This window comes from Salmo salar, chromosome 10 (genome assembly GCF_965601325.2).
Source record: "Salmo salar chromosome 10, fSalSal1, whole genome shotgun sequence".
Classification (NCBI taxonomy): domain Eukaryota; kingdom Metazoa; phylum Chordata; class Actinopteri; order Salmoniformes; family Salmonidae; genus Salmo; species Salmo salar.
Window position 1 is genome coordinate 48,185,001 of NC_138300.1, and position 212,500 is coordinate 48,397,500.

The window sequence follows — 212,500 nt, forward strand, 5'->3', positions numbered from 1 at the left end:
CTTACATATTCCCAGTCCTGGTAAGGCAACCCACCACAATGTTATTTGGATGTCCGTCTGTAAAGCCCCTATCCTAACTTATTGGCACCCTCTTAAAAATGATTGATTTCCACAGGGACAAGCTCGTAAAAGGGGAAAAGTGGGGGTGTTATAAAAATGTTTTGATGTTGGGTTACGAGACCTCTGGGGAATAACAGCTGGCAGAGGCAGAGAGCTGGAGGGTGGGGTGCTTGGGAAGGACTGGCAGGGTGAAGCAAGATGTAGTATTGTATGAGAAAATGTGCTGTATGAGACTGATTGGAGTTTGAATCCAGGTCTCTTTCACGCCACAAAGCTGTGTTAGCCCGCAGAGCTAAACACTAGGCTTTACTGTGGTCAATGCAGCTGCCCCTCACCTGCCAATAACAGCAGGCTATTTAAAAGCTATTTACCACATGGGATTAGCTTTACAGACATAGCTAGCCTAACCATAGCTAACATAACTAACCTCCACTCACAGAGAACACCAGCAGAGAGAGAGAGAGGAAAACTAACATCCACTCACAGAGAACACCAGCAGAGAGAGAGAGAGGAAAACTAACCTCCACTCACAGAGAACACCAGCAGAGAGAGAGAGAGGAAAACGAACCTCCACTCACAGAGAACACCAGCAGAGAGAGAGAGAGGAAAACTAACCTCCACTCACAGAGAACACCAGCAGAGAGAGAAAGGAAAACTAACCTCCACTCACAGAGAACACCAGCAGAGAGAGAGAGAGGAGAACTAACCTCCACTCACAGAGAACACCAGCAGAGAGAGAGGGGAAAACTAACCTCCACTCACAGAGAACACCAGCAGAGAGAGAGAGGAAAACTAACCTCCACTCACAGAGAACACCAGCAGAGAGAGAGAGGAAAACTAACCTCCACTCACAGAGAACATCAGCAGAGAGAGAGAGGAAACCTAACCTCCACTCACAGAGAACACCAGCAGAGAGAGAGAGGAGAACTAACCTCCACTCACAGAGAACAGCAGCAGAGAGAGAGAGGAAAACTAACCTCCACTCACAGAGAACACCAGCAGAGAGAGAGAGAGGAGAACTAACCTCCACTCACAGAGAACACCAGCAGAGAGAGAGAGGAAAACTAACCTCCACTCACAGAGAACACCAGCAGAGAGAGAGAGAGGAAAACTAACCTCCACTCACAGAGAACACCAGCAGAGAGAGAAAGGAAAACTAACCTCCACTCACAGAGAACACCAGCAGAGAGAGAGAGAGGAGAACTAACCTCCACTCACAGAGAACACCAGCAGAGAGAGAGGGGAAAACTAACCTCCACTCACAGAGAACACCAGCAGAGAGAGAGAGGAAAACTAACCTCCACTCACAGAGAACACCAGCAGAGAGAGAGAGGAAAACTAACCTCCACTCACAGAGAACATCAGCAGAGAGAGAGAGGAAACCTAACCTCCACTCACAGAGAACACCAGCAGAGAGAGAAAGGAGAACTAACCTCCACTCACAGAGAACAGCAGCAGAGAGAGAGAGGAAAACTAACCTCCACTCACAGAGAACACCAGCAGAGAGAGAGAGAGGAGAACTAACCTCCACTCACAGAGAACACCAGCAGAGAGAGAGAGGAAAACTAACCTCCACTCACAGAGAACACCAGCAGAGAGAGAGAGGAAAACTAACCTCCACTCACAGAGAACACCAGCAGAGAGAGAGAGAGGAAAACTAACCTCCACTCACAGAGAACACCAGCAGAGAGAGAGAGGAAAACTAACCTCCACTCACAGAGAACATCAGCAGAGAGAGAGAGGAAACCTAACCTCCACTCACAGAGAACACCAGCAGAGAGAGAGAGGAGAACTAACCTCCACTCACAGAGAACAGCAGCAGAGAGAGAGAGGAAAACTAACCTCCACTCACAGAGAACACCAGCAGAGAGAGAGAGAGGAGAACTAACCTCCACTCACAGAGAACACCAGCAGAGAGAGAGAGAGGAGAACTAACCTCCACTCACAGAGAACACCAGCAGAGAGAGAGAGAGGAAAACTAACCTCCACTCACAGAGAACACCAGCAGAGAGAGAGAGAGGAAAACTAACCTCCACTCACAGAGAACACCAGCAGAGAGAGAGAGAGGAGAACTAACCTCCACTCACAGAGAACACCAGCAGAGAGAGAGAGAGGAAAACTAACCTCCACTCACAGAGAACACCAGCAGAGAGAGAGAGAGGAAAACTAACCTCCACTCACAGAGAACACCAGCAGAGAGAGAGAGGAAAACTAACCTCCACTCACAGAGAACACCAGCAGAGAGAGAGAGAGGAAAACTAAGCTCCACTCACAGAGAACACCAGCAGAGAGAGAGAGAGGAGAACTAACCTCCACTCACAGAGAACACCAGCAGAGAGAGAGAGAGGAAAACTAACCTCCACTCACAGAGAACACCAGCAGAGAGAGAGAGAGGAAAACTAACCTCCACTCACAGAGAACACCAGCAGAGAGAGAGAGGAAAACTAACCTCCACTCACAGAGAACACCAGCAGAGAGAGAGAGAGGAAAACTAAGCTCCACTCACAGAGAACACCAGCAGAGAGAGAGAGAGGAGAACTAACCTCCACTCACAGAGAACACCAGCAGAGAGAGAGAGAGGAAAACTAACCTCCACTCACAGAGAACACCAGCAGAGAGAGAGAGAGGAAAACTAACCTCCACTCACAGAGAACACCAGCAGAGAGAGAGAGAGGAAAACTAACCTCCACTCACAGAGAACACCAGCAGAGAGAAAGAGAGGAAAACTAACCTCCACTCACTGAGAACACCAGCAGAGAGAGAGAGAGGAAAACTAACCTCCACTCACAGAGAACACCAGCAGAGAGAGAGAGGAAAACTAACCTCCACTCACAGAGAACACCAGCAGAGAGAGAGAGAGGAAAACTAACCTCCACTCACAGAGAACACCAGCAGAGAGAGAGAGAGGAAAACTAACCTCCACTCACAGAGAACACCAGCAGAGAGAGAGAGAGGAAAACTAACCTCCTCTCACAGAGAACACCAGCAGAGAGAGAGAGGAAAACTAACCTCCACTCACAGAGAACACCAGCAGAGAGAGAGAGAGGAAAACTAACCTCCACTCACAGAGAACACCAGCAGAGAGAGAGAGGAAAACTAACCTCCACTCACAGAGAACACCAGCAGAGAGAGAGAGAGGAAAACTAACCTCCACTCACAGAGAACACCAGCAGAGAGAGAGAGGAGAACTAACCTCCGCTCACAGAGAACACCAGCAGAGAGAGAGAGGAGAACTAACCTCCGCTCACAGAGAACACCAGCAGAGAGAGAGAGGAAAACTAACCTCCACTCACAGAGAACACCAGCAGAGAGAGAGAGAGGAAAACTAACCTCCACTCACAGAGAACACCAGCAGAGAGAGAGAGGAAAACTAGGCAGGGGTTACAGTCTGAAATATAAGTTACTCTAATAGCTGTGACAATATAGTGCCAATAAATGGCTGTTATTATGCGTCTCGGGTTTCTGTGCAGCATGTGTTAGAATCATTCACAGAGATCAAACAGGCCTCCCTTTTCCAGTCGTCTATTCTGACTGCTGTTAGATACACCGGATGATAAGGTGAATGAAGCTTTAACTGATGCTCATAGTGTGTCACACAGAGCTAGGCTGATTTCTCTTTGAAATGAAATTGTTCTAATTTGATGGTAAGTCTATGTTTTGACAGATAACCTTCATGGCCCTATGAGTAGCTAGATCCATATTGATTCAAGCCTATAGATCTAGAGAAACACACTCATTCTCTATGCTCCAACTGACTGACCACATTCAACATCAATTATTCAATATATTTTTAAGTTCCACGTTTTATTTGTCACATGCACACGAACAGTGAAACGCTTAGCTTGCAAGCCCTACCTAACAGTGCAGTATTCAATATCAAAATAGTATAACTAATAAAATAAAATGTATAAAACAAGAAATAAGAAATAAGAGAGGATGCTATATACAGGTCAGTGCCAGTACCACATTTACATTGTGCAGGGATACTGGAGTACTAGAGGTAGACATGTACATGTAGACAGGGATTAATATATCACTCAATACCACAGGAGGTTGGTGGCATCTTAATTGGGGAGAACGGGCTGGTGGTAATGACTGGAGCGGAATCAGTGGGATGGTATCAAATACATCAAACACATGGTTTCCATGGTTTCCAGGTGTTTGCTTCCATTCCATTCGCTATGTTCCGGCACTTATTATGAGCCGTTGTCCCCTCAGCAGCCTCCACCGCTCTACACCTAGTATATGGTTACTTGTAATGATATTGCATGAACAGATTTCTAACAGGGTTCACTGCAGGCCTGAGCAAAGCAGCGTAATACAACATTTAATAAACACGGATACATTCACGATGGGTAAATATAGCCATGAATCTGAAAGTCTTCCACTGACACTTCATTTACTTAAATGGAAAAAATAATGGATTTAACGCTCTGAAGGTAAATGTAATATTATCTGTTAGTATGCAACCGTATTGACTGCCTCCCGTCCATGTGACGGTGACTGTGGAATAAGGCAGTAGCCTATTTGATTCAGATGAGCAGTATTAGACATGACTTCAGGGTTTCCACTGGTACTTTCACACTGCACTGGCTGTGTGGACAAGCGTGAACGCCCACACAAACACGCGCACGCACGTGCGCACACATGCGCACAAGCAATCTCAAACACACACTCTCAAGTAAGACAAAAAGACAACACACACTCTCGTAGATTCACACAGATACACACACTACAGATAAAAGCACACAGCTACACACACTTCTTAAGACATACTTACTCCATAAAACACACCCTCTGATCAGACACACACAGATACAAAACAACACCCACAGATACACACAGACACACACAGAAACACACAGACACACGCAGATACACAGACACACACAGATACACACAGACACACACAGATACACAGACACACACAGACACACACAGATACACAGACACACACAGATACACAGACACACAGAGATTCTTTAAAATATTTTTTTATTTAATCTTTATTTAACCCGGTAAGCCAGTTGAGAACAAGTTCTCATTTACAACTGCGACCTGGCCAAGATAAAGCAAAGCAGTGCGACACAAACAACACAGAGTTACACATAGGATGAACAAAAGTACAGTGAATAACAATATAAAAATCTATGTACAGTGTGTGCAAATGGAGTAAGGATGTAAGGCAATAAATAGGCAATAGAAGCGAAGTAATTACAATTTAGCAAATTAACACTGTAGTGATAGATGTGCAGGTGATGATGGGCAAGTAGAAATACTGATGTGCAAAAGAGCAAAAAAAGCAAATAAAAACAATATGGGGGATGAGGTAGGTAGTAGATTGGTGGGCTATTTACAGATCGGTGAGCTGCTCAGATAGCTGATACTTAAAGTTAGTGAAGGAGATATAAGTCTCCAACTTCAGCAATTTTTGCAATTCGTTCAAGTCATTGGCAGCAGACAACTGGAAGGAAAGGAGGCCAAAGCAGGTGTTGGTTTTGGGGATGACCAGTGAGATGTACAGTTGAAGTCGGAAGTTCACATACACCTTAGCCAAATACATTTAAACTCAGTTTTTCACAATTCCTGACATTTAATCCTAGTAAAAATTCTTAGGTCAGTTAGGATCACCACTTTATTTTAAGATTGTGAAATGTCAGAATAATAGTACAGAGAATGATTGATTTCAGCTTTTATTTCCTTCATCACATTCCCAGTGGATCAGAAGTTTACATACACTCAATTAGTATTTGGTAGCATTGCCTTTAAATTGTTTAACTTGGGTCAAACATTTCAGGTAGCCTTCCACAAGCTTCCCACAATAAGTTGGGTGAATTTTGGCCCATTCCTCCTGACAGAGCTGGTGTAACTGAGTCAGCTTTGTAGGCCTCCTTGCTCGCACATGTTTTTTCAGTTCTGCCCACAAATTTTCTATGGGATTGAGGTTAGGGCTTTGTGATGGACACTCCAATACCTTGACTTTGTTGTCCTTAAGCCATTTTGCCACAACTTTGAAAGTATGCTTGGGGTCATTGTCCATTTGGAAGACCCATTTGCGACCAAGCTTTAACTTCTTGACTGATGTCTTGAGATGTTGCTGCAATATATCCACATAATTCTCCTTCCTCATGAAGCCATCTATTTTGTGAAGTGCACCAGTCCCTCCTGCAGCAAAGCACCCCCACAACATGATATTGCCACCCCCGTGCTTCACGGTTGGGATGGTGTTCTTCGGCTTGCAATCCTCCCCCATTTTCCTCCAAACATAATGATGGTCATTATGGCCAAACAGTTCTATTTTTGTTTAATCAGAGAAGAGGACATTTTTCCTAAAAGTACGATCTTTGTCCCCATGTGCAGTTGCAAACCGTAGTCTGGCTTTTTTATGGTGGTTCTGGAGCAGTGGCTTCTTCCTTGCCTTTCAGGTTATGTCAACATAGGACTCGTTTTACTGTGGATATAGATACTTTTGTACCTGTTTCCTCCAGCATCTTCACAAGGTCCTTTGCTGTTGTTCTGGGATTGATTTGCACTTTTCGCACCAAAGTACGTTCATCTCCAAGAGACAGAATGCGTCTCCTTCCTGAGCGGTATGACGGCTGCATGGTCCCATGGTGTTTATACTTGCGTACTATTGTTTGTTCAGATGAACGTGGTACCTTCAGGCCTTTGGAAATTGCTCCCAAGGATGAACCAGACTTGTGGAGGTCTACAATTTATTTTCTGAGGTCTTGGCTGATTTCTTTTGAATTTCCCATGATGTCAAGCAAAGAGGCACTGAGTTTGAAGGTAGGCCTTGAAATGCATCCACAGGTACACCTCCAATTGACTCAAATGATGTCAATTAGCCTATCAGAAGCTTCTAAAGCCATGACATCATTTTCTGAAATTTTCCAAGCTGTTTAAAGGCACAATCAACTTAGTGTATGTAAACTTCTGACTGACTGGAATTGTGATACAGTGAATTATAAGTGAAATCATCTGTCTGTAAACAATTGTTGGAAAAATGACTTGTCATGCATAAAGTAGATGTCCTAACTGACTTGCCAAAACTATAGTTTGTTAACAAGATATTTGTGGAGTGGTTGAAAAATGAGTTTTAATGACTCCAACCTAAGTGTATGTAAACTTCCAACTTCAACTGTTTATTTAGCCAATCTGCACTCGGGTAAATGTAACATAGTATGATATGTTACGTTTTGTATGGTATGTATTAATTTGTGTATGTAAACTTCCGACTTCAACTGTACCTGCTGGAGCGAGTGCTACGGGTGGGTGTTGTTATGGTGACCAGTGAGCTGAGACAAGGCGGAGCTTTACCTAGCAAGACTTATAGATGACCTGGAGCCAGTGGGTCTGGCGACGAATATGTAGCGAGGGCCAGCCGACGAGAGCATACAGGTCGTAGTTGTGGGTGGTATATGGGGCTTTGGTGCCAAAACGGATGGCACTGTGATAGACTGCATCCAGTTTGTTGAGTAGAGTGTTGGAGGCTATTTTGTAAATTACATCGCCGAAGTCGAGGATCGGTAGGATAGTCAGTTTTACAAGAGAATGTTTGGCAGTGTCAGTGAAGGAGGCTTTGCTGCGAAATAGGTTTCATTTGGGATTGGAGATGCTTAATATGAGTATGGAAGGAGAGTTTACAGTCTAGCCAGACACGTAGGTATTTGTAGTTGTCCACATATTCTAAGTCAGAACCGTCCAGAGTAGTGATGCTAGTCGGGCGGGCGGGTGCGGGCAGCGAACGGTTGAAGAGCATGCATTTAGTTTTACTAGTGTTTAAGAGCAGTTGGAGGCCACAGAAGGAGTGTTGTATGGTATTGAAGCTCGTTTGGAGGTTTGTTAACACAGTGTCCAAAGAAGGGCCAGATGTATACAGAATGGTGCGGTCTGCATAGAGGTGGATCAAGGAATCACCCGCAGCAAGAGCGACATCGTTAATGTATACAGAGAAAAGCATCGGCCCGAGGATTGAACCCTGTGGTACCCCCATAGAGACTGCCAGAGGTCCGGACAACATGCCCTCCGATTTGACACACTGAACTCTATCTGAGAAGTAGTTGGTGAACCAGGCGAGGCAGTCATTTGAGAAACCAAGACTGTTGAGTCTGCCGATAAGAATACGGTGATTGACAGAGTCGAAAGCTTTGGCCAGGTCAATGAAGACGGCTGCACAGTACTGTCTTTTATCAATGGCGGTTATGATATTGTTTAGTACCTTGAGCGTGGCTGAGGTGCACCCATGACCAGCTCGGAAAACCGGATTGCACAGTGGAGAAGGTACGGTGGGATTCAAAATGGTCAGTGATCTGTTTGTTAACTTGGCTTTCGAAGACTTTGGAAAGGCAGGGCAGGATGGATATAGGTCTGTAACAGTTTGGGTCTAGAGTGTCACCCCCTTTGAAGAGGGGGATGACCGTGGCAGCTTTCCAATCTTTAGGAATCTTGGACGATATTGTGTGTATTGGTTCCTAACTTCCCTGAAAAGTTGCATATCGCAGGGACTATCCGATGCTAGTGCAGTACGCCACAGGATGTTTTTTTGCTGGTCGAGGGCAGTCAGGTCTGGAGTGAACCAAGGGCTATATCTGTTCTTAGTTCTACATTTTTTGAAAGGGGCATGCTTATTTAAGATGGTGAGGAAATTATTTTTAAAGAACAACCAGGCATCCTCTACTGACGGGATGAGGTCAATATCCTTCTAGGATACCCGGGCCAGGTCGATTAGAAAGGCCTGTTCACTGAAGTGGTTTAGGGTGCGTTTGATCGTGATGAGGGGTGGTCGTTTGACCGCGGACCAATAACGAATGCAAACAGTGAGGCAGTGATCGCTGACATCCTGATTGAAAACAGCAGAGGTGTATTTGGAGGGCAAGTTGGTCAGGATAATATCTATGAGGGTGCCACTGTTTACGGATTCAGGGTTGTGGGAATCTATCTTAAATTGTAGGACGGCCAGGGTGTTAAGCATGTCCCAGTTTAGGTCACCTAGCAGAACAAACTCTTAAGATAGATGGGGGCAATCAATACACATATGGTGTCCAGGGCACAGCTGGGAGCTGAGGGGGGTCTATAACAGGCAGCAACAGTGAGAGACTTATTTCTGGAGAGATTCATTTTTAATAATAGAAGCTCGAAACTGTTTGGGCATAGACCTGGAAAGTATGACAGAACTTTGCAGGCTATCTCTGCAGTAGATTGCAACTCCTCCCCCTTTGGCAGTTCTATCATGACGGAAAATGTTGTTGTTGGGGATGGAAATATCCAAATTTTTGGTGGCCTTCCTAAGCCAGGATTCAGACACAGCAAGGACATCAGGGTTGGCGGAGTGTACTAAAGCAGTGAGTAAAACAAACTTAGGGAGGAGGCTTCTGATGTTAACATGCATTAAACCAAGGCTTTTACGGTTACAAAAGTCAACATTTACATTTACATTTACGTCATTTAGCAGACGCTCTTATCCAGAGCGACTTACAAATTGGTGCATTCACCTTATAATATCCAGTGGAACAACCACTTTACAATAGTGCATCTAAATCTTTTAAGGGGGGGGGGGTTAGAAGGATTACTTTATCCTATCCCAGGTATTCCTTAAAGAGTTGGGGTTTCAGATGTCTCCGGAAGGTGGTGATTGACTCCGCTGTCCTGGCGTCGTGAGGGAGCTTGTTCCACCATTGGGGTGCCGGAGCAGCGAACAGTTTTGACTGGGCTGAGCGGGAACTGTGCTTCCGCAGAGGTAGGGAGGCGAGCAGGCCAGAGGTGGATGAACGCAGTGCCCTTCTTTGGGTGTAGGGACTGATCAGAGCCTGAAGGTACGGAGGTGCCGTTCCCCTCACAGCTCCATAGGCAAGCACCATGGTCTTGTAGCAGATGCGAGCTTCAACTGGAAGCCAGTGGAGTGTGCGGAGGAGCGGGGTGACGTGAGAGAACTTGGGAAGGTTGAACACCAGACGGGCTGCGGCATTCTGGATGAGTTGTAGGGGTTTAATGGCACAGGCAGGGAGCCCCGCCAACAGCGAGTTGCAGTAATCCAGACGGGAGATGACAAGTGCCTGGATTAGGACCTGCGCCGCTTCCTGTGTGAGGCAGGGTCGTACTCTGCGAATGTTGTAGAGCATGAACCTACAGGATTGGGTCACCGCCTTGATGTTAGCAGAGAACGACAGGGTGTTGTCCACGGTCACGCCAAGGCTCTTAGCACTCTGGGAGGAGGACACAATGGAGTTGTCAACCGTGATGGCGAGATCATGGAACGGACAGTATGGTAGGGTTCGTGTACAGTGGAGGTAAACCTAGGCATTGAGGGATGATGAGAGAGGTTGCATCTCTGGAGGCACTAGTTATGCTAGGTGAGGTCACCGCATGTGTGGGAGGTGGGGCAAAAGAGGTATCTGAGGCATGTTGAGTGGGGCTAGGGGCTCTGCAGTCAAATAAAACAATGATAACTAGCCTAAACAGTACACAAGGCATATTGACATTAGAGAGAGACATAAAGCGAGGCGTAAAGCAATCTCAGGTGTTGATTGGGAGAGCTAGCTAAGACAACAACAGGTAAGATAGCATCAGCTAATCAGCTAAGATAACAACAACAGGTAAAATGGCAATGAATGGGCAGAGAGGGTCAGTTAACTACACACAGGGCCTGAGTTCGAGGCTGAGGCCAACAGATAAACAAAATAAACAAAATGGAGTATCGTGATTAATGAGCAGTCCAGCAGGCATCAGCTACGTAGCCAGGTGATCATAGGGTCCAGCGAACAGCAATAGATGAAACAGGGAAGCCATTAGGTAGTCGTTTCTACGCTAGCAAGCGGGAGACATGGCGTTCATAAAGATAGCAGGCCGGGGCTAGCAGAAGCGTCTTCACCGATGTCCGGCAAGGGCCGGTTGAGGGCACAACGGACGGAATTACATCGGCAGACCAGTCGTGATGGATCGGCGGTTACCCTGTCGACAAAGGGTCCATGCCAATTGGCAAAAAAGGTATTGTAGCTGGAGTAATTTTGTTTGCTACCCGGGAGATGCGCCTGGCTCGAAGCTAGCTGGTGCTATCTTCGGGATAAGGGCGTTAGCCACTATAGCCACTCTGTAGCAGCTAGCTAGCTGCGATGATCCGTTGCAAAGGTCCAGAGCTTACGGCAGGGATCCGGTGATGTAGTGGCTTCTAGTCGTGTTAGTGAAGAGTCCGGGAGGCATCAGATGTGTAGCCGAATGATCATAAGGTCCACTGAGCAGGCCGGGAGCTTACGGCAGGAATATTGTGATGTAGTGGAGAAAAGCAGTCTGGTATGCTCAGGTTTGATATCGCGCTGTGCAGACTGGCGGGTATTATCCAGGCTAAAAGCGGATGGTATCTGAGCAAAAGGTAAAAGCCGCTAGCAGTGGCTAACAATGACTAAATAGCTAGTAGCTAATTAGCATCTTATGGCTAGCTGCTGATGGAGGTTCTAGCTATAAGGTCTAAAAATAGCAGATCCGCATCACATTGGGTGAGGCGGGTTGCCGGAAGGTATATTTAATTTAAAAATGGAAAAAAATATATTGAAATATATACAAAAAAAGACAACAAAAAAACAAATTTACACAATGACAAACACGTCTGCACTGCTACGCCATCTTGGAATAATTGTTACACACAGACACACACAGATACACACAGACACACACAGACACACACAGACACACACAGATACACACAGACACTATTGTCGAACAGTCACAGAAGTCACGGCAAGGCTAAACTGAGCCGTTGGTCTCCCAGAGACAATCAGGAGATTGGATAGTGGAATAGAAACAGAAGCTCTTTATAACCAGCTAGCTTCGTGTCAATATTACTCTTTCCCCCTCAGTGCACACAGCACAGGGCTCCGTTTCCACACACCATCCCCATCAGGCCTACCTGCCTGCCACACTTACTCACACACAACCTGATCACATTTGTCACTACCCCCTCAGCCCCCTCCCTTTACTCCGCTACACCCACGCTGATGTTTTTTTCCCAAAAATATTTGGGCTGTAACACAAGCCGTTCTGTCTTGTGTTTTCATTTCAAACAAACGTATGAATCACCTTAATCGCCCTCAATTAACCCCCCTGCAGCAGACTCTCTCTCTGCATGTCAGACCGAGAGGAACCAACCGCTCGACCAAGCAGGTGATGAATCACCCACAAGGCACCTCTCCAGCATCAGCGTAGGCAGGGTAATTCACATAATATCACTGTACCGGATGACAAAACATTAGACACAGGGAAAAGGCTATTTGAAACCCGGAGAGGAGAGCTAGAGGATCCGTTCGTGTCACTGGCTTTGGGAACGGAGATCCCTGGTGTGGAGAAATGTGAAGTAGAGAGAAAGAGAGAGAGAGAGAGAGAGAGAGAGAGAGAGAGAGAGAGTGAGAGAGATGCCCCTTAGACACAACTACGACAATATAACCAACAAAAACGGGTCACAACTCCTGCAGCTCTGTCGCACGCTGGGTATGTACAGAGTCAACGGTAGGCTTCGAAGGGACTCCTATGGTAGGTTCACCTATAGCTCATCTCTTGGCAGTAGTACTGTAGACTACTTTATCACTGACCTCAAACCAGACTCTCTCAGAGCGTTCACAGTCAGCCCACAGCAAATCAGCAAATCAGATCACAGCAAAATCACAGTCTACTTGAACAGAGCAATACTCAAAATTGAGGCATCAAAGCCAAAGGAACTGAATAATATTAACAAATGCTATAGATGGAAGGAAAGTAGTGTGGAAACCTACCAAAAAACTATTAGGAAACAAATTCAATACCTTTTAGAAAACTTCATAGACAAAACGTTTCACTGTAATAGTAAACTTGGCAGCAGAAAACCTAAAACGTATATTTGACCTCTCAGCTTCTCTTTCAAATCTAAAAAAAAATGTCAAACAGAAAACCTAAGAAAATTAACAACAATGACAAATGGTATAATGAAGAATACAAAAACCTAAGAAAGAAATTGAGAAACCTGTCCAACCAAAAACATAGAGACCCAGCAAACCTGAGCCTACGCCTTCACTATGGAAATACAGAAATACACTACGGAAAAAGAAGGAACAGCACGTCAGAAATCAGCTCAATGTAATTGAAGAATCCATAGACTCTAACCACTTCTGTGAAAATTGGAAAACACTAAACAAACAACAACATGAAGAGTTATCTATCCAAAACAGAGATGAATGGATAAACCACTTCTCCAATATTTTTGACCCTATAACAAAGAACAAACAGCAAAAACGTATACATGATCAAATACTAATCTTAGAATCAACTATTAAAGACTATCAGAACACACTGGATTCTCCAATTACATTGAATGAACTACATGTCACGACTTCTGCCGAAGTCGATGCCCCTCCTTGTTCGGGTGGTGCTCGGTGGTCGACGTCACCAGTCTTCTAGCCATCATTGATCCATTTTTCATTTTCCATTGGTTTTGTCTTGTCTTCCTACACACCTGGTTCCAATCCCATTAATTACATGCTGTGTATTTAACCCTCTGTTTCCCCTCATGTCCTTGTCGGAGATTGTTTGTGGTTATGTGTTCGTGTATTTAGTATAGGTGTGCGACGGGTATGTTTACCCATGTTTATTTTTATGTACGTTGGTTTCTTGGAGTTTGTTTTATAATAATTAAACTACTCCAGTTACACTAAGTTGGTTTCTCCTGCGCCTGACTTCCCTGCCACCTACACATACGACAATGACACTACAGGACAAAATACAAACCTTCCAACCCAAAAAGGCCTGTGGTGTTGATGGTATCCTAAATGAAATGATAAAATATACAGACCACAAATTCCAATTGGCTATACTTAAACTCTTTAACATCATCCTTAGCTCTGGCATCTAAGCTAATATTTGGAACCAAGGACTGATCACCCAATTGACAAAAGTGGAGACAAATTTGACCCCAATAACTACTGTGAGATATGCATCAACAGCAACCTTGGGAAAATCCTCTGCAATATCATTAACAGCAGACTCGTACATTTCCTCAGTGAAAGCAATGTACTGAGCAAATGTCAAATTGGCTTTTAACAAATTACTGTATGACAAACCCTAATTGACAAAGAAACAAATTGAAATAAAGGCAAAGTCTTCTCAGGCTTTGTTGATTTCAAAAAGCTTTTGACTCAATTTGGCATGAGGGCCTGCTATACAAATGTATGGAAAGTGGTGTTGGGGGAAAAACATACGACATTATAAAATCCATATACACAAACAAGTGTGCAGTTAAAATTGTCAATAAACACACACATTTCGTTCCACAGGGCCCTGGGGTCAGACAGGGATGCAGCTTAAGCCCCACCCTCTTCAACATATATATCAACGAATTGGCGAGGGCACTAGAACAGTCTGCAGCACCGGGCCTCACCCTACTAGAATCTGAAGTTAAATGTCTACTGTTTGCTGATGATCTGGTGCTTCTGTCCCCAACCAAGGGCATACAGCAGCACCTAGATCTTCTGCACAGATTCTGTCAGTCCTGGGCCCTGACAATAAATCTCAGTAAGACAAAAATAATTCTGTTCCAAAAAAGGTCCAGTTGCCAGGACCACAAATACAAATTCCATTGAGACACCGTTGCCCTAGAGCACACAAAAAACTATACATACCTCGGTCTAAACATCAGCGCCACAGGTAACTTCCACAAGGCTGTGAACGATCTGAGAGACAAGGCAAGAAGGGCCTTTTATGCCATCAAAAGGAACATAGAATTTGACATATCAATTAGGATCTGGCTAAAAATACTTGAAAGTGAAAGGAAAGGGGGATACCTAATCAGTTGTACAACAATGCATTCAACTGAAATGTGTTTTCCGCATTTAACACAATCAGTTATAGAAAGCATTGCCCTTCATGGTTGTGAGGTCTGGGTCCACTCACCAACCAAGAATTCACAAAATTAGACAAACACCAAATTGAGACTCTGCATGCAGAATTATGCAAAAATGTCCTCTGTGTACTATGTATAGCACCAAATAATGCATGCAGAGCAGAATTAGGCCGATACCCACTAATGATCAAAATCCAGAAAAGAGCTGTTAAATTCTAAACTCAGCAAAAAAAGAAACATCCTCTCACTGTCAACTGCTTTTGTCAGCAAACTTAACATGTGTAAATATTTGTATGAACATAACAAGATTCAACAACTGAGACATAAACTGAACAAGGTCCACAGACATGTGACTAACAGAAATGGAATAATGTGTTCCTGAACAAACAGGGGGTCAAAATCAAAAGTAACAGCCAGTATCTGGTGTGGCCACCAGCTGCATTAAGTACTGCAGTGCATCTCCTCCTCATGGACTGCACCAGATTTGCCAGTTCTTGCTGTGAGATGTTACCCCACTCTTTCACCAAGGCACCTGCAAATTCCCGGACATTTCTGGGGGGAATGTCCCTAGCCCTCACCCTCCGATCCAACAGGTCCCAGATGTGTTCATTGGGATTGAGATCTGGGCTCTTCGCTGGCCATGGCAGAACACTAACATTCCTGTCTTGCAGGAAATCACGCACAGAACGAGCAGTATAGCTGGTGGCATTGTCATGCTGGAGGGTCATGTCAGGATGAGCCTGCAGGAAGGGTACCACGTGAGGGAGGAGGATGTCTTCCCTCTAACACACAGCGTTGAGATTGCCTGCAATGACAACAAGCTCAGTTCGATGATGCCGTGACACACCGCCCCAGACCATGACGGACCCTCCACCTCCAAATCGATCCCGCTCTAGAGTACAGGCCTCGGTGTAACGCTCAATCCTTTGACGATAAACATGAATACGACCATCACCCCCGATTCGTCAGTGAAGAGCACTTTTTGCCAGTCCTGTCTGGTCTAGCGACGGTGGGTTTGTGCTCATAGGCGACGTTGTTGCCAGTGATGTCTGGTGAGGACCTGCCTTACAACAGGCCTACAAGCCCTCAGTCCAGCCTCTCTCAGCCTATTGCGGACAATCTGAGCACTGATGGAGGGATTGTGCGTTCCTGGTGTAACTCAGGCAGTTGTTACCATCCTGTACCTGTCCCGCAGGTGTGATGTTCGGATGTCCCTGTAGCACTGTCTTAGGCGTCTCACAGCACGGACATTGCAATTTATTGCCCTGGCCACATCTGTTGTCCTCATGCCTCCTTGCAGCATGCCAAAGGCACGTTCACGCAGATGAGCAGGGACCCTGTGCATCTTTCTATTGGTGTTTTTTAGAGTCAGTAGAAAGGCCTCTTTAGTGTCCTAAGTTTTCATAACTGTGACCTTAATTGTCTACCGTCTGTAGGCTGTTAGTGTCTTAACGGTCGTTCCACAGGTGCATGTTCATGAATTGTTTATGGCTCATTGAACAAGCATGGGAAACAGTGTTTAAACCCTTTACAATGAAGATCTGTGAAGTTATTTGGATTTTTACAAATGATCTTTGACAGACAGGGTCCTGAAAAAGGGACATTTCTTTTTTTGCTGAGTTTATAACCACCTAAAAGGAGGCAAGTCCCAAACCTTCCATAACAAAGCCCTCGCCTACAGAGAGATTAACCTGGAGAAGTGTCCCCTAAGCAAGCTTGTCCTGGGGCTCTGTTCACAAACAGACCCCAAAGAGCCCCAGGACAGCAACACAATTAGACTCAACCAAATCATGAGAAAACCAAAAAGATAATTCTTTCCAATTTGTCAAGTAATTAACAAAAAAAACAGAGCAAACTAGAATGCAATTTGGCCCTAAATAGAGTACACTGTGGCAGAATACCTGACCACTGTGACTGACCCAAACTTAAGGAATGCTTAGACTATGTACAGACTCAGTGAGCATAGCCTTGCTATTGAGAAAGGCCGCCGTAGGCAGACCTGCCCTCAAGTGTAACGGTCATCGTACGTAATGGACAAAGGCGCAGCGGGTTGAGTGCTCATCTTAACTTTATTTGAACACATACGAAACAAAACAAGAAAACGATCACACGAACAGTATTGCAGGCTACACACACAGCTATGCAACAATAACTTCCCACAAAGGGACAGCTGAAAACAGGCTACCTAAGTATGACTCTCAATCAGCAACAACGATGTACAGCTGTTCCTGATTGAGAGCCATACCAGGCCAACAAAGAAATACACAACATAGACAGAGCATAGAAATAAGAAATAAGAAATAAGAAATATAGAACATAACCCAAAAACCCCGGAATACTCTAACCAAACACCCCTCTACATAAACACTAACAAACCCCGAACCACATAAAACAAATACCCCCCTGCCACGTCCTGACCAAACTACAATAACAAATAACCCCTTTACTGGTCAGAACGTGACATCAAGAGAAGACAGGCTATGTGCACGTAGCCCACAAAATGAGGTGGAAACTGAGCTGCACTTCCTCACCTCCTGCCAAATGTATTTCCATATTAGAGACACATATTTCCCCCAGATTTCACAATTAATTCGAAAACAAACCCAATTTTGATAAACTCCCATGTCTATTGGGTGAAATATCACAGTGTGCCATCACAGCAGCAAGATTTGTGACCTGTTGCCACAAGAAAATGGCAACCAGTGAAGAACAAACACCATTTTTATGTTTATTTCTTTTCCCTTTTGTACTTTAACTATTTCCACATAATATGGCATTTGTAATGTCTTTATTCTTTTGGAACTTTTGTGAGTGTAATGTTTACTGTAAATGTTTTTATTGTTTATTTCACTTTTGTTTATTATCTATTCCACTTGCCAATAAAGCCCTTAAATTGAAATGAAATTGAATTGAGAGAGAGAGCGAGAGAGAGAAAGAGAGAGAGAAAGAGAGGGGGGTAGAGAGAAAGACTGAGAGAGAGGGGTAGAAAGAAAGAGAGAAGTGCAATGCTAAGGAAAATAATTCAGGATAGAAAAGATTTTACCTTTTCAATCCTGACAGGCACTGAGTGATTTTATGCTTGAGTGCCTTGTATCCCCTTTATTGCTGATAGCTCATTGGGTTACTCACACTGGTGCTCTGCCAAATGTTTGACATCTAAGATGAAAGGATGTTGCTTTGAACACGTATTTACAGATGGCTTTCTCCTGTTACAACACTGAGAGACTTGGATCATCACCGACGTGATGATCCAAGAGAGTCAGCATGTTGATGGGTGGGTCAAGATTTAATCAGAGACATTGGTAGTGATTGAGACGTGACATTTACATTTACATTTACACCCAACACCTGTGTGTGGGTCATATTTAAAGAAAAAAAAAAAAAAAACTTAAACAACTGGATGGGTGTGAAGCACAATATGTAATTCCTTATCACACAGATACAGACACAGCATTTAGATCACTATTATAATAATGGATAAGGGGCCGAAAATCAAAGTGGTGGACAGGAAGTAGAGGGCATGATGGAGTCATACTAATGTTTTCAACTAGATCATAAGCTAGTTTCTATTTGAGAACATCTCATAGATTTGATTGTGGTATCATTACACATAGACTGTACACAGTTATGAATAAACCTTGAGGCCTCTTTAAACCATCCACCCACTCATTGATCGGTCACGACCTGTCCTGTTTAAAAGCCATTGGCTGACTGAGAAAAGCTCCTGACACTTCACCTGGCCCACAGCTCTGTCATGGCAACAACTCTTCTAGAAGGCTGTGTTGACAGATAGATGGCTCTGGAACAGCACAGTGAAGGAGGTGATTGTCAGGTTTTCTTAGTCACTGAGTGTTTTTCAACACAGTGGGCAAGGACAGGTAGGTGTGTTTATTCAGCAGAGATGGAGGAGTGGGAAGGTTGGGTTTGTTCATTTTGGCTGAGAACCAAGGGGACTTTAAAAAGACACTGGTTCAGTGAATCACTAGGCCTTAGTTGTGAACACAAAGCATGGCTAGAGGGTTGATCTGATAACTAGTTATGCCTCTGAGTATATGCAGGGTTAATCAGCTGGTGCTTGATAACATGGTTCTGGTTAAACGTGTGTTGATTTGATTAGACTGAAGCACAGTAGACCATCTCTAGCCCTTTGAACCAGGGCAGGGGTGAGACAGACCTCAAGAGACAGGCACACACACACACACACACACACACACACACACACACACACACACACACACACACACACACACACACACACACACACACACACACACACACATACACCTCTCTCCACACACAGAGGGCCCTATGGGAGTTCTTACAGACCAGGGGTCAATCAGGCAACACACTCTTTCTCCTTTACATTACACTCATGTTTCATCCCATCACATGTTATACTGTACATTTCCATACTGCATGTACTCACAAATTAGCCCATAGTCAACCATTCCACCACGTGTCTTTAAAGCTACTGTGTGGAGACCAGAGATTAAGTTGGGACCTTGGAATATACAATAAATTAGATTGCGTAACATCCCAAGAGTGTGTGTGATTCCATGTTTCTTTCAGCAAATGTGACTATTTATTAATCAAATAAATACCATATGAAGGTAACAAAAGCTCCCTTTTAACTGAAAACCCTCAGTGGATTGGGCTTTCAATCTTAAGTGACTAACACTGAATAGTGATAGAATACTGACTGAATAGCAGCAGCAGCCAGGCAGTCAGGCAAGCACATAGAGGCAGTGGAAGGTTTTGCTCACTGAAGTCTCCAACTCTCCTCTCTCCTCAACATGTCCCCATCATTAACACACTGAGTGAAGACTCCCGCCCCGAGAAAAATATGTATCAATCATCATTGCGTGTGGAGGGAGGAAAGCCCTTCCATTCCCTGCTAGTTTCCACAGAGTACAGTTCTCATAGTACTCAATCACTGCCTTCTATGACATGGACAACAGAGAAATAACAGGATGTCTGTGTAGTGCACTACTTTTGACCATGCCCAATAGGGCTCTTGTCAAAAGTAGTGCACTATGTAGGGAATAGGGTGCCATATGGAACTCAAACCTGAATAAGCAGCAGGAATGAATCGGCTACTGAACCACCACCAGTCTGAATCAACAACGACATACAGACGAATGACAAATACAGCCCCAGAGGCTAACAAATGGGATAGTTTTCTCCCCAAAACGACAGAGCATTATGGCTTGTGGATGGATGGCTGCTAAAAATAGGTCTGACATGAACAAGTTCTGTTAAACTTAAGGGGTTTACGCACTGATGAGCAGAGCTGCTCCTTCGATTTGGGAGATTGTGTTCCACTTAAGCAGCCGGGGCTTTTCCCAAGCAGAACAGGACATGCAGAGCAATGACTATAACGTCCTCGTTCACATGATCAAATCAAATCAAATCGCATTTTATTCCTCACATGCTTTGTAAACAACAGGTGTAGACTAACAGTGAAAGGCTTACTTATGGGAATAAATACAGTGAATAACGAAAAACAATAACAATGTAGAAAATAACATGACTATATACAGGGAGTAGTAATAACATGGCTATATACAGGGACTAGTAATAACATGGCTATATACAGGGACTAGTAATAACATGGCTATATACAGGGACTAGTAATAACATGGCTATATACAGGGAGTAGAAAATAACATGGCTATATACAGGGAGTAGTAATAACATGGCTATATACAGGGAGTAGTAATAACATGGCTATATACAGGGAGTAGTAATAACATGGCTATATACAGGGACTAGTAATAACATGGCTATATACAGGGAGTAGTAATAACATGGCTATATACAGGGAGTAGTAATAACATGGCTATATACAGGGAGTAGTAATAACATGGCTATATACAGGGACTAGTAATAACATGGCTATATACAGGGAGTAGTAATAACATGGCTATATACAGGGAGTAGTAATAACATGGCTGTATACAGGGAGTAGTAATAACATGGCTGTATACAGGGAGTAGTAATAACATGGCTGTATACAGAGAGTACCAGTACTGAGTCAATGTGAAGGGGTGCGAGGTAATAACATGGCTATATACAGTAAGGGAAGACCCCCATGAAATTGACAAAAATGAATGGGAACATATTGGCACCGTACGAAACATATACATGATGTACAATACCACTCATTTGGACGCAGTTTCATTCAAAACATATTGCAAATGTCATATGGCAAATGCCAAGTGTCACACAGCAAAAATCCAATAGATGGCGAGCGCGCTCCACCGTAACTTTTACTTATTGCAAATGTAACACAAGTCAAGACCCAAGAGTAAAATTTAGAAAATATGTTTTTTTTCCCGAAAACGTATCACCCCCTTAACCTGTTATGGCTAGGGGGCAGTATTTTCACGGCTGGATAAAAAACTTACCCGATTTAATCTGGTTACTACTCCTGCCCAGTAACTAGAATATGCATATAATTATTGGCTTTGGATAGAAAACACTCCAAAGTTTCTAAAACTGTTTGAATGGTGTCTGTGAGTATAACAGAACTCAAATGGCAGGTAAAAACCTGAGAGATTCCTTTACAGGAAGTGGCCTGTCTGACCATTTCTTGAACTTCTTTGCCATCTCTATCTTTTACAAAGGATCTCTGCTCTAACGTGACACTTCCTACGTCTTCCATAGGCTCTCAGAGCCCGGGAAAAAACAGAATGTTGTCATCCCAGCCCCAGGCTGAAACACATTATCGCCTTTCTCAAGTGGCCGATCAAGGGACTGTGGGCTTAGGCGCGTGCCCTGGCCGCCCCCGTCTTTGTGATTTTTCCTCTGTTTGCCGAAAAGGAGATTCCCGGTCGGAATATTATCGCTTTTTTACGAGATAAATTGCATAAAAATAGATTTTAAACAGCGGTTGACATGCTTCGAAGTACGGTAATGGAATATTTAGAATTTTTTTGTCACGAATTGCGCCATGCGCGCGACCCTGATTTACCATTTCGGATAGTTTCTGGAACGCACGAACAAAACGCCGCTATTCGGATATAACGATGGATTATTTGGGACCAAACCAACATTTGTTATTGAAGTAGCAGTCCTGGGAGTGCATTCTGACGAAGACAACAAAAGGTAATCAAACTTTTATAATAGTAAATCTGATTTTGGTGAAGGCTAAACTTGCTGGGTGTCTAAATAGCTAGCCCGTGATGGCTGGGCTATGTACTTAGAATATTGCAAAATGTGCTTTCACCAAAAAGCTATTTTAAAATCAGACATATCGAGTGCATAGAGGAGTTCTGTATCTATAATTCTTAAAATAATTGTTATGCTTTTTGTGAACGTTTATCGTGAGTAATTTAGTAAATTGTTAGTAAATTCCCCGGAAGTTTGCGGGGGGTATGCTAGTTCTGAACGTCACATGCTAATGTAAAAAGCTGTTTTTTTGATATAAATATGAACTTGATTGAACAAAACATGCATGTATTGTGTAACATAATGTCCTAGGTGTGTCATCTGATGAAGATCATCAAAGGTTTGTGCTGCATTTAGCTGTCTTCTGGGTTTTTGTGACATTATATGCTAGCTTGAAAAATGGGTGTCTGATTATTTCTGGCTGGGTAGTCTGCTGACATAATCTAATGTTTTGCTTTCGCTGTAAAGCCTTTTTGAAATCGGACAGTGTGGTTAGATAAAGGAGAGTCTTGTCTTTAAAATGCTGTGAAATAGTCATATGTTTGAAAAATTGAAGTTTTTGTATTTTTGAGGAATTTGTCATTTGCGCCACACCTATCATTGGATATTGGAGCAGGTGTTCCGCTAGCGGAACGTCTAGATGTAAGAGGTTAAGAAAGTGCTTTCTGGACCATTTTTCGAAATTCTTTTGATTTCTTTGTCAATTACACATGTATAAGAACTGTATGAACATACTTTTGTCATATTTTATTGACTTTTCTTTTGCTTGTCCATAAGGCATATGTTTTGTCCATTTGCAATATGATTTCATAGGAAGTCAAAAGTCGAAGTCAAAAGTAACTTTTATTTTCTTTCTTTTTTGCCAAATGCCATAAGAAATGTCCAAATTGAATGTCCAATAACTTTTTGGTCAATTATACATGTCAATTATACATGTATTGAATGTGCCAAATCACAGATAAAATCCAATAGATGGCGAGCGCGCTCCACCGTGAATTTTCTTATTGCAAATGTAACACAAGTCAAGACCCAAGAGTAAAATTGTGAAAATATAAACATTTTTGCAAAAACTTATCACCCATTTAAAAGTGCTTTCTGAACTGTTTTTCGAAATTCTTCCAATTTTTTTGTCAATTATACATGTATAAGAACTGTATGAACATACTTTTGTCATATTTTATTGTCATTATTTTTTCATTTTTTTACTTGTCCATAAGGCAGTTTTGTCCATTTGCAATATGATTTCATAGGAAGTCAAAAGTCAATGTCAAAAGTCACTTTTCTTTCTTTTTTTTGCCAAATGCCATAAGAAATGTCCAAATGCAATATGAAAGTATTGAATGTGCCAAATCAGGATGCTTGTCCATTTGCCATGTACGATCATAGGAAGTCGGTTTCCAAACCCAAAAGTCAGTGAACCATGTCCAAATGGCATTTATACTGCCCAAATGATATATAGCCCTACGTTAAGCCATTAATCAACCTAGATGGTCTATTTGTCATGTATAATGAGGGAGAAGTGGGACTCTGTTGTTTTTTAAAGATTTTTTGAAAAACGTCCAAAATGATCAGGGGCGGGCCCTATTGAATGGGCACGGGTGGGGTGTGCTCCCTACCCAACCGTATACCCATTGCTCCCCCCTAAAGGCATTAAAAACCATTTTAAAAATGTGCTTCTGATAACCCATTCCAATCACCAGGTGCACGGCTGTCCAATTGCAATATGTTTCAATGGGCATTTACCATCACGAATTTGACATCCTCAAAAATACTGCAGAAATGCATAATTGACTGGCCCGATGAACTTGAGATGGCCGGGCAGTGCTAGTGGTTCCTCTCCATCACTCGATGGTGACATGAGAGAAGTCGGACTCTGTCGTTTTTTAAAGATTTATTGTAAAACGTCCAAAATGACTAGGGGCGCCCCGTACTGGTGGACCCCTTGCACCCCCCTAAAGGTATTTTAAACCATTATAAAAATGTTATCCTGGTAACCGTTCCAATCACCAGGCGCACGGCTGTCCATTTGCAATATGTTTCAATGGGCAATTTGACATGCTCAAAAAAACTGCAGGAATGTGAAATTGACTGTCCCGATGAACTCGGGATGGCCGGGCAGTGATTCTGGTTCCTCTCCATCGCTCGTTGGTGTTGATTTCAGAATGTCATTTTGGTGATGGTTTATCACTGTTTAAACATATTGCAAATGGACAAAAGTCAGCCAGAAAGTCACCATCCATCAGTCAATTAGATATCATTCTGACACCAAACTGATACAAATTGACACCACACCCACTTTTTCCCACACCATGTCACTCCATCCTAGCTGTGTGTGTGTTTGTGAGTTTTTCTTGGAAATCTGATGGGATAAATGACTGATTTACAGTTCATGAGGGTTGCCTAATCTCACATATTAAGTTTTGAAAAGATCTGACCTTTATAACCCTTCAGAACAGCATCTATGACACCATTTTAAGGCACTTCCGGTTGGCACAAGAAGCTAAAAGTAAACACATATCCTGATTGGGGTATGCTCTTACAGAATCCTGAGTTTAACGTCTTTACTTTAATAATTGACTGATCTACACAGGTTTGAATGCAGTGAGTTTCACAAACTGCAGGTTTGGTACATTAAATTACGATAGATAAATGTCTGGTTCTATTTTTCCTGACACCGTTGGTTCATGTACTTTGACGTGAAGTGGTCAAATTAGCGCTCTATTTTCATTTTTGACCTTTAATCCCAGAAATATTGCCTTAACTCATAAAGTGTTGAGGCCTCGACTCCATCTTGTTCGGGGGCCAACTGCCCATTATGCCAAACCTATGCTCACCAAGTTTTGTCTTTTCCATTTAGGAGAAAAGCCCACGTCGTGATTGGGGATGTTTTGTACATTTGCAATATGATTCCATTCGCCCTCTGGTGCTATTTTCCGGGACAGGTGAAAAATGACCAACATTTGAAAATGTTGTCTTCCCGGAAGATCCGGCCCCGGTGCACGGCCCGGCGCCATCCGCGAATTTTACAAACATTTGCGGACGTCTAGTAAGGGACCGTATATTTGCAATATGGAGTTTCTCATCAATCATACAGCAAATGCCAAAATGTTCCCTTCATGTATGGGAGTACCAGTACTGAGTAAATGTGCAGGGGTACGAGGTAATAACATGGCTATATACAGGGAATAGACAACACTCTGAAGTTTCTAAAACTGTTTGAATGATGTCTGTGAGTATAACAGAACTCATATGGCAGGCAAAAACCTGCGAAAAAATCCAACCAGGAAGTGGAGGATCTGAGGCTGTAGTTTTTTCAAGTGATTGCCTATCCAACACACAGTGACTTAGGGTTCATTTTTACACTTCCTAAGGCTTCCACTAGATGTCAACAGTCTTTAGAAAGTTGTTTGAGGCGTCATTGGTGAACAGAGAGCGAACAAAGGTAGTTGGAAGTTGTTGACTCAGGAAAGCACATGAGTTCATTGGCACACATTCACGTGAGAGGTAGCTGTGTTCCAAAACGTTTTTCAAGACATTGGAATCGTCCGGTTGGAATATTATTGAAGTTCTAATAAAAAGGCCCTAACGATTGACGCTATACAATGTTTGACATGTTTGAACGAACGTAAATATAACTTTTTTTGACTTTTCGTCGTGACATTTTGGCCACGGTTCCTACACTTGGAGTAGCTTAGTGAACGCGCAAACAACAAGGAGCTATTTGGACATAAATTATGGACTTTATCGAACAAAACAACATTTATTGTGGACCTGGGATTCCTGGAAGTGCCTTCTGATGAAGATCATCAAAGGTAAGTGAATATTTCTAATGCTATTTATGATTTTAGATGACTCCAACATGGCGGGTATCTGTATTGCTTGATGTCTTTTTCTGAGCGCAGTACTCAGATTATTGCAGTGTGCTTTCCCGTGAAGCTTTTTTGAAATCTGTCACAGCAGTTGCATGAAGGAGATGTTCACCTATAATTCTTTGAATAACAGTTTAATATTTTATCAACGTTTATGATGAGTATTTTTGTAAATTGTTGTGCTGATTCACCGACAGTATTGGAGGCAAAATATTTTCTGAACATCATGCGCCAATATAAAATGGGTTTTTTGGATATAAATATCAACTTGATCAAACATAAAATGCATGTATTGTGTAACATGATGGCCTAGGAGTGTCATCTGATGAAGATCATCAAAGGTTAGTGCATAATTTTAGCTGGTTTTCTGTTTTTTGTGACGCCTGTCCTTGCTAGGAAAATGGCTGTGTGGTTTTTCTTGTGTTGGAACTGTCCTAACATAATCTAACTTTATGCTTTCACCGTAAAGCCTTTTTGAAATCGGACAATGTGGTTACATTAAGGAGATGTGTATCTTTAAAATGGTGTAAAATAGTCATATGTTTGAGAACTTTGAATTATGAAATTTTGTGGTTTTGAATTTGGCGCTCTGATTTTTCACTGGCTGTTGAATAGTGTGAACCGTGGGTGGGTGGACGACAAATGGAGGGGGGTGGAGACAATCACAAAGACTGGTGAAACAGATCAGGGTGCAACATCACTAGCTTATAATAATAATAATAATAACATTACTTGCTATCACTAATAGCCAGCTACCAATGATGAAATGGCTTTGCTAGTTATCACCATTTTTGCTTAAACACTAGCTAGTTAGCTAGTTAGTAAGTTAGTCTTAAAATTGGAACCACTCATGTTAGTGTGCTGACAAAGTATGCTAGCTAGCCAATTTACCAGCTACCTAGCTAGAGGCTGTACCTGAGTTCAAAGGTTAGATAACTAGTTAGCTAGCATGGTAATCCAAAAAAGCTAGTTAAACAAATTGCATGGAAACTCTGTCATATCAATGTTAGCTAGCTAGCTGGCAGCTAACATTTGCTAGCTAGCGAAGGGAGACACCAAATGTGATCTACTTAGTTAGCTATATCATGCCAATGATTGTCTCATGCTAAATCATCGAGCAGAATGTCTATATTCAAAAATATGTTTTAGGTTTTGCCTAATGCTAGCTAACTGGCTAGCGAATGTTTCCTAGCTAACTATGTAGGACAGAGGTGCTAGCAAACATTAGCTAGCTAGCTAGCCACTTAGCTAGCTGAGCAGCATGCTAAATCATCCAGCAGAACTTCTTTATTCAAAAGTTAAACAAATTGCACAGAGAATTGACCCTTTCTTATCGTCAACATTTTTATCTTGTGAACAATGTTTATTTCGCGCAATCTCTTCTGTGTGGACTTTGCACACTTCTCATATCCACGTCCATCATAATTATTCACGAGACACTGTCACATGATGTCAGTGTCAACCCATTCTGTGTACCTTCCAGGTCGTCTTTATTTCTAGCGCGTTTCACAGATCTCACAAAGTCTGGGAATTTTTCAGAAACCAGCGAACCACACCAATAATATGGCTAGCGATCTTGAAATGAAGCCATTATTTCTGGAATAAATAAGTGTACCAATGCATCATCAGGGTTTCAAATGTGGGGCAAGACAAATCATGGGAGTTGTTCTGAAAACCAACCATTTCTGTTCCTGGGACAGAGCATCACACCCAAAAGTGAGAAAGTAACTATTGTTTAACTGTGCAACCGTTGAACATAAGGTTGCATGATGCTATATAAGGGTTCAATATTATAGAGGTTTTTAAGTGCATTTATTAATGGTTAATAGCTGGAAGTAAATAGTGGCTCACTATTTGGCAAGCACTGACTGGCTATCACACTAATTTGGCCAATTTGTTATAACCCGTTTATTAATGGTTTATAGTGCATTTATAAATTATTAAATAAACGCTAAAAACATAATTACAAACCCTTTATAAGTCCTTTACAAATGGAACCTTATTGTAAAGTGTTACCAAAAATGGTATTGAGACTTCCTTCTCATTAGAGATCTCGCTCCAGCTGCTGTTAACAAAGAGACACACCCCTCCTTCATTGGTCTTACACGAGTCTGCCATCCGTTATTGACGAAGCATAGAAAAACCAGCAAGATGTACAGTACCAGTCTAAGGTTTGGACACACCTACTCATTCAATTGTTTTTCTTTATTTTTGCTATTTTCTACATTGTAGAATATTAGTGAAGACATCACAACTATGAAATTACACTTATGGAATCATGTAGTAACCAAAAAAGTGTTCAACAAATCAAAATATATTTTTGTTTTTAGATTCTTCAAAGTAGCCACCCTTTGCCTTGATGACGGCTTTGCACAGTCTTGACATTCTCTCAACCAGCTTCACCTGAATGCTTTTCCAACAGTCTTGAAGGAGTTCCCACATATGCTGAGCACTTGTTGGCTGCTTTTCCTTCACTCTGCGGTCCAATTCATCCCAAATCTTCTCAATTGGGTTGAGTTCAAGTGATTGTGGAGGCCAGGTCACCTGATGCAGCACTCCATCACTCTCCTTCTTGGTCAAATAGCCCTTACACAGCCTGGAGGTGTGTTGGGTCATTGTCCTGTTGAAAAACAAATGATAGTCCCACTAAGCGCAAACCAGATGGGATGGTGTATCACTGCAGAATGCTGTGGTAGCCATGCTGGTTAAGTGTTCCTTGAATTCTAAATAAATCACCATCAGTGTCACCATGTAACGGCCGTCGTAGGAAGTGGACCAAAATGCAGCAGGTGCTCATATTTAATTTATGATGAACATTACACAAAAACAACAAAATGAAAAAACGAACAACAGCTAGACAGTCTTGCAGGCTAAACATAACAATGCAAAAACAACCTCCCACAATTCCCACAACAAACACACCCCTATACATAGGACCTTCAATCAGAGGCAACGAGGAACAGCTGCCTCCAAATGAAGGCCCAATCCCAATTAACTAAACATAGAACTAAACACCCTAGATCTAACATAGAAATACACAACATAGCACCTAACCAAAAACCCCGGACAAATCTAAACAAACACCCCTCTACAAAACACATATACCAACAAACCCCGAACCACATAAAACAAACACCCCCTGCCACATCAGGATGTGACAGTACCCCCCCCCCCCCCCCCCCCCCCCCCAAAGGTGCAGAACCCAGATGCACCTCACAAAAAAAAATATCTACAAAAATAAACCCCTCAAACTAAAGGGAGGGAAGTGAGGGTGGCTACCGTCACCGACGGTTCCCGTGCTACACCCCCCCAATCCTCCTACTGTGGAGGTGGCTCAGGCTCTGGCCTTAGTCCCCCACCTAACCTGTCCACCCCCGCTGAATGCCTCTGGCTGAAGCGCATCGCTGTAGACCTCGGGCTGAAGCGCTTCGCTGTAGACCTCAGGCAGAAGGGCGACTCTGGGAGCTCCGGACTGTAGGTCGACTCTGGGGGTTCCGGACAGTAGGGCGACTCTGGGAGCTCCGGACTGTAGGGCGACTCTGGCTGTGCCGATTCCGGACTGTAGGCCGTCTCACTCGGTTCCGGACTGTAGGCCGTCTCACTCGGTTCCGGACTGTAGGCCGTCTCACTCGGTTCCGGACTGTGGGCCATCTCTAGATGGGGCACTGTCGCCGGACACTCTGGACGGGGCACTGTTGCCGGAAGCTCTGGACGGGGCACTGTTGCCGGAAGCTCTGGACGGGGCACTGTTGCCGGAAGCTCTGGACGGGGTACTGTCGTCGAAAGCTCTGGACTGGGCTGAAGCACTGGAAGCCTGATGCGTGGGGCTGGTAGTGGAGGTACCAGACTGGAGACACGCACCCCAAGGCTATTGCGAGGAGCAGGAACAGGACGAGTTGGACTGGGCTGACGCACTGGAAGCCTGGTGCGTGGTGCTGGCTTAGGATGTGCCAGACTGGAAACACGCACCTCAGGGCTAGTGCGAGGAGCGGGAACAGGATACACTGGGCCGTGAAGGCGCACTGGCGGTCTCGAGCGCAGTACTGGCACCACCCTTACTGGCTGGATGCCCGCTTCCCCCTGGCAAATGCGGGACGCTGGTACCGTGCACACCGGCCTGTGAATGCTTGGCCTCGACGCCGTGCGTATCAACCCATAGCACGGGACCTGACCAATAACAGGCTGCTTCCGATAAGCACGGGGAGTTGGCTTGGGGCTTAACCCTGGCCCAGCCAAACTACCCGTGTGCCCCCCCAAAAAAATGTATTGGGGCTGCCTCTCAGGCTTAAATGCCAACCGTGTACCCCTGTAACAGTCCCGGTTTTCTCCAGCCTTCCTCCATGGTCCCTTTCCGGCTAATATCTCCTCCCAAGTCCATGACTCAAAATAATTCCTTTCATGCTCCGTACTCCGCAGCTTGGTCCGTTGTAGGTGGGAGGTTCTGTAACGGCCATCGTAGGAAGTGGACCAAAATGCAGCGGGTACGTGAATACTCATATTTAATTTATGACGAACATTACACAAAAACAACAAACCAAAAAAACGAATGACAGCTAAACAGTCTTGCAGGCTAAACATAACAACGCAAAAACAACCTCCCACAATTCCCACAACAAACACACCCCTATACATAGGACCTTCAATCAGAGGCAACGAGGAACAGCTGCCTCCAATTGAAGGCCCAATCCCAATTAACTAAACATAGAACTAAGCACCCTAGATCTAACATAGAAATACACAACATAGAACCTAACCAAAAACCCCAGACAAATCTAAACAAACACCCCTCTACAAAACACATATACCAACAAACCCCGAACCACATAAAACAAACACCCCCTGCCACGTCCTGACCAAACAATAATAACAAATAACCCCTTTACTGGTCAGGACGTGACACACCAGCAAAGCACTCCCACACCATCACACCTCCTCCTCCATGCTTCACAGTGGGAACCACACATGTGGAGATCATCTGTTCACCTACTCTGCGTCTCACAAAGAAACGGCGATTGGAACCAAAAATCTGAAATGTTTGACCAAAGGACAGATTCCCACCGGTATAATGTCCATTTCTCGTGTTTCTTGGCCCAAACAAGTCTCTTCTTATTATTAGTATTGGTTTCTTTGCAGCAATTCGACCATGAGGAACTGATTCACACAGTCTCCTCTGAACAGGGGTTGCAGGTAGCCTAGTGGTTAGAGCATTGTGCCAATAACCGAAAGGTTACTGGATTGAATCCCTGAGTTTACAAGGTAAAAATCTGTCGTTCTGCCCTGAACAAGGTAGTTAACTCACTGTTCCTTCATTGTAAATAAGAATTTGTTCTTAGCAGACTTGCCTAGTTAAATAAAGGTACAATTAAAAACAGTTGATGTTGACATGTGTCTGTTACTTGAACTATGCGAGGAGCAATCTGAGATGCAGTTAATTGCTGATTTCTGAGAATGGTAACTCTAATGATCTTGTCCTCTGCAGCAGAGGTATCTCTGGGTCTTCCTTTCCTGTGGCGGTCCTCATGAGAGCCAGGTTCATCATAGCGCTTGATGGTTTTTGAGACTGCACTTGAAGAAACCTTCAAAGTTCTTGACATTTTCCAGATTGACTGACCTTCATGTCTTAAAGTAATGATGGACTGTCGTTTCTCTTTGCTTATTTGAGATGTTCTTGCCATAATATGGACTTGGTCTTTTACCAACTAGGTCTATCTTCTGTGTACCACCCCTACCTTGTCACAACACAACTGATTGGCTCAAACGCATTAAGAAGGAAAGAAATTCCACAAATTAACTTTTAACAAGGCACACATTGAAATGCATTCCATGAAGCTGGTTGAGAGAATGCCAAGAGTGTGCAAAGCTGTCATTGATGCAAAGGGTGGCTACTTTGAAGAATCTCAAATATAAAATACATTTTGATTTGTTTAGCAATTATTTGGTTACTACATAATTCCATATGTTTTATTTAATAGTTTTGAGGTCTTCACTATTATTCTACAATATAGAATATAGTAAAAATAAAGAAAAACCCTTCAATGAGTATGTGTGTCCAAACTTTTGACTGGTACAGTATATTCATATCTTTGTTCAGCCACGACTCTGAGAAACATAGGATATTACAGTTAGATCCCATTGATAGGATAGTCTCGAGCGGAGCTTATCCAGTTTGTTCTCCATTGACTGCACATTTGCGAACAGAACAGAGGGCAATAGCGTTCTTGTCAGGATGCCACCTCGCCTGCCTCTCTTTCGCCACCGCTTCCTCTTTCAAGTCCCGGGGATTAGGGCCTGGTCTGGAGTAAGCAGAACGTCTACAGCTGCCGACTCGTTGAAGTAGAAAGGTTAGTGATCGCTGTTCTGATGTCCAGAAGCTGTTTTCGGTCATAGGAAATTGTGGCGGAGACATTATGTACAAAAAAAAGTTTGGATCAGCGTAAGAAACACACAAAACAGCAGAATTGGTCAGGAGCCGCTAAGAAAAAAACAAGAGAAAAAAAACTACAACCTTTCATTCGATAGAATGAAGCCATCCTGGATTTCGTTTTCTCATGATTTAGTAAATGAGAATATTGACTTGCATGGCACCGTACTGTATGCGTTGCCATACTTCACATACTACAAGGGTCACACAGGATGTTATTAACATATGCCACAGGCTGACAAGCTTTTTTTCAAGGACAATCAGAGCGTAGATTCTCCCTCTGTTCGTCTGTTATCACTCTCTTCTCTCTGTCTAGTAATATTCCTCAGGGTCACAGTCTGGGAGACGGACGCACACACACACACACACACACACACACACACACACACACACACACACACACACACACACACACACACACACACACACAGACACACACACACACACACACACACGACACAGCACACACACAGACACACACACACACACACACACACACACACACACACACACACACACACACACACACACACACACACACACACACACACACACACACACACACACACACACACACACACACACACTAGTCTTTCTATGGTGGGAGAGAGAGAGTGGAGCCAGTGGGACTGTGATGGGCTCCTGATTGTCAGACTGCGTGCCAGCCCTGATGCATCTGCACCTCCTTCTCCCATCATCCCCTCCTCTCATCATCCCCTCCTCCCATCACTCCATCTCCCTCCATCCTATCTCAGCCCAATCACTGCCATTGCTCTGCACTGCTCCAATCTACCTGTCTTTGTCTTGTTTGGATGATGCTATCCTGTCTCTGGATGTGGTTAAAACTATAGTCCATCTGTCTCCAGACTCAGTATAACACAGTTTAACATGATGGTACAGAGAAAACACTGAGAAAAGTGAGTCACCGTGCATACGGTATGTCTAGGTGCTTTTGGTACAGAAACATACAGGTTGTATACTTACTGTTCCCCTGAACGTGCACGCACATGCGCATGCGTGCACACACACACACACGTGCATGCACACGCACACGCACACACACACACACACACACACACACACACACACACACACACACACACACACACACACACACACACACACACACACACACACACACACACACACACACACACACACACACACACACACACAGTCCTCTGTCAGGGTCCAGCTGTGTAAATAGGTACATACATTTAGAAGTCCCCTGGAATTAGACTGTCAGGCTGGGTAGCTGCTGGTAATAAGTGTAATTAATGAACATTCATTACCAACACGTCATGTTGTTCTGTTACATGGCCACTCACTCCTCAACTCCAAGGTCAACACAGTAACCCAGTTCATAATTACAGTGTCAGAACTCACAAAATGTGTGTGTATGTGTGTGCATACGTGCTCACATGCGTGTTTGTTTGAGCGTAATGCATGTCTGTCTATGTATGTGCCTCCCACATTGCTCCCATATCGACAAATACCAACAGATGCCAATACAGAGTTGATCAGTCCATTCAGAAGGTATACCTAGCAATTCATATAAAACAAATTAGTTCTGGTTCTCCCAAGTGGCGCAGCAGTGAGGTGTCACTACAGACCCGGGTTAGATCCCAGGCTGTGTCACAACTGGCTGTGACCGGGAGTCCCATAGGGCGGCGCACAATTGGCTCAACGTTGTCCGGGTTAGGGGAGGGTTTGGCTGGGGGGGGGGGGGGGGCTTTACTTGGCTCGTTGCACTCTAGTGACTCCTTGTGGTGGGCCAGGTGCCTGCAGGCTGACGTCATCAGTTGAACGGTGTTTCCTCTGACACATTGGTGCAGCTGGCTTCTGGGTTAAGCGGGTGAGTGTTAAGGAGCATAGTTTGGCGGGTCACGTTTCAGAGGACACATGACTCAACATTTGCCTCTCCTGAGCCTGTTGGGGAGTTGCAGTGATGAGACAAGATCGTAATTGAAATTGGTAGATAAAGGGGGTAAAATACACCACACACAAAAAATGTAATTTTATTTGTTCATATTTGCCTTTGTATTGGCCCTGCAGCTGTTCAGAGGAGAACTGGCAATCCCTCCCAATCTGGAAACCTGTTCAAGAGCTGCGCCACAAATGGAGAGAGAGAGAGATGCTTTATTGTAAGTAGGGTTGCAAAGGGAGGGTATATTACTGGAAACTTTTGAAGTTTACCAGTAAACTGCCAGAATTTTGGTAACTTTCAAGGAATATATGGATTTTTTTCAGTTGATATCTAGTGGCCTTTTTGGGTACTTCAGTTTATCACAGGTGGATGCTATTGGTGTTTTTTACAAACTTTTTTATTTTACTATGTCAATATGTTTTTGTTGTAAATGTCTTGGAGCCAAACTGTTGGCAGTTGTGTAAAAAGATAATAGTTGGAAGAGTTGAGAGTTAATAAAAAAAAATGCCATTGTTGATTAGATGCTTTTTTCGTTAATTAGGTTATTTTCTATTGAACCATATGGTCTATCCACTAGAATGGACAATATGAACACATAAATAAAATATGAATACTATATATGATTACATTTTTAAGTTCTTGAAGTATAAATGACCAAAGTTACCATAGATTTCCATAGATGACCTCTTAATTACCAAAATTACCGAAGACTTTCACTTTGGTAAATTACTGGTAAGTAATGGCATACAGCGCCTTGAGAAAGTATTCACACCCCTTTACTTTTTCCACATGTTGTTGTCCTTAACAAATTGCATAATAAGTTGCATGGACTCATTCTGTGTTCAATAATAGTGGTTAACATCTCTGTACCCCACACATACAATTATCTGTAAGGTCCCTCAATCGAGTAGCGAATTTCAAGTACAGATTCAACCACAAATACCAGGGAGATTTTTCAATGCCTGGCAAAACAAGGCACTTGTCATGCCATGATCTGTTTCACCTTGTCACGTCCTGACCATAGTAAGTTGTTATTTTCTATGGTAGAGTAGGTCAGGGCGTGACAGGGGGTGTTTGTCTGTTTTTGTATTTCTATGTTCAGTTTCTAGTTTTGTATTTCTATGTTGGTGTTGTTTGGGTTGATCTCCAATTGGAAGCAGCTGATCCTCGTTACCTCTAATTGGAGGTCATATTTATGTTGACGTTTGTCCCACCTGTGTTTGTGGGTGAATATATTTTGAGTAATGTGTTTTCTCTCTGCGTCACAGTTTGTTGTTTTTGTGTTTCAAGTATTAGTGTATTGCATTTCAGTTTCACGTTAAATATGTAACGGCGTTGGTAGTCGTGTTGTTAGGAATGAGGCGCAGGAAGCAACGAGCACAGGGAGTGTTGTTTTTTAATAACACTTTGAGAGAAGAAAACAAAGTTCCCAAACACAGGGGAATAAATATAAGGTACGACAATGCCAAGCCGACACGAACTAGACAGTCGAATACAACAATTAACCCCGCACGACAAAACTAAATATCCCCTCTAATGGCTAATTGACCACAGGTGTCTAAAATTAAAAAAAGGGAAAAGCAAAAGGGAATCGGTGGCAGCTAATAGGCCGGTGACGACGACCGCCGAGCGCCACCCGAGCAGGAGGGGGCGCCACCGTCGGTGGGAATCGTGACAAAATAAAATATGTGGAACTACGAACACGCTGCATTTTGGTCCGATCCTTTTGACAGCCGTGACACACCTGTCCTTGTGCTTGTCTCCACCCTCCTCCAGGTGTTGCCCATCTTCCCCATTATCCCCTAGATATTTTACCTGTGTTCTCGGTTTGTCTGTTGCCAGTTCGTCTTGTTTGTTCAAGTCAACCAGCGTTTTGTCTCAGCTCCTGCTTGTCTCCAGTCTCTTTTTCTCGTTCTCTTGGTTTTGACCCTTGCCTGTCCTGACTCTGAGCCTGCCTGCTGTCCTGTGCCTTTGTCCCTACTCTGGATTACCAACCTCTGCCTGAACTGACCCTGAGCCTGCCTGTCTTCCTGTACCTTTACCCCACTACTCTGGGTTACCGACCTCTGCCTGACCTGACCCGGGGCCTGCCTGCCATCCTGTACCTTGGCCCCAGTACTCTGGATTATCGACCCCTGCCTGCCTTGACCTGTCTTTTGCCTGCCTCTGTTGCAATAAACATTGTTACTTCAACACTGTCTGCACTTGTGTCTTACCTGAAACCTGATATACTGATTGGTAGATGTGTAAAAAAGCAGACCCTGAATATCCCTTTGAGCATGGTGAAGTTATTAATTAGGCTTTGGATGGTTTATCAATACACCCAGTTACTACAAAGATACAGTTACAGAGTTTAATGGTTGTGATATGAGAACTGTGAATGGATCAACAACATTGTAGTTACTCAACAATACTAGCCTAATTGACAGAGTGAAAAGAAAGAAGCCTGTACAGAACAAAAATATTCCAAAACATGAATCCTGTTTGCAACAAGGCACTTAAGTAATACTGCAAAAAATGTAGCAAATAAATTAACTTTATGTCCTGAATACAAAGTGTTATGTTTGGGGCAAATCCAACAGAATACATCACTGAGTACCACTCTTCATATTTTCAAGTGGTGGCTGCATCATGTTATGGGTATGCTTGTCATTGGCAAGTACTAGGGAGCTTTTTAGGATAAAAATAAATGGAATACAGCTATAAGCACAGGAAAAATCCTAGAGGAAAACCTGGCTCAGTCTGTATTCCAACAGACACTGGGAAACAAATTCACCTTTCAGCAGAATAATAACCTAAAACACAAAGTAAAATATACACTGGAGTTGCTTACCAAGACGAGTGGCCTAGTTACAGTTTTAACTTAAATCGTCTTGAAGATTTATGGCAAGACTTGAACATGGCTGTCTAGCAATGGTCAACAATCAACTTAACAGAGCTTCAAGATTAAAAAAAGAAATAATGCCAAATATTGTCAAATCAAGGTGTGTAAAGCTCTTAGAGACTTACCCAAAAAGACTCACAGCTGTAATCGCCACTAAAGGTGCTTCTACAAAGTATTTACTCAGGGGTGTGAGTACTTCTGTAAATGAGATATTTCTGTATTTAATTTTCAATAAATTTGCAAACATTTCATAAACTTATTTTCATTTTGTCATTATGGGGTATAGTGTGTAGATGAGTGAGAGAAAAAAGTATATTTAATCCATTTCAAATTCAGGCTGTAACACAACAAAATGTGGAATAAGGGGTATGAACACATTCTGAAGTAGAGTACACCCATGTGGAGAGAGTCAAGGCCATACAGTGCTCTGTAAGTCACCCTTTCAACCTTCATTCACCGGGCTGCAACCCCTAAACCTCAGCTCCACTGTACCTTTTCAATAGGGAGAGAGAGAAGGAAAGAGAGATGGTATGGGAAAACAGAGGGGAGAAAGATATATTGAGAAAGAGAGAGCCTGAAGGCCCCTGGTGTAACTCAATATATCCAGTGCAACATTTAAACCAACCTAACCTAAACACACCATCTCTCTCTCTCTCTCTCTCTCTCTCTCTCTCTGGCAGTAGCAGTATTAGCGCTAAGACCCCACAGACAGAAGTAGTGTTAAGAGGCAGAACGTGGCAGAACACATGCCTGAACAAAGCAGGCCACTTGAGCTGAGTGAGTCTCTAAGTGGAAGGGGATATTGCAGTAACGTGATCCTCCAAATGGGGTTATGAGAAGAGACAGGGAGTGAACGGCACCGTCTCCCTCCCTCCCTCGCTCCTTCCCCCTTCACTCACTCTCACTCACTCACTCACTCACTCACTCACTCACTCACTCACTCACTCACTCACTCACTCACTCACTCACTCACTCACTCACTCACTCACTCACTCACTCACTCCCTTCCTCTGTCCCTCTCTCCCTCTGTCCATCACTCCTTCCTCCCTTCCTTCCTCCCTCCCTTTCTCCCTCTCTCCCACCCTCTCTCCCTCTGTCTCAGGTAGAATCCATTTCTTTACCAAAGGAGGGATCTGTTCTTATCTCTCTGTTCCTGCAGTCGCCACCTCGGTTTGGGATCAGCTCAAACTGTCTCTCTTCTCTACACTCTCTATCTGTCTTTCTGTCAGGCTCCAGACATCACTACTCAACTCTGGACAAACACATCTGACTTCTACACACAGTTAACATGTACACACATGCACTCTAGCTGATAACAGGTCAGTGAGGCTCTGACTGGCTGGCTTGTGCTCTGAAATGTTTGCATATTGCTATTCTGTGCCGTGCTGATGATTGAAAATATATTTGAAAAAACATGTAATCATAATGTCCTTTATGAACTTTTTGTTATGTAGTTATGTCTGCAGGTGTAGAACATCAATGATGACATCTGTTATATTGGCCATGCTCTTGGTCCAGTTTATTTTGTGTTATGTGTTATACAGAGCATTCAAACAGCAAAAGACTATTACACTTTACTGGATGCTTTAAAAGAGATACAAGTCTGACATGTGAGACGCCTCTGGTCCCTACATCTAGCCGTCTTTTGGACAGCATGACAGCCACTGCTGCCAATACAGTTGATCCCTGGCCGAAGTGGACTGGTACACAACACATGTACTGATAGAGCACATGGAGGGAGATGCATCTACAGAGCTGTTATGTACTGAGGGGCTCGAGATCACATGAACACTGAGATCTAGATGAAGGCTGCTACTGTACTCTGTGTGCCTCCAATAGTCCTTAGCAGACAACCAGCTGGCGACCGATGGCTCATTGCCACTAAAACAAAAGGGGAAAAAACTAAAAACGAGTCGGGCCATGGCCACCTCTGATGCCTGCATCCAAGCTCACTTTACGGAAGAGTTCATTGCCAGCTAGTCATTTTCTGACACTTTTACAGGAGAGTTGTCAGGGGTCGCTCTGTCAAGTCATGGCCAGGTGAAAAGTGTGATGATTGGTTGTTGGCAGTCACCACAGCATCACAAGAGCTGGCTGCAGACCAGAGCTCCATGTAAAACCTTTCCAATTAGGAGTGTGTGTGTGTGTCCATGCGCGTGTGTGTGTGTGTGTGTGTGTGTGTGTGTGTGTGTGTGTGTGTGTGTGTGTGTGTGTGTGTGTGTGTGTGTGTGTGTGTGTGTGTGTGTGTGTGTGTGTGTGTGTGTGTGTGTGTGTGTGTGTGTGTGTGTGTGTGTTCATGCATGTTTCCCAATATGCTGTTCAGGAAATTGTGCCAGTCAGCACTTCCTTCCCAGTAGGAGTGTGATGGGGAAGCTGACCTAAGAGTATGGCACTCCTCTCGTCTGCTTCCAACCCACACTAACACATCCCCGTGCACACAGAGATGCTAGGAATTATACAACAGTGTTGGACTGAGATCTCTGAGATCTCAACAAGTTTGTACTATATAAAAGATTCAAGTGCAATTAGATTGAAGATGAGCGTGTGTTTGTCTCCACTCCATAGTTCTGACATCTGAAGAGTGATGTTGCCAGAGGCTACAAAGCGAGATGAGCAGAGAGACAGTGCTTGAGACCATGAAGGCCGTGTGAAGATGATAGAGGGAGAGCAACCTACAACTCGTCCTAGATATTCATCTGCTCAGGTTAACAGGGCTTTCCGTCAATCAATGTGATAGATAACTGTATGATGGACAGGCTCCATTTTGATGTTTTGTGCTTGGCTTTTCGAGGCAAACAGAGAGGACTGTATGTAGTTGTAATGAGGAGTCTGGGGGGCCGTTTTCAGTTAATAAGTACATCAATCTCTCTTTAATCTGCTCAGAAAGCAACCGAATCCAACAATAGCGGTGTTCCCATCCCTCACTCTACCCAGACACTTTTATCGATTGGCCCTTTGATTGAAGTCCAAATGGTGTTTGTAGTTGTTATTCTCTCTCTGGCTTTTATTTTCAGTGCAGCCTCTGAAAACCCTCAAGGTTTTTCATCTTTTGTTCCTTTTGTTAGAGGGATGATCCTGGGATCCACCTCTCCACTCTCAGACTTCCCTCACCTCCATTCCCTCCCTTCCACCCTCACCCCCTCACCCCCTTAGAAACCGAGAGAGACCAGGTCAGGTCCCGACTGATTGTCAGCAAACACCACCCTCCCTCTCAGAGGTAACTCTATCCCTCTTTTGTCACCTGCTGTAAGTGGTAGCTGCAGACAGACAGGCGTGACATCTAGTTGGCCTGTCGCTGCGAGTCTCTCTGTGTGTGTGTAATTTTTCAACATCTTACATAAATTCAACTTTATTTAACGTGGTGGCTGCTTTCCAATCTCCTGCGAATGGGGGGCAAGCTTTTAAGAGATTACAAACCTGGTGCTTAAGAGGAGAACAAAACAGAACCAGTTACAGCCAGAACAGGTAACTGCCAATATAAAGGAAACACCAACATAAAGTTCCTTAATAGGGCATTGGGCCACCATGAGCCACCAGAACAGCTTCAATGCGCCTTGGCATAGATTCTACAAGTGTCTGGAACTCTATTGGAGGGATATGACACCATTCTTCCACAATAAATTCTATCATTTGACGTTTTGTTGATGGTGGTGGAAAACACTGTCTCAGGCTCCACTCCAGAATCTCCCATAAGTGTGTAATTGGGTTGAGATCTGGTGACTGAGACAGATATATACACACACACACACACACACACACACACACACACACACACACACACACCACACACACACACACACACACACACACACACACACACACACACACACACACACACACACTTGCTCCTTTGAGATCTCTCTTTCAAAGTCACAGATCCCTACGCATGTGGGCTGTTAATTGTTTAATTATCTTCAGAACCACACCTGTGTTGAAGCACCTGCTTTCAATATACATTGTAACCTGCATTTACTCAAGTGTTTCCTTTATTTTGTCAGTTACCTGTAACTGATAGGTGAGAAGATCACCTCTCATAACTGGGTGAGTCACATTCCATGAGTCCTTTACCGTATAATGTACTGTAGATTTGCCAGCTACTAGTTAGCATCACTAACTAACTGAGCACTATCGCTGGATACATAATAGATATATATTGAATGAATCATATCCATGAATGCAAGACTATATCCTTATTGCTATCATCTCTCTCTCTCTCTCTCTCTCTCTCTCTCGCTCTCTCTGACCTCAGGGTTGTTTTCTGCTGTCATGACTTCCTGTCACCTGTGAGGTATGCCAGGGCATGTGGCCAGGACAGGGCAGGGCCCAGCTGATGTGGATCCCCTACCCAAACAAAGACCACTCTGACTGGTCAGGAATGTGACATGGAGGACGACCCTGTCCGTCTCTCATCAGCAGCACTATTCACGAGAGGAGAGGCATGGTGTCATTAGTCCAGAGTTAAAACACATGGGGAAAAAAACACTGAACAAATTCTCAGGCACTCTTAGAAATTTGGAGCTTCAGTATACATTAAGTCTGAGAAACAATCAGTGTTGATTTAATGGGGGCTTGGGTAGTCATTAATATCATGAGAAGGATCATTCAATTCCCAAATAAACTGGATTCATGGGCCATCTCACTTTGTCAGGCTACATATAGCAATATCCTCAAAACAAACATTTAATAACGGTCTTACTATGACATCTTTTGAAAATGGTAAAAGAAGCAGGCTGCTTTTTGTCTGGAATAATCTGTTATTTTCGCTTCAAAGAATCTGATGAAAATTGGCACATTAAAAGTAATGTGACCTCATAGAGAGGGGATTGCTCTATGTTGTGTCAACATCTCTCCGCAAGCTACTGGTCCGCAGCTGTACTGCTACTGGTCCGCAGCTGTACTGCTACTGGTCCGCAGCTGTACTGCTACTGGTCTGCAGCTGTAGTGCTACTGGTCCCCAGCTGTACTGCTACTGGTCCCCAGCTGTACTGCTACTGGTCCACAGCTGTACTGCTACTGGTCCGCAGCTGTACTGCTACTGGTCCCCAGCTGTACTGCTACTGGTCCCCAGCTGTACTGCTACTGGTCCCCAGCTGTACTGCTACTGGTCCGCAGCTGTAGTGCTACTGGTCCGCAGCTGTACTGCTTGCTACTGGTCCACAGCTGTACTGCTACTGGTCCGCAGCTATACTGCTACTGGTCCCCAGCTCTACTGCTACTGGTCCGCAGCTATAGCGCTACTGGTCCGCAGCAGTACTGCTACTGGTCCGCAGCTGTACTCCTATGAGAACATTCAAAATATACATTGTTTTTGTCTCCCTCAGGCAGGCTTTCTGGAATATGAATTAATTTGGATGATGTGCCGCCAAACAAATGAAAAGGTAGGATATGCCTTCAACCCATTTCCAAAACATTATGATCTGTGACCCACTCTCTCATTCTTCACCTCCATCCCTCCCTCTCTACCTCCCTCCATCCATCCCTTCCTGAATCCTCTCTTTCTGACTTTCTACCTGCTTCCATCTCTCTCTCTCACACTCCCTCCCTTTCTGTCTCTCTCCCTCCCACTTTATCACTCTCTCTCACTCTCTCTCACAAAATGGATCCCTCCTGGACAGTAACCTGGAGTGCAGGCTGTTATGAGGACAATGAAGCCTTATGGAAGGGTGGGTTTAACTCCTGTCATGGGTGGTGTTGTCCTCACCAGTCACTGAGACATTACAGAGGTGTTGTCCTCACCAGTCACTGAGACATTACAGAGGTGTTGTCCTCACCAGTCACTGAGACATTACAGAGGTGTTGTCCTCACCAGTCACTAAGACATTACAGAGGTGTTGTCCTCACCAGTCACTGAGACATTACAGAGGTGTTGTCCTCACCAGTCACTGAGACATTACAGAGGTGTTGTCCTCACCAGTCACTGAGACATTACAGAGGTGTTGTCCTCACCAGTCACTGAGACAATACAGAGGTGTTGTCCTCACCAGTCACTGAGACATTACAGAGGTGTTGTCCTCACCAGTCACTGAGACATTACAGAGGTGTAGTCCTCACCAGTCACTGAGACATTACAGAGGTGTTGTCCTCACCAGTCACTGAGACATTACAGAGGTGTAGTCCTCACCAGTCACTGAGACATTACAGAGGTGTTGTCCTCACCAGTCACTGAGACATTACAGAGGTGTTGTCCTCACCAGTCACTGAGACATTACAGAGGTGTAGTCCTCACCAGTCACTGAGACATTACAGAGGTGTTGTCCTCACCAGTCACTGAGACATTACAGAGGTGTTGTCCTCACCAGTCACTGAGACATTACAGAGATGTAGTCCTCACCAGTCACTGAGACATTACAGAGGTGTTGTCCTCACCAGTCACTGAGACATTACAGAGGTGTTGTCCTCACCAGTCACTGAGACATTACAGAGATGTAGTCCTCACCAGTCACTGAGACATTACAGAGGTGTTGTCCTCACCAGTCACTGAGACATTACAGAGGTGTAGTCCTCACCAGTCACTGAGACATTACAGAGGTGTTGTCCTCACCAGTCACTGAGACATTACAGAGGTGTTGTCCTCACCAGTCACTGAGACATTACAGAGATGTAGTCCTCACCAGTCACTGAGACATTACAGAGGTGTTGTCCTCACCAGTCACTGAGACATTACAGAGGTGTTGTCCTCACCAGTCACTGAGACATTACAGAGATGTAGTCCTCACCAGTCACTGAGACATTACAGAGGTGTTGTCCTCACCAGTCACTGAGACATTACAGAGGTGTAGTCCTCACCAGTCACTGAGACATTACAGAGGTGTTGTCCTCACCAGTCACTGAGACATTACAGAGGTGTAGTCCTCACCAGTCACTGAGACATTACAGAGATGTAGTCCTCACCAGTCACTGAGACATTACAGAGATGTAGTCCTCACCAGTCACTGAGACATTACAGAGGTGTTGTCCTCACCAGTCACTGAGACATTACAGAGGTGTTGTCCTCACCAGTCACTGAGACATTACAGAGGTGTTGTCCTCACCAGTCACTGAGACATTACAGAGGTGTTGTCCTCACCAGTCACTGAGACATTACAGAGGTGTTGTCCTCACCAGTCACTGAGACATTACAGAGGTGTTGTCCTCACCAGTCACTGAGACATTACAGAGGTGTTGTCCTCACCAGTCACTGAGACATTACAGAGGTGTAGTCCTCACCAGTCACTGAGACATTACAGAGGTGTTGTCCTCACCAGTCACTGAGACATTACAGAGGTGTTGTCCTCACCAGTCACTGAGACATTACAGAGGTGTTGTCCTCACCAGTCACTGAGACATTACAGAGGTGTAGTCCTCACCAGTCACTGAGACATTACAGAGGTGTTGTCCTCACCAGTCACTGAGACATTACAGAGGTGTTGTCCTCAAAAACACGCAGACATTCTTCGCCAGTCACTGTCCGGAAATACATTATCGGTGCGGGTGAGAAGTGGGGTGTTAGAGCAGAGAGAGACGTTAACCGAATCGATGAGGTGCTCATGCAGACATACACACACACATCCTTGAGTGCCCTGTGTGTCCGGCTCTCTCCTCTAATGTGTCTAGCTAATCGTCTCTGACTGCAAGCGAGGTACAGAGAATCAGCAGCCTCCACACTCCCTGATTCACTCCAGGCCAGAGATAGTAATGAAGATGACAATGTGTAGTCAGGAGGGCAAATATGATTAAAACATGACTACATAGTGGAGGGCAGAGGACCACCCTGGATGGTACACCTGACTGAGCCAGCTCACATCCCCCACTACTGGCCCCCGGTGGAAGAACCAAGTTACTAACTGTCAGCAAACAGAACAGACAGCCTCCAACACTTATGAAAGCACTTTTGCCTTTGTGACCAAAACATTTACTACAGTCTGCAAGGGAAGACTATAAAGTAACTTTGGTCAGATATCTATTCTACAACAAGGACTGTCCTAATCTGTGCAGCTCTAATCTGCTGCGTTCAAGCAGTGAGAAAGTCTGAGAAAGTCTACTACTACTGAGACACAACAGGGAGATTAGAGAGGGGCAGGGGTGACACAACACTAAGATCTGATCTGTGTAAAGCTTTCCCACGACAAGGGTGTGTCCACTGAACCTTAGGGATCACACAGCACCATCAGCTGTGTGTGTAAAGATAAATGTACTTCTACTATCACCTGTCCTGCTGGCTCCAGTGTGAGGGTTGTATTTAGCTATAGATGGATATACCTGCATGGCACTGGATGTGTGGGTAGAGGTGCCCTGCTCTCCCTAACACAGGTAGAGAAGAGGGACTGGAAAACCACTATCTCACTCAGCACACACACACTCACTGGGGTGGTAACACAGAGTGTATGTGGAGATGTGTGTGAGATAGAGCATTATCTTGGTGTATGTGGAGACAATAGAGCGTGAGAGGCAGGCTGTGCTCATAGTTATGTTCAGATTGGCGTTGTGGTTGACTGGCAGCCACAGACAGGGCTCAGCTCAGGGCTCCAGGTACACACAGAAATAACTTTATCACGGTCTTCACTGGAGACTATCTGTACAACACACTGTCCTGCATGGGCTCTCTTCTCCACTGGCTCATGAGTAGGGCTAGTTAGAATCTGTCAAGAATTTTTTTTATGGTACCTTTACAGTGTCTGCATATTTATACGAGAAAAAAGCTATTTGTGTTTTATGACGGCATTTGGTTGAATACATTTCTAAAGGCATTTTTTAAATGTCAATTCCCTGTAGATGTAGGTTGTAATAGATATAGCGCATAACATACTCCTATAGTGTAATGAGCACGAGGGGAGCTGGTTTCAGCGCAGGGAGCAGCAGGTGTTTATTGTAGAGGACCACAGGAGGAGGCAGCTAGCTGGGTCCAGGGGCAGGCAGGAGGTCATACACAGGGGGTCCAAAAGGGCTAAAGTACAGGCAGCGAATAGGCAAAAGGCGTCGTTAGTTAGGCAGGCAAAAACGATCATACATGGGAGTAGTAAATCACAGGGGAAAAACCTAGAGCTCCGAAAGACGTGTGTCACAAACAAACAATACCTCACAATGATGGGGTGCAAAGAACTGAACTAAATAGTGTGTGATAATGACAAACAGGTATGTGAACAGGTGATTGGAATTCAGGTGATATGGAGAGTGAGCTGCTTTCAGGGGATCTAGGTGTTTGAGAGTGTGAGCTGGAAAGTGAGCTGCATTCAGGGGATCTTCGTGTTTGACGGTGTGAGTTGGAAGCAGACGTTACATATAGAACATAACATACTGCTATATAGCATAGCATACTCCTCTATAGCATAACATACTCCTCTATAGCCTAACATACTCCTATATAGCATAACATACTCATCTATAGCATAACATACAGTACTCCTATATAGCATAACATACTCCTCTATAGCATAACATACTCATCTATAGCATAATATACTCCTCTATAGCATAACATACAGTACTCCTATATAGCATAACATACTCATCTATAGCATAACATACAGTACTCCTATATAGCCTAACATACTCCTCTATAGCATAACATACTCATCTATAGCATAATATACTCCTCTATAGCATAACATACAGTACTCCTATATAGCATAACATACTCATCTATAGCATAACATACAGTACTCCTATATAGCATAACATACTCCTATATAGCATAACATACAGTACTCCTATATAGCATAATATACTCCTGTATAGCATAACATACAGTACTCCTCTATAGCATAACATACAGTACTCCTATATAGCATAATATACTCCTATATAGCATAACATACTCCTCTATAGCATAACATACAGTACTCCTATATAGCATAACATACTCCTCTATAGCATAACAGTAGCCTCTATAGCATAACATACTCCTATATAGCATAACATACAGTACTCCTATATAGCATAACATACTCCTCTATAGCATAACATACTCCTCTATAGCATAACATACAGTGAGGGAAAAAAGTATTTGATCCCCTGCTGATTTTGTACGTTTGCCCACTGACAAAGAAATGATCAGTCTATCATTTTAATGGTAGGTTTATTTGAACTGTGAGAGACAGAATAACAACAAAAAAATCCAGAAAAACACATGTCAAAAATGTTATAATGTCACGATCCTCGTCTTCTGACGATATCGCGAAATCACTGTTGGAGAAAGTGGACCAATACGCAGCGGGTTGCGTGTTCAACATCATATTTATTAAAGACGTTGACCACGGAAAAAAAACAAATGCAGACAACACGACAGGAGACAGTTTCGCAGGCTATACCTAGCAGTGCAAAAAACAACTACCCACGAAACACAAAGACAAACACACCCTACTATATAGGACTCCCAATCAAAGGCAACTCAACACACCTGCCTTCAATTGAGAGTCCAACCCCAATTAACTAGACATAGACCAGTGACAAACCCCATAATCATACATCAACTCCCCTCTGCCACGTCCTGACCAAACTACAATAACCAAATATACTCTATACTGGTCAGGGCGTGACAGTACCCCCCCTCAAAGGTGCAGACCCCGGAATGCACCTACACAAAACACAGAAAGAAAACCCAAAACAACAACAAAAAAATCCCCTAAACAAAAAGGGAGGGAAGGGAGGGTGGCTGCCGTCAACGACGGCACAGTGCTACACCCCCCCTCCCCAACCCACCTATATGGGAGGCGGCTCAGGTGCGGGAGGTGGACGCCGCTCCCTCCCTGACGCAGTCCACTTAAATGGAGCCCCTGACCTCGCCCGACTGGCGGGCGATTCTTGCCGCGACCGGCTGGCGGGTGTCTCTGGCTGCGCCCGGCTGGCGGGCGACCCTTGCTGCGCCCGGCTGGCGGGCGACCCTTGCTGCGCCTTGCTGGCGGGCGGCGATGACTGCGCCCGGCTGGCTGACGACCCTTGCTGCGCCCGGCTGGCGGGCGGCGATGGCTGCGCCCGGCTGGTAGGCGGCGATGGCTGCGCGGCGGGCCACTCTGGCAGATCCGGCGCAGCGGGCCGCTCTGACAGATCCGGCACGGCGGGCCGCTCTGGCAGATCCGGCACGGCGGGCCGCTCTGGCGGCTCCGGGCAGACGGGCCGCTCTGGCGGCTCCGGGCAGACGGGCGGCTCTGGCGGCTCCTGACTGGCGGGCGGCTCTGGCGGCACCAAACTGGCGAGGCTGAGCTGACAGTTTCGCAGGCTATACCTAGCAGTGCAAAAAACAATTACCCACGAAACACAAAGACAAACACACCCTACTATATAGGACTCCCAATCAAAGGCAACTCAACACACCTGCCTTCAATTGAGAGTCCAACCCCAATTAACTAGACATAGACCAGTGACAAACTCCATAAACATACATCAACTCCCCTCTGCCACGTCCTGACCAAACTACAATAACCAAATATACTCTATACTGGTCAGGACGTGACATATAAATTGATTTGCATTTTAATGAGGGAAATAAGTATTTGACCGCCTCTCAATCAGAAAGATTTCTGGCTCCCAGGTGTCTTTTATGCAGGTAACGAGCTGAGATTAGGAGCACACTCTTAAAGGGAGTGCTCCTAATCTCAGCTTGTTACCTGTATAAAAGACACCTGTCCACAGAAGCAATCAATCAGATTCCAAACTCTCCACCATGGCCAAGACCAAAGAGCTCTCCAAAGATGTCAGGGACAAGATTGTAGACCTACACAAGGCTGGAATGGGCTACAAGACCATCGCCAAGCAGCTTGGTGAGAAAGTGACAACAGTTGGTGCAATTATTCACAAATGGAAGAAACACAAAAGAACTGTCAATCTCCCTCGGCCTGGGGCTCCATGCAAGATCTCACCTCATGGAGTTGCAATGGTCATGAGAATGGTGAGGAATCAGCCCAAAACTACACGGGAGGATCTTGTCAATGATCTCAAGGCAGCTGGGACCATAGTCACCAAGAAAACAATTGGTAACACACTACGCCGTGAAGGACTGAAATCCTGCAGCGCCCGCAAGGTCCCCCTTCTCAAGAAAGCACATATACATGCCCGTCTGATGTTTGCCAATGAACATCTGAATGATTCCCCATTCCCACCGTCAAACATGGAGGTGGAAACATTATGCTTTGGGGGTGTTTTTCTGCTAAGGGGACAGGACAACTTCACCGCATCAAAGGGACGATGGACGGGGCCATGTACCGTCAAATCTTGGGTGAGAACCTCCTTCCCTCAGCCACGGCATTGAAAATGGGTCATGGATGGGTATTCCAGCATGACAATGACCCAAAACACACGGCCAAGGCAACAAAGGAGTAGCTCAAGAAGAAGCACATTAAGGTCCTAGTCTCCAGACCTTAAGCCCATAGAAAATCTGTGGAGGGAGCTGAAGGTTCGAGTTGCCAAACGTCAGCCTTGAAACCTTAATGACTTGGAGAAGATCTGCAAAGAGGAGTGGGACAAAATCCCTCCTGAGATGTGTACAAACCTGGTGGCCAACTACAAGAAACGTCTGACCTCTGTGATTGCCAACAAGGGTTTTGCCACCAAGTACTAAGTCATGTTTTGCAGAGGGGTCAAATACTTATTTCCCTCATTAAAATGCAAATCAATTTATAACATTTTTGACATGCGTTTTTCTGGATTTTTTGTTGTTGTTATTCTGTCTCTCACTGTTCAAATAAACCTACCATTAAAATTATAGACTGATCATTTCTTTGTCAGTGGGCAAACTTACAAAATAAGCAGGGGATCAAATACTTTTTTCCCTCACTGTACTCCTATATAGCGTAACATACTCCTATATAGCATAACATACAGTACTCCTATATAGCATAACATACTCCTCTATAGCATAACATACTCCTCTATAGCATAATATACAGTACTCCTATATAGCATAACATACTCCTATATAGCATAACATACTCCTATATAGCATAACATACTCCTATATAGCATAACATACAGTACTCCTATATAGCATAACATACTCCTATATAGCATAACATACTCCTATATAGCATAACATACTCCTATATAGCATAACATACTCCTCTATAGCATAATATACAGTACTCCTCTATAGCATAACATACTCCTCTATATTACAGAAAAACATCAATTTATGAAAAAGAAAATTCATTTACATTTCAAACATGCTATTTGATTAGATATTATTTTTACCGTTGCCTTTGATTCTCATCCACAACCACTCATGTTCCAAAGGTCATGTTAGAGTAATTAAAAGTTACACAGGAAGTTCATTAAATGTCCGTTCTAAATTCCAAATTCCACCTCTAGTGGATTCCTCTTCCCCCTCAGTTAGTAAATATCAGCAGAGTTCATTAGTGGTCATACCTAAGTGGATTAGATAGAGTGTGAAAGAATAAACACTGGTTCTTGTTTGTTCTGTGTTGGATTAATCAGAGAGAAAATGGCTGAATTATACATTGCATGATGTTTAATTAGCAGGCTAGTTGGAGGGAACTTTGTAATTAGAACTCAACCTTGTGAGGAAAGGTCAAAAGTCGTCGGTTGCCATGGCGCAGAGTAGGCCTGTCTACTACGGAAAGGGTGCTGCGCCACGGCATCGGCAAGCTTCCTGAATATGCAGCTGTTATTGGCTTTGATACTGAGCCACGTTCAGGGGGGAAAAACTCTCTCTCTTTATTTTGCTCACACACCAGTTCTAAAGGAATTATATGGTGTGTATAGTTGCCATAAAAATGTGATGTTCTTTTCCATGGCCTTTCTGAATAATAACCATATTCAAATCATTTGAAATGCTTCCATTATGGCCAGAGGATGTTTACTACATCAGAATGCTACCCTGACAACCTAAAAATGCCCTCTCTCTGTTCTCCAACCGAGAATGCAAAGGGGGAAGAAGTGTCTGTCTTGAAGTTAACGTGGTGGGACATTGTGATAGGAGACAGAAGGATGTGATTGACATGATAAGCCCGGGGTTCCTCACACACACAGAGACAGTCGCACACACGAGCTCGCACACACATGCACCAACGCACATACACACACATACAGACACACACACAAAATCACACACTGAAGCCTACTAACCTGCCTGTAGACCTTCCCAATAACAACTCCACACACTAACACTAGCTGATACTCTGCAGGAAGCTATTCCATGTTATTACCTATTTTCTATTATTTTTCCTTAAATCAGGTTCCAACATGGGAAGGCAGAGTAGCAGAAGATCTCCAGCATTATTAACCTGTCTTTTTCCATGAGGGAGGCAGTGACACGGCGCAGACAAGCGCTGAGACACACAATGCTCCGAAGTCGTCAGACGGGGAGAGGGGGAAACAAAATGATTGCCTCAAAGCAGGCCAGATTATTTTTTTTTACCTTTATTTAACTAGGCAAGTCAGTTAAGAACAAATTCTTATTTTCAATGACAGCCTAGGAACAGGGGGTTAACTGCCTTGTTCAGGGGCAGAACGACAGATTTGTACCTTGTCAGCTCGGGGATTTGAACTTGCAACCTTTCGTTACTAGTCCAACACTAACCACTAGGCTACCCTGCCGCCCCAGATGGGAGAGGAACGAACGAAGGAAGACTGGAGGAAGACTGGAGGAAGGGAAAAGAAGTGAAAGGGAAATGAAAGGCCTTATGTGAGGAGACAAGTGCAGGTGCTCCACAGCAGTGAGATTGTCATCACTGCTTTCCCGAGGGAGCCACCCAACGAAATGTGCCATTTACAACGGGAAGCGTTGTAATTGTGTGTGTGTGTGTGTGTGTGTGTGTGTGTGTGTGTGTGTGTGTGTGTGTGTGTGTGTGTGTGTGTCTGTGTGTGTGTTTTTTTAAGTATACTTATTGGGACCTGAAGTCCCCACAAGGTCAAATTATATTTCTAGGGAGTTTAGGGGTTAAGGTTGGAATTAGTTTCAGGGGCTAGGGTTAGTTTTAGGGTTAGGAGCTAGGTTTTGGGGTTAAAGTTAGGGAAAATAGGATTTTGAATGGGACTGAATCGTGTGTCCCCACAAGGTTAGTACAGATGGCAGGCTAACTCAAGCACAGTTCTGCACAATGTGAAAACCTCAATTCAGTTTCTACAGCACTGTGCAGCCAGTTAGCAGTGACTGTACTTTCTCAAAGTTCTCCCATTACTGTTAAATATGCATATCTGTCAACCCAGTAGACTACATCAGCAACACAAAGACGCTCCCTTAAACAGATGGAGGAGTAGCTGAACACTAAAGCACTCCAAGTATCATCTGCCTGTGTCTGCCTGCCTAACAAACGTAAGAACATTCTGAAAAAGAAAGATTGATAACCACCCTCAAAACCTAGTAGGCCTATAACAAAAACCCAAGACAAATTGCTCCCTATGAAAACTCTAAATCAATATATAACACTACAACAGCCTCAGAATTAAATCAACAGCAGTCCCAAAAATAAGAAAAAAAACTCAGACACAAATAATTATTGAACAAGCAATAATTTCAGGCTATTGCAGCCTGGTCTCAGACTAGATGCAACATAGTAAATTCGGGACATTCAAATGAGTACGATATGTTACGTTTGATATGGTTACATAAGACAGAAGGTTACTTAAGGCAAAAACAAAAGTAAGGTGGATGGGTGGGAGTATAAAAGGAACGTCCAGTAATCCAAAGGTTGCGCTTGAATCTTATCACGGACATTTAGCTAATTAGCAACTTCGCAATTGTAATTCGTAACATATCATACGAAATGGATGATGGACATACTGTCAGGTACGTCGTAAAAAGTGGACCAAAGCGCAGCGGGTATCGTGCTCATCTTCCTTTTTATTTGGATAAACGTGAACACTTAACAAAAATAACAAACAACGACGAAAACAGTCCTGTAAGGCTACACAGCTACACACGGAACAACTACCCACAAAAACAGTGACAAAAACCCCCCTACTTAAATATGGCCTCCAATTAGAAGCAATGAAGAACAGCTGCTTCCAATTGAAGTCCAAACCAAAACCTGAACATAGAAATAGACTAAATAGACATTCAAACATAGAAATAGACAACATAGAACATTACCCAAAAACCCAAGACACATAAATCAAACACACCCCTGCCACATCCTGACCATACTATAATAACAAAATGACCCCTTACTGGTCAGGACGTGACACATACACAAATTAATACATACCATACAAAACGTAACATATCACATACTATGTTACATTTACCCGAGTCCAGGTTGGCTAAATATACAGTTAAAGTTGGAAGTTTACATACACTTAGGTTGGAGTCATTAAAACTCGTTTTTCAACTACTCCACAAATTTCTTGTTAACAAACTATAGTTTTGGCAAGTCAGTTAGAACATCTACTTTGTGCATGACAAGTAAGTTTTCCAACAATTGTTTACAGACAGATTATTTCACTTATAATTCACTGTATCACAATTCCAGTGGGTCAGAAGTTTACATACACTAAGTTGACTGTGCCATTAAACAGCTTGGAAAATTCCAGAAAATTATGCCATGGCTTTAGAAGCTTCTGATTTTTTATTTTTATTTTCACCTTTATTTAACCAGGTAGGCCAGTTGAGAACAAGTTCTCATTTACAACTGCGACCTGGCCAAGAAAAAGCAAAACAGTGCGACACAAACAACAACACAGAGTTAAACATGGAATAAACAAACGTACAGTCAATAACACAATAGAAAAAAGTATATGTACAGTGTGTGCAAATGGCGTGAGGAGGTAAGGCAGTAGATAGGCCATAGTAGAGAAGTAATTACAATTTAGCAAATTAACACTGGAGTGATAGATGTGCAGATGATGATGTGCAAGTAGAAATACTGGTGTGCAAAAGATAGGCTAATTGACATCATTTGAGTCAATTGGAGGTGTACCTGTGGATGTATTTCAAGGCCTACCTTCAAATGCAGTGCCTCTTTGCTTGACATCATGGGAAAATCAAAAGAAATCTGCTAAGACCTCAGAAAAAAATTGTAGACCTCCACAAGTCTGGTTCATCCTTGGGAGCAATGTCCAAATGCCTGAAGGTACCATGTTCATCTGTACAAACAATAGTACGCAAGAATAAACACCATGGGACCACGCAGCCGTCATAACGCTCAGGAAGGAGACGCGTTCTGTCTCCTAGAGATGAACGTACTTTGGTGCGAAAAGTGCAAATCAATCCCAGAACAACAGTAAAGGACCTTGTGAAGATGCTGGAGGAAACAGGTACAAAAGTATCTATATCCACAGTAAAGCGAGTCCTATATCGACATAACCTGAAAGGCCGCTCAGCAAGGAAGAAGCCACTGCTCCAAAACCGCCATAAAAAAGCCAGAATACGGTTTGCAACTGCACATGGGGACAATGATTGTACTTTTAGGAGAAATGTCCTCTGGTCTGATAGAAAAATATAACTGTTTGGCCATAATGACCATCGTTATGTTTGGAGGAAAAAGGGGGAGGTTTGCAAGCCGAAGAACACCATCCCAACCGTGAAGCACGGGGGTGGCAGCATCATGTTGTGGGGGTGCTTTGCTGCAGGAGGGACTGGTGCACTTCACAAAATAGATGGCACCATGAGGCAGGAAAATTATGTGGATATATTGAAGCAACATCTCAAGACATCAGTCAAGAAGTTAAAGCTTGATTGCAAATGGGTCTTCCAAATGGACAATGACCCCAAGCATACTTCCAAAGTTTTGGCAAAATGGCTTAAGGACAACAAAGTCAAGGTATTGGAGTGGCCATCACAAAGCCCTGACCTCAATCCCATAGAAAATCTGCAGGCAGAACTGAAAAAGTGTGTGAGAGCAAGGAGGCCTACAAACCTGACTCAGTTACACCAGCTCTGCCAGGAGGAATGGGCCAAAATTCACCCAACTTATTGTGGGAAGCTTGTGGAAGGCTACCCAAAACATTTGTCCCAAATCAAACAATTTAAAGGCAATGTTACCAAATACTAATTGAGTGTATGTAAACTTCTGACCCACTGGGAATGTGATGAAATAAATAAAAGCTGAAATAAATCATTCTCTCTACTATTGTTCTGACATTTCACATTCTTAAAATAAAGTGGTGATCCTAACTGACCTAAAACCTGGAATTTTTACTAGGATTAAAAAGGTCAGGAATTGTGAAAAACTGAGTTTAAATGTAGTTGGCTAAGGTGTATGTAAACTTCCGACTTCAACTGTATATACATATATATTTTTTACTACTGCACTTAAAGACATTTTCAAAGTTCTTGAAATGTTCCATATTGACAGACCTTAATGTCTTACAGTAACGATGGACTGTCGTTTCTCTTTGCTTATTTGAGATGTTCTTGCCATAATATGGACTTGGTATTTTACCAAATAGGGCTATCTTCTGTATACCAACCCTAACTTGTCACAACACAACTGATTGGCTCAAACACATTAAGATGGAAAGAAAATCCACAAATGAACTTTAAAAAAGGCAGACCTGTTAATTGAAACACATTCAAGGTGACTACCTCATGAAGCTGGTTGAGAAAATGCCAAAAGTGTGCAAAGCTGTCATCAGGGCAAATGTTGGCTACTTTGAATGTAAAATCTAAAATATATTTTGATATGTTTAACAGTTTTTTGGTTACTACATGATTCCATATGTGTTATTTCATAGTTTTGATGTTTCACTATTATTCCATTTTTTATTTAACTAGGCAAGTCAGTTAAGAACAAATTCTTATATACAATGACAGCCTACCTACAGGGTCAGCAGCAGGAGGAAATTCATTTTTTAAAATATTTGTTTTACCTTTATTTTAACTAGGCAAGTCAGTTAAGAAAAAATTCTTATTTACAATGACAGCCTAGGAACAGTGGGTTAACTGCCTTGTTCAGGGCAGTATGACAGATTTTTACCTTGTCAGCTCAGGGATTCAATCTAGCAACCTTTACTGGCCCAACGCTCTAACTACTAGGCTACCTGCCGCCCTGGCAAATTAGGGTTAAGTGCCTTGCTCAAGGACACCTGACGGCTCAGGTATTCGAACCAGCAACCTTTTGGTTACTAGCCCAATGCCCTAACCTCTAGGCTACCTGCCGCCCATGACCTTGTCACCACATTCTACTCATTCTCATGCAGCCAGGCTCAACCATTAAACCCCACACAGGCCCACTGAACGGAGCCTTGCTCAACCATTAAACCCCACATAGGCCTACTGAACGGAGCCTTGCTCAACCATTAAACCCCACATAGGCCTACTGAACGGAGCCTTGTTCAACCATTAAACCCCAAATAGGCCTACTGAACGGAGCCTTGTTCAACCATTAAACCCCACATAGGCCCACTGAACGGAGCCTTGCTCAACCATTAAACCCCACATAGGCCCACTGAACGGAGCCTTGTTCAACCATTAAACCCCACATAGGCCTACTGAACGGAGCCTTGCTCAACCATTAAACCCCATATAGGCCCACTGAACGGAGCCTTGCTCAACAATTAAACCCCACCGTCCTACTGAACGGAGCCTTGCTCAACCATTAAACCCCACATAGGCCTACTGAACGGAGCCTTGCTCAACCATTAAACCCCACATAGGCCTACTGAACGGAGCCTTGCTCAACCATTAAACCCCACATAGGTCTACTGAACGGAGCCTTGTTCAACCATTAAACCCCACATAGGCCTACTGAACGGAGCCTTGCTCAACCATTAAACCCCACAGGCCTACTGAACGGAGCCTTGCTCAACCATTAAACCCCACATAGGCCTACTGAACGGAGCCTTGCTCAACCATTAAATCCCACATAGGCCTACTGAACGGAGCCTTGCTCAACCATTAAACCCCACAGTACTACTGAACGGAGCCTTGCTCAACCATTAAACCCCACATAGGTCTACTGAACGGAGCCTTGCTCAACCATTAAACCCCACAGTACTACTGAACGGAGCCTTGCTCAACCATTAAACCCCACATAGGTCTACTGAACGGAGCCTTGCTCAACCATTAAACCCCACATAGGCCTACTGAACGGAGCCTTGCTCAACCATTAAACCCCACAGGCCCACTGAATGGAGCCTTGCTCAACCATTAAACCCCACAGGCCCACTGAATGGAGCGGATCATGTAAAGATGAAAAGCCCAGGCCTACAAACAGTGGTGTTGTGCTGCTGGAGTGCAAGGGAGCGCCTCACTTTTTATACTTTGAGAATAAAAGTAGCTGGTAAAAGTATTTATAAAAAATGATTTCTGAAGCTGAATCAATGTCCCGTAAGATCACATAATGATGAATGTGTATTTTACATAACAGAACCGACTATAATAGCATAGGGTAGTAGGCTTTTACATAACAGAACCGACTATAATAGCATAGCGTAGTAGGCTTTTACATAACAGAACCGACTATAATAGCATAGCGTAGTAGGCTTTTACATAACAGAACCGACTATAATAGCATAGCGTAGTAGGCTTTCACATAACAGAACCGACTATAATAGCATAGCGTAGTAGACTTTTACATAACAGAACCGACTATAATAGCATAGCGTAGTAGGCTTTTACATAACAGAACCGACTATAATAGCATAGCGTAGTAGGCTTTTACATAACAGAACCGACTATAATAGCATAGCGTAGTAGGCTTTTACATAACAGAACCGACTATAATAGCACAGCGTAGTAGGCTTTTACATAACAGAACCGACTATAATAGCACAGCGTAGTAGGCTTTTACATAACAGAACCGACTATAATAGCATAGCGTAGTAGGCTTTTACATAACAGAACCGACTATAATAGCACAGCGTAGTAGGCCTATAACGTTGACGTTACACCAACACATCGTTTCTAGTGAGATTTTAGGATGGTTAGCTGAAGCTGAATAGTCGCATTTCTTTTCTCATGCGGCCACAACTCAACAACAGGTCACGCCTCTAGGCAGCATATACACCGAGTGTACAAAATATTAAGAACACCTTCCTAATATTGAGTTGGGGCATGGACTCTACAAGGTGTCGAAAGCGTTCCACAGGGATGCTGGCCCATGTTGACTCTAATGCTTCCCACAGTTGTGTCAAGTTGGCTGGATGTCCTTTGAGTGGTGGACTATTCTTGATACACACGGGAAACTGTTGAGCGTTAAAAAAAACAGCAGCGTTGCAGTTCTTGACCCAAACTGGTGCGCTGGCACGGACTACCCCCGTTCAAAGGCACATTTCACCGGTAAAACGTGAAGAACTATCATTCACGACTGACAGTGATGATGGCCTATTTTGAAATGAGGTACGCCTAACTTGGTGTTTGAGGGTATTAAAAATATATACTTTTCTTGAAACAATATGTGTGGGCTTAGGCAGACGTTGCAATTGGAGGATGCATTTTATGCATATTCTATAATAATAGTAAATAGGTTACATCTGTTGGTACAACATTTTGAGAAATTACGTAAATTACCATTTTTTTGGCGGTCCTGCACCTAGAAAAAATAGCATTACACCACAAGACAGAAATAATGTACTCTCTCCGCTAACAGGGCAAGAGCACAGTACTACAGCCCCTGAAGCTCTGCACAGATCCAAAGGCAAATGAATTTCATCCATGGCTGTGACTGATAGAAAATGAGTAGTGTGCGCCCTCGTGTGGCCACTAAGGACCTGTACATTCTATCTGGGCTTCTGTTTATGGTTGCTAGGCAACGAGAGAACAAAATCATTTTTGCAAATGATACACTTTGTATGTCGTGTCGTGGGCTGGTTTGCTATAAAGCTGCACACTACGTATCGTCTCTCGTCTTTTTTCTGTATTGTATCCGAATTTATACAAACCAGGATGTCATCGGCTAAGCAGTCAAAAGAAAAGGATCCTGCCGATATTGTTAATCAGAACGCAATTCACATAGAGACCATAAAGAAAGAGAATAGGAGCCAAAAAGTTTACACGCTATTTAGCATCAACCCGTACAAAAGACGTAAGCACATTCCACCTCTGTAGAAAGGTGTGTGGATTAATGTGAACGAGGAATTTCATGATGAACAACCACTTTTTCTCATCTTCTTTCACTTCTCAGTTCACATTTTGACTGACAAACCTATGGCTGGCAACAAGACACACGACAAAGTGCAGGAAGACCGTAAGTATGCCTAATAGCTCTTCTTCAATTTTATGAGATGTTGGCCAATCTCTTACCCAAGGACTATACAGCTGATTAAAATAACCAACTCGATTATTTGAAACAGCTGTGTAGTGCGGGGCAAAAACCAAAACGTGCACCCAGGACAGTTTGGGAAACCCTGTCTATGACTGTTTTATCCCCCAGCTGCTTTCCTAAGGGCCATCCACAGGGCTTGTTTGGAGCCAACCAAGAAATACACTCACCCCCAAACTGAGAGCCAGGAGATAGGCTGGATATCCAGACCTCTGGTAAGAAATCCCTCTTTGTGAGTGATGATCAGGAAAATAGCTACTTTTCAAAATGGTTTGACAAGTTGTGTCCCCTTTACTTCCAGGTATTTGCTGTAACAAGTTGTCATGTCCCCTGTCTGAGTGTCCTAAGCCTGTTGTGGCACTGTCACAGCCCGCTAAAATAGCTTTTCTGCCCTGTGAGATTGTTTCAGATCGCAGCGATAGAAGACTGAACTGGTCACGGCAGAACTCTGAGATCACCAAGTACATGGATGCAGCATGGCGTCTGAAAGAACAGACACAGAACCTGGGTTAGATCTACAGCCTACCAGACTTAATTATCAGAACCTGGTTCATTGGTCTCTTTACTGGATAAAAATTGAGTGGAAACACAGTTATGAAGAATATTACTTTACCGTCCAAAGGAAACACAATGTAACTGGTTGCAGGCTTACAGGTAAACCTACTGTAATTAAGCAATAAGGCCCAAGGGGGTGTGGTATATGGCTAATATACCACAGCTAAGGGCTGTTCTTAGGCACTACGCAGAGTGCCTGGATACAGCCTGGATACAAACCACCAAGGTGCCTTAATGCTATTATAAACTGGTTACCAACATAATTAGAAGAGTGAAAATAAATAGTCACACCTGTGGTATAACAGACTGTATACCACGGCTTTCAGTCAATCAGCATCCAAGGCTCGAAACACCCAGTTTATAACAAACACCACACAAGAGAAACATGAAGCAGCACACTAATCATTTATTCAAGTAAAACATATGCAGCTGTAGCCTGGTCCTAGATCTGTTTGTGCTCTTGCCAGCTCCATCAGTCATTGTCAAGCAAAACACGGCATGAAATGAGTTGGTATAATAGCACAAACAGACTGGCACTCAGGCTAGAGAAGAGGTTATTCTTGCCCAAAATGTGCCAACTATTGCCATACCAGCAACAAATGAGAACCTGTTTGCAGAATAAACATTTACCCAGATCTATAGAAAGTAACACATTGGCCCACTACACATTAATAATATTGATACATGGAAAAGGCCAAACATGACAGCTGTTCAATATTAGAAAATGTCACATCACTAAAGGCAGTTAATCAGAGGGTCAATAAGTAGACTTGCAAAGTGTGCATTTTACAAAAATCTATCAAGTATTTACTCAAACTAGATGACATACATTTGTGGAAGTGGCTTCATCATTGTTTTCACTTTCAGCAAATAGTTTCACAAATGTAGACGCCTTACAACAATGTATAAAGATCTCCTTTAAAAGACACATGGATTTTTTTTTACTGACGATAATAAAATGTCATTGTACGTTGAGGTCCATATTCATGTTAGGGGTTTAAACCATTAAAAAAACATTGAATTTGGCATGTTTGGTACCGCTCTGTCAGGTTTTCATATGGAGAAATTCTAAAACTTGCATGCAGCCATGTCCACATCTTGTGGCCTTGGTGATACTCTAGGAAGGACATCTTGTGGCCTTGGTGATACTCTAGGAAGGACATCTTGTAGCCTTGGTGATACTCTAGGAAGGACATCTTGTAGCCTTGGTGATACTCTAGGAAGGACATCTTGTAGCCTTGGTGATACTCTAGGAAGGACATATTGTAGCCTTGGTGATACTCTAGGAAGGACATCTTGTAGCCTTGGTGATACTCTAGGAAGGACATCTTGTAGCCTTGGTGATACTCTAGGAAGGACATCTTGTAGCCTTGGTGATACTCTAGGAAGGACATCTTGTAGCCTTGGTGATACTCTAGGAAGGACATCTTGTAGCCTTGGTGATACTCTAGGAAGGACATCTTGTAGCCTTGGTGATACTCTAGGAAGGACATCTTGTAGCCTTGGTGATACTCTAGGAAGGACATCTTGTAGCCTTGGTGATACTCTAGGAAGGACATCTTGTAGCCTTGGTGATACTCTAGGAAGGACATCTTGGGAAATCATCACAAAGGGCCTCCACATCAGTCCACTGCCCCAAGGGCTCCATGAAGGGTGATGTGTGTGATCAAGTATAGAAAGAGAGGACTCTAATATCGCTTCCTTCCAGAAGTTGGGATGCAGTGTGGCTAAGACCGAAGACAACACACCCACCTCTTTAGGAGCGACCCTTCATCTTCTTGCGTGCATTCTTGCCCGGTCTTTTCTGAATGCACAAAAAAAAGGATCAAAATTACAAATGAACTAAAAAATTTCAATTAATAACAAACAAAATGTACCAACACTATAAACAATATTTTAATTCAAAATGTGATATTGTATGACACAATCATGGCTGTCTGTCGGTGACTTACAGGCCCTCCTTTGGCGGGGCCTCTTCCACCTGGTCCTGCTTTGCCTCCTTTCCCTCCCTTTCCTCCTTTCCCATGAGCCACCTTGGCTCGGAACCCTGACACATCGTTGTGGCTGTCCTTGGTGTTCCACTTGGATCCACTTTTCTTCCCGCCAAAGCCAAACCTCTGGTCTTTATACTTCCTCTTAGCATTGGGCCTGTCAAGTCAGAGACTTCAGTTTTAGTCCAAATAGATTTGGTATAAAAGCACTGAATACAATGAATATAGCTAGGTAGTTGAAGAAGCATTGTGAACAACATTCCCAACTCTGTGCGGCATCTTACCCTTTCTTGTTCATGACCTTTTTCTCAGGTGTTTTGCCACCGGCCCCTTTCCCTGCACCTCCTTTAGCTGGAGCGCCTCCTTTAGCAGTTTTCTGATCTCCTTCCAGGAAGTCCAGTTTGTCAGTCATACCTACGAGAGAGGAGGGTGTTTAATGTTATGACTCACATTTAGCAGATGTCACCTAAAGCAACTTACCAACCAAAATATTGCAAACAAGATGGGTGACTTGGGTGGTAAACAAAACATGTGGAACAGAGGACCCACCTTTTTGATACCTCTTCACTGCAGACATCATGGCCTTCTTCTCCTTCTGTCTCTTCTGAATAACCTCCACTTGTACCTACAACACCAATTTCATAAGATCACATTCACCAAGAGGACATAATAAAGAGTCAAATTCCTTTGAGACCCCCACTGCTGTCATGTAAGATGAACGGAGACTGACCTTCTTGCCATACTTCCTTTGTTCTCTTAGTTTCTTGGCCTTTTCCGACTTCTCCATCATGATCTGCTTCGTGATGAGTTTCTTCCTGATCTGTAGGAAAAGATAAAGGATCGCATTATTCATGACCACACCAGTGTTTCCGTGACAGTCAACCAGATTTGAAATTGCTGGACAAATGTGCATATCAAATAGAATCTCAGTTGGATGCCAGCCACGTTTAGGGTAAAGCGTAAATCATGGCCCGCCGCCCCACTGTGACGCGATAGCCCGCCGCCCCACTGTGACGCGATAGCCCGCCGCCCCACTGTGACGCGATAGCCCGCCGCCCCACTGTGACGCGATAGCCCGCCGCCCCACTGTGACGCGATAGCCCGCCGTCCCACTGTGACGCGATAGCCCGCCGTCCCACTGTGACGCGATAGCCCGCCGTCCCACTGTGACGCGATAGCCCGCCGTCCCACTGTGACGCGATAGCCCGCCGTCCCACTGTGACGCGATAGCCCGCCGTCCCACTGTGACGCGATAGCCCGCCGTCCCACTGTGACGCGATAGCCCGCCGTCCCACTGTGACGCGATAGCCCGCCGTCCCACTGTGACGCGATAGCCCGCCGTCCCACTGTGACGCGATAGCCCGCCGTCCCACTGTGACATACGTAGCTACATGGCTCTGAGACAAACAGCTGCGAGGGACGAACAGCCCGAATGTGCACCTCCCTACAATTCCCAACAAATGCGTCTCCGGTACGCATCCTTTACTCATTTGAATGCATTGACAGTTGGAAAAATTGCTTGAACTGCTCTGAGAATTAGAAAAGCATGAAAGCCAACAGTCCAATATTCTACAACACTGCTGTGCGTATGAATACACAATTTGGACTATGTTAAATTCTTAATGCTTTGTTAGGAGTGCCCACTGCCAATTCATTGTGACCATCATGGAAATTACTGCAATTATAATGCAAGAAATGATAGCCTACCAAGTGTACGTTGGCTCCTTGCACAAAGCATGTCTCCCTCCATCCATCTAGCTTGCCAATATCCTCTGCTGCTGCGGAGTCAATTTCTTTTTCAACTTGTCTGTGCCTCCATCCTTGGTAAAGTAGCTAGTTAGCCAACTACTCGACCAGGCATTAGATTAGTGGAATACTCCTCCTTGGTGGACTAGGTATGAAAAAGTTCTCTTTTATGAAGAGTAATCTAGCAAAAAGTCATAAAATACCAAAACACTTCTCCGCTGTGTGCATACAGTTGTGTCCGTCAACATTGTGGTGATACTGATGGTTTCCCGGGACTGATTGCTTCTACGGTTGTGGCTACAAAGTACAACTACGGGAATAGTAGTGACTTTACATAGTAGGTTAGGAGAATTAGGTTAAGGTTAGGGTTAGGCTTAGCTAAAATAATGCAGCTGTACTCCATCTAGCCACAACCTTAAAATCCATCTGTTCCGAGAATCCACCAGTTTACGACACCACTACCATGATACAATGTTGCAAGTTCCTTTGAGAGCACAAGTGCAAGACAGGTTGTCTTCTAATTGCATAATCTGTCTGAACCAACCTCCAACACATAGCCAATGTGATTTACAGAGGATATTTATTTTCATCACAATACCTTTTGCAAATCAATATTTATTTGTTTTTCATGCATTTATCTACCAAAAGCCTGCCATAACATTGACCACCCCCTTTGTTTTACATTTACATTTAAGTCATTTAGCAGACGCTCTTATCCAGAGCGACTTACAAATTGGTGCATTCACCTTATGATATCCAGTGGAACAACCACTTTACAATAGTGCATCTAAATCTTTTAATGGGGGGTTTTAACACTCACTGTTTATTATCTATGGTCACTTTACCTACATGTACAAATTACCTCGACTAACCTGTACCCCCTGTATATAGCCTCGTTATTTTATTGTGTTACTTTTAATTTTTTACTTCAGTTTGAGTAAATATTTTCTTAACTCTATTTCTTGAACTGCATTGTAAGTAAGCAGCTGCCTGGGGCGGCAGGTAGCTTAGTGGTTAGAGCGTTGAGCCAGTACCCAGAAAGTTACAAGATCGAATCCCTGAGCTGACAAGGTAAAAATCTGTCGTTCTGCCCCTGAACTAGGCAGTTCCTAGGCCGTCTGACTTGCCTAGTGTGTGTGTGTGTGCACACGTTGTATTCAGCAAATAAACATTAGACAAAATGTGATTTGAATTGCTGGCTAAAGGAATAGCTTGACAACATAACTTTTCAAAAGTTTGGTTGTCAGAGAGATCAAGCCAAACCTGATGCAATTCAGTCACATACATATAAAGACAGATGGCAAGATCTCTCTGGGAGTAAGGCCAGATCAGGACACCCTACCTTCTGCATTTGCTGGTCTGACTTGGCCATCTCTGCAAAGTAGTCCTCAGGTCTCTTGGTGGCTATCTTCAGCTTCAGTAGCCGGGGCATCGCTTCCAGAACAGCTTCTTGGGCCTGGCGGTAACTGGAAGAGACCAATGAAAGAGAGGATATGTTTTACAATTGCTATTACTAGGACAGCATCATGACATTACAACTGATATGAACCTGTATGGCCATTAGACACCCACAAGAACATCTCTCTCTGGAAGTCGTCATCCGGGTTGATGTCTTCGCTAGCCTTGTTGTCGAGTCTGCCCTCGGACTTGGCAACGATGTCATCAGCGGGGAGATTGACCATGTCCAGCCTCTCTACCCAGGGTAGTGTGTTCTTACGAAAGTCAGCGAGGCATTGTTTCAAACCCTCCTGTCCACAACCATGAATCAAATACGGATCATATTAGAACAGCCAATCATTTGTGACTTACGAGTCGAATAAAGCATGAATGAGAGATAGACAATGGTGGTTTTCTGGTCGCAGACACGTGCGCATGTCAACACTCACCACATTGTTGACAATCTTCTTCGGTTCTTGTGTTGTAAAGTTCAACCCAGGCTTTAGCAATCCCTTTGCGAATGCATCTTGAAGCTAATGAAAACGAAAAACACAGCACAGTTACGCCTCGTGGAGCACCTACACAACGTTAACGGAGACAGTTAGTTAACTAGCTAGCTAACCTGGCTAATGTTAGCTAGCACGCTATAACATAACCAGTTACCTCTCCGTCAGATAATTCGCTGTCCTCCTCAGACGTCTCACCTAACTGCTCGCCATCTTCAATAATATCCATGGTATTGTTTACGGGAATGAATGGATACAAACAGTGATTTTGTGGACCAAATACCATAAAATTAGTGCTCACATGGAGCGGTTCACGTGAGAAGGAATTGGCGTCTGTAAATGGTACACCGAAAATGTCTACCGGTGAAACACCCGCCCCGAAGTAATCAGAGGTTCCTATCCGAAGTTTTCTTTTGCGGTTTACAGCTCTCACGTATAACTCGTGAAAAAAAGGACCAGAGGACTATAAACCTTCTTCGTGTGAATTTCCGACATATATTCGATTTATAATGATATAGGTGTATGCTTTAATTAGTTATATTCGTTACTTATTATGTAATTATGCATTGTATGAAGGATTCTCCATAATGATAGAATTTGACGATAACATGATATATATACATATATTCCACGCTTCGGCAAAAATAGCATGTCAATCTCTGGAAGTCTCACTGTATTCAAATTAAGTAATTAATAAGGAGTTTTGCGGAATAAACACAATTATTTATTAATTTGTATTTTCAATACAGGTAAGTAGCTAGCCTAGTAAAATAAGACGATCATTTATTTTCAAAGTTGACCTTTACGGTTCCAGATAACTCTATAAAAAGTATTGAAGATCAGGTGTTGTAGATGTAAACTTCAAGGGACAGGAGGCAATTTCAGATTAAGGTGAAAATGATTAATATGGCCATACAGAATTGAATTAGTATCCTTCCGACTTTTGCCTGCCACATAAAGATAAAAATCCTTCTAAATGTTTTTTATTTTTCTTTCCCTTTTACTGGCAGATTTTAGTCTGCAGTTTTGACGTGACAGGACTGTGTGATGTCTGCAGTGGTGGCCCAGTGTCACTACAGCTTTGGTCTGCGGACCGGCGTGGCAAATAACCGGTGCTACTTTGATGAGCAGACCGTCATCTTCCCATCTGGGAACAACTGTGTTCGGTATTTGCCACGAACACTACTCAGGATTACAACAATATGTCTAAGGTCATGGTGTTTTATAGATGTTTAGTGTTTCTGACACTACAGCACTCTCTCTGAAATATTTTCATCGACAAATATAAACCTGGTATTCAAAACAGAATTAGGTGTTAACAACCTGTTCAATTTATCCAACTTCCAGTTATGTTTTCTTTGATTCATCCTTGATTTTGCTTCTCAGGTTTGGAGAGGAGTCAGGGGATGTATGCCCTGGCCATCAGCTCAAACCGCCGCTACCTGGCGGTGTCGGAGCATGGCAAGAGGGCCACCATCACCGTGTATGACCTGCAGCACGAGCAGAGCCGGAAGAGGAAGGTGCTGAGCGGAGGGGACATCCCTGTCCATGAGTTTGTCTAAATGGCGTTCTCAACTGACTCCAAGTACTTCATCAGCCAGTCAGGGGCGCCAGACTACATGCTCTTCTATTGGATGTGGGAGAAGCAGAAGATCATGGCCACGGTGAAGACCACTGTGGCCGCTAACCCAGTCAACCAGGTGAGGTCGGACTGCTCTCTTGTTAGCAGTGGTGTAAAGTACTTCAGTAAACATACTTTAAAGTACTACTGAAGTCGTTTTTTGGGTTATCTGTACTTACTTTACTATTTATATTTTTGACAATTTTTACTTTTACTTCAGTACATTCCTAAAGAAAATTCCCTGACACCTAAAAGTACTCGTTACATTTTGAATGCTTAGCAGGACAGGAAAAATATAAAATTCACATACTTATCAAGAGAACATCCTTGGTTATCCCTCCCTACTGCTTCTGACCTGGGGACTCACTAAACACACATGCTTCATTTGTAAATGATGTCTGAGTGTTGGAATGTGCCCCTGGTTATCTGTAAATAAAAAAAACACTAAAATGGTGCCGTTTGGTTTGCTTAATATAAGGAATTTGAAATAATTTATACTTTTACTTTTGATACTTAAGTATATTTTAGCAATTACATTTACTTTTGATACTTAATTATATTTAAAACCAAATACTTTTAGACTTTTACTCAAGTAGTATTTTACTAGGTGACTTTCACTTTTTCATTTTCTATTAAGGTATCTTTACTTTTACTCAAGTATGACAATTTGGTACTTTTCCCACCACTGCTTGTTAGTGGGGCCAGGGAAGAGTCCTTGGCAATGAAATGGTGGTGTGGAATGATCAGCATGCTCATTCAAAATAGCAGTGTTATTTTCCCATTTAAAAGGCATTAAATAACCTAACTGGTCCTTGCTCCTTACTCTGTTGTAGTATCAACTCTGTAGCTGATCAGACACATACTAATTTACTTACACAAGCTATATTTCGATGACACTGTATCACACTATATGTTTCCAGGTCAGTTTGAACCCATATGACAACACCCAGATCTGTGTGAGTGGGAATGGGGTCTTCAAGCTGTTCCACTATGCAGAGGGGGCTCTGAAGCAGTCCACCTTCCAGAAGCTGGAGACGCATAACTTGTTGTCCCACGCCTGGGTGTCTGTGGACAGGGTGATAGCCGGGACAGAGGCAGGCAGGCTGATGGTGTTTGAGTCTGGAGACCTGCGATGGGAAATGTGTGTGTCCACCAAGACCACCATGTCACAGGACCCAGAGAGGTGGGCATAGGGAGAAAAAGACAAGCTGGGGCTGAAAGAACTCCAAACAGATGTCACCCATACATTGTAAGAATGACCATGTTGTACAGTTTTCAATTTTTTAAATTACTTTTTACAGTGCAAAGGGAAATGATGAAGAGTCCCTTCCTCAGTTGCCTCGGGTTACAGTCATCACAGCGTACTCCAAAGGCTTTGCCTGTTCGGCCGGTCCTGGGACTGTGTGTCTGTTTGAGAGAACCGACGATAAGGACAACTACAGGAAGACCAGGGAGATAAAGGTAAGAAAGCTTTCACCTTGCTTCATTTCCATCACTCTTTCCAGCAATATGTTGTATAGAACTAAGCTCATTATTTGTGTGTGTGTGTGTGTGTGTGTGTGTGTGTGTGTGTGTGTGTGCGCGTGCGTGCGTGCGTGCGTGCGTGTTTTATTTTAAGAGTTTTATTCCAAAACGCTATATTTCCATTTTCAGAAATGTTGGTAAATTTGCTTTTATTGTTTAAAGAAATTATGAAAGAGATTGGTGTGTTTTCTCACTATCTAATCATGGCATGGGTTTGTTCAATGACAGACATGTATTTGTTTAAATCTATAATGGTGTATGGTTTCACTTCAGAGAGACAAATAATCATGTTTCTTTGCTAAATGCTACATATTCGTCTCACTCAGAGAAATAAGTAGCACTGCTAGGTTTTACACAGTAAAATGTACCAAATAACTAAATTTTTATTAATACATTTATATTATATTTGGCATTTTAGTCATTTAGCAGATGCTCTTATCCAGAGCGACTTACAGTAAGTGCATTCATCATAAGATAGCTAGGTGAGACAACCACATATAACAGTTAAATATACAGGATACGAACATTCCATTCCAGCTAAACAGTGGATACATAGTGTTTTGCAAAAAAGTATAATTTCATACACATCTAAAATCTTGGAATTAGAAATCTGAGAACAGTAATACTTTACACACACATTAAGTTACTCATAAGCAAACATTTCTGATGAAGAAACACAAATGGGAAAAATGTATGGACATAACATTTTGGAAATAAACTGTCCCATCCAGATCCCCCCAGACCAGTGCAGCCACGAGCCCAGCCAGGCAGAGCAGCAGCAAATTGTGTCTCTGGTCATCAGTCCGTCAGAGGAGACTGTAGTGACCAGTACAGACCGGGGTCAGCTCTACATTATCACCCTGTCCTCTGCTGAGATGAGCAAGGGGGAGCAGGCTCAGTTTGAGTTCCTGTCCTATTCCTTCCACTCTGGGTCTATCACTGGTCTGTCCATATGTATCCGTAAGCCCTTCATCGCTACCTGTTCCCTGGACCAGTCCGTACGCATCTGGAACTTCGAGACCAAGTAAGAGTTAGTCTCACTGGCCTCACGATCCCTTTAAGAAAATTTGTGATCGTCTCAGATCTCAGCTTGTTTTCTATTCTCAATGGTAGTTATATCTGAGGACGTTTCTTTCATGGCTGGTTTCTAGTGTTTTTTTTAGACTCAGCCTTTATTCAGATCCGTCTCCCTCTCCCTTCCCCTTTAGCCTTTTATCAGGTCCGTCTCCCTCTCCCTTCCCCTTTAGCCTTTTATCAGGTCCGTCTCCCTCTCCCTCTCCCTTCCCCTTTAGCCCTTTATCAGGTCCGTCTCCCTCTCCCTTCCCCTTTAGCCTTTTATCAGGTCCGTCTCACTCTCCCTTCTCTTTTAGCCTTTTATCAGGTCCGTCTCCCTATCCCTTCTCTTTTAGCCCTTTATCAGATCCGTCTCCCTCTCCCTTCCCCTTTAGCCTTTTATCAGGTCCGTCTCCCTCTCCCTTCCCCTTTAGCCTTTTATCAGGTCCGTCTCCCTCTCCCTTCCCCTTTAGCCTTTTATCAGGTCCGTCTCCCTCTCCCTTCCCCTTTAGCCTTTTATCAGGTCCGTCTCCCTCTCCCTTCCCCTTTAGCCTTTTATCAGGTCCGTCTCCCTCTCCCTTCCCCTTTAGCCCTTTATCAGATCCGTCTCCCTCTCCCTTCCCCTTTAGCCCTTTATCAGGTCCGTCTCCCTCTCCCTTCTCTTTTAGCCCTTTATCAGATCCGTCTCCCTCTCCCTTCCCCTTTAGCCCTTTATCAGGTCCGTCTCCCTCTCCCTTCCCCTTTAGCCTTTTATCAGGTCCGTCTCCCTCTCCCTTCCCCTTTAGCCTTTTATCAGGTCCGTCTCCCTCTCCCTTCCCCTTTAGCCCTTTATCAGGTCCGTCTCCCTCTCCCTTCTCTTTTAGCCCTTTATCAGGTCCGTCTCCCTCTCCCTTCTCTTTTAGCCCTTTATCAGATCCGTCTCCCTCTCCCTTCCCCTTTAGCCCTTTATCAGGTCCGTCTCCCTCTCCCTTCCCCTTTAGCCCTTTATCAGGTCCGTCTCCCTCTCCCTTCCCCTTTAGCCCTTTATCAGGTCCGTCTCCCTCTCCCTTCTCTTTTAGCCTTTTATCAGGTCCGTCTCCCTCTCCCTTCCCCTTTAGCCCTTTATCAGATCCGTCTCCCTCTCCCTTCCCCTTTAGCCCTTTATCAGATCCGTCTCCCTCTCCCTTCTCTTTTAGCCTTTTATCAGGTCCGTCTCCCTCTCCCTTCCCTTTTAGCCCTTTATCAGATCCGTCTCCCTCTCCCTTCCCCTTTAGCCCTTTATCAGATCCGTCTCCCTCTCCCTTCTCTTTTAGCCCTTTATCAGGTCCGTCTCCCTCTCCCTTCTCTTTTAGCCCTTTATCAGGTCCGTCTCCCTCTCCCTTCTCTTTTAGCTCTTTATCAGGTCCGTCTCCCTCTCCCTTCTCTTTTAGCCCTTTATCAGGTCCGTCTCCCTCTCCCTTCCCCTTTAGCCTTTTATCAGATCCGTCTCCCTCTCCCTTCCCCTTTAGCCCTTTATCAGGTCCGTCTCCCTCTCCCTTCCCCTTTAGCCCTTTATCAGATCCGTCTCCCTCTCCCTTCCCTTTTAGCCCTTTATCAGATCCGTCTCCCTCTCCCTTCTCTTTTAGCCCTTTATCAGGTCCGTCTCCCTCTCCCTTCTCTTTTAGCCCTTTATCAGGTCCGTCTCCCTCTCCCTTCCCCTTTAGCCTTTTATCAGGTCCGTCTCCCTCTCCCTTCCCCTTTAGCCTTTTATCAGGTCCGTCTCCCTCTCCCTTCCCCTTTAGCCTTTTATCAGGTCCGTCTCCCTCTCCCTTCCCCTTTAGCCCTTTATCAGGTCCGTCTCCCTCTCCCTTCTCTTTTAGCCCTTTATCAGGTCCGTCTCCCTCTCCCTTCTCTTTTAGCCCTTTATCAGGTCCGTCTCCCTCTCCCTTCTCTTTTAGCCCTTTATCAGGTCCGTCTCCCTCTCCCTTTTCTTTTAGCCCTTTATCAGGTCCGTCTCCCTCTCCCTTCTCTTTTAGCCCTTTATCAGGTCCGTCTCCCTCTCCCTTCTCTTTTAGCCCTTTATCAGGTCCGTCTCCCTCTCCCTTCTCTTTTAGCCCTTTATCAGGTCCGTCTCCCTCTCCCTTCCCCTTTAGCCTTTTATCAGGTCCGTCTCCCTCTCCCTTCCCCTTTAGCCTTTTATCAGGTCCGTCTCCCTCTCCCTTCCCCTTTAGCCCTTTATCAGATCCGTCTCCCTCTCCCTTCCCCTTTAGCCCTTTATCAGATCCGTCTCCCTCTCCCTTCTCTTTTAGCCCTTTATCAGGTCCGTCTCCCTCTCCCTTCTCTTTTAGCCCTTTATCAGGTCCGTCTCCCTCTCCCTTCCCCTTTAGCCCTTTATCAGGTCCGTCTCCCTCTCCCTTCCCCTTTAGCCTTTTATCAGATCCGTCTCCCTCTCCCTTCCCCTTTAGCCCTTTATCAGGTCCGTCTCCCTCTCCCTTCTCTTTTAGCCCTTTATCAGGTCCGTCTCCCTCTCCCTTCTCTTTTAGCCCTTTATCAGATCCGTCTCCCTCTCCCTTCTCTTTTAGCCCTTTATCAGGTCCGTCTCCCTCTCCCTTCCCTTTTAGCCCTTTATCAGGTCCGTCTCCCTCTCCCTTCCCCTTTAGCCTTTTATCAGGTCCGTCTCCCTCTCCCTTCCCCTTTAGCCTTTTATCAGGTCCGTCTCCCTCTCCCTTCCCCTTTAGCCTTTTATCAGGTCCGTCTCCCTCTCCCTTCCCCTTTAGCCCTTTATCAGGTCCGTCTCCCTCTCCCTTCTCTTTTAGCCTTTTATCAGGTCCGTCTCCCTATCCCTTCTCTTTTAGCCCTTTATCAGGTCCGTCTCCCTCTCCCTTCTCTTTTAGCCCTTTATCAGATCCGTCTCCCTATCCCTTCTCTTTTAGCCCTTTATCAGGTCCGTCTCCCTCTCCCTTCTCTTTTAGCCCTTTATCAGGTCCGTCTCCCTCTCCCTTCTCTTTTAGCCCTTTATCAGATCCGTCTCCCTCTCCCTTCTCTTTTAGCCCTTTATCAGGTCCGTCTCCCTCTCCCTTCCCCTTTAGCCTTTTATCAGGTCCGTCTCCCTCTCCCTTCCCCTTTAGCCTTTTATCAGGTCCGTCTCCCTCTCCCTTCCCCTTTAGCCTTTTATCAGGTCCGTCTCCCTCTCCCTTCTCTTTTAGCCCTTTATCAGGTCCGTCTCCCTCTCCCTTCCCCTTTAGCCCTTTATCAGGTCCGTCTCCCTCTCCCTTCCCCTTTAGCCCTTTATCAGGTCCGTCTCCCTCTCCCTTCCCCTTTAGCCTTTTATCAGGTCCGTCTCCCTCTCCCTTCTCTTTTAGCCCTTTATCAGGTCCGTCTCCCTCTCCCTTCCCCTTTAGCCCTTTATCAGGTCCGTCTCCCTCTCCCTTCTCTTTTAGCCCTTTATCAGGTCCGTCTCCCTCTCCCTTCTCTTTTAGCCCTTTATCAGGTCCGTCTCCCTCTCCCTTCTCTTTTAGCCCTTTATCAGGTCCGTCTCCCTCTCCCTTCTCTTTTAGCCCTTTATCAGGTCCGTCTCCCTCTCCCGCTCCCTTTCCCCTTAGCCTTTTATCAGGTCCATCTCTCTCTCCCTTCCCATCAGCACCCTGGAGCTGTATAAGGAGTTCCAGGAGGAGGCGTTCAACATTGCCCTGCACCCCTCTGGCCTGTTTGTCCTGGTGGGATTCTCTGACAAGCTGAGGCTCATGAACCTGCTCATAGACGACATCAGGACCTTCAAGGAGTTCAACGTCCGAGGCTGTAGAGAGGTCAGAATTAAGAGTTCTCCATGCCAACAGTAGCTCATTGTAGATAGCTGAAACATTCAAACATTCATTTCTAGCTATTCCTTCTCTCACAGTGTACTGTATGCTTTGCCTTTCAGTGTGCCTTCAGTCACGGAGGACACCTGTTTGCTTCAGGGAATGGAAACGTCATTCATATCTACTCCAGCACCACCTTCGAGAACGTCCTCAACCTCAAGGGACACAATGGGAAGGTGAGGGGCGCTGATGGTTTACTGCATGATTTATCATCAGAGTCAGGCTATTCATACTGACTGCCAACACTTCCAGTAAGCCTCGCCTCAGGCCAACAGTTCTAGGCCATGTGAGCTGGCCAGGAAAAACTTTGGCCATAGTTATAGCTTTGAGTTTTTCCTTGTTTATTCTGTTGTTAATTTAACTATCTCGAAAAACTCAAGGTGGCAGAGATAACAGAGGTGACTGCGGGGGTGGTATGTTAGAGTCCTACTTTATGTGTCTCCATCTTCAGGTGCACTCTATAGTCTGGAGTGGTGACGACAGCAGGCTGGTGTTGTGCGGGATGGAGGGGGCTGTGTACGAGTGGAACACTCTGACCAGCAAGCGGAAGTCGGAGAGCGTCCTCAAGTCCTGCAGCTACACCGGTGTCACCGTCTCCCCCGACACCAAGACTATCTTCGCCGTGGGGACCGACTGTACCCTGAAAGAGATCCAGGACTGTCAAGTGAGACCTGAAAACAGTAGCGTATGAAATGTTTCTTCCTTTTAGAAAGTTGTTTCTGGCCAATGTGCTTCTGTTTCTGCTTGGTCTTTTTGGTCAATTGCTGATGAAAAAAAAAGAAGAAAAAGATTAACATTTGTTTGAAATGTTACATGCTCTGACAACTGTGCATTAGTTTTGAAATATAGTCAGTTAAATGTTGGTATAAACTTCTATGAGGACTTTCTTCCTGATAGCGATTATATAGTTTTAATAATTGAGGGGAGCAGTTAGATCTTATTAGCCAGTTTTCCTTATTCTCACTAGGCATACGTTTTCCTTATTCTCACTAGGCATACGTTTTCCTTATTCTCACTAGGCATACGTTTTCCTTATTCTCACTAGGCATACGTTTTCCTTGAAAGTGGTGCTGACGGTTTTGAGGGAATATTTTATTTCAAAAATCTTCATTTCATATTTTTTGCTGGTGTCAGTTTCCAGCTGTGTTATATGAAGTTCGGAAAGGGAAAGTACACTGAACAAAAATAAGAATGCAACATGCAACAATTTCAAAGATTTTACTGAGTTGCAGGTCATGTAAGGAAATCAGTCAATTACAATAAATTCATTAGGCCCTAATCTATGGATTTCACATGACTGGGAATACAGATAATGCATCTGTTGGTGATAGATACCTTTAAAAATAAGGTAGGTGCGTGGATCAGAAAACCAGTCAGTATCTGGTGTGACAACCATTTGCCTCATGCAGCGCGACTCATCTCCTTCGCATAGAGTTGATCAGGCTGTTGATACTGATCTGTGGAATGTTGTCCCACTTCTCCTCAATGGCTGTGCGAAGTTGCTGGATATTGGCGGGAACTGGAACACGCTGTTGTACATGTCGATCAAGAGCATCCCAAACATGTTCAATGGGTGACATGTCTGGTGAATACATGCAGGCCATGGAAGAACTGGGATCTTTTCAGCTTCCAGGAATTGTGTGCAGATCCTTGCGACATGGGGCTATGCATTATCATGCTGAAACATGAGGTGATGGCGGCGGATGAATGGCACGACAATGGGCCTCAGGATCTCGTCACGATATCTCTGTGCATTCAAATTGCCATCGATAAAATGCAATTGTGTTAATTGTCTGTAGCTTATGCCTGCCCATACCATAACCATTTCTTGCTTTGAATATTGAGGTTTCAAAGGGTCTTTCTATAACTGTGATTGGCTGTTATAGACCCCCCTCTGCTCTCTGTATCTGTGATTGGCTGTTATAGACCCCCCTCTGCTCTCTGTATCTGTGATTGGCTGTTATAGACACCCCTCTGCTCTCTCTAACTGTGATTGGCTGTTATAGACCCCCCTCTGCTCTCGGTGATGCATTTTCTTCTCTGATGCACCTTATGTCTAAACTTCTTTACAGTGAAATTATCTTGATTGGTGATCTCAACTGGGGTTGGTTAATGCCGGTGTCTGATGATTTAAAAATGTTTTGTAATTCTATGAATCTTACCCAGTTGATTAACTCACCCACTCGCCCAAATCTAAAATGCCCAGATAAATCTACCCTGATTTATTTGATATTGACAAATGTTCCACATAAATATTCTGCGGTTGGTGTTTTTTGTAATGATTTACCGTAATTTCCGGACTATTAAGCGCACCTGAATATAAGCCGCACCCACTGAATCAAATTTTTTATTTATTTTGAACATAAATAAGCCGCACATGTCTATAAGCCGCAGTTGCCTACCGGTACATTGAAACAAATGAACTTAACACAGGCTTTAACGAAACACGGCTTGTAACAAAAATAAATAGGCTTTAACGAAACACGGCTTGTAACAAAAATAAATAGGCTTTAACGAAGCACGGCTTGTAACAAAAATAAATAGGCTTTAACGAAACACAGCTTGTAACAAAAATAAATAGGCTTTAACGAAGCACGGCTTGTAACAAAAATAAATAGGCTTTAACGAAACACGGCTTGTAACAAAAATAAATAGGCTTTAACGAAACACGGCTTGTAACAAAAATAAATAGGCTTTAACGAAACACGGCTTGTAACAAAAATAAATAGGCTTTAACGAAACACGGCTTGTAACAAAAATAAATAGGCTTTAACGAAACACGGCTTGTAACAAAAATAAATAGGCTTTAACGAAACACGGCTTGTAACAAAAATAAATAGGCTTTAACGAAACACGGCTTGTAACAAAAATAAATATGCTTTAACGAAACACGGCTTGTAACAAAAAATAAAAAATTTGCAGTAAACAGTAGCCTACCAAGAAAGTCATTGGTCACCATCTTCCTTCTCCTGTGCACTGAAACCATCTCCTTCGGTGTCGGAGTTGAATAGCCTCAGAATTGCTTCATCCGATATTGGATCGTTTTCATTGTCGCTCTCGTCACTTTCATCCGGAGGCAAATCCCCCGCTGAGCCCTCTTCAACACGCAGCAGTCCAGCCTTTCGAAACCCGTTGATGATAGTGGATTTTTTGACAATGCTCCACGCTGTCAGGACCCACTGGCAGACTTGACCATAAGTTGCTCTTCGCATGCGGGCCGTTTTAGTGAAGGATTTCTCCCCACTTGTCATCCAAGCCACCCACTGAACACGGCGCGCCACCTTAAATGCACGATTTACATTGATGTCGAGTGGCTGCAAATACTTTGTTGTACCCCCAGGAATCAGGGTGACAAAATGACTACCGTAATCAGAATGATGGGAAGTTTGAGAGCGCTTGATTTAATCTAAACAGTAAACAAAAAAGTTGTTAGACCTTAACCCGTTCGGCAATTTCACTGGTCTAATGAAAGCGGGAAAAATCCATATATTAGCCGCGTCATTGTTTAAGCCGCGACGTTCAAAGCCTGGGAAAACAGTCCTGTCAGGTGCAAACACACTAAACAAGAAACAATTACCCACAACCCCAAAGAAAAACACACTACTATATAGGACTCCCAATCAAAGGCAACTCAACACACCTGCCTTCAATTGGGAGTCCAACCCCGGCAGCTCCGGGCAGTCGGGCCACTCCGGCAGCTCCGGGCAGTCGGGCCACTCCGGCAGCTCCGGGCAGTCGGGCCATTCCGGCAGCTCCGGGCAGTCGGGCCACTCCGGCAGCTCCGGGCAGTCGGGCCACTCCGGCAGCTCCGGGCAGTCGGGCCACTCCGGCAGCTCCGGGCAGTCGGGCCACTCCGGCAGCTCCGGGCAGTCGGGCCACTCTGGCAGCTCCGGGCAGTCGGGCCACTCTGGCAGCTCCTGACTGACGAGGCTGGGCTGACGCACTAGACGCCTGATGCGTGGGGCTGGTACTAGACGTGCCAGCCTGGAGACACGCACCTCCATGCTAGTGCGTATAGCGGGAAACACCGGACCGTAGAGGCGCACTGGCAGTCTTGAGTGCAGGGTTGGCATCACCCCTTCAGGCTCGATGCATACTTCGCCCTGGCACATGCGGGGCGCTGGTACTGTGCCTACCGGCCTGAAAATCCCAGGCCTCACCACAGCCCCAACCCCAAAGCACGGGACCTGTCCAGTCTGTTTCAGCCTAAACAGGGTACGGGGAGCTGGCCTGGGGCTCCATCCCCAGCCAGAGTGGCCCCGCCTGTCCTCCGGCCCAGCCAGAGTGGCCCCGCCTGTCCTCCGGCCCAGCCAGAGTGGCCCCGCCTGTCCTCCGGCCCAGCCAGAGTGGCCCCGCCTGTCCTCCGGCCCAGCCCGAGTGGCCCGCCTGTCCTCCGGCCCAGCCCGAGTGGCCCGCCTGTCCTCCGGCCCAGCCCGAGTGGCCCGCCTGTCCTCCGGCCCAGCCAGAGTGGCCCGCCTGTCCTCCGGGTCAGCCCGAGTGGCCCGTCTGCCCGGCGCAGCTATCAGCGCCACCGAAGTGGACGACGCCGAAGGTGGAGCGAGGTTCACGTCCCGCACCTGAGCCACCTCCAGGATAGGTGGGTTGGGGGAGGGAGGGTGTAGCACAGTGCCGTCGTTGACGGCAGCCACCCTCCCTTCCCTCCCTTATTGTTTACGGGGTATTGTTTATTGGTTTTGTTGGGGTATTGGGGGTATTGGTGTTTTCTTTTTTAAGGTGCATTCCGGGGTCTGCACCTTGAGGGGGGGGGTACTGTCACATCCTGACCAGCAGAGGGTGTAATTGTATTAGTTTTGGTCAGGACGTGGCAGAGTTTTTGTGTTATGTGTTAGTTAATTGGGGTTGGACTCCCAATTGAAGGCAGGTGTGTTGAGTTGCCTTTGATTGGGAGTCCTATATAGTAGTGTGTTTTTCTTTGGGGTTGTGGGTAATTGTTTCTTGTTTAGTGTGTTTGCACCTGACAGGACTGTTGGCTGTCGGTTTTCTCAGTTTGTTTTGTATAGTGTTCTCTTTTGCTTTATTAAATATGACGAACACTAACTCCGATGCATTTTGGTCCATTCCTGAAGACAGCCCTTACAATGGGTTTCTCCAAATAGTAAACAGACATGCTCCATTCCGCAGGTTCAGGGTTAAAGGTAGGGATATTCCATGGTTTTCTTCTGAGCTGTCTTGTATTGTTCACGACTGTAATCTAGCCTGGGCTAAAGCAAGGAAATCGTGTTCTGAGGCTGATTGGCTTGTTTTTTAGGCAGTTACGAAACAAGTGTTATTTTCTCCTTAGGAAGGCCAAGTCTGAATATTTTATGTCTGTTACCACTGATAACCTGAATGACCCTAGAAAGTTTTGGAAGGCTATTAAGTCTATGTCTGGTAACAGTAATGTTAATGAATTACCGTCATGTGTTTTGAAGGACTCTGTTGCTGTATATGACAAAACTGAAATGCTGAATTGTTTCAATGAGCACTTTGTATCATCTGGTAGGCTGTTTGATTCAGTGTCCTCTGTCTCTGTACAGCCCTGTGTGAATGAACCAGTGAAAGCTGGTCAAACTTTTAGCTTTTTGCCATTCTCAGTGCAGGAGGTACATAAAGCCCTGAAATCCTTAGATCAGAGAAAGCCTGCAGGTCCTGATCTTTTGGATCCCTGCTTTTTAAATCTGGCAGCGGATTTCATAGCTGAACCACTTACATATCTGTTCAATCTAACCCTGGAATGTAATGAAATTCCAAAGATCTGGAAATCAGCATTTGTCCTGCCACTTTTAAAAGGGGGAGATCCAACTCTTTTAAATAATTATAGGCCAATCTCAAAGCTGTCACCCCTGGTGAAAATACTTGAAACCCTTGTGAGTGAACAGCTAAAAGAGTTTTTATTTACTAACTCTATTTTATCAATGTACCAATTGGGTTTTAGGAAGAAGCATAGCACAATTACAGCAGCCATGAAGGTTTTAAATGATATCACTGAAGCTCTTGACAAAAAACAGCATTGTGTCTCACTTTTTATTGATCTCTCTAAGGCTTTTGATACAGTTGATCATGCTATACTAAGGCAGAGATTGTCGAGTGTAGATCTTTCAGAGCATGCAGTTGCATGGTTTGTTAAGTATCTGTCTGATAGAACTCAGTGCACTCAATTTGATGGGCTTAGGTCTGTTAAATTGTCTGTCTGTAGTGGTGTGCCCCAAGGCTCTGTACTTGGTCCTCTCTTATTCACTATTTATATAAATAATTTAGACAAAAATGTCCAAAATGCGCAACTTCATTTTTATGCTGATGATACTGTTATTTACTGTTGTGCCTCGTCTCTTACAAAAGCTTTCCAGAATTTGCAAACTGCTTTTTATACTGTTCAACATACCTTGTGTCAATTGAAGCTTATCCTCAGTACTGACAAAACTAAACTAATGGTGTTTTCTAAAGCAAGAAATAGACCTCTGAACCTTTCACCTATTACTACCTGTCAGGGCAAGGAGATTGAGGTTGTAACCTCATATAAATATCTTGGAATTTTGATTGATGATGGCCACTCTTTTAAAATGCATATTCAACAACTTACAAACAAATTGAAGCTGAAATTAGGATTTTATTTTAGGAAGAAGGCTTGTTTTTCTTTTGAAGCCAGAAGGAGGCTAGTATCAACTACATGTATGCCTTTACTAGACTATGGGGATATTTTATATATGAACGCTTCCGCTCAGTGTTTGAGATCAATTGACACCCTTTACCATGGCACTTTGAGATTTATTTTAAACTGCAAAACCCTTACGCACCACTGCACTTTGTATACCAGGGTTGGCTGGCCTTCTCTAGTCACTTGTAGGCTCAGTCACTGGTATATTTTTATTTACAAAGCCATTTTGGGTTTACTACCTTTTTATTTGGGCATTTTTATTGTTCAGAAATGTGGCGGGTACTCTCTTCGTTCGCTGGACTTTATCCTGCTAACTGTTCCAAATGTCCGAACTGAATTTGGTAAAAGGGCTTTTATGTACTCTGCGCCATCGTCTTGGAACGCCTTACAAAATACTTTTAAACTGGAAGAACTTGTCCCAATTGGTATTTTTAAATCACTGATGAATGATCTTGAGTCTGATTCCCTGACCTGTCAATGTTTTTAATTTGCTGTTTTTGATTTTGTTATACTCTTGTGAATTCTATGGTTTTTACTAGATTACTTGTAGTTTTTCATGTTGTTTGTCTGTAATTTTTGTAATGACTTGGTGCTGCCTATCTTGGCCAGGACGCTCTTGAAAAAGAGATTTTAAATCTCAATGAGTCCTTCCTGGTTAAATAATGGTTAAATGAATAAATAAAACCCCACCACCACCATGGGGCACTCTGTTCACAACGTTAACATCAGCAAACCTCTCGCCCACACACAACGCCATACACGTTGTTTGCCATCTGCCCGGTATAGTTGAAAACGGGATTCATCCATGAAGAGCACACTTTTCCAGCGTGCCAGTGGCCATAGAAGGTGAGCATTTGCCCACTGAAGTCTGTTACAACATCAAATTGTAGTCAGGTCAAGACCCTGGTGATGAGGACGTCATGACGAGCATGCAGATAAGCTTCCCTGAGAAGGTTTCTAACAGTTTGTGCAGAAATTCTTCGGTTGTGCAAACCCACAGTTTCATCAGCTGTCCGGGTGGTTGGTCTCAGACGATCCCGCAGGTAAAGAAGCCAGATGTGGAGGTTCTGGGCTGGCGTGGTTACACGTGGTCTATGGTTGTGAGGCCAGTTGGACGTACTGCCAAATTCTGTAACACTATGTTGGAGGAGGCTTAGGGTAGATAAATGAACATTCAATTATCTGGCAACAGCTCTGGTGGACATCCCTGCAGTCAACTGAACGCTCCTTCAAGACTTGAGACATCTGTGGCATTGTGTTGTGTGACAAAACTGCACATTTTAGAGTGGCCTTTTATTGTCCCCAGCACAAGGTAATGTGTAATGTGTGTAATGTGTAATGACACTGTGTAATGATCATGCGGTTTAATCAGCTTCTTGATATGCCACACCTGTCAGGTGGATGGATTATCTTGGCAAAGGAGAAATGCTCACTAACAGGGATGTAAACAAATTTGTGCACACAATTTGAGAGAAATAAGCTTTTTGTGCATCTGGAAAATTTCTGGGATGTTTTATTTCAGCTCATGAAACATGGGACCAACACTTTACATGTTGCGTTTCTATTTTTGTTCAGTGTAAATAGAGTTTCCCATCTCCGTCATAATGACCGGAGCAGAGAAGAGAGCCCATTAAATTCACACTCTGCTGTTAGTTCTCCTCATCCTGAGTGACGGTCATCTTTCTGACAGGCTATGAAACCAGTCAGGAGAGACGATAAAGGCCCCTTGAGTTATTGTCAGCTGCTGGAACTTCCAAAGAAACTCTAACAATCATACATTTTAGCCAGTCTTTCTAAATAGATCAGTGGTTTGTTGGATGCCACCCAGCCCTTCCCCAGCAGGCTATTTGCAATCCAAATGGTGGTGAAATAAACAAAACTTTCACTGACACACAGATGTGTGTTATGCATGAATGACAACAACACTTTACCTCTGCTGTAATCGTTTCTTGCCATCCCTTGATAGTAGCCTTTATATTCACATCAATTCCCCCCCCCCCCCCCCCCCCACCCCTCTCTCTTTGTCAGATCCTGCGTGAGGTGCCTGCTGAAGACGTGGCCTACACCACCATCACCATGTCCCGGTCCGGACGCACGCTCTTCACCGGGACCTCTATCGGGACCATCAGGGCCATCAAGTACCCCCTGTTTATCCAGAAGGACTGGATCAAGTATCAGGCCCACTCTTCACCTATCACCAAAGTACGACAATGCAATGCCTCCACAAAACATGTTCAATGGGTGACATGTCTGGTGACGCAATACAACGCAGCGAAGTTTGAGCCATTGCAGTGTAATGGACCATACACAAATCGGTGCAAAGGCCATTGATTTGAGTGGATGTATCCTGAACAGAGGTGCGTAAAGTGTGTGTCCTTTCTGTGTTCAGATGGTGATCACATTTGATGACCAGTACCTGCTGACGGTGTCTGAGGACTGCTGTCTGCTCATCTGGAAGATCATAGACAAGCAGGGCCGCGGCCTGAAGAGAGACAAGGAGATCACCTACGCTGATGAGATCCTCATCACCAAGACAGACCTGGAGGAGAAGGTACAGAGATTTAGGATCTTAATTTGAGCTGGTTTGCTATATCAGGAAAATAATTAACAGGAAATGTGAGTTATTACGTGGATATAATAAATTGACATTTTTGTAGGGGTTGATATATTTTTCAGAGGGAAAATCAAGTCTGAAATTTCTAAGTGGAAATTACTAAATTCAGAAGCCTTTTTAAAACTCAAATAAAAAATGTCCTGCAACCGCAAACCACGTGTAACCATGCCAGCCCAGGACCTCCACATCCGGCTTCTTCACCTGCGGGATCGTCTGAGACGAGCCACCCGGACAGCTGATGAAACTGTGGGTTTGCACAACAGAAGAATTTCTGCACAAACTGTCAGAAACCGTCTCAGGGAAGCTCATCTGCGTGCTCATCGTCCTCACCAAAGTCTTGACCTGACTGCAGTTCCGGCTCGTAACCAACTTCAATGGGCAAATGCTTACCTTCGATGGCCTCTGGAACGCTGGAAATTGTGCTCTTCACAGATGAATCCCGGTTTCAACTGTACCAGGCAGATGGCAGACAGCATGTATGGTGCCATGTGGCCAAGTGGTTTGCTGATATCAACGTTGTGAACAGAGTGCCCCATGGGGCGGTGAGGGTTATGGCATTGGAAGGCATTAACTACGGACAACGAACACAATTGAATTTTATCGATGGCAATTTGAATGCACAGAGATACCTGAGGTCCGTTTACGTGCCATTCATCCGCCGCCATCACCTCATGTTTCAGCATGATAAAGCCCAACCCCATGTTGCAAAGATCTGTACACAATTCCTGGAAGCTGAACATGTCCCAGTTCATCCATGGCCTGCATACTCACCAGACATGTCACCCATTGAACATGTTTGGGATGCTCTGGATCGACGTGTACGACAGCGTGTTCCAGTTCCCGCCAATATCCAGAAACTTCGCACAGCCATTGGAGAGGAGTGGGACAGCATTCAACAGCCTGATCAATCAACAGCCTGATCAACTCTATGCGAAGGAGATGTGTTGCGCTTCATGAGGCAAATGGTGGTCACACCAGATACTGACTGATTTTCTGATCCACACTATCTTTCCTTTACGGTATCTGTGACCAACAGATGGATATCTGTATTCCCAGTCATGTGATTAGGGCCTAATGAATTTATTTCAATTGACTGATTTCCTTATATGAACCGTAACTCAGTAAAATCTTTGAGATTGTTGCATGTTACGTTTTATATGTTTGTTCAGTATGTACGCTGTAATACTTCTAACACGTTTTAACTTTCAAAAGTGTTTAGCTCTCATAATGGTATGCACTGACTTACTTTGCCTTGTAAGAGCCGGCCTTGATAAGAGCCACTGCTAGATCGATACATGGAAATTAAAATTGAAAGTGGCACTGGCTGGGCTGGCTTAAGGTGAACACCTCAGTGAGGTTCATATGTAGATACATCCCTCTCGCTTCACCTCTCTTCATCTCTCCTGTCAGATCCTGAAGAAGGAACGAGGCAAGATGGAAGCCATGTTTGAGGTGACGGAGAAACACTCCAAAGAGCTGCAGGATCTGGGTGAGTTCTGTTTTATTCTGTTCTATTCTATTTTTATCTATTATATTCTGTTCTATTCTATCTATTCCATTCTATTCTGTTTTATTCTATTCTCACTTCTTGTCCATCTATCGTAAAAGTTACCTCTAAGTTTAGAGCTATGAGACTTGAATGACTCCCATTTGAGTGTGCACATTGACAGCAGCACCTGATAGTATTGACTGTGTTGGATCCAGTGTCCACCTCATATCCTCTCTGACTCTTTCTGCCCCATGTGGTCAGGAACAACTCCTGGCCTCCCTCTCTTCACACTCCCCTTCCTCCGTTCTCCCCCCTTCCTTCTCTCTCTCCCTCTCTTCACAGTCCCCTCCCTCCCTTCCTTAATTCCCTCCCCTCTCGCCCTCTCTCCCTTCACACTCACCTCCCTTCCTTAATTCCCTCCCCTCTCGCCCTCTCTCCCTTCACACTCACCTCCCTTCCTTAATTCCCTCCCCTCTCGCCCTCTCTCCCTTCACACTCACCTCCCTTCCTTACCTGCCTCTTTCCTCTCTTTCCCTCCCTCTCCTCAACTCCCGCTCTTCTCTCCTCCCTATCTTCTCTCCTCCCTATCCTCTCGCCTCCCTCTCTCCTCTCGTCTCCTCTCCCTCCCTGCTGTGACACTGATTGGAAGTGAAGGGACAAATGAATCTGGGAGCGGCAGGTTCTCCATGGAGGACATCCGCAGAATCTTTAAGGAAATGTGACGTCAACTCCCATCACTGCTAAAGGAGGTGTGAGACGCGGGGCAACGCAGGGCCTGCTTAATCACTTTATTATTTCACTCTGAATGGAATAGTGAATTCATCTCAGAGAGAGAGACAGAGTATGGGGACAAAATTGATGTGAATATAAAGGCTACTATCAATGGATGGCAAGAAACGATTACAGCAGAGGTAAAGTGTTGTTGTCATTCATGCATAACATTAAAGTTATTGCGCCAGCCTCATCCAGGAGTGTACATGTAATGTTTAAGCATAGCTAAATTACCCCCAGGGGCTCATTTATTGAAGTGGATATTACAGATGCAGTATCTTAATTTGATCACTATTTTGTTGCTGAAAGTTTTTGAAGGATTTCTCAGGAAATGCAGATGAGCTTTGTGATTGACATAAATTCACTGAAAACCTGCACTAACACACAGTTATTCCACTTTCCATGTAGCATAATTTTGACCTGCTAATAGCCTAACCACCGATCAAGCAACATTATGGACTAAACGGTCAAACCCTGTTGCTGCAGGATTATTTTGCTGAGACAATACTGGTCAAATTAACAAAACCGCTGATCTATTCAGGACTGTCAAAAATTCCTCAAAATGTAGACGTTTATGATTGATAGAGTTTCTTTGGAAGTTCCAGCAGCTGACAATAACTCAAGGGGCCTTTATCGTCTCTCCTGACTGGTTTCATAGCCTGTCAGAAAGATGACCGTCACTCAGGATGAGGAGAACTAACAGCAGAGTGTGAATTTAATGGGCTCTCTTCTCTGCTCCGGTCATTATGACGGAGATGGGAAACTCTATTTACACTGAACAAAAATAGAAACGCAACATGTAAAGTGTTGGTCCCATGTTTCATGAGCTGAAATAAAAGATGAGACGGAGAGGCGGCGAATGGCATGGCATGCGGAGTAGCTCTTTAGCTTGGTCCTGACTGGGATAATTGAGGATGTAGGTTACTACAGGTACATAAGCAAACACCCAACAATGGGATTATCCATCTTCTTCACAGATGCCGTGCTAGGTTGACCTCTGTCCTCTGACCTCTGTCTGTGATGAGGTAGAGCTCCCGTTCATGCCCTCTTTATCTCTCTCTATATCTCTCCTTCTGTCTCTTGCCATCTGTCTCTTTTTGTTATCTTTCTTATCCCCACTCTATCCTTTCACCTCTCTTTCTCTCTCTCATTCCCCCTCTTTAACTGAACTCTTCCCACCTTTCTTGCCTTGCTATTTTCCACGTGTTTTTCCCTCCTTCTTTCTGTATCTCTCCCTCCTCCCCCTCTCCCTCCTTCTTTCTGTACCTCTTCTCCTCCCCCTCTCCCTCCTTCTTTCTGTATCTCTTCTCCTCCCCCTCTCTCTCCTTCTTTCTGTATCTCTTCTCCTCTCCCTCTCCCTCCTTTTTTCTGTATCTCTTCTCCTCTCCCTCCTCCCCCTCCTTTTTTCTGTATCTCTCCCTCCTCCCCCTCTCCCTCCTTCTTTCTCTATCTTGTCTCCTCCCCCTCTCCCTCCTTCTTTCTGTATCTCTTCTCCTCCCCCTCTCCCTCCTTCTTTCATTATCTCTCCCTCCTCCCCCTCTCCCTCCTTCTTTCTGTATCTCTCCCTCCTCCCCCTCTCCCTCCTTCTTTCTGTATCTCTCCAACTTTAAACTCTGTCTTGACTTATTTCTCTCCCCTCCCTCTAGTGTCAGGAGGAGTCTCGTATCAAGGGGAGGGAGTTTGAGGAGAGCAGGAAGCAGATGGAGGAGGATGGAGACGGAGATCCAGGACATCAGGATCCGCTATGAGAGGTGGTTGAAGGACGAGAGGGAGACCAACATGCGCATGAAGGGAGACACCGGCATCATGAAGAAGAAGGTAGAGACATCATCTTCTCACCCCCACACCTCCCTCCACCATCACAAGCTCTCAAAAGTTTCCTTGATTCCTTTTGTCCTCTCCCTGCCTTCTTCTCAGAACATAAGAGGGATACGAGGAGAGCATTGGAGGAGAAGATCAGAGGTTCCTCTCCTCAGATCTTCTCCAATGCTCTCCTCATTTTTCTCAGACATTTTGATATGGAAGTGTGAAGAGGATGGAAAGAAGAGGACGGGAGGGAGAGGATGGGGGGAGAGGACGGGGGGAGAGGAGAGGACCGGTAGGAGAGGACAGAGAGGAGAGGACGCAAGATTGCCCGCTAGTCTCCCTCCAACTCCCATCCTTCACACACTCCCTACCCAACCCTCTCCCACCTAGACCCTGCCTGCCTGCCCTCTCATCACAGTGGTACATCATAATTACAGCCAATCAGACGCAGCATACGGCCTGCTGACGGCGAGCAGGGCCTGTCCATGTGTCCATAGTTAGGCTCTAATGTGCTCCCTCCGCTTGCTCACTCAATATCACAGGGAGGATGTTAAGTCAGATCCTGTGTGTAGATTCTGCAGTCCTATGGCCCCATTCTGTCTGTTGGCTGTCTTTTCTTGTCTTCTCAGATTTTTTTGTCTACTTCCCTTTCTCCCTAGATCAGGTTAGGCTGTTTTTACTATCCAATATGGTACTGCATGTGGAGGCTTTATTGTTGGTTATGGGAAGCTATAAAGAATATGACCATTGTGTAAGTCACAATGAGTTATGACTATGGCGACTGGTGACATTTTCCTCCTCTCCTGCTACGTCTACCCCCTGTCCTCCCCTCCCTCCCTCTCTCCCTCCCTCCCTCACACACACACACCCACGCACACACACACTGCAGTTCAGCAGCCTGCAGAAGAATATAGACGACAGGAGCGTGGAGAAAGTGAAGATGAAGTCAGAGCAATAGAAGCTACTGGCACATCAGAAGTGTCTGGAGAAAGACATCCTGGCCCTGAAGAAAGAGATCCAGGAGAGGGATGAAACCATCCAGGATAAGGTGAGAGGGTTGCTGCTGGGCTGAGGGGGTACAGCCAGGTGCCATGGCATGGAGAGGGTTAGGTTTGTTCCAAAAGGAGCCAGGCAGGAATGATAGGTTTGCTTCCGAGGTATGCAGAAACATGGAAGGTTACTTGACTGGATGCCATTGAAACTGTTGAAACATTAAGGAAGGAAAAAAGTCAGTTTTATTGATGGACCTCTACTGTTTATGATTGTAGTTGACTTTGTTCAAATGTTCTTCTCTCATAATCGAACACAATCAACTTATACGCTATTATATATTGTCCATAAAAGTTGTTCTCCCCCATACATCCATTATCCTGAGTCCCAGTCCCATGCATCACACCAGACAAGGTGACTTTGAGACTGTGAGACTCCTCCCCTTCTCACAGCACTGAACCTTGAGTGTGAAGGGCCAATAATGAATAATCCCACTGCATCAGCATGTGGTGGAGCAGGCCACCGTTTCAGGCACTGACTCAGACACTTGCTCTGCGAACACAAATTCACGTACACATACTACTCTGCATCCCTCTGCTGACTTGCCTCTGAAGCTAATCAGGGTTGGTCCTGGATGGGAGACCAGATGCTGCTGGAAGTGGTGTTGGAGGGCCAGTAGGAGGCACTCTTTCCTCTGGTCAAAACATTTTTTTATCCCATTGCCCCAGGGCAGTGATTGGGGACATTGCCCTGTTGCAAGGTGCCGTCTGTTATGGTGTGTACTGGAGGCGAAGTCAGGTGCAGGAGAGCAGAGTATAGTTAACAGGCGCATATTTATTTTCCGTTCCAAAATGAGAGCACTACAATAATCAAATGCGCTCAAAACACGGAAAATAAATAAAAGACAAGCGCATAAATCAAACACCACATAACATGAAACAATTACACACAAAGACATGATGGGAAACAGAGGGTTAAATACATGTAGATTGATTGTGGAAATGAAAACCAGGTGTGTATGGAAGACAAGACAAATGGACATATGAAAAATGGAGCGGCGATGGCTAGAAAGCCGGTGACGTCGATCGCCGAACGCCGCCCGAACAAGGAGAGGAGCCGACTTCGGCGGAAGTCGTGACAGTACCCCCCCCCCCCCGCACGCCGACACCAGCCTCGGGGACGACCCGGGGGACGAGGCGCAGGGCGATCCGGCCGGCGACGGTGAAACTCCCGCAGCAGTTCAGGATCCAGAACATCTGCAACCGGAACCCAGCACATCTCCCCCAGCCCGTACCCCTCCCACTCCACGAGGTACTGAAGGCCCCCCGCCTGACGCCTCGAATCCAGGATGGAACGAACAATGTACGCCGGGGCCCCCTCGATGTCCAAAGGGGGCGAAGGGACCTCCCGCACCTCAGATTCCTGGAGCTGACCAGCCACCACCGGCATGACACATGGAATGAGGGGTTAATACGATAATCAGAGGGAAGCTGTAATCTGTAACATACATCGTTCACCCTCTTCAGGACTTTAAATGGCCCCACAAACTGCGGACCCAGCTTCCGGAAGGGCAGGCGGAGGGGCAGATTACGGATCGAGAGATTGCACCAGGGGACCGGGTCTAACACCGGGGTCTCACTGCGGTGACGGTCCGCGCTGGTTTTCTGGCGACGCGCGACTCGTTGGAGATGTACACGGCGGCCTCCCATGTCTCATCCGCGCGCCTAAACCAGTCGTCCACCGCAGGAGTCTTGGTCTGACCCTGATGCCATGGTGCCAGAACCGGCTGGTACCCCAATACGCACTGAAAGGGGTAGAGGTTAGTGGAGGAGTGGCGAAGCGTGTTCTGCGCCATCTCGGCCCAGGGCACGAACGCCGCCCACTCGCCCGGCCGGTCCTGGCAATAGGACCGCAGAAAACTGCCCACATCCTGGTTGACTACCTGCCCGTTACTCTTGTTCGCATCCAGCTCCCACACGACCGGCACTACCAGGCAGGAGGCCGGGAGTATGGGAGTCTGATCCATGGGCCGCTCCTCTGTGTCATACAGCCGGGACAGTGCGTCTGCCTTCTTATTCTGGGAACCTGGTCTGTAGGATAGGGTAAACACAAAACGGGTAAAGAACATGGCCCACCTTGCCTGACGAGGATTCAGTCTCCTCACTGCCCGGATGTACTCCAGGTTGCGGTGGTCAGTCCAGATGAGGAAACGGTGTTTAGCCCCCTCAAGCCAATGTCTCCACGCCTTCAACGCTTTAACCACAGCCAACAACTCCCGGTCCCCCACATTAGTTATGCTCCGCTGGGCTGAGCTTCTTCGAGAAGAAAGCACAGGGGCGGAGTTTCGGTGGCATACCCAAGCGCTGTGAGAGCACGGCTCCTATCCCAGCCTCGGATGCGTCCACCTCCACTATGAATGCCAAAGAGGGATCCGGATGGGCCAGCACGGGAGCCGAAGTAAACAGAGCTCTTAGCTGCCCAAAAGCCCTGTCCGCCTCAGCCGACCACTGCAACCTTACAGGAGGCAGTGAGGTAATGGGCGCAGCAACCTGGCCAAAACCCGGATACATCTCCGGTAGTAATTGGCAAACCCTAAAAATCGCTGCACCTCCTTAACCGTGGTGGGAGTCGGCCAATTACGCACGGCTGCAATGCGGTCACTCTACATCTCCACCGCTGATGTGGAAATGCGATACCCTAGGAAGGAGACGGCCTGCTGAAAGAACAGGCATTTCTCAGCCTTGACATACAGGTTGTCACGAATCCCACCGAAGGTGGCTCCCCTGCTTGTTCGGGCGGCGCTCGGCGGTCGTCGTCGCCGGTCTACTAGCCACTGCTGATCCCTTTTTCCTTTTCTGTTTGTTCGGTCTTATTGGTTGCACCTGTTCCCTGTTTTGTTTCTTGATTTGTGTTTATTTAAGCCTGTTAGGCCCGCCCAGGTTTGTGCGGGATTATTTCACTGTTTGTTATTTGGATGTGCTGGCTGGCGCCTTATTTTCTCTCCGGACTGTTTTGCCCTGTGTTTTGGGTTGGTCTACCTTATTACGCGCCATCTGTTTTGGCGTGACCGTTTTGTGCCGGAGAAATAAAAGACGTGATACTTACCCTCTGCGCCTGACTCCAACCACCACTCCTAGGAATCCCTGACACAGGTCATGCTCCAACAGTCGTCCAAGTACCTTGCGCACCAAAGACACATGCTCGGCGTGTGTAGCGGAGTATATCAGAATGTCATCGATATACACCACAACACCCTGCCCGTGCAGGTCCCTGAAAATCTCATCTACAAAGGATTGGAAAACTGATGGAGCATTCATCAACCCGTACGGCATGACGAGGTACTCATAATGCCCTGTGGTGGTACTGAACGCTGTCTTCCACTCGTCTCCCTCCCAGATACGCACCAGGTTATACGCACTCCTGAGATCCAGTTTCGTGAAGAAGCGCGCCCCATGGATTGACTCAATCGCCGTGGCGATAAGAGGTAGCCGGTAACTGTACCTCACCGTGATTTGATTGAGATCTCTATAGTCAATGCACGGGCGTAAACCTCCATCCTTCTTCTTCACAAAAAAGAAACTCGAGGAGGCGGGTGAAGTGGAGGACCGAATGTACCCCTGATGCAGGGATTCGGAGACATGTTTCCATAGCCACCGTCTCCGCTTGCGACAGGGGATACACGTGACTCCTGGGAAGTGCAGCGTCTGCGAGGAGATTTATCGCACAATCCCTCCGTCGATGAGGTGGTAATTGAGTCGCCTTCTTTTTACAGAAGGCGAGAGCCAAATCGCCATATTCTGGGGGGATGTGCACGGTGGAGACCTGGTCTGGACTTTCCACCGTGGTAGCACCAACGGCAACCCCTACACACCTCCCGGAGCACTCTCGCGACCACCCCGTGAGAGCCCTCTGTTGCCAGGAAATAGTGGGGTTATGCGGCGATGGCTAGAAAGCCGGTGACGTCGATCGCCGAACGCCGCCCGAACAAGGAGAGGAGCCGACTTCGGCGGAAGTCGTGACACCGTCTTTTGGATGGCACGTTAAACGCATGTCCTGACTCTCTGTGGTCACTAAAGATCCCATGGCAAAAATGTCCACTCTTTAGAGTAACCCCGGTGTCTTGGTAAAAATGTCCACTCTTTAGAGTAACCCCGGTGTCCTGGTAAAAATGTCCAATCTGGCCTCAAACCATCATGGCCACTTAATCATCCACAGCTTCCGATTGGCTCATTCCTCCCCCCTCCTTTTCCCTGTAAATATTCCCCAGGTCGTTGCTGTAAATGAGAATGTGTTCTCAGTCAACTTACCTGGTAAAATAAGGGTTAAATATTTTTTTAAAGAAACTATCCCCCTCTCTTTTTTCTCATAAGGTTACATGTTGACATGTTGTGTCCCTGCATAAACAAAGCATGAACAAAGAATGGGGCTGTTAGCGCAATTGATTTGCGACGTTATATCCCTGCAAAGAGCATGTCCATATTTTAACATCAGTGTTCTGAGGGAGGAGAAAACCATTTTCATCCTCTTCTAACTCTGTCTCTTAGGCTGCGGTCCAAACACTTAAAAGACACACCCTCATCCACTTACCCTCGCCTTATTCCCTTGGGGGAATCCCCGTTGCCATCTTGGAGGGCGGTCCAAATGATTAGCCAAGCAAGGGAAGTTTGCAACGTAAGCCCCTCAGCCCTCGTTTTTAGTCGGCTTTGCGAGTGTACAATTATGTTCACATCCGAGGCCTGAAACTCCCCATAATTCAATTCGCGATGATTGTACATCCGCTAAGAAAAGTCAGAGAAAACTTAAACAACATTAATGGAGAAGTCAACATACAAGTGTAAGTAAAAACAAATGCAAATAAGTTAGACATTGTGCTACTAATGCACATGATGGCACAAACACATCTTATAAAAAGTGAATATGTTTTTGTTTGGTTATCTTTTGTAAATTGTAGAAATAAAACATTTTCCTTCTTCAGAAGTTCCAGCTAGGTAGGCTAATGTTAGTTAGCTAATTTATTTGCTAGCTATCATACAGTAGGCATATATTAATAATTATATATTTAATATAAGTAGACATGCATTCATAATTGTCTAACGCATATAAAGCAACCACAAGCTACCGGTGGCTGAAAACACTATCATCGCAGGATGAACGATTGATGAATTTCCGGGGAAGGGCGGTTCATTTAAAAATCATTCCTTCCTCCCTCGCCCCTTGCCTGCAAGTGTATACTCGTCAGACGTCATGATACGTCATCAGAAGTGTCCACTTCATTTGAGGGCTGAGGGGATAGGGTGTCTTTTAAGTGAAACACTGTGCACACACTGTATATAGACTTTTTCTATTGTGTTATTGACTGTACGTTTGTTTATTCCATGTGTAACTCTGTGTTGTTGTTTGTGTCGCACTGCTTTACTTTATCTTGGCCAGGACGCAGTTGTAAATGAGAACTTGTTCTCAACTGGCCTACCTGGTTAAATAAAGGTGAAATAAATCAAATAAAGTGTTTGGACCACAGCCTTAGTGTGCAGAGGGACACTTAGGGAACTATTCAATCCGGATCGTGGAAATTCAGCGCTACAGCGTTATTGAAATTTAAAGGCAATGTTCCCATTGCCTTTACGCTGCAGATGTCAGCTCAATAGGAAATTACCTTTACATTTCTATTGTGCTATATGTAACGCTTCAGCGATACAGACTGAATAGAGACAATAATTGATAACTGTCTTTAATGTGTAAATGTCACAGATGCTGTCTATGAAAAGATTACACCCCCTTCCCCCCTCCCTTCCTCTACACTCACGCACACATTCACCCGCCCTCAAGATGAAACGCTTTCAAATAGCTAATTGGACAGAGAGTAAATTATAACAAAATGGCCCCGCATCAAAAGAGGAGGCTCCAGTTCAGTTCAAACACAGATCCATCCTCCTATCCTTTCTCTTCATGAATAAAGATTCACACTCAGCAGAGTAGCCGTGGCAACTGTTGTTCTAACACTCGTCGTCACTAACGATGATACATTTGAACATTAAAGATGCCTCCCAGAAGTTAAGCTTGAACATTAGATTTGGTTCACTAACTAGCTTGTATTGTTGAACTATGGAAGTGACATTTTATATTCAATTTCATGGGATATTAATTTTGGAAGAGGATTATGAATGTAATTGAACTGGAAAAATAACTCAAGCCAAAGACTATAAAGAGAATGGGTTGATTTCATGGTTTATTTAAACAACCTAACAAACCTGTTACATGGCAGCATTGCATCATGCCATGTTATATTATATGAGTTATTACATGGCAGTTAAATGATTGTCTACTCAGTCAGTGTGAAGTGGGGCAAAGCTTCCTGCCATCCAGGACCTCTATACCAGGCGGTGTCAGAGGAAGGCCCTAAAAAGTGTCAAAGACTCCAGCCACCCTAGTCATAGACCGTTCTCTCTGCTACCGCACGGCAAGTGGTACCGAAGCGCCAAGTCTAGGACCAAGAGGCTTCTAAACAGTTCCTACCCCCAAGCCATAAGACTCCTGAACACCTAATCAAATGGCTACCCAGACTATTTGCACTGCCCCCCCCCCCCCTTTTTCACACCGCTGCTACTCTCTGTTGTTATCATCTATGCATAGTCACTTTAATAACTCTACCTACATGTACATATTACCTCAACTAATCGGTGCCCCCGCACATTGACTCTGTACCGGTACCCTGTATATAGTCTCGCTATTGTTATTTTACTGCTGCTCTTTAATTACTTGTTACTTTTATTTCTTATCCGTATTTTTTTCATATGCATTGTTGGTTAGGGGCTCTAAGTAAGCATTTTACTGTAAGGTGTTGTATTCGGCGCATGTGACTAATAAAATTTTATTTGATTTTTTGATCTGAGGCCTGTTTGTCTTGTCTTACCAACTCCTATGGTTGTTGCGTGATAAAGGCCACATGAGTTGGCAAGACAGCACAACATATCTGTGATCAGCAGGCTAAGGTCTTGTCCCTGTTCCTGTGTAAGAGAAACACATCCACGATCTGATCTGAGGCCTGTTTGTCTTCTCTTGTCCTTTATCCCTGTGTAGGAGAAATGCGACCTGAAAAAGAAGAACCAGGAGCTGGAGAAATGTACGTTTGTTTTGGACTACAAGATCAAAGAACGGAAGAAACAGATTGAGCCCAGAGAGAACGACATCGAGGAGATGAAAGAGCAGACCCATGAGGTAAAACTCCCTCCTCCTGTATCAGTTCTTTAACCAGTTAATGTTGAATTCGTTAACCATCGCTGAAATGTCTCTTGAGTAGGTACAGTTGAAGTCGGAAGTTTACATACACTTAGGTTGGAGTCATTAAAACTCGTTTTTCAACCACTCCACAAATTTCTTGTTAACAAACTATAGTTTTGGCAAGTCGGTTAACCTGTTATGGCTAGGGGGCAGTATTTTCACGGCTGAATAAAAAACGTACCCGATTTAATCTGATTATTAGTCCTGCCCAGAAACTAGAATATGCATTTAATTATTAGCTTTGGATAGAAAACACTCCAAAGTTTCTAAAACTGTTTGAATGGTGTCTGTGAGTATAACAGAACTCATTTGGCAGGCCAAAACGTGAGAAGATTCTGTACAGGAAGTACCCTGTCTGACCATTTCTTGAACTTCTTTGCCATCTCTATCCATTACAAAGGACCTCTGCTCTAACGTGACACTTCCTACGGCTCACATGGTCTCTCAGAGCCCGGGAAAAAGCTGAATGACGTAATTCAAAGCCCTGGCTGAAACACACGAGCGCTTTTGCTAAGTGGTCTATCAGAGGACAAAGGGCTTAGGCTCGTGCACTGGCCGCCCCCGTCTTTGTGTTTTTCCCTCTATTTGCCGAAACACAGATTCCCGGTCGGAATATTATCGCTTTTTTTCCGAGAAAAATGGCATAAAAATTGATTTTAAACAGCGGTTGACATGCTTCGAAGTACGGTAATGAAATATTTAGAAATCTTTTGTCACGCAATGCGCCATGCGCACGACCCTTATTTACCATTCGGATAGTGTCTGGAACGCACGAACAAAACGCCGCTATTTGGATATAACGATGGATTATTTTGGACCAAACCAACATTTGTTATTGAAGTAGAAGTCCTGGGAGTGCATTCTGACGAAGAACAGGAAAGGTAATCAAACTTTTCTAATAGTAAATCTGATATTGGTGAGTGCTAAACTTGGTGGGTGTCTAAATAGCTAGCCCTGTGATGCCGGGCTATCTACTGAGAATATTGTAAAATGTGCTTTCACCGAAAAGCTATTTTAAAATCGGACATATCGAGTGCATAGAGGAGTTCTGTATCTATAATTCTTAAAATAATTGTTATGTTTTTTGTGAACGTTTATCGTGAGTAATTTAGTAAATTCACCGGAGGTTTGCGGGGGGTATGCAAGTTCTGAACATCACATGCTAATGTAAAAAAACTGTTTTTTGATATAAATATGAACTTGATTGAACAAAACATGCATGCATTGTATAACATAATGTCCTAGGGTTGTCATCTGATGAAGATCATCAAAGGTTAGTGCTGCATTTAGCTGTGGTTTTGTTTTTTGTGACATTATATGCTAGCTTGAAAAATGGGTGTCTGATTATTTCTGGCTTGGTACTCTGCTGACATAATCTAATGTTTTGCTTTCGCTGTAAAGCCTTTTTGAAATCGGACAGTGTGGTTAGATAAAGGAGAGTCTTGTCTTTAAAATGCTGTAAAATAGTCATATGTTTGAAAAATTTTAGTTTTTGTATTTTTGAGGAATTTGTAATTCGCACCACGCCTATCATTGGATATTGGAGCAGGTGTTCCGCTAGCGGAACGTCTAGATGTAAGAGGCTAAGACATCTACTTTGTGCATGACACAAGTAATTTTTCCAACAATTGTTTACAGACAGATTATTTCACTTATAATTCACTGTATCTCAATTCCAGTGGGTCAGAAGTTTACATACACTAAGTTGACTGTGCCTTTAAACAGCTTAGAAATTTCCCGAAAATTATGTCATGGATTTAGAAGCTTCTGATTGGTTAATTGACATCATTAGAGTCAATTGGAGGTGTACCTGTGGATGTATTTCAAGGCCTACCTTCAAACTCAGTGCCTCTTTGCTTGACATCATGGGAAAATCAAAAGAAATTAGCCAAGACCTCAGAAAAACAATTGTAGACCTCCACAAGTCTGGTTCATCCTTGGGAGCAATGTCCAAACGCCTGAAGGTACCACGTTCATCTGTACAAACAATAGTACGCAAGTATAAACACCATGGGACCACGCAGCCGTCATACCGCTCAGGAAGGAGATGCGTTCTGTCTCCTAGAGATGAACATACTTTGGTGTGAAAAGTGCAAATCAATCCCAGAACAACAGAAAAAGACCTTGTCAAGATGCTGGAGGAAACGGGTACAAAAGTATCTATATCCACAGTAAAACTAGTCCTATATTGTCATAACCTGAAAGGCCGCTCAGCAAGGAAGAAGCCACTGCTCCAAAACTACCATTAAAAAAGCCAGACTACGGTTTGCAAATGCACATGGGGACAAAGATTGTACTTTTTGGAGAAATGTCCTCTGGTCTGATGAAGCAGAAATAGAACTGTTTGGCCATAATGACCATTATGTTTGGCGGAAAAAGGGGGAGGCTTTTCCTACTTTAGTTCCTAGTTTTTTCATAATTTACACTTATTTAAACCGCCTGCCAACTTTTAGCCCTCTCTTCATGTAGATGGAAATGATGACTGTGTTCATATAGATAAGAGTGGATCAGGGTTTAGATGAGTGCTATAGATCAGCTGTATGAGGGAGTGTATATCGAGATCAATACTATGGGCTTCCTGTACTCTGTAGATGGAGCTGGATACCTTCCACAAGAACACTCAACAGGAACTGGACATTGCTGAGCTGAAGCTCAAACTCACCACCACCGACAAGGAGATGCACAAGGGACTGCAGAAGGTATGTAGTGTGTGAGAGGGAGAGGGATACCATTTTACTTTGCGTGCATGGCAGGTGTTTATATTTGTGTTTTTATCTTTGTCTGACTTTTATTTGTGTAACTTTGCATGACCAACCCCTCTTCCCCAGGTGAAAGATGTGGAGGCCCTGGTACGTAGGTTCAAGATGGACCTCCATAACTGTGTGGGCTTCATCCAGGAGCCTAAGAGGTTAAAGGACGGCATCAGAGACCTTTACGACCACTATGTACAGAAAAGTGACGTGGTGAGAGAGACAGGATGAAAGAGGATGACAGAGAAAGTTCATTTTTATTTTTTTAACTTTTGTATATGTACTTCACTTGCTTTGGCAATGTAAACATATGTTTCCCATGCCAATAAAGCCCCTTGAATTGAATTGACAGAGAGCAAGAGCAGCATAGATATAGGCTCACTAGAGCTCACGCTGCCTGTTTGTGCTGCTTTTATCCTCTTTCATGCAAGCTGGTAGAGTGAATTGGGTTGTAACCTTGTAACGGCTACAGTGCTGGTCTAAGAAAAGTTCTCCCTGAGCAAATATTTACCCAGAAGTTAAAGAATGCAACTGGTCATGGATAAGTAAGTTGGCTACTGTGTATTCATTGGAATCAAAGATGGCTGCTCTTCATGTCTCTCAGGTGGATATAGTTGGTGTGGACGCAGACGTCCAAAGGGAGTACGCCCGGCACAGAGAGCACCTGGAGAGGAACGTGGCGTCCCTGAAGAGGAAACTGGCCAAAGACGGCGTGGTCCACCATGCAGACAACGTCAATATCATGCAGGTGACACAAGACTTTTCATAAAGGACTGTTGGAGTGCCGCACACAATAGTCATAGAATTAGTGACCTCAACTTTATTATACACCCCAAATCTATAGGCTGTTTGTTCTGTACTATTCTGTGACTAACTGATTGGTTGATTCATTGATTGCTATAGGAGAATGCGACTCTGATCAGAGAGATCAACGACCTGAGACAGGAGTTGCGTCTGGTGCGTTCTCAGGTCCACGTCTACAAGAGTCTGATGAGAAAACAGGGCGAGAAGCAGACCAACACTCTCAAAGGTGATCTGTTTTTCTCTTATCTGGACTGATTTACAGTAAAGACAACTGATTGCAGCTTTCATTGGAAAGAGTCTGTAGGGTAACTTTTACCATGTGTGAAAACCACCTCACTTCATGGAGTTTATACTCATAGAGGTGCTTGAGGTTCTGTGTTTCATCACACTTTTTTTTTTTTCCTAGTTAGGTCACTTGAAAAATGTCTAAGTTATCCGCATCTAAAGTAACTGCTCAGTGAGCTGACTTTTTGTCTCCGCCCCCAGCGCTGCTGTCTCCCAGGGCCAACCCCAGTAACATGGTGGTCCGTCTGAACCAGAGGGGGACTGTATCGTTCAGCTGCAGCGCCTGGAGATTCACAGGCTCAGGGAGGAGATCAAGGTCCTGATGAAGATAGACCCCCCCTCCACCGCCAAGCTACCCTCCCCACCAAATCAACTCGTAACCCCCTTCAGACCCCCCTCCACTGCCAAGCTTCCCTCCCTCCAAATCAACTCGTAACCCCCTTCAGACCCCCCTCCACCGCCAAGCTACCCTCCCTCCAAATCAACTCGTAACCCCCCTCCACCGCCAAGCTACCCTCCCTCCAAATCAACTCGTAACCCCCTTCAGACCCCCCTCCACCGCCAAGCTACCCTCCCTCCAAATCAACTCGTAACCCCCTTCAGACCCCCCTCCACCGCCAAGCTACCCTCCCTCCAAATCAACCCCTAACCCCCCTCCACCGCCAAGCTACCCTCCCTCCAAATCAACTCGTAACCCCCTTCAGACCCCCTCCACCGCCAAGCTACCCTCCCCTCCAAATCAACTCGTAACCCCCTTCAGACCCCCCTCCACCGCCAAGCTACCCTCCCCACCAAATCAACTCGTAACCCCCTTCAGACCCCCCTCCACCGCCAAGCTACCCTCCCCACCAAATCAACTCGTAACCCCCTTCAGACCCCCCTCCACCACCAAGCTACCCTCCCTCCAAATCAACTTATAACCACCCAACCCCTCCATCCAAACCAATTTTAAGGGACTTGTAAATAAAAGGGGAACAATTCATATTTGAGGGTTAATTTAGCATAAATATATATTTTAAATGAGATTGGGATTTCCAAAACTGAATGGAGGGTGTTATTGCCAGGGTCAAATCAAAGCATTGTCAGACTGGAAATTATGGATTTTTTATGACAAACTATTAATTAACAAGAACAATTGACATTGTTGTGTATGCAAAACAGTCTACTCCTATAGGCTTGTCAGTAGGCTAGCATATTTGTTTTTATATTCATGCGTGTGCGTGCGTTTTTACTTACGGGACCTGTTTGTCAACGGGTAGGATATTCCTTATTATCACCATAATGGGAAGTGACAAACGGTAAGCCTATCATTCTCTAGACTTTAAAAAGTACTGGGAAAATCTATTTAGTCTGTTTGCTCGGTGCTATCCCAACGGCGCACACCCCCTTCATGAGAAGTGTTTATAATTTAAGGCTGGCGCGCGGGCTTTCCCCATGGGACGCCAGCGAAAGGTCGCGCGCTGCTCTGTAGCCTACGGATGCGCTTTCCCCTCCCAACCGGCGTCGCCTCTGCGTGCGGTGACCACACCTGCAACCGGGAAAGTCCGATAGACCTGCGCACGGTTCAGTGAGCGAGAGGCACACACAATCACCATCGGAGGCTCCACATCGGAGAAAGGAAGTCAGTCTAGCCAGAATTATGTTGATTATTGAGACTATACTGTTTCAAACCGTCCTTTCACGCACCAAACGCGCGGCATATGGTTTGGATTTGGAAATACCTCCCGGCGCAGGAACGGAGATTTGTGGAGTCGTTCCGTTTCGGGGATGAATAGCGACAGGGAATGTGCCAGCACCACGCACAGGTAAACAGCATATAGACAGAATACAAATGCTAGATAGTGCATGGATCACACGCTTGATTTGATGAAGCCGAGCCACCTGAAGGTGACTAGGCTATATAACTTTCTTGACATTGTTCCACCTTTTATAGGTCTGTTCTAGGCTAGCTACTTATTTGAATTATCAAGCAAGATATTTGAGCTGAATATAAATAGCCTAGTTTACTGTCATAACGTGTCATGATCTGTCCTCATGACAGGTCATCATATGCCAGTATCATATAGCATTATGACAGTGTTACGTATGAAAGCCATAGGTAATGTGTGTTTGTTGTAACCATGTCACCATACTGTTGAGACAATCATCCCATAGAGCCAGGATAGGCTACATAGGAGAGTTTAGCTCACTGCAGTTGCCACATTGAATACAAATAGCCCTTTGTATTTTCTTAAAGACTTGAAGAATTTTTTCTGATAGATATCTCCCATGAAAGGACAGTGAAGCTCATAATTTTAGAATTTGTGAACATTTAGTAGTGGGAAATTGGTCACTTACTTGGTCCACCCCCTCATAAAGGTATTAATTTCCAGAAGTTTAATCATGGTTATTAGCTGTTTGACTGAAGTTTTAATTCATATTTTCGAGCCTGACTTGACCCTTGACCATAAGAGACATTAAACATTGCATAAAAAAACAGTAATGTATTCAAAAACATACTCCTGACTATTCTTACATCCATGATGCAAATAACACAATTATAGTTTCATCCATATTCAGACACATTTTTGTGAAACTGTAAAGACTGAAATAGCTGAATAAATATGAACCTTTTATTGCCAGACAGAATGGGTGTAACAGGTTTTGTGGAGGACTGAACTGTCCAGTTTTATTTATTCAGGCCAACCAGGATTTCCTATACTGTAACTAGTTCCTGCCAACATCACACCTTTACTTTTGGACACAAGTCTTTGTGTTGGCCGCAATCTCTAAACACTGCTGTAGCTATTTACACTTGTATATACCATACAAAACAAAGGTCACTGATGTTGTGAAAAATCCATCTAGCATATTGTTGTGTAACAGTAAATAACTACCTAGGAGTGAGTGACCTGTCCATTGTAGTTCTCTGCTATCTCATGATCAACATGCATAACATAGTCTCACCAAGAAACTAAAAGGCAGGTGAGGGAAGGAGTGAGTGTGTGTGAGTAAGCGCATGCATGTGTGTGTCAGCGGCGGCTGGTGAGGGGAGGATGGCTCATAATAATGCCAGGAAACCATGTATTTGATGTATTTGAGAGAGAGCAAGAGGGAGGGTGAGAGAGAGAGAGAGAGTGTGGAACCCAGCCCTGTGAGGATCAGGTTCTATCTGGAACCCAGCCCTGTGAGGATCAGGTTCTATCTGGAACCCAGCCCTGTGAGGATCAGGTTCTATCTGGAACCCAGCCCTGTGAGGATCAGGTTCTATCTGGAACCCAGCCCTGTGAGGATCAGGTTCTATCTGGAACCCAGCCCTGTGAGGATCAGGTTCTATCTGGAACCCAGCCCTGTGAAGATCAGGTTCTAACTGGAACCCAGCCCTGTGAGGATCAGGTTCTATCTGGAACCCAGGCTCCTGTTTCCCACAGAGCAGGGATGTTTGAATATGTTGAAGGCCGCCTCCGAACCCATACAAAAAAAATTATAATAATAAAAAATGGCGAACAACAAAAAGTAAACATGTTTATTGTCGTCAGCAGAATGGAGCGAGGCAAGGGGGACGCGAGCGCATGTTAATTGGTGATTTGATTAGGGTTTTAATATTGGAGCTGTGCTCGGTGCAGGCAGGCAGGCTCAGGCTGGCCACTACAGAGAGGAGAGTGTATATCCGAGGGGGCAGCTATAGGAGAAACTATCAGCAAAACCACATCAAGGACAGGAAACAGTATGCATTCAAGGGAGGAAAATACTGTATGCAAATGAAAAGTCAAGTGCAAAAAAATGTCAGACTCGGTTTAGATTACGTTGTGTTGGTGTTCTGTTTCTTTTTTCAATTCTGTTCTTATCTATTCTATTCTTCTTTCCATCCAGTTTGACTGATGCAGGCAAGCTACTGTAGAGCCAGGTGTCTGAGGTCTCTGCAGGGAGTCATTGCAAGCTGAGAGGGGTAGTGACATCACCGTCAACATCACTAGGTCCTGCTGAAGAGAGATTGAAAACAACACCAGGACCAGGACCAGGGGGGAGAACAGGGAGAGGTGGGGGGAGACCAGCGGGGGAGGCACAAGTGTTTCCTTGTGCTGTTAGGTGTATTAGTATTTGCTATCAAGCACACAGTCCACAATTAAAATAGCATTAAGCCCAACTGAGTTGGTGAGTCTGCCAATTGTCCCCTCACAGTGCCTGGCCACAGAGAGGGTCCCGAGGCCCCTCACTGGCTGGACTGTGACAGGAACATAGACACTGCCTGAATAATGAACCATTCAGAACCTCTCTCTCTCCACACGCCTCCATCCAGCCCTGCCTAGCCTCATCCCCAGACGCCTGCCTGCCTCCAGCCCCTAGCAGCACCAGCCTCCCGGTCCTCATGGAGCTTGGCACTGATGCCCAGTGCAAAAACAGATGGTGCCAACCCTGACCCCTCTCGTCACCCGTGGAGACCACCCATTGACAGGAACAGGAAGAGGAGGCACTGTTGCCACGGCAACTCCTGGCCACACATCCTCTCCAAGGGCCTCAGGTAAACACATTCACACAACAGGACCTCGGCGAGGACCCCGTTTGTGTCATAGTCAGCTAACTCATTGCCTGTGAGGCTTCAACACAATCAGATTTTTTTCTGTAGGCGTCCCATTCCATGCCTGCTTGGACTGTATGAGAATGTGCTGATGGACCAGGACCAGTGCAGGAACGTGACATCAGTTTACTGAAAGCCAATGAAACTCCATCCTGTCGGGGACTGCTCCTCTTTCCCTGCTGGCTGGCCTGGGCTCTCAGGCCTGGATTAATTATTAATGAATCCCTCAGTACTGCTGGTAGCTCTAAAGGTAGCTCTAAAGGCCTCTTTAAACACCTGCTGATTGGAGGGAGTGGTGTGTCGGTTCAAAACCTGCAGAGAGGAAGTAGGGACAAGCAGTTTCAGCCGTTTGACTGCAGATCAAAGCAAAGCCTCTGCAACTGTCTGGCTCCCTTGGCTCTCATCTCCTGTCAGAAGTAAAACAACTACCATTTTCTTTCTTTTTTTACTGGATATTATGTTCTTATGTGAACCCATTAATACTTGATCTACAGACTGATTATAATGGCACATTCCTATTTTAAAAGAACAGAACTTCAACATAAAATGAGACACAAATGACTTGGTGGGATGAATTCAGCAGGGCCAAATAACATAGGGAATACAGTGTCCATAAAGCATAGCTCCTCTGTCGAGTCGACCAACAGATCGACCTTCAGACTAAAAAACTCTGAACCAAAAAGAGGTCTTACTGATTCTCAAGGTTTACGATTATCTGTGGGATTTCATCATCATTATCACAGAGAAAATTTGCATAACTGAAATATGCTGCTCTGCACATAACCGTCATCAACCTTGCTAGGTGCTGCAGACGTTTGGGGGAAGTCATTGTCTGCCTCTGTGCCTGTCTGCTAAATACAGAAGAGACAGACTAGAGAATAGCTCACACAGAGGAGCAGATGATGAAGGTATTTATGATGAGGCCTCTGTAATCTGTGTGATGTGAAGGAGAGGTCCTATCAGCTCTGATAAGAGAGCAGGCAGAAAGCCTCTAAACTAGACAGGAGAATGAGGAGAGAGAGAGAGGGCGTGTGCGTTAGGGCTGAGCGATTAGTGCTTTTTGAGGTCGGTTCGGTTGTGGTTCGGTTTAAAACAATCACCTTTTTCAATTTTGGTTTCGATAAATACAAAATATTAGTTAAAAAAATATAATAATTATGAAATATGAGCTTGAAATAATTTTAGAGCTTTTGAATTGAAATTCCAAAGCCAAATATTGAGAACATTCAATTGTCTCTAACACAGAATAAAGCAATGAATGAGCCCCATGATGTGACTGCCAATTACTGCTTAGCACTTATTAACAATAATGAATTCACATTAATTTACTATTACTACTTTTTTATTTAATGATTTCATTATTTCATTTCTTAAAGTCGTCATCTCATCTCTGCTCAGGCAGTAGCAGCCAGACAGCCATCTAGCATTATCCCTGTGCTCCCCAACAAGCCAAGCTCCTCGGCCTTAGCTAGCGAAAAGGGCAGCCCCTGATCATTGGGTTGCCACAGCTGCCCATGCTGCAGAGCTGTCTGCTACAACTGTCAATCGGTTAGTAAAGCTATACGTCCCAAACTGTCTATCTCTGTTGTTGCTGTGTTGTACATTCCTCTCTCATACGGTCCGTGTGCAGCTCCAGGAAGAATAGGCTAAATAGATTCTGGTCATTGTAGTTAACAGGGTTGGGGAGTAGTGAACTACATGTAGTTCAATTAGTAATTTTGCAGTAGCTTGGTGGTGGTTGAGCTAAATTCAAAATCTTGGTAGTGTTTTGAGTAGTTAAATGTTTTGCGGTGTAGCTAACTACTGAAACTACACACTACTTTTTTTGCAAAAATAAATATGGGTGAAGTAAGCAAGAATTTCTTTTCATTTTTGGCATCAGACCTGCCTAATTTTAACTTGAAATATAGTTGTTTAATAGCTAAATTGCACATTCCGTTAGTTTTTATTGCATTGGTACTATTTTCACAAGCATGTGGTGAATTTGATACATTTTCTGTACAAAACGCCAAATGAGTCACAGTTGTAACTTTGTGCATTCATTGTGTTTGTAGACATCTTTCACCACACAACCATTGATCCCAAATATAAGGTTACTGTGAAATATAATGAGTATATAACAACAAGGCGAGATTCAGATGCAGACAAAGGAGGCAGATGGTTCGAGTTTCTGATATTTATTTAACAACAAGAGAAAGGCAAGAGGCAGGTCGAGGACAGGCAAGAGTTCATAACCAGGTCCAAACGGTACAGGGCGGCAGGCAGAATGGTCAGGCAGGCAGGCTCGAGGTCAGGGACAGGCAGAATGGTCAGGCAGGCTCAGTGTCAGGGGCAGGCAGAATGGTCAGGCAGGCTCAGTGTCAGGGGCAGGCAGAGTGGTCAGGCAGGCAGGCAGGCTCAGTGTCAGGGGCAGGCAGAATGGTCAGGCAGGCAGGCTCAGTGTCAGGGGCAGGCAGAATGGTCAGGCAGGCAGGCTCAGTGTCAGGGCAGGCAGAATGGTCAGGCAGGCAGGCTCAGTGTCAGGGGCAGGCAGAATCGTCAGGCAGGCAGGCTCAGTGTCAGGGGCAGGCAGAATGGTCAGGCAGGCAGGCTCAGTGTCAGGGGCAGGCAGAATGGTCAGGCAGGCAGGCTCAGTGTCAGGGGCAGGCAGAATGGTCAGGCAGGCAGGCTCAGTGTCAGGGGCAGGCAGAATGGTCAGGCAGTGTCAGGGGCAGGCAGAATGGGAGGGCAGAAGGGTCAGGCAGGCTTAGGGGCAGGTAGAATGGTCAGGCAGGCTCAGGGGCAGGCAGAATGGTCAGACAGGCAGAATGGTCAGACAGGCAGAATGGTCAGGCAGGCTCAGGGGCAGGCAGAATGGTCAGGCAGGCTCAGTGTCGGGCAGGCAGAATGGTCAGGCAGGCTCAGTGTCGGGCAGGCAGAATGGTCAGGCAGGCTCAGTGTCGGGCAGGCAGAATGGTCAGGCAGGCTCAGTGTCAGGGGCAGGCAGAATGGTCAGGCAGGCGGGCTCAGGGGCAGGCAGAGTGGTCAGGCAGGCAGGCTCAGTGTCAGGGCAGGCAAATGGTCAGGTAGGCAGGCTCGAGGTCAGGTAGGCAGGCAGAATGGTCAGGCAGGCTCAGTGTCAGGGGCAGGCAGAATGGTCAGGCAGGCTCAGTGTCAGGGGCAGGCAGAATGGTCAGGCAGGCTCAGTGTCAGGGGTCAGGCATGCTCGAGGTCAGGGGCAGGCAGAGTGGTCAGGCAGGCAGGCTCAGTGTCAGGGGCAGGCAGAATGGTCAGGCAGGTGGGCTCAGTGGAAGGGGCAGGCAGATTGGTCTGGCAGGCAGGGTCAGGGCAGGCAAATGGTCAGGTAGGCAGGCTCGAGGTCAGGGGCAGGCAGAATGGTCAGGCAGGCTCAGTGTCAGGGGCAGGCAGAATGGTCTGGCAGGCTCAGTGTCAGGGGCAGGCAGAATGGTCAGGCAGGCAGGCTCAGTGTCAGGGGCAGGCAGAATGGTCAGGCAGGCAGGCTCAGTGTCAGGGGCAGGCAGAGTGGTCAGGCAGGCTCAGTGTCAGGGGCAGGCAGAGTAGGCAGGCAGGCTCAGTGTCAGGGGCAGGCAGAGTAGGCAGGCAGGCTCCGTGTCAGGGGCAGGCAAATGGTCAGGTAGGCAGGCTCGAGGTCAGGGGCAGGCAGAATGGTCAGGCAGGCAGAGTGGTCAGGCAGGCTCAGGGGCAGGCAGAGAGGTCAGGCAGGCTCAGTGTCAGGGGCAGGCAGAGTGGTCAGGCGGGCAGGCAGAGTGGTCAGGCAGGCTCAGTGTCAGGGGCAGGCAGAGTAGGCAGGCAGGCTCAGTGTCAGGGGCAGGCAGAGTAGGCAGGCAGGCTCCGTGTCAGGGGCAGGCAAATGGTCAGGTAGGCGGGCTCGAGGTCAGGGGCAGGCAGAATGGTCAGGCAGGCAGAGTGGTCAGGCAGGCTCAGGGGCAGGCAGAGAGGTCAGGCATGCTCAGTGTCAGGGGCAGGCAGAGTGGTCAGGCAGGCAGGCTCAGTGTCAGGGGCAGGCAGAGTGGTCAGGCAGGCAGGCAGGCAGAATGGTCAGGCAGGCTCATTGTCAGGGGCAGGCAGAATGGTCAGGCAGGCTCGGTGTCAGGGGCAGGCAGAATGGTCAGGCAGGCTCAGGGGCAGGCAGAGTGGTCAGGCAGGCTCGAGGTCAGGGGCAGGCAGAGTGGTCAGGCAGGCGGGCTCAGTGTCAGGGCAGTCAAAAGGTCAGAACCGGGAGGACTAGAAAAACAGGAGTTTGGAAAAACGCTGGTTGACTTGGAAAGACAAGACAAGACTAACTGGCAACAGACAAACAGAGAATACAGGTATAAATACACTGAGGGTAATGGGGAAGATGGAGGGGGGTGGAGACAATCACAGGACAGGTGAAACAGACCAGGGTGTGACAGTACATTGGTTTTATCACCAAAACATAGGGATAAGGATCTCGTCTCATTTTAGCTGTTTTAACAACCAGTTAATCCAATAGCAAAACATGCTAAAATGCATGTTTCAAAATTGCCCTTTTGAAGTGCTGAAAGTGATATGCTACAGTACTGTAATTTACAGTACATTACACTGTTTTGGGCTATACACTTGCGCTACCCATCAATGTACTGAATCACATTTCCATTATTTTTATCATCGGTGTGATCATTGAATACATCTTTAACAATCATTGATGCAATTTTTTTTTTATTTATATACACAGTGCATTCAGAAAGTATGCAGACCCCTTGACCTTTTCTAATTTTGTTATGTTACAGCCCTATTCTAAAATTGATTAAATAGTTTTTTCCCCTCATCAATCTACACGCAATACCCCATAATGACATTTTTTTTGAAATATCACATTTACATAAGTATTCAGACCCTTTACTCTGTACTTTGTTGAAGCACCTTTGGTATCAAGCCACGTACAAGGTTGTCCTGGAAGAAAACTTGCTTCCTTCTGCTCTGACAATGTTCCCCAACTCTGAGGATTGGTTTTTCCAGCAGGACAATGCTCCATGCCACACAGCCAGGTCAATCAAGGTGTGGATGGAGGACCACCAGATCAAGACCCTGTCATGGCCAGCCCAATCTCCAGACCTGAACCCCATTGAAAACCTCTGGAATGTGATCAAGAGGAAGATGGATGGTCACAAGCCATTTAACAAAGCAGAGCTGCTTGAATTTCTGCGCCAGGAGTGGCATAAAGTCACCCAACATCAATGTGAAAGACTGGTGGAGAGCATGCCAAGACGCATGAAGGCTGTGATTGAAAATCGGGGTTATTCCACCAAATATTGATTTCTGAACTCTTCCTAAGTTAAAACATTAGTATTGTGTTGTTTAAAAAATATAAACTTATTTTCTTTGCATTATTTGAGGTCTGACAACACTGCATATTTTTTGTTATTTTAACCAGTTGTCATTTTCTGCAAATTAATGCTCTAAATGACAACATTTTTATTTGGAATTTGGGCGAAATGTTGTCAGTAGTTTATATAAAACAATTTTCATTTTACCCAAACACATACCTATAAATAGTAAAACCAGAGAAACTGATCATTTTGCAGTGGTCTCTTAATTTTCTCCAGAGCTGTATATACTACATGACCAAAATTATGTGGACACCTACTCGTCGAATGTCTCATTCCAAAATGATGGACATTAATATGGAGTTGGTCCACATTTTGCTGCTATAACAGCCTCCACTCTTCTCTGAAGGCTTTCCACTAGATGTTGGAACATTGCTGCGGGGACTTGCTTCCGTTCAGCCATGATAGCGTTAGTGAGGTTGGGTACTGATGTTGGGCGATTTAGGCCTGGCTCGCAGTCGGAGTTCCAATTCATCCCAAAGGCATTTGATGGGGTTGAGGTCAGAGCTCTGTGCAGGCCAGTCAAGTTATTACACACTGATCTCGACAAACCATTTCTGTATGGACCTCGCTTTGTGCACAGGGTCATTGTCATGCTGAAACAGGAAAGGGCCTTCCCCAAACTGTTGCACAAAGTTGGAAGCACAGAATCATCTAGAATGTCATTGTATGCTGTAGCGTTAAGATTTCCCTTCACTGGAACTAAGGGGCCTAGCCCAAACCATGAAAACCAGCCCCAGACCATTATTCCTCCTCCACCAAACTTTACAGCATTGGGGCAGGTATCGTTCTCCTGGCATCCACCAAACCCAGATTCATCCGTCGGACTGCCAGATGGTGAAGCAGAGTCCAATGGCGGCAAGCTTTACACCACTCCAGCCGATGCTTGGCATTGCACATGGTGATCTTAGGCTTGTGTGCAGCTGCTCAGCCATGGAAATCCATTTCATGAAGCTTCCGACTAAAAGTTATTGTGTTAACGTTGTTTCCAGAGGCAGTTTGGAACTCGGTAGTGAGTGTTGCAACCGAGGACAAATTATTTTTACACGCTGCTCGCTTCAGCACCCGCCGGTCTTGTTCTGTGAGCTTGTGTGGCCTACCACTTCGCTCCTGAGCTGTTGTTGCTCCTAGAAGTTTCCACTTCACTGCCAGTGTTTGTCTATGGAGATAGCATGGCTGTGTGCTCGATTTTTATACACCTGTCAGGAACGGGTGTGGCTGAAATAGCTGAATCCACTAATTTGAAGGGGTGTCCACATACTTTTAGCCATGTAGTGTAGTTTGGATGTAGTGAACTGCTTTTTCAAAGTAACTCTAGTTAAGTGAACTATATTTTTCTTAAGGGTAGCTTAATGTCTTTCAGTGTGAAGTAATTGGTAGCTTGGCAAACTATATTTTCAGAGTAGCTTCCCCAACACCGGTAGGTAATTACCACGTTTTCTGCATTGAACTAGGTTGAATATTTGCCTATTGAAAACTCCCTACAGCATCCCACAGTTCGTTCTTGATTTGATGTCTCTCGTGCTTGACAGGATTTCTCACTAGAGAAATGGCACGTTGAGCTCACAAGAAAACCAAACTAAATGGACTCGGTGTGGATTACGTTGGGGAATTCAAGTAATTGAACCAACGTCAATCAAATAGTTGTTTAATAATCAGAAAATGTTTTTGTTAATGCTCAGCACTAGTGTGTGTGTGTGTGTGTGTGTGTGTGTGTGTGTGTGTGTGTGTGTGTGTGTGTGTGTGTGTGTGTAAGAGAAAAGAATGTGTGTTTTGGTATGAGAGAGAAAAGCCAATTATATATGTGTGTGTGTGTTTGTATTGTTTTCATCCAGCTCATATGTCACCTCAATTACTGCCTTCTATTCCTGTTATACCTGTCAGTGGCATCAGGTCCAAACCTGCTGGGATTTAATTAGTGACTCAACAACACACACACACACTGTACTGCCCCCCCCCACACACACACTGTACACCTCGTATACACATCCACCTCATAATTATGAACTGAAACGGTGTGGAGAAGCGGGAGTCCAATAAACACAATGCACTCTGTTATTTAGTATCCCTTCACTTCACACCTAATGTGAACACCTTCTGACTCAGCTGTACTGTGTGTCATATCTCAGTGTGATGATCCCTGTGTGTTGATGATGAGGACTCAGCTCAACCTGCTGCTTGGAGGCTCAGACAGACTAGTAGTGTTCTGTTTGTGTCAGCAGACTAGACCAGGTCTGTTAGAGGACAGTTGTAATTCCTGTCAGAGAGCTGCTGCTGCTCTGTGCTCACCTCGCTCAGTGCCTCGGCTCGCGCTGTTGACTTTGATAGTAAAGGGGCTGTCAGACTTTTAAAGACAAGCTGTCTGTGCCCTGACCTTGAGAGTCGCTGGGACTACAGGGACAGCCCATTGATAAAAGGAGTTATACTTGAGCCCTGTTGTGAGGGGGGGCTGTAGTCAGCGTTGCGCTGCCATCTTATAAATATCACCTCGCAGGGGAATAAACAGGAGGTGGCACACAACACAGAGGAAGAGAGCTGGGTGGCTAAACTAGCCTACGGGGTGGCTAAACTAGCCTACGGTAGCCTACGGGGTGGCTAAACTAGCTTACGGGGTGGCTAAACTAGCCTACGGTAGCCTACGGGGTGGCTAAACTAGCCTACGGGGTGGCTAAACTAGCCTACGGCCTACGGGGTGGCTAAACTAGCCTACGGGGTGCTGATCTACATACAGGAGTACACCATAAACACAAGAAGACAAACACAGAAACACACTTCTATTTCTCGTTATTTGTCTCTGTCTCACACACACACACACACACACACACACACACACACACATCTAAGAAGGGAGAGGGGTTTTCAGGTTGCATATTCAGCATTATGTTTTCAGTCAGTCCAAACACCTCTCTCTGCAGGATACCTCTGTGATATGGCAGGATCTCTAATGTCTAGAGCCCTACTTTAAAGATGGCATATTCAGCAACGTGTGTGTGTGCGTGTGTCTGTGTGTGTGTGCGTGCGTGTGTCTGTGTGTGTGTCTGCGTGCGTGTGTGCGTGCATGTCAGCAGATGGCTCTAATGTCCCTTGTCTCTCCTCTCCCCAGGTATCCATCAGGCTGCGTTTGGTCCCTGAGCTCTGAGGGTTCAGTGGCAGGGCATCCTCTCAGAGTGCAGTGGACTACCTGAGCGACCCTGTGATCCACCAAGAGGACCAGTGATCCACCAAGAGGACCTGTAATCAAGTGAGAAGGAACTGTGGTCCGGTGAGGTGTCCAGTGATCCATCTGCTGTGATCCACTGAAGACTCTATTGAGATCCACTCAAGATTTCCAGAGAAAAAGAACGGTGTTCTACTGAGAGTTCCAGTGATCCAGCTTGTGTCCTGGTAGAGTTCTCTGGTGAGCGTGTCCGTCAGGCTGGGAGGATCAGGATGCCAGAGCTGGAGGACTTCCCTCAGTCGCGGGGTGGCCAGCCGGCCGGTCCCGACCCTGCTCAGATCCAGCGCAGTGTTCTGGATGAACAGGTGGAGCTGTGGTGGTTCCGGGACCCAGCCAAGTCTCTGCTGTGCTACTGTGTGGCGGTCCTCCTCATCCTGGGCTGCGGCCTGGGTGGCGTGCTCCTCCTCTCCACCACCACCAGTTTCTCCAGTGACTGGCGCATGGGAGCGGGCATGGCCCTGTGTCTCTTAGCCCTGGCCGTCCTCCTCAAACAGCTCCTGAGCTCGGCTGTGCAGGACATGAACTGTGTGCGGAGTCGCAGGCGAATCGATATCCTGAAGAGCGGAGGGCTGTCGGATCTGTTAGTGGTTCTCATCACGGGGCTGTGTCTGGTGGTCTGTGGGGCTGTGCTGCTGAAGCTGGCTTTGGAGCACCACATGCCCCAGCCGGGCGTGGCCCTGAACGATATGTACATCTCTGGGGTGGTGTTGTTAGCTGGAGGGGGGGCAGCGGTAGTGGGGGTAGGGGTGTATACAGGGGTGGTGATGCTGCTGGAGAGGACCAGGCCGGGCCAGAGGTTTAGGGACAGGGCTGTGGGGCTGTTCACTATCTCTGGACGACACATGGACCAGGGTAGGAGGGAGACCACCTCTAGCCTGGCTAACCTCATCTGACCTGACCACCAGAGACATGGGATGGGACAGGTAGCCCAGACAGGAGATGACTGCGACACTCATATGGCCCAGATCTGATCTGTGGGAGGGTTGGCGCTTATTGGCCATTTCTGGTTTGAGGTATGTGGCTTTGTAGTTTCTGGGCCACGTTTGTTCTGAATGTGGGCCACATCCACCTTGCTGTCAGGGAGGGACCAATGGACATCACATTTGAAAATGGCATTTGAGCATAATGGCCATCTTGGAAAGCCACTATATGTTCAATGAGTTGTTGATGACCACAGCACCCCTGTGGTTCTTAAAACAATGGAATTTTGCAGGATCGTGAAATACAGAGCTGTGGAATACAGAGCTGTGTCAATACATTGTATTTTTATGCTTCAAGCATGGGCCATTTTATGAGCCCAGCAGAGCACCATTCTATGACGTGGAATGAAGAGAATACCTGTGACACTGCACAGACACCGGACACTGAACACAGTGCAGAGATAATGATTCATAACGTGTCCAATGTACAAAGCAGCAGGTGAAAAGGCTGCTGTAAGGAAGAATCATATCATAGAATAATGTACCCAGCATCTCCAAACTTAATCAAAGTGATAAAGTGATCAATGACACATTGTCACCTTTTCATGTCACAGGTTTACAGCAGTGTTGGGTGGTCAAAGGCCTCCATAAGCAAGCTGTGTCATCATTCACTTTGCTTTGCAACGCTTACCAGGAATCTGAGGAGAACGTCCTGCGTTGTTGCCATGGTTAAAGGGTACAATGTGGTTTCATTAAACAAAGTGTCTATGTGCTTGGATGCTGTTCTTGGATTTAAGTTGCTGTGTGTTTGTGTGTTTTTTGTGTGTGTGTGTGTGTCTGGCCCTCGCACCTCCTTATCAGGCAGTGCATGTGAGCGGCCTGTTGCTCATAGACAATAGGGGTCACTGAGGCGGCCATTGTTGTTGTACTGATGGTTGGGCACTGGGACAATGGACAGGCTGTGGATCGTAAAAGGGCTGGCATCGCCCAGTACGGCTCACCCTTACCACCCTCTCACACACACACACCATCGGCAGTGACTGTGCAATGAGCCAGTACAGCGTGCAATCCCTAATTGACAAGGGACTGTTCTTGGTCTCTGCTGTGCACTGCTATGCAGGACATGCCTTCTAGGTGGTGCCAGGTATGTTTGTGTACGTATGATAGAGAGACGACAGCCACAAACAGTGATGAGAGAGAAGCCAGACAGTGAGAGAGAAAGAGAGAGAAAGCTACAGACATGTTCAATGTGAGCTCCTGATTTATTTCAGTTTTTTTGTTTTTAGAATGTGATAAACACTCAAATCTAAAAATAATTCAAGACAAGAAGTGATGAACAACAACTCTATTCAATCAGAATAGAAAAAAAGTCACTTTGCGCCTCAAGTTAAGAAGTTTTGACTCTAGCTAGCTAGCTACACCACAAAAACCTAGCCAGAAAGATTTAACTAGAACAAACCTAGCAAGGGGAGTTAATACAACTACAGCAAATGACCAAACTGAGTGAGTAAACCAAAAAGGAGCACAGACTCTAACTTTAAACATATCTTCTGTTTTTTCGGTGTGAAGATTTTTCACTTTGTTTTGCCAGTTTCTGAGCTAAATTAGAGCTAGCTAGCGACAGCAGCAGACAAACAGCAAAACAGAGCAGCAGTAGTAGCAGAGCCCACAGGCACCATGTCCCCACTCCCCCTCAGCGCTGAGTCCATTCTCTACTCTCCAGAGGCCAAAAATGACACAACGAGAAAAGCTTTTAAACAAAAACTACTAAAGGGGAGGCCAGAAACCCTTTTCGCAGACCTCTAAAAAACGGTGATGTGAGTAATCTCATCTTTCTCCCTGACCAACCAAATGCATGGCTGTCAGCAGTCTGCTCTCACTACCCATCCATAAAGAAAGAAGGAATCTGTAATGGGTGGAAGTTGAAAGTCAAATAGACAGACAACCCTGACAGCACCATGATAACAATCAACCTCTACAAGACTGGGACTGTCATGGTGCAAAGTAACATTAGGCTGTTTGAAACAGACTTTCAGACCATTAAGGAGAGCAGATAGAGAAACTCCACCAGCACCACCATCACCCCCACTCTCCCCACCCAAAAAGGCACATCCAGCACCTCTCTTCCCAACATAGTGGAGGACACACCCCAGGAGGAGAGCGACCCCCTCAGTGCATAGCAGGCTCAGGCCCTACTCACCACCATGGCTGCCATGAGGGATGAGTTCACCAAACTGGAGGGGGAGGTTTTCTTGCTCAGGGAGAGCGTGAGCAAACCACCAACCTCAATGCCCACCACAGCCAGCACAGCACAGACCACACCAGCTTCAGACCCACCCAGACGAGGCCTACCACCCCCCACCCACACCTGGAGGAGCCAAAACCCTGCAGGCAGAGCTATGCACAGTCTGAGAGGAGCAACTGGCCCAGCCTCCACCAACCAAATGAGTGACATTAAACAAATGCTGAGTCTACTATGCTCACGTGATAGGCCAAGGGTCATGGTAAGATGAGCACAAGAACTCCACCATCCTCACACTATCCATCCAAGTCGCACGACAAAAATGCTATCTTAAATGATAAACAAATCACATTTGCATAAGAGTTTACGTTAATTGAAAAATCCCATTTTAATAGTTCTTGTTGGATTGTGAGTGTATATCATTTTGAAGGTAAAGAAAACACAGTTATGAAATCTTTTTACGTTGCATGTTGGAATTTACAAGGCTTGAAGTCCTCTGCTTTTGGGCTAAAGAGCAGAAACCCAGACTTCCTGAAAGAAATTGATGATATTGATATTGTAGTACTACAGGAAACATGGTGCAGAGGTGATGTTTCCACTGGCTGTCCACTAGGTTATAGGGAGATAATCCTACCATCCACTAAATTAAAAGGAATCAGACAGGGCAGAGACTCAGGACAGGGCAGAGACTCAGGACAGGGCAGTGACTCAGGACAGGGCAGAGACTCAGGGGGAATGCTAATATGGTATAAATCTGAACTAACTAATTCAATCGAATTGATCAAAACGGGAGAATTCTTTATCTGGTTAAGAATCAACAAAGAGGCTATCTTAACAGATAAAACATCTTCTTCTGTGCCACATACATTCCCCCTTCAGAGTCACCTTACTTCAATGAAGAGAGTTTCTCCATTCTAGAGGGGGAGATTAGTCACTTTCAGGCCCAAGGCAACGTACTGGTCTGTGGAGACCTGAATGCTAGAACAGCAGAAGAACTAGACCCTATTAACAGTCATGGGGACAAACGCCTACCGGGAAGCAACAACCTTTCCCTCCCCACGTACCCCCACAGAAACAACTATGACAAAGTGAAAAACTAAAATGGAGTACAGCTCCTGAAGCTCCGTCGAACACTGTGTCTGTACATAGTCAATGGTAGGCTAAGAGGGGACTCTTTTGATAGGTACACCTACAGCTCAACCCTTGGCAGCAGTACTTTAGACTACTTCCTCACCGACCTAAACTCAGAGCCTTCACAGTCAGCCCACTAACACCTCTCTCAGACCACAGTAAAATCACAGTGTATCTGAGAAGAGCGGAACCCAACCATGAAGCATCAGGGCCCAATAAATGACATGGTACTAAACAGGCCTATAGATGAAGTGCATACAGTACAGAAATCTACCAAAAAGCAATTAGTAGCCAAAAAATACAATCTCTCCTGGACAATCTTTTAGCCTTAACATTCTCCTAAAGCAATGAAAGTGTACATTTGGCCGTTTGGAACATAAACTTTAGATTTGACAAATTAGCCTCCTTGGCTAATCTAAAGAAATATAAGAGCAAACCAAAAAGAATAGATTATGTAAATGGGTTGATAATGATTGGAGAAATCTCAGAAAGTTATAAAAAAAAACACAGAGAACTAGACAACAAAAATATACGCCTTCAATATGGAGAAACACTGAAGCAATACAAACACACCCTAAGAACAAAAAAGGAACAGCACATTAGAAATCAGCTGGATGTAATTGAGGAATCCATAGAATCAAACCACTTCTGAGAGAATTGGAATAAATTAAACAAACCTCATCAAGAGGAGTTGGTGATCCAAAATGGGGATATGTGGAGAAATCACTATGCCCAGAACAAAAATATATACAAGAAAAAATTACAAATCCTTGAATCAGCAGTCAGACTATCAGAATCCTGCAGATACCCCAATTACAGAAGACATCTTTTGGGAAAAACTATGCACTCTTCAACCCAAAAAGGCCTGTGGAGCTGACGGTGTTTTAAATGAAATGATCAAATATACAGACCACAAATTCAAATTGCTATACTCAAACTCTTCAACATTGTCCTCACTACAGGTATTTTCCCCGATATTTAGAACCAAGATCACACCAATCTATAAAAATGGAGACAAATTTGACCCAAATAATTACAAAGAAATTTGCGTTAACAGCAATTTGGGGAAAATTTTCTGCAGTATCATAAATACAATTGTACAACAGACCACATTTACACTATCCACACTAATAGACAAACAAGTAAACCAAAACAAAGGCAACATTTACTCGTGTTTTGTAGACTTCAAGAAAGCATTTGATTCCGTTTGGCAGGAAGGTATTTTTTTATAAACTAATAGAAAGTGGTATTGGAGAGAAAACAACATGATGTTATTAAATCAATGTACACTAAAAACAAATGTTTGGTTAAAATTGGCAACAAGCAAACAGACTTCTTCTCTCAGGGACGTGGAGTGAAACAGGGCTGCCCAATAAGTCCAACACTATTAATGAATTGACAAAAACATTAGAAGAATCGGCAGCACCTGGTCTCACCCTCTACAACACTGAAATCAAGTGTCTACTGTACGCAGATGACCTGGTGCTGCTGTCTCCCACTAAGGAGGGTCTGCTGTACGCAGATGACCTGGTGCTACTCTCTCCCACTAGGGAGGGGTTACAGCAGCATCTAGATCATCTGCACAGGTTCTGTCAGACCTGGGTTCTGACCGTTAATCTAAAAAATAACTAATATGATGATATTCCAAAAAACGTCTGGAAATCAGGATGACAAATATAAATCCTATTTGGACACAGTTCTATTAGAACACACCAAAAACTACACGTATCTAGGACTAAATATCAGCAACACAGGTAGCTTTCACATGGCTGTGAATGAGCTGAGAGACAAAGCAAGAAGAGCATCCTATGCCATTGAAAGGAACATTCAAATCGAAATTCCAATTAGAGTCTGGCTCAAAATGTTCCAATCAGTTATAGAACCAATTGCTCTATATGGCAGTGAAGTATGGGGTCCGCTGTCTAATAATGAATTTACTAAATGGGACAAACATCCAATCAAAATACTGCATGCTGAGTTTTGCAAGAATGTATTGCAAGTGCAAAGAAAACCTCCAAATAACACATGTAGAGCAGAATTGGGCAAAAACCCCTCCTTGCTCGAATAGATAAAGAGCCATCAAATTTTACAACTATTCCATCACACAGCTCTACAATGTCAAGAGATGAAACAAGAGAAGAGTCCACTCAGCCAGCTGGTTCTGAGGCTCAGTTCACTAACCCAAACCAACCCCATAGAGCCTGAAGACATCACTCAGAAAATCTGGCCCAACCAAATCATCACAAAGCAAAAAGAAAAATATACCACCTTTTGGAAAGACACCACAAAGAAATCTAAGTAAACTTCAATGCTATTTGGCTCTAAACAGACAGTACATGGTGGCAGACTTTCTGAACACTGTGACTGATAGAAAACTGAGGAAAACACTCACTAGGTACAGACTCAGTGAGCACAGTCTGGCTATAGAAACCGGTCATCACAGTCAAACCTGGCTGCTCAGAGAGGACAGGCTGTGCTCACTCTGCTCCAGGGGAGAGGTAGAGACAGAGCTGCATTTCCTATTACACTGTGACAAATACTCAGACCTAAGATAATTTTTCTTTCCCAAAATTATCATTCAGTACAAAGAATTTGAAACTGTAAAAGATGAAGAAAAAAATCAAATATTTATTGGGTGAAAAGCCAAAATGTGCAGTTTTGGCAGCCAAATATGTGTCCTCCTGCCACAACCTGAAGGACAGCCAGTGAAAAGTGCAATGTAATGTCAACAATATTTCCCATTTTGTTTTGTCTTTCATACCATGTCATGTGGCTTCTCAGTCATGTTGAGACTGGTCTACTACCATTGCTTTTATGTGTTGTTATTCTCATTAATATTGTTGTTGTAGTTGCTGTTAATGGTAATCCCATTTCTACTACTACTACTACTATTATTATTATTATTGCTGTTGGTCCCACCATTTTTGCTATATGTATACTTTGACAATGTAAGTCATTAATCTTGCCATGTCAATAAAGTCTATTGAATTGAGAGAGCGAGAGAGAGCCCTCAGGTCCAGTTCCCTGGCTTACATTTGATAACATCTCACTGATAGAGATGGAAATAACCAGTGAAGATAGAAATAAATAAACGACTTTGTACCTTACAATCTAGATCCCTTTGTCTCCCATTGACGTACAGAGGTTAATAAATAACATATTAATAGATTGAAAAACACAATCATTAAAAACCCCACTGGAGAGAATATCTGGAAGAGTGTAGTCATATTTGTCCTGTTCCTCATAATCAACTATTTTATATGGCTGGTTTAATATGAGATTTCATCAGACCTGGGTTCACATACTATTTAGGCTATTTCAATTACTTTCAAAGACATTTGGAAGTAAGTATTTAGATATTTTTTATTTGAAAAAACAAGTAGTTGAATATTGGAAATACATTTGGAAAGTATTTTAAAATATTCAATTAGACTGTCTCAAATATACTCCCACGCATCTATCCCAGGTATTTCAAAATAGTATTTTGGAAAAACGTTTTGATTCACCACATTTGAAAATACTCAAATATACAGAAAATTAGTATTTAAATAACAAATACTCAAATAAACATGTATTTGAAACCAGGTCTGGATTTCATACAGTAGGCCTACACACAGCAAACCAGAGCTCTTCCCCTGGCAGAGAGAACCAGAGCTCTTCCCCTGGCAGAGAGAGAACCAGAGCTCTTCCCCTGGCAGAGAGAGAACCAGAGCTCTTCCCCTGGCAGAGAGAGAACCAGAGCTCTTCCCCTGGCAGAGAGAACCAGAGCTCTTCCCCTGGCAGAGAGAGAACCAGAGCTCTTCCCCTGGCAGAGAGAGAACCAGAACTGATATGAGGGGTGGTGCATTGCACGCACAACAGACTACTGTAACCATGCCAACCAATAGCTGCTTTGGAAAAGTTGGGTTTATGTTTGGTGGTGACACATTGACATAGGTTTTCACACATTGACATAGATATGTCCACTTTGTTTCCTATCTAAACAACATTCTGTTCATTTCGGACCACCTGTATTATTGGTTTACTTATTTTGATCATGGCTTTTCCTCGAGGCGTTAAATGTGTCTGTATCACAAGACTGTTAGAAACACTACATAATTGTGATTTGCACACAGAGAATTCCTTCAGTCTTTTCCTTGTAGTTGTCAGCTGAGTACAAGCACATGTCTAGGAACTGTGACGACAATATGGTAATACACAGCTGCTGATATTATGCAGGCCTATTCATTATCTTGGTGTTCATCTCATTGGACACAGTGGGGATTATATGCTTACAGCTGGCCCCAAGATAACATCAACTGCTAGCATCCACACCAACCAGATATCATTTTATATCAGTGCTGTACACAGGTTTCAACGTTCACACTTCAGAGATCATAAATGTCCTGAATTCTTCCAGCTTTAAGAAGAAAATACAACTATACAAATGTTTACAATGTGACCAATAAGAAAACCACTAGGTTCATTATTCGAAAGAAATAAAACATGTTTCTCCAGATGATGTAACACAGCAAAGGTCAAAGGTGACAACAGTCGAGTTCTGAAGGGAAATTGAGTCTTGAAGGTCCTCATGTCTGCAGAGTGTGCAAGATGACTACCTGGTCCTTTGAGAATTGACAGTGGTGAAAGTTGTTCCCCCTTCCTTGTCCTCTGTTGTCTCTCACTCCCAGAGAGAGGGAGAGAGTGACGATCTATTTGTCTAGCAGCAGGCTCGCCCTTAGTTTGTCCGGAGTTGATAATCTGCCAAGAAGTGAAGACGTAACAGCAATACATTAACACTCTTCTAACCATCATCACACTACCCCTGTACTGTGGCGTCACATTAACATTCAAATTAGCATTGGGGCTCTGGGTGACTGAGATACACATTGGGGTCAGTGTAGTAGTTATTATGGCTTTACAATAACTGCTTACAACTCCCTTATCAATAAGTCAAAACTGCTCTCTCTATTTCTCTACCTCTTTCCCTTCCTTTCACTCTCTCGTTCTCTCCCTCCCTCCGTCTGTCCGTCCCTCTCTTTCCCTCTGCTGATCACAATGAAAAGGTGATAGCCACCTTGGCATGCAGAGCAGAGTGTCACAGAGAACCTAATGGCAGTAAGGCATCATTCAAATCCCCCTTGCCCCAGCTTCAGGAGAGAGGTAATAGATATGATGGCTGGGTTCACTGCCGGGCTGAAATGGTGTGTGTGTCTCACCTCCACTCTGTGTTATATAGCGTACCCATGGTAAGGCCTCATAGCCACTTTTCTCAATGATCTTCAGGTAGCGTACCTGAGGAGGAGCAAAGAACAGTTTCAGCACATACACACACACACACCAGGGCCGACGTTATGGGCCGGCCTTAGGGGCCCTGGCCCGCCCTACTGTACCTCCTTGCCCGTCCAGATAAAATATTGATAATTTATTTGAACGAGACCCGCACCGACAGAATGTTCTCTCTCTGAAAAAAAATGTAGTTAATTTAATCTAATTGTCATAAGGTTCCATGACTTTGTCCACACAGAGCATCTGAACACACAAAATACATTTTGATGATTTCCATTCAAATGTGGGTGTTTTATTTAACTTTTGTACACCTGTGGTGTTCCTGGTCAACAATGACCGATCATTAGAAATGAATGGGTGAGACTACAATTACTGTATAAAATTGAGTTCAGGCACATGCCCATTCATCAGGTGGACACACTTCCTCTCCCAGACCCCCACATGCATGTGTGTTTGAGCGCGCGCACACACACACACACACACACCTTCTTGGCTTCCATGGCAACCCCCACGGGAACCTTTCCCCAATAGAATCTTTCGACCACGGGAACCACACCTGTTGGCATTCTCACAAACTATATCGCAACATTGTTTCAATAATATATAGAACTTTTCTCGCAGCTCTGGTATATAAAGCTTTTTTGAGGCCTTGCTCACAATTCATTCTGTGGAAGCAGACTTTTTTACTCAAAAACAAGTTGTATGAGCTCAGGTCAATGAGGCCTACAGGCCATAAATAGCAAATATAAGTTCAAAACTTGTAATGTTCACAAGATCTTAAGTTTATAAACAGATCGAACACAACATTAGTAAAAATATATGTATTTATAATCATCTATAATGGGGCGGTCATTTTGGACCAGGAACACAGAATGAATTAACACGAACACAACAGGAGGGTTAAAGCATCCGAGCGAGCGAAACAGCGCCCCTCTGTCTCAGTATGTGTAGACCATGTATCTGATGCTGTGTGGAACAAAAGAGTAAGGCATGTCATACTATTTCTGTCCAGACAGCATCAGATACATTTATTTTTATTTATTTTATTTTTTATTTCACTATATAACCAGGTAGGGCTAGTTGAGATCAAATTCTCATTTACAACTGCGACCTGGCCAAGATAAAGCAAAGCAGTGCAGCACAAACAACAACACAGAGTTACACATAGAATAAACAAACATACAGTCAATAACACAATAGGAACAAAAAAAACATGGTCTATACATAATGAGAGGGAAACCATGTGCCCGTTCTCCCTAATTAAGGTGCCAACCAACCTCCTGTGATGCAGACCTAAGCTTGGCATCTGCCTTCCCGCCTTTAGGACAAAGACTCCCATTGTTAGGGTGGAGACATCAGCATCTCCTCATTATATACAGATCTCAGGTTTCAGCCTTTTGCAAATTGGAAAGGAAAGTTGGTGGGTGCACAGTGCCCTGTTAGGATGCTGGATTGCCCTAAAGTAAATTGATGTTTTGCCAAAATTAAATGTTTACTGCTGTAAATAAAACCATTCAAAATACTTCACCGGGGAGCATGACTTAACCACAGAGGATCATTAGCTTATTTTAGAAAAATAGCTGTGGATTGTTTTAAAATCACCAGTGTGTTTGGGAAGCCCGTAATATGGGTAGTGAATGTAGCAATAGATCTAGCTGATTGAGTTGCATCTGTCAGTGAAAAGGATCTAAAATATGTGTGAAAATAATGTGTCTTGAGTATAATAAAAAATGTTGCATCAATTGGCGGAGCGGTCAAAGGCACTGCATCTCAGTGCTAGAGGCGTCACTACAGACCCTGGTTCGATTCCAGGCTGTATCACAACCGGCCGTGATTGGGAGTCACATAAGGCGGCGCATAATTTGCCCAGCGTCATCCGGCTTAGGCCTTCATTGTAAATAAGAATATGTTCTTAACTGACTTGCCTAGTTAAATAAAGGTTCAATTAAACAAATGTAAAAGAAGTGGAGGGGTGTGAGGCGAAGATATGGCGCTTCTCGCTCCATAATACATGCATATGTAGGAAAGTACACATTTGGCAATGTTGATTTTCTGATTGTCTTAACTCTCACCACATACACCACTAACAAGCTGAGTTTCGAAGTATTTTTTTCTTTGCCTCACACAAGTCAACAAAGTAATTATTGTATTTTTTTTTTACATCCATTGCAATGATAGTTCCTCAGTATTTGAAAAATATTTCCAACATCTCGATAATTGCCAAGACTCGGTGTGAAAGAACAAAATATCATGATCTGATGATCCCATTTATCCAGTGGAAATGTAATAAAAAATAAAAAACAGCTGTCTGTCCCGAGCTCACTGGGGCAGGAAACACTGAGGGCCCGGAATTGGCTAGTTGATAGAATGTTTCAGTTCACTAGCAATAGCTCAAGTCGAGACAGATAGAAAGGGAGGCAGACATGTGTAGTAGAGAGATGAATGCGATTGAAAATTCAGGTTCTTTCATCAGGATATTTTCGACAGTTTTTATTTATCAGCTTTAGGCCTATGCATTTTACTTAGTTGATGATGGATGTTAAAGGCCTATTGCTGCATTTGCCAATAAACTATCTCTGAGTTCTATGCTCTCATTTCTTTAGCCGCCAATTGTATATTAAATGTGCCCATATGGCAGAGGCTAGTGCTCTCGCCATAGTTGAATTTGAAATTGTACATTTGTATCATTTTACTTCAGATTTTTATGATTAACCACGTGACTATGATATTGAGAATCAAAAACTGTATTATTGAAATGAAACTGTTCCACGAAAATGCGCATATATAAAAATAATCATAACTGGCACCCAGATCGGTAGAAATGGTTGGATAAATTGTAAGCTTCCCCAAACTTTAAACTCACGAGCTGCCTATTACATTTCCTATTACACCCCTTGAAAAAACCTGTGAAATGCAAGCGCGTGCACACAGGGGTTCCCGTGAAAAAACATGCCTGCCTATGGAAATCAAAGGCCCGTCCAACTGATTCGTTCTGGCGCATGCTCTGACACACGCACTCACACACACGCACACGTGAGTCAGAACCTTCCAGCCTGTATGCACTATTCAATGGAACTCATACCTGGCTCTACTAGGGTCCACTTTGATAAACATAGATTTAAGGGATCTGTTAGCTTACCTGGATACCAGATACAGTGAAATAGGGGATCTCAAAGTTGACAGTGATGGGCCTTCTCCCCTCCAACTCAGTACTCTCCACACTAGGCAGACCAAAGTGAGCCCTCATCATGTACTCTTTCCCCCCCTGTTCAAACATAGAAACATACACACGTATGAGGTTTATTGGAAAACTGGAGCATTTCTCTTCATTAAGGTTCTTTGTTATGTTGTGAACTACACTACATGACCAAAAGTATGTGGACACCTGCTCATTTAACACCTCATTCCAAAATCATGGGCATTAATATGGAGTTGGTCCCCCACTTTGCTGATATAACAGCCTCCACTCTTCTGGGAAGGCTTTCCACTAGATGTTAGAACATTGCTGCGGGGACTTGCTTCCATTCAGCCACAAGAGCATTAGTGAGGTTGGGCAATTAGGCCTGGCTCGCAGTCGGCGTTCCAATTCATCCCAAAGGTGTTTGATGGGGTTGAGGTCAGGGCTCTGCGCAGGCCAGTCAAGTTCTTCCACACCGATCTCAACAAAACAATTCTGTATGGACCTCGCTTTGTGCATGGGGGCATTGTCATGCTGAAACAGGAAAGGGCCTTCTTCAAACTGTTGCCACAAAGTTGGATAATAGAGCAGATACATACATTTTATGTATGGGTGGTCCAAGCCGGAATCGAACCCACGCCCCTTGGTATTTCAAGCGCCATGCTCTACCGACTAAGCCACACAGGACATATGCTATGGTAATATTACCATACTGTAGCAGATGACCCACTAACAGGGAGGCATTGACTTAACTGCCATCTACAATAGGTTGTTATTATTATACTGAACAAAAATATAAAACGCAACATGCAGCAATTGATTTTTACTGAGTTACAGTTCATATGAGGAAGTCAGTTAATTGAAATAAATTCCTTAGACCCTAATCTATGGATTTCACATGACTGGGAATGCAGATATGCATCTGTTGGTCACAGATACCATTAAAATAATGGGCCTCACAATGGGCCTCAGGCCTCAGACGTTGGTGGCAGCTTATGGTAGAGAAATTATCATTAAATTCTCTGGCAACAGCTGGTGGACATTCCTGCAGTCCATGCAAATTGCACACTCCCTCAAAACTTGAGACATCTGTGGCATTGTGTTGTGTGACAAAACTGCACATTTTAGAGTGGCCTTTTATTGTCCCCTGCACAAGGTGAAGCTGTGTAATGATCATGCTGTTTAATCAGCTTCTTGATATGCCACACCTGTCAGGTGGATGGATTATCTTGGCAAAGGAGAAATGCTCACTAACAGGGATCCAAACAAATTTGTGCACAAAATATGAGAGAAATAAGCTTTTTGTGGGAATGAAACATTTCTGGTATCTTTTATTTCAGCTCATGAAACATGAGACCAACACTTGACATTTTTGTTCAGGGTAGTAATGTTGAGTTCATCTCAGTGACATTAGCTACTTACAGGGAAGGACTTGATGTTCCACTGCACCATGCTCTTCTCAGGAAGATACTTGCAGCTGCCTGTACTCGTCTTGAATTTGGGCGAGTCGGCATCGCTGGGCACAGGTACCATGATGGCCACATTGTTGGCAGTGGAGCGACTCTTAAACTGACTCCTGGCCTGTAGGGTGGAGGTGAAAGGTCAAACGGTCACAGGGTTACCAGCAGAGACGTGCAATGCTAGTGATGGAAAGAAAGGATACAGTCATCAAGAAGAAACACAGAGGTTATTGTATGAAGACTTCCTTGCTCAATGATTAACTCATAGCATCTAAGTTAAAGGTTGAGGAAACAGTCCCAACCCAAACATTGTTCCACATTGCAGCCAGGGTTCATAGGAAAGCCAATGTTGGAGCCATGCTAAAACACAGTGGATGATGGTGGACATCCTTTACCTTAACCTTGATCTCCACTCGGCTGTGGGAGAACTTCTCAATCACACTCTCAATCCATATCAGAGGCTTCACCTGGCAGATAGAGGAGAGAAGGTTAACATGGAGCAAAGGAGATGTGTGTGTGTGTGTGTGTGTGTGTGTGTGTGTGTGTGTGTGTGTGTGTGTGTGTGTGTGTGTGTGTGTGTGTGTGTGTGTGTGTGTGTGTGTGTGTGTGTGTGTTCCGCTGACCGTGGTGTTGAGGCGGTAGGACATGAGCTCGGACTCTCCGTCGGGGGGGATGAAGGAGATGGTGCGGTCGTTCTCGAAGCGGGACAGACGGACACATTGATGGAACTTGACATCCTCCAGCTCTACCGTCTTACATTTCTCTCCTGACAGGACAGGTAAGGGGGAGGGGTTATTGTAAGGCTATGTCCTAATACACAACGCATGACAGGTCCACATTGGATAAGTGCGAAATATCCATAGCAGTCCATAGAAGTTTTCCAGTCTCAGTTCAAGTACTGTACAGTCTTATTATATGCCTCGGATACTAAATAAAAAGTATCCTGTAGGTTCCATTGTCATCCTTCCTGATCAGAAAACACACAGTGACACTGTAAACACCACTGTTTCTTCTTCGTAGGTACTTTATAAAGACTTCAATCAATCATAGCTATTATAAGAGAAAGTTTTGGAAGAACATCCACGTCAGGAGTGGGTTAGAAAACAATGACCTGGCAATGTGGCTGTGTACTGTGGTGAGCAAGCCTAATGTTCCCGTTGTTTTCCTGAATACATGGAAAAGGCCCAGCAGAGCTGCTGTTTAAAGCTCTTAATGACTCTGGGCCCCACATGAACCCAGGTAGAATGAACCCTGTCCACACCAAGGTGACTGAGTGTGACCGAGTGTGTGTGTGTGACATTTCAATCTAAAGCCCCATCCTCCAGGGAGAGCTAGCATCTAGTCTTTGGAGATCAGAGACCTAGCAGGCCTATCAGATCATCACATCCCAGCAGGTTAGCCCTTTGGAGCGCTACTCTCCCCAATATACTGTAAGTATGGTCCCCCTAGTAGCATCATTACTGAGAGACTGTGGAACGGTCAAAAAGGAGACACAGTCGGTCATGTTCGGGCTCTAAGGGGGTGGAGGGAGAGAGGATGCCAGACGTAGAAGGGTTTAGGTTTCATCACACTTCCCCCTGTGGTTCACCATCTCCCTAACAAGGCAACAGAACAGTCATGTGTCCATATCACAGAAATTAATCCTGTGTTTTATTCGTTTTCACAATTTGATCTGTTTCAGCTCTCATATCTCTCAAAGTCTACTTCAAAACTCTCCCTGTAAGCTGTAAGCTCATGTGATTTTCTTTCCTGTCTGTCTTTCCTGACTGCCCTGACTCCAACAGTATCTTCTTCATGTGCAGTGACGTTAACAGGCTTTGACCAGAAGAGGGTGCTGTTTAACCCACACAAGGCTGTTTACATGTAGCAAGCTGGACAGACACATTAATAAAGATGACTTCGTAATCAAAACACACCTTTATGGTTCAAAATTACTTGTCCCAGGATTTTAGTAGGATCCCTTGAGGGCATACATACATATGCATGTTATGCAAAAACAAAGTGCAATATACATTTTGAGAGAATAGTTAGTCACTTCTTCCTCTGATTATGGGAAAGGGAGACACCTAGTCAGTTGTCCAACTGAATCTATTCAACTGAAATGTGTCTTCCGCATTTAAGCCAACCCCTCTGAATCAGAGAGGTGCAGGGGGGCCGCATCAATCCACATCCACGTCTTCGGAGCCCGGTCGAATAGTGGGTTAACGGCCTTCCTCAGGGGCAGAACGTCAGATTTTTACCTTGTCAGCTCGGGGAATCAATCCAGCAACCTTTCGGATACTGGCCCAACACTCTAACCACTAGGCTACCTGCCGCCCCAATAGGGAGAGTGCAGAAGCCCATTTTGCATTCTCATGTTTATATCTATCCATTATTTGTAGGAGTATTTTTATTTTTATTTTCCAGACATGCCACTTCACTTCCAGGCCATTGGCTGCATGTGAGGAGCCGTCCATCTTTCATCTGCCAACAGCAGCAGTAGCCTGGGGGAGGGATTAGCACCGAGGCTAGACCAGGGAGAGTAATCCACCAGACGCCCCACAACCAGGGCACATAAGGGGGGAGACCAGGGACGGAGAATGGGGGCGGTGGAGGCAGAGGGGTGGAGGTAGGGATGGGAGGCAGGGGGTATGGAGTTAGTCGGGCAGGATTGGGAACAAACTAAGATATTGAAGGGTGAGGATTTGGGCATGGGATTGGAACGTAATTGTCCATATTACCTGTGACCATATCTCTCCAGAGATGAAGAGTCCAATTATTTGGGTTGGGGACCTTGCACTGGCTATGATTGTCCTTACCTTTTGGTGTGTCTGTGTACTTGTGAGTGAGTTTGTGTGTATACTGTGTACAGCATAGCCACTGGAAGATATTGAGTTGGGTGTATAAAAATCCCTTTATAATAACGTTTTCTATTATCTATTACACCTACACCACCCGATGTAGGACACCTACACCACCCGATGTCACAGGAAGGCCAAAAAGATCATCAAGGACAACAACCACCCGAACCACTGCCTGTTCACCCCGCTGTCATCCAGAAGGCGAGGTCAGTACAGGTGCATCAAAGCAGGGACCGAAAACAGCTTCCATCTCAAGGCCATCAGACTGTTAAACAGCCATTACTAACATTGAGTGGCTGCTGCCAACATACTGACTCAACTGGAGCCAATTTAACAATGGAAAAATGTATGTAATAAATGTATCACTAGCCACTTTAAACAATGCCACTTCATATAATGTTTTCATACCCTACATTACTCATCTCATATGTATATACTGTACTCTATATCATCTACTGCATCTTGCCATCTTGATGTAATTAAATGTATCACTAGCCACTTTAAACAATGCCACTTCATATAATGTTTACATACCCTACATTACTCATCTCATATGTATATACTGTACTCTATACCATCTACTGCATCTTGCCATCTTGATGTAATGTATCACTAGCCACTATAAACAATGGCACTTTTATATGTTTACATACCCTACATTACTCATCTCATATGTATATACTGTACTCTATACCATCCACAGCATCTTGCCTATGCCGTTCTATACCATCACTCATTCATATATTTTTCTGTACATATTCTTCATTCCTTTACACTTGTGTGTATAAGGTAATTGTTGTGAAATTGTTAGGTTAGATTACTCGTTGGTTATTACTGCATTGTCAGAACTAGAAGCACAAGCATTTCGCTACACTCGCATTAACATCTGCTAACCATGTGTATGTGACAAATAACATTTTATTTGATTTATCGTATTTGCCTAGTGGCATACAGTACAGAAGAAGCATTTTTAGGATGGGGCAAAACTCTTAGCAGGGTCTGGAAAATATGGCCCTTTATAAATGCATTTCATGTCATTCTGGGATTCTATGGGTCTAAAATGAATTTAGTTTTAAGATGCTTTTGAGAAACCGGGCCTTGGTCTGGACCTGGCTCAGGGCCAATAAAAAGAAGGGAAACAATATATCAATATATAGGCTACAGTAAGCTACTGAATCAACTATCCAGTGGCACTCATTCACCCAATGATGAAGATAGCATGAATATGCGTAACCTAGGCTTCTCACCGTACTGGTGATGGTCTCAAGATAGGCCAGAGCTACTTAGAAAAACAGTGCTGTTCATCTGAGTTGAGAAAAAAAACTGGTAGCTTCTACTGACAACTAATCTTCTCTTTTCAGCAGTAGCCATTCGCTTTCTAAACATAATTCCTGCAATTGTATTTAGACATTTGTGAAAGTCCTTTAACTATTCACTGACGGAGTAAAGAGAAATAGAATGCATAAAGTGCCCATTCAAGTCAGAACTGACAGCCATTTTGAGCATACCCATGAGTTTACCAGTCAAATTACCAGAGTGAGATTCCAAAACCCTTCCCAGCTAGCACATTTGGTTCCTTGGAAGTGGGAATGTACATTTTTGGGTTCCCATTGATTCTGAGAATTAAGCCATCAGTTGTAACTTACAGAAAACTTAAAACTTTTTTTTAAACGTTCTAAGAATAGAAGTGAAAATGTAGCCTGTTTTGAGAATGTACATTTTTAGGTTGCAGGGAGGTTCTGAGAAAACAATTCTATGGTGCCCTGAATGTTTTCCTTGGTGGTTTTATTAACCTCCCGAGAACAAAATGCTAGGTTATTTGAAGGTAATTAAATAACATTCTGAGAATGTTTTAATGAGACTTTAAAAAACACTGATAGCTTAGTTTAACGGTTTTTAACTCCAAGCACAGATAAGACACATTAATTATGCAAACACATCTCTTTTTTATTGTGGCATGGCGTCAGTGAGATTCAAACCTGATCTGCTGCTCTCTATACATGGAATTAGTCCACTGTGCCACTAGCAAGGAGTTAGCCTGCCATGTTTTCTTAACTCATACGTAGCTGTTAATTTTTGTCTATTCAAACAGACCCCATTTCAATGGAAACAAGCACTCATTAAGATCAGGTGTGGCCAACACACCTGAAAACACTTAACAAGATTGAGGATAGAGAGATTTTTGTTGACGCTGAGAACATTCTATGTTTTTAAATAGCATTCTTAGAACGTTCTTTGAATGTTACTATCGTTTTCTTAATGTTCTGAGAACAAGACTTTAAATTGAACCGTGAAGAAACCTGCAGGAAATGTTATGCTGAAATACTGAAATTCCAACAGAAGAACGTTGTTTCTTAACATTCTCTGAACAATTTGAGAACATTACTTTAAAACAAACCATGACGAAACCTGTAGGAAACGTTATGGGAAGGTTGTATGCAAAATAACCATTGGACAATCACGCTCTCACCAAGCTCTAAGAAACATATCGTTTTCAGAACGTTATGTGCTAGCTGGGTTCTATGGATTCTATTTCTATGGCCACAATGCAACAAACTGTTTATTTGGAATCAGACTCAAATCATGGACACTCTTACTGACAGCTGTGGCTGCTTTGTGTGATGTATTGTTGTTTCTACCTTCTTGCTCTTTATGCTGTTGTCTGTGCTGCTAGCATGCTGTGTTGCTACCATGTTGTTGTTATGTTGTGTTGCTACCATGCTGTGTTGTCATGTGTTGCTGCCTTGCTATGTTGTTGTCTTAGGTGTCTCTTTATGTAGGGTTGTGTCTCTCTTGTTGTGATGTGTTTTGTCCTATATTTATATTGTATTTATTTACATTTTTAATCCCAGGCCCCTGTCCCTGCAGGAGGCCTTTTGCCTTTTGGTAGTCCGTTATTGTAAATAAGAATTTGTTCTTAACTGACTTGCCTAGTTAAATAAATGTTAAATAAAATACAAAATAAATAAACATTTGGTGCATGTGCTGCCCAGATTCAGTCAGTGTTCAGACAGGAGTAATTGTTTAATTTTGGAAACATTATTTAAATACATTTTTTGGGGGGGGGATACTGCAGCACCTCAGCACCCCTACTTCCCACGGCTATGGTGTACAGACAGTATACTGTAGGTGTTTATACTCACGTCCTGTGATTTCAAAGAGCACTTTGTCGTTGAGGCCCAGTCTGAGTTCAGGCATCCCAGACAGGACCACCTTGAGCTTGATGCTGCCCACAATCTCACTACGCAGGACACTGCCGGTAGCACTCACCTACAGGGAGGGTTACAGACAGCGAAAAATATGTTTCACAAAAACTCTGATTTTGACAAGGAGGAACCAAGGATGGCAGGTTTATATGAGGTTAAGGAAGATGTTTGAGACTGAAGATGATAAAGTGGCTTGTCACAAAAAGGAGCTCAGAGATCTAGCTATCCAGTTTAATGATAATGTGGCAATAGAGGCCCATTAGACCTGCACTTCCTTACAATCAGTTATCAGGGGTCTGTAACCCCTGGGATACATCAGGGGCTCAGGGGGCTGGTTACGTGCCAAACCAAAAGGTTGTGGCCACATGGGTGTCCCGGTGTAACAACGTCAGCACAGAAACCGGAGGATTGTTGTAAGACAGGAAACCGGAAATCATTTCCTCACATTTTCGATTCAAGGAAGTGGAGAAACAGTGTCTGGAAGAACCTTCTCTGACATACAGCTTACTGTAAACCTGACCTTGTTTCTTGGCCTGTCCATTCTAAATAATGATCACTCTTTAAATATATATCCAACTATTAGAAATTAAATTTGAACAAAATGTATCTATCCTGGGTTTGCAGACCCACTGAGGCCCCTCATGATGAGATATGTTTTTTTGTGGCCCCCACCTCCATCAAAGTTTCCCATCATTGGTATACAGTAAAAGGTATGTACAGTAAAGTGTATGACTATGAACTCTTGACCTGGGAATGTTTAACCTAAACCAGGAAATTGTTTGAGTAAAGGTAAAGGCCCAACGCAGCCATTTTGATCTCAATATCATTTCTGGGTAACAATTAAGTACCTTACTGTGATTGTTTTAATTTAAAATGGTCAAAAGGAAAAAAATTGCTTCTTAGCAAAGAGCAATTTCTCAAGCAACATTTTTTGCTAGTGCTGTCTGGGAGTGGTGTGAGTGGGGAGGGGAAAGCGCAACAGGTAGCCTTGCGTTAGAGCATTGGGGCAGTAACCAAAAGGTCGCTGGTTCAAATACCCAGGCCGACAAGGTGAAAAACCTGTTGATGTGCCCTTAAGCAAGGCACTTAACTCTAATTTGCTCCTGGGGTGCCGTACTATGGCTGACCATCTAAAACAACACATTTCAATTCACCTCAGGTGTACATGACAATAATATATTTTTTAACTCTAAACTAGCTGTTATTGGCAGAGAGTTTTGGAACTCTTTTTAAATAGTCTATTCACATGGAATAGCCTTCATTTCTCAGAACAAGAATAGACTGACGAGTTTCAGAAGAAAGTGCTTTGTTTCCGGCCATTTTGAGCCTGTAATCGAACCCACAAATGCTGATGCTCCAGATACTCAACTAGTCTAAAGAAGGCCAGTTTTATTGCTTCTTTAATCAGGACAACAGTTTTCAACTGTGCTAACATAATTGCAAAAGGGTTTTGTAATGATCAATTAGCCTTTTAAAATGATAAACTTGGATTAGCTAACACAACGTGCCACTGGAACACAGGAATGATGGTTGCTGATAATGGACCTCTTTACGCCTATGTAGATATTCCATTAAAAATCAGCCGTTTACAGCTGCAATAGTGATTTATAACATTAACAATGTCTACACTGTATTTCTGATCAATTAAATGTTATTTTAATGGACCAAAAAATTAGCTTTTCTTTCAAAAACAAGGACATTTCTAAGTGACCCCAAATCTTTGAATGCCAGTGTGTATAAAACACAGGATATTCTAGTTTTTGACTGCACTGGGCCTTTAATCTATTGTATGTTTGAGTGTGGTCTTTATGGGAACCTACATAGGAAATGTTCGTCTTATCCTACACACAAATCAGTTACGCCACACAAAGCCAGACCAGCTGTTTTATAATCATACTACTGTCCCAACTAGTCACTCTCATTTGTTACCTGTCATCAGCAGGTTATTACTAAGTACAAGCCATATACAGTTAGATCACACATTTAAAGGGTTAAAAGATGTGTGGAAACGTATGGCTTGGCTAGTGTTCTTTAATAATTATTGTTTACTAGAGGTGTCCCCTGTTGTTTTTCTATTTAGCAGTTTCTTACTTTGGAGTTGCCATGACTTTATCTTCACAGTGAACAGGTAGAATATTAACAAAACGAGATCCCATTAAAGAGGCTTCTCACCAGTAGGTTGACGGACTCGATGACGTCCATGAACACCTCGTTCTTCCTGTACTTGATGCCCTCCGACCTCCAGGACACAGCGTTGGTGACGGTGGCGGGGGGGCGAGGGGCGCCCACACTCAGTTTGTGACCCTGTTGGGTGATGTACCTGCAGAGAGGGGGACAAGAGAGGGGAGAGGAGATAGGAGAGAGGGACAGAGGGACCGGGGAGATCAGAGAGGGGACAGAGGGGAGAGGAGAGAGGACAGATACCATGTAGGCTTGTTCAGAGGGGGACAAATACAGGCATCGCTACCTCACTTTCCACTTAGGTGCAAGAACAGAGGAGCAAGCAGAAGATGAAAAGGAACTCTAGGAAGGACAGTGGAAGTTATTTTATGAAGATATTTGTTTTCTAGGTGATATCATACCTTGCATTTATTCATTATTGATGAAAGAGCTTAGGATACCCCAGAATAGAAAGTTCATTTTATTAAACCTCTTGACTGGAGTAGATAGATTATTGAAAGGATTTGTCTTGGGTTGTGAGCTTGGGAGCCATGGGTGTAATTGGAACAAGGGGGTTTACATTGTAATTGTAACCAAAAGACTCAGACTGCGCTAAACTAAACTCTGAGCTCAAATCATTATTTTGTACCTGAAGTACATCTTGTGTGCTCATTAAATCGGTACAATCTAAAATTGCTAAAAGCAATCAAGTTGACCTCATAGACTGTCAGGCCTTGCACCCATAGCTCTGCGAGAGTGGTTACATGTCACTAGCCCGATCCCATTGTGCCTTTAAACACAGCAGACCTTGTATGACTATCGTCTACTATTGGATGTACTATCAGCACCGTATGCTGCAGTGCTGAGTTGTACAACAGGCAGAGAGATATGCTGTCCTGAGAGAGGCTTGTTGTCCTCCAGGGAAGACTGGGTGTCTGAAGGGATGATGTGATGAGATGGGGTGTGGGTAGGAGGGAGATGATGTACCTGCAGTATGCTAACGTGACCATCTGTGGGACACCTGCCCTTGCCTCTCTTTATACCTCACTGACAAACAACGAGGTTACAGACAGCAACACCATCTACTTCCTGAAATACACACACACACACACACACACACACACACACACACACACACACACACACACACACACACACACACACACACACACACACACACACACACACACACACACACACACACACACACACACACACACACACACACAATCCCCCTGATAGATCTCTTCTGCCTGCATCTCTCCCAGCTCCCCCTGGGGTAATGAGACAGATTGATCCATTCTCCACCATGGACCCTTCTGATGCTTGCCGACTTTCTCGCCTCCACTAAACCTTCTCTGGGCTCGTTTGAGAAACCCCCTCTCCTCTACTAAACCTTCTCTGGGCTTGTCTGAGAAACCCCCTCTCCTCTACTAAACCTTCTCTGGGCTCGTCTGAGAAACCCCCTCTCCTCTACTAAACCTTCCCTGGGCTTGTCTGAGAAACCCCCTCTCCTCTACTAAACCTTCCCTGGGCTTGTCTGAGAAACCCCCTCTCCTCTACTAAACATTCCCTGGGATTGTCTGAGAAAGCCCCTCTGCTCTACTAAACCTTCTCTGGGCTCGTCTGAGAAACCCCCTCTCCTCTACTAAACCTTCCCTGGGCTTGTCTGAGAAACCCCCTCTCCTCTACTAAACCTTCCCTGGGCTTGTCTGAGAAACCCCCTCTCCTCTACTAAACCTTCCCTGGGCTTGTCTGAGAAACCCCCTCTCCTCTACTAAACCTTCTCTGGGCTTGTCTGAGAAACCCCCTCTCCTCTACTAAACCTTCTCTGGGCTCGTCTGAGAAACCCCCTCTCCTCTACTAAACCTTCCCTGGGCTCGTCTGAGAAACCCCCTCTTCTCTACTAAACCTTCCCTGGGCTCGTCTGAGAAACCCCCTCTCCTCTACTAAACCTTCTCTGGGCTTGTCTGAGAAACCCCCTCTCCTCTACTAAACCTTCTCTGGGCTCGTCTGAGAAACCCCCTCTCCTCTACTAAACCTTCCCTGGGCTTGTCTGAGAAACCCCCTCTCCTCTACTAAACCTTCTCTGGGCTCGTCTGAGAAACCCCCTCTCCTCTACTAAACCTTCCCTGGGCTTGTCTGAGAAACCCCCTCTCCTCTACTAAACCTTCTCTGGGCTCGTCTGAGAAACCCCCTATCACTCAGATTAAAAGACGCTAGCATGGCTCAAAATGTGTCTGCACACTGACCAAGAAATTACAAAACACTGGTTTGATTTCACCAAGGCACTGTGTTTTACGATAACCCCACCTCATGCAGGGAGATCATTTCATCTCAACACCTCATCTCAACATCACGACTCACAGAGAGTGGAAAGAGATGAAAGCGGGCTTGTTTTGTTTGGTCCTGATTCTTCTCAGAAATGCTAATGAGTCTATCCGAGAGCAGAGTTGGTGGTAAATCGACAGATTAGCATAAGAATGTCATGTCAGTCATACTACCAAACAACACACACAAACACACTCATTGTCTCACATACACACACAGGGGAAGACAAGGGAATGGTTGGCAGGCCAGGTGGGTAGTGTTTTAAGGGGGGGGGGGGGGTTGTGGAAGTGCCTGATTGGCGGGAGAAGAGGGCGAGGATGGAAGAACGCTGGGATGAGTTGGGGCGGGGGGGTCTCCTTGGCAAAACGAGGATTGGAACAGAGCTCGTCTGTCTGGAGTGTCGAGTGCAGCCAGCTGACGGTGGTATGTGTGTGTGTGTGTGTGTGTGTGTGTGTGTGTGTGTGTGTGTGTGTGTGTGTGTGTGTGTGTGTGTGTGTGTGTGTGTGTGTGTGTGTGTGTGTGTGTGTGTGTGTGTGTCAATGGAAGACAGTCTAGCAATGATCAGCCCTATTCAGGCCCATGGACACAGACAACACAGACATCACACTGATAAAGGCCTCATCAAATCTCAGGGCAAAATCTTCACGTCTACATCAGACAGTCACCCTATTATCACAGTAAATCGTCTGTTTGAGCAATTATAAAAATACTAAATTATAGTATGATGTTACAAGCAGGCTTTCAATTGTAAGTGAAAGAAGATGTAATTAAGGAGACATATTTAGCCCGTTGCCGTGGTAGCCTGGCCCTAATTAAGTGAATGCTGAACCTTCTGCCAGAACATGGCACCTTTCCCGAGAGCAAAACAGAAAAACAAATTCCTGTTAACGAGCTAAACCCTCTGAACCCTGTAGGCTATTGTATACTGTCACTAGCCTGGATGCAAGTATGCTGGCAAGCCATCTAGTAGAAAGATGTTCAGACAGAGGTGTTGACAACTGACTCCACTCACTCTTTAGCAGAGAAGAAAACACAAAAATAAAGTACTGTTAACAAGCTAAAGCATTTGGAGCCTATATACTGTAGTTTACATAGCACTGTGGTAGTCTGTTGGATATCAGTCTGTTGCATTTCATTCTGTTGGATATCAGTAAGTTTGGTAGTATGTTGGATATCAGTCAGCTGGATATCAGTCTGTTAGGTAGTATGTTGGATATCAGTCAGCTGGATATCAGTCAGTTTGGTAGTATGTTGGATATCAGTCTGTTGAATATCAGTCTGTTAGGTAGTATGTTGGATATCAGTCTGTTTGGTAGTCAGCTGGATATCAGTCACCTGGAAATCAGTCAGCTGGAAATCAATCAGCTTGGTAGTATGTTGAAGAAAACACAAAAATAAAGTATTGTTAACAAGCTAAAGTGTTTGGACCCTATATACTGTAGTTTACATAGCACTGTAGTAGTCTGTTGGATAGTAGTCTGTTGGATATCAGTCTATTTGATATCAGTCTGTTGGATATCAGTCCGTTTGGTAGTCTGTTGGATATTAGTCTGATATCATTCTGTTGAATATCAGTCTGTTGGAAATCAGTCAGCTGGAAATCAGTCAGTTTGGTAGTAAGTTGGATTTCAGTCTGTTGGATATAAGTAAGTATGGTGGTCTGTTGGCTATCAGTCTGTTAGATATTAGTCTGTTGGATATCAGTCTGCAGGATATCAGTCTGTTTGGTAGTCTGTTGGATATCAGTCTGTTGGATATCAGTCTGTTGGATAACAGTCTGTTGGATATCAGTCAGCTGGATATCAGTCAGCTGGAAATCAGTCATCTGAAAATCCGTCAGTTTGGTAGTATGTTGAAGAAAACACAAAAATAAAGTATTGTTAACAAGCTAAAGCGTTTGGACCCTATATACTGTAGTTTACATAGCACTGTAGTAGTCTGTTGGATATTATTCTGTTCGATATCATTCTGTTGGATATCATTCTGTTTAGTAGTCTGCTGGATATCAGTCTGTTGGATATCAGTCTGTTGAATATCAGTCAGTTTGGTAGTCTGTTGGATATCATTCTGTTCAGTACCAGTCTGTTGGATATCAGTCAGTTGGATATCAGTCTGTTGGATATCAGTCAGTTGGATATCAGTCAGTTTGGTAGTAAGTTGGATTTCAGTCTGCAGGATATCAGTCTGCAGGACATCAGTCTGCAGGACATCAGTCTGCAGGACATCAGTCAGTTTGGTAGTATGTTGAAGAAAACACAAAAATAAAGTATTGTTAACAAGCTAAAGCGTTTGGACCCTATATACTGTAGTTTACATAGCACTGTAGTAGTCTGTTGGAAATTATTCTGTTAGATATCATTCTGTTGGATATCATTCTGTTGAATATCAGTCAGTTTGGTAGTATGTTGGATATCAATCTGTTGAATATCAGTCTGTTTGGTAGTCTGTTGGATATCAGTCTGTTGGATATCAGTCTGTTGAATATCAGTCTGTTGAATATCAGTCAGCTGGATATCAGTCAGTTTGGTAGTATGTTGGATATCAGTCTGTTGGATATCAGTCTGTTGATATCAGTCTGTTGGATATCAGTCTGCAGGACATCAGTCAGTTTGGTAGTATGTTGAAGAAAACACAAAAATAAAGTATTGTTAACAAGCTAAAGCATTTGGACCCTATATACTGTAATTTGCATAGCACTGTGGTAGTCTGTTGGATATCATTCTGTTGGATATCAGTCTGTTGGATATCAGTATGCTGGATATCAGTATGCTGGATATCAGTTAGTTTGGTCGTCTGTTGGATATCAGTCTGTTGGGTAGTCTGTTGGATATCAGTCTTATATCATTCTGTTGAATATAAGTCTGATGAATATCAGTCTGATGAATATCAGTCAGTTTGGTAGTAAGTTGGATTTCAGTCAGATGGATATCAGTCTTTTGGATATCAGTCTGTTGGATATCAGTCTTTTGGATATCAGTAAGTTTGGTAGTCTGCTGAATATCAGTCTGTTGGATTTCAGTCTGTTTGGTAGTCTGTTGGATATCAGTATGTTGGATTTCAGTCTGTTTGGTAGTCTGTTGGATATCAGTATGTTGGATATCAGTCTTTTGGATATCAGTAAGTTTGGTAGTCTGCTGAATATCAGTCTGTTGGATTTCAGTCTGTTTGGTAGTCTGTTGGATATCAGTATGTTGGATATCAGTCTGAATATCAGTCAGCTGGATAGTCAGTTTGGTAGTATGTTGGATATCAGTCTGTTGAATATCAGTCAGTTTGGTAGTCTGTTGGATATCAGTCTGTTGGAATTCAGTCTGTTTGGATAGTCTGTTGGATATCAGTCCGTTTATCAGTCTGTTGGATATCAGTCTGTTGGATATCAGTAAGTTTGGTAGTCTGTTGAATATCAGTATGTTTGGTGGTCTGTTGGATATCAGTCTGTTGGACATCAGTCTGAATATCAGTCAGCTGGATAGTCAGTTTGGTAGTATGTTGAATATCAGCCTGTTGGATATCAGCCTGTTGGATATCAGTAAGCTTGGTAGTCTGTTGGATATCAGCCTGTTGGATATCAGCCTGTTGGATATCAGTAAGTTTGGTAGTCTGTTGGATATCAGTAAGTTTGGTAGTCTGTTGGATATCAGTCTGTTGGATATCAGTAAGTTTCGTAATCTGTTGGATATCAGTCTGATATCATTCTGTTGAATATCAGTCTGTTGAATATCAGTCAGTTTGGTAGTCAGTTGGATATCAGTCTGTTGGATATCAGTCAGCTGGATATCAGTCAGCTGGATATCAGTCAGCTGGATATCAGTCTGTTTGGTAATCTGTTGGATATCAGTCTGTTGGATATCAGTCAGCTGGATAGTCAGTTTGGTAGTATGTTGGATATCAGTCTGTTGGATATCAGCCTGTTGGATATCAGTAAGTTTGGTAGTCTGTTGGATATCAGACTGTTGGATATCAGTCTGTTGGATATGAAGCCTGTTGGATATGAAGCCTGTTAAATATCAGCCTGTTAAATATCAGTCAGCTGGATAGTCAGTTTGGTAGTATGTTGGATATCAGTCTGTTGGATATAAGTCTGTTGGATATCAGTACGTTTGGTAGTCTGTTGGATATCAGTATGTTGGATATCAGTATGTTGGATATCAGTCAGCTGAATAATCAGTTTGGTAGTATGTTGGATATCAGTCTGATATCAGTCTGTTCGATATCAGTCTGTTGGAAATCAGTAAGTTTGGTTACCGGATGCTGGAGTGAGTAGCCGTGCTGTACTTCGCTCCGCGGGTAATATTACATTTCATTACATTACATTACATTACAACGGAACGATTTGATTAGTGTAATGTTAGCTAGCTAGCTACATAGTTGTCTTTGCATCAAGGATAAAGGTGTAGCTAAGGTGTAGGTGTAGCTTTGAGAAACTAACTTTGAGAAACTAACAAGGTTAGCTAGCCAGCTGTATTCGTTCGCGCCGTTTTCCAAACGGCGTCAACACCACAACACCACAGCCACTGCTAGCTAGCCAACTTTACGAACTAGCAGTACTGTAGAAACTAAATACATTACAACGGAACGATTTGATTAGTGTAATGTTAGCTAGCTACATAGTTGTCTATATATCAAAGATAAAAGATAAAGGTAAACGCAGCCACTGCTAGCTAGCCAACTCTACCAGCTAGCAGTACTGTATCATTTTTAGTCAATAATATTTTTTCAACGTAAGCTTAACTTTCGAGTTGTGTAGTCCACTTGTGTAGCTAGCAGGACTGACTTTGTGTTAGCTAACCAACGTTTAATTACTTCTGCGTTATGAAAGGAACTAGACACAGACACGAATGATCCATTGGTAGTTTGTCGTAACCAAGTATTGGTGCTAACCGTGTGTTATTGGATGCTAGCATGCTAGTTAGCTATGGCATCATAGGACACGGTGCACTGGGTGGGTTTCACGGAAGAATACTGTACCAAGTTATCTAGCTGAATAAACTAAGTTTGAGCCTATTCCTGGAAAAATTGAACCACTGTAGTTTACATCAATTATAATTTCTAAAGTGGAAGTTGGAAAAGTTATATTTGAGTGTTTCAGTGAATGGTTAGTGAGGGAGGCCCTGCTCTCTCGCTTCCCCAGTTGTTTAGTTAATTTTCATTCCAATCTCCTTTGCATTAGCATAGCCTCTCCTGTAGCCTGTCAACTATGTGTCTGTCTATCCCTGTTCTCTCCTCTCTGCACAGGCCACACAAACGCTTCACACCACATGGCCGCTGCCACTCTAACCTGGTGGTCCCAGCGCGCACGACCCACGTGGAGCTTCAGGTCTCCGGCAGCCTCTGGAACTGCCAGTCTGCGGCCAACAAGGCAGAGTTCATCTCAGCCTATGCTACCCTCCAGACCCCTCGACACTGACGGAAACATGGATTACCACAGAAAACACTGCTACTCCTACTGCTCTCTCCTCGTCTGACCACGTGTTCTCGCATACCCCGAGAGCATCTGGTCAGCGGCACTGGAATCCTCATCTTTCCCAAGTGGACATTCTCTCTTTCTCCCCTGACCCATCTATCTATCTCCTCCTTTGAATTCCATGCTGTCACAGTCACTAGCCCATTCAAGCCTTGGAGAGTTCATCAATGAGCTTGACAAGTTCCTTTCCTGAGGATGGCTCACCCCTCACAATTCTGGGTGACTTTAACCTCCCTACGTCTACCTTTGACTCATTTCTCTCTGCCTCTTTCTTTCCACTCCTCTTTTGACCTCACCCTCTCACCGTCCCCCCTACAAGGCAGGCAATACGCTTGACCTCATCTTTACTAGATGCTGTTCTTCTACTAATCTCACTGCAACTCCCCTCCAAGTCTCCAACCACTACCTTGAATCCTTTTCCCTCTCGCTCTCCTCCAACACTCTGCCCCTACTCAGATGGTATTGCGCCGTCGCAACCTTCTCTCTCTCTCTCCTGCTACTCACTCATTTTACATTTTTTACATTTTAGTCATTTAGCAGACGCTCTTATCCAGAGCAACTTACAGTAGTGAATGCATACATTTAATTTCTTTTTTCTTTTTTTCTGTGCTAGCCCCCGTGGGAATCAAACCCACAACCCTGGCATTGCAAACACCATGCGTTGCAAACACCATGCTCTACCAACTGAGCTACAGGGATGGCCCTCTCCTCTTCCATCCTATCATCTCTTTCCTCTGCTCAATCCTTCTCCAACCAATCTCCTGATTCTGCCTCCTCAACCCTCCTCTCCTCCCTTTCTGCATCCTTTGACTCTCTATGTCCCCTATCCTCCCGGCCGGCTCGGGTCCTCCCCTCATGCTCCGTGGCTTGACGACTCATTGCGAGCTCACAGAACAGGGCTCCGGGCAGCCGAGCGGAAATGGAGGAAAATTAGCCTCCCTGCGGACCTGGCATCTTTTCACTCCCTCCTCTCCACATTTTCTTCCTCCGTTTCTGCTGCTAAAGCCACTTTCTACCACTCTAAATTCCAAGCATCTGCCTCTAACCCTAGGAAGCTCTTTGCCACCTTCTCCTCCCTCCTGAATCCCCCCCCCCTCCTCCCTCTCTGCGGATGACTTTGTCAACCATTTTGAAAAGAAGGTTGACGACATCCGATCCTCGTTTGTTAACCTGTTAGGGCTAGGTGGCAGTATTTACACGGCCGGATAAAAAACGTACCCGATTTAATCTGGTTATTACTACTGCCCAGAAAGTAGAATATGCATATAATTATTGGCTTTGGATAGAAAACACCCTAAAGTTTCTAAAACTGTTTGAATGGTGTCTGTGAGTATAACAGAACTCATATGGCAGGCAAAAACCTGAGAAGATTCCTTACAGGAAGTGGCCTGTCTGACAAGTTCTTGTTCTTCTTGACTCTCTTTATTTAAAACTGAGGATCTTTGCTGTAACGTGACACTTCCTACGGCTCCCATAGGCTCTCAGAACCCGGGAAAAAGCTGAAAGATGCAATTCCAGCCCCTGGCTGAAAAACATTAGCGCCTTTGGTAAGTGGTCTATCAGAGGACAATGAGACTGAGGCGCGTGCACGAGGCGACCAAATGTTTTTATTTTCTCTCTCTTTGTACTAAAACACAGATTCCCGGTCGGAATATTATTGCTTTTTTACGAGAAAAATGGCATAAAAATTTATTTTAAACAGCGGTTGACATGCTTCGAAGTACGGTAATGGAATATTTAGAATTTTTTTGTCACGAAACGCGTCGGGCGCGTCACCCTTCTTTACCCTTTCGGATAGTGTCTTGAACGCACGAACAAAACGCCGCTATTTGGATATAACTATGGATTATTTTGAACCAAACCAACATTTGTTATTGAAGTAGAAGTCCTGGGAGTGCATTCTGACGAAGAACAGCAAAGGTAATAACATTTTTCTTATAGTAAATCTGATTTTGGTGAGTGCTACACTTGGTGGGTGTCTAAATAGCTAGCCCTGTGATGCCGGGCTATCTACTTAGAATATTGCAAAATGTGCTTTCACCGAAAAGCTATTTTAAAATCGGACATAGCGAGTGCATAGAGGAGTTCTGTATCTATAATTCTTAAAATAATTGTTATGTTTTTTGTGAACGTTTATCGTGAGTAATTTAGTAAATTCACCGGAAGTTTGCGGGGGGGTATGCGTCACATGCTAATGTAAAAAGCTGGTTTTTGATATAAATATGAAGTTGATTGAATAAAACATGCATGTATTGTATAACATAATGTCCTAAGATTGTCATCTGATGAAGATCATCAAAGGTTAGTGCTGCATTTAGCTGTGGTTTGGGTTTATGTGACATTATATGCTAGCTTGAAAAATGGGTGTCTGATTATTTCTGGCTGGGTACTCTGCTGACATAATCTAATGTTTTGCTTTCGTTGTAAAGCCTTTTTGAAATCGGACAGTGTGGTTAGATTAACGAGAGTCTTGTCTTTAAAATGGTGTAAAATAGTCATATGTTTGAGAAATTGAAGTAATAGCATTTCTAAGGTATTTGAATAATGCGCCACGGGATTCCACTGGCTGTTACGTAGGTGGGACGAAATCGTCCCACTGGCCCTGGAGAAGTTAAGTCAAACGACACCGCTGTTCCTGCTCACATTGCCCTACCCTATGCTTTGCCCTCTTTCTCCCCTCTCTCTCCAGATGAAATCTTGCTACTTGTGACGGCCGGCCGCCCAACAACCTGCCCGCTTGACCCTATACCGTCCTCTCTTCTCCAGACCATTTCTGGAGACCTTCTCCCTTACCTCACCTCGCTCATCAACTCATCCTTGACCGCTGGCTACGTCTCTTCCGTCTTCAAGAGAGCGAGAGTTGCACCCCTTCTCAAAAAACCTACACTCGATCCCTCCGATGTCAACAACAACAGACCAGTATCCCTTCATTCTTTTCTCTCCAAAACTCTTGAGCGTGCCGTCCTTGGCCAGCTCTCTTGCTATCTCTCTCAGAATGACCTTCTTGATCCAAATCAGTCATGTTTCAAGACTGGTCATTCAACTGAGACTGCTCTTCTCTGTGTCACGGAGGCTCTCCACACTGCTAAAGCTAACTCTCTCTCCTCTGCTCTCATCCTTCTAGACCTATCTGCTGCCTTTGATACTGTGAACCATCAGATCCTCCTCTCCACCCTCTCCGAGTTGGGCATCTCCGGCGCGGCTCCCTCTTGGATTGCGTCCAACCTGACAGGTCGCTCCTACCAGGTGGCGTGGTGAGAATCTGTCCCCGCACCACGTGCTCTCACCACTGGTGTCCCCCAGGGCTCAGTTCTAGGCCCTCTTCTATTCTCGCTATACACCTTGGCACTTGGCTCTGTCATATCCTCACATGGTCTCTCCTATCATTGCTATGCAGACGACACACAATTAATCTTCTCCTTTCCCCCTTCTGATAACCAGGTGGCGAATCGCATCTCTGCATGTCTGGCAGACATATCAGTGTGGATGACGGATCACCACCTCAAGCTGAACCTCGGCAAGACGGAGCTGCTTTTCCTCCCGGGGAAGGACTGCCCGTTCCATGATCTCGCCATCACGGTTGACAACTCCATTGTGTCCTCCTCCCAGAGTGCTAAGAGCCTTGGCGTGACCCTGGACAACACCCTGTCATTCTCCGCTAACATCAAGGTGGTGACCCGGACCTGTAGGTTCATGCTCTACAACATTCGCAGAGTACGACCCTGCCTCACACAGGAAGCGGCGCAGGTCCTAATCCAGGCACTTGTCATCTCCCGTCTGGATTACTGCAACTCGCTGTTGGCGGGGCTCCCTGCCCGTGCCATTAAACCCCTACAACTCATCCAGAACGCCGCAGCCCATCTGGTGTTCAACCTTCCCAAGTTCTCTCACGTCACCCCGCTCCTCCGCACACTCCACTGGCTTCCAGTTGAAGCTCGCATCTGCTACAAGACCATGGTGCTTGCTTACGGAGCTGTGAGGGGAACGGCACCTCCGTACCTTCAGGCTCTGATCAGTCCCTACACCCAAAGAAGGGCACTGCGTTCATCCACCTCTGGCCTGCTCGCCTCCCTACCTCTGCGGAAGCACAGTTCCCGCTCAGCCCAGTCAAAACTGTTCACTGCTCTGGCACCCCAATGGTGGAACAAGCTCCCTCACGACGCCAGGACAGCGGAGTCAATCACCACCTTCCGGAGACACCTGAAACCCCACCTCTTTAAGGAATACCTGGGATAGGATTAAGTAATCCTTCTAACCCTCACCCCCCCCTACCCTCCCCCCTAAAAAGATATAGATGTACTATTGTAAAGTGGTTGTTCCACTGGATATCATAAGGTGAATGCACCAATTTGTAAGTTGCTCTGGATAAGAGCGTCTGCTAAATGACGTAAATGTAAATGTATCAGTCTGTTGGATATCAGTCTGTTGGATATCAGTCAGCTGGATATCAGTCTGTTTGGTAGTCTGTTGAATATCTGTCTGTCGAATATCAGTACGTTTGGTAGTCTGTTGGATATTAGTCTGTTGGATATCAGTCAGCTGGATAGGCAGTTTGGTATTCTGTTGGATATCAGTCTGTTAAATATCAGTCTGTTAAATATCAGTCAGCTGGATAGTCAGTATGGAAGTATGTTGGATATCAGTCTGTTAAATATCAGTCTGTTAAATATCAGTCAGCTGGATTGTCAGTATGGAAGTATGTTGGTTATCAGTCTGTTGGATATAAATCTGTTGGATATCAATACGTTTGGTAGTCTGTTGGATATCAGTATGTTGGATATCAGTCAGCTGGACAGTCAGTTTGGTAGTATGTTGGATATCAGTCTGTTGGTTATCAGTCTGTTGGATATCAGTAAGTTTGGTAGTCTGTTTGATAGTTATCAGTTTGGTAGTCTGTTTTAGTATTGCCACTGTATTACAGTCTGAAATGTCAAGCCAAGCCTTCCAAGACAGATTGCAGTATTGATTAACTGGTACTCAGTCGAATACTCACTCTTGCAGGATCTTGCTGTCTGTGGTCTGAGGGAAGCCAAAGTCCATGATCTCGTCCATCAGCTCATACACAGTCACAAAGTTGTCACGGATACTCTCCTCCTCCAGCTCCTTAAAGTACTCCTTAAACACCTACAGATGGGCACACAGACAGACAACTTAATACAATAGGATTGCATTCAATTGGTTGAATACAAGCAGTGTACTCCAGTTGAATTCGGAAGTTTACATACACCTTAGCCAAATACATTTAAACTCAGTTTAAAGGATCACCACTTTATTTTAAGAATGTGAAATGTCAGAATAATAGTAGAGTGAATTATTTATTTCAGCTTTTATGTCTTTCATCACATTCCCAGTGTGTCAGAAGTTTACATAAACAATTTGAAGGCAATTGAGTGTGACTTGGGTCAAATGTTTCAGGTAGCCTTCCACAAGCTTCCCACTATAAGTTGGGTGAATTTTGGCCCATTCCTCCTGACAGAGCTGGTGTAACTAAGTCAGGTTTGTAGGCCTCCTTGCTTGCACAAGCTTTTTCAGATCTGCCCACAAATGTTCTATAGGATTGAGGTCAGGGCTTTGTGAGGGCCACTCCAATACCTTGACTTTGTTGTCCTTAAGCCATTTTGCCAAAACTTTGGACGTATGCTTGGGGTCATTGTCCATTTGGAAGAGCCATTTGGACCAAGCTTTAACTTCCTGAATGATGTCTTAAGATGTTGCTTCAATATATCCCCATAATTCTCCTCCCTCATGATGCCATCTATATTGTGAAGTGCACCAGTCCCTCCTGCAGCACCCCCACAACATGATGTTGCCACCTCCGTGCTTCACGGTTGGGATGGTGTTCTTCGGCTTGCAAGCCTCCCCTTTTTTTCTCCAAACATAAAGATGGTCATTATGGCCAAACAGTTCAATTTTTGTTTCATCAGACCAGAGGACATTTCTCCAAAAAGTACGATCTTTGTCCCCATGTGCAATTGAAATCCGTAGTCTGGCTTTTTATGGTGGTTTTGGAGCAGTGGCTTCTTCCTTGCTGAGCGGCATTTCGGGTTATGTCGATATAGGACTTGTTTTACTGTGGGTACAGATACTTTTGTACCTGTTTCCTCCAGCATCTTCACAAGGTCCTTTACTCTTGTTCTGGGATTGACTTGCACTTTACACACCAAAGTACGTTCATCTCTAGGAGACAGAACGCATCTCCTTCCTGAGCGGTATGACGGCTGCGTGGTCCCATGGTGTTTATACTTGCGTACTATTGTTTGTACAGATGTACGTGGTACCTTCAGGCGTTTGGACATTGCTCCCAAGGATGAACCAGACTTGTGGAGGTCTACAATTTTTTTTTTGAGGTCTTGGCTGATTTCTTTTGATTTTCCCATGATGTCAAGCAAAGAGGCACTGAGTTTGAAGGTAGGCCTTGAAATACATCCACAGGTACTCAAATGATGTCAATTAGCCAATCAGAAGCTTCTAAAGCCATGACATCATTTTATGGAATTTTCCAATCAACTTAGTGTATGTAAACTTTTGACCCACTGGAATTGTGATACAGTGAATTATAAGTGAAATAATCTGTCTGTAAACAATTGTTGGAAAAATTACTTGTGTCATGCACAAAGTAGATGTCCTAACCGACTTGCCAAAACTATAGTTTGTTAACAAGCAATTTGTGGATTGGTTGAAAAACAAGTTTTAATGCCTCCAACCTAAGTGTATGTAAACTTCCGACTTCAACTGTACTGTACAGTCGTGGCCAAAAGTTTTGAGAATTACACAAATATTAATTTCCACAAAGTTTGCTGCTTCAGTGTCTTTAGACATTTTTGTCAAATGTTACTATGGAATACTAAAGTATAATTACAAGCTTTTCATAAATGTCAAAGGCTTTTATTCACAAGTACCTGAAGTTGATGCAATGAGTCAATATTTGCAGTGTTGACCCTTCTTTTTCAAGACCTCTGCAATCCGCAAAGCATGCTGTCAATTCACTTCTGGGCCACATCCTGAATGATGGCAGCCCATTCTTGCATAATCAATGCTTGGAGTTTGTCAGAATTTGTGGGTTTTTGTTTGTGGATTGACCACAAATTCTCAATGGGATTACGTTCTGGGGAGTTCTGACCGTAGACCCAAAATATCAATGTTTTGTTCCCCGAGCCACTTAGTTATCCCTTTTGCCTTATGGCAAGGTGCTCCATCATGCTGGAAAAGGCATTGTTCATCACCAAACTGTTCCTGGATGGTTGGGAGAAGTTGCTCTCGGAGGATGTGTTGGTACCATTCTTTATTCATGGCTGTGTTCTTAGGCAAAATCGTGAGTGAGCCCACTCCCATGGCTGAGAAGCAACCCCACACATGAATGGTCTCAGGATGCTTTACTGTTTGCATGACACAGGACTGATGGTAGCACTCACCTTGTCTTCTCCGGACAAGCTTTTTTCCAGATTTCCCAAACAATCGGAGAGGGGATTCATCAGAGAAAATGACTTTACCCCACTCCTCAGCAGTCCAATCCCTGTACCTTTTGCAGAATATCAGTCTGTCCCTGATTTTTTTCCTGGAGAGAAGTGGCTTCTTTGCTGCCCTTCTTGACACCAGGTCATCCTTCAAAAGTCTTTGCCTAACTGTGCGTGCAGATGCACTCACACCTGCCAGCTGCCATTCCTGAGCAAGCTCTGTACTAGTGGTGCCCCGATCCCGCAGCTGAATCAACTTTAGGAGAAGGTCCTGGCGCTTGCTGGACTTTCTTGGGCGCCGTGAAGCCTTCTTCACAACAATTGAACCACTCTCCTTGAAGTTCTTAATGATCCGACAAATGGTTGATTTAGGTGCAATCTTACTGGCAGCAATATCCTTGCCTGTGAAGCCCTTTTTGTGCAAAGCAATGATGACGGCACGTATTTCCCTGCAGGTAGCCATGTTTGACAGAGGAAGAACAATGATTCCAAGCACCACCTTCCTTTTGAAGCTTCCAGTCTGTTACTCAAACTCAATCAGCATGACAGCGTGATCTCCAGCCTTGTCCTCGTCAACAGTCACACCTGTGTTAATGAGAGAATCACTGACATGATGTCAGCTGGTCCTTTTGTGGCAGGGCTAAAATGCAGTGGATATGTTTTTTTGGGGTTTCAGTTCATTTGCATGGCAAAGAGGGACTTTGCAATTCATTGCAATTCATCTGATCACTCTTCATAACACCCTGGAGTATATGCAAATTGCCATCATACAAACTGAGGCAGCAGAGTTTGTGAAAATTAATATTTGTGTCATTCTCAAAACTTTTGGCCACGACTGTATATCAGTAAAGCACACACTCACCTCCACCATTTTGTAGAGGAAGGAGTAGACCAGGGCTGCATTGGCATTCTTCTTGGTCATTGCCACCACTGAAGAATAACTTAAGAATGTACTAAAACTGTTGAACAGAAAAGTAACTGGGCCACTGCTGTTTTAAAATATTTTTCACATGGAACTTTTACAAGTGAGATAGTGGACTCATAAGATTAGTTGTTCACAGCATTTCCCTATAGTTCAGAATAACATGAGATGTACAGATAAAGGACATGCAGTGAGGGTGTGAACTGTGAATTGTGTGATGTGTGATGTGTCAGAAGCAGAGACAGTCGTCCTGAGCATGGTACGAGAGACAGAAGCTTGGTAACCAAGACGGCCTGACTGAGCAGTAACAGGAATTCCTGTTTGGACAGGATACGGTAGAGGTTTCTGTGTTTGATCCACAGGAAGTGGGCGGAGCCGTGTGTCACCAGGGGCGATGAGTCTGCATCCTCCTCCATCCTCATCATAATGGGCATGAAGTGGTCGACCTCATTCATGTCCATGTTTCCCATGTAGTTACGACTGATCAACACCTACAGGGAAAACACATACAGTGAGGGAAAAAAGTATTTGAACCCCTGCTGATTTTGTACGTTTGCCCACTGACAAAGAAATGATCAGTCTATAATTTTAATGGTAGGTTTATTTGAACAGTGAGAGACAGAATAACAACAAAAAAATCCAGAAAAACGCATGTCAAAAATTGTATAAATTGATTTGCATTTTAATGAGAGAAATAAGTATTTGACCCCCTCTCAATCAGAAAGATTTCTGGCTCCCAGGTGTCTTTTATACAGGTAACGAGCTGAGATTAGGAGCACACTCTTAAAGGGAGTGCTCCTAATCTCAGTTTGTTACCTGTATAAAAGACACCTGTCCACAGAAGCAATCAATAAATCAGATTCCAAACTCTCCACCATGGCCAATACCAAAGAGCTCTCCAAGGATGTCAGGGACAAGATTGTACACATACATAAGGCTGGAATGGGCTACAAGACCATCGCCAAGCAGCTTGGTGAGAAGGTGACAACAGTTGGTGTGATTATTCACAAATGGAAGAAACACAAAAGAACTGTCAATCTCACCTCGGCCTGGGGTTCCATGCAAGATCTCACCTCGTGGCGTTGCAATGATCATGAGAACGGTGAGGAATCAGCCCAGAACTACACGGGAGGATTTTGTCAATGATCTCAAGGCAGCTGGGACCATAGTCACCAAGAAAACAATTGGTAACACACTACACCGTGAAGGACTGAAATCCTGCAGCGCCCGCAAGGTCCCCCTGCTCAAGAAAGCACATATACATGCCCGTCTGAAGTTTGCCAATGAACATCTGAATGATTCAGAGGACAACTGGGTGAAAGTGTTGTGGTCAGATGAGACCAAAATGGAGCTCTTTGGCATCAACTCAACTCGCCGTGTTTGGAGGATGAGGAATGCTGCCTATGACTCCAAGAACACCATCCCCACCGTCAAACATGGAGGTGGAAACATTATGCTTTGGGGGTGTTTTTCTGCTAAGGGGACAGGACAACTTCACCGCATCAAAGGGACGATGGACAGGGCCATGTACCGTCAAATCTTGGGTGAGAACCTCCTTCCCTCAGCCAGGGCATTGAAAATTGGTCATGGATGGGTATTCCTGAATGACAATGACCCAAAACACACGGCCAAGGCAACAAAGGAGTGGCTCAAGAAGAAGTACATTAAGGTCCTGGAGTGGCCTAGCCAGTCTCCAGACATTAATCCCATAGAAAATCTGTGGAGGGAGCTGAAGGTTCGAGTTGCCAAACGTCAGCCTCGAAACCTTAATGACTTGGAGAAGATCTGCAAAGAGGAGTGGGACAAAATCCCTCCTGAGATGTGTGCAAACCTGGTGGCCAACTACAAGAAACGTCTGACCTCTATGATTGCCAGCAAGGGTGTTGCCACCAAGTACTAAGTCATGTTTTGCAGAGGGGTCAAATTCTTATTTCCCTCATTAAAATGCAAATCATTTTATAACATTTTTGAAATGCGTTTTTCTGGATTTTTTTGTTGTTATTCTGTCTCTCACTGTTCAATAAACCTACCATTAAAATTATAGACTGATCATTTCTTTGTCAGTGGGCAAAGGTACAAAATCAGCAGGGGATCAAATACTTTTTTCCCCCTGTGTAACAGGGTGAAGATTTGTAAATAGGGTAAAGTGTTGCACACCCATATAGTTATGGCATATCAACACCTGAAACCACACGACACAGAGGGCATTGTAACACATTAATGAAATTCATTTTCAATTCAATTCAGTTCATCTTTATTTAGATAGGATAGTTCACTCGGCACTGTCGGCAGCAATTCTCACTGTTATCCAGGGAGTCCATAGAGGCAGTTATGCAACAGAAGAAATTCAAAAAGATCAAACATGGAGCATATGCCCTTCCCCTTGTTGTAAAGGCTCAGCAGTAAGCTGTGGAAGATGTACAGTAAATGAAAGGAGCAACAGCCTCTGCCAGGAGGCCTCTGTTTAGAAACATAAAATAACTGACAACTAATCTGGGATCACAATGCCCAATGACAGCATTGTGCAAAATAAATATCTCTCTCTCACACACCACAAGATACACTGGAGTGGCCTGAGGGAACTCTCACTCACACACTCCCTTTCATTTCAACACTAATAACAAGATGAGCCAGCATTGAGAGTTGCTGGGCTGGAGCCCTCACACTCTGATAGATCAAAGCATATGCTTGAAGGATCTCACACACTGAAGCAGACCTGGGATAACTAGTTTTAGCTATGCTTTTCTGGAGAAACAAAGGATGTGACCAGAACTATTTGAATACAGATCCCAAGAAATTACTTATTTTTAAAACTATTTCAAAACAGACCCGAGAAAGCAACGACATGTTTAAACTTTTTGAATACAGATCTGAGAAATCAACTACATGTTTAAACTATTTGAATACAGACCCGAGAAAGCAACGACATGTTTAAACTTTTTGAATACAGATCTGAGAAAGCAACTACATGTTTAATCTATTTGAATAAAGACCTGAAAAAGTAACTAAACTCAGCAAAAAAAGAAATGTCCCTTTTTCAGGACCCTGTCTTTCAAAGATAATTCGTAAAAAATAGCCTAGTGGTTAGAGCGCTGGAATAGTAACCGCAAGGTACAAATCTGTCGTTCTGCCCCTGAACAAGGCAGTTAACCCACTGTTCCGAGGCCGTCATTGAAAATAAGTATTTGTTCTTAACTGACTTGCCTAGTAAAATAAAGGGTTTAAACACTGCTTGTTCAATGAACCATAAACAATTAATGAACATGCACCTCTGGAACGGTCGTTAAGCTTACAGACAGTAGGCAATTAAGGTCACAGTTATGAAAATGGTCCCTGCCCATCTGTGTGAACGTGCCTTAGGCATGCTGCAAGGAGGCATGAGGACTGCAGTGGCCTGGGCAATAAATTGCAATGTCTGTACTGTGAGACGCCTAAGACAGCGCTACAGGGAGACAGAACGAACAGCTGATTGTCCTTGCAGTGGCAGACCACGTGTAACAACATCTGCACAGGATCGGTACATCCAAACATCACACCTGTGAGACAGGTACAGGATGGTAACAACAATCAACCATCAGATCCTCCTCTCCACCCTCTCCGAGTTGGGCATCTCCGGCGCGGCCCACGCTTGGATTGCGTCCTACCTGACAGGTCGCTCCTACCAGGTGGCGTGGCGAGAATCTGTCTCCGCACCATGCGCTCTCACCACTGGTGTCCCCCAGGGCTCTGTTCTAGGCCCTCTCCTATTCTCGCTATACACCGAGTCACTTGGCTCTGTCATATCCTCACATGGTCTCTCCTATCATTGCTATGCAGACGACACACAATTAATCTTCTCCTTTCCCCCTTCTGATAACCAGGCGGCGAATCGCATCTCTGCATGTCTGTCAGACATATCAGTGTGGATGACGGATCACCACCTCAAGCTGAACCTCGGCAAGACGGAGCTGCTCTTCCTCCCGGGGAAGGACTGCCCGTTCCATGATCTCGCCATCACGGTTGACAACTCCCTTGTGTCCTCCTCCCAGAGTGCTAAGAACCTTGGCGTGATCCTGGACAACACCCTGTCGTTCTCCACTAACATCAAGGCGGTGACCCGATCCTGTAGGTTCATGCTCTACAACATTCGCAGAGTACGACCCTGCCTCACACAGGAAGCGGCGCAGGTCCTAATCCAGGCACTTGTCATCTCCCATCTAGATTACTGCAACTCGCTGTTGGCTGGGCTCCCTGCCTGTGCCATTAAACCCCTACAACTCATCCAGAACGCCGCAGCCCGTCTGGTGTTCAACCTTCCCAAGTTCTCTCACGTCACCCCGCTCCTCCGCTCTCGCCACTGGCTTCCAGTTGAAGCTCGCATCCGCTACAAGACCATGGTGATTGCCTACGGAGCTGTGAAGGGAACGGCACCTCCATACCTTCAGGCTCTGATCAGGCCCTACACCCAAACAAGGGCACTGCGTTCATCCACCTCTGGCCTGCTGGCCCCCCTACCTCTGAGGAAGCACAGTTCCCGCTCAGCCCAGTCAAAACTGTTCGCTGCTCTGGCACCCCAATGGTGGAACAAGCTCCCTCACGACGCCAGGACAGCGGAGTCAATCACCACCTTCCGGAGACACCTGAAACCCCACCTCTTTAAGGAATACCTAGGATAGGATAAAGTAATCCTTCTAACCCCCCCCCCTTAAAAGATTTAGATGCACTATTGTAAAGTGGTTGTTCCACTGGATATCATAAGGTGAATGCACCAAATTGTATGTTGCTCTGGATAAGAGCGTCTGCTAAATGACTTAAATGTAAATGTAAATGTAACAACTGCCTGGGTTACACCAGGAACGCACAATCCCTGCAGCAGTGCTCAGACTGTCTGCAATAGGCTGAGAGAGGCTGGACTGAGGGCTTGTAGGCCTGTAGTAAGGCATCACCGGCAACAACATCCCCTTTGGGCACAAACCCACTGCCGCTGGACCAGACAGGACTGGCAAAAAGTGCTCTTCACTGACGAGTCACGGTTTTGTCTCACCAGGGGTGATGGTTGGATTCGCGTTTATCGTCGAAGGAATGAGCGTTACACCGAGGCCTGTACTCTGGAACAGGATCGATTTGGAGGTGGAGGTTCCGTCATGGTCTGGGGCGGTATGTCACAGCATCATCGGACTGAGCTTGTTGTCATTGCAGGCAATCTCAACGCCGTGCGTTACAGGGAAGACATCATCCTCCCTCATGTGGTACCCTCCCTGCAGGCTCATCCTGACATGACCCTCCAGCATGACAATGCCACCAGCCATACTGCTCGTTCTGTGTGTGATTTCCTGCAAGACAGGAATGTCAGTGTTCTGCCATGGCCAGCGAAGAGTCCGGATCTCAATCCCATTGAGCACGTCTGGGACCTGTTCAATCGGAGGGTGAGGGCTAGGGCCATTCCCCCCAGAAATGCCTGGGAACTTGCAGGTGCCTTGGTGGAAGAGTGGGGTAACATCTCACAGCAAGAACTGGCAAATCTGGTGCAGTCCATAAGGAGGAGATGCACAGCAGTACTTAATGCAGCTGGTGGCCACACCAGATACTGACTGTTACTCTTGATTTTGACCCACCCTTTGTTCAGGGACACATTATTCCATTTATGTTAGTCACATGTCTGTGGAACTTGTTCAGTTTATGTCTCAGTTGTTGAATCTTGTTATGTTCATAGAAATATTTACGCATGTTAAGTTTGCTGAAAATAAACGCAGTTGACAGTGAGAGGATGTTTCTTTTTTTTCTGAGTTTACATGTTTAAACTATTTGAATACAGACCTGAGAAAGCAACTACATGTTTAAACTATTTGAATACAGATCTGAGAACGCAACGACTTGAAACAAATATGTGAATACAGATGTTAGGAAGTGACTACTTTTCTGAAACTATTGGATTGGTTGCCTTCAATTTATGGCAGGGCTGTTTCTGGAACTGCATGTTGAAGATAGAAATAGAATGAATAGAGCACACACAATCTACTATACTATTCCAATCTATCTGACAGTCATATTTGATCTACACAATACATTTCTATCTGAACATTTTGCTCCAGGTGTACATAATCAATTCAAACCAATGATCTTTTGTACAGATAAGTATAAACAAGTTGTGACGCACAACTACTGTATGAATCTTTCAACATGCCACTGGAAAGGTAGAAAAAGCTGCAATTCATTGTATGATACCTGAAAATACTGCAGCGTAATACAAATCCATTTGCAAATAGCAAGTTGGATGCTTATCAAAAACAACTTCAAACCTCTGTCGATCTGAGGGTAAGTGTTCTTGTTTCAAACAAACACTATACCATCTTTAAAGGGATAGTATGTATTCTGAATACACCATTATTTTCCACCTACCTTGGCTGTAGTTGATTTCAAGAAGGCAGTCTTGGGATATTTAGTTTCCTTTTGACACTTTATTCTGCTGTATTCTGTTACTGTTTTGAAGCTGCAAAAGTGATCTACTCTAATGTTGAGGTGATTACATAACCCTCATTAAATTCTGGGCTATATTAAGATTCATATCTAAGAGCCCTCCAAACCATGTGCTTATGATAGTTCAAATATACTAACTCAACAATTGTAGTTTTTGATTCTTCAAATATTTGGCATCCATCAAATACATTCTTTGGGGTTTTCAAATAACTTGCATATATTCAAATACCTTTTCAAATATTATTTTTTTCTGTATTTGAATATCAAAGAAAATAGTTGCCTTTTTAGTTGACTCTGTCATGACGTTGCCCTCTTTGGGTTTTCTATGTACCATCCCCCTACCTCCCCCTACTCAGGCCCTGTGAGAGAGGTCGTAAATTCCTAAGAAAATGTCCTCATGGCCCTCATGGTCCTCATGGCCACAGTATACAGAGAGAGTGGGCTTCATAGAAAGAACCCAGGAATTCTTACACCTCACAGGACTGGAGAACCGAACGACATTTATGTTCTGGAGAAGGTATAAAAGATCGGTGAAAAATCCAGCTACGGACTGGTCCGTTTGGTACAATTTTGTGAAACTCATGAGAGACAATACGGCCACATTACCATGGCTCTGTTTATATCATAGCCTCAGTTGTGAGACTTACATCTAATGGTTGTATAAAATTAATGAATAAGGATAAAGCTATTTGGAATATGTTGGGATGCTTGTAAGATGTTAATGTGAGAGAATTGTATTTTCTGTTTAAAGTTTTACCAAGTCATCGGCACGCCCCCATGAACAGACGAGACCTGACGTCATGAGACAGCCTTTTTCTGTCATTCCGAATAAAACCCCCACCCAGGGTCTCTATCACCAGACCAGCTTACCTCGAGAAGAGAGGGCCAAGGTTTGACCATGCATTCCTCGTTCTGAACTTTAACCATACCACGTGGTTAAACTCTTAGATATTGATACCGACAGAATAATAACAAGTCTTTGATATTAATTACTAGTCTGCAGCTAGGAATTCGGTATCATTGACGAAACAGCCGTCCTATAACGACATTCATGAATGTCACTTTGAAATATCCATTCTAACCGAGAGAGAGAGAGAGAGAGGAGAGAGAGAGAACGCGAGGACAAAACTCTCCAACAGAACAGAACTTTTCAACAAAGATCCCGACAACACACTGAGCGTAAATATATATATTGATTGCAATTGTTCCCGAATGAGTGAGCGTTCATGTGCAAAGGATTAGCATTTCAATTGTTAATATTTATCAACTCTTTAGTGCCTTCTCAGCTGACCCACACTCCCCTTTTGTCTAACAAGCCGCGACGCCGGTTTAGCCCACTAGGGCACATTCTCCTATCATTTCCTTGTAACCATATCTGTTTGATTATGCATTTCTGTGAATTATTTAGTTTAGTAAATAAATGATTTTAAGACAATTGATGTATGGATGACTCATAGTGAAGACTGGGTTCGTGCAGATAACCAACAATGTACGACGTTTGGAATGAGACTGTTGAGGTAAATAACACATCATTAATCAGAAGACTCAGATCAGATAGTATGATATCTGAAAGTTATATTAGGAAAATTATAACTTTGTAATCTGAATATTTTCCTTGGTGCCCCGACCTCCTAGTTAATTACAGTTACACGATTAATCAGTTTAATCGCTTAATAATAATTACAGAGAGTTATTTGATAAACATGTCTTCCGTTTTAATGATGCCAAAGACACGACAACTCCCTTGAGTATTTGAAAAGTTGGCATATTCATATAAAATACAATGTTCTTCCCAGGTCTGCACTGAAGAGGGCCCTCTGTCACACAGGAAACTCCTCACACAGTGAAAGGATATGGACAGGCTCTTCCTCGTTCTTTAGCTATAAAGGGATGGTGGAATCACAGACAGACCGTTCAAAGCTTGTTGCATTTAAAGAGGAGTCTTGACGCACATGCAGGAAACACCAAAGCTACCTGACTGTTAAGAATGTAGAGGTAAATGTCAGTGTTTAACTAATACCATTTTCAGAATTAAAAATAACTTTAGAGAACATGTTCGGCTTCTGATTTAAAATGTACAGTAAACTGCCATGAAGGTTCAAGGAAATGAAAAAGTAAAAATATTGTTCAAACCAATTGTCACTATCCCTTCATCAACACCTCCCCCTCTGTGTTAATCAGACGCATGTATCAGAACATGCCATGGCAAGTTCCTCATTCCATGTTTAAATCCCCAGACACTTTCTGCAGTCATCATGAGCTAGCAAACATCACTCCAGCCACCTTTTCTTTCTTTATTAAACCACTTTAATGGGGAATTGTTTGATCATTTCCTCTCGTATTTGATTTACTGTAACTAACTACTGATGTTCTACCTTTGACCTGTTTAACTGCCAGTATCAAATGTCTGCCAGTGTTGACTTATGTGGTTAAAGTTTGACGCCACACTAATGTAGCTATGATTCTGTAGCCTCTGATGGAGTCTTCCTATCTTCTTGGGCTGGTGTTTACAGATCATTCTCCCTGTTGCAACTTGGAATTAAACCAGATTGACTATATCTGTGACATCTCTTTTATTCCCCTGAAAATCCCCTTTGCACAGTTTCTCTGAAACATGACATTTGTGTTATGCTAGCCTAGACTCCAGCCATTATAGGATGTTGGTCTGGTGGCGTGAGACTATTCTGCTAACTTTAAATGTGAACCTACAGACACACCGCAACTCTAAGAGTTATGCAGTGCCTCCTGCTACAGTGAAACAGATCTGAGAGACTGCTGCAGTGATGCTGTTACCGTTTGAGATTGAACGAGAGACATGTCTGGGAAGCTGAAATCAAGCTTGGTTCACCTTCAGTCCCACTGTTGGCTGACAAACGGTAAAACACACTGACTGGCTGTAATGAGGGCCCTTAGGCCTGCTTCAAACACACATCCCCTTAACTATAGGACAATTCTGCTAGGGGAAGATTGTTTGGTAACAGGATACTGGTCATTGTTAATGAGGCATTGTTTACAATCGATATGAACTACTGTCTGTATGATCTTCAGAGGCCGACGGCACATCTCAATTAAGATAAACAGACTAGCGATCACTTCGGGTCAGTCTCAAAGGGCACTCTTCCTATGTGACTCACTACTTTTGACCAGAGTCTACATAAGGAATAGGGTGCCATTTGGGAAAATCAGCTCAGTCATTTGGAGGTAAACAACCATGGAGTATCTATCAAGCTACCAGAGGGTCTCCAAAAAACTTGCCTTTTACCGCTGAGAAGGACAGGGTTTGACAATCAGGCACACATGGCAACTCAATATTTAATCCTGAAAAATCTACAGTATCTGTACATCGTGTAGTTTCACACATATTGAGACAGAACATGTGCACTTTAAAAGTAGTGTACACTCATCCAGAATTGCAGGTGCAGGGTATACAAAGTAAAGAATAGACACTGCACACTGATGAATGCTCCCGTTGTTTACATTTGCTCAATTAAAGAGCTGGGGAGAATTCATCAGTGTGCTGGTGGCCATTCTTTAACTTTCGAGTGTAGTCAGAGTACAAAACAAAGTAGCCATTTATCAGCATAACAATATATTTCAAAGACAGAGATTGTGAAACATTCACTTGAACAGTACAGCATAAAGCTACATTCATAACATCTCACTACTACAAACAAGTGTGTTGATACACTGCCTGTATACAGCCACTCTCAAAAAGACAGACAACCAGTGTGTTGATACACTGCCTGTATACAGCCACTCTAGTCTCCAAGAGACAGACAACCAGTGAAACAGCTACATTGGAAGCATGTATGCTTGCCCTCCAGCCAGGGAGCAGCTGGGGCTTCCAGTACAGCCCAGCCTGGGTAAGAGGTATTGGATTGCTCCCAGGGCAGAGAGGAGAGAAAGGCTTTAATCAGCACTATCAGGGATGCAGGTAGGGGCCAATGAGATAGTCATCTTTCCCCCTGACACCTTCAGGCACTGGTGGGGCCTTTTGTCCTTTCTCCACAATATTATTAACATGACCATCCAAATAAGGAAAGTCAAGTTTGGCGTGATTAGACTATACTCTGAGGTGCGTTCAGTTCGCCTAAACGTTTGCTACGCTATGGAATGGTTTGTACTGAATGACATGTTTCTCCAAAACATTCTTGTAAGTTTGAACAGACTTTGAGGTATGTTTTCTCCTGTTTGGTGGGTGTGGTGCGGTGTGGCTTGAAGCAATGAGTGAATTATTTAAAGGGCAGTGGCCATGCTGACAGCGTCCAACAACCCAACCGTTTACGTTCAGTTGAACGTTCCAGAACATAAAAACGTACTGAACGCAGCCCTGCTGTCTGAGCTGGCTTGATTTGACCAGGTACTCCAGACTTTATTATGTTTTGTTTGTATGCAAACAACTCCCCATGAATAAGGCTATTATTGCATGTTAATGATATATCTGTTAGTAAATTACACAGTTAGCAACTTTGTAAACATACTGTAAGTCTAATAAGAAATATGAGCATAGAACAAGAGAAAAGGTTGCCTGACCAGTCTGGCAGGTAAAGCCTAATACTGAATAGGCATGGTGCACTTCGGTGTTGCAGAACAAGTTTTACCAGGAATGTTTCTATTCACAACACCAGAGCCATATTCATTAGGTCTTCCAAACGAAACGAGGAGGTTACCTACCGGAATTTGTCCAACTGAAACTGAAACGTTTTGCAACAGATTCGGGGTAATGAATACACCTCAGCGATGTCTTCACTACGAACCAAACAGATCCAAACGGAACGAAACGGGGAGGGACCTACCTACATTTGTCCAATAAAAACTAAAATTTTCGGACTACTGACTCCACTGCTGCTACACTGTAACCTGCCCGACAACAGTCCATCGTCTGCTGTGAATGGTTGTATGTGAACGCGCTATAATTTGACAATAAATGATTTCAAATTTTAGAAGATGTACATATAAACCATCTGGGGTTCAGAGATCGCTGGAGTAGATTTCTATTTCTCTGGCAACAAATGTGAAATATATAATTGATCCGATCACTAAGTGGAATACCTATGTGGTCAATGCCTACTGTGGTATGAGGTCAGGTTTCCCAGGTGTATTCGACAAGCAAGGCCGCGAAAAAATGTTTCTAAAGATCAATAACATTTGTATGGGTTTGAAATGGGGTGGATTTTGGTCACTGAACAAAAATATAAAACGCAACATGTTAAGTGTTGGTTGCATGTTTCATGAGCTGAAATAAAATATCCCAGAAATTGTCCACACACACCTTATTTCTCTGAAAGTTTGTGCACACATTTGTTTACATCCCTGTAAAGTGAGCATTTCTCCTTCTCCATGATAATCCATCCACCTAACAGTTGTGGCATATCAATAGGCTTACTAAGCATGGTCATTACATAAGTACACCTTGTGCTGGGGACAATAAAAGGCAACTCTAAAATGTGTAGTTTTGTCACACAGCACAATTCCACAGATGTCTCAAGTTTTGAGGGTGCGTGCAATTGACATGCTGACTACAGGAATATTCACCAGAGCTGTTGCCAGAGAATTGAATGTTAATTTCTCTTCCATAACGTTGTTTTAGAGAATTTGGCAGTACATCCAACCGGCCTCACAACTGCAGACTATGTGTTTCCACACCAACCCAGGACCTCCACATCTGTCTTCTTCACCTGCGGGATTGTCTGAGACCAGCCACCCAGACAGCTGATGAAACTGGGTTTCCACAACCAAAGAATTTCTGCACAAATTGTCAGAAACCTTCTCTGGGAAGCTCGTCTGCATGCTCATCGTCCTCACCAAGGTCTTGACCTGACTGCATTTCGGCATCGTAACCGACTTCTGTGGGTAAATACTCACCTTCGATGGCCACTGGCACGCTGTAGAAGTGTGCTTTTCACGGATTAATCACAATTTCAACTGTACCAGGCAGACGGCAGCTAGTGTTTATGGCATCGTGTGGGTGAGCGGTTTGCTGATGTCAATGTTGTGAACAGAGAGCCCCATGCTGTCGGTGGGGTTATAGTATGGGCAGGCATAAGCTATGGACAACGGACACAATTGCATTTTATCGATGGCAATTTGAATGCACAGAGAAACCGTGATGAAATCCTGAGGCCCATTGTCGTGCCATTCACGACAATGGGCCTCAGTTCTTCCATACCTACATTCTCACCAGACATGTCACCCATTGAGCATGTTTGGGATGCTCTGGATCGACGTGTACGACGACGTGTACAACAGTGTGTTCCAGTTCCCACCAATATCCAGCAACTTCGCACAGCCATTGAAGAGAAGTGGGACAACATTCCACAGGCCACAATCAACAGCCTGATCAACTCTATGCAAAGGAGATGTGTCACGCTGCATGAGGCAAATGGTGGTCACACAAGATACTGACTGGTTTTCTGATCCACGCCCCAACTTTTTTTTTAAAGGCATCTGTGACCAACAGATGCATATCTGTATTCCCAGTCATGTGAAATACATAGATTAGGGTCTAATGAATTTATTTAAATTGACTGATTTCATTATATGAACTGTAACTCAGTAAAATCTTTGAAATTGTTGCATGTTGTGTTTATATTTTTGTTTAGTAAATAAGCTCCACTCCACATTTAATTCTAAATTTCTACTGCTTGCTAAATATTTTGTTTCAACAAAAAACATGTATTTGCAGAATAAGGATTGGCCTGATTATCAAGAATGCCTGAATTGCTATGCCTCGATTTTCTGGTTGGTTGGCAAGTTTCACCATCCAATTATTTCAGTTCTAAAAGAGTGCAACATTCACCATGGTCAATTATTGTATTCTATCCATTCGGGCTTTCGCGGGATACCTGAGACATTAAACGGATAGGGAGGGCATACAGGCTGTCGCGCATGTATTAATGCGCAATATACCTAAATGGGTAATCGAAACACATCAACCACTTCATTTTTTGTCGATTTCTTTTTTTAGGTGTGACGTCATTACGTCCAGCTGTTTTCATCGACAAGATAGTTCAATGGAAACACCTTAGCAGACAATTGTAGAATCTATTTTCTATGAGAACTTTCTTAAATGTCGACAAAAACAAAAAATCACTGGACAAGCTATTGGAAACATAGCTAGTGACGAATTCTGAGAAACAAATACATTTAGTTGTAAATATTAAAATATAATCAAGTATGTCATTTTACTATAGCCTGCCCTACCGCTCTTTCATTTTCTTATGTGCGCTTTTACGCATGGATTTCTGCGCTACATGGGCAGATGCAGGCGCTGTTGATCGATGCCTAGCCTCGTCGCGAACAAGTCTTCCTTAAAACAGCAACAGCAACGCAAGACTAATCGATGTCAAACTATAAACTTATCCGCCAGTGCCACGTAGACTGTCAAGTCTCAGCTTACCTTTCCTTTAAGGTCCAGGATGAATATAGCAGACGCCGACATCCTGATAAACTAATAGCACAAAAAATATAAATGTTTGACGTTGAATATCCCTTACAGCATTTCATTCAGTGTATCTCCCATCTCGCGCTCTGTTGTCTAATGCACGCCACTGCTCTTTCCGGGTAGTATTTCGTCGTCAGACCTGTCAAGCAGCTTTCAACGCAACAGAGCATGCAAAACCAATCCTACATCAATTATTAGGTCTACATATGGTATCGATTCTCTTCTATTCTGCACAGAATATGCATAGGTTACTATCAGGCGTGTTTGTCTATTGTACTATATAAAGCATTGCTATACATTATCATAGATTGACGCATATGCCTAACTGTTTCAAGATAATTGTATGTATTTTTCTACAGAAAGAAAAACATGTGCGCTATTAAATTTTAAAACGTTTTATTTTATCTACAAATGTAACAAAATGGAGTGCAGGCACACCCAAACAACATCAATTTCATTGGTAAAACTGAGTTGGAACTTAAAAAATCTAACTCAAAAACAAATTGATTGATTATTTGACCCACTTTAAATAATAATGTTCTAACAAATTTCTATCAAAGTCAGTACAAACAGTTAGCCCAATTTTGAAATCCATTGAAAGACACAGGCCAAGGTGCCCTATTGCGGAGCTAAATTGAGTTATTGCTATTGTCAGTTTTGTATTCATCTGTCTCTGTGACTGTTTTTCCCCCTCTAAAGATGATGGAAATAGACATGCTTAAATTTAATATCTGTATTGGTCCCAATCAGTGTCCAAATAGGCTAGTGACCCTCTCTCTCTCATTCTCTCCCCTCTCTTTCCACCTTCTCCCTTTCTTCCTAGCCAATGGTAAAGTCCATCCCATCCTCTTCCTCCTCTTCCTCCACTTCAAGTGCCCTCTTAGCCCTCTCCCTCTCGCTGGCTTGTATGTAGTTATCCTCTATGAAGCCATCATCATCTTCCTCATCCTCTATGTCCATCTCTCCCTGGAGGACAGCAGCAGGGTGGGGGCTCTGTGCCTGTCCCCCATGGTTGTGCATAGAGAAGCCCACCTCCAGACTGTTGGGGTCACACTGGCTGGCTGTGTCCTGCTCGGTCAGACGGGTGTGGCGATAGCTGGCTAGGTAGCGGCGGACCAGCTGGCATTTGGCCAGGCTGGTGATGAGGAGGGAGAGGGAGATGGCCGTCACAAGGACTGCCACCAAATATTGCCAACTGTGGGAGGGGCGGCTCTGACCAGGCGACTCTGTGCCTGTTCGGCGAGAGGGGAATAGGTTTTACTGTTCAAATCATTATTATGAATTACATCACAGCTCTAACAGCCAAGACCGCTTGAGTAAGCTTCAAAGAATTCTATGACAGCTGATAATTATATGATATGACTTAACTACATATAAATTAGATGATATGAGGCAGAAGTAAATTGTTATGAGATCCTTACCATTAGTTGTAGTCATTGTGTTAGTTGGAGTTGTGGTGGGATGTTCATGGTCATTTGTCAACAGTTTTCTATGAGATGGTCTTCTGATTCCTGTCGTCAAATCATCAGAGCCACGCTCAAGCTCTTGGTTCCCATGGAGATCCAGGAAGGATATAGTTACTATATCTCGAGTGGAGACAGACAGGGGGACTTGCAGTCTGTTGTGCCCCAAAAACAGCTTCCCTAACCTGGGTAAACCCTGCAGAGCTCCAGCCTCTATGGAAGTCAATTGGCAGCCACTGAGGTCTAGTGTATGCAGGGAGGGGAGGCTGCAGAGGTTGTCTTTCCCCAGCAGAGGGAGGTAGTTGCCTGAGAGATTGAGGGTAACCAGCTGATCCAACCTCTGTAGTTGTCTGAGGTGTTGAGAGTTAGTTAAGTTGAGGTGGTTCTGGGAGAGGTCCAGTGTGGTTGCATTGTCCCATATCTCTGTTGGAATATGATCCAGTTTCCTCCAACTGCAGTTAAATGATGCCTTGGGGAAGAGATGGACAAGATTGGTCAAACCAACCCTTCCCATATTGTGGTTGCCATTTAGCAAGAATCAAGAAATGTAAAATGAACTTTATGATTTTTGGAAGTTTCTCCCTAAAGCCATTATATGGGTGAATAAAAAAAAAGTGGTGTTAATTAATTAATTAGGAGTCTTTGCAACTGTCTAGTGCTGATAACTAAATATTCCATGTAACTTTAAAACGAAAGATAAAGAAAACCATCTAATATATAACAAATAAAGTTGTGAACAACAAATCAATTCACTTAAAGAGAGTCCCAATCTTGACATAATTCTTATGTTGATATCCTGTAAGGAATCAGACTTCACTCCCAGAGGTAACATTATCTTATGATCAACAACAGGAAAAATGTCTCAAACAGGAAATTCCCCATAGTGTTTTCCTCACGTGACTGCTTGGAACTGAACAACGGCAAGAAAAAGAGGAGAAGAAAATGGGGAGAAGAAGAAAGCTGTGTGTCTTTCTTACCGTGCCAGTATTGACAGTACACGGGCCAACAGTGCGACTCTGAAGCATGCTCCTGCTAACTGTTCCCCAGAAACACAAAACCACACACAGGCCGTGGCCCCATGACCCCATGGTTCCCCGCTTCCTGTAGGAATCACAGATGGACAGACAAAGACTAAGTATTAATCAGACTGACAAATGAGTCACAACTAAGTATTAATCAAACTGACAAATGAGTCACAACTAAGTATTAATCAGACTGACAAATGAGTCACAACTAAGTATTAATCAGACTGACAAATGAGTCACAACTAAGTATTAATCAGACTGACAAATGAGTCACAACTAAGTATTAATCAGACTGACAAATGAGTCACAACTAAGTATTAATCAGACTGACAAATGAGTCACAACTAAGTATTAATCAAACTGACAAATGAGTCACAACTAGAACTGCATTGAAAAATAATAACCAGAACTGAATAGAGAAATAATAACCAGATAACCAGAACTGAATAGAGAAATAATAACCAGATAACCAGAACTGCATTGAGAAATAATCATCAGAAATTAATTGATCAATAATAACCAGATAACCAGAACAGAATAGAGAAATAATAACCAGATAACCAGAACTGCATTGAGAAATAATAACTAGATAACCAGAACTGAATTGAGAAATAATAACCAGATAACCAGAACTGCATTGAGAAATAATAACTAAATAACCAGAACTGAATTGAGAAATAATAACCAGATAACCAGAACTGCATTGAGAAATAATAACCAGATAACCAGAACTGCATTGAGAAATAATAACCAGATAACCAGAACTGAATAGAGAAATAATAACCAGATAACCAGAACTGAATTGAGAAATAATAACCAGATAACCAGAACTGCATTGAGAAATAATAACAAGATAACCAGAACTGCATTGAGAAATAATAACCAGATAACCAGAACTGAATTGATCAATAATAACCAGATAACCAGAACTGCATCGAGAAATCATAACCAGATAACCAGAACTGAATTGAGAAATAATAACTAGATAACCAGAACTGCATTGAGAAATAATAACCAGATAACCAGAACTGAATTGAGAAATCATAACCAGATAACCAGAACTGCATTGAGACTAGTGTTTTAATTCATACTTTATCCTCTGGGAATTCATTCTACATCTTGTTTTATATGTTTATAACCCCAAATAAATGTAACCTTACTGACATAGGCCTCCAACAAGGTATAGTTACGTGACCTGCCCAGGAAAAATGACTGGCCCTAAAACACACCAGAATCGTGTTGGAAACATAAACAGTTTTTTGACATAACTAAAACCAGTGACCTCTTATGCTCTTCTGTAAGCAAATTTGTTTAATTTACATTTGTTTGCATGCAGTGTTGACTCATTATGTTAGATACAGATCCTCTGACTCATTGCACATTCTGAAGATGTCTATTGGCATCTTCTCACAAAGACAAGAGTACCAGTTTAGTGTTCCCACATGTATTGTACATTTTCTATGCAGGTGTGTGTACACACTTTCTATACAATAAAAAGTAGATTTAAAGCATTTAGTTAAAGACTTAAGAGCTCTTTCACACACTTTAACAATAGCTTTTGTTCTGAATATTGCTCTTATGTTGTTCTTCTCACATCTGTGACTGTGTATCTTTCTTATCTCTTTGTTTTTTAATCTGATCCCGGCCTGTTTGTAGAGTCCTCTTGGCACCAAAGAGATTTTTCACAGAGGGGGCCTACTGGCTGGTCGCTCTGCCATTAGGCTTCTTCTCCTCCCTTCCTTCTGCTATTAAGCTCAGCATGGTTGGCTGTAAAGACCTGAGTGGGAATCTCTTAATCTCTTCCTGTCCTCGCACAGTAAAGGCACAACAACACAACGCCTGGAAGCTATGGGAAGCCCAGGAGCCCACAAGAGGCAATGTGTGTAGTAGCCCACTGGACACAGATGTCAGTTCAAAGTCTTGTTTTAATTTACATTTGGTTGAGTTGTCAACAAACGTGAATTCAACATAAAATCAACAAAACATTTCACAATGTCATTGGATTTAGGTTAAAAATACGAAATTCTCTTATGTTGATGACTTTTTCAAATCCAATCAGTTTTCCATGTTGATTAAACGTCATCACATTGAATGTTTTGGTTGGTTGAAATTATGTGGAAACAATGTTGATTCAACCAGTTTTTGCCCTGTGTGTGTGTGTGTGTGTGTGTGTGTGTGTGTGTGTGTGTGTGTGTGTGTGTGTGTGTGTGTGTGTGTGTGTGTGTGTGTGTGTGTGTGTGTGTGTGTGCGTGCATGCATCTGCATGAGTGTGTGTACTTTATGTTTAAGGGTACGTAGTAGATTTGTGCCACAGACGGCTAGGGCAAGGAGTGAGTTATGCTTTAGTAAGGTTAGCTTCTTAGCGTTCATAGCGCGTGCTTCCGGGTTTGGAGCGAGTAGTCGTGCTGCACTCCGCTCCGCAGGTAATATTACATCTCATTACATTACAACGGTTTGATTTGTTTGATCTGAGCAATTTTTAGCTAGCTACTTAGCTGTCTTTGTATCAAAGATAATTGTGTAGTTTAGAGTAATTATCGAGGTTAGCTAGCCAGCTATTTTCGTCCGCCGCGCTGCGCCACCGTTCTCCTACTTAGTCAACAACTGCTAGCTAGCTAGCCAACTTCTACCGACTAGCAGCACTGTAGAAACTAATACATTACAACGGAACGATTTGATTAGTGTACATTTACATTTTACATTTAAGTCATTTAGCAGACGCTCTTATCCAGAGCGACTTACAAATTGGTGCATTCACCTTATGATATCCAGTGGAACAACCACTTTTCAATAGTGCATCTAAATCTTTTAGGGGGGGGGGGGGGGGGGGGGGGGGTTAGAAGGATTACTTTATCCTATCCTAGGTATTCCTTAAAGAGGTGGGGTTTCAGGTGTCTCCGGAAGGTGGTGATTGACTCCGCTGTCCTGGCGTCGTGAGGGAGCTTGTTCCACCATTGGGGTGCCAGAGCAGCGAACAGTTTTGACTGGGCTGAGCGGGAACTGTGCTTCCTCAGAGGTAGGGGGGCCAGCAGGCCAGAGGTGGATGAACGCAGTGCCCTTGTTTGGGTGTAGGGCCTGATCAGAGCCTAAAGGTATGGAGGTGCCGTTCCCTTCACAGCTCTGTAGGCAATCACCATGGTCTTGTAGCGGATGCGAGCTTCAACTGGAAGCCAGTGGAGAGAGCGGAGGAGCGGGGTGACGTGAGAGAACTTGGGAAGGTTGAACACCAGACGGGCTGCGGCGTTCTGGATGAGTTGTAGGGGTTTAATGGCACAGGCAGGGAGCCCAGCCAACAGCGAGTTGCAGTAATCCAGACGGGAGATGACAAGTGCCTGGATTAGGACCTGCGCCGCTTCCTGTGTGAGGCAGGGTCGTACTCTGCGAATGTTGTAGAGCATGAACCTACAGGATCGGGTCACCGCCTTGATGTTAGTGGAGAACGACAGGGTGTTGTCCAGGATCACGCCAAGGTTCTTAGCACTCTGGGAGGAGGACACAAGGGAGTTGTCAACCGTGATGGCGAGATCATGGAACGGGCAGTCCTTCCCCGGGAGGAAGAGCAGCTCCGTCTTGCCGAGGTTCAGCTTGAGCTGGTGATCCGTCATTCACACTGATATGTCTGACAGACATGCAGAGATGCGATTCGCCGCCTGGTTATCAGAAGGGGGAAAGGAGAAGATTAATTGTGTGTCGTCTGCATAGCAATGATAGGAGAGACCATGTGAGGATATGACAGAGCCAAGTGACTTGGTGTATAGCGAGAATAGGAGAGGGCCCACAACAGAGCCCTGGGGGACACCAGTGGTGAGAGCGCATGGTGCGGAGACAGATTCTCGCCACGCCACCTGGTAGGAGCGACCTGTCAGGTAGGACGCAATCCAAGCGTGGGCCGCGCCGGAGATGCCCAACTCGGAGATGGTGGAGAGGAGGATCTGATGGTTCACAGTATCAAAGGCAGCAGATAGGTCTAGAAGGATGAGAGCAGAGGAGAATGAGTTAGCTTTAGCAGTGCGGAGAGCCTCCGTGACACAGAGAAGAGCAGTCTCAGTTGAATGCCCAGTCTTGAAAATTAATTTAAGTGTAGTGTTAGCTAGCTACATAGTTGTCTTTGCTGTCTTTGTATCTAAGATAATTGTGTAGTTTAGAGTAATTATCGAGGTTAGCCAGCCAGGTTAGCTAGTGTTAGCTAGCTACATAGTTGCCTTTGTATCATGATAAGGTGTAGCACGGAAACTATCGAGGTTACCTAGCCAGCTACACTTTCAAACAAAGTCAACAACGCAGCCACTGCTAGCTAGCCTATTTACCAGCCAGCAGTACTGTATCATTTTAGTCATTTTAGTCAATAAGTTGTATTTGTCATAGTTTGTCATAGTTTGATAATTGTGTAGTTTAGAGTAATCATCGAGGTTAGCTGGCCAGCTATTTTCGTCCCCCGCGATGCCATTTCCAAACCTAGCCAACTATTACCGACGAGCAGCATTGTAGAAACTAAATACATTACAAAGGAACGTCTTGATTAGTGTTATGTTAGCTAGCTACATAGTTGCCTTTGTATCATGATAAGGTGTCGTACTGAAACTATCGAGGTTACCTAGCCAGCTACACTTTCAAACAAAGTCAACAACGCAGCCACTGCTAGCTAGCCTACTTCACCAGCCAGCAGTACTGTATCATTTTAATCATTTTAGTCAATAAGATTTTTGCAACGTAAGCTTAACTTTCTGAACATTCGAGACGTGTAGTCCACTTGTCATTCCAATCTCCTTTGCATTAGCGTAGCCTCTTCTGTAGCCTGTCAACTATGTGTCTGTCTATCCCTGTTCTCTCCCCTCTGCACAGGCCATACAAACGCTTCACAGCGCGTGGCCGCTGCCACTCTAACCTGGTGGTCCCAGCGCGCACGACCCACGTGGAGTTCCAGGTCTCCGGCAGCCTCTTGAAGTGCCGGTCTGTGGCCAACAAGGCAGAGTTCATCTCAGCCTATGCTAACCTCCAGTCCCTCGACTTCTTGGCGCTGACGGAAACATGGATTACCACAGATAACACTGCTACTCCTACTGCTCTCTCCTCGTCTGCCCACGTGTTCTCGTACACAGAGCTTCTGGTCAGCGGGGAGGTGGCACTGGGATCCTCATCTCTCCCAAGTGGACATTCTCTCTTTCTCCCCTGACCCATCTGTCTATCGCCTCCTTTGAATTCCATGCTGTCACAGTTACCAGCCCTTTCAAGCTTAACATCCTTATCATTTATCGCCCTCCAGGTTCCCTCGGAGAGTTCATCAATGAGCTTGACGCCTTGATAAGTTCCTTTCCTGAGGATGGCTCACCTCTCACAGTTCTGGGTGACTTTAACCTCCCCACGTCTACCTTTGACTCATTCCTCTCTGCCTCCTTCTTTCCTACTCACAAGGCAGGCAATACGCTTGACCTCATCTTTACTAGATGCTGTTCTTCCACTAATCACATTGCAACTCCCCTCCAAGTCTCCGACCACTACCTTGTATCCTTTTCCCTCTCGCTCTCATCCAACACTTCTCACTCTGCCCCTACTCGGATGGTATTGCGCCGTCCCAACCTTCGCTCTCTCTCCCCCGCTACTCTCTCCTCTTCCATCCTATCATCTCTTCCCTCTGCTCAAACCTTCTCCAACCTATCTCCTGATTCTGCCTCCTCAACCCTCCTCTCCTCCCTTTCTGCATCCTTTGACTCTCTATGTCCCCTATCCTCCAGGCCGGCTCGGTCCTCCCCTCCTGCTCCGTGGCTCGACGACTCATTGCGAGCTCATAGAACAGGGCTCCGGGCAGCCGAGCGGAAATGGAGGAAAACTCACCTCCCTGCGGACCCGGCATCCTTTCACTCCCTCCTCTCTACATTTTCCTCTTCTGTCTCTGCTGCTAAAGCCACTTTCTACCACTCTAAATTCCAAGCATCTGCCTCTAACCCTAGGAAGCTCTTTGCCACCTTCTCCTCCCTCCTGAATCCTCCTCCCCCTCCCCCCCCTCCTCCCTCTCTGCGGATGACTTCGTCAACCATTGTGAAAAGAAGGTCGACGACATCCAATCCTCGTTTGCTAAGTCAAACGACACCGCTGGTCCTGCTTACACTGCCCTACCCTGTGCTTTGACCTCTTTCTCCCCTCTCTCTCCAGATGAAATCTCGCGTCTTGTGACGGCCGGCCGCCCAACAACCTGCCCGCTTGACCCTTTCCCCTCCTCTCTTCTCCAGACCATTTCCGGAGACTTTCTCCCTTACCTCACGTCGCTCATCAACTCATCCTTGACCGCTGGCTACGTCCCTTCCGTCTTCAAGAGAGCGAGAGTTGCACCCCTTCTGAAAAAACCTACACTCGATCCCTCCGATGTCAACAACTACAGACCAGTATCCCTTCTTTCTTTTCTCTCCAAAACTCTTGAACGTGCTGTCCTTGGCCAGCTCTCCTGCTATCTCTCTCAGAATGACCTTCTTGACCCAAATCAGTCAGGTTTCAAGACTGGTCATTCAACTGAGACTGCTCTTCTCTGTGTCACGGAGGCGCTCCGCACTGCTAAAGCTAACTCTCTCTCCTCTGCTCTCATCCTTCTAGACCTATCGGCTGCCTTTGATACTGTGAACCATCAGATCCTCCTCTCCACCCTCTCCGAGTTGGGCATCTCCGGCGCGGCCCACGCTTGGATTGCGTCCTACCTGACAGGTCGCTCCTACCAGGTGGCATGGCGAGAATCTGTCTCCGCATCACGTGCTCTCACCACTGGTGTCCCCCAGGGCTCTGATCTAGGCCCTCTGCTATTCTCGCTATAGCAAGTCAATTGGCTCTGCCATATCCTCACATGGTCTCTCCTATCATTGCTATGCAGACGACACACAATTAATCTTCTCCTTTCCCCCTTCTGATAACCAGGTGGCGAATCGCATCTCTGCATGTCTGGCAGACATATCAGTGTGGATGACTGATCACCACCTCAAGCTGAACCTCGGCAAGACAGAGCTGCTCTTCCTCCCGGGGAAGGACTGCCCGTTCCATGATCTCGCCATCACGGTTGACAACTCCATTGTGTCCTCCTCCCAGAGTGCTAAGAACCTTGGCGTGACCCTGGACAACACCCTGTCGTTCTCCACTAACATCAAGGCGGTGACCCGATCCTGTAGGTTCATGCTCTACAACATTCGCAGAGTACGACCCTGCCTCACACAGGAAGCGGCGCAGGTCCTAATCCAGGCACTTGTCATCTCCCGTCTGGATTACTGCAACTCGCTGTTGGCTGGGCCTGTGCCATTAAACCCCTACAACTCATCCAGAACGCCGCAGCCCGTCTGGTGTTCAACCTTCCCAAGTTCTCTCACGTCACCCCGCTCCTCCGCTCTCTCCACTGGCTTCCAGTTGAAGCTCGCATCCGCTACAAGACCATGGTGCTTGCCTACGGAGCTGTGAGGGGAACGGCACCTCCTTACCTTCAGGCTCTGATCAGGCCCTACACCCAAACAAGGGCACTGCATTCATCCACCTCTGGCCTGCTCACCTCCCTACCTCTGAGGAAGCACAGTTCCCGCTCAGCCCAGTCAAAACTGTTCGCTGCTCTGGCACCCCAATGGTGGAACAAGCTCCCTCATGACGCCAGGACAGCGGAGTCAATCACCACCTTCCGGAGACACCTGAAACCCCACCTCTTTAAGGAATACCTAGGATAGGATAAAGTAATCCTTCTAACCCCCACCCTTAAAAGATATAGATGCACTATTGTAAAGTGGTTGTTCCACTGGATATCATAAGGTGAATGCACCAATTTGTAAGTCGCTCTGGATAAGAGCGTCTGCTAAATGACTTAAATGTAAATGTAAATGTACGCTTTGAAAGGGGCTCCTTGACCAGCCCGCCACACACTCCCATCCTTGCAGCCCAATGCCACATCTTTCTGTTCTGTAATGGGTTGCCCGGGTCCTGTCCCTCTCTTCCCTCTCCTTCCCCACTCCTCGTTCTCCTCTCTGGATACGGAAGTGACACACAAAGCCATCCTTCGTCTGACCTACTGGTAACACTCTGTGGTGCCGGTGAGGTGAGCAAGCCTTCTTCCCCCTCCTCAGTCCTCATCCATGGTTCCAGATAAATATCTTTGTCATTGGTTTCAGCGAATATTTTGCGCGGGAGCTAAGTGATGCCATTGTTTGTCAAGAATAAAGGATATGGTTTGATCATACAGGGATTTGAAAAACAACAGGCAGAGAGATGGAGGTTGTTTGAGGGTGTCACGGTCATCGTCGGTTATGAAGGACCAAAACGCAGCAGGTATGTGTATGCTCATCTTGCTCTTTTAATAAATACAAAATTAACACCAAAATAACAAAGAACGAACGATCAACAAAAACAGTCTGGTAAGGCACAAGGCTAAACACAGAATAATCACCCACAAATAACAAACACAAACACACCCTAATATATGGGACTCTCAATCAAAGGCAGATAGACAACACCTGCCTTCAACTGAGAGTCCCAACCCTAATTAACCAAACATAGAACCAGACATACTAGACTAAACATAGAATACCAGAAAACCAAACAGTGCCCAAAAACCCCGGAATACTTAAACCAAATGCCCCTTCAACAAAACACACCACCCCGAACCACATAAAACGAATACCCTCTGCCACGTCCTGACCAAACTACAATACCAATTAACCTTATACTGGCCAGGACGTGACAGAGGGAGATGTTTTATACACATGCAATGGGTACCTGCTACTCGGGATAGGGTGGTATACACACAAAATCTAAGTTGTTCTTTACCTTTAAACCCTCTAGAGTCGATGTCCGTGCCCCCGTGGAAATCTAATTATCATAATAAAAAAAACATAAATATGTCTCAGTTTAAGCTAGAGATATCTGTTAGGTTGCATTTGATGCGTCTCAATCCAGCACATCTGTTGATGTGACAGAGTTAGAGAGGTGTTTGTCAGGCCTTCAGACATCCCGAAAATGGGTCTTCTCATAAAATCGTCTGTAGCGTCCGAACAGTGTGGCTTACAAACTAGTATGACCCCTCTATGGAAAGATGAGAGGCTCACCAACGTGATGGTGAAGTCTGTACTGAAGTCGGTACAGCTGATCTGCCAACTTCTGTCTGTAGCGTCTGAACAATTTGGGCTACACACCATCTGTGGAAAGGCGAGACTCTCGCGAACATTTACAGTTGAAGGCGGAAGCTTACAGACACCTTAGCCAAATACATTTAAACTCAGTTTTTCACAATTCCTGACATTTAATCCTCATAAAAATTCCAGGTCTTAGGTCAGTTAGGATCACCACTTTATTTTAAGAATGTGAAATGTCAGAATAATAGTAGAGAGAATGATTTATTTCAGCTTTTATTTCTTTCATCACATTTCCAGTGGGTCAGAAGTTTACATACACTCAATTAGTATTTGGTAGCATTGCTTTTAAATTGTTTGATTGGGTCAAACGTTTTGGGTAGCCTTCCACAAGCTTCTCACAATAAGTTGGGTGAATTTTGGCCCATTCCTGGCAGAGCTGGTGTAACTGAGTCAGGTTTGTAGGCCTCCTTGCTCTCACACACTTTTTCAGTTCTGCACACACATTTTCTATAGGATTGAGGTCAGGGCTTTGTGATGGCCACTCCAATACCTTGACTTTGTTGTCCTTAAGCCATTTTGCCAAAACTTTGGAAGTATGCTTGAGGTCATTGTCCATTTGGAAAACCCATTTGCAACCAAGCTTAAACTTCTTGACTGATGTCTTGAGATGTTGCTTCAATATATCCACATAATTTTCCTGCCTCATGATGCCATCTATTTTGTGAAGTGCACCAGTGCCTCCTGCAGCAAAGCACCCCCACAACATGATGCTGCTTCACGGTTGGGATGGTGTTCTTCGGCTTGCAAGCCTCCCCATTTTTCCTCCAAACATAACGATGGTCATTATGGCCAAACAGTTCTATTTTTGTTTCATCAGACCAGAGGACATTTCTCCAAAAAGTACGATCTTTGTCCCATGTGCAGTTGCAAACTGTAGTATGACTTTTTTATGGAGGTTTTAGAGCAGTGGCTTCTTCCTTGCTGAGCGGCCTTTCAGGTTATGTCAATATAGAACTCGTTTTACTGTGGATATAGATACTTTTGTACCTGTTTTCTCCAGCATCTTCACAAGGTCCTTTACTGTTGTTCTGGGATTGATTTGCACTTTTAGCACCAAAGTATGTTAATCTCTAGGAAACGGAACCCGTCTCCTTCCTGAGCGGTATGATGGCTGTGTGGTCCCATGGTGTTTATACTTGCGTACTATTGTTTGTACAGATGAACGTGGTACCTTCAGGCGTTTGGACATTGCTCCCAAGGATCCCACTTTTTTTTCTGAGGTCTTGGCTGATTTCTTTTGATTTTCCCATGATGTCAAGCTAAGAGGAACTGAGTTTGAAGGTAGGCCTTGAAATACATCCACAGGTACACCTCCAATTGACTCAAATTATGTCAATTAGCCTATCAGAAGCTTCTAAAGGCTTAACATCATTTTCTGGAATTTTCCAAGCTGTTTAAAGGCACAGTCAACTTAGTGTATGTAGACTTCTGACCCACTGGAATTGTGATACAGTGAATTATAAGTGAAATAATCTGTCTGTAAACAATTGTTGGAAAAATTACTTGTGTCATGCACAAAGTAGATGTCCTAACCGACTTGCCATTAACTATAGTTTGTTTACAAGAAATTTGAAGGAGTGGTTGAAAAACGAGTTTTAATGACCCCAACCTAAGTATATGTAAACTTCCCACTTCAGCTGTAGATGTTAGTTGTTTTGCTCTAAGACCTCCACAGGCCTCACAAGACTCCTCTGAAGGTACCCCAGTACCAGTTAAAAAACGAATGGAAGTACACTTATGTACACAAAGTCTGTGGACACACCTTCAAATTAGTGGATTCTGCCATTTCAGCCCCAGCCGTTGCTGACAGGTGTATAAAATTGAGCACACGGCCATGCAATTTCCATAGACAAACATTGGCAGTAGATTGGCCCGTACTAAAGAGCTCAGTGACTTTCAACGTGGCACTGTCATAGGATACCACCTTACCAATAAGTCAGTTCGTCAAATTTCTGCCCTGCTAATCTTTCCATGTCAACTGTAAGTGCTGTTACTGTGGAGTGGAAACATCTAGGAGCAACAATGGCTCAGCCGCGAAGTGGTAGTCCACACAAGCTCACAGAACGAGACCGCTGACTGCTGAAGCGCGTAGCACATAAAAACCATCTGTCCTCGGTTGCAACACTCACTACTGAGTTCCAAACTGTCTCTGAAAGCAATGTCAGCACAAGAGCTGTTCTTTGGGAGCTTCATGAAATGGGTTAATCATGGCCGAGTAGCCGGACACATGCCTAAGATCACCATGCGCAATGCCAAGGGTTGGCTGGAGTGGTGTAAATCTTGCCGCCATTGGACACTGGAGCAGTGGAAATGCGTTCTCTGGAGTGATGAATCACGCTTCACCATGCCCCAATGCGTAGTGCCTACTGTAAAGTTTGGTGGAGGAAGAATAATGGTCTGGGGCTGTTTTTCATGGTTGCGGCTAGGCCCCTTAGTTCAAGTGAAGGGAAATAAAGCATATAATGACATTCTATATGATTCTGTACTTCCAACTTTGTGGCAACAGTTTGGGAAAGGTCCTTTCCTGTTTCAGCATGACAATGCCCCCGTGCACAAAGCGAGGTCCATACAGAAATGGTTTGTCGAGATCGGTGTGGAAGAACTTGACTGGCCAGCACAGAGCCCTGACCTCAACCCCATCAAACACCTTTGGGATGAATTGGAACGCCGACTGCGAGCCAGGCCTAATTTCCCAACCTCAGTGCACAACCTCACTGATGCTCTTGTGGCTGAATGGAAGCAAGTCCCCGCAGCAATGTCCCAACATCTAGTGAAAAGCTGTTTTTGCAGCAACAGGGGGACCAACTTCATATTAATACCCATGATTTTGGAATGAAATGTTCGACGAGCAGATGTCCACATACTTTTGGCCATGTAGTGTATATATGGAGACTGTTTCATGACAAAAATAAGGGGTTAAAATGCATGTACAAATTTAATGTAGGACAGATACTTCAGAACAAACTTCCTTTAGATTCTTTGGGGGACTATCTGTTTTTCCATGTAGTGAATGTGTTATTCAATTTGTTTGTATGGGCTAATACCAGTAAGGCCAAATTAACATTTTCATCACATAATGTTTTAATATTATTTTTTATACTTCAAGGGGTCTTAAAATTCTAAATCAAATAGCTAATGATCCTTGGTATGACTTTCTTAAAACAATTCCATATAGCTAAGTAGAACCCTTCCCCGGCTTAGACAGGGCTTAGACTGTTGTGGGTTAATGAGTTTCACATCTGCAACTCTGTTAATCCCACTTCAAGTCATAAACAAAGCAACTGGCAATAGGCACAATCCTTTCTAACATTTGTTTAAAGGCCTACACAGTGTCAGCAATAGAGCCAAGCAACTTCTAGAAACAAATACACCAGAAACTAATATCTTTAGCTTTAGTGGTTAGTGGGATCAAAGAGTAATGCATTTGACAGACCTTTAGCTTCCTGCGTCTCCTTGTTAATGAAACTAGACCTCACCACATCATCCTCCCCGAATGAACAATGTTTTACATTATTATCAAGACGTTGGCTGTCAAAGGTTTAGCCTTATTTGATCAAAACAGCGAACGGCGGGTATCAACATGTGGGCACGACTGCCTGGCTGAGCAACATGCATCTATATATCCGTTTCTCTCTCATTCATCCACTTTCATGGTATTATATCTCGTAATAGCCGTCAAAACATAATTACTGATATACTGTAGTTGAGATTGATCAAAAGGTTGTTTGCATTTGGTTATTATACTAGTATGTCATAGAAATATACCAACATACTGTATTACCGTAACCACAGTACTTAATGGTCAATAAGAGAATCAGGGAGGTCATATGATCTCAATGTTGACAAATGAAAACAGCCCAAAAGGTTAACATTTTGAGAAAGTCCGCTCATTAGAAGTGTCCTACCTGGTCAGCCTGGTCTGTATGTACCTGAAACCCAGGTAACAATATGTCCTCTTCCTAATAGCTCACATTAATGCAGCATTGTCACTGTAAGTTTGTATTTCGCCTTTGCTATAAAATGGAGGCATGTTGTGCAAAGGTTGAAAGGGGTGCGTTCACCTCAATCGTGTTCTGAAGGACTTAAGTTAATGAGTAACTTTGTAACTACATAGGTGTGCTCGCTTCTCCCTCCTACTTTCCCTTGCCTTTATCCAATGGTAAAAGACTAGACCTGATCAGTCGATAGTCAATTCAATAACAACCTGGTTGCTATAAAATGACATGCTTTGTCCTCCCTTATGTCAGAATGTTTATACACAATAGTAGTCAGTATCACACAGAACACTGTTCCTGTTATCTGAACCCATGTTATTTACACGTCAATACACATTCACATTTACACATTACATGAGCTTACTTTTACACGAACATAGTCTATCCACAGTCAGGATATGATATAGCACAGACGCTACTGCACATTTAATAAAGCGCACCCCACAGACACATCTTGCTTTGTTCTTATAAAACCACCCTATCTCTCAAAACATCTGGATCTGAGAGAGGGAAACAGACAAGATACATGTGAAGTGTTTTTTGTTTACTTAAGATGTTCGGGCCTTGAGGGAGAGAGAGCGGCCTTCTGCAACCCTGGAAGGAAAAGAGGGGGATCCAGAAAACAATAGGGCCACATCCTGTCCTGCTCCCTGCGCCGAACCTGCAGTATGCACTCCAGGCCTCCAATCCTCTTGTGCTTCTAGCACGTTCCTAAGAGGCCTTGGCTCATTAGGGGAGGTAGACGGCAGGACAGCAGGGTCATATTCATTAGGCGCCAAACGGAGGGACTACCTGAACTGGTCTAATAAGAAATGCTTGCTTTTGTCTTCTATTGCAAAACAATTTGCTACTGTGTGCCCTAATGAACATGACCCTGCAAACTGGCCACTCAGCAGTGAAGTCGTGGGGTTTCCCACCCGTACTTCCAGGGACTCCTGCTGTTTGTCCCAGTGGTATGGTAGTTGAGGTCAGTGGTCAAGCTCCCTCTGTAAGACAGCTGTGATGGACTCACTGCCTCTGTAAAGCAGGGGAAATAATAACACGTGTGTACAGTACAGTACATTACAATGGAGAGGGGGACAGGGAGAGGCTAGGACACAAACAATCCAGCAGACAGTCTGGGCTGTTTTTTTTGGTACTTAGAATGTCATTAAGAGACTTCTATTTTTCACTGTTCAGCCTGGTCTCATAGACTAGATGTAACATAGTAAAAGTAAATCCGGGACACTGAAATTAGTTTGATATGTTACTGTTGGTATGGTTACAAGCCAAAAACAAGGAGGATGGTATGCCACGGTGGATTGGTGGATGTGTAACACAAACGTCCAGCAACCCAAAGGTTGAGTGTTTGAATCTCATCACAGAGAACTTCAGCATTTTAACTAATTAGCAACTTTGCTAATACTTTTTAGCTACTCAGCACCAACTAGCATGTTAGCGAACCCTTCCTCTAACCTTAACCCCTAGCCTAGCTAACGTTAGCCGCCTCGCTTAGCTAAAGTTAGCGTTAGCTGCCTAGCTAACGTTAGCATTAGCCAAAGCAAATTGTAATTTGTAACATATTGTCACGTCCTGACCAGTATAAGGGGTTATTGGTTATTGTAGTTTGGTCAGGACGTGGCAGGGGGTATTTGTTTTATGTGGTTTGGGGTTTAATGGTATATGTATTTATGTAAGAGGGGTGTTTGATTTATGTGTTCTGGGGTTTTTGGGTAATGTTCTTGTTTTTTATTTCTATGGTTTTCTATGTTGTGTATTTCTTTGTGTTGGCCTGGTATGGCTCTCAATCAGGAACAGCTGTACATCGTTGTTGCTGATTGAGAGTCATACTTAGGTAGCCCTGTTTCACCTGTCCCTTTGTGGGAAGTGGTTTGTGCATTGCTGTGCGTAGCCTGCATTACTGTGCGTTTTGTGTTTTCAGTGTTCTAAATTAAAAGTTAAAATGAGCACTCAACCCGCTGCGCCTTGGTCCCTTTCATACGACGACCGTTACACATATTATGTGAAATGGACGTAGACAGATTTAAATTTACCATGCTACGTCCAAGTTGCGCTGTCTGGATATTACATTGGCTCCCACATATTACACAATAGGTGAAGACACAATGTTCTATATTTTCTTTATTTTAGGTGCCTAAGGTCATAACTGCTAGTTTTGTTACATTTCAATTGCTTGAATTCATTATCCAAAAGCTAGTCTGGAGTTTGGAAAGACGAATTTAGAACTTTGACCTTTGTATTCAATTGCAAGAACAATCCCTTTCTTTTTGAGGTGGAAACCGCCAGAAACTGTGGGCTCTGTGAGGAAAGTGATTTGTCCAAGTGATGTGTTAATAAATTATTTCTATCACTTCAGTGTTTGGCTTGGGTTCTTCATCCAGTATGTGAACTAGCAGGCTATAACAATAGTCTGATGCAGAATAAACCCACTGGGAAGCATTGGGGGACACAACAGTACCCAAACATAGGATTGAGTGGACTCACGCTTCAAAGGACTGGGTGGCCCTCAGATATAAAAGAGCTTTAATCACCCTTCTGCATAGTTACACAATAGGATAAGAGATCTGCATCCCTGTAGTAAACCCCACAGCAGGTGTTCATATACTGTAAATATACAAGGTGAAGGGTATACTTTAGGGGTGTGCCCTTGAACCGGTGGGAATCGAACCTGGGCTACCTCATACATCCTGATGATACACATCTAAGTAGCTTGTCAAACAGTGAAACACAAGGCACATCAGGACATCAAACAGGCTTCTGCAGAAAACTGCACATTAGATTAGATACGAGAGCAAGGACTGTCTGTGCATCAGCATGCATCACTATTAATACAACACACTCTCCTGTTTTCCCCCACTGGCTGATGGGAACTATAGTCCCTGCTCCAGCTGTTTTCCCCCACTGGCTGATGAGAACTATAGTCCCTGCTCCAGCTGTTTTCCCCCACTGGCTGATGAGAACTATAGTCCCTGCTCCAGCTGTTTTCCCCCACTGGCTGATGGGAACTATAGTCCCTGCTCCAGCTGTTTTCCCCCACTGGCTGATGGGAACTACATAGTCCCTGCTCCAGCTGTTTTCCCCCACTGGCTGATGGGAACTATAGTCCCTGCTCCAGCTGTTTTCCCCCACTGGCTGATGGGAACTATAGTCCCTGCTCCAGCTGTTTTCCCCCACTGGCTGATGGGAACTATAGTCCCTGCTCCAGCTGTTTTCCCCCACTGGCTGATGGGAACTATAGTCCCTGCTCCAGCTGTTTTCCCCCACTGGCTGATGGGAACTATAGTCCCTGCTCCAGCTGTTTTCCCCCACTGGCTGATGAGAACTATAGTCCCTGCTCCAGCTGTTTTCCCCCACTGGCTGATGGGAACTATAGTCCCTGCTCCAGCTGTTTTCCCCCACTGGCTGATGGGAATTACATAGTCCCTGCTCCAGCTGTTTTCCCCCACTGGCTGATGGGAACAATAGTCCCTGCTCCAGCTGTTTTCCCCCACTGGCTGATGGGAACTATAGTCCCTGCTCCCCGGGCCGTGGGCAGAGGGCTGAGCAAACACCCCGAAGGCAGACAGGAGACACATATGCTTTCCTGTCTATGCCTTTGCTCCAGGCTGCCTCTGCCTGACTGGGCTGCACACTGGGTGATTCCTGCCCCACGCTCCAGCCACTTCCTGAACATATATCAGCACCAGCAGCACTACTTCCTGTGCTCAAGCTGAAAACAGAGCTCATGGTTTTGTCTCTCTCACTCTCATTCTACAGCTCTTTGTCACTCTCACTTGCTTGCTGCTCATTTCATCTCCCTCGAGGGAACATCAGACATGCTTTTCTCTCCCGTTTTAATCTTCCCAGTCTTTGTTTTGTGTCCTTGGAATACATCTGTGTTTTCTTCCAAAGAATCATGCTCTGTCTTTGTCTTATTCTCTGGTTTGTTTTATATACTGTATCTCCTCCTATATTGTATATAGTGTACCTCCTCCTAAATGTATATACCATACCTTCTCCTATATTTATATACAGTACCTCCTATATTTACATACAGTAGCGCCTCCTATATTTTATGTACAGTACCTTCTCCTATATTTATATATTGTACCTCGTCCTATATTTGATGTACAGTACCTCCTCCTATATTTATATACTGTACCTTCTCCTATATTTACATACTGTACCTCCTATATTTATATACTGTACCTCCTCCTATATTTATGTACTGTACCTCCTATATTTATATACAGTACCGCCTATATTTATATACTGTACCTCCTCCTATATTTTATATACTGTACCTCCTATATTTATATACTGTACCTCCTATATTTATATACTGTACCTCCTCCTATATTTATGTACTGTACCTCCTATATTTATATGCAGTACCTCCTATATTTATATACTGCACATCCTCCTATATTTTATATACTGTACCTCCTCCTACATTTATATACAGTACCTCCTATATTTATATACTGTACCTTCTCCTATATTGATATACTGTACCTCCTATATTTATATGCAGTACCCCCGATCCGCCCTCCCGCCCCCCATATTTAGTACCCCCCTACAGTACGTCCTCCTATATTTTATATAATGTATCTCCTCCTATATTTATATACAGCACCTCCTATATTTATATACTGTAACTCCTATATTTATATACAGTACCTCCTCCTGTATTTATATACTGTACCTCCTATATTTATGTACAGTACCTCCTATATTTATATACAGTACCTCCTATATTTATATACTGTACCTCCTCCTATATTTTATATACTGTACCTCCTCCTATATTTTATATACTGTACCTCCTCCTATATTTATATACAGTACCTCCTATATTTATATCTGTACCTCCTCCTATATTTATATACTGTACCTCCTATATTTATATGCAGTACCTCCTCCGATATTTATATACTGTACCTCCTCCTATATTTATATACTGTACCTCCTCCTATATTTTATATAATGTACCTCCTCCTATATTTATATACTGTATGTCATCCTATATTTATATACTGTACATCCTCCTATATTTATATACAGCATCTCCTATATTTATATACTCTAACTCCTATATTTATATACAGTACCTCCTCCTGTATTTATATACTGTACCTCCTATATTTTTATACTGTACCTCATCCTATACTTATATAGAGTACCTCCTATATTTTATATACTGTACCTCCTTCTATATTTTAGATACTGTACCTCCTTCTATATTTTATATACTGTACCTCCTCCTATACTTTATATACCGTACCTCCTCCTATATTTATATACAGTACCTCCTCCTATATTTGATATACTGTACCTCCTCCTATATTTTTATACTGTACCTCCTATATTTATATACTGTACCTCCTATATTTATATACTGTTCCTCCTATATGTATATACTGTACATCCTATATTTTATATACTGTACCTCCTCCTATATTTATATACTGTACCTCCTTCTATATTTATATACTGTACATCCTTCTATATTTTATATACTGTACCTCCTCCTATATTTATATAATGTACCTCCTCCTATATTTATATACTGTACCTCCTCCTGTATTTTATACACACTGCCCTATGTATTTAGCTTTTTCCACCTCTCTCTAACTCTCTCTCTCTCACGCGCTCTCACTGTTGGTCTCTCTTTCTCCATTATCTCTCTCTCTCCTCCCTTTCTCTCTCTCTCCCTTGCTTTTCTATCCCACAGCAAACAACTCTCCAACGTGTTATTTTACTTCCTAATCAACTGTAATATTCCAGAGACATTTTGGCAGGATAAAGTTTCACACCGCTCCCTTCCCTTGTTAATAATAATATTCAGATGGGAAAGCTGGTCGATTTTTGTCATTATAATTTCAATGTACCAGGCCTATTTTCAAAGGCAAAGGCACCTGATCTTACTTTGGCTGCTAACCATGACTGACAGAACATGATCATAGAGATGGATGCAAAAGACGAAAAAATTGAGGAAGCTAGATTTTTGGTAGAACAAAAAAGGTCTGCCTTGTTCTTCATGAACTTCATTCTCTTATGCTCCAACTGAAACCATGCAGCTTACTGTAGTCTCTTAAATTGGCAAATCTTACAATTCACATACACAGAACAAAAATATACAGTTGAAGTCGGAAGTTTACAAACACTTAGGTTAGAGTCATTAAAACTCGTTTTCAACCACTCCACAAATGTCTTGTTAACAAACTATAGTTTTGGCAAGTTGGTTAGGACATCTACTTTGTGCATGACACAAGTAATTTTTCCAACAATTGTTTACAGACAGATTATTTCAATTATAATTCACTGTATCACAATTCCAGTGGGTCAGAAGTTTACATACACTAAGTTGGAAAATTCCAGAAAATGATGTCATGGCTTTAGAAGCTTCTGATAGGCTAATTGACATAATTTGAGTCAATTTCAGGTGTATCTGTGGATGTATTTCAAGGCATAGCTTCAAACTCAGTGCCTCTTAGCTTGACATCATGGGAAAATCAAAAGAAATCAGCCAAGACCTCAGAATTATTTTTGTAGATCTCCACAAGTCTGGTTCATCCTTGGGAGCAATTTCCAAATGCCTGAAGGTACCACGTTCATCTATGCAAACAATAGTACGCAAGTATAAACACCATGGGACCACGCAGCCGTCATACCGCTCAGGAAGGAGACCCGTTCTGTCTCCTAGAGATAAACATACTTTGGTGCGAAAAGTGCAAATCAATCCCAGAACAACAGCAAAGGACCTTGTGAAGACGCTGGACGAAACAGGTACAAAAGTATCTATAGCCACAGTAAAACGAGTCCTATATCGACATAACCTGAAAGGCCGCTCAGCAAGGAAGAAGCCACTGCTCCAAAACCGCCATAAAAAAGCCAGACTATGGTTTGCAACTGCACATGGGGACAAAGATCGTACTTTTTGGAGAAATGTCCTCTGGTCTGATGAAACAAAAATAGAACTGTTTGACCATAATGACCATCATTATGTTTGGAGGAAAAAGGGGCACGCTTGCAAGCCGAAGAACACCATCCCAACCGTGAAGCATGGAGGTGGCAGCATCATGTTGTGGGGGTGCTTTGCTGCAGGAGGCACTGGTGCACTTCACAAAATAGATGGCACCATGAGGAAGGAAAATGATGTGGATATATTGAAGAAACATCTGAAGACATCAGTCAGGAAGTTAAAATTTGGTCGAAAATGGGTCTTCCAAATGGACAATGACCCCAAGCATACTTCCAAAGTTGTGTCAAAATGGCTTAAGGACAACAAAGTCAAGGTATTGGAGTAGCCCTCACAAAGCCCTGACCTCAATCATATAGAACATTTGTTGGCAGAACGGAAAAGGCGTGTGCGAGCAAGGAGGCCTACAAACCTGACTCAGTTACACCAGCTTTGTCAGGAGGAATGGGCCAAAATTCACCCAACTTATTGTGGGAAGCTTGTGGAAGGCTACCTGAAATGTTTGACCCAAGTTAAACAATTTAAAAGCAATGCTACCAAATACTAATTGAGTGTATGTAAACTTCTGACCCACTGGGAATGTGATGAAAGAAATAAAAGCTGAAATATATGATTCTCTCAACTATTATTCTGACATTTCACATTCTTAAAATAAAGTGGTGATCCTAACTGACCTAAGACCTGGAATTTTTACGAGGATTAAATGTCAGGAATGGTGAAAAACTGAGTTTAAATGTATTTGGCTAACTTCTATGGGCTAGGTGGGACGCTAGCGTCCCACCTGCGGGACACAGCCAGTGAAATATCAGGGCGGCAAATTCAAAAACAACAAAATGTCATAATTCAACTTTCTCAAACATACAACTATTTTACACCATTTTAAAGATACACTTAGTAACCACATTGTACAATTTCAAAAAGGCTTTACAGCGAAAGCAAAACATTAGATTATGTTAGGAGAGTACATTGACAAAAATAATCACACAGCCATTTTCCAAGCAAGGACATGTGTCAATAAAACCCAAAACACAGCTAAATGAAGCACTAACCTTTGACTATCTTCATCAGATGACACTCCTAGGACATTATGTTACACAATACATGTATGTTTTGTTCGATGAAGTTCATATTTATATCCATAAACAGCAGTTTACATTGGCGTGTGATGTTCAGAAAATGTATTCCCACCAAAACGTCCGGTGAATGCGCACATCAATTTACAAAAATACTCATCATAAACGTTGACAAAATATATAACAATTATTTAAAGAATTATAGATAGACTACTCCTGGATGCAACCGCTGTGTCAGATTTTAAAATAGCTTTACGGAGAAAGCACATTTTTCAATATTCTGAGTACATAGCTCAGCCATCACAGCAAGCTATACAGACACCTGCCAAGTTCGGGGCCACCTAAACTCAGATTTAGTATTAGAAATATTCTCTTACCTTTGCTGATCTTCATCAGAATGCACTCCCAGGACTGCTACTTCCACAAGAAATGCTGTTTTTGTTCGAAATAATCCATATTTATGTCCAAATACTTCCGTTTTGTTCGTGCGTTCAGTGCACTATCCAAAGGCATAACGCACGAGCTCGGTACCAGAGAGGAAAAGTCAAAATGTTCCATTACCGTACATAGAAGCATGTCAAACGCTGTTTAAAATCATTTTGTATGGTATTTTTAACGTAAAATTGCGATAATATTCCAACCGGACAATAGCGTATTCATTCAAGGAGAAAAAGAAGGAACGGCGCGCTTGCGGGATCGAGCATATCCAATCCCTTTGTTGCCAGGCAGTCCACTCAGTAACTGAGCTCCTATTATCTGCCCAGTGACAGGAGAATGCTGAAACAACTTTCTGAAGGCTTTTGACAGCCAATGGAAGCCGTAGGAAATGCAACGTAACCCCACAGATACTGTAGTTTCGAAAGGGACTAGAAAGAAGAACTACAATTCTCAGATCCTCCACTTCCTGGTTGACTTTTTCTCAGGTTTTTGCCTGCCATTTGAGTTCTGTTATACTCACAGACACCATTCAAACAGTTTTAGAAACTTCAGAGTGTTTTCTATCCAAATGCCCACCCATGGCTGCACCCCTGCCCAGTCATGTGAAATCCATAGATTAAGGCCTAAGTTATTTATTTAAATTTACTGATTTCCTTATATGAACTGTAACTCAGTAAAATATTTGAAATTGTTGAATGTTGTGTTTCTATTTGCACCTCCACTTTCATAGTTTGATCTGTTGATTTTCCATACTGTCAACAGGGGAGTTTTGGGTGGTGTGTGTGTGTGTGTGTGTGTGCCTGCATGTTTTTGCAAGTTTGTGCGTGTTCCTGAATGTACTTGCTTTTGAGCATGTATCAGCCTCCTGAGGTTGAAGAGGCGCTGTTGTGCCTTCTTCACCACACTGTCTGTGTGGGTGGACCATTTCAGTTCGTCATTTCAGTTCGTCAGTTCGTCAGTGATGTGTACACCGAGGAACTTGAAGCTTTCCACCTTCTCCACTGCTGTCCCGTCGATGTGGATAGGGGAGTGCTCCCTCTGCTCTTTCCTGAAGTCCACAATCATCTCCTTTGTTTTGTTGACGTTTGAGTGAGAGGTTATTTTCCTGGTATTTTCCTGACATTTTTTTGTATATGCAGACATGAGTGTATGGTCTGTGTAGATTCAGGTATGTACAGCAGGAACGACCGACCTCTGTGCCTTGCTCCCTGTTTGGTGCTCTTTTGCCCTGGAACTATGGGTCAACCCTGTTCGATAGCTGATGGAGAACCAATGGCTACCCATCTTCCCCTGCGCCATCCTCCCCCCTTCCTGATCCTCACTCTCACCCAATCATCTCCCCTGCCCTACCCTCAAACCATTCTCCACCTCTGCCTCACCTTTAGCCGGGGCAGCAGCTGGGGGCTGCCACAGGCTTTATGAGGACCATGTTGTCTTTCCAGATCAGGACAGACAAAGGGAATGAGGGTACGGCTGGAAACATGGCATTCAGTTCCAAGCACATAGACCAATAATGTCGGGCCAATTTCCACTCAACTGACACACATGGAGAGGGTGTAGAATGGTTTGTTATGGAGAGAAGCCAGTATGAAACCACTGTACTGTGTCAGTCCTTTTAGAGATCACTGAACTGAATTTATACACTTTCACATTGATTGATTGTATCAATTATTACTAATGCGTGGGTGGCAATGGGTTATGGAGTAAATGTACTGCCAATGACTTAATTGGAAACATTTGAAACAAGTTAAAGAAGCTGTCTAGTAAATCAAGTGGAAAAAAAACACAAATACATCTTGTGTTTCTACAGCAGGGAAAGACTGAGTTTGGGTATCAGATGGCCATAGAAGGGATACAGCTTTTGTCAAATTAATGTCAATTGTTTTTTGCATTTTAGCTAACCTTAACCCCTTTCCTAACCTAATTCTCTTAATCTGCTATGTTAATTCTCCTAACCTGCTACGTTAATTCTCCTAGCCTGCTCCGAAAAGTAAAATCTGAGGTTTTGACCGAAAGCTGGAGGAGCCCTTCTAGCCATGACCGTACCAGATAGGATAGCATGCCAAGCTGTATCTGCAGGACTCAATACATTTGTGTGGCGAGAAGAAGACTGCTGGGGCACAGAGGAAATGGGAAGGATGGAACATAGCAGAGCATTCTTTCCATGGGGACTTCACTTGATTCTGGTATTTATTTGTATTTATTAGCATCTCCAACAGCTATTGTAAAAGCATCAGCTACTCTGATGACATAATATAGTACAGAGCATTACTAGTCAAGGACTGAAATACATCAATTTAAAACATCACACATAGCTTACATATCAGTACATACACACAATTTCTAGGTCTTATACATAGTACAGTGGAAATTACAATACAAGATATATAAAATGGCTGTGTGATTCATGAGGAGTGTGGAGTGTTTCAATTGAATGTTAACTATTTTATCACTGCACTTTGTTTTAAGGTATTAGAGTCACACTGACAGGATCATGGTGTGTGTGTGTGTGCGTGTGTACGTGTGTTTACATCCATGCAAACACAGCAAACACAGTGGGGTTTTCTGGGCTCATAGTAGCCAACATAAATTGATTCATATGATTTTAGGCCTTGAGGCTGACATGTGCTACAAACTAGCAAGCTACTATGCACTTCCTCTTATTATAACCCTGTATCCTCCTCCCAGAATCCCAGCGGCACTTGCTGACCTGACCTCATATCCCTCTGCTGACTGTCACACATCACTTCACTCATTGTCGCCCCATCTGACTAACTCTAAACACAGCACCATTTTCATCTCTGATGATGGCGACGGCCGGGTGAATGCTGTTTGTTTATTATTACACAGAGCTGTGGCAGGCGTGGGATTTGCTGGGCGGTTTATTCCACTGACCGCCCGGAGGAGGGAATGGTGACAAGGAGGGCGAGATGACAAGTGTCTGGACCTGGCTGTCACCAAGCACCAGGACACACACAGATACGCACGTATGTATGCACACACGCACGCACACACACATACACACACACACCCCACTAGAAGTCTTCTTGGCTTGTTGTGCAGCCATACAGATGACAGACAGCGTTCTGACTCTGAGAGCAGACACATGTTTCCGTAGTTTTCACCTCGTTATCTCTGGGGAAGTTAACACATTATATTACACATCGAAGGGGGTTTACATTTTACATTTCATTTTAGTCATTTAGCAGACACTCTTATCCAGAGCGACTTACAGTAGTGAATGCATACATTTTTTTCTTCTTTTCGTACGGTTACCATAAGGTAATCACACTGATTGTCCTCTGACCCACTCCACTCACCTCTCAAGAGTCTGGACCCTGTAATCTAATCACTGGCTGCCCTGGAGCCCCCAGGGGTCTGGATTGGGGTCCCATGGGTGGGTTTCCTCCACAGACAGAGATGGAGGGAAAGGGTTGTAGGGGGGTTCTCAAGGGGCGAGAGAGGTGTACACTGCATCCCTAACCCGGCTCACATGGGCTTGCAGGAGTGGGTCAGTGTTTATGGAATTCTGCCAGCTCCTCACACAATGGGTGGAAATGGGAATTTAATACAAACTTTCTCACAAAGTTTCACTTCCAGGCCCACTCCCAACACCCACCACTGCCACCCCACTCCACACCAGGCACGGACTGGGACCAGAAATCGGTCCTGGCATTTCTAACACACCAGCAATTTTTTTTTCCTTTTTCCAACCGTACCGGCCCATGTTTTTCCTTGAGGCAACCATACCGGCCCATGTTTTTCCTTGAGGCAACCAAGTATTAGCCAGATAACAATCGTTTTGCAAAAATTATATATTTAATAATAATTAGGTGCCCACTAGGGTAAAAATGGACCAGACCATCTGCCAGATGACCAGTCCGCCCATACCTGACATCCAACATCTCCACCTCTAAAACCACAACAAAATGTCCAAAAAGTACTAAAACACGGAGGGGAGTGCGCAGCTGTAAATTCACCTCTACTGTCTGACATTTTCCCACAGACCAGATTTGTCTGCTTGATTTTGAGGTTTAGTGTTTCAATTCAGATTATCTTCAAGCAATAACACTGTAATACAGTTACAGTGCAACATGCAACACAATGAAAGCTGGTGGTCAGCGTATCCTACTGCTCTTTACATTAACAATAACAGAAAACAATCATCATGTGATGTGATCCAATGTAAACACCATAAATGCATAAACCTCTTCTGATTGTTTGCTCTCCCACTGATGACCTTGTGTGAGGAACACATATTGTGTTTTGACCCTAGCGAGGGGAGATGGGGTGGTTTGTCTGGCGGTGTCCTCTAAAGCAAGTCAACAAACACCGCTCATAATTACCTCAGGACAACAAATAGCTCTCTGGACAATGAGCCATGTCTGAGGAGTATCGAGCCATTGCCTGAGCTCCACCCTGCAATATCCACCTCCCCCCCACCCACACACACACACCACACACACACACACACACACACACACACACACACACACACACACACACACACACACACACACACACACACACACACAAGCACACACAAGCACGCACAAACAAATGCATCGGCGGGCAGGCAGTCAGGCACTCATGCGCTCAAATACATGCACACACACACCCTGTCTCAGGCTTCTTGAAGCCTCGCGGCACCCAGCAGCCACAGTGTCGACACAGTATCCAGTCTTTTCCCCTGTGGGCTTCCTCTCTCAGAGTCCACTCACTCTGCAACCACCAAGATGTCTGTTTGTTTCTGCATCTATCTGTCCATGTGCTCTACCTTCCATCCATTTTTGAGAACAGCGAGAGTATTTGAGCACAATAAAACGTTTTGCACCACGGCCAAGTTGGATATCCTCCAAAAAACTGGTATGAAACTGATTTGATTTATTTCCTTCTGAGAAAAAGTTGTGCAATTATTTGTAATTCATTCTGGGAAGAAATTGTATAAACTCAGCACTGATGCAAACAAAAAAAGTGTGGAATTATTGTGTCCCTGACAGAAAGTGTAGTCAGTGTGCCTGATAAGATGAGTCTCTGTCCTCATTGTCATGTGTGATGAATCAGTCCTGTGATGGGAGTGTTTGTGACCCTGTGTAGAGGAAATAGGAAGGCCCTCTCAAGGTGATGGTCTATTTACAGTATCAGGAACAGGGAGGTCACCGTCATAGAACCACAGACTAAAACAAACCTGAGCCAACACTGGGAAGTGCCCTCCGTTTGGCCTGTATCAAAATGGAAACATTCTGACCTGGAGACATAACAATAGTCTCCTGCTCTGGACACCTCATCAAAGTATTTTTGTCATTTTTGTATTATGATTATGCTATTCAAAGGTACGGTGAAATGTTGTGTCCTCACCTATTTTGAGCAGTTTCATGCAATCACATAAGACAAACGTAACAAGTGAGATGTAGATTATATCAGAATTGTATTTATCTGAACCAAGCCCTCAAATCCCTCAGAAATACACTCCATTTTAAGCAAATCATGAACTCTCATTGAAAACAGGAAGTTTCGAACAATAAGACGTTGAGTCAACTTCAGTTGTCTGAGGGCATCAGGAAACGTAAAGAAAACATTAAAACAACCATTTCAAAGCCCGCCCATCCAGAAATAAGAGAAGTGAGTGGTACTTAAACTTCTCTAAATGAGTATTATAAAGTGAGACACGGGACCTGATCCATCTGATTGCAGCTGTAATGGTAGAATAGCAGAGACTCAACAAGCAGACTGTTCATAATCATTTCCTCAGGCTGGTTGGAACAGTGAAGGAGACGCCAAATGACCACCAGCTGCAGGGATCACAACTAACTTACTGGGAGGAAAGAACACAGCTATTACATTACCCATCTACTATTATTACATAGATCTGACTGTGGCCTTGCAGCTAGAGAAAACTCAGTGTGCATAGGCCTACTATTACTACCATGCAAAAGGCAGTGTCAGCATTTAGGGAAAGTTAAAATGCTGAAGTTGTCTGTGATGCGATTCGAACACGCATCCTTTGAGTCGCTAGAGGTTTGCGTTACACATCCACCCTGACCAACCACCTTACTTTTGTTTTTTGCGTTAAGTAACCTTTTGTCTTATGTAACCATACCAAATGTATACATATACTAATTTCACTGTCCCAGACTTACATTTACTATGTTACATCTAGTCTATGAGATTCTGGATTCAAACAGGCAACCTTTTAGTTATATGCCCACCCATCCACCCCAACCAACAAGTCTACTATTGTTTTTCCCATAAGTAACCGTATGTCTTATGTAACCATACCAAACCTAACAACCTAACACACCTAACAACCTACCAAACCAAACATATACTAATTTGAGTGTCCCGGATTTTCGTTTACTGTGTTATGTCTAGTCTATGAGACCAGCCTGGGGCAGAGAGATGTAGAATATGTCTCAGGGAAATAAAAAACACATGCACATCTAAATGCATTAAAACCAACCATTCTTGGGCATCGTCAAAAGTGTGCAAATACATAAAACAATGATGACATTTGTTGCAGGATAATTTTTCAAAATGCTATTTTTTAGGCCTACGTGAATTATTGACTTGGCTAACAACGCATTTGGTGGAAATATAGAAATTGATTGGAAAACGAATTTACATTCTATGACAAGTAGAAAGTAGGCTAATCCACAAACTAATGCAAAACTCTGCAACTGAAATCAGAACCAAGGCTTTTGGAGAGTAACGACCTCTTTCCCCTCGTGACGCTCTTCCTTCCTCTCCTCTCCCACCCAGAGTCAGAACGCTCAGATTGGATCTTGGAGAATGTGACATGATCTGGAACATCATAGGGAAAGAGATATCACTGCGAGGATTACTTTACTGTTAAAAACAGTTACTGGAATTGATGGAAATGCGCAAAGACACGCGCGGTTCTTTGGCATGCTGGGGACCGTCACTCGGAATGTAGAAGTGTCGCTTTTAACCGAAGAATTGGATTGGAGAAACCACTGCTCATTTGCGCTTTGCTGTTTTGAGGATTACAATTATGATTGATATCTTGTACTTGTTGTGCCTCATACCTGTGTCAGGTAAGTGGGGGGGATGGGGGGGGGGACAAGCTTATTCTGATCCATTCAATTTTAAACCCTAAATAAATTGTATCCTAAAACACAGTAATACCCCTTTCACACACAGTCAAAGATCACACAAATGTACAATGCCTGCTTGTTTTTGGCCAAGGTAAAATTCGTTTTATACTGGATATTCAGAGGATATTCGGTTTTCTCTCATCAATAGCTATTGAACCAAGCATGCCATGACCATGAAGATGGTATATTCTGAAACAGGGGTGGATGGAGAATAATCCACACCATAAAAAATATATATACAGTTGTCGGAAGTTTACATACACCTTAGCCAAATACATTTAAACTCAGTTTTTCACAATTCCTGACATTTAATCCTAGTAAAAATTCCCTGTCTTAGGTCAGTTAGGATCACCACTTTATTTTAAGAATGTGAAATGTCAGAATAATAGTAGAGAGAATGATTTATTTCAGCTTTTATTTCTTTCATCACATTCCCAGTGGGTCAGAAGTTTACATACACTCAATTAGTATTTGGTAGCATTGCTTTTAAATTGTTTAACTTGGGTCAAATGTTTCAGGTAGCCTTCCACAAGCTTCCCACAATAAGTTGGGTGAATTTTGGCCCATTCCTCGTGACAGAGCTGGTGTAACTGAGTCAGGTTTGTAGGCCTCCTTGTTCGCACACGCTTTTTCCGTTCTGCCCACAAATGTTCTATATGATTGAGGTCAGGGCTTTGTGAGGGCTACTCCAATACCTTGACTTTGTTGTCCTTAAGCCATTTTGACACAACTTTGGAAGTATGCTTGGGGTCATTGTCCATTTGGAAGACCCATTTGCGACCAAATTTTAACTTCCTGACTGATGTCTTCTGATGGCCTTGAAATACATCCACAGGTACACCTCCAATTGACTCAAATGATGTCAATTAGTCTATCAGAAGCTTTTAAAGCCATGACATTACATTTTCCAAGCTGTTTAAAGGCACAGTCAACTTAGTGTATGTAAACATCTGACCCACTGGAATTGTGATACAGTGAATTATAAGTGAAATAATCTATCTGTAAACAGTTGTTGGAAAAATTACTTGTGTCATGTACAAAGTAGATGTCCTAAATGACTTGCCAAAACGATAGTTTGTTAACAAGAAATTTGTGGAGTGGTTGAAAAACGAGTTTTAATGACCCCAACCTAAGTGTATGTAAACTTCCGACTTCAACTGTATACTGTATATATTATGATTTCGATTTCAGTCTTCAATAGCTCGTACACAAAGCGTGGCATGACCTTCACACAGGTGGAGGATGGAAAAAATCCACAGCTTAGGGATATTTTATTTTATTAATTTAGCCAACGCTCTTATCCAGAGTGACTTACAGGCGCACTTACGGTTAAGTGCCCTGATCAAGGGCACAGCGTCAGTTTTTTCACGTAGTCAGCTCAGGGATTTGAACCAGCGACCTTCCGGTTACTGACACAACACTCTTAACCACTAGGCTAAGACCTCCCTGTTTGAAATACAAACAGCCCCCAAGGTTTAACAACATCCCCCCATTCCCCTTCGCTTCCTAATTTACCAGTTACCCACTGATATGTATAAAAGGGGTATGTATACATGCAAGAAAGTGGTAAATAAGGGGCTGTTTGAAAGGGGCCCTTATAAACATTGCCTGGTATTTTTTACAGGTAATATACTACACCTTCTGTCTGAAATAGGTATAAGCTACATTACTCAAGGTGCTTATTAGATGTTGTAATCATTTCCACTGAATGTTTAAGCCCCAGAAAGAAGGATATAACGTAGGCTATGCAAGGCAACTGTAATTTAGATTTCTGAACATCAGAATTGATTTGACACAACAAGTTATGGGCTACTATAAAAGTTCAAGGGGAGTGCAGAATGCATCCTCCTGAGAGAGCAGGAGCTCATCCCTGTTTCCTTCTATTGTTCCGTGGATCAGGGCTCAAATGCCACAGAACAGGAATGATGTCGGATTTATGTTGCACCATTTCTGTGCCACCATATATGATGTGTTTTCTTATTTGGCTCCTAATGATTTATGTTGGGGGCACTGATTCTAGGTCAGTTTGTAACTGAAATATGTCCCCAGGTTGTAGCGTTATGCCCTCAGGCCCTCAAATTCTAATCTGGACCTCGAAGCCAGTTCCATTGCTTTTTTCCCCCATTCTTAATAATCTGGTAGAACAGAACACCAGCAATAGCCTGGACCTCGTAGGGTAAGATTTAAATACCCCTGCCCTAAGGTCTAGTACTGTTTGTTTGGGTTAGAATGAATGAACTGATTTTTATAACATCAGTAGATTACTACTGTAGCTTCCCTTTGTTGTTTTATCTCATAATAGTGTAGGTTACTGTATCATGTGAGCGATGCCATCTCGTCCATACAGGTGCGGTTACAGACCTGACGATGATCTCCAACGCCGAGGCCTCCACCCCTCAGCGCTTCTCCATATCTTGCCTCATAGGGGAGCGGGACGCAGCAGAGTTAGACCTGGACATCAAGAAGGACAACAGCATTCTCATCCTCCCCTCACCGTCCCGATACAGCGTCAAGAGGCCCAAGACCAAGGAGGTGGTGGCCAATGAGTTTGTTGGTATAGTGGACCAGACGGGCATCTTCTATTGTCATGCATCAAAGGGAACTAGTCCTACTAGAAACCAGGTCACAGTCACTCTCATCAACAACTACAGCAAAGGTAAGGAAGAGGCTCTCAGAGAGAGAGAGAGAGAGAGAGAGAGAGAGAGAGAGAGAGAGAGAGAGAGAACACATCTTCTTCTGTATTGCTCCTTCCAGGTCTTTTTGTCCCGGTCCACCTCACAGTGACGACTAACAGAGGGGACACAGTCCACCTGGCCATGCAAGTCCTCAGCTCCCAGAGGAGAGATGTCACCTGGAAGTACAATGGTGAGTTACGGAGGGAGGGAGGGATGGCATGGAGGAATGGATGGATGGAGAGAATAGATTAATCTAAATGAGAAAATGACATGGCAATATAGCCAATTGCTTGATTCATTGATTAATGATGTGCTGACTCATACTGTGTTCTATCACCAGGAAACTATTTCTACATGACCCACTGGGGTGATGTGTCCAACAGTACGACTGTACTAACCCTTGAGGACGTGGCTCATGCCAACGAGGGCATCTACAGTGCAGGCTTCGTGGGAGACAGTCCCATCAATGGAGCCTGGATGAGGCTGATTGTCAGAGGTACAGAAGGGGTGTTCATATTAAACACACACACAGACAAAGACACACACACACACACATACACAAATTGACTCGTTCATTTTAGTAGTTCGTTTGACCTGCTAGTGCTGGCCGCAATGAGTCCTACAGCAGTATTAATACACTCTCTTCCGGCTCAGTGTAAGATGGTGTAAGAATGACGGCAGTTCATTGATTATTGAACGTTATGATGGACACAGCTTTGTAGAACCAAACATACACAGCCTCTACTCAACAAACTCCAACTCGAGAGCAAATCGTTTGGGGGCTGCAGTTTACGAACGACATTGGGCTTATCACCCTCACAGCAGTCAAGCAATGCACTCCGCCATGAGTCGTTCACAATCTAGTCCGGTTGCGTCCACAACTTCGCTTCGAATGTATCAAAAAAGTATCTTATTCGTATGCCTAGCAATCAACAAATTTTACACGTTTCAGTCACAAATGACAGCTCCAATAAGCCCCCTATGGTGAACGACATATGAGAGGCTTGTAGAATCATGACTCTTGAGTTTTCAGTTCATCATTCACCAGTAGGGGGTCCTGGTGCTCTGGGCATTACTGACTCAAATAAAATGAGTTGAAAGATTCGTTATTTTGACTGAACGAGTCGAAAAGATCAGAGTCAGTAAAATAAACTGAACTTCCCATCGCTATTGTATACTGTATGAACTGGGATTGATCTATTGTATACTGTATGAACTGGGATTGATCTATTGTATACTGTATGAACTGGGATTGATCTATTGTATACTGTATGAACTGGGATTGATCTATTGTATACTGTATGAACTGGGATTGATCTATTGTGTACTGTATGAACTGGGATTGATCTATTGTATACTGTATGAACTGGGATGTATCTATTGTATACTGTATGAACTGGGATGTATCTATTGTATACTGTATGAACTGGGATTGATCTATTGTATACTGTATGAACTGGGATTGATCTATTGTATACTGTATGAACTGGGATTGATCTATTGTATACTCTCTGAACTGGGATTGATCTATTGTATACTGTATGAACTGGGATTGATCTATTGTATACTGTATGAACTGGGATTGATCTATTGTATACTGTCTGTACTGGGATTGATCTATTGTATACTGTATGAACTGGGATTGATCTATTGTATACTGTCTGTACTGGGATTGATCTATTGTATACTGTCTGTACTGGGATTGATCTATTGTATACTGTCTGTACTGGGATGTATCTATTGTATACTGAAAGAACTGGGATGTATCTATTGTATACTGTGTGAACTGGGATTGATCTATTGTATACTGTCTGTACTGGGATTTATCTGTTGTATACTGTCTGTACTGGGATTTATCTATTGTATACTGTCTGTACTGGGATTGATCTATTGTATATGACTATACTGGGATTGATCTATTGTATACTGTCTGTACTGGGATTGATCTATTGTATACTGTCTGTACTGGGATTGATCTATTGTATACTGTCTGTACTGGGATTGATCTATTGTATACTGTCTGTACTGGGATTGATCTATTGTATACTGTCTGTACTGGGATTGATCTATTGTATACTGTCTGTACTGGGATTGATCTATTGTATACTGTCTGTACTGGGATTGATCTATTGTATACGACTATACTGGGATTGATCTATTGTATACTGTCTGTACTGGGATTGATCTATTGTATACTGTCTGTACTGGGATTTATCTATTGTATACGACTATACTAGGATTGATCTATTGTATACTGTCTGTACTGGGATTGATCTATTGTATACGACTATACTGGGATTGATCTATTGTATACTGTCTGTACTGGGATTGATCTATTGTATACTGTCTGTACTGGGATTTATCTATTGTATACGACTATACTGGGATTGATCTATTGTATACTGTCTGTACTGGGATTGATCTATTGTATACGACTATACTGGGATTGATCTATTGTATACTGTCTGTACTGGGATTGATCTATTGTATACTGTCTGTACTGGGATTTATCTATTGTATACGACTATACTGGGATTGATCTATTGTATACTGTATGAACTGGGATTGATCTATTGTATACTGTATGAACTGGGATTGATCTATTGTATACTGTCTGTACTGGGATTGATCTATTGTATACTGTATGAACTGGGATTGATCTATTGTATACTGTCTGTACTGGGATTGATCTATTGTATACTGTCTGTACTGGGATTGATCTATTGTATACTGTCTGTACTGGGATTTATCTATTGTATACTGAAAGAACTGGGATGTATCTATTGTATACTGTCTGTACTGGGATTGATCTATTGTATACGACTATACTGGGATTGATCTATTGTATACTGTCTGTACTGGGATTGATCTATTGTATACTGTCTGTACTGGGATTTATCTATTGTATACGACTATACTGGGATTGATATATTGTATACTGTCTGTACTGGGATTGATCTATTGTATACTGTCTGTACTGGGATTGATCTATTTTCATCTGGATGCAAGCCTGACAATACATTTAGTTATTTATTCTCTGAAACATTTTTGGTTGGACATTGTTAGTACTAAGTTAATAGTCTTATTAACACCTGTATTACCTTTATTTATATTTAACCCTTACTTTACCAGGTAAGTTGACTGAGAACACAGGATCATTTACAGCAACGACCTGAGGAATAGTTAGTAGGGGAGAGGAGGGGGATGAATGAGCCAATTGGAAGCTGGGGATGATTAGGTGACCATGATGGTATGAAAGCCAGATTGGGAATTTAGCCAGAACACCGGGGTTAACACCCCTACTCTTACAATAAGTGCCATGGGATCTTTAGTGACCACAGAGAGTCTGGACACCCGTTTAACGTCCCATCCGAAAGACGACATCCTACACAGGGCAATGTCACCAATCACTGCCCTGGGGAAAGAGTGCCTCCTACTGGCCCTCCAACACCTCTCCCAGCAGCATCTCTCTTACTGCTAACCATTATAAGGATCTGTATGATGATTCACATATGGATGAGGTGTTTGTATTTGGGTGGGTTGGCCACTGATGCTTCTCTGCTGTCGCTCCCAGACTGTGCCAGTAAGAAGTGGGGTGCCGACTGTGACAAGGACTGTCCAGAGTGTCTCAATGGAGGGGTGTGTCACGACAGTGACGGGGACTGTATCTGTCCACCAGGGTTCATGGGGATGCGCTGCGAGACAGGTGAGTGTGGGTGTGTCTGGGTGTGAGTGTGGTTGTGTGTGTGGGGGAGGGGTGGGGGGTTTACAGGCAATATGTTAAAGAATAAAATTGTGGCCTTGAAGCTGACACATACACACAATTGCTAATTTGTAGTGTGTGTGTGTGTGTGTGTGTGTGTGTGTGTGTGTGTGTGTGTGTGTGTGTGTGTGTGTGTGTGTGTGTGTGTGTGTGTGTGTCCATAAGTGTGTATAAGTGTGTGCGTGGCGTGTGTAAAATACAAGTATATTCTATTGACAAACTGTTTGAAGTAACTGTACCTGTCCTGTACTAAATCTAGAACTTGTAATGTATTCCCTTCCAGCCTGCAGAGAGGGGATGTTTGGCCGTAACTGCCAGGAGTGGTGCAGGTCTGAGCTGGACTGTGTAGGGCTGAGGTTCTGCCTGGCTGACCCTTACGGATGCTCCTGTGCCAGCGGATGGTTTGGGAACCACTGCAACAGATGTGAGTTAATTTGTTATAAATAGGGTTATGGCGTATTTTCAGCCTTGGATTGACCAATAAATATTGATTGTACTGTACAACCAACCTATCAACATTACTGTCACTAGCGTCATAAGGATTGGACCAAGGCGCAGCGGGTAAAGTGCTTATCTTCTTAATTTATTTAGAGAAAACACTTAAACAAAATAAACAAACAACGAAAAACAGTTCCATAAGGCTCCCAGACTATACAGAAAATAACCACCCACAAAACACAAGTGAAACAAACTCAACTAAATATGGCCTCCAATTAGAGACAACCAGCTGCCTCTAATTGGAGGTCCTACCAAAAACCCAACATAGAAATAGAAAACTAGATTTAAACATAGAAATAGAAAACAGAACCTAAACCAAAAACACCGAAACACACAAAACAAACACCCCCTGCCACGCCCTGACCAAACTACAATGACAAATAACCCTTTTTTCTGGTCAGGACGTGACAGTACCCCCCCCCCCAAAGTTGTAGACCACGAATGCACCTCAAAAACAAAAACCCCACAAAAACAACCCCAAACTTAAAGGGAGGGAAGGGAGGGTGGCCACCGTCAACGACGGTCCCTGTGCTACACCCCCCCTTCCCAATCCTCCCACTACGGAGGTGGCTCTGGCTCTGGGCGTAGCTCCCGTTCAGAAGACTCTGGGCTGCGCATTGCCTCCAGGGAGAAGTGAGAGGCGTCGCTGGAGGCCCCTGGCTGACAGGCGTCGCTGGAGACCCCGGGCTGAGAGGCATCGCTGGAGACCCCGGGCTGAGAGGCGTCGCTGAAGACCCCGGGCTGAGAGGTGTCACTGGAGACCCCAAGCTGAGGAGCGTCGATGGAAGCCCCGGGCTGGGGAGCGTCGCTGGAGGCTCCTGGCTGAGGGGCGTCGCTGGAGGCCCCGGGCTGGGGAGTGTCGCTGGAGGCTCAGGGCTGAGGAGCGTCGCTGGAGGCTCAGGGCTGAGGAGCGTCGCTGGAGCGTCGCTGGAGGCTCAGGGCTGAGGAGCGTCGCTGGAGGCTCATGGCTGAGGAGCGTCGCTGGAAGCTCCGGGCTGAGGAGCGTCGCTGGAAGCTCCGGGCTGAGGAGTGTCGCTGGAGGCCTCCTGCGTGGAGCTGGGACCGGTCTCCCCGGACTGGGAAGACTTACAGGAGATTGGGTGCGCAGAGCGGGCACGGGGCACACTGGGCCGTGGAGGCGCACCGGCGGTCTGGAACTCAGGGCTGGCACACCCCGTCCTGGCTGAGTGGTCACTGTAGCCCTGCACGGGCGGAACGCTGGCACATGGTGAACTGGGCTGTGCTGGAGAGTGAGGGCTGCCGTGCGTAGAGCAGGCGCAGGGTAAGCTGGACCGAGAAGACGCACTGGTGGCCAGATGCACTGCGCCGGCGCACTTCTCCCTGGCTGCCGGCCAACTCTCGCCCGGCAACGCTGCGGAGCCCTTACTGGCCACCCACAAAACACAAGTGAAACAAACCTCAACTAAATATGGCCTCCAATTAGAGGCAACGACAACCAGCTGCCTCTAATTGGAGGTCCTACCAAAAACCCAACAAAGAAATAGAAAACTAGATTTAAACATAGAAATAGAAAACATAGAACCTAAACCAAAAACACCGAAACACACAAAACAAATACCCCCTGCCACGCCCTGACCAAACTACAATGACAAATAACCCCTTTTTTCTGGTCAGGACGTGACAATTACTGCATGTGTTAAAATAGATACGTACATAACATGCATAGCCAGATCAGGAAGCAATTCATGACACACTTATTAGAACCCCAACACCTTGGCATTCCCATCCTAATGTCTTCCCTCCCCCTCTCCCCCAGCCTGCCACAGGGACATGTACGGGGCAGACTGCAGCCTGAGCTGTAGGTGTAAGAACGGGGGTGTGTGTAACCGTTTCAGTGGATGTCAGTGTCCCACTGGCTGGAGAGGACAGCACTGTGAGAAATCAGGTAGGTAAACATTACTTCGTCTTCCTCATCTTCCTCCTCCTCATCATCAACACCACTGGTGCCTCTACCAAGCATCTTCTTCCTCATCTTCATCTGTTTCTCCCCGATCAGACCGTGCCCCTCAGATCTTGGACATGGCCAGTAGTCTAGAGTGGAACCTTGACTCCAGCCCTGAGATCCTGTGTTCTGCCACAGGCAACCCCCTGCCTAGCCACACCAGCATCGAGCTGCGCAAACTGGACAGTTCTGTGCTCAAGGTAGAGGCAATGGAGGGATGACCAGGGTATTTATTTTATATTGGATTATTCCATTACTGGGAATCAAACTGTGATGGTGTAGTCAGTGAGATTTGGGAAATTCTGTGTTTTTGTAACAATGAAAATAGGTCAGTATTTTTTATAATAATGTCAGTTGGCTCAACATACAGACTTACCAATATCTATTTGGACCTCTCTCAGGCGTCTCGCACCACCATGGACTCCAATAAGAGCACAGCCCAGTTTGAGATCCCCCGTCTGTCTTTCGAGCATGCTGGGTTATGGGAGTGCAGGGTCTCCACCAATGGGGGACAAGACTCCCGCAAGTTCAACCTCACTGTCAAAGGTCAGAAGAGAAAAGTATTTTACTGGTCCAGATCAGTCAGTGTGAGGTGCTTAACATCGAGGGCAGCTTTCCTAGATACAGAGGAACCCTAGTCCTGGACTTGAACATACTTTTTAGTGCAGGACTTAATTTGAGTGGGAAACCTGTCCTAAATACACACTGAGAAAAATGGTAGATAAAAAGGTTTTAATGTTCTGGTTGAAACTTGTCATATCACCCGTCTCACCCACATCCTCACCCCCACCTGCTCTCTCCCCAGAGCCGCCGTGCCCCAGCACCCCTCCCAAGCTGCTGGAGAAGAGGAGTAAGCAACTGGTGGTGATGCCTGTGGACTCCTACAGAGGAGACGGACCCATAGACTCCACCAAGCTCCTCTACAAGCCCATGGAGACCGGAGACTCCTGGTCCTCCATCATAGGTATGTCAGGTGGAGTTTGATCTCATGTAAAGTCATGGGAGTTACAACTACATATCTTGGCAAGTGGCAACATGCGTTATTATCCATTTCACAGGAAAAATCGCCTTTCCTGAAAACATTTTGACAATTTGTCATTATCAACATACTAATGTATTATAAACTGGGTAGTTTGAGCCCTGAATGCTGATTGGATGACAGCTGTGGTATATCAGAACGTATACCACGGGTATGACAAAACATGTATTTTTACTGCTCTAATTACATTGGTAACCAGTTTCTAATAAGGCACCTTGGGGTTTGTGGTATATGGCCAATATACCACGGCTAAGGGCTGTGTCCAGGCACTCCGTGTTGCCCCGCTCGGGCCTTGTTGCTTAATTATACAGTATACACTTTAGATCCCTACGCTACATTGATAATGGTCTCTGATGCTCTCTCTCTCTGTGTTCATGTTCTTCAGTGTACAGTAGAGAGCCTATAACTCTGATGAATCTGAAGCCGTCTACACGCTACCACGTCCGTGTCCAGCTGACTCGTCCTGGGGAGGGAGGGGAGGGAACTCTGGGGCCTGAGGCCATCATGGAGACTGACTGTCCAGGTGAGAAACAACATAGCGGCTATTTTAGTTTTTGTAGTATCGTAATGGAAGAAAGTCAGAGCAGAGGTTTGGTGAAGCTGCAGAGGGGGAGGGTGGTGTGTGTGTGTGTGTGTGTGTGTGTGTGTGTGTGTGTGTGTGTGTGTGTGTGTGTGTGTGTGTGTGTGTGTGTGTGTGTGTGTGTGTGTGTGTGTGTGTGTGTGAGTTGAAGTTAGTAGAAGTTTGTCCTAGTGGACAGCTAAGAGCTGGTTCTGAATCTGAGAATGGTTCTTTAATTCTGAGGTCTATAAGAATGTTCTTTGCCAGTCTGTAAACCAGAGGCTAAGTAAACAGTAGAATGAGTAAGTACCCCAGGCTGGTGGACCTCTCCCTGACTGCGTGTTCTGTGTCGCTGCTCTAGAGCCAACGGTTCGACCAGAGATTGACTTCAGTTCGCTGGAGGGCCGCAACGCCACCGTACGCTGGCTGTTGCCTGGCAACGCGGGCGGGGCCGTGGGTGCGGCCAGCGGGTTCTTAGTGCAGCTCTTTGGGCCCTCCCCCTCAGGAGAGAAGCTGAGAGAGGAGACCACCCTGCTCAATGTGCTCTCCACCAAGTTCTACAACCTGCAGTACCACCAAGACTACACAGTGGTCGTCAGGCTACTCAACTGTGGCAGTCTGGGGCCTACCTCTAAGCCTTACCACTTCCGCATCAACAGCCAGGGTAACTAACAAAAGCTCTTTCTATTGGCTTAGCGGGGAGTATTGACGAGTGTGATTGGTGGATGTATGGTGTATGGTGCCTGGCTTCCCCCTGCCCTCGTAGTGTGTCATGATTAAAGAAAGGAAATCAGGATGAAAGCATTGTGCAGCATTGAGCAATAGCCATGTAGCCATGTAGCCATGTAGCCATGTAGCCATGTAGCATAAGATAACACCTTCTGACTAATACTAAGCCTGATGTATCCTCTCTTTTCCCCTCTCTTTTCCCCTCTCTCCCTCTCCTCCCCTCTCCCTCAGGTCCCTCCTCCCCTCGTAAAGTCCAGGCCCTGCCCCTGTCTGTGTCTGCGGTGCAGGTGAAGTGGCAGCCCCCTGAGGACCCTAACGGGGGCATAGTGAAGTACATCATAGAGTACCAGCCAGTGGGTCAGGGCAGCCTGCACCCCTGGGTAGATACTGACGATGGCAACAAGACGGCTAAAGACGTGACAGCGCTTAACGGGAGTACTCTCTACCAGTTCAGAGTGAGAGCCTTCTCTAAAGTACCGGGGGAGTGGAGCAAATTGGTCCATGCCAGGACCCAGGGAGATGGTGAGAGTTAGATTACGCCGCTCTGTAATCCCAAATGAATAACAGTGTGTGAGAGAGAGAGAGAGAGAGAGAGAGAGAGAGAGAGAGAGAGATACTTAGCCTAATACTAAGGAAACTTAGCCTATTGTACATAAGAAATAGGAGATGCCCAGGCGATTCTCACTGCACACCTCCTCACCTCCTCCTCTCCTCCTCACCTCCTCATCTCCTCCTCACCTCCTCATCTCTCCTCCTCTCCTTCTCATCTCCTCCTCCTCTCCTTCTCATCTCCTCCTCACCTCCTCTCCTCATCTCCTCCTCACCTCCTCTCCTCCTCATCTCCTCCTCTCCTCCTCCTCTCCTCCTCACCTCCTCACCTCCTCATCTCCTCATCTCTCCTCCTCACCTCCTCCTCTCTCCTCCTCTCCTCCTCACCTTCTCATCTCCTCCTCCCCTCATCTCCTCATCTCCTCCTCTCCTCCTCATCTCCTCCTCACCTCCTCCTCTCCTTCTCATCTCCTCCTCTCCTCCTCATCTCTCCTCCTCTCCTCCTCCTCACCTCCTAATCTCCTCCTCACCTCCCCTTTCAGGCTTCCAGGACTTCACTCCAACCACCCAGGGTGTGGGGGGGCGTCCAGGCAGCGAGGGCTACCAGCTGGTGGTGGCAGTAGTGGGGTCTGTGATGGTCACCTGTGTCACCATCCTGCTGGCCCTGCTGGCCCTCTTCTGCATCCGCAAGACCCTGCTCAACCGCAGACGCAGCTTCACCTACCAGTCTGGATCGGTGAGAGACAGAGTGAGAGAGAGACACAGCATATACCACAGTCATTAACTAGTTCACTAAATATACACTGAGTGTACAAAACATTAAGAACACCTTCCTAATATTGAGTTGCCCCCCCTCTTGCCCTCATAACAGACTCAATTCATCGGGGTATGGATTCTTCAAAGTGTCAAAAGCGTTCCACAGGGATGCTGGACAATGTTGACTCCAATGCTTCCCACAGTTGTGTCAAGTTGGCTGGAAGTCCTTTGGGTGGTGGACCATTCACGGGAAACTGTTGAGCATGAAAACCCAGCAATGTTGCGGTTCTTGACACAAACCAGTGTGCCTGGCACCTACTACCACACCCCGTTCAAAAGCACTTCAATCTTTTGTCTTGCCCATTCACCCTCTGTATGGCACACATACACAATCCATGTCTCAATTGTTTCAAGGCTTGAAAATCCTTCTTTAACCTGCCTCCTCCCCTTCATATACAATGATTGAAGTGGATTTAACAAGTGACATCAATAAGGGATCATATAGTTCACCTGGACTCATGCGGCCATTATACTGTGGAAAGCAGGTGTTCTTAATGTTTTGTACAGTGTATATATCCCCTTTTTACGCTATATTATACATAGCGACATATTATTAGAAACCTCTCTATATATAAAATGTTTATACTTTGACTGATTAAAAACGAAATAAATGAATCATTGCAACCCGTAGGGAGAGGAGACCATCCTGCAGTTTAACTCTGGGACCCTGACCCTGACGAGGAGACCCAAGCCTGCGGCCGAGTCCCTCACCTACCCCATCCTGGAGTGGGATGACATCAAGTTCGAGGACGTCATCGGAGAGGGCAACTTCGGCCAGGTCATCAAGGCCATGATCAAGAAGGATGGGGCCAAGATGAGCGCTGCTATCAAGATGCTGAAAGGTAGTATGTACCACACAAACACACGCAGGCACACACACCAAAACAGACACACACAGACACACAAAGACACACACACTAAAAACTCTGACAACAAGCCAGGGGTCAAATTGAACAAGCTTCTTTCTCTGTACCTGTTTGTAACTTGCTATGTTTGCTGTGTTTCGTTTTGAGCAGAGTTTGCCTCTGAGAATGACCACCGGGACTTTGCAGGAGAGCTGGAGGTATTGTGTAAACTGGGCCAGCATCCCAACGTCATCAACCTCATAGGAGCCTGTGAAAACAGGGGTGAGTCTCCCACGTACTGGTCAGGGTGGGGAATTACATGCTTTTAATTGATGCTATAATAATACTACTGGACGTAATATAATAATACTTCCCTCTTCAAGGGAATACTTTTAAATATGAGTTTTGATAGAAATAAGCCTGTATTATTTGATGTTTTGCTATAGCATGTTAATAGTGATTTTAAGATGTCAAGCTGAACGTTTGTTACACTTCATTATGTAAACCTACAGGTCAACTTTGTATTTGTTCAGTACTGATTCCATACTGCTTAGTTGCCTGAGCCCAAAATGCAGGGCATGAAGTGGTTAATATCCTGAGTTATCCGGATGCATACAGATCCTCTGCTGTGCACCTGGACACGACTGTGTGTCGTCCAACCCAAACAAACCCTGTCTATCTGCAACAAGCATTTCCACTATCACATTTGTTTTGCTTGTCCATACGCCACATCAGCAAACGGTTCCGCTGCTGCATATCTATCTGTGTGATACAGAGCCTTGGGACCAAGCTCTGAGCATGACATTTCAATTTCCATACCACATCTGATGGTTTCAGGACATAATTGAATTGCCTGTTTCTCTTTGTACTTTAGAGGGAGATTACAAAAACAACTCAACCATGAGAAAAAATACATCCTACCAAAGCACTGTGTTTCACAATCCCAATGGTTCTCAAGTAGCCCTGAGAGAGAAACCAGAATGGCTGGTTAATGCTGTCTCTCTCTCTCTCTCTCTCTCTCTCTCTCTCTCTCTCTCTCTCTCTCCTCTCTCTCTCTCTCTCTCTCTCTCTCTCTCTCTCTCTCTCTCTCTCTCTCTCTCTCTCCCCCCCTCTCGACAGAATAATGATGATTACAACACAGATCTAGAATTATATTTCTATGGCTACATTATGATACTCAGTTCCTGCCTTCCTACCTTTCCATGGCTAACTTTTATGCATACGGTATCTCCCTTAGCAACCTTCTCCATAAAGTGTACAAGTAAATCATAAACTTCCTTCACTTTTCCCTAACTGCCTCTCTCTACCTGTGTAGGGTACCTGTACATTGCCATTGAGTACGCCCCCTATGGTAACCTGCTTGACTTTCTGCGTAAGAGCCGAGTCCTGGAGACAGACCCCGCCTTTGCCAAGGAGCATGGCACCGCATCCACCCTCACCTCACAACAACTGCTGCAGTTCGCCGTCGACGTGGCAACTGGCATGCACTACCTTAGTGACAAACAGGTATGGTATACACACAGATGTCTCTGTGAACTCTAAAGATGTGTCCCTGTGTTGGGAGGGGAGTTGCCAATTCTATATGGTTTATATCCAAGTTTGGCAGCATACTTTTATTTAATTGTTTTACAGCTGTGCAAGCTTCAATACACAAATGATGATTCATAAATGTGACAGAGAATCTTCGTTTATGTAGTTTTCCTCTCAACATACATTTTCAATTATATAATTCCCAGATGTTATCTTCATCCTCCCTCTTCTCCCTCTCCTCCCTCTCCTCTCTCTCCTCCCTCTCCTCTCTCTCCTCCCTCTCCTCTCTCTCTCTCTCCTCTCCTCTTCTCCTCCCTTCTCCTCTCCTCTACTCTGTTCTCTTCTCTCTCCTCTTCTCCTCTCTTCTCCTCTCCTCTACTCTGTTCTCTTCTCTCTCCTCTCTCTCCTCTTCTCCTCTCTCTCCTCTTCTCCTCTCTCTCCTCTCTCTCCTCCTCTCCTCCCTTCTCCTCTCCTCTACTCTGTTCTCTTCTCTCTCCTCTCCTCCCTCTCCTCTCCTCTCTCCTCCCTCTCCTCCCTATCATCTCTCCCCTCTCGCATCCCTTTCCTCTCTCTCTCCTCCCTCCCTCTCTCTCTCTCTCTCTCTCTCTCACTCTCTCTCTCTCTAGTTCATCCACAGAGATCTGGCAGCGAGGAACGTTCTAGTGGGAGACAACCTGGTCGCTAAGATAGCAGACTTCGGTCTGTCTAGAGGAGAGGAAGTCTACGTCAAGAAGACCATGGTGGGTGCTCAGTCACAAACAGCACTGTGCATTATCAAACAATAACCAGTGTACTAGTCTGTAATGATTTCCCAAAATGAGTACAGATGATAAATAAGACTGTGAAATGAGTGGAAGGAACTGAAGAGGGCAGTATTGTTGATGTAAGAGGGCAAGCAAGTAACCCTGCAAGTTATGAGAAGAGAGAATCACACACCTTTACCTTTATTAGACAGACTGAAAACTGCATAGGAGGACTGAACTGTATGATGTCTTGACCTGTTCTTTTTGCATTACAGGGGAGGTTGCCTGTGCGTTGGATGGCGATAGAGTCCCTAAACTACAGTGTGTACACCACCAAGAGTGACGTGTGAGTATCTGTCTGGGAAACTCATAGTTCAACTAGAACAAATCGTGGCTTTATTTAGACAATTATACCATGTCTTCCAGTAACGGTTGGAAGATAATACGATGCCAGCAGTCACATGATCCCGGTCTCTCTCTCTACCCTGTTGTCCAAAACAACAAATCATGTTCACCCCCCACCCCCCAGTCAATGGTGAACTGATAACTTAGGGCAAAGGAACTGATAACAGAACCCAGGAAGCCCTAAGGAACATAGAGCCAGTGGATGGTTTCACTACCACACAGAGCCTGTCAAACACACACTATTTATACCGACCTCAGAACTAACTGGAAGGCCCTAGGACGGCTACAGGAAGTGAAACGAAAAAGAGTTGGTTAGGTTAGCAGAGAAGAGAGACGTTTCTGTAGTAAACAAGTTGTAGATGAGCTGTGTGTGTGTGTGTGTGTGTGTGTGTGTGTGTGTGTGTGTGTGTGTGTGTGTGTGTGTGTGTGTGTGTGTGTGTGTGTGTGTGTGTGTGTGTGTGTGTGTGTGTGTGTGTGTGTGTGTGTGTGTGTGTGTGTGTGAGCTAAGGCACACAGAACATAAGAAAAGATAACCA

The 212,500-nt window shown here is 44.2% G+C and overlaps 6 protein-coding genes and 1 pseudogene across 13 annotated transcripts in view; 4 read left to right on the forward strand and 3 right to left on the reverse strand.

Annotated features, from left to right (window-relative positions):
• The first annotated feature begins 58,932 nt into the window (after nt 1-58,932).
• Nucleotides 58,933-60,022, forward strand: cfap144 (cilia and flagella associated protein 144). Its single transcript, XM_014123495.3, has 4 exons — nt 58,933-59,084; nt 59,184-59,246; nt 59,433-59,536; nt 59,721-60,022. The coding sequence occupies exons 1-4, from the start codon at nt 58,946-58,948 to the stop codon at nt 59,832-59,834; spliced, it is 420 nt and encodes a 139-aa protein (XP_013978970.2). The 5' UTR covers nt 58,933-58,945; the 3' UTR covers nt 59,835-60,022.
• Nucleotides 60,023-60,262: 240 nt separating this feature from the next.
• LOC106560521 (putative rRNA-processing protein EBP2) lies at nt 60,263-65,937 on the reverse strand. Its single transcript, XM_014123494.3, has 9 exons — nt 65,714-65,937; nt 65,500-65,583; nt 65,186-65,361; nt 64,956-65,079; nt 62,598-62,687; nt 62,417-62,492; nt 62,152-62,281; nt 61,829-62,024; nt 60,263-61,680 (listed from the first exon to the last, which is right to left on the reverse strand). Exons 1-9 carry the CDS (start codon nt 65,840-65,842, stop codon nt 61,633-61,635), a joined length of 1,053 nt encoding a protein of 350 aa, XP_013978969.1. The 5' UTR covers nt 65,843-65,937; the 3' UTR covers nt 60,263-61,632.
• A 97-nt stretch (nt 65,938-66,034) lies between these two features.
• On the forward strand, nt 66,035-110,996 carry LOC106560511 (cilia- and flagella-associated protein 57-like; annotated as a pseudogene). Its single transcript, XR_014378954.1, has 22 exons — nt 66,035-66,722; nt 66,943-67,256; nt 68,098-68,360; nt 68,479-68,638; nt 69,433-69,725; nt 73,353-73,518; nt 73,635-73,748; nt 74,024-74,236; nt 82,256-82,429; nt 82,617-82,778; nt 84,252-84,330; nt 84,512-84,534; nt 86,748-86,919; nt 87,797-87,955; nt 94,975-95,112; nt 97,767-97,874; nt 98,004-98,138; nt 98,530-98,673; nt 98,829-98,955; nt 99,216-100,819; nt 102,867-103,515; nt 103,621-110,996. The product of XR_014378954.1 is annotated as a cilia- and flagella-associated protein 57-like (transcript).
• On the forward strand, nt 103,389-113,874 carry LOC106560520 (transmembrane protein 125). The gene is made up of 2 exons (XM_082957038.1): nt 103,389-103,515; nt 112,045-113,874. The coding sequence occupies exon 2, from the start codon at nt 112,371-112,373 to the stop codon at nt 113,049-113,051; it is 681 nt and encodes a 226-aa protein (XP_082813164.1). The 5' UTR covers nt 103,389-103,515; nt 112,045-112,370; the 3' UTR covers nt 113,052-113,874.
• A 5,185-nt stretch (nt 113,875-119,059) lies between these two features.
• On the reverse strand, nt 119,060-164,765 carry LOC106560519 (AP-1 complex subunit mu-2). The gene is made up of 12 exons (XM_014123491.3): nt 164,590-164,765; nt 151,069-151,225; nt 150,675-150,742; nt 147,352-147,482; nt 134,576-134,723; nt 132,341-132,467; nt 126,981-127,123; nt 126,753-126,824; nt 126,320-126,478; nt 124,859-124,984; nt 121,650-121,725; nt 119,060-121,191 (listed from the first exon to the last, which is right to left on the reverse strand). Exons 1-12 carry the CDS (start codon nt 164,629-164,631, stop codon nt 121,169-121,171), a joined length of 1,272 nt encoding a protein of 423 aa, XP_013978966.1. The 5' UTR covers nt 164,632-164,765; the 3' UTR covers nt 119,060-121,168.
• A 248-nt stretch (nt 164,766-165,013) lies between these two features.
• c10h1orf210 (chromosome 10 C1orf210 homolog) lies at nt 165,014-180,349 on the reverse strand. 5 transcript variants are annotated; one of them, XM_082957041.1, is made up of 5 exons: nt 180,174-180,337; nt 170,982-171,089; nt 167,075-167,198; nt 166,056-166,566; nt 165,014-165,866 (listed from the first exon to the last, which is right to left on the reverse strand). In XM_082957041.1, the coding sequence occupies exons 3-5, from the start codon at nt 167,183-167,185 to the stop codon at nt 165,454-165,456; spliced, it is 1,035 nt and encodes a 344-aa protein (XP_082813167.1). In that variant the 5' UTR covers nt 167,186-167,198; nt 170,982-171,089; nt 180,174-180,337; the 3' UTR covers nt 165,014-165,453. The 5 variants fall into 5 exon arrangements, with proteins under 5 accessions (XP_082813167.1, XP_045543797.1, XP_013978965.1 ...); XM_045687841.2 differs by having other exon boundaries at nt 170,968-171,089; XM_014123490.3 differs by lacking the exon at nt 170,982-171,089 and adding an exon at nt 175,904-175,945 and having other exon boundaries at nt 180,174-180,315.
• Nucleotides 180,350-193,410: 13,061 nt separating this feature from the next.
• The window catches only part of LOC106560517 (tyrosine-protein kinase receptor Tie-1-like), a 25,245-nt gene continuing 6,155 nt past the window's right edge, over nt 193,411-212,500 (forward strand). The window contains exons 1-19 of one of the 3 annotated variants that reach the window (XM_082957042.1): nt 193,411-193,601; nt 198,198-198,506; nt 198,605-198,715; nt 198,866-199,021; nt 202,100-202,231; nt 202,572-202,712; nt 204,564-204,692; nt 204,804-204,949; nt 205,151-205,295; nt 205,555-205,713; nt 206,174-206,311; nt 206,709-207,011; nt 207,308-207,598; nt 208,168-208,373; nt 209,073-209,283; nt 209,458-209,568; nt 210,602-210,792; nt 211,443-211,556; nt 211,835-211,905. In XM_082957042.1, the coding sequence (XP_082813168.1) occupies nt 193,472-193,601; nt 198,198-198,506; nt 198,605-198,715; nt 198,866-199,021; nt 202,100-202,231; nt 202,572-202,712; nt 204,564-204,692; nt 204,804-204,949; nt 205,151-205,295; nt 205,555-205,713; nt 206,174-206,311; nt 206,709-207,011; nt 207,308-207,598; nt 208,168-208,373; nt 209,073-209,283; nt 209,458-209,568; nt 210,602-210,792; nt 211,443-211,556; nt 211,835-211,905 (3,194 nt within the window). In that variant the 5' untranslated portion in view covers nt 193,411-193,471. Of the gene's footprint in view, nt 193,602-195,485; nt 195,791-198,197; nt 198,507-198,604; nt 198,716-198,865; nt 199,022-202,099; nt 202,232-202,571; nt 202,713-204,563; nt 204,693-204,803; nt 204,950-205,150; nt 205,296-205,554; nt 205,714-206,173; nt 206,312-206,708; nt 207,012-207,307; nt 207,599-208,167; nt 208,374-209,072; nt 209,284-209,457; nt 209,569-210,601; nt 210,793-211,442; nt 211,557-211,834; nt 211,906-212,500 lie in introns of those variants that run through there. The other 2 variants (XM_045687842.2, XM_082957043.1) reach the window with 2 other exon arrangements.

Excerpts from the sequence above, each read along its gene's own strand:
- cfap144 (XM_014123495.3), top strand. The coding sequence starts at position 58,946 with ATGTCATCGGCTAAGCAGTCAAAAGAAAAGGATCCTGCCGATATTGTT. Across the intron at positions 59,085-59,183 it reads CATCAACCCGTACAAAAGAC|TTCACATTTTGACTGACAAA; the intron begins GTAAGCACATTC and ends TTCACTTCTCAG. Across the intron at positions 59,537-59,720 it reads GCTGGATATCCAGACCTCTG|ATTGTTTCAGATCGCAGCGA; the intron begins GTAAGAAATCCC and ends CTGCCCTGTGAG.
- LOC106560521 (XM_014123494.3), bottom strand. The coding sequence starts at position 65,842 with ATGGTATTTGGTCCACAAAATCACTGTTTGTATCCATTCATTCCCGTA. Across the intron at positions 65,362-65,499 it reads AGAAGATTGTCAACAATGTG|GAGGGTTTGAAACAATGCCT; the intron begins GTGAGTGTTGAC and ends GGTTGTGGACAG. Across the intron at positions 62,688-64,955 it reads CAGACCAGCAAATGCAGAAG|ATCAGGAAGAAACTCATCAC; the intron begins GTAGGGTGTCCT and ends CTTTTCCTACAG.
- LOC106560520 (XM_082957038.1), top strand. The coding sequence starts at position 112,371 with ATGCCAGAGCTGGAGGACTTCCCTCAGTCGCGGGGTGGCCAGCCGGCC.
- LOC106560519 (XM_014123491.3), bottom strand. The coding sequence starts at position 164,631 with ATGTCGGCGTCTGCTATATTCATCCTGGACCTTAAAGGAAAG. Across the intron at positions 132,468-134,575 it reads TCGAGTCCGTCAACCTACTG|GTGAGTGCTACCGGCAGTGT; the intron begins GTGAGAAGCCTC and ends CCCTCCCTGTAG. Across the intron at positions 121,192-121,649 it reads CTATATAACACAGAGTGGAG|ATTATCAACTCCGGACAAAC; the intron begins GTGAGACACACA and ends ACTTCTTGGCAG.
- c10h1orf210 (XM_014123489.3), bottom strand. The coding sequence starts at position 167,185 with ATGGGGTCATGGGGCCACGGCCTGTGTGTGGTTTTGTGTTTCTGGGGA. Across the intron at positions 166,567-167,074 it reads GTACTGTCAATACTGGCACG|GCATCATTTAACTGCAGTTG; the intron begins GTAAGAAAGACA and ends CTCTTCCCCAAG. Across the intron at positions 165,867-166,055 it reads CACAATGACTACAACTAATG|GCACAGAGTCGCCTGGTCAG; the intron begins GTAAGGATCTCA and ends CTCGCCGAACAG.